The following is a 256,738-nucleotide window of genomic DNA, read 5'->3' on the forward strand; positions in this document are numbered from 1 at the left end:
GAATACAGGAATCACAACTAAGGGTAACGCAGAATCGATCTGCAATGAGCTTTTATTTTCAGAATGAAACCAGTTTCTCAAGAAGTGCAAAAATATGCAATAGATTTAGATTGTGTATGGACTACATAGAAAAAACAAGTGAATGGTCTCCCTTGATCATAGAATCATAGCATTATAGTTGGAAGGGACCCCAAGGGTCATCTGGTCCAACCCCCTGCAATGTAGGAATCTAGATGGCCATCCAATCTCTGTCCCAGTGTCAAACAGCTCTTCCTGTCAGAAAATTATTCCTGATGTTTAGTTGGAATCTCCTTTCTTGTAACTTGTATGCCTTGGTTCAGGCCCTAGCCTCCAGAGCAGGAGAAAACAAGCTTGTTCTATCCTCCATGTGAAAGCCCTTTAGATATTAGAATATGGCTATCATATCTCCTCTCAGTCTCCTCTTTTTGAGACTAAACAAACCTGACTCCCTCAACTGTTTCTCATAAGGCTTGTTTTCCAGACCCTTGGTCATCTTGGTTGCCCTCCTCTGAGCACATTCCAGCATGTCAATATCCTTCTTAAATTGTGGCACCCAGAACTGGGCACAATATTCCAAGTGTGGTCTGACCAGGGCAGAATAGAGCAGTACTATTACTTCTCATGATCTGGACACTATAGTTCTGTTGATACAGCCTAGAGTAGCATTAGCTTTTTTTTGCTGTTGCATCACACTACTAAGATCCCTAGATCCTTTTCACATGTACTGCTGGCAAGCCATGTGTTCCCCCTCTTATATTTGTGCAGCTGGTTCTTCCTTGCCCAAGCGTAGAACCATTTGTCCATATTGAAATTCATTTTGTTAGCTTGGGCCCAGTTCTCCAATCTGTTACAGTCATCCTGATTCTGTCTTCTGTGTGTATACAGCCTTTATCATTTTGATCCAGAAATCCATGTGGACTAATCCCTCTGCATGGCTCCTTTCGTTGAAATTAATGAGGAGCTATTCTGGATGAGGGAGCTCTGTGCATAGGTCTCTGGCTCAGGATGACATATAACAGCAGGAGCTCATGCAGCCTTTCTGTTTTTCTTCTTTGGCTTCTAAATGGGATTGCATTTGGCGGAAAAGAGATAATGTCAGCCAAAACATTTAAAGAAGGGTTTGCTTAACTCCCAAAGAATTAGGGCCAATTCACACCATCTGCTTCTTCTTTTCTTCTGCTTGTGGTCATCTGAATCACTCACCACAAGCAGAATACACAAGGTTGGGTCACCCACTGGTGTGCTTGGCCTGTTCACATCTGGAAGGTTTGTGGTGGTGAGCAAAATGCCTGGTTTTGCTTTTGGTGAGTAGTTCAGATGACCTGTTTGCCAAGAGCATAGGTCACCACAAGAAAAGGAAATGATGGAGTAGGACCGGAGGAATCGAAAGATCACAGAATCCATAGGAAATCAAAGACCACAGCCTTTCCTGTCTGTGGTGCTTTAAGATTTGGTGGAACTCTTTCTACCATGATATCCTGATGAGTGTTGCTGGGTGAACAGAATTTGACCTTGCCCCTAAATTTGGCACTACCTGGCAGACCTCTTTTGTTCATGGCCATTGATAAGGTGGAAAGACACATCTCCAGCTATGTTTGCATCAGCTACATTTCCTCAGGTAGGAGAAACTGCAACAGTGAGCTACTGCCCACTATACCTATCCAGGAGAACTATGTCTAAGATGAATTACCGGTACTAGCTGGCACCATGCTTATTAAAATGTATATACACCTGTTTTGTTATGCTACCAGATGAATGCTAAAATGCTTTTCAAGGTATTCTGGTTTGATTTTGGAGTTCTTTCTGTGCCAGATTGGGTAGCAATGTTGCCTTATATCTGCATAATTGATCTCAGCATACCACATGGATGCAGCCAGACTTGCTCTGGTCTGCTGCAAGTCCTACATCCTGGTATCTCTCTGTTCATCTGATTGTTGCTGCCCTGAACTAGTGATAATGAAAAAGCAACCTTGAATTGCTTTTAACTGCCTTGCCAGGGATGAGGAACCTCAGGTTCTGGGGGCCAAATGCAGCCCTCTTCCAGGCCTGTCTGGCCCTCAGAACTGCAGGCCACACCCATCCTTGCCCCTGCTTTGCACTCTGGATGTTTTTGACTAGCTGGAAAGTGCCCTTGAACTCTGAGCATGGCTTTTGCTTGCCTGGCTGGAGAACAGAAAGGGGCATGTGACTATTCCTAGAAGCTAGCCTACTGAATCAAGGTAAAATTTCCAATTATAAAATTTGCATGTGGCCCTTGGAAGGTTGTCCAGAAGGAAATGTGACCCTTGGGGTTAAATAGACTTCCCACCCTGCTATGTATCCTCGAAACTGCTTTATTCCATTGTCCTTTCAGGCAGTTGATGGATGTGAAGCTCTGGCAACCTCACAGCCTCTGTGTCACCCCCATCTTCTAAAGATGCCATGATTAGCAGACTTGCAGCGTCCTTTTTATGCAACTTCATTCCTGCTGGTCTGGTAAAATAAACCCATTTCTAGTTTGCCTTTTAAGGTGTATACATTCCAAGGTGGTTTACATAAAATCAGTGAAATACCATATCAAAATTCCAAGATTTAAAAGAGAAGTAAAGGAAAGTAACCACATTAAAATTATAGCAACAAATAAAAGTGTGTGCAAGTTCCAATACTCAGCATACATGGAACCCCTTTTCTCTCTTCCACCAGCAAATCCTAAGGTCACTCTTTCATCTAGAGATATTTTCTCTCTTCTGATCCTGATCTCTTTCTCTCTAGGCCTTGATGTAAAATGGAGGTTGTCAATGCTTTTGTTTTTCCCAGTGCTTTCAAGTTGGTGCCCTCAGCAGCAGCAGCAGCATGCTGTCGAGGCCACAATTCCTGGCACTCGGGGACTTGGGATCCAGTTACATTTGCTGGTGTCATGCAGCCTCTGCAAGCCACTGTATTAAATTGACAATCTAAAAATAAAAGAGTGGGAAAAGCACAAAGTTAAAAGAAAGCCAGCTTTTAAAATTGAGGGGGGCAAGTAGGGAGGAGGAAAGAATTGCAGGAGGGATTGTGAAAGACATGCAGCAGCTCCAGAGAGAAAATCTGAATACCTTGGATGGTATTTAAATTGATGCTGTGGCTTTACTGCCTTTTTAGTTTGCACCAGCCATGTGATCTGCTTGAGTGTCTCCCAACTAATCTGCATGGAGAGCTGGGAAAGGCAAATTGAGCTGTCAGTCTTGGGCCCTTCCTCCCATCCTCCTGCTTAGAGACAACATCAGCTGCACCTTGTTTTCAAATCTGCCTATTCTCTTGATCTAGTTTGCTAGATTTCAAAGCAAGTGGAATGTCGTCTTAAGAAGCTGTTCCTATTAGTTCTCCATCAAGAGAAAATAGGCTCTCAAGACTACCGTTGGTAAGTCTCAGTAGAGCAGTTGTTTTCATAAACATTCCCAGATTTGTATAGTTTTGGATTTTCTTTTCTGGGGTTGTGAAAAGCAAAAGGTAAATTTTGTCTAGAATCTATCAACACTACATGCCAGGGGTTATTGCTGTGGATAATTAGCTCTGAATTAAACAAGTCTGAAAACGACTATGTAGCTATGTTTGTGTAACACATTATGTGACCATTGTGCAATGTATTAGGTTTTAGTCTTTTCGGGAGTGGAGGGAAATCAGTCATATTTAAATATTGGTGGAATTCACATCCCCCCCCCGTGTGATGCTTATGCTGTCATAACCACCAGGAATTGGGTGTGTTATTTATTTGAGCCATTTCTTTTGTCACTTTCCTTCTCCCCTAAACCAGGGCTTCTATCAACTTCTTCTGAGAGGCTCAACTGCTGAGTTGTTCCTCTGGAGGAGGAATCTTTCTCATGCAGGATAATTAGATTGGCTCTTACATTTCATGCATCCCTAATAATTAGAGCATAACATTTACACTTGCAGGAATGTACATGATGGAGGGGAAAGCTTTCTTCAGCTTTTTATAGCTTTGTTGTTACAAATTACTATGTCAAACATTATAGGTCACCAGTGTCACTTGAGATCACTTGATGCAAAACAATTGTCTTTTATCAACAGAATTGAATTTGAACTTATGTGATTAGCCCTGGCATTTATGAAGTTTGTCTGACCATGTGCAGAGTTCATTATTTTCATCAGCAGAGACCTTTTCCATGCAAAGTGTGTGCTCTACCACTGAGCTATGGCCCTCCCCATAATGCAGGCAGTTCATAATGGAGGCCTGACTTAGAGATTAAAAAGTCTGGTGAATACTCTGGAATCTTTGCAGCCATCTGTCCCCAGAGTGATTTTCTCCCAACTAGTCTAGCATCAGATCTGAAATCTCCTTGGGGGAGCCTTTCTGCAGAGTGCTAAATAAGCCATGGGTGGCAATAACATGTGTGTGGATAACACATGGATCTGCCACCATCACATTTAGTGTGGACCTCCATGTAAAGCAGCCTTCACATGTTCAGTTCTCATTGCAGAAGGCTCCTCCTCGAGAAACCACCACGTTCGTTATTGTTGTTGCTTTATCTTGCCTGGAAATCGTAATCCTGAAATCAGTACTCCAGTTTATTCCTCCATCATTATGGTTTGCGTAGTATGGGAGCGAGAGTATCGATTTCTCACCTGAGTGCAGAGAGCTTGTGCATGGGATTGACACAGGCATGTTAACAGGGTGGTGGAGTTAGATTCATTTCATACCTTGATTGCATTGCCAGCATACCAATGTAAGTAGGTCTGTGCTAGTGTGAAACACCCTGGGCACCTCTCATATCATAGGCAATTCATTCCACTGTTTATACTGTAGCCAGGCACATGTGCAGTCTTTGGTAGCCTAAATTAAGAACCACTTCACAAGTTACAACTGGTTGGAACAGGATCTGTATCTAACGCAGTATTCCTGTACAGACTATGATGTGTTGTTGGCCAATGGCTCATATCACTTTGATGCAGGAGTGGGGAATCTCAAGACTGGGAGCTGAATGCACCTCACCAGGCTTCTCTATCTGGCCTTTGGAACAACCCCCAACCCCCATACTCCTCAATGGCCCTGATTTGTACCCCAGTTGTTATTGTCTGAGTAGAATAAACCTTTGTGCCTTCAGTGGTAAAGGCAAACCATTGGAGAGTTACAGCTCCTGCTGTGGAAGTAGAGACCAGTACAGGAGAAACAGATTTTATGGCAGCTATGGCAGATGAAGGCATCCAGTTTTGCTGTTACAAATGCACCATGGTGTTTCTTCTCTCTCTGTGCTCCTCCCAACGGTCATTTCTCTTCTGGTCACTCCTGTGGATACATGACCTGACTGTCTGTCTCCAGGCACTGTGATTGTTTGCCAGCGATTCCCACATGGTGGGGTTAATGTTGCAAGCCTTCACAGACATCTTTAAAACACAGAGTAGGTCTTCCGATGGGCCTGGTGCCTGAAGCCAGCTCCCCATAAAGCACATCCTTGGGCATCCTGCCATCTTCCATTCTGTGGACATGATGAAGCCAGTGTAGATGTCACAGACAGGAGTGTGAACATATTGGGAATGTGGACTTGGAAGATGTTATGTACTAAGCTTGGATCCTAGAACAATACGCAAGTAGGATCCTAGAATGCAACAACTGATTGGCTTGCAGGAAAAGACCAATCAGGCTCCAGGAGGGAAGCAGAATCAGCCAATCAGACGGGACTCATTGTGTAAATACTGTATATAAAAGCCTGAGGTTTGGGGGGCAATTCAATCACTGTTTTACAAGCTGCAATAAAGAGCATGAAATCACTACAGGACTCAGAGCATATTTCAGAAGAGCACATCTTTGTTTGAGTCCCTATCTTGGTGTATGAAGCCCAAAGTTTTCCTGATGCAGTGCATATGGAAGACGTTGAGATGTCACTCCTGGCATGTGTAAATTGCCCACAACTCACTTCCATAAAGCAGTATGCTCAACACACAAGCCTGGTAGTCCTTCATCTTGGTATTGGTCATTAGCATCACATTCTCCCATACCCTTTTGGAGAGGCGAGCCATTGCCGTAGCTGCCTTAGCAATACACTTGTCAAGTTCAGGGTCAATTGAAAGGTTGCTAGTTATGGTGGAGTCCAGGTAGACAAAATCGTCTACCATCGCAAATCTGTGACCACTAATGCTGATGCATGGTGTGTTGGTCCTGACCCAGGACGTTGGTCTTCGTCAGGCTGGTGGTAAAGCTGAACTTCCTGCAAGCTTGGGCAAAATGGTTGATGAGTCTCTGTAGAGCTTCCTTGGAATGTACTGTCAAGGCTGCGTCATCTGCAAAAAAAAATCTCATGGATAAGGAACTGCCACACTTTCGTCCTGGCATGGAGACGTGCTAGGCTTAACAGACCCCCGTCACTCTTTGAATGGAGGTACACATCATCTCTAGTCAAGCTGAAGCCATGTGAGAACAACAGGGAAAAGAATGTGCTAAAAAGAGTTGGGGCGAGAACACAACCCTGATTCACACTGTGAAATTAACCCTTGAACTCCAATAATACCTCTTGCTTGTCTGGATGGAGGTTAGAGAGGGTGTGTCTATAAATTACAAAGGTAAAAATTGCATTAATTGCCTCTCCCACTTTTGCCCTTGGCCCCACCCACTACTGGCCCTTGGAAAGTTGCCCAGAATTTAATGTGGCCCTCAGGCTGGAAAATGTTCCCCAACCTTGCTTTAGGGGATTTCCCTAATTTATGAAAGAGAAATATATCAATGGGTATTATCCATGATAGTTAAATAAACTATCTCTGAACATAGAGGTTTTATCTCTAAGATCCAGATGCAAGGGATTTGTCAAAAGCATCTGCCGGATTCTGTTGAAAGATAAAAGAAAAAGAAAAAAAGGTAAAGGTAAAGTAGGATTCTGTTAAAATTCAATGCTGGACTACATGGATGTTTGTTTTGATGGTCTCAAGATGATAAATGAAAAGTAATTTGAGTGAAGGTTAATTGTCAGTAAATTAACTGTTCATTTGGGTAGGTGCCAAGGGATGTGAATCATACCCTAGGGCAGGCCTAGTCAACATGATGACCTCCAGATGTCGTCAGACTCCAACTCCCATCGGCCCCAGCCAGCATAACCAGTGATTGGGGCTGATGGGAGCTGGAGTCCAGCAGTGTCTGGAGTGCACCAAGTTGACTACCCTATACTTGGACTATAATTCTAACCATATTCACTGAATGTCCACTGACATCAGCAGGCTAATGAGCCCAGTCTGTCCCAGCACAGGTCCCACTTGGGCCTGTGAGGCAGTTTTCCTTAAACCATGCCCACCTGACATCATAGAGATGAAACTGGATTGGCTGCACATGAGCTAGTGGAGGTGACTTCAAGCCTTCATCTGATGTCAAAATGATGTGAGGTGACTGACAGGTTGTTGCCAAAGTTGGCCCTCAGGGGTGAGAACAGATGAGGATACAGCCTGCTGAGCCAAAAAAAAAGTTCCCCAGTCCTGGTGGAGGAGATAACTCAAGCTCAGACTTGTGATTGGGCTCAGGCTCTGCATGGAAACTAATTTACATTAAGTTGCCCAGTATGTAATTTCTCATCTTATGTTTACTGTTCATTGAGCCCAATAAGTCATTATTTGAAGTACTGCATTAAAATCCATTAAGTACCTCTTAAGCCTCTGCAGCTACATTTTAAAATTGATGAGATATTTTCTTGCAGACATTCCAGCACCTTAAGTGGTTAGAGAAATACTGATTTACAGTGTCAGTACATTAATGGGCAGGCAACCTTGTATGTCCGTATTCTCTTATGACCTGAATAGCCTTGTTTAACCTAAATCTGAAGCCTAGTTACAGCCCTCCGGTAGTCATTTTAGGTGATGTCAACTCCCCAATCTAGTCCACAGTGGTAGGTTAGGAATTCTTTGGGTGTATCGGCCGCTTCATCTAGCTTTGGGCATGTGAGAGGAAAAATTACAGGTTAGTTAAGGCATTCAAAAAGGAAAGAAATGCAGCATAATTGGATCAGGTCATTATGATCAGTCGCACTGAAACCAGCTGAACGGCATTCTGGGAAGTTGGGCTGTGTTGCAAATTCCAGGAGAAGAAACAGGAGGGGCAGTGAGAGCTGTAAACGTGTTCTGCGCAGAGCTTTGGTTTTGAAATGACAGAAACATTTTTTTTAGATTCGACTGAGGCAGCAGATGTTTAGTTGCTACTGCATCTGGGGAAAGCAAAACACAGTTTAGCCTTTTCTCGCTTGAGTCAGCATAATAAACTCAAGTTGCATTGGAAAAAAAGAGCTACATGGTTGGTACATTTAAGAGGAATGGTACATTTAGAGGTGGATCTGTAGAGGTACATTTAGAGTACTGTACTTGTAGTGGCAAGGCATTTGCAGCCACTACAGGTTTTATGGAATGTGAGTGTGGTTTTTCTGAGCTGTGGTACGTGCAGGTCTGTCTCTCTGTCTTGTCTCCTCCTTACATGGCAGATTGTCTCCTTTGCAGTTAATTAGTACTGCAGTGCAAAGAAAACATTATGGCTAACCTATATTCCAGGTTTTTAACATTTTGTATTGTCCAGGTGGCTTGCAATAAAAAACTTTAAAAACAACAACAACACTGCCCAACAGTATAACAGAGCACAATAAAAAAAACAAAAACGCTAAAAGAGTGAGAGACAATTTTGCTTGCATACCAAATGTGTGTGGTCTGGCATGAAGACAAAGTGATGGGAAAAGCTTCACTAGTTGGATGTCTGTGGCTGTTTATGCACTCTTGTTTACTCTGCATCCAATGTGTGTCCCACCACTGGCTTGTGAAGCAGTATATACATGACTTTACCACAATCTATATCTGTCTTTTATCTGTCCTGTTGTTTCTTATGAAATACTGTACTGTTTTCATGCATTTTCCTCAAACCAGCTTTGATCAAAATTTTAGATAAAAAACAACCAAGCTGCATTGTAAGCTAGTAATGTGTGCACAGCCTCTGTTTTAGGCTGTTGTTAAAACCATACAAGAAGGGACAAAAAGAAGTCAGTGACCCTGTTTTAAAGGTTTAAGGCTGCATACACTCCTATAGCCACTGAACCTGGGTGCTGGCCTCCTTGAGCTCCGTGGGACTTACTTACAAGTAAACAACTACAGGACTATGCTTTAAATGAAATTTAAAAACCCTGCCCATCACTTACTGTGCAAATTAGGTGCAATCATTAGCATATCTAATTTTAGAATTGGAAGGTATCCCACCATCATTCAAGTTCTAAGCCTTATTCTTAAGGCAAGACTCTTTGCGCTTTGTAAACTTTTGAGGCACAGGTATAGACTTTTGTAAGTAAGTTAAATAAGTACCCTCCCTCAAATCAAATATGCTAACATTCTGAACAACCTCCTACTTCACACAATCAAGAGGAGAAGTGTTATATCACCTGCTAATGTCTGTGGTAAATCAAGTCACAATGGCAGTTGCACAACTGGCAACCCTACCACAACCCCAGTTTTGGCATCATCCCACCTCACCCTGCCCCATATTTCATGCTCCCTCCAATCGTATCTTGTTAGTTGCTCATTGCTCTGTGGGTGTAAGGATAGTGCAATCATGATTATAAATAAATAGGTGACTGCATTCCAGTACTAGGAGCAGGGAGCATGTAGTAGCACAAACCTTTGCTTTTGAAAAGGTTCATGAAGTCAGTTGCTGGATCTGCAAAACAAAGCATCCTTGATGGTGATTGCCAAGGGAAATATCTCGTTTTTGGGGGACAGACCCAGTAAGGGCTAAACCACTCCTAAGCGTGTCTCAATTTCCAGAAGGACAACTGTGCTGGTGTTGCAGCAAAAACAACAAAAAGAGTCTTGTAGCACCTTGTAGCAAATGTAAACATGTTTTCATGTAACATATAATTTGGGCCTGAGAAAGAGGAGGAAAGGGAATGCAGTAAGGAGAGGCCTTGTTTGCATGGCACATTAAACTATAGTTGAAAACAAGCAATGGTTTAGTGTGAATGTGCAGCATTCTGATGCATGTTCCTGAAAAGTTCTGCTGGTGCTCCCCCCAGCTTTTACTGCTGCTACACCACCAGGGAGCAAGCCAGAGTCTGACCTGTCATGATAACAACCGAACCTGTGCTTGTGGTTTATTTCTCTCTAAACAAACCTTGAGTAATAAGCTAAGAACAAACCTTGGTTATTGCTCAAGGTCTTTTGAGGGGGGAGAAACAAACCACAGGCCTGGGTTTGGAAATCAAGTCAAGCCACGCTTGTTTCTTGGGCGGAAGTAGGGGAGGGAGCAGAGTGAGAACTTTTCAGCAGCATGAAGAAGCAGGCTGCGTGTTCACACAAAACCATGTTTTTACCTGTGGTTTAATGTGCCATGTGAACGAGGCCTTTGCTTATTCCACTCACTTTCCTCTGCTTTCTCAGGTCCAGGTTATGTGTTGCATACAAACATGTTTACATTTGTCTGTCTTCTGTTAATCTACCAATGGTTTAGTGTGCTGTTTCCACCAGGTCAGAGTTGGGTCAAGAAAGGGCGAGGGTCAAACTAGATGTGGTCTTCTGCATTTCACAAATAGCTGGGGGGTGGGTGGAATATTGGGTATTGTGCTCTGGTCCCTTTCACCAATCTAAATCCATTTCCTTCCTATCCTGAAGATGCTGTTTCCCCTGTAGAGCAGGTAGCACCTTCAGGGACCAGTGATGGAAAGGCTTTCATAAGGCACCAGAACCAAGACCCAGTTTGGGCTTTGTTTTTTCAGTGCAGGAAATCCAATCACGGATCTCCTGCCTTGTCTCGTTGGACCTTGCTGCTGATTTTAACCCTCCCAAACATTGCATAAAGAGATGAGATGATAATGGTCAAAGAAAAGGCTTTGCAGAAGAAGTAGGTTTTAAAACAAGGAGAAACAGCCTGATGGCTAAATTGCTGCAACTGCCTAGGGAGAAGCATGGCAGAAGATGTGAATGAGTGAGCCAGTGGAGGAGAGATCAGAAAAGGGCTGACATAGAGAGATGAGTAGGAGCAAACTATAGAAAAATAGGAGGAGAGCTTTTATACAGTACTAAAAGTCAAGCCATGTGGATGATGACAGATGTGGACCTGCCCCTATCACATGTAACGCAGGGTGTGGTAGAGTGTGATTTAAACCAGAAAAGGTGTGTGTGTGTGTGTTTTGCTGAACCTTCTCCCACCCCCCTCCATGCAGTCAGTTCCCCTTCTGTAAGCTTTCTCAGAGCTGGGCTCTGGAGGTGAGCATGGTTGAAAGAAAAACAAGGAAGGGTTAGTACCTCCCAGTACCTGTGCAGTCCTTTTGCACTTTAAATGGACAGGTGTGTAGCCACCTGTCATGGATGCTTTAGTTGAGATTCCTGCATTGCAGGGGTTGGACTAGATGTCCCTCCAGTCCCTGCTATCTCTACAGTTCTATGATTCTATGAGATCACACCCTTCACTCTTTCCTGCTTTGTGTGTGAATGGAGCAGAACCATGGGCCTACTGCTGTCCTGTGTGCTCAGGTGCACTTTTATCAAAGACCCTAGCAACAATCATAGTAAGAGCCGTTTGACAGTGGAACAGACTCCCAAGAGAGGGGATGGACTCTCCTTCCTAGCAGTGGTTGGATGGCCGTCTGCCATGTATGATATAGCTGAGATTCCAGCAGTGTTGGGAGTTGGTCTAGATCAGGGATGTCCAACTCCCAGTAGGCTGTGATCTACTCACAGTGTAAAAAAACTGGCAGTGATCTACCCATTGTTGTTGGATGGACCAAAGTTATTGCCTTTTTTTAGGAAGCCAAAGTTGTTGAGCTTTCTCCCCCCCCCTTTTTTTTTTGTTTTTGGAAAGGCAAAGTTGAGGGGCCAGAGATCTACTAGGAACACCCAGCGATCTACCTGTTGGACATGCCTGGACTAGATGACTGTCTTTGAGGTTTTTCTCTTCTTCGTTTGCTTGGGGGTAATGGCAAACAAGACAATTATTTTTAGACACAATGTGAAACGTGCTCATGAGCTGAGCGAATGGCAGTTCTGTTATCATTTATCTCCTTCAGAAATAGTGATTAGTCATATACAGTCTGCAGGTATCAAAATTTGTTTACACTTGTTTTCAGATGCAAAGTTGATTAGTCTAACATTGTGCTATGTGCAATTATTTTCAGAAGGGTTACAGAGGAAGCTTTTGTATGTACGTTTCAGATGAAATGGTGAGATTACATATGTAAACTGACTTCATTACGAGCTATTGGGATTGCTCACCGGTGGCTGTTGCTTTCAGATGCAATACCAAGATAACTCACTCTGAAGCATATTTCACATAACTAAAATACTGTGTGAAGATCTGCTGGGTTTCAACCTGAGGATGAATAAAATACATGCTCTGCTTTGGGTGGAGAACATATTAAAAACACCTGGAGATGTGAAGGTATTTTCAGTAAAATCATTAAGTTTTTGTTATACCCCTCCTACAATTTTTGAAAACAACACACCTGAGATATTTATTCATTTTTGCCTATGACAAGTGTCATTATTAGAAGAATATTTCAGAACAGCTTTAGGTATGATAAATGACTAGTATTTCTCTGAGTTAATATCTCCCCATGGTAAGCATGTACTATAAGTGAAGCCAGCTGTAACCATGGCCTTATGATTTCATTGGCTGAGGCAAGATTATTACATCACAAGACTTTTTTGCCATTCAGGGTAGAGATTACTGCATCTGAGAGTAACAGTTCTAATCCCTCCTCTACCAAGATCATTGGATAGTCCTCTAGGTGCAAGTTATTATTCTCAAGCCACAGCTTCCCATTTGTAAAATGGGAATAACAGTGCTGGTTGTTGGAAAGATAAATTGCACAATATGGTAATTTCAGAGGTTGTAAGAATAATATCTTTGCATTTTTAACCTGGTAAAATAAATTGCAACCCGGCATTTCAGAGGAAGATGGTGCCTGAGAATGATGCATACAGTTGAAATGAAGCTGGGTTGTGATCAATCAGACTCCATTCATTTTCTTCCTGTTGTATAAAGTAAGTTGCAGATAATTATGGCCATAGCCACATTAACAAGGTAGCTGATAGAGCCAGCTGCCCAGGGGTTCCATCATTGCATTGCACCTCTGCTTTAATTTCTTCAACATCAGTGAGTTTCTAACCCTCAGGGTTGTGCAAAAAAAAGGTTTCAAAAGTGTGAGCTGTGTCTACTAAAGTCTCAGACAGCCTCAGCCTTTGATCCTCTTCAACACAGATGCTTGGCGCTCTCCCATATCTTATCCCCCCCCACCCCCTGCCTGACTTGCCCTTATCCGTATCCACATTTTTAAACCAATAGAGTACATAAAACTCTGAGCTGGATTTTGGAAATTTGGTTGCATGTATGCTTTTAATGTAAAGTTAGAGGTCATTATATCTGGGGAGAACCCTTCCTTCAATTACTGTCCCATTGCCTCCACATGCATATTATTTATGCATCTTTACTCACAAGTAAGTCTCACAGAACTCAAATAAATGTGTGCAGGATTAGAAGCCTAATCGGATCAGTAAACATTTTTTTTTTGCTTTTAACAAATTAGTATCCTTTCAGAAAGAAATATTTTGCCTGCACTAAAGTCCTTGGAAATGAATTATTGTCCATTGGTTATACAATGGTACCTCGGGTTACAGACGCTTCAGGTTACAGACTCCGCTAACCCAGAAATAGTACCTCAGGTTAAGAACTTTGCTTCAGAATGAGAACAGAAATTGTGCGGTGGCAGTGCAGCGGCAGCAGGTGGCCCCATTAGCTAATGTGGTACCTCAGGTTAAGAATGGTTTCATGTTAAGAACAGACCTCCAGAACGAATTAGGTTCTTAAGCCGAGGTACCACTGTAGCTCCTTGCCACTCCTGCTTTCTTAGAGATGGGAAGGAACACAAGAGCCTGCTGAATCAAGCCAAAGGCTTATCTAGTCCATCATCCTGTTCTCGCAGTGGCTGTGGGAAGCAGTTTCCTTTACACTAAAGTTGCTCCATCACCTTGATCACTTGCATTGCCCTTGCCTGAACTCTGCAGTAGCCTTTTTGAGGTGAGGTGACTAAAACTGTACACAGAACTCCCAGGTTCTCTTGCATCACAGAGTTATGTAATGGTATTGTGATAGCAGCAGTTTTATATTAAATCCCTTTGCTAATTATCCCTTGCATGGAATTTGTCTTTTTCACACTGGGTCAACATCTTCACTGAGCTATTCGCTATGATGTTGACTGCAGGCCTGCAGCCTCTGTGCACAATTACCTGAGAATAAGCCTCATTGAAGAGAGTGGGAATTGCATCTAGGCACATAATAAAAAACCTGCTAGAGCAGGCCAATAGCTCATCTAGTCCAGTATCACATAATTACTATGACCCCAAGGTCTTGTTCCTGGGAAGTTACCACCAGTTCAGACTCCATGAACATATACAGGCAACTCCCCACTTAAGGGGGGTACATTCCAGGGCCCCCCACATAAGTGAAACGTGCGTAAGTGGGTAGCACCCTTCGCTTCTCTTTGCAGAAACTGTTGTTTAAGTTTTCTGATCCTGGTTTATTTTTTGTTGTTGCAAATGGGTTTGATCCGGAGAGCCAGCCTGTAGGCAGTGTTTTTCTTTATATGTTTTAAGATGACAGGATTGCCAGTATAGGTAGGTGTGTGCATCAGTGGGTTTGATGTGGAGACTGGTGACTATTTTGTTGCTTTCAGTGGTGAGGAGGACATTGAGGGAAGGGGTGCGTTAACTAATCAAGGGTGCTGAGACTGCTTGCTTAGAGACTAGATTTTAGGTAAGAAGACATTAGTGTATGTGACATATGATGCGAGGCTTTGCACCATGTTTAAATCAATAAGCTCTACTAGATTTCGGGTGACACCTAAGAATGTTCAGATGAAGGAACACGCAATGTTGATTTCCCCATTCAAAAAGAAAGAGAAATGAACTGGTGTGTTCATCTTTTGGAACAGCTGATTTTCTGTCAGCATTTGTGGTTTCCATCCTATGCAATGCTGTTGACACATGGTGTGGGCCAGTTTTGTAACATTATTCCCGTGGAAAATGATACCATGCACAGAATGTGACATCATTGCTTTCCATGCCATTTGAGTGTATTTAGGAGTGATGGTGGCTTTTCACAGCCCCCAAAGTTACATCAACAGGATTTGCATCACCAGAAAATATTCCACGTTGCCCAGCATAAAAAATGCGCTTCTCTGATCTTTCCACACTGAGTTGTGTGACTTAGAAATCATCATAGTAAGCCATATGCAAAGAAGCCACAATTTCTTCAGTTGACGGCTGAAGCTCGCCTAGCAAATGTTACAGCTGAATTCTGTAAATACGTATTACTGTATTAAATTTATTAAATGTACTATATACTGCTGCTCACCTCAAGATCACAGGGCAGTTTGCAACATAAAAACACAAAATAAACAACATAGTAACAAAAACTAAAAGCACCCTCTGGCAGGACACATTTTAAAAGCCATAGATTGTTCAATCAGCCAAAGGTCTGATTGGAGAGGAACGTTTTTGCAGTTGGGCCAGGATTGGTGGCATATGCTCAAACAGTCTTGCCCTGGTGAGCAACCTGGCTGCTGAATTCTATATTCTGGGTATTAACTTTTGCCAAGAGCAAGGACTATAATCTATGGATGCCCACACATAAGTGCAAGTTGTTCTGCAAGGTTACGTTTATAATCTTATATTGGAAGTGAGGCTATGACCTGACAAAACACCACCTATGTGATTCCATTCATTTTATGACTGTCTGAAGATACCTTCAAACACACCTAGGGGAACAGTTAATTTTGGGTGAGGGGTATAGGAGAATAGTAGACAGGAGATTCTGGTATAAGTTTTATGAATTCCCAGTGTGCACTCTGACTTCATAAACCTAAACACCTCAGTGGGTCACAGGAATTCTAGCAAACAAATATGTAGACAACACAAGATTGAAGTTAGCACATCCTTGTACTTGATGATCCAAAACCTTATAACTTTCAAAAGTTTTTGAAATGCAAGTAATTGTTTTGATCAATTGGCCTCCTACTCTAGAAGGGTTTTGTAAAAAATAAAATAAATTTCATAAACTGAGAGGGGCTGCACTGAATCAAACTTCCAGAGGATAACCATGTTGGTCTCTGCAAAAAGAACAAAAATTATTGTGGCACCATATAAAGACTTAACAACTTGACTGTGGTATAAGCTTTCATGGAATTCCATCCACTTTGATGTACTATAATAAACTTGTTAGTCTTTAAGGTGCTATGAGACTGTTCTCTTTTATCATAAGAAAATTTGAAGTTCTTTCAAAATATACACATACTTTTTTGTTTTAATATAGGAAAGTGAGTGACCTGGCTCAGCAAAAAAACAAATGTCTCTTATTTGAGGCAGTGACCTAACACATGCACTCACAAATGTTCTGTGTTTGTTGTGTTACTATGGCCTATGACAGAACACCAACATAGTTTCAGTTTGAAACTGATACATACCTTGATGAGGCCAAACATTCTCTTCCACCAGTCCAGCCGAAAACAATTCTGAGAGAGTATGTATGTATGTATGTATGTATGTATGTATGTATTGTTACTGCCTTCATACTCTGCAATTCATCTGCTTAAATCTGCACAGAATCACCTTATGTCCTCTGTGCATCCACTTATTGCTACGTTTTTCAAAATACTATGGAGCATTTTTCGTTGTGTGGTAGCAGAAGCCCTCTTTGGGTGCTAGTGCCAGAAGAGCAGAGCTATGGGGCTGAGCAGTTTAGCCCCTCTCTGTTGGGGCTACATGACTCTTCCTGGCCCCTCGCATGACTAAAAGTACACTTCTGCACTGGGGAGCATTGGCACTTTGTGGAGGCTCTCTGTGCGATTGAGGTTCAGGATAGATACTGTCTTGGCTACCACAATAGATGATTTATGCTGATCACTGGACAGCAGGTATTCAGTTCTGTTGGGTCTGCTAGACATCTCAGCAGCTTTCTGTACCATTGATCCTGGAATCCTTCTGGACAGCCAAGTTGTACTAAGGTTGGATGGCACTGTTTTATGCTGGTTTGGGACCTCCCCAGAGGGTAGGTTCCACAAGGCGGCAGTCCTTGGCTTTTGGCCTATGAAATCCAGAAAAGTTCCATCTTGTCCTCCATGCCCTTCAGCATCTACGTGAAACTGCTGGGAGGCGTCATCCATGTGTTTGGTGTGTGCACGTGTATTTAATATGTGGATGACATCAAGCTCTGTTTTTCTTTTCTACCAGATTTCAGGGAGGGAGTGAAGACCCTGAATTGGTGTGTGGAGACTGTGATGGACTGGATGTGGGCTAAAAACAGGCATAGACAAACTCAGTCCTCCAGATGTTTTGGGACTACAACTCCCATCATGCCTGACCACTGGTCCTGTTAGCTAGGGATGATGGGAGTTGTAGTCCCAAAACATCTGGAGGACTGAGTTTGCCTATGCCTGGCTAAGAAACTAAGACTTAATCCATACTAGACAGGTGCAGGAAAGTCCACATGAGGATAGGTACTTCTATTCTGGATGGGTTAGTACTCCCTCTGGAAGATAGGTACACATGGTTTGAAGTTCCTCATCTCCTTAGGTCTGGATTCTCAGATGGCAGCTGTGGCCTAGAGCACTTTTGCACAGCTTTGGCTGGTGTACCAACTGTGGTCTTTCCTGGAGAAGGCAGATTCATCCACTTCCACACTTCCACATTCAGGTTGGACTATGATCTGCATGACACTACTATGGAAGAGAGCTGGAAAAACTACAAGTGGTGCTTAATGCTGCCATTGGGGTTATTGAGGGCCAGTTCCTTGGGGCCTGTTACTTCTGGACCTGTCAAGCTGCATTGGGTCCAAACAGGGGAGGCGTGTCCCATTTCGTCACTTGGGGGTCAAACAGGAAGTGCTGCCCCACTCTGCTGTGGCTCCTGCTCCACTGCTGGCATTGACACTGATTTCTGGCGAGATCGCCCTGAAATTTTGTGAGATCTCTCAAGCTGCATGAGATCTTGTGTGATTTGGATGAGATATCCCTGGAAATCAGTATCTAAAGTTGTGGCACTTCAGTCTATCACCTCATGCCATAGAATGGCTCCCAGTACAGGAAATATGTGGGCACTATGTTTTATGATGCTGTAGATAAGCAGTGTAGACAAACAGTTACGATTACTGAACAGGCTTGAGCTAGGTAACAGTGGTGAGTTACTTGTACTGTACCACTTCCCCTTCCACTGCTGTTAGGAAAATACTTCTCAGCTAGCAGGGTTGCTAGTATTTGATGCAGCCCACATTACAGTAGCACTTTGTCAACTGACAGGTGTCAAGATTAGCAATCTACAGTTATTAGTGACTTGTTGACCCTTCATATTTACTGTTCCATGCCACTTTTCAGCAAAAGCCTGGTTTGGCTTTGTTGCAAATTCTTCCCATAGTTCACAGTGCAAAACAAACATCTTAGCACTTTCCTTAATGAACTATACACTTCCTACAAAAACAAGTAACCAACATTCTAAACAGAAAGCAGGGCTTTAAAAAAATGGCTTGCACATGTTTTCCATTTATAAAGAAAATAAATGATTGGTTTTTTTATCTTAACCTTGATAAGCAGTTGATTGCATTGTTCAGGAGAAAAGCATGACACCAACATTGCTGTCCTTTGTTGGTTTCTATGGTGTAACTTGAAGAAAAATGTATCGCGGAATGAACTTGCATACATAAGCTGTTTTCTGCAGAAGTGTTTATTGCAGGGATGAGGAACCTGTGCCCCTTCAGATAATGTTGGACTACAACTCCCATCATCTCTGACCATTAGCCATGCTGGCTGGGACTGACACCTGGAGGCCACAGTTTCCACACCTCTGATTTGCTGCATTCCATTTATATGCTACATGCATACAAATAGGAGGGTTGCTGTTGCTACTGGTTTTTCTTCATGAAACTTGGGTGTGATTCCTCTTCCTCCCATACACACATGAGAGCTCTGGGGTGATTGACAAACAGGAGAACAGATGTGTGTGCTATGGTGGGAATAACCATAGTGAAAATCTCCTTCCTTGGCTTTTCCTTCCACTCTCCCCTTTGGTGCCTGGTACAATCTCTCGATGCTGCCAGGCAAATTCTGCTCAGAATCTGCACTTTTGTCCCTATGGATGAGAGTGCATGGGCAGCTGTGCCAGGAGCAGGACTAGCAGTAGGCAAGCTTGATCTAGATTGGGATCCAAAGTCAATAAGTACTGATATCAAGCCAGGCTTTTCATGCCAGAATCTAGATCGTAGGACCAGACAGTGTCCAAATAGCTTATAAAATAGGTAAAGTGATATCTGAAGTCCAAATTCCTGACTATGGGTGAATGGACAGACGAGGGGTTAAAATAGTAACCTATAGGCAGAAGAGGAAGTGGAGAAGCTGTGGAAGTATGGGATCAAGCTGAAGGCAGGGAAGGGCACAGAGGAGGTGATGAGAACTGGAAAAATGTGGTGGGGGCCCAAACAGAAACTGGTAGCAGGATAAGAGTTAGGATGGTAATAACAAGGACAGGAAACAATAAAAGGCCACCCTTGCAAGGAACTTGCAGAAACAGTTCTACTAATTTACTAATCTTAGTTATACAAGGAAGGACAAACTTGTGGCCCTTTCTATCTGTGCTGGATACCAGATATTGATATATAACTTCATGAGGTAGTGAGGCTGCTTTATCTGAAGTTGAATCTTCGGTTTGGCATTGACTTCAACTTCAGCAAGCTCTGGTGTGAGACCACGCCTTCTCCCTGCCCAACCCCATATACTTTGCTGTGTTATGTAATTACAAGCCTACCACCAAGATGTCGTCACTCTGAGAACCAATTTACCATAGATTATATATACGTTTAGTCTGCTTTAATTAGGTGAACATAAATCACAACCATTTGTGTTTAAGAATAAGCTCTCAACCATGTGCAATGACTTTCCCACAACTAATTAGAATGCATATTCTGGGTGAAGGTTAATATGCATCTGTTCCACATTACACAAACATACTAAAGGTCACAAGAAGTATTAATGTATTGTTGTGGGGGTATTGCCTAATTTCTGTGTGTGCTGCAGAACAGCATACCATGTTGATGGAATATTGTGTTACTACCTCTCATCACTAACTAACCAAATCAGTTTTCACCTGTGTGGGTTTGGCTCTACCTCTTCTCTGGCCTGGTTTGCATGTAATTCTAAGCTATGGTTTGTTTAACAAACCACAGATTGTCCCATAGAAATAATTTAAAACAAGCCATGGCTTATTTATGTGGAGAGAGTAACAACGTTCAGATTTTTGGGCATTGAATTACAAGAGGATCTGTCCTGGAGTGTCAACACAAGGGGGCTTGTGAAGAAGGCGTAGCAGAGACTGTACTTTTTGAGAATACTAAGGAAAAACCATCTTCCGCAGAAACTGCTGCTTGCCTCCTATCACTGTGCCATTGAGAGCGTGCTCACTTATGGCTTATGTGTGTGGTACAGAAGCTGTACTACCCAGGACAGGATGGGATTGTGCAGGGTTGTTAAGGCAGCAGAGAGCATTGTTGGCTGCCCACTCTCCACCTTAGAGCAGATTTATGCCACAAGGTGCCATAGGAAGGCACTGGACATAGTAAAAGATCCATCGCATCCTGGTCACTGTCTCTTCGAGCTCTTGCCGTCGGGACGGAGATACAGGACGATGAAGACAAGAACGAGCCGTCTTAAGAACAGCTTCTTCTCCAGAGCGATCTCGGCCCTGAATGGGAAGCCCGGACTTTGAAAGTCATCTAATCTCCCTTGCTGTATTATACTATATTGTTTAATTAGTGTTTTTATGGAGCAGTCAAGTAATTTCGTTGTCCCCGAAGGGGGGCAATGACAATAAAGATATTATTATTATTATTATTATTATTATTATTATTATTATCCAGAGCTTGGTCTGTTCTGCTCCTAGCTTCATGCTTCTTGCTTTGGCAAGCATGTGACATAGGATGGCCAAACAAGCCATGGTTACGGAAAGGTGTTTGGTTCTCACAAAACACCAAGCCATTGTTAAAACAAACCACGGTTCATATGCAAATAACAAACCATAGCTTGAGAGCATGGTATGCTAACCATAGTTAAACTGCTGGGATTTGGACAGTCAAATAAACTATGGTTTAAACTATGTAGTTTAAAAAGCCATAGTTTAGCATAATTTGCAGACTAATTCTCTGATAAGCAGCGATTTCAGGGAAAACTTTTTTGGCAAAAGCATTGGAAACCGATGGCCTTATAACAGTTGGGTAGAAATATACAAGTAGATAATGTATTGCCAGGATGTAACATTGGAACATACAAACATTGTGAGATCCAAAGCAACATAAGGTTGTCACATAATATCCTCAAATCCCAACCAGTTTTGAGCAAAATCTGCAACCACACAGTCTCTTTTAGGACTGCTTCATGAAAGATATCCAAAAAGGTAGTTGTGTGTTAGCCTGTTGCAGGCAGCAAAAGAAACAACAAAACATCGCATATTAGTCTAAGGTGCTACAAAACTCTTCTTTGTAGTCACACAAAGCATTTTTATACAGAGTGTACCAATGTAAGAAAAACTACAGTACACCATTTTGTTGAGATGAGCATGGAGTGAATGTGACAATCACATCAGGTAAGGTAAACAAACACTGGACATGGGTTTTAAAAACACATGATATTGTTGGCTTAAGAGGAGAAATGAAAGTAAAAGCTTAGTGATATTAATCAAATATCAAAGAAAAACGTTCTAGCTTATGGTAACCCATCTTGTGTCATATGCTTTTAAGAACAAAGGGAAACAGAACATGGCAGCAGTTAATATGATTATAAACGGCCCAGCCTTCCTGGAAGAATTCAGTTACACAAACATTGCATGAGACAAAGTGGTGATTTTTTTTTCCAGCAAGGGAATTTTTTTTGGGGGGGGGGGTTATAATGCTTTTTCCGCAATCTCTGGTACCATTCCAGTCCCACAGGAGCCGTGACATATACAGTATGGATAATGCAAAACTAACCCTTTGGGTGTTTTTTTTTTAATGTTGCTGGAGAACAAAATTAGTTCTAGATAGATATGCCCAGGGCAAAAGAAAAGACCTAGTAACTGAACTAGACTGTGGAGCAGGCAAACTTTGTATTTAAACAGAAGAGTCAATACTGAGGACTGAAGGTCTGAGAGAGCTGCAAGCGAAGCAGGAAGATGGCTGTGGGCCAGATGGAGAGATGAGCTGATGTGGCAGGCTGGAGCTGCATGGAACAGTCTGGCTCAGCTCCATGAGAACTGTTGCACAATTTGGGAGGCCTTCATCAGGCAACGACTGAAATAACAGTTTTGATAGTGATAAAAACTTGCATGGAATTCACATGATCTTCGGTCGGCATTGTTTGCCACAGTTGCTTCAGATTTGTCAAAATGTAAACTGTGCTGCCTGATATCAGAGCAGTTAATTGTAATGCCTCTAGAGAGGTGTGGGCAAAATGCTACAAAATCCAAAGGCAGTTGGATTCAAGAACCAAAGGTTTGCCGGTACATTAGAATTCTTTGTTTCGTTTAATATAATAGGCATTAAAGATACTGCACATATCATGTGCTAGTGCAAACATGACATATTTTAACTGATGTGTGACTTGAACCTAAAGATGTTTACTCAGAAGTAAGTAGATTCAATGGAACTATTTGCTATGGGAGTTTGCATAGGACAGCAGCCCTAGCCTGCAATCCTGAACCCACTTCCTTGGGAACAAGCCCCATTGAACATAATGGGACCTACTTTCATGCAAACACAGATACGATTGGGCTGTAAATGTATAGTTCATTAAGCTTGGTGGTTATGAGATAAGTAAATATTTAACAGTGCAGTTATAATTCTTTTTTGAGAGAATAGCACTCTCTCTCTCTCTCTCTCTATATATATATACAGTAATGTTGTTTACAATGTAGCTTGCAATTCTTGCTATAGCTATCCTCAAAATAACCCTATGATATAGATTATTAACGTTTATCAATCTATCCATTTGCATTTTTTGGGATTCCCCCCCCCCCCCCGTTTTTTCAAAGAGCTCAGGTTTATTTCCCAGTTCTACATAAGGAGTTACAGCTGCTGGGAAACCATCCTTTGTTAAATTGATTGGTTGCTAATTGTTCGGGATGATTGGCCATTTCCTCAGTGGGAGCTAAGAGCTAGTTGTTTTGCAACTACTTACTTGTACAGGTGAATTTTGAGACTACTGTTCCAGAGGGGCAGTTTTGTGTGTGTGAAATGGCAGTAGTTTTGAATTTGGGAAGAGAGTGAGCCAAGGTAGGCTTCTGTTCTGCTCAGTTGGCACCCAAAGTCACAGAATCTATTCTAGGAGGGTAGGTAACAGTGATTTGTCCATTCCCAAGCCATATCCAGGGCCTAGAAAATAAAAGGCTTTCCTGCATCTCCTTGCAAGCATGTGTTGTCAGAGAACAAAAGAAGGAAGAGCAAGAATTTATTTACTCCATAGCAATAAAAGTTTCCACACCATCTGCAAATTAGTATATTGGGAAGCTTACGAGTCCTGTCCTTTACTAGGGATAAATAGTATTGGAGAAACCCTATATTTACTTATGGCACAGGCTCCCAGCCACATTTTATGCTGTCCCCAACATATTTCATTGCCTTCTATCAACTTCTGAAGTTACATAAGGTACAGTGAGAGCCAAAACGTAACCATCCATCAACAATCCTAGATGACATCATTGTAAATCCAGAAACTGTATTGCCTTCACTTAACCTAAGAATGAGATGGGATGGCTTGTGACCCTCCAATTGTTACTGGACTACAGCTTCCATCATCGCTCATCATTGACTAGGCTGGCTGGGACTGATGGGAACTAGATTCCAACAACATCCAGAGGACCGCAAGTTATTCATTCCTGTCTTAGTGAAAATGGAAGGTTGTGCAATATCTCATCCCCTGTGCTTGAATATTAAACATTAATGAAACATTAATGAAAGTAGGAATGATTAAATATTATTATCAAATGTGTATATATTTTAGTGAGGATAGTTTACAATTTTCCGTTATCAAGCATATGTTTGGAATCTTGTTTTTATTTCTTACCAACTGGCTAGTATATTCCTGATCTACTCATTATACTCTTTCTACTCTAAAATTGTTCAACATTTGATTTTTGCCTATCTCCTAATTAATATCAATCAATTTTTATTGTATATAGCCAAAGCCCTTTACAATGGAAGACAGAGAATAAAATAACTGGAGATATAATTATATCATCTAAAATCATACACATAACCTGTGGCGGTTTACAACATAAAAATAAATTTACAACAATATTTTAAAAGACTAGAACTTAAATCAGCAATTGATAAAATTTCAAAGAATTCCAGCGTAGTAATTCCTAAAATTAATTAAAGAACACAATTTAAGGCTACTAAAAATAACTAATAATAATTCAAGGCCAGCCCACATACTAGATAAAGCATATTTGAAACAAATGGGCTTTCAAAGCCTGTTTAAAAGCCAGGACCACCACTGAAAAGCCCATGTCTCTTGATGGTCCAATAAATGAGGCCTCTGATAACAAACTTGCACCTGGCCTGGTTCATATGGATGTAAGTAATCCTTCAAATAACCTGGCTCCAACTGCAGTCATGTTGAGTGGCCAATTAAAGATACAAAATGTGCCCTACATGCAAAACTGTAGTTCTACAAGATTTTGGACATGCTTGAGCTCTCTGGGTTTTTTCCAAGATGTCAGTTTACCTGGGTTAACTAGTTGTTAGATAAGATACACAACACAAGGAAGATCTGGAAAAGGCCTTGCCCCAGCTATGAAGGGGGGAAATTGCATAGCTGCGGTCGAAGCATCTGCTTCTAAACAAGTTCAAATGTATTTACCTATTTAGAAAATGTCTTAATCACTCTATATTCAGAAGAATCTCAGGGTTTCTAAGTGTGCTAAGTGGCTACAAGGGAAAGGGACCACATGGTGTGGTAGTGGTACTTTTGACCATGATTCATTCTCCCAGGGAGGTTCATCTGGAGCCTACTTGGATATCATTTTGGCACCAGGTGAAGACACTTACATTTCCTCAGGCTTTTTCATTCTCTGCACGTTTTCCCCCCTGCCCTTGAAATAAGTTCCCCACCACTGCTCTGCAGGAATACCTATCTAGTTTTGTTCTTGTATTGATTCAGAGGGTGAATATTTTCTTATTTTGCCAGGTGTCTAGCAATTAGAAAAGTATCTGATGATTTAGTGTGCATAAATCATTGCTGTCGGTTGCTAGGACACAGATATTTTATTGTTGGCTTTTGATGTGTTATTTTATTCTGTTGCAATGGTAGTCAACTAAGTTTTACTCAGAGTGGATCCACTGAAATTAGTGGACCTATTTTAGTAATGCTCATTAATTTCAGTGGGTCTACTCTAAGTAAAGCCTAGTTGATTACTACCCTTGGTCTTGCTTTAATTATGTATTATTGTGGACTGCCATGGCTGCAGTAAAAAGTTGTACCTGCTAAAAGATTGATTTGAATGTTGTTGTTTTTTAAAAAATACTTTTTAAAAAGCATGCTATTAAGATTTTTTCTCATAAACCTGCATTTAGAAGGTGAAAAATCTCCATAACATTTTATCACACTTTTAAACATTCTATGTGCTTATTCAAATTAATCTGATGTGGATTATTTACCTCCAAAGCTAACAATTAGGACGGATATGTTAAAGAAAAGGGCTTAATGCACATTTAACAATGGAATGTGGTGTTCTAAACTGACATCCTTGATTGTGCACATGGAGCCAGACAATAGGCAGACTACAAGTATATGATACTGTGTTTATGTGCAGCCTGGCAAGTACAAGATGGTTGAAGCCTAAAGCCATTATAGAGTAATGAACCTGTGTTAAGCTATTTTTGTATGCTTTGCAGTTGCAGGGGTAGTCCAGGAGGAAGAGTGGAATAGTGTATCATTTGTCTCTGGAAAGTTCAGGTTGAGACCCTATTTCTCCCATAGTCTGTTGTATGACACTGAATAAGTCACTTTAGCCCATCACTGCCTTCAAACCAGCTCCTTACAAATGTTCTGAACATAGGGAGAGACATGAAATTCTGGTGGTGGGCTTTGTGCCCAACCTACATGCATTTGTTTCAATACAACCAGCAACCCTGCAGGGATGTCTAAACTGTAGTTCTCCTGATGCTGAAACTCCCACAGCATGACCAATGCTTAGGGATGATGGGAACTGGCAGTCTAGCCAACATGTTCATGACATCTGAAAATGCCCTCCTGTATTTCTGCAAGGACATAGGACGTACATTAACTGTCTTTTTGGTGATCACTCGTAGCAGAGTAAGATTGTCTTCCATAAACACCGTTTTAACAATGAGTCCGTAAGTGACTGTGGAGGCCAATTCTGGATTAACTGTACAAATAAGGGGATAACCAGGATCGTGGCCGGTGGTCCTACACCCAAACCTCCTTCACTAAGAGATGTGAGTAGAGCTCGTATTAGCCATAGTCTCTTCTACATGACTGGAAACACTTTGTAACCAGAGCTCCTTCTGGCCGATCACACTTATCCTCTTTAGTCAAGGTGAGAATCAGCAGAATCTTGCTACTGAATTGGGTTCGCAGGAGGACAAACGCAGCATGGGCCACTTTGCTGATTAAAAACCTTAAGAAGTAGTTCTGTATCTATACCCACTCCAGCTCTTTGCCAGTTTTAGTTAGTTACGCTGCTCCCTTACATCTTCCAGTTTTAAGCAGATATAATACTAAGGGGGAGACATAATGCAGAGGTAGCGAGCGGCACGTTCCCCGAATTCAACTAGGAAAGAGGAGCGATAGCAAGCGCTGCTCTCTTATGCTCCATGGGATGCTCTGAAGGAGGAATCCCTGCAAACAAGGGACATCTGGAGAGCTTAATCCCAGTCTAGACAAGACCGGGGAGATGCCACGGAGCCAACTCCGGGGGCTGGGGAGAGCACCGTGTACTCGCCGTGCTTATCCCAGCCTGGGAAGCCCCCTACCCCCCGCCTCACAAGGGCATTTGCGACGCCTCCTCCCCCACCCGGGCAAGCAGGCGTTTCAAATGGCGGCGGCGAGACAGGCGGGCGATCCCAGGGAGGAGGAAAAGGGGCCGGGCCGGGAGAGAGAGGGCTGCTCCAGCCATCGAGGACTCGGCACTCCAGGCGGGAGGACTCGAGCTCCGAGAGCTTGGATGGCTTTGGAATAAATGTCTCGGTGTTAGTAAGGCGGCCATTTTAGATGGGGAGCGGAGCGGGCGGCTGGGAGTGAGGGAAGAGCTGGAGGAGGTGGCGGCACAAGCAGCGGCGGCGGCGGCACCCGAGAGAGACGGACAGGTACCGGGCTGGTTTCGCGGCTGGGAGGGCGGGAGTGTCGCAGCCGGAGCCCCGGGAAAGGGTTGAAGTTGTCCAAAGAGATGGGGAAGGCGCCGTCGTGTCGTGTCGAGGCGTGTGTGTGTGTGTGTGTGTGTGTGTGTGTAGCGGGGGGCTAGGAAAGCCCGGAGACACTGGGAAGGGGGCGGCCGCCCAGGAGCTGCTTCAGCAGCCTCCGTTGTGCTCGGCGTCTGTGCGGACGGAGCCGCCCAGGTTGGACGGCTGCGTCCTCCCGCGAGTCCCGCCTGCCCCGAGGCTGAGACGGGGATGCTGTGCGCTCGGCTTCTTCTCCCCATTCCTCGCTGCTCGCAGTGGCGTCGCTTTTCTCCGGCAATTTAGACGGGGCGCTCAGTTTGCAGCTGCTAAAACTGCCTCCGTAGTCAGCTTTTGACGCTACCAGACTGTCGGGCCCTACCCACTTTGAGTTTGTTTGTTTCTTGCTTGCTTTCTCCTTCCTCATTTGTATTTTTTTTTTTTTTTAATTTGGTTCGGGTGAGGAAAGCGTGCTGTCCTGCCCCTTCAGGGAACGGGTGTGGGGAATGAGGCAAGCAGCGCAGGCTTCTCTCTTGCTGGCGTCCAATAATGTGATGCAGCAGCGGCTCCTTCGCGACGTTGACAAGGGTAGGAATGGATGCAGCTGCCGTCGCTGCGCAAGTCAGCGCTTTTCTTTTGCCGGGTTGATGCTTTCAGGCTGGGTCTTCGGGCTCCTGTTGTGACTAAAACGTCTGCCGATTGAAAAGTAGCCATGAGTTGAAGTTATGCAGTGGGTTAGTTATCCGGAGCCGGTGTGGTTTAAAATGCGTTTGGCTGCCTCCGTCGTAGCTGCAGCATCCTCTGGAGTCTGGACGGAGCCTTTTGCGTCCTGGATAGTCTCTGAATTGCATTGGAAATAATTTGAAACGAGTGATTAGAAACTTTCAGAAATGAGGTCATCGCTGGGGAGTGAGGAGTGGTTGCTGAATGGGGATTCCCATATTTCCCCCGTGTGGGATCCAGATATGTTCTTGGTTGCTTTAAGAAAGGTGGAAAAGAGGAGGCAGTTTAGCAGCTGTATCACAGCTTAATTGCTTAAGTCTGTGCAGGTAAGTGAAGGTGAAGACATAAAAAACACCTGGGGAGAACTTCTTTCATCAGTCTTCTGGCTATCTTTGTAGAGGTAGGAGACAAGGAGTCTTTATGCAAGCATACTTAGATTTTCTTTGTTATGAACTGGCATTGATTTGTGCATCTCACATAGTTAACTAATGCAAATCAAGTCAGTGATAAGCAGGCTTGTCTTGAGTTCCTTTTGTTGGCTGTGGTTGTTTTGGCTTGGAGTGGGAAAGTACATGATTTCTATTTCTGTAGTCTATTACAGACTATTTCTAATGAGTATTAGCTGAGTCATCAATGTTTACTTGAAAGTCCCACTCATTTAAGTGGCTTTACTTTCCAAGTAAGTATCCATAGGATGGTAACCTAAAAGTCAGAATGACTTTTAAATACTTGAATAGCGTAGACTTGGTAAAATTCCAGTTTTAAAACACACAAAGGGTGCAATCCTAGGTAAGCAAATATTTTGTAACGTGTTGCATCTATTTTGAGAGAGAACATAGCTTTTCAGAAGATACCTTATCTAATGTTTTGCGTATTTGTTTGTTTATTTTGTACATAGCCAAAATAGAATTCTAGGCAGTTTACAAGCATATAAAGTGCCAAGTCTAATATCTGGAATTGCTGGTCAGAGTATCTTGGATAGAAGGGCTTTAAAAAAATCTCTTCTAGAAACCTTGGTAGATGTGATGCCAAAGTAGATAGTTCTAGGCTAGGCCATTGGTTTGCCTGGCTGAAGCTGATACATGCTGTAGTGTCCTTAACTGTGCAGCACAGTCCAATGTTGCATGAATTAGTTTCCACTTACCTGGGGGTAGGCTTCATTGAATTCAGTAAGACTGCTAAGTTAGGATTAATTACACTGTTAATCATGTATTCTTCTGTTTTGAAATTGAGTGTGGAATCTGTGATCCTCCAGAGGTTGTTTGACTCGGCTCCTATCAACCTAGCCAGCATGGCCAGTGGTCAGGGATGGTTGGAGTTGTAATCCAGCAGCATCTGGAGGGCCATGGGTTAGTCATCCTGGTCCAAAATTAAGATTTAACTTTTAGTTAAGATTTTAATTTCAAGTGGTGTAGGTTATGCTTCTTGAATAATTTATTTTTTGTACATTGCTATTTTGTTTGGAAAGCTGCTGCTGTACAGATGTAAAATGTTTAAATAACTGGCATATGATGTTGCTAGATGCTTTGTATACCATGCCGAAATTATTTTACTGGAACAATGCAACAAAACCACTTTACATTATTCCAAAACCTCCTTAAGCATGAGAAGTTATATGATGAATAGCCTTTCAGAATTGAGAATTGGTGAATAACCTCTTTTGACAGTAGCTGATATATTCATTGCAGAATATTGTTGCTGTCAACCTAACACTGGAAGTTTATTGCAAAAATTATCTTTGAAGTTTTTGATTATAATGCAAATATATTTCACTGCTCCTTTGAGAAGTGCAATAACAAATGGATCCCTAAATTTGTTTGCAGCTATAAGTAACACTGTGTTCTGCTGCTGTACTTTTGGAGCGGCGGTTTTTGGGTTTTTTTAGGCAAAGCCTTGACTGTTCCTTAGATGGAGCAGGAAATATAAATTTGATCAAAATCAAATAAAATATGACTGGTTTTAACTTGCGAAGGTTGTGGATAGTTGGCATTTCAGTTACTGTATATTCCATTTTAGGTTACTCTATAGAGTCAGTTTGTTAGATGATGCTGTTGTGTGTGTGTGCAGCATTTCAGTGCTGCATGAATTATTTTAAGTGTATGGCAGTACTGTTGTTTAGTGCCCAACTTGGTGTTCCAGTGCAGTTGTGGTATAACCAAAATTGCTTGAGATCTGGCAAATCCTAATAAAACTATATCAATAAGCAATGTGTTCTATTCATTGCACATAGTATCACTTTAGAACATTTGGGACATCTTGTATATTTTTAGATTGTGAACTGAGTGAGGTTGGTTCACTGAGTTACTAGATGGGTGTGGTACTAACAGTAATTAAATCTGGTTTAGGGTTTTAGACCCAAGGGCTTCAATGTGGCATTTTACTTTGTAATTTTTCAAAGGGAAGAGAGTGAGCTAAAATCTTGAAATTATTATTGACTTTGCTTAGCAGAATAGTAGACATTTATGCTAAGAATGTGGTGAAGGGAGAACTAAACGGAAGAAGGGAGAGGGAGAATTGCATCTTTTTGTTTATTAATGTTAGTTGGCTTGGAAAGGGCAAGGAGATTGTTCTCTTTACATGCTCAAACTAATTTCTTAACGAGGTATAGATATGGTATCAAAGCCTTTATCTTAAGGTGTACTTTCTACTGTTGGCTTAACCACAGCATACTGTAAATCATAGGGCTTTTTGCTAAAATAGAGAAGCAGTTTTTTCATGGCTATAAGATGTATCTATCCTAGGTAATTGTGGATACAAGTAAGTGGACACACATTTGTACCAGCAATCCTAAATACTGCATTTGATTTCTCAGCTGCTGCAATAGCTTTGGTTTTCACCACCATGAAAACATGGCCGTGGCATATTTATGGAGCAGTTCAAGTAGATAAATTTACCTCTCCGGCGGGAAGGTAAACGGCGTTTGTGTGTGCTGCTCTGGTTTGCCAGAAGCGGCTTAGTCATGCTGGCCACATGACCCGGAAGCTCCCTCGGCCAATAAAGCGAGATGAGCGCTGCAACCCCAGAGTCGGCTATGACTGGACCTAATGGTCAGGGGTCCCTTTAACTTTTTATTGAGGAATATATATCCCTTCCCTCAAATATACTTAGTAGCTCATGAGAAATCTGTTACATACAGTACTGTATTCTGTGTGATTTGGTACTATTTTGATTTCTAGTGGTTATACAATGAGTATTTGGGATGGTTCAAAGTTTCCCCAAAGTCATATTCTTAGGAAACACTGTTGGGAAACTTGCTGTGGGTGAGGAAGAGGATGTTCAACTCATGAACTGGAGAAACTTTGCTCTTTACTTTACTTCTGTCTTCCATACTGATGTCTTGCAGTAGAATAAGTTATAGTTTCCTCTCCCCACTCCACCAAACTGTATATGGACCACAGCCAACCACAAATGAACAACCACACCCTAGGCCAACCCCAACCTCTCTCATCACCAAAGGAACACAAGTGAACAGCAAAGAACGTGCACAAGCAACGCTGACACCAAACCCCACATATAGTAAGTAAAATAGAAACCCCACCCCACCCCCACCCATCTTCCCCACCCCTCCACCTCATTCCCCCTTTTCTTCCCAATGTCTCAACAAATGAAACTGATTTGTAAAAATGTTACATGGGAAAAAAATATATGAGAGAGAACATTGCGCACACACACTTGTAAATCAAGAAAATCTTTAATCATAATAAAGACCAAACTATATATGGGTCCCACCAGTTGTGGTGACTGACAGCTCCCTTGTTACTGAAACCCTAGGAGAAACACAAAGTTTATTGTGCATCTGTAGTTTCATTTTATTTGGAGGATCACAAGTGGTGTTACACTGATCAATATTTGGAAGGACTTGTGCCACTGTAGAAGTGAATTTTAGCTATGGTATCCCTGAATCAGACAAGAGATATGGATGACCAGGGTCTTATATTTTTACATGTATGTTTATTTCCTGAGATCATACAAACAAATGGGTCCTGAAATAGGATTTTATCTTGGAAAATATAAAGAGCAGAGTTGAATGACGATGCAGAGTTGAGTCTTCCTTCTCAACCTTCACAAATTTACAGTGTTAGCTGCAGTTCATATATATATGTAGCCAAAGGGTTATAAAAAGAAAGCCAGCTGATGTTGCAGTCTAAGCAGTGGCCATATAGTGGAAAGATTCTCCTTTGGCATCTTCAGTAGTGCTATTTTTACCTATTCTAATAGATCTGCCCTTGTGATTTTGAGCTAAAGGACAGTAACTGAAACTAAGTTTTATTTGCATTGCAACAACAACAACAAAAACTGAGGAGGAAAAGAATATGGCTAGCAAATACCTTTTCATATCTCTAAACATGGCATAGGGCAATGTAAAGTGATAAATGATTCTTTTATTTTGTTGTGTTGCTGACATAATTTATGTGTTTCCTTTTTATCTGTTAATCCTGTTGATTTTTGAGTAACTTTCCTGAAGTCTGTTTTGTTTTAACAGCATTGTACTGAAACACTAAAAGAATCATTGTCTAAGCTATAATACTTGTATACTCTGGATTATTATTAATATACAAGATTCTTTGCATTCATTATCTCAGAAATTTTACAAAAGAGAAGGTGGGCTGCCAAGGCCACCCTAGGGCTATCATAACTGAGGTGAGCTTTAGGTGGAGCAGGTGGCCTTCTTGGCTTACACTCCCAGCTAGTTTACAATCTCAGTATAATATGGCAGTGAATGAATTTAGGCAGACATGCAGGGAGGTGTACATTGGCTGCTCTGTTGGATGAAAATATTGAATTAATTATAGACTTTTGAAGTATGGCTTGATTTTGGAATGTGTTTGCATGTGCATTTATTTCTGGATTGACTTGTCTTGAATCGTGTCTCTTGCCGCTTTAATACTAGCTAGCTTCTTTTTGTGCCAGCTAGTTCCTTGTATATGTCATTAGTTTAATTCCTTTTCTTTTTCTTAGCTGTGCAGTGTGGTTATCTAATATCCCCATGCAATTCGTTTCCTTGTAGATGCAATCAACTATGGGACCTACATTGGTGCCTTCCAAGAGTGTCTTGCAATGTATATTTGCTAATTAGAAGTTGACCTTCTAGCAGTATCCTAGAATGTGTGCAGTGCACATTAGTGTTCATACATGTGTGTGGTCCCAGTCATTCTGCTTGTTAATATGGATGAAAGCTCACAAGTTGGGTGATTATATTTATGGATGGCAGCAATTCACGTGATTTGCGGCTGTTAGAAAAAATGCTGCATTCATCATACAGATTTTAGCAGTTTGATTTCCTGTTTTACTTGTTACTTTTATCCCTAGGACTTGTGTCAAAGATGAAATGTGTTGTTGGAGAAATGTGTTGTGTGAATTAGCACAAACTTTGTGGAATAAGGAGGAACACTTTTATTTGCTGGCACTGCTTGGGATATTACGAACTGGTTCATTTATGAACTGGTTCATTTATTATGGAAAACTGTTCAGTTTAGCTTTTGGTAGGTACTGAAAGATTATTTTGATTTCATACTAGCTTTAGGCATGATCACTTTATCCAGTGGGTTTTACTAGAGTGTGGTATCTTTTGATGTTTAAAGAGAACAGCTGCATGGATCTTCTGTGTAGGGTGCCCTGTGATCACGTGCTCATATAGTATGTATGCTGTACATACTGTAGCTCCTAACATTTCATTGTCCAGAGTGTTGCTGCAGGAATGAGTAGTTTAGTTCAGTCAAGTGCTACAGAATGTCTTCTAAAACACCTAATTGATTTCTGGACTTGACTTGACTCAGGTGCATTTGGGATCTATAGCAGATCCCATATCTTATCTGATTTATGGTTTACACTAAATAGAAGGAATGACTTTAAAAACAGAATAAACATACCAGCATTATCTTTAGATCTTTCCTGTATTTTATTTTAATCTGTGTTGAACCATTTATTTGTTTGAATTAGACACACCTGTTTTGTAGCCTTTCTAGAAGCTCTAATGGTCCAAAGCTAGCTTCAAAGACAAACGAGCACATTTGCTCACTATGCTGTCTCCCATATGTTCATATAGGCTTTTGCCATATGACTCGGGTAGCCAGAAAACTACAAAGTATAAGCATATGCTGAAAGTTTTTGCTCATTAAGACCTGCTCTAACTGAGGATTGTGGGAAATATGATGTTCCAACAGCTAAGTAAAAGCTTTTAAGTGTTGATGGCTGGCTTATGTCACAGGTTCCTCAATGGATTTTCCCACTTACGAGGCTTCACTGAATTTATTAAAGAAGCTTTTGTTGCAGTAATAAATGACCACCAGACATTGTGCCTCTTCTAAGCAGCAAGAAGACTAGTTGCACAGCTGGACAGGGACTAGGAACTTTATATTTGAGGTTGTACTGCATGTAGCTCTGCCTGTCCTATTGACCTTGTTTTGATGTTCATATTTCCTAGTACCAACAATCACATTCTTCAGCAAGCTCCACCCATGGTATGTAGCAACATGGGATAGTACAGTAGATAGAGCTAGGCTTGTGATGTGTGACGGTACTTTTAGTCCTGTGTGTGAGACCTCAGTCCTGGGGGCACAAATTTGGCTCTCTGTTCCTCTATCTGGTCCTAGGGACTCTACTCCCCCTGGCAACAACCTCTTTCCCCAGGTCACGCCCTTCTTAAACAGGCTGGAAGGTTCTGTTGAACTGTGATGGTGCCTCTTCCTTGCCTGGATGGAGAAGGGGAGGGGGTGGTATGTTCGAACCTTTGATTTTTGTGTAACCTACTGTAAAAATCATAAGGTGCATCCGTTGCCCCACCCACTTTTGCCTCTGGTTCAATCCATTTTTACCTCTGGCCACCCACAACTGGCATGCATGTCCTGGAAGGTTGCTCTCAAGGGAATGTAGCCCTCATTCTGAAAAAAAAAAAGCCCATACCCACTTTCCTAAATTCCCTAGTGGTATCAAATTAACAAAAGGTAGTTGTTTATTAATAATTTGCTGGTTTTCTAAAACTACTTTTATGGTATTTGTGTATAGTACACATACGAAATAAGCTTCCAATCTGATCTGTTTGCTCTGGAGTTTGCATGTTCAGAGAGAAGGTTGAACCCTGGGAAGTCTCAGCAAAAACAGTCTTCATTGGCTAGGTGTGTACCAGTGTGCTGAGAAATGGAAATGCATTATACAGGGTGGACCAAAAGTAGGTATACTTTTATCAATCAACCAATCAATCAATCAATGAAAAAAGGATTATTTTTCTTTACTGATACAGTAATACCTCCGCGAACGTCCACCTCGTCTAGCGTCCATTCCGGCGAATGTCTGTGGCAAACCTGGAAGTACCGGAACTTCCAGTTTGCCGCTTGCGCATGCGCAGAAGTGCTAAATCGCGCTTCGCGCATGTGCAGACACGGCGCTTTGCCCTGCGTCCTTTTTGGCTAGCGGCTGGGGCTCCGGAATGGACCCTGGTTGCAAAATAAGGTATGACTGTATTGTGTATGATGAGAAGTTGAACAAAGAAAGTGGATTCTAAAGCACCCTGTACATCTCTTGATACTGCTATGGGTCCCTTGAAATCTGGGCAAAAGACAGAATTATTCTGTCTTCTGCTGCTGGGCATAATTTGAAAGGCTATTTTAGGCAAACTTTATAGGTGTGTACCGAGTAGAAAGAATTAAGTAGCGTAACCAGATTGGGCAGAATATGATTTTATCCTTTTGTAAATTTTGCTACTTGGTATTCTGAATGGAATGTGTGTGTTATGTTAAGCATGTCAAAAATAAAAGCCAAGTTGAAATTACTCTTGCTGAAACAGAGAGGTTGATTAGTCATAATATATTGATGTTTCTTTCAGAGAGGTTGGTTAGTCATTAGGTTACCATACCTTCACATATTAATGTTAAACTTTCGCTGCCTATTGGCATATTGAGCTCAGCATTATGCAAGGAAATTATCCAAGGTCTGTCTGACATGATTATTTTAGACATGATGTAAGAATACGTATTTCCACATTGGGTGCAGGCATTGCTCTAGTCAGGAATGGAAAGCAAAATACCGGTGGACAACAAAAGAGGTTTAAAGACACTCTTCAAGGCAAATCTTTAAAAAAGTAACATAAGCACTGATAACTGGGAAACACCGGCCTGTGAGCACTCCAGTTGGAGAACAGCTTTTACCAAAGGTGTCATGGACATTGAAGAAGCACGAACTCAGGAAGAAATGAGCTAAGAGGAAGGCACGTTGGGCAAACCCTCACTGTGATCAGCTCCCTCCCGGAAAAATATGTCCCCACTGTGGAAGGACGTGTGGATTCAGAATTGGCCTGCACAGTCACTTATGGACTCACTGTTAAGACCGTGTTCATGGAAGACAATTTTACTCTGCTATGAGTGATCACCAAAGCAGAAGGAGAAGAGTCAGGAATGACAGAGCAAAAGCTTTCTGGCTATGTTGGTTGTTTTAAATAGTTAAGATTTCAAGAGCATTACTTGAAAATAAATGTTAAATATTTAGTTGCTGAAAAGTGGTATACAGTGGTACCTTGGGATGTGAATGGGATCCGTTCCGGAGCCCTGTTTGCATCCTGACCAGAACGTAGGACGCATCTGCGTGGGTCGCGTTTCGCCACTTCTGCGCATACGCGTGATGTCATTTTGACCGTCTGCGCATGTGTGAATGGTGAAACCCGGAAGTAACGTGCTCTGTTACTTCTGGGTCGCCGCGGAGCGCAACCCGAAAATACTTATCCTGAAGCATATTTATCCCAAGGTATGACTGTACTTACCAAATATCTTTAAGTTTTATTAATCAAGGGTAGACATAACTTAGCGTGGTGTCTCTGAATATTCCATTTTTAACTTTTTAATATGTTTCTACTGTATGGTTCTATGTTCTGATTTTTTTATAGAATAGTGCTCTGTAAATATATTTTAAAAATATAAATATCTTACCTGTGTAGACACAAAACCTCTGGGGAAGGTACGCTCCTGCCAGAGATGTTTCTGGATAATTCAAACTGATGGGCCCTTGTATTAGCAAAACCCCTTACATATGTTAACTGCACTGGTAGATTGCTCAAAGGAATGGAAACAAAATATTGTGGTCCCAATTTTTAAGAAAGGGGGCAAACCTCTCCTAGTCAGTTACCATCCAGTGAACCTTTTGGATGTTTCCTCCAAATTATACACACACTATCTATTGGATAAGGCTGAAGATTGGGCAGATAATAATATTGGGGATGAATAAGCAGGCTTCTGCCATGGGAAGTCAATCATAGATCAGTCCTTTGTTCTAAATCATTTGACAGAGAGAGATGCAGGTGGCCCTAGGAAATATACATGCTGCTTTTGTTGACCTGATCTCAGTCTTTGGCAGGATAAATAAATCGATTTTATGGAGAAAACTATGCAGAGTTAGGATGTACAAGACACCTGTTGATTCTAATTAAGAACTTTTACACAGGCACCAAAGTTCATATCAGAGTAGACAGAGAATGCCAGTTGTCAGAGGAAATTGGTTCAACCAGAGTGGTAAGACAAAACAGTTTACTAGCCCCCTTTTTGCTCCGCATATATGTGAATGGCATCATTGATCAACTAGCTGATAAATCAAACTTTTTAGCTGTTGTTGGCACATGGAAACTAAATGTATTGCTATTCACAGACAATGTGGTTCTGTTATCCCAGACCCTAACTGGCATGAGGATATTGTTGAAATCATTTGGGGAACTATGCAATAAGGAACAGTTATGTGTGAATTATGCCAAGACTAAAGCAATGATATTTGGCAATTGAACAGTTAAACACAAATGGCAACTAGGCAGTAATCAGCTGGAATAATCAAATAGATATAATAATCTGGGGATATGTTTTGCAAGAATAGCCTATAGGACTGGTAGATTAATAAACTAAAAGTTCAGTGTAGTCGGTGTTAAAATTTGCCAGAATGAAGAGAGTGAATTTTGTGGTGCTTGTTTTTAAGAGTTTTTGCTGATTAGGTTATTCCTCAGTTTTACATATAAGAGAGAAATTTGGGGCATTCTGGAACCATATTAGTTGGAGGTAGTACAGAGTAGATTGATTTATACTTTATTTGGTCTCTCACCAGGAATGCCACAGTAAGCAGTTACTGGTGTCGGTGACGTAATGCCTGTGGTGTCTTAACTTTTCATTTCCATCTGTTACTGGCATAAGAAAGAGGTTATGGTGGAAGTGATCCAGATCCAGGGCAGCCAACATGGTCCTCTCCAGATGTTGTGGACTACAACTCCCACCATGCCTGATCATTGGTTATGTTGGCTGGTGCTGATGGGAGTTGTAGTCCACAACATCCAGAGGGCACCATTTTGGCTACCCCTGTGCTAAACAGTAATATTTAACTTACTTTAGTCTTTAATGAAAAGTAGATCTTTTCCAAATCAGCAAAGGCCATTCCATGTAGCATTTACAATGAAGTTGACCCACTCATCTCCTTAATGCTATTGCTAACAAGGGCTCTTTCACACCTTATAAATATCGTGAGAGGGATCCAGACTTGGGACTAAGATGCAGCAGAGGGTTATGCAGGGTGAAGAGAAGGAAGGCAATTTTATCTGATTTCTCCTGCAGCCCCCCCCATCTCCCCACCATTCCACCTCCCATGCTGTTCTGGTCCCTCATTCTTCCACTCCTGCAGAAAGGAGGAACCAGTGAAAATTACCTGTCCCCACCTCCGCCTAAGTGGAAGTGTGCTTTGAACAGAGTTCTGTTCACGGGATGCAACCCAATATGTTTCTAGCAATATTATGATTGCTACTAACATGATATAGAAAAAAATATTTATACAGGGTTAGAGCACCTGTGGAATCTTTCATTCTGATTTGGAAAGATAAATGCCTCTGAACCCTAAATATATTACAGCTAGCTCATTAGTAACTAATCCAAAATCTATACATGTACATAATGAAGGCTGTATAACTGAGAGGAACTTGCAGTCTAGCATGTTTAGAATTTCATTGTAAAGTTGATATGAATGGTCATAATTTTATGGCAGAAATAGTAATCTAATTAAAATATTTACATGACTACATTATTTGGAAATTAAAACATTCAGTTATACAAGTTTTTCAATGTAGTATTGGATGTTAAATGTGGTGGATATGCTGAAAGGCTTCCACAGTATAGTACCTCTGAATTATATTTAAATCTGTCTACTGAGACCAATTCTTTTCTCTATAGAAAAAACACATTTAAAATACAGGCCTTCAATTCTGAATAGTTGGTATGTGTATACAGTGAGGATTTTAAAGGATTTCTCCAGACTTCTTCTGGACATGCTAATTTATGCATCTATTAAAATCTGCTTTGAAAGCCTACAAATAGGTGACTAAGGCATCTGTCATCACTTTGGCAGTGTGGATGTTTTGTCTTTGGCTCAGCTTGAGTGATGCTAACTTTTATCCACTTAGACTGTGAATATTTTTATATAATTACTTTTACAATCCCAGCATTCTTTCAAGGAGCTCAAGGTGTTGTACATGATTCTCCCTTCTCCATTTTATCCTCACTGCAGCCCCATACGAGGTCTGTTATGCTGAGTGATTGTAACTGGCTCAAGGTCACTCATTGAGCTTCATAGATGAGTGGGGATTTGAGCCCTGGGCTCCCAGGTCCTAGTTCAACCCTAATTATTATGTACGTTGGCTCTGATTGACTATTACTGACCGTTATGACGTGAATCCCATCAGCGATGAAAGCAAACAAACCAATTTCATCTATAAAAATATTTTTTCAACAAATCATGTATGAAAACAATTCAAATCTAATGCAGATACAGTTTGTGGATACAAATCTCCTCTTCAAAGGACTTGTTGGAAAAAATGAGGGTCTTCAGTAGTCACTGAAAAGGCAATACGATATGTAATGGGGGGTGGGGTGAAGTCCAAAATATCTGGTTCCCCACTACACTATACAGGCCTTGAATCTTCCAAAAGTGTGTCTGATCAGGATTCAGGTGGGAAATGGTAAGCCTAGCTGTGTTTGGTTTTGGAACCCTTGTGGCACATTTCAACCCCAGAGCTGAGCAAATTTATTTCAAGCTTCTTGATATAACATCTTAACATATATCAAAGATCTCAGTTAAATGGAGCTGCCTAGAATCTAGAAACTAAATGTGTATATTATCACCTTTTTAAAAAATGCATATAGAGGTAACCTCCCCGTTTCACTCTTAATGAAGCTTAAGGTCATACATATACATCAAAATTAAGCTGTGTTTCATTATGTGCTCATGATTAGCAAATATTGTCATTGAACATGAGTCCATAACAGAAAAGTTGGCTGCTTTGTATGTACCAAGAAGAGCAATTGAGAATTATGTGCTAAAGAATATAGCCAACTTGCATATTTTCAGAATATTATCTATAGTATACGAACTTAATGTATCTGGTGTGAGCCTAGTTATGATGGACATATTGCATTTGGTGTTCTTAGGGCTGGAGCACATTACTACGTTTGCCATGGCAGTGATGCTGCTGAAAACAGGAGCATGGAAATTCATAACATGATCACGGAGGTCCACACAGTAAGTACTTCTCTATGTTATGAGCAGGATGATGGTTTTGGCAGCATCCCAGTGGCAAAGCGTAATGTGTACTCCAGCCCTTAATCTGGAATTATACCTCAGTTGTGAAACATTTGTTAGCTGTTGAATATAGTGAGGGTTGAAAAGGAACTTAGGCTTTTTGCATGTGTTGGATTTTCAACTGTTATCATGTGCTGCCATGTTCATAAGAAGGAGAGTTTACAAATTTAGTACAATTATTGGGTTGTTATGCTTTGACATGCAGGGGTTACAAGAAAATATACAATATTGGTTTATATGTGATCTTTGAGCTATACAGCCAGTATCCAATGAAGTAGTTCTGTTAGCACAGAACTTCCCCTCCCTCTCTTACATCACCCCTAAATCTGTTCAGGGGTTTCCCCAACCCTCTGGAGCAAATTTGGGAAGGTGTAGGGAATGGAGAGAGGAGTTCTGTTGCTCAGTTAACTATCTTGTTGCATACTGTCCTGTTTTCCACAACTTCTTTAACTCTCTCTCTGTGTAAGTGTGCCTCCCCCACTATGTAACAGTAAACCTTTCAAATTTTAAAACCCTATCCTACTATGGTTTTGTGCTTTTTATGTTGTAATTATCAGTGGCGTAGCGTGGGGGGTGCAGAGGGGGCCGGCCGCACCGGGCGCAACATCTGGGGGTTAGGGTTAGGGGGCGCAAATCTACGGGTTAGGGGGCGCAAATCCACGGGTTAGGGGGTACAAATTACTTGCCTTGCCCCGGGTGCTGACAACCCACGCTACGCCACTGGTAATTATATATTGTGAACTGCCCTGAGATCTATGGATGAAGGGTGGTACAGTGGTACCTCGGGTTACGAAAAGTCCTGCTTACGAACACTTTGGATTACGAACTCCACAAACGTGGAAGTAGGTGTCCCGGGTTGCAAACTTTGCCCCGGGATATGAATGCAATCCGTTTCCGGGGCCGCAGGAAGCCTATGTAGGGAATGCGCGCCTCGAGTTAAGGACGATTTGGGTTGTTTTAAGAACGGACTTCTGGAATGAATTAAGTTCGTAACCCATGGTACCTCAGTATACAAATTGTAGTAGTAGTAGTAGTAATATCATCATAGGATTTCATTAGACTGCCTGCCACATTTAAGTGTGTTCATTTTAGTGATTTTGTTTGTTAGCTACCTTTACCTCTCAAGGAAAGGTGGGATGGTTTTATTAGGGGGTGTGTGTAGGATAAAATGTATACTTCTTCCCACTAGTCATTATTTATACTTCTGTTTATAGTTTGCTTGCAAGCCGCAATGTTTATCATCTTTCAAAAACTCTTGATTGCTATAAGAGTTCTGTACAGCTTTTAGGGAAATATATTTGTTGTATTTTAGAATGTAGACCCCACTGTAGAATTGCTAGCTGTCACCTCAGTGACATACACACATAAGTTTCCCCACAAATCTTTTAAATTAGCTTGTAGGTGTTGCAGTTAGAGTTAAGAGTTAGAGTTAAGTGAAGATCTGCCTGTTTCCCCAAACTACATGCAAATATGACAGAACTCCTTTTCTTTTTCAAAGAATGATCAGGAGCAGAAAAGTGGCAGTAGTGTTTACTTTGTCTTTGTTCCACTTCTCTCCTTCCTGATATTTTTCCTGCTTTGGTTTCCCCCCCATATGTGTATTGGAGGTTTTTCTGTTCTAAAAGAGCCATTGGATTACAGTTAGGTGTATTGTGTGTGGTATATATTTTATGTGTAAAGTGCATAATTTTGAGGCTTAACAAAATGTTAGTTCATTATTCGGCTCTATTTACAAGTTTGTTTAGGTTTAAAATTTTGGGTTTAGCGCAGTGATCCTTGTTCCTGCCGTCCAGGCTATGGGGCACTCCTCAACCATTTGTCTTAATTTGGAGTGTTTAATTGGCATATTATGGAGTTGAGCAAGTGCTGTGAGTTTTCTTTTGGCACATGAGAAAAAAGGAGGGCTGAAAATATTTCATATTTGAATGTGTGGTTATCGCATATTTATATACCTGAGGAAGACAGGATGCTTTGTTTTCTCCCCGGCCTAATCAAAGGTGTCTTTTTTGTTAATGCATGTCAGGTTCTCTTGGGTCATTTTTGCTTCTTTCTTTTAAACATTTTAAAAGCTTCGAACGGAAAACATAAAATACACATGACCCAAAAAAAATTTCAGAATTTTTTTTAGTTTAAATTGGCCAAGTTTGAATTTCTGCCTATAAAAATATTACAGAATTTAGTTTATTTTATATTTAGCTACTGAGCGAATTTATTTGTGATGTAGTAATTAATGATCTGGATAATTCTTCCTCAATAAAATGTTTCTTACTCTGCTCAGTAGCTGCCCTCATGGAACAATTCTTATACTTATAGCTAAATTTTTATCCCAGTCCTGCCCATGGTTGCTTGGAAGTGCTAGTAATATCAGTAGCAGTTTAAAGGGAATATCTCCTATATATTGCATTATGGCACATCATCATACAAAAATGACAACCAGAAATAATGTAGCAAAGGAAAAGGTGGCAAGGAACTTCTGGTGTACACAAAGAACTGTAAAAGAGAAATAGTTTCTTTGCATAATGCAACCAAACTAGTAGTCTACAGGAAGTTTTAAACAAGACAATGGGCCAGGATTGAACATTTTAAGACATGCTTTTGTCTTAGGAAAATTGCAGATTTGATGCTTGTAGCCTTGATGCTTGTAGATGGCTATAGTGTTATAGATTGCAATGATCAAAGACCTGCCTCCATACTGGCTACAATGACTTTTTCCAGAACTTGCATGACTTCTTATGGGGACTGTTGCCTGGCTCCGTTCATTGTGCTCAGTTAACTCATGTGTATTTGCAAGACTCAACATTGACCTTATCTAACTTTTTTAAATGCAGAGTTGAAAAGAATTTCCAGTCTCCCAAGTGCATACTGACAGGAGCCTGCTTGAGGTGAAAACTCATAAGTGAAAGGAGTAGACTCTGGATTCTTAATACATTGGAGTCCTGCTCTACAACTAGTTTGGTAGGTTGGCTTCTCAGGGTAAAGGGGTAGGGTTGATGGAGAACCAAGTGTCATACTCTCAGTGTGAGTTTGTTCTCAAGCACCCTCCTCACACAGTAGCTGCTGCAGCTGCTGCTTCTCCCTTGGCATGGATTAATCTTACTTTTCTTTCCTTGGTACAGTTTCTGACATGGAGGGTTGAGAATTGGCATGGGGGAAGGAATTATAGATGCCAATTGTCTAGCAATAACTTGCTGTGCTAATCTACTTCCTTCCTCTGTTTGCAGTACTGTGGGGAAAAGAGTCAAGATTACATGAGTGAGAAAGTAGCTGCCCCTCTTCTTTTGACCTTCCGTTCTTGCTGTCTGCTTTATTTATTTTGGATATATTTCGGCTGCATTTCAGGACAGAGTCCACTGAAGGTGGCTTACGGAACATAAAACACAAGAAAATTACAATTCCAGTATGACACCGTATGAAACTGGTTACACAATGTAAAATCAAAACCCATAAATAAAAAAACCCAATAGTTTAAAAGCCAGCACCAACTATATAAAATAATCTTGGTTGAAGGCCATTTAAGAGAGAAGAACTGAAGAACATTTTGAAGGCTAGAACAGATGGTGCCAACTCATATCCCTTGTGTGTGAGTTTCATAGATCAGGGCCCACCACTTGAAAATACAGTGTCTCTGGCGCATGTTCGTTTAGTTGACAAAATTTCAATGGGTTTACTCTTGAGCAGAACTTAGGTGGGCTAATGAAGAAAACCTCTATCAGTGGATTGCGGTCTGTAATAGATTGAATTTGGCCCAGGAGTCAATGCTTTCCTGTCACTATGTCTGAGACTTATACTTGATTATATTTCTCTGCCACTTTTCATTCGGATTAATTCCAAAGCGGCTTACAATCAAGAAATAACAGTAACATAATAGAACATCATAAATATAGCAGAAATCATACAGAATAAATAACAAACAAGTAAAACAATTACAAATCATCAAAACAATTAACATCTATGAAACACTTGTTAACAAAACTACTAAAAAATAAGCTAAACATCACAGTTACAACAAAAATAATATTTTAGGATTCACAAAGTACTACAGCTAACTCTTTGACTTGTCATTACTTTAAGTTATTCCAACTGTTTGCTTGATTATTCTGTTGTATTAAAAAATAGCATATCAGACTCCATTTTAAACTGGTGTTATGGATGAGTAATCGCTAAATTAATCCAGAGTATGTTGTGTTTCAAGTAGGGAGGCGAAATCTCTGTTCAGCTGTGTTTAGTTACATTTGTGTCGTATGCTCCCGTTTAGGGACTCAGAATACCGTTTTAACCTCCCAACAGCCCATTGAGGATAGTTAGACTATGAGTTATTTCTCCAAAAGCCACACAGTGGATTCAATTCAGAGATCATGTAAGAAAAGTGAGGCATTTTTTGGCTGATTTGTCTTGCATGGATCCCCCACCCCCAATTTGTTCTGGCTGGTTGGGGAACCCTCTGGATTAGTGTGGGAGGGTTGTATGTGGGAAGGGTATTCGTGAAAATTGCCACCTTCTCTTTCTGTCCGCGGGAACGTCTGCTGCATCAAAGGCCCTTTCATGAAGGAAGGGCAATTCTGAATCCCAGGCCAGTGGTTTTATATCAGTCAGGATTTGAACTGGATATTCTTACATCTGAATGAGCCAGCACAGCCATGAAGCTAAATGGTTGGCCTTCAGCAAGTTCCTCCCTCTGCCTGCTAGGCTTTTGAGATTGAATTGAAATATTCCCATATATGAAGGGAGCCCTGGAATTATGTTTGGAATATTAATGGTACAAAATGATTTAGTGGGTAGTTTCAAGACTAGGGCCAGAGAGATTTGGGTTTAAATCCCCTTTCATTGGATGATGGCCTTAAGATGTTCATTGAATCTAAGCCTACCTTTCTTCAGAGAGTTGTTGAGAACTATAAAATTAGGGGAGAGCTATGTATTCACATGCCTTAAAAGAAGGATGGAATGTGAATCTACCAAACAAACAAGGTAGCAAGAGACAAATAGAGTTGATACCTTCACATGTTGTAGTAATAAGTTGACATTTGGACATTGATAATATTCTACTCTGTTTCTGACCCTGATAAGGAAAGTGGTCAGAGCCGGCAGTTCAAAGCACTACTGTTTGTTGTTCACTTTTTTGACCTGTAGAAATGTTGACACTGGCAAGGGCAACAAACACACCTAGTTGGTTTTCTATTCCAGTAAACACAATTTGCAGATATGTGCAGGATCTAGATTAGAAGTGGGAAACCTGTGGCCCTCCAGATGATGTTGGACTCAACTTCCATCAGCCCCGGCCTGCATGCCCAGTGGTGAGGAATGATGGGAAATGTAGTTCAGCAGCATCTGGAGGGCCACAAATTCCTGAACCCTGATCTAAATTTACAAGTTCCTTGATCTGCAAACACTTCTGAGAATTGCATTGCAAGGAACATTAGTGGCAACATGGCAATGGGAAATTTTGCATAGCTGCTTTTGTCTTGAATCTTTTCTAATTAAGTGACTGTTTAGTAGCTTTAAAATATGATTGGACAAGAAAACTGTCTCCATAGACTGCTTCAGCCAACTGGTTTCTTGGTGCATGAAAGATGTTTGAGCCCAGGCATGTCCTCCCCTCCAGTTTGCCCTCTTCTTGTGTGCCTGGATTCAGTTCTGGTTTGTAGGGAGTTGTTGAACTGCACTTAGCTGGCTGTGATGTCACAGGAACTTGGTCGTTCTATGGAAGTAAACAATACAAGGAAGCATCTACCAAATGAAAAAGAGACACCACTTCTCAAGAAGCTGATTAAGATTTATCCCAGCCTGAACCAACTAATAACTGTTTATTAACACCTTGAGATGTCTCTTTTTTTGTACGTTTCTTATGCAGGTAGTTAATGGCTTATTGTATCTGATGCACTTGGAATCCTTGAAATGTGCAATATGAGTTCTAAATACTAACTTTACCAACAACTCTGAACTACACTTCAGATTTCCTACAGATCGCTACCTCTTTTCCTTCCAGCTGTATCCCTTTGCCTGCATTCTTCTGCTGCATTTTCTCTGCTCATGATAGGGATCCCTCATGGTTTTATTTATGTAATTCTGGACAGGTATGTGCATTTTGGAATGGAAAATTTCCTCCAAACTTTCCAATATAAGTCCGTTCGAATCTAACACAAAATGTTTTGACAAATCCCAGATCAACCATGTAATTCATTGCGTGACCATGGGAAATAATTGTGCCTCAATTTTAACCTATAGGTTGCAGTAATACAATTAAATGATTTATTTCTCACCCTTTAAATAGTGGGAAGGAAATCTAAATGTTACGACTGCTAGCTTAAATATTTTTAATCAGTTGATTAATCAACTTCAGCTTTAACCAATTAAACATCAGGACCCATTTTTGATTGGTGCAGTTGAGGGATAAAGGCTCTTTTTCCTTTTAGCCTGGTTTGATTCTACTATGTTACTGTAATAGGGACCGAAAGAAAATATACAATAATTTTCTGACAGTAAATGGGAACTTCTGTTAAGTTGTAAATCGTATTAGACCAGTATCGGAAAAAGGATAAGTATCCTGAAATTTTTATATGCAGGCTACTTACAGTAATTAGTCAACTGGCAGCTCAATCCTATGCATGCTTGCACCAAAGTAATTCCCATTATGTTCAATGGGCTTATTAAACTTGTAAGCGTGTAGGTCCACAGTCTAAAAAATATTTGATGGTCTACTAAATTTGCAATAAAATTGTACATAGACACTCTACATGTGAACCCCTTTCGTATGCTACTGATATGAAGGTGTGCTCACACACTAAAGTGAAAGCACAGTTACATTGTTGGCTGCCACCCGTCTTCTGAAGTTGGTTGGCTTCCCCTGTTGTCTGTTCATTAGGTGTGTACATCTACATATGTAGGCTTTCCACCTGCAGACATCCACACCTAATGTGAGTATAACGGGGGTGGGGCTGAGCGAAGCCATGTGACCTCTGGGGTGGGCCAGGAGTGTGGCCCTGCTACACCTTGATTGCATGACCTTTATGCAAGTAGCACATGAATAGAGCTATACAGTGGACCCTCGGGTTACTTACCTCTCTGGATACGTAATCTTTGGGTTGTAAAAGCGGCAAACCCGGAAGTATTTTTCTGGGTTTTGCCACTTGGTTACGGATTTTTCGGGGTGCACATGGACCCCTGGAACGAATTAAATCCGTATCCAGAGGGTCCACTGTAACTGAGATTCTAAACAAATATATAAAATCGCTAACAGTGTAGTCATGAATCAGTTTCTCTTGCTACTGCTAAATGCAGACTTCTGGGAGAAAAGTAGTTTACATTAATTAAAATAAAACATATTAAATTGATATTTAACTCTCATATACATATCTGTATATCAACATATAGTTTGATTCTATGGAGGGTTCGAGAAAGTTGCATTGTCTCAGGATTGGCATCCCTTAAGCTGTTCAGTGAGTGAAGGCTTCTAATGTGCGGAGTCTAAGAATCTGTGCTGTGTCACACATGCATCGCACAGTTTTCCTTACTGATGGACACAGCATGCGGTTGCAGAAATTTAGGTGTATATCTGTGCATGTGAACACTCACAAAAGAAAAATAAGCATAGCTGTTGACAAGGTTTTCTTGCCCTTGATTGTGCAAATTATAATTCATTGGCCTATACCCGAGTACCACAAATGTTTCATTTATAGTTGAACAATCTAACTGTTTTGGGTTTTGCACTTAAGGAGACTTGTTTTCAGAATGTGTTTGTGCTTCTTTTAAAAGGTTTTACTGCTTCGACTGCTTCAATGGACCACATTCATGGGGCTTGGAAGGCTCTAACTGATGGAATTGGATTAAAGGATTCTGTCTTCAATGGATCCAACTGTATTTCACCTACTATTGTCCAGCAGTACAGCTATCAGCGTAGAGCATCTGATGATGGGAAACTTTCAGATTCTTCCAAGACAAGCAATACCATTCGTGTTTTCTTGCCTAACAAGCAACGCACAGTGGTGAGTCTGTTTCTTGTTTTGTGCAAGATGAAAGATTGGCTGTTTTTCCCCCACTAGTGCATAAACATTCCAGTGCCCCAGTGGGCTAATAATGTTTAAATGTAGATGCTTCAGGATGGATACAGTGATGTTTTGTTCAACATGTTGACCCAATATACACATGCATAATTTTGGGAAGAGCAATGAGATTTGTATCACTTCAATGAATATGCGATCCTGTCTCTTATGAATAGGCCTTCTGCTGATGGATTATTTTGGATACTAAAGCAGTGTTAGCCAGAAAAAGCACCTTGGTTTTCTTTTTGCTTCTGACTTTAAAGTGATTTATAAGTATATCCCAAAGGCTTGCAAAGTTGTATTAAAATCGTAAAATCAATATGCAGATTGTTAAATGTCAGCAACACAAGTTACATCAGCTTAGGTTAATTGCAGCAGGCCTAGATTGGATTCTGTCAGACGTTTCGATAAGCCTATCATATGAATTTCTGTCCTTGCTTAAAGGAACTGCTTTCACCGGCCTTGTAAATAAGCCCACAAAAATTATTAGTCTGCAAAATATTTACTGGCCTACTAGCAGAGGATGGATGGAGAGCTCTGACTCCCCTCCCCAGCAGCCTGCTGCATTTCTATGCTGAGTGCATAAGAGATATAGAGTGGGAGAATTCAGCCTTTGTCATTCTGCTCACTTTCCTCCTGAACGTTGCATATGTCTACCAGGTGAATGTTTACAGTGCAGATACAGTGCTGCTGATTTCTTTATCACGATTAAACTAGAAGGAGCAGATTCACTCCCAATCCCCACCCCTAACATTCCTCCTTGTTTGCCCTACCATGGTTCCCACTTATTCAGTATTGCAACCGATGAAGATGGGAACACTTGTTGGCAGTAAGTAACCATGGTTAGTGCCTGTGCAGCTGTGACACTAAAAAACCCGACTTACCGTATTTTTCGCTCTATAAGACGCACCAGACCACAAGACGTACATAGTTTTTGGAGGAGGAAAACAAGAAAAAAAATATTCTGAATCTCAGAAGCCAGAACAGCAAGAGGGATTGCTGCACAGTGAAAGCAGCAATCCATCTTGCTGTTCTGGCTTCTGTGATAGCTGCGCAGCCTGCATTCGCTCCATAAGACACACACACATTTTCCCTTACTTTTTAGGAGGGAAAAAGTGAGTCTTATAGAGCAAAAAATACAGTAATTGTTTTAGGCAATGCCATTCATGTCTAAAGTGCAATCCTATTTACATCTGCTCTGAATGAAGTCCTGTGGATGTCGGTGGGGTTTATTTCCAGGTGTTGGGTTTTAAGACAGCAGCCTTAGGCAAACAAGGAAAATGTGGATTGAATCTTCAATGAAGAAGTGTTGGAGACTCAATTTCCTTCGTTCAGTTTTTTTTTATAATAAACATTTATTAGTTTTCAATTACATTCCAATAATAGCCTCATTATAACAATGCCAATTTATAATACAATTATTATAACCAATAATTCAAATACTAAATTACCTTATTTAATTAAGGTGCCCCCCCCCCCGTGTTCTAGATTTGTTGACTTTCTAATTTTATTTATTTCTGTGTTTTGAAATCTTATTAGTTTCAGTTATATTCCGGTCATAATAGTCATCCCTTACACAACAACTGCAATATTAATAACTTCTATTCGTGTTGACACATTAAATGACTTCTAAAACTTCATGTGAGGAACTAAAACTATCATTGTTCTTTCCTGTGTGTGGCAATTATTCACTCCGTGATGTTTCTTCCTGTCCTTGTAAGATGTTATGTCTTTCTTTCCCCCCGATTGTTGCTGTTATTCATCATGCCATGGGCGGAGCTGATATCCCTTCGCTTCAGTTTTTGATCACAGAATTAGTAGCTTTACAAGTGTACAACTCCATAATGGCAATTTTCAGTTATGATAGTATTGTGTAATTGTAGTCATCCAGTGTTTGATAATAACACTTTAATTCGTACTCCATGACTGAAGAATGAAAATGTTTCAGAATTAAAACTACTACTTTTTAAACAGGTGAATGTGCGTAATGGAATGACCCTTCATGATTGTCTCATGAAAGCACTTAAAGTCAGAGGCCTGCAGCCGGAATGCTGTGCTGTTTTTAGATTACTTAATGAACACAAAGGGTAAGAATTGAAATATCACGTTTTATGAAACCATTCAAGCAGTTCCTTCCCATAGGGTTCCTTGTTTTTGTTTGCTTCACGCTTATAATGTTCAGTGATTCAAACAGTACAAAATCACAAAGGGCACACCAACCAAAGTTGGTTGCATAGATTCAAATTCAGTATAAGCTTAACTGTTCTATTGAAGTCAGCGGGAATGCAAAGAATTTAAAGTGGTTGCTTTGTCCTAAGTGAAATCAATTTGTTTTGCTTATTCTGAACTTTGAAGGAAATAAAGCTAGAATTTTCTTCAATTCATAGATGTAGCTATTTTTGTATGACACTTGCAGAGTGTTATCTTTTTAGGTTTAGCTAATATGTTGGAAAGTTTTATCTGCTCAAATAAAAATTTCAGTTTGGATAATCTCATTTTATCCTGTGAACTGCCCTGAGATTTATGGATGAAGGGCGGTATAGGACTTAATAAATGAATATCTATATAACTATATCTATATCTGTCTATATATATTTATATTTATCTATACATCTGCTTTTTATAGGACCAGGGGTGTACTAATTTTAAATACCAAATGATTCTTTAACAAGTTGAGGGAGTGAAGGTAACTTAATTGACTTCACACTGCTGGTGGCTGGTATAGAACGCTGTGTTAAGCCACAATCCTGGATCAATTATTTGTGAGATTTTATTTTTGCCCTTGAATCTGTTAATTTCAGACAACTTTAGGGCTCAAATTCATTATACAACTTCCATATCATTAAGGCTGCGATTAAAATTTTGGTATCTACGTCTTTTATTTTGAATGTTGCCACTTATTAAACTAGTGTATGTTCACACACATTTCAGGTAGCTCCGAACTTTTAAGTGATTTGGTTTAAGACTATTGGTTAAAAGTTAAAAACTTTTTTTGTTCTCATACACTTGAAAATGGAATTCATTCAGCATATTCTCTCCCCACCTTTCCAGTAAAAAAGCACGGCTGGATTGGGGTACAGATGCTGCATCCTTGATTGGAGAGGAATTGCAAGTGGATTTCCTGGATCATGTTCCGCTTACGACACACAATTTTGTACGTTGATCTCTTTTGTATGTACAAAATATTTGGAAATACCTCATGGGAGTACAGCTGACAAGACTTTATAAGAAATTATACAACAGTAGCCCTCAAAAGGTTTCATAATACTTTGACCTCAAAACAGCACACAAAGCAAGTGTTGCAATATATCTAAATGTTCTTACCTTTCCAATCTTGGCAGAAAATCAACGACGTTTTTAAAAGCAGTCCAGACCCTTAGGGCATTGTCTTCCCCAACCAAGTCCCCTCCAAATGTTTTTTTGACAAAATCCCATTAGCCAGCATGGCCATTGATGATGGAAATGGTAGTCCAAAACATACAGAGAGCATTGGGTTGGCCAAGACTGCCTCAGTTAACATCCTTTAGCTTTTTATTCTTTTGTTGCCCCTGTGTCAGTAAACACTGAGGTATTCTTCTGAGATCAGGAAACCACATGCTTGGAGGTCAAGACTAAAAGCATCTCCTTTCTTGGCCTGGTTCACACATCATGGTAAACCTAACTGTGACTGTACTGTGAATGAGCAAACACCCTAGTGCATGCTGTTCAAAGCATGTCTGTCCTGCTCCTCCCTTCCCCAAGTCAGAAGGAAACAAAGCACGGCGCTTTTTTAGTGCTGTGTGTTTTGCCTCTCTAAGCAAACCGCAAGAGGGATAAATAAAGGATAAGTGCTGGTTCATATGTAACACTAAACTAGTGCCGGGGGCTGTTTCCTGCAGGATGGGTGAGTTGACCAGCATACACCAGCATATTTACTTGTTTACAGCAAGATATAGTTTGGTTTGCTCATGACATATGAATTGGTCCACTATGGAATATAATGAGAGGCGAGGAGAACAAGAGTAACACTGTGAGCGAATGTACTTGCCTATTCTGTCTAAATTGGGAGGGAGAACTAAGGGGTTAAGGAACAGTTTTCATGGAGAAGGTGAGTTTTGATTAGGAGATTGAGTTCGCTTTCTGCTCCTATGGACATGAACTATAAATGTAGTTCTCTGATCAAATAACACTGTGCCTACAAAAGCTGCTCGTTTAAACTTACCCCGATGCCAGGTTTTGGTTTCTTTCTAGTCTAATCTAATGTATATGGTTGCAAGTGAAAATAAAGCAATTTCTGAAAACGTGAATAATCTGAATTCTCTCTCCCCCCCCCCCCCCAAAAAAAAAGTTTCTGCTGAAATCACCTGTGTTTTGAAAACTAAAATATATTAATACTGGCTGTTTGTGAGACAGTATATTTTGAGCAAAGCATGTTTAAAGCTATAGCTTTATTCATAAAAGTTAATTCCAGTGGTAAAATGTGAAATATTTAATGATAATGTGGTAACAAGCAATTTGGAACAAATATGTAAGAAGCTTCATAAAATTGGCTACCTCATACAAACTTAGATACGAAATTTATTTTCCAGGCACGGAAGACCTTTCTAAAACTTGCATACTGTGACATCTGCCAGAAGTTTTTACTAAATGGATTCCGGTGTCAAACCTGCGGTTATAAATTCCATGAACACTGCAGCACAAAAGTTCCTACCATGTGTGTGGACTGGAGCAACATCCGGCAACTCTTGTAAGAGTTATTTTTAACCTTAAAAAAAATAAAAATGCAGCTATTTTAAAATTAGAATAAATGCACTGGTTCAAACATAAAGGCCTATTGGATTTAGTAAAAATCTGCTTATTTTTTCTTTTTTGCTCAGCTGCATGCTTTTGATTTCAGATTGTTTCCACACCCAAATGTTGGTGATACTGGTGTCCCTGCGCTACCTCCCTTAACGACTCGGCGAATGCGGGAGTCCGTGTCCAGGATACCTGTGAAGTGAGTTGAACTTTGGTTTTTGTTGTGTTTTGCTATACAGTTGTATATTGGATCCTGAACACCCTGGAACTTGGACGTTTTGGCTCCTGAACGCTGCAAAGTGAATATTCCAGTTAGCAAAAGTTATTTTGGAACCTGAATGTCCAAGGGGGCTTCCGCAGCCTCTGATTGGCTGCAGGAGTTTCCTGCAGCCAATCAGAAGCTGTGATTTGGTTTTCGGATGTTTTGGAAGTCGAACGGAATTCCGGAACGGATTCCGTTCAGCGTCCAAGGTACGACTGAAATTCATAATGGTAGTGCTGTAATAGCCTGGGTAGCAATGTGCAAAAGCAGCTTGGTGTGAATATCTTCGACAAAACTCTCCTTTTTGCATGCTAAGCACCAAGGGTTAGCGTTTTACAAGTGAAAATGCTATTAGTATATTAATATTTTAGTTATTTTTTAAAATAGGGCCTATCTACATACATTTATGGTTTGGCTGTCCTGTGTGTCGTGTACTTGGACCCCTCCCTTACTTCCTGGTCTCTGCATGGCATAGTTGGCTGTAGTAAGCAGATTAGCAAACTGTTTCATGTGGTCCTCTTCTAAAGGAGAACTGGAAGACCATTTCAAGCAATGGTCTAAAATCTGGGTTTGGAGAGCCAGGGCAAACCAAACCAAAGTTTTCTTGAACCCAGGATTCAGATGGGGAGCTGGATAGTGTGAAGGCAGGACAGGGTGCGGTAACCTCAGTGCTTGGACTTAACAACCAGACCTGTTAGTATTTTGTCAAAACCATTCCATAGTTGGGAAACCTTCATCCAATAGGTTTATTCAATGATAGCTAATTCTTTCCTATAATCATCCTCACATCTGAAGGCAAGCTAAGTGCCTGCTTATGGGATGGACAACATTATTTGGAGACTTTGCGAAGCCTCCTCACTTTGCAACTGCATTCTTAGTAGTAATTTGGAACGGCACTTAATGATGGCAAATTGAACAAAATTTAACAAACTGATCTGGTTTGATATTTTGGTTTAGAGATAGCTCTTAAACCGCAGTTTCTCAGTTTGGATGCATGGGAAATCATTGCTTTAAGAAGCCAGGAAAGCTTTGCCAAAGTCAGGCACAGAAGTGGGAGGAAATGACTGGAGGGATGAGTAGGGAGAGTGTGGGCACATGCATGCCTGGTTCCCAGTCCATTTAAACTCTGGTTTGTTCAACTGAGATAGTTACATCTGAACCAGACTAATCTGATCATATATTAATTTTATTTCCAGAGAAGTAGACTCTACAGCAGTGATATCTACTAGAGAACAGCTTTTCTGATGCTTAACAATGAATCACCATTTCCTAGTAGCAGAAATGAAAAATGTTTGTTTCCATCCTTTAGTTCTCAACACAGATATTCTACACCTCATGCCTTCACATTCAGTACATCAAATCCATCTCCCGAGGGCTCCCTTTCTCAAAGACAGAGATCTACATCAACACCAAATGTCCACATGGTCAGCACAACTATGCCCGTGGATAACCGAATAATTGAGGTATTCCTATTTCTGGGTATTTAGCCAGTTGTTTCTGAATTGCATATTGGTTTAATACTTACTGCAGGTTATAATGGCTGCATTCCTGTTTTCAAAGAACACAGTGGTTTGCCAAACCGCAGTTCTCAGCTGATGTTCTAACTCCCCATGGTTTGTTACCAATTCTTTACTATGATTTGAAGGATCAGAGAACAGGATGCTTGTAGCCAATATGTGACCAACTTAGTGACATCTCATTATTTCTGTTGCTATCACCTTTGCTAATCAGTTAATATTTCCATAGAAGTATGGCCTGTGCAAAGTTAATCCAGTTAAAACTGAGAGTTTCTGTGCTACAAAATATAACAATTTACAGTATCTCACTGAACAGAACAAAAGATCCACTAACATCTCCTTAAACAGATTTCTTTTTAATATCAAGTTCTTGAGGGTTCAGTTGTGTGCAGCCCCCCCCCCCCATATAAGCAGTAATTTTCATTTGGCTTTTTATATTGCTTTTCTTCTCTTAGTACAGAGACAGTATAGCAAGATAGTAGGTGACAGCGTGATGAATACGTTCTTGATAGCTTTTAGCACAAATTAGGTGTTGTAAGTGGGACGCGGGTGGCGCTGTGGGTTAAACCGACTTGCCGATCAGAAGGTCGGCGGTTCGAATCCCTGCGACGGGGTGAGCTTCCGTTGCTCAGTCCCTGCTCCTGCCAACCTAGCAGTTTGAAAGCACTTCAAGGTGCAAGTAGATAAATAGGTACCGCTCCGGTGGGAAGGTAAACGGCGTTTCCGTGTGCTGCTCTGGTTCACCAGAAGCGGCTTAGTCATGCTGGCCACATGACCCGGAAGCTGTACGCCGGCTCCCTTGGCCAATAAAGCAAGATGAGCGCCGCAACCCCAGAGTCGGTCACGACTGGACCTAATGGTCAGGGGTCCCTTTACCTTTACTAGGTGTTGTAAGTAGTCATGGATAAACTCACTCAAATTCTGTTTGGAATGATACCAAACAATTTAGTTTGGGTCAGAGTCAAACTGACCCCAAATCAAGCTATGCTTTATCCTCAGTTTAAGGCTCCATCACTCTTCCAATGTGACAAGCCTGAGGCACCTCCTCTGCCTCTTACCTCCTTCCTCAAAATTTATTTTGTCATCCTAGTAAGTTCCATGAATCCTTGTGCCGGGGATGCTTCCATGGCAGTGCTAAAATTCTAATGGGGGCACTAAAGTGAGACTTTCCTGCCCCAGCTTGCTGGTAAATCAGAATAGAAAAGAAAGTGGCAGCTCGTTACAAGGGATGGTGTTAGGCTAAGCCCTTTAAGAACTGGACCCAAACTTGTAATGGGCTTTGGGGTTCCTGAGCTGGGAAACATCATTGCTGAACGTCCCCTACCCCTGTTTTTGAACTTGGTAGAGCCATTAAAGCTTTGATGGTAAAGTACTTTTCCAGGAATTTTTAGAGAGCCACCCTACAGTATTGGAGTTCCCTTATTGGTCCAGCTGGCTTTCGTGTGCCAGAAAGCAAACACCATTTTGCAGCTGAGGTTTTGTAATGTGGTAACACTCTTTTTATCAGGGATGTGTATCCCATGATTGCACAGTTGTGTGATATCTCAGAAAGTGGCTCAGAGTACCGGTGTATGGTCCTCCAGATGTTGTTTGACTACAGCTCTCATAATCCCCAGCTACTGTGGCCGTTGAGAGGGCAAGGCTGGTTTAGGACATGAAAGTGCTGAGTTTAAGACTACAGATACTGACTGAGTGACTCGGAATGGTGAGAAGCTGAGCAAGGGAAGGATTTGAGTGCTTATGATAGCTTTTGACCTTTCTCACTAATAGTAGAAGAAATTGTGCAAAGTAAGACGGGTATATGCAAATTTGATTTATATATGCAAATATAGTTTTATTTGTATCAAATTTGTTACCTAGCTGCAGAATTTTTGTGTTCATTGCCTCATCTATAAGAATCATGAAATCTGTAGCCCGTAGCTTTCTGTTCTCCCACTTTAATTTATTGGATGTTTTGATAGGATGAGTGGGATGAACTTTATTTTGGGCTCCCAATGATTCTTATGTAAATGCTTACCTTTTAGGATGGTTTAGGTTTTTGATAGTGGCAATACCTTTAGTATCTCAAGCCAGGCTAGGAAATCTTCCCTGGAATTGTGTTTTGAGTTGGAGAGAGGAAAACCATGGTTGTTGTTGTTGCTGCATCTCAGGCTCCTGAGTCCTAGAGTTCTCTCTTTGGATTTTACCCTAGAATAGTGAACCCTTTGTATAAAATGGCATCTAGTGTCTTGTTGAATTGCAGATCTGTTTGATTAGATTATCTCTGCTTGGATCAGTAGCTGGTATAATCAGATTCTCTATACATCTGCTTTGTAGAGATTAAAATCTCATAGCCCCTCTTGAACTGTTCTTTTCTTGTGAGTCTACTTATGGCAGAACTGGAATACTATCAAGTTTTGAAAATGCGGAGAGATGATTTATAAAACTTTCCCTGGAGCATATTTCATGGTTGGTGGAATGTCTGCCTGCCTAACCTTAAGAGCATTCTTGCATCAGTTTTAATCTGCAGTTCCTATATAAAATAACATTCACATAGCTAATGTGTTAACTCTCTTTTCTTTCAAGTTGTCTTCTTTCCTTGTTGTTACTACTTTCCTTTTTAGCAGCTGAAAACTATTTTTTTACTACTTCCTCTGTTCTTTTCTTATTTCTCATTGCTTTGAATTAGAATAACAGCCTGAATGCTTCTCCCAGGTCCTGGTGCAGACGATTCTGTTTAAGGGGAAGAGTAGGTATTATCTGGATGCCTTTGCTTTCTTCAGTTAACAGGATTGCTAAGAGAGTTGGCCAAATTAGTGTGAGTTAACATAACGGTAGCTTAACAGTTGCATTTGGAAAGACCAGTGTGGCATGTTTGTTTAGTTCTAGTACTAAAACCCAGAGTTCGTAATACAAAGTAGAATTTGCACTACACAGATGAAGCTTTCAGTGGTACAGAGCAAAATCCATAGCTTCTGGAGTAAACCTGTTCCTTTTAGCATTGCCCTCATGGATGTGGTTGTATGTTAAAATGGTAAGTGGGCATGCTGGTTCAATATTTTTATTATAAAAAACTTAGAAATGTCATTCTTTAAACTGCTTTTTAGGGTTGGTGGATTATAGTGTGCTCTCAACAAGAAGCTACACAGACATCTGAATAGTTTAGCTTTTATATAACGCAAGCATTCAGTAAATGAAGGCTTGTGATTATAGACGAGAGCACAGAAGCAGTACTTCAAAAATACTTTGCCTGGTGGAGATGAGTACTTTATTTAAGTTGAAATTGGGGGATGAGGAAACACCCGGGCTTGAAATGCAGTGAATATTTTCTTCTTAGAAATTCAGGATTTGGAGTGTGTGTTTTTTAAACAGAGGACAGCCTGTACCATTGCGGCCACATCCAAGCCACAGCAAGTGCATGAAAGTTACTGTAAAGTCCACATTTTAGCTCAGCTGTCAGGGATCCAAAGGCCTATGTCCCCTGTGTGGGGATTTCCCCATCCTTCTCCCTTCCTGTTGAAGCCACTTGTGTCTCTGTAGAGCTGCTTCTGAAGGTCGGGAGACCCGTTGGAGCAGGATTTTATGTGGCAATGCAAGCAGAAAGCACCACCCCACTTCTCTTGCGTGAGCACACACAATTCTTGGGATTCCAGGAACTGTTCCCAATTGCCCATTTCCAAATGAACCTCCTTAGAGTGAAAGGTGATGAGCAATTCTCACTGAGCTATACTTCTACAGTTGGTTTTATTCAGTGTTTCATCTTGCCCAGCGTGTTTTCTGTCTTGACTAGAAATCTGTCTGAAGCCTCCTTGTTTTTATTTTGTTGAACGTGCTTACACACTACTTTTCCTTCAAAGAGCTCTGAGTAGCTCAATTTGACTTCTAGACAGTTCACAGGGTGAGACCAGTTTAGCTTTGGCAGAAAAACTGCATTCTGGCTATTTTCTCACCTTTCTTTTGACCTTGCATTTTGCTTTGTGTCTTTCTATCCACTATACACAAACTGTGCATTGAATAATGCTGGACAAATGGGAACCATTCTAAAATTGCCTTATATCAGAGCTGTGCATGTTTACACAGGGTAGCATGTGTGGCATGCAGTGAGAGAAGGAGAAACGAGCTCAGCTGCAGCAGTGGTACAGTGGGGGCTGCGTGGATTTCCACTTTTACAGATTCAATTCATTGCTATGTTTAAATATGACCAGGTGGAACTGGACTTGCTCTGTATTTTAAATGGCCAGCATCTCCAAATGTTGTGGTGGTTTGGTGTCTACAATTAAAGCTGCTGAGTCAGTTTCTCGTTAGCGATAAATTTTCTGCTCTATTCCGTCTTCCAGAGCAATTATGCGGAAGTGTTGATACCTGTTCTTTTTGTTTCAGGATGCGATACGTAGTCACAGTGAATCTGGTGAGTGTTTCACTTAATAATATGTGGGATACTGGGAGGGCCACTTGGGAAGCTGCTTTATGTTGATTCAGACCATCTAGCTTAATATTGTCTTCTCTGACTGGCAGTAGCTTTCCAGAGTTCCATCAAGAGGTCTGTCTTTCCCAGTCGTACCTGGAAATGCCAGGGATTGAACTTGGAACCTTCTGCAGGGAAAGCTTGTGCTTTGCCACTGAATTACGATGATTCATATTATGAACGTTTCTACATTAAAAGGTGCTTCTATGTTAGAATTAGCATGCAGCTGGAGCACAGAACATCATTTATGCAGTAAAACACACTTAGGCATTGCACAACATGGCGTCATACCAGTTCCCACATGTTTTCTTGCTTCTGATATGGGGGTTGTCTAATGTTAGTAAGCGTCTCTTTCGTCTTTCTTCAAACATGTGAAGCATCACCCTCAGCTATATCCGGAAGCCCCAACAATACAAGTCCAACAGGATGGTCCCAGCCTAAAACACCAGTTCCAGCCCCAAGAGAGAGAGCTGCAGGATGTAATTCGCAAGAAAAAAAAATCGTATGTATCAAGAGTATTTACAGCCGGAAGATACTCAGAGTATACAATGTGATTTTCAAATTTATTAAAGCTTGCAGCTGGATGTGTTGCTATGATTTGCATGTATTTTGTGTCATACTCTTTATGTTGCTGCCATAGCTGAATAGTGTGTGAGCTTCTAAAAGAAGCTCAAGTGTTTGTCAATGTTATTTTGCATTCTTCACTAATGCCTTCACCCTGATTCTAAAAACAAACCCAGTGCAACTCTCAGGCAGGGGTGGTCTAACCTGTGGGCCTTCTCAGATGTTGCTAGACTACACTTTTCCTTCATCTGTGACCATTGGGCGTACTAGCTAAGGCTGATGGGAGTTGTGGTCTAGCAACATGGAGGGCCATGGGTTCCCCATCCTTAGTCTCCAATTTGCAATAGCACCTGCCTCCATATTACTCTGCTCAGTGTCATAATACAGCACCTAGATCTTTACATCAGCCCCTTGAACCAGTAAAAAATTACAATTTCTGACTTTGTGTTGTTACAGCTGATAAGCTCTTGTCTACTGGCACAGGAAGTATTAGAAACAGGCTGTTAGCGTGGAGATGTGAATATGACCACATTTGTATAAGAGGGAAATCTGATTGTCATTAAATAGAAAAAAGTTATTGGGAGTGATGTTACGGCATAGATTATTTTCCAGCTGTACAACAGATTTAGAAATATACAGATGCCCATTCAGTCCTTAGTTTGCTTAAACATATTTCCTGTTGACATTTTGTTAAGTCTACATTATAACTGTGTATGTACTGCGTAGATCTAGATTATTTCCAAATATCATTAATCATGCTTGCGGCAAGCTTTAATCTGAACCTGTGAAACTTGGTTTCCAGGCCATGCTGTCTGTATTGTAAATATTTACTTGCTTTCCAGAGACCTCGTGGACAGAGAGATTCAAATTATTATTGGGAAATAGAAGCAAGTGAAGTTATGCTCTCTACCAGAGTAGGGTCAGGCTCTTTTGGGACTGTTTACAAAGGCAAATGGCATGGTAAGTATCAAGTATTCCTACCACTCTTGTTGGAAAATGTCAATATTAAAATTGCTTAATATAGTAAAAAATATATACCTTTGGCCCTGTGTACAGGACTAATATTTTTGATTCATAGATATCTGCTAAGAGCTGATCCCATAATTATGTATGGGGCAGAGAACCCTTCATTCCAACTTTGGAACTGGGGAGGTGATGGGAATTGCTGCTCAGCTGCAGGAACAATCCCCTCTCTCCTCTGCAGTTTCGTTTTTCCATTTTTAATTTTTTGAAATATTGTCTCTGTCATTTTATTTATTTTTTTCAAGTGTTTATTGAATTTTTGTTATGTACAAAAACATGTAGGCACCAAAAAAGAAAAGAAAAAGCAGGCAGGTAAAACAAATGTAAAGAAAAAAAAGATACTTTATAGAGTTGCAGAATGAAATAACAGCAACCCAGTACGCCAAATTACAATGATGCTCATTCAGTTTCAAAATTTGGAGAAAGGCTGGCCATATGTCCTGCTCATCAGGAGGTGGCATTGCACACGCCATGCTGAGCAAACTTTAGCAGCCACATTTCGTCATCTTTTCCATTATCATGTTTACAAGAAATTATAAACAGCTCTTCCATTATTCTTATAAGGTGCGTTTGCATTGGTGGAAGGGAAGTGGGTATTTGGAAATAGTGGCCAAGATTCAAAGAACTACTTAGTGTACTCAAATGCTTGGTCCTGCCTTGTGGGGTATTGTATATTTTCCCTTTGAGCAGACCTCTGTGCCTCAGTGTAACCCTTTAGAGAGTTCCCCGGTTTACCATGTGATAATCAGGATGGGTGTGGGTGCCTACTGTTTATTAAACACTGTGACCCAGATTCAGCCAAATAGTTGCACTAGTGAGAACTTATGCAATGAGTCCTGCTACCACAATGGGGCTTTTCCATCCTCCTCCCCCTGAATGCCCCTATGCTCCCTAAATTGGCTCTGGGGTTTAGGAAGAACCCCAGAATAATGTGCGGGGGAAGGAGAAAGGCAGAGGGTTTGTGTGGCAAGCAGAAATGCTTGTGCTGACAGAATGTTCGTAATAGCACTACGGTGAACTCAATCATATCCCAAAGTTCTTTGGGCTTGTGGAACTAGTGGCCCAGAGTTCCTGCCTCTGGCAAGGTCTGCCCTTGGGTTTTTCCACATGCAGACCATACTGCTGAAGCTCTGGTTCCTCCCCGCATGTGATTTTTGTACAGACACCAGTGGACTGCTTGTCATTGTTGTAAGAATGTTGGCAGGGTGCTTGAGAGACAATTGTTGCGTTATGTTTGCAGGAGACGTAGCAGTAAAGATATTAAAGGTGGTAGATCCGACCCCAGAGCAGTTTCAGGCCTTCAGAAATGAAGTGGCTGTGCTAAGGTAAGCCAACATGGTGACTTTCAAATGCTTGTCTAGTACTTTTATTAAGTTGACTCTTGTCTAAAGTGGCTGGATGCACAGGCTCATTGTGTTTTCAGTAGAACTCTTTATTATGTGAGGTTATTGCAAGGATAGTAAACTAAACAGAACTGGAAGATTTACCAGACTCTCATACTGCTGCCTCCAAATTGTAGACTATCCCGAGGCAGGGATATTCAGTTTGTTAGCTTACAGTTCCTTGTTGGCTGGAACTGTGATCAATACTTGTCAAGGCCGGTCCTACTATTACGCAACATAAGCCAACTGCCTCAGGTAGCAGATGTTGAGGGGAAGCAGCAGTCTCTTGGCTATTCCTCCTAGGCTCCCCACCCCTCAATCATTCCTATCTTTTGGAGGGCAAGTCTATGTATTCTTCATGACATGTCCTGACCACTCTAAAAAGTAGCCTTCTGACTCAAGGCAGTGGAGGATGCTATCATTTAACCAGTTTGGAGAAACAGCCAGTTGTCAGCCTAGTCAGCTTCTGTGTATGGAATGTGAAGGGAGTGCCATCTTGTCCTTTGCCTCAGACAGCAAACTGTTTTGGGTCAGTCCTGCTTGTTAGTCCTCAAAGCTATTCACTGGGCAACAGACTGGTATAGAAGTGTGCACAAAGCACTCCTTTGCATGCAAAGGGAAGGATTTGCTGATTTACATCCCCGCCCCGATCCCCTTTCTGGCAGCAGCTGCTTGTGTCTCATGCCACACTAGAGCTGAAGAGGGACAGCTCCTCCCCACCCCCCGCCCAACAGTTTATATTGGAGGCTGCTCAAATTCATCTTCAAATCCAAACAGGAAAGACTGCATAGCCAAAATTCAAAGAGCCACATATGCACAGGGAAATTCAGGTTCATTCATTATTCTGTCATTAGTAAAAGACGTTTATTTCTATAAATAGACATTTCTCTTTCTCTGTTAAATTTGCATCTCCCTGCAAAACCTTTGCTATAGAGAAAAGCAGCTGAACTTCAGCTTGGGTTCAGAGGTACTAGTTTTTCGGAGAGCTTTGGATCAGAAGAAAAATCCACTCCCCTAAATCAATGGAGTTCTAAAATTTCACATGTTTATTTAATTTACAAAGCTAAACATACACTCCATGTTCCTATGTTGATTCCTATTTGTTTCTCTTAGGAAAACCCGGCATGTTAATATTTTGCTCTTCATGGGCTACATGACTAAAGATAACCTGGCCATCGTCACACAGTGGTGTGAAGGAAGCAGTCTGTATAAACACCTGCATGTCCAGGAGACCAAGTTCCAGATGTTACAACGTATTGATATTGCAAGACAGACGGCACAAGGAATGGAGTGAGTAATCTGGACTGAATCATGGTAGCTATGGAAGTGGTGTTGACTGCTCCAAAGGTGAAATAATGCTAGAGAAAATCAAGGTAGTGCTGTCTTGGGTTCGGGCAGACCTTGATAGTGCCTGTAAAACTTGAAATATAAAAACATCAGGCAGTCTTCCAGAGAAAGTAGAGGTTACAGAGATGTTTTCCTGATATACAGAAATAGCACTGTCTGATTCTAAATTGATAAAATGAAAGCTTTCTAGCTACAGTAGATAACTACTAAGGAAATGATAATCTTCATTGTGTTTGATTAAGGATGTAGTTTGTTGCTTTGTAACTTGACTTTTGACATGTAAACATGTTCACATTTTCATGTCTCAAATTTTGTCTACAGCTACTTACATGCGAAGAATATAATACACAGAGATATGAAATCGAATAGTATCCTTTTCTTACTGGGTGGAATTCTGATGGCCTGCCATCATTAGATCAGTATGGAACACGGGGCATAGTATTTCTAGTTTGTTCTGGTGATTAAGTGATATGAAGACCTGTTAATTAATGGCAATACTGAAGGTTACTTCTGCATTCGTTACCTGTCTTTCGTTTGCAGATCTGAGTTGAAAACTGAGGCTGTTTTCAAGATCTCTAAATTCATAACACATAATTTTATTTTATTGTTTAAAAAACAAACCTTATAATGTATGGTTTGTATTCTTTACAGGTCCTGTCTCTGGAAAACTCAATGTCCTTTGGAGCTTTCAGTGGATAGGACTCTATAAAGTGCAGCTGATACATGGAAACTTAATTAAAAGAAACCCTTTTAGCTATAGATGGAAGTTCAGTTCTGAGAATACTAAAAATCTGGGGAGTGGGGAAGGTGTGGGAGAAGAAAGGATGTACCTAGGTAGGGTCTGGCACCTTACCACCTTCCTTTTAATACCAAATATTTTACAATATGTATTTATAAACCTGGTTGGTCACGGTGAGAACAAGGTGATGGACTAGATGCACCATTGGTCTGATCCAGTCTGATCCATTTTGTGTTCTTAAAGCACATTCATTAAAAGCTAGTGTAGAATATCTTCTGGAAACAGGCCTGGATGCAAGGATGACTGTATTTGGTAACTCAAGTGACTGTCCATGTGTGTTCCTTAAGAGTTATGTAGATATATTTCTTCATGAAGACCGCACAGTAAAGATTGGAGACTTTGGGCTGGCAACAGTCAAATCTAGGTGGAGTGGTTCCCAACAGGTAGAACAACCTACTGGATCCGTTCTCTGGATGGTAAGTGACTTACAACGGAGCTGTTGCTTGTAGCTGGTCTGACATTAAAGTTATTCCTTTTAACTTTTGTTTTTAATGTGCAGTTTCTTATCCTTTAATCCAGGGGTGGGGAACCTTTGGATTGCTTTTGGGCTACAATTTCCATTATCCCTGACTGCTGGCCGGGGATGAGGACAGTGGAATAGAGCAATATCTAGAGAGCCAAAAGTTCCTCATCCTTGCTTAAATACCAGAGAACTAGCATACAGTTCTGCTATTCTACAATTGGCATGGCTGCTTCCTGTCTTGCAAAAGAAGGTGCATATCTGTGTGTGCTTTTCAAGCTGCAGTTTTCTTTTTAACGTGGGAGGGGCAAACTTTGAGTAGGTAGGTGCTGCAGATAGGCTTTTTGACTAGGCTTCAGGATACCTGGCCTTTCAAAATAAATTAGGGTTTGTTATGAGAATGAGCCTATGTGAACCTCAGGGTTCCTCCCCCACCCAAGGTCTTAACCAGAGGTGGCAAGCCAAATGCATATGCTTTTGAACTAACCACGGATTCCCATTACAGTGGTACCTCGGGTTACATACGCTTCAGGTTACAGACTCCGCTAACCCAGAAATAGTACCTTGGGTTAAGAACTTTGCTTCAGGATGAGAACAGAAATCGTGCTCCGGCAGCGGGAGGCCCCATTAGCTAAAGTGGTGCTTCAGGTTAAGAACAGTTTCAGGTTAAGAACGGACCTCCGGAACGAATTAAGTACTTAACCCGAGGTACCACTGTACACCCAAAGTTCGGGAACTTTAGGTAGTTAAAAGAAGCCAGGATATCAAACTGAGCATGGAAGCTTTTGATCTCCTTTGTATGTAGGAAGGTGGGTGGGTGGGGGGTGCAGCGGGAGCAAGGAAGTCAGATGTCTACAGGCTCATTCTTGTAATGACAAACCATAGTTACTTCTTGTTTCTGTACTAGGCCAATGTCTATATTAAGTTTTTAAGAAGCTGAGGGTGCAGCCTGGTGGTGGTGAGATATGACTGCAGTTCTGCCACCTCATCCAGGGCCCTGCTGGCCTCAAGCTGACAGCAGAGGAACAATCATGTGTTCCATTGTATTTTCCCTGATTTAAAAAAACCCCCACATTTTTCATTCCATTGTTTCCAATGCCAATTTGAATGTTTGAGGAAATAAATTTAATGCAGTGGCTTAATTCTGTTTTTTATTGTGGCCTTAATGCCGTCAGACTCTGTTTTCTTTTTCCCTCCATGTATGAATTCTTAATCTGGTTTTTTTATATATATAAAAAAATAAAGGCACCAGAAGTGATTCGAATGCAGGATAGCAATCCATTCAGTTTCCAATCAGATGTGTATTCTTATGGAATTGTACTCTATGAACTGATGACCGGAGAGCTACCTTATTCCCATATTAACAACAGAGACCAGGTGAGAAACGATCATTTTTAAATGCAATGCATTGTATTTCCAAATTTATTATTTTCAGGGTTTCTGGATTTTATTTAGAAGGCTACGGAGCAAAGAACCATGTAATTTATATTCCACCTCATCCAGTCTGCTGCGAAGATGGTAAATTATAAAAGTAGATCTTGGCTTGTGTGTATCTAAGCAGCAGGGCATCCCATATAAAAGCTTTTGCAGATGGTATATGTTTGCAGTAACATTGAAATGTCAGTATAACATCATGTGTACTTTGCCCAAACTGCTTGTTTGCTATGCAGTGTTTGTTAGCGCTAGGCTGGTCGGAATGTTGAGTCAGAGTTCTAGAGGACTGAAAAAAATCTACATTGTTAACACTTGATACAGGGGTCAGTTTGTCAACTAATTCCCTTGTGAAATCTGGGTTGTATTTTCTTGGAGTTCCCATTGGTCTCCAAGGATCTGTGTCTTCTCAAGGGTTGGGATGAGCGTTAGGAAAGCCTTAACCTGAGGATCGAAGGCAGGATAGGCTAAGACTGCTTGTGAACTCTGCCTTCATTGTTTCTTAAGCCTGTCTGCCCAGATGGAAATAATTGTTATATGCTAGATGAAAGAAGTGCCTTGAACTTTAAAGTAATATGACATGCTAAAGTGGAAAGCACAAAGTTCCTAACTGGTCTAGTAGCTGTAGTGCATGCTCAGTGCTACCTTAGAGGCAGTTACCACTCACTGTGGCAAGTGTGGCACTACCCTCTGGTGATGGGCAATTAGCCTCCTGCCAAACTTTGAAGCTGCAGATGTGTCTCAGCAGTTGTATGGTGGTCCCAGCCCTCTCCCAGCACTGAAGTTGGTAAGGATGCTGGGAGTGGTTAAGCAGCCAAATCGGCAAGCCCACCCCCTTTTTGATCATGGGGCAGCAAAGGGGAACTGCTGTTTGGCAATGCCAAGCATTGGGTGAAGTTCTGTTTTTCTCACAGAAAAGGTTGGAGGCTTCATGGTTGATTTAGAAGCCTGCAGAAAGCTCTGATTGTGCGGTGAGCCTCCCTCCACAAGGAGAAGCTGCTTACTGCATAAATGACCCTTCTGAAAGCGCAACGGGAACATGGTAGAAGGGCTGAGGCCAACAAGTGCCTCTCCACTTTCTCCCTCACAGGATTATGGTGGTGGTGGGTGCTTGGAAAGGCTTCTGGGGCTGGCTTCTCAACTTAAGAGATAAATAGAGCCGTTAGAAGGTTACACTTTTGTTTCTTGTAAGTCAACTACTTTGGAAGCACTGGGGAAGAAGATACAATGACATGTGCTATAATTTGTACTAAATTAGATAAAATGGCCTGTTTATCACAATGCAGATCCCTCACCAGTCTGCAGGAGGTTCCCATCTGGCAAGCAGCTTCCATGTGCGTATATTCTTTCTTGGGCCAGAATGTATTTGGCAATTAATTTTGGTAGTTGGCAGTGAGTGAGGGGGGTCTTGAGAATATGGGAAGCTTCCTTAAACCAAGCCAGGCCAGTGGGCCATCTAACCATAGCCCTTCCGATTGTCGGACAGAAGTCTTTCCCAGCCCTCCATGGTATCACTTATGAGTGATGTCCCCTTCCCCCTTGAAACCACATGCAGCTGCCCTCCATATTTCCATGAGAACAGTGAATAGTTTACATTAAAACTATTTTCAACGTGGATGCTGCCTCTCTAAACTTCTAAGGTTTGCTTGTTTGCCTATTCTTAGATCATTTTCATGGTTGGTCGTGGCTATGCATCACCAGACCTCAGCAAACTCTACAAAAACTGCCCCAAAGCTATGAAGAGACTCGTAGCAGATTGTGTGAAGAAAGTCAGGGATGAAAGGCCTCTCTTCCCCCAGGTAAGAATTAAGTTTGATTTTAGAGCTTTACAAAACGAATAAACTTGTGTGTGTGTTTGAACAAAGCAAGAGACAGAGAGAACATGTTGGTTCAAATAGTGAAAAATAATGGGGAAACTAATCTCTTAAACTGCAGGCAAGAGAATATTTTTATTACTTTATTTTATTACCTTTTTACTCCGTAGAAGTCAAGATTAGAGCACATGGTTCACTTCACACCTCATAATTTATCCTTGCAAACAACCATGTGAAGTAAGCTAGGCTAAAAGAGAGTGACTGGCCCAAGGGAACTCAATGAGTTCCATGACTGAATTACGACACGAGAGAGAGAGAGAGAAGAGAATATTCTAGAGAAAGAGACACACACATAGGCATGCAGACATGCCTACATGTGCCTATGCATGCACAAAGACAGGTATAACTATAGGTATGTATTAACTTAACGCAACAACACCCTCCTCACACACAGAAACAGATCCCACTGAAGCCAACCAAAGGCGATCAACCACACCCCAGGCCACCCCAACCTCTCCCACCATCAAGGAAACATAACAAGCGAATAGAAAGAGAACCTCCTCAAGTGACACTGACACAAAAACCCTATGCATACACTAAGTCAAAGAATATAGGCTTTACCCCCCCCAACCCTTTCTCCCGCCCCCCTTCTTTTATTCCCAACCCTATACTGCATATAACACCAATGTTCCACGACAAAAGTAACTGATCTTGTAGAAAACACAACCTGAAGAAAAATACAAAGCATGTGCTTTTGTAAACGAGGAAAATCTTTAATAATTAAAAACAACAACCTATAGGTATGTATTTATTGAATATATGTACTGCTTATCGGATGGACTTCACAAAGTAGTTTACATAAAATTATTTTTTAAAATAAGTGTCGATAGAAATTATATGATGAAAGAGGAAGGACAAACAACTGTCATTGCAGAGGCTGCCTCTTCTTCTTCTCCGTTCCTCTTGATTCTTCAGACGTCCCTCAGGTGGGGAGTGGGGAGAGAGGTCTCCATGGGGAGCTAGAGGCTGGCAGCTTCCTAACCCGTTTCTGCTGCTTTCTCTCCTCCCCTTGGGGCAAGATGGACACATTATACAGCTGTGTCTATATAACATTATATATGATTTAATATATACAAGAGAAGGGTAATAAAATACATAAACAACAAGACAGATACAAATTTTACCCTTCTCTTATGTATATATCTGCATTTATGGGGGAGAGGGTGGCGGGGAGAGAGGCATATTATGTTTAATCGTTCTCACACACATACATAAATATATATATAAATTATAGAAAGAAAGACAGATTTATATCTCTGTTTATCTGTTTCCTGAGAGACACTAAAATTCTCAATTTTATGTTTCTTGGTATTTCCTGCTTCTGATAAGACCAAAATGTTTCATTAGTGGGAGATAATGAAACAGTTTTCCAGATAACCATGTTCACTTTTCTTTACTGTTTTTCAGTAATGCTGAGATACTATAATTTGATTTTTTTAAGAATGTATTTTAAAACTGGGTATTTGTGTTGTAGCGTTGTCACTCCCAAGCTATTGCCAGGAACCTGTGGGTATCCCTGCACATAGGTTTGTGCTTTGGGTGTGTAATGTGAGCCACTCACGCTTTTCACAAGGCAGAAAATAAACGCTGTCCTGTCTGCTCTCTATTTTATAAACAGGAAATGGTCACAGGGAAGTGGGTGGGGCTGGCAAGAGCTTTCACGAAATTTGGACTTGTAGCCTTGTCTAGACCTAGGAAGTTGTCAGTACTGTAATTAAGATAGTCTTGCACAGAAATTGGACAGGCCGTTATAATTTCCTCCCCCCCCCCTTTCCCTCTTTACTTTAGATATTGTCTTCCATTGAATTGCTGCAGCATTCTTTACCCAAAATCAACCGAAGTGCTTCAGAACCTTCTCTGCACCGTGCAACTCACACCCAGGACATCAATTCGTGCACGTTGACTTCGACAAAGCTACCTGTGTTTTAGGAGATCTTTGCGCGCTGCCCACTGCTCTCCAGTAACAGTTCTAGCAGTTGTGCTTTTGAATGCCTCAGTCTACAGGATTGCAGAGCCAGCAATGGGATTCAGCTGGATGCCAGTTTTGAGAATGAGCTGCTATGAATTTCTACCGTTCTAATCCTACAGGGACAAAAAACTCCACGTTGCCTTTTTCTATAGGTTATCATATTGAAATAGTTAAGAGACAGTATACAAGAGGTCCTATTACTATTTTTTATAGATGCACTTGAGCCTTACTTTATCCCATATGCAAAAAAAAGGAAAAAGGAAAAAAAAGAGAAAACAGGTTTCTTTGAAATTGCATTATGCTGAATAGACTGGTATTTTTCTATAGCAAAATAATAGCTTAGCATTTGAGGAAAGTCAATGCAGATGGTGCTGTTCTTCTGATATTCTAAGACTTTGTGCCATTCAGGCTGGAGGAATTTTAACTAAAATGATCATCCACAAAGAAGACTTAAGGGAAGAGGGGAATTCAAGCTCTGGAAAGTTTCCACTTCTAAGCATTTCTCAAGATCATGAAACGTTAAACACCAATATTAAGTCAACACAAAACAGTTTTGCACATGTGGAAAATACTAATTTTGAGGCAAGGAATATATTATAACTAGTACTGTCCAGAGAAGGAAGCTAGCACAATCTTCCTACAATCATCTAACAGTAACATAAGAAGCTTGTTGGGTACTTCGGACTTGTTTCTTGCGGCGCTCTGAGGGTCCTGTGAGAAACTATAGTTTTTTGGGAGGAGAAGAGGCAAAATAAGTAATTCTGTTAGTAAATTTCTGCAAAATAAAGTCTGTTTTGAAACTTTTTTTCCTGAGATGCACTATAAAGAAACTTGGCATATACAGGTTTTCCCTTGCTGATTTGGGTTTTAACTTTGTTTTCATTGCCCCTCAGAGAAAAGCATTTATTGTAAACACAGGTTCTTCTGATTATCTTATTTTAATAAAATAAATTAAATTTAAGTTTGTCATTCAGTCGGTTTTTTAACCGATGTTCCACATTTGATGTGTGTGCACCATGTTCTTAAATGTGTGTATTGTGTAGCCGTGATGCCCTGTCTGCAGTATCTAGTACACTGTGTGCATAAAAGCAAAGAAAATACTGGAGCAATTCCCCTCTAAAATACCATTTTGGAAAGAACTGTAGAGCTATTAACTGTGTATTTCCTCGCCCTGTTATATCCTCTGAAGAATGTGCTTTGTAGCTCCAGCAGCCTTTTGAGGGATCTTTAGATGTGATGCAGTTTTCAAGAACAAGTTTATCACTTTCAGGCACAGCAAAGTGTCCCTTGGAGATGTAGGTAAGCTGTTTTTTGACCCACAGACCCATCTTTCCCATATTGAACCATCATCACTGTAAGTGTAGGTGTGCATCTTCAGTTGTGGGTTGCTCTCAGATAAATACATTTAGTTCACCACACATCCAGCAAATCCTTACTGTCTAGTTCCACATGGATTTTGCTACATAGTGATGGAAAGACTCACTTTACAGAGAAAGAAGAAATCATGCAAATTCATCCTCTGCCTCTTGTCCACAAGCCTGGAATTGAAGTTACCGAGTTCACTAAAGAGCCAGGCTAGATATGATATTAAATGCTTGTAGCATCAGCTGGGTGAACACTTGATAATTATTGGGATTGTGAAGGGGAATTTGACCCTTCCCCTGAAGCTAGCATTTCCCGGGGGGGCGGGGGGCGGGCGGGGCGGAATCTATACTGGCTGTGTTACTATAAAATCTATAGACATGTAGTTTGGCCCTCAAGTGACTCCTAGAGGTGGTTCGTAGAGGTGACATAGTCAAATCTGCAGATTCTTTGGAACCGGATTAAGATTTTTTTTAAGGCGAATTGACAATCCCGTATGTAATAAATGAGGGTGTTAGATCGCTGGTTGCCTGATCTTACACAGTATCATGTTAGGCAACTCAGTAGGAAGTTGTATGCAGTAGGCTTTATTTCTTTTTAAGGCATAAAGGAGGTCAGTTACTCAGGAAGTAGTGATGAATGAAAACTGCTCAGGGATTAAGAGTGAGAGGTAACTTTCTGATTGATAATCCATGCAAAGGTAAGGAACGTCATTTCCCGGGGTTGCGTTGCATCACTGCTAACGTAATTTCAGTTGTGCCTTTCAGCTTGCACTCTCCTTAATAGTATTAAGTTCGGTATTCAAAGACTGGCTTCCATTTTGTAGCTGTCCTTGTTCCAATGTTCCTTTGCTGTTCATAAACACTTGCTGTCACTTTCCATGTGCTGCTTACAAGCCTCTGCCATTTGTAGTGCCTGCTGAGCTGTTCAGTTCTTCTGATCAGCTGCAGCTGAAATGACACCCAGGAACTGAAAAACACCAAGGAACTCCCACCCTTTCTGTAATTCATATTTTCTGCTGCATATTCAAAAATGTCCCCTACAATGAATGTATTCAGGTGCCACAATAGCTGTACTGCAGTGGCTTTGAATGCCTGGCACTTTTGTATTCACTATCATAATGCAAATATTGGGTGAGTTACATTTATTTCTGGAGTTAAGCTAATGCATTTTGTGTGCTTTTAGGGTTTCAGGAGTAAACAATGGAGAGGATAAGCGTGTGCACAGCGTCCAAATCCTAAACAGGGTTAGGTGTACTTAAGTCTGTTGATTTTCAAATTCTTTCTCTTATTCCTCACTGCTGGCACTTGTTTTTGCCCAGTGTTGTAATGAACATGCATTATACAGTTATAAGACTTATACAGTTTGAAGTCTGGATTTGTTGGTGTTTTACATTACCATTACAGAATCAGAAAAGTGTACCTGGTAAAGTGCATTTTCTGATCAAACTTCATACGTTAAGTGAACAATGACTGAAGTATAGTGCATGAAAAACAAGCTTTTTTCAGTATGTATTTTCTGCCTTCTCCTCATACCTTGGGCTCGATCCTTATTTATGGGGCAATCATAACCATGTCTACTCATTAGTATATCCTGTTGACCTCATTGGAACTTACTCCCAGGTAAGTGGGTTTAGAGTTGCAGCCTTAGTCATTCTTAGAGTAGATGCATCATGACTGTCTGGATCCAACCCAGCTTTTGAACTGTACAGTCCATATTGTGGGTTGAGTTGTGACATTCTGGAATGAATTCTTCTGGGTTTCTTTGGAGATCTCCACATGGATTCATTTGCTTTACAGTCTAGACTACATTCTGAGCACAACTGCTTTAACTTTAGCCCCATTATTTAGTGGCTAAACAATAATGGGCTAAAGCTGAAGTGCAGCTAGCATGCAGTGTGAGCATAGCATGGTATGCCAGGTGCAATAGTTGACCCATGAAACTTCCATTACATATTTGATGTAAAGTGTACTGAGATACTGTGTAAAACTGCTTTCAACACTAGTATAAAAGTACACAGTTTAAGCAAAGAGTTAGTGTGCTTCCACATGACTACACGAGTGCCTTAACTTTGGCATCCTTTAAGGAGGAAACACGTTCTCTACCCATAAGATGGTGTGTTGGATTTAGATCCTTTCTCTAAGGATGGGGAGATAAGGAAATCATTGGTTTGTGCCCCTTAGCAAATACTTATCTTCATTTAAATATATAATGTAGAAGCAAAAACTGAAAATGCAGTTCCTTCAGGTTCTGGAAGTTGGAGGTGTAATTTGAGAATTTGAAGAGTTAGCAGAAGCAGACTGGGCAATGCCTGCTTCATCTTCTCTGAAACCCTACTGGCTCCTGTCCAAGCTAAAATTACTGCCTGCTTTAAGCTTTTAGTTTCTCCTCTCCAGTGCAAGTCATAGGCATGCCACTCAAAAAAGATACTTAAAGCAACAGTCTGGCATGTTTCCAGTTTTAGAAATGCGATCTGAAATTTAAACCCACCCATGTTCTACATAAATGTAAGTGGAAGAGTAATTCATTCTGCAAATGCACTGCACCTTAAAACACTGCAGCGTGGTCTGGCTTAGCTAGAAATGAATGCTATTTTTATAGCAATTATGGGATTCATTTTGCCTCGTTTGCTGGGAAAGTAACTTTCTTTAAAGCTATTCCCAACCTTGTTAGGGAGCAATGCCAATACATTTTACACTGTAGGAATAACATTTTCCATAGTAACAAGCCAGATTAGTCTTGTTGACCCACTGCTGCATGTGGATGGTGGGAGTTCTGGTGTAGCTCTGGGTGGCCTTCTCGAAATCTCTCCCGTTATCTCCTACTCCTTGTCCAATAAAATAAGGATAGTCTAGGTGCAGCTGACATTTCGTAACATTAAATTCATGCATTTATTCAGTTTTAATATAGTGGCACTTAACAATTAGCTGTGTAATAAATTGTAGCTAGAGTAGATGGATCTGGCCTCCCAAGAAGCATTTTTTTGGGGGGTGGGAACCACACAACCACAGAAACAGAAATTGCTGCAGTTCTTGCCACTCTCTGAGGTAAGCTGCTGTTAAATTTTTTCTCTACTTCCCCCCAAAATGTCACTTCTGTAGATGCTGACCAAGCATTGCTTAATAGTCCCTTCCTGGAAAGGTGCTCAATTATGTGGTTGCCAATTTCAGACCTGGTTTTATCGTATTACCTTGATGGATGATCTGTGCAAGGAGGGGGTGCCCCTGCTCATTCTGGACCTTGCAGCGGCCTCTGATGGCATGTAATGAACCACCCTGAGATCTATGGGTATAGAGCAGTATACAGATTTAATAAATAATAAAAAAATAAACCGTGATATCCTTCAAGACAAGCTCTCTAGCTTGAAGGCGGTGTTTCAGTAGTTGTGCTTGTCTTGGACAGCTGCTCTCAGAAGACAGGGCAAGGGCTTTTACTGTTTGGCCCATCATGCCATTTATCCTATGTGGTCCTGCAGGGCCCCCCTGTATCCTTTCAGTATCTTCATGATGCCTCTTGAGTGAGCTGTGAACTCTTCTGCACAGTATTGACCTAGTTATACCCTTTCGAAGATCACTTGGAAATGGATGATAGTTAAAAATGTGGGTTCCGACTGTTTTGGTAATAGAAACATATCTTGCAGGTGCATTGGTTTATTTCCAGGCACTATTCAAAGTATTAGTGCTCATCTTCCAAAGCCCTGGTGGACGCATTGGGCACCTAAAGGGATCACCTTTATATGGAAAAAGGTGGGCTACATTACTGAGTTTTCCAGCAGAGACTGGGTATGGATTTCAATAGAATATTGTCTAAGAGACGTACAGTGGCTTGAGTAGTATAGAAATCCCATAAGTGATATTTGTGTACCAAAGAGGTGTTGCCTGCTCCATCTGCATGCAACTGCTGGCTTATTCTGACTGGACTTCCATTATTAGAAGTACAGTCAAAACAATGGTAGCATAGATTGGTGCATTACTTTGTTAAAATATCTATATTGCTTATGAAATGGAGCCTTGTACTATTGCTCATAACCAAATTTTAAAGAATAACCAAATTTTAAAGAATTTTAAATAAGGCTTTCATTTAGTGTTTTACATTTGATCAATTGTACTGCTTTAACACTTGACTAGTCCTATATAATTTTCCTAACTTTTTTCTTGTAAAGAAACCCAAAAACCTTTAACAACATTAAGCTATACTGGGATATGCTGGTTTGAGTCAGGCAGAATGTTACATGATGACGCTTCATGTTCACTACTGCCTGCCCCTAGCTTTACTTATGATTTGTTTCCTGAAAAATCACCTCTCAAAATCTGGTGTTCTTATTTCAGAAAAACAGAAGTTCTTGTACTTATGACTATATACTGACATTTTTATTTAAAGCAATCATTTTATTAAGCTTCAATTGTTCTGCTCTACAGTGTCAGGCTCATACTAGAATTTCACCAGGACTTCAGTCTCCATGGCACAGTAATTCTAAAGTGGTAAACAGTACAAAGTTATTTAAGGAACAGAAAGACTGATACAGAAGAGTACATGGTAGAGATCTTGTGGTGGTTTAGGGAGGAGCAGCAGGTTCAGCATCTGCTCCAGAAAGATGCATAAAAAGCTCTCCCATCTCTGTTACATCATTGTCAGCAGCTGGCAGTGTTCTGTTTTCTCGATCTTCAATAAAATCCCAGAGGCGAACAGAATTAAGGAACTAGAATAAAAAACAACAAAATACAGTGCTCACTAATGACTCATACCTAAGAAAATATCTGCTTAAATACTGCATACACCTGAACTGAAAAGCAGGGTACTGCTACAGCTAAAACAGCATCCTCCACAGTGCAGTACAACTACTTCCCTTGGTACCAAAAAGATGCCAGCTGCAGAGAGGCACATGGGTCATTTCATTGATGTGTGTGAAGAGTTACCTTTTCTTGGAGGCTGGGTGGCGCTGTGGGTTAAAGCCTCAGCGCCTAAGACTTGCCGATCAAAAGGTCGGCGCTCGGTCCCAGCGCTGCCAACCTAGCAGTTCGAAAGCACCCTCGGGTGCAAGTAGATAAATAGGGACCGCTTACTAGCGGGAAGGTAAACGGCGTTCCATGTGCTGCGCTGGCTCGCCAGATGCAGCTTGTCATGCTGGCCATGTCTGCGGACAGCGCTAGCTCCCAGCCTCTAGAGTGAGATGGGCGCACAACCCTAGAGTCTGTAAAGACTGGCCCGTACGGGCAGGGGTACCTTTACTTTTTTTACAGTCCCCTATTTGCCCATCTAACCCACTAGTCTCGGGCAAAGATTTTTCACAGCACTTGAAACTGGCACCTTTCTCTGTGCAAGCATGTGCTTGACCAGTGAGCTATCAGTCCTTGCCCTAGGAAGGGCCTTTCTGTAAATGCAAGCTTGTGATCCTGGCCTTTGTATTTCCAAGACCTTAACAGCTCTTGGGTCCAGCTGTTGGGAGTGTGTGTTGGAGCTACTACTCCTCTAAATCCCCATTGGACGCTAAGGCCTCTTACATCAGTACTGCAACTTGTAACATCTTGGGGATTTTTGCTGCACCAGCATGTGTCATAGTAATAGCACGGCTGGCATAGCTTTAATACGGTAAAGTGCCAGTTACAAAATACTGAAGCCAACCTGAGTCACACAATTCAATTCATCCATGACCAACAGTCAACAAATCCCCTCAGAAATACAAGGAGGCCATAAATGCCTCCTGAATATTGTGATCGGTAGTCAGAGTATATAGCATTTAGCTGTGCATATTTCAGCTGGAAACACAGTGTTAAAATTCTGATCCTCTAGTTAAAATAGCAATTACAATTAAATTTTCATACACACTATGGCCTGAGCCTATGTTCTGTCATGTAGACTGAAAAAATAAGGTTCAAAAAGGCTCTGGCAGTGCTGCATGGCCAGAGGGGTGAGGCCGTCCTGGAGCATGAATTCTGTACCATGCTCAAACCAGGTAACTACTGCATGTAAACTTTCCCTCTTCAGAGGCTCCAATCATATAGCAAAATTAGACACAAAAAATGAGCTCTGAAGTCCAGCACTTCGAAGCATGCCGCTGTGCCTGCGCTGCCACCAAGGGCTACAGCACTAATTGTGTAGGTATCTGTACTGATCTGACAAAACAACATTAAGCTTACAGTAAAGGTTATAAGCAACAAGTGCACTATTATTAGAAATACAATAGTCTTTACTGAAAAGAAGCCTACTTAGATGATCCAAACATATAAATGTGCAATTTTCAGGGCTATCTAAAACCACACTTGCTAGCTAGGCAAGAACGAACAAGTACACTCGAGCATTTGTGTTTTAAATGCCAAGTAAACTAGATTCAGAAATTGAAAGAATTCCATTGTCCAAGTCAGATTCAGTACTTGGGATCTTAGGAAAAAGAGCACCCTGTTCCCCAAAGGGGCCAGCTATGCCACAGCTGATACTCGGAAGCCTTTTATGAATGTATAAAAGTGTCAAAGTCTTCAGTGGAAGAATGTGTCGGATCACTGAAGCCCAGCGCTGCTGTTTAGTTGAGAGAAGACACATGGCTAGAAATCTTACCCGGACAGTCCCCTCAGAGCTAAGCTGCTTTCGTGGTTTCTCTGGTTCAGCCCGTCTCCCATCTGGATAGGCATGCAGGTACAGACACTTCCCCCCAAATGGGCAGGTCCCCTTACCCTGGTCAAAATACTTGCAGGCCTTCCTCCTGAACATAGGAGAGAGAGAGAACACACAAAACACAAGGGCATTCATTTATACCCTAAATCTCAAGGTGGCCAATGTTGCTAAAAACAAGAAAAAATAAAAGTAAATACAGGAGTGAAAACCCAAAGTAAAGGCACCTAAGACACTTCAATGCAAGAGGTGGGGAGATTGTCAGTGGCATTATTGCAGGCATCAAGTATTGCTTGCTTTACTGTAAGGTAAGAGGAAAGCAATTAAACACAAAGAGCTTGACTAATTTCCTCCAGCACCCATCACTAACTCTCCCTCCAATTAGATTTGCATTGGTGCCTCTGCTCAACAAAGCTTTAGGTGAATAGAATGCTTCTCCATCAATCTCTATTGGAGCAGAGCAGTGATGCTCAGTCCCTGGCTATGACAGTCCCTGTGCAGATCAGATCGCCAACCCTTTGCAGCCACTCCTTCTCCCATGTATCTTCAGAGAAAGGAAGCGGGGTATGATATGGCATGGATGTGTGCATTTATTTCTGGTCCTGTTCTGATTGTAGTATACCAATGTGAGACTTATGCTTCACGGGGAAGTGTATAGAGTGTTGTGGTAAAAGAGGCTTAGGACAATGTGATCTCTCTTGACCCAATGGCACGCTTTAGTTTCTTACTAGAACAAAACGGAAGCAGGCAAGAATGTAAGACATGTGGCTTCAGCCATAACTTCTTATATCATAGGAGACTTGTTTTATTATAAAATCTTTAATTAAAAATTGTAAGTAAAATTTGAGCGCAACACGGTAACTTTAACCAGCTATTAAGTTCAACTGTTAAAATCCGAAGCAAGAAGGGGATAGATTCTTTCTGAGAGAAAAACCCACTCACAGAATTGGTTTTATTTAGGACAAAAAATTCTGTTCAGACATCATTTTACATTCTGAGTCACTTAGATGGGTCAACCATCCAAGCCTGTAATACCACAAAAGCATATTAACTGTACTTCCCATTAATCTGCATTAAGGAAACACATTGTCCTAACTGAGAAAGGCAGCTTGCAACTTGCTTCAAATTATATTTAATAGGGCAGATCTTACTGCAATTTGAAAGTTCTATTTGGGTGCTTTAGTTGAGATTCGTGCAATGCAGGGGGTTGGACTAGATGACCCTTGGGTTCCCTTCCAACTCTACAATTCCATGATTCTGATTCTATAAAAGATGGTCAAAGGCAGAAAAGATTTCAGCTTGAGACCATGTCAAAAATGCTAGTAACTTTGCTATTATGTATTTTTACCATTCCTCTATCAAGACAAATCCAAAATGATTTTTTTGGGGTGGATTTGTTCCATAAAAGAGCTGCAAAGTCAGGAGGTTTACTGCCAGGTGGCTTTCCCTTCCTGCATACAGGTCCATTTTTGGAGCTGTCACGCTTAGATTTTCCACAGAAGTATATAATTTATAGCCTTTAGACACAAAACACCGAATCATAGGCTCAAGCTGCTTGTTCTGATCAGCAGCTGCAGATTTCAGCTCTAGATGTATTAATAGCACAGCCCCTGATGTGACTGATAAGCATAAACACTGCATAAATAAAGAGTAACACAATGTAAACAACAAAAGCTTTGCCTTTTGAGGCACACACATCTCAGAGACCAACAGTGAAGGTCACAGAATGACACAGCTGGCATTTGGTTAATTACAACAAGCATTTAACCAAATGCTAGATAGATTAGTAAGATATGTACACAATTCACTGTTGGTTCACATAAAATGAACTATTCACCACATGTGGGTTTTTGTTTTGTTTTGACAAATTTTAAGGGGACAGTTTGATCAAAATACTGTGAGAAGGTTGAAAACACACTTTCATTCTAGATCTGCTATTTCAGTTAAACACTGCACTTAAAAATGTTGTCCTGGCAAAGTAATGATTAGAAAAAGACTTCTTAAATTTCCTGATGTATTCCCCACCCCACCATGGGTAAAAAAATCAGGACCTTTAGCAATTTTAGAGAAAATGGATATTGAAATGATTTGTGGTCTGACCTTATTACCAAGTTACAGCCTAAATGCAAATAGTAAACAAGTGTTTCCAGATATTCTACTTCATTAACCTCAGAAATGAGGCCATAAATTTCTATATATGAGATTGAAGATTAATGCAACCCGAGGACTGCATTCTCCAAAAAGACACAGTAGCAAAGTCCCTGGCCAAGCTATCTGAGGCCTGAAGTGCAGCTCGGTGGAACTAATCATCAAGAGTCCCCACTTGAATTCAATATGACACACATTTTAAAAAAGAGAAAAGACGGCCTTTTTCAGATGCCAATACTCACTTTCATTTCAAGGGATAAAAAAGTGTGAGCCTAGCCAAGTGGAAGAATGCTAGTAAAACAAAAAACTAAACAGGGGTAGGTGGATCACCAGTGATCACTTGTAACTCGCAAAACTTGTATTATGGGACACACAGCTTCTTGCAGTTTTATCTTGTGAACTGCGCCGAGATCTTTTGGTGAAGGATGATATATAAACAGAACTAACTAAATAAATAAATAAAATTCTTGCGCAAAAGCCATGGGTCAATTTGGGCATAAATGTTGCTCAATAACCCCAAACCAAAAGGATTGGGAACGTAGTGGACTCACATGGCCTCTATTTCCATACCCCCATCTACATCTGCTCTGTTGGCAAACCAACTTTGCCTAGAAGACAGAATTGCAAATTATGGTTTGCAGAAACCAGTTTGCCTACAAACCAGAACTGAAGGACAGATGAAGAACAGAAGGCCATAATGGGAAGATGGAGTGTGTGAGCCTGGGTCGTCTTCATGCAAAGCAGGACTTGGGCTTTCATCTCAATCAAACTACTAGCGTGCTAAAGGGTGAAAAAAAATAGCACTATTTGGAGCACCATAGACATGTTACCAAACTCTTAACCAACACATCCTGGAGTTATTTTAATTGGGGTGGGGGGGGGAGAGAAGGTATTTCATTCCACTGATTGCCACTTTTATTATGTTTAATAGTCTAGTAGACATATTCACAGAAACCTTTTTTAACTACAGAAGTATTCTGTATACTGCATCCTGCTCTAGCTTGAGACAATAACACAATTATGATGATGATGTAATTGAACTCCTTCTCATCAAACAACTCTGGTCTCACATTATAATAATCATAATACTTACCCCACTCCCTGCTTAAATGCTTCAATCAGCTCGTTCTTTTTAGTCTGATCTTCTACCCAATACACACTGGGAATTACAAACTCTGATATCACACGACATTCTGGACAGGACCTTGGATGAAATTTAAAAAGTATATGTGTAGTTTGCTGAGAAGAAGCAGTTTCATCCAATTCAAGAGCAACACCAAGCACTTCTGAAGTACAACTCAGTAGCCTGTGGGCCTGGAAGCAATATCTGGAGCCCAAAGTGAATTCTGGCAGCTCCGAAAGCTCCCCCACCCTAAAAAAACCCTAACTTTAAAAAAAACAAAGTTTTTTTCTGAGGATGGGGGAGCTTAAAAAAGCGAGCAGGGCAGGAGGGGGCAGTGTTGAGCTCCAATCTCACACTGGGGTGAAAAGAAGTTTCAAGCTCTCCCCTTATCAGTGTGATGATGGGCTTCTCTGCTCAGATCGGTGTGGTAATTGGGACGCAAATTTCTGTTTCTCAAAGCTGATGCAGGTCACAGCAACTCAAAGCACAGTATTAAAAAGAGATGGCCTCATACTCCCTACTCTTTTGCCTTCACCACCACTTCCAGAACTGATCCAGGCAAGATTCTTTCCCACCATTTAATTTTTATCTGCATTCAGTGACATGCTCAGTGGCTACAGTATGCTGAATGTTGGGGTGGCCACAACAAAAAAATTCAGTCTTATCCAAGGAACCAAATTTAAAAAATGCTAGGTTTCAGCATTTTCTGTACAAACACACACACACAAATCTTCATTTTTTGAGGCTCATACTGAAGCCAACAAACAAAATAGTCTGTTGTCATCAGTAACCCCCCTTACATATTCCATAATATCTTTTGGTTGTTGCTACAAATGGGGGTTTCCCCATCAATCGAAAAAATTCCTGTAACACTGCAATAACAAAAAACCGTAAGCAAAACTTTCCTTAGTCAATCCTCAGCTACACTACACCTTGTTTGAAGATACAAAGGAAAGAAATAAGAAAAGTATTCCGCACTGTATTCTGAAAATGAAGGTTGTTAGGAACTTACTTTATGATTGGATTCTCAAACTGCTTGACACCCCTCCACTGCCGGATACAGGACAAGCAGTATGTGTGATTGCAGTTGGAAAGGATTCCAAATCTTCTTTCGGATGCTGATGGTTTGTCATATACCACTTCCATGCAGATACTGCACACCTTGTCCTGACTTGCCTGAAAGGCAAAGGCCTTCTCCATCTCGTGTTCAAACGTAGCCATGCACATCTGTATATGTAAGAAAAGCCCAAAAGATATTAGATATTTTTAAAGGAAGCAGAGGGAAGGACTGCTACTATAGGTTTCTGTCATGGAGCCACTACAATGTTCTGACAGTACAGTCCTAAACCTGTCGATTTAGAACTGGCAGAGCAATTCAAACCCCTCATATGCCTTGCTGGGAGTAGAGGTTCCCTCCATCCAGTCCTGCCTGGCTCTGTCAGCCTCAGATGGAGGAGGAGCTCCACCAATGAGAAGCACTTGAATATGTCCACTTATAGAGCAGGTGCAAGTTACTGCCAACAGCATCCCAGATGGCGACAGCCAGTGGGAGGGAGCAGGACTGGGCTGGCCCTGGATCTACTAGATTCTGTGCAGACCTTGCTGTTGTCATTGTGATGGCAAATGAGTCAGATCTGGGCCTGTTCACAGCAGCCTGGGAGCTGGCACAGCAGAGGGACATTTTCTCTGCTTCCCCCTCTTGCCTCAAGCACCAGTCTGTATGTGCAGTGCTGGCATTGCTGATCCATCAAGTCCCACTGCCACCTGCCAGGAACATAGGATTGCAGCCTAAGTGCCATTAAATCAAGCTTTTTCTAGGGGTTCCACTAACCATCCAAAGCAGATTTGTGGAGGGAGAGTAGAGGAACAAAAGTTCCCTTGCTAGATTGACACAAGTTTTCCTTGGTAATAAAACAAACATTAATTAAGAACCCCCTCACCAAAAACACAGTAGCTGCTTTGTTGCTGTTGTTTTAAAAAGAAGAATATAAATACTAAACCAAACCAAACCCACCAGCGTAAAGACCTTGGACAGCCAAGGGACTGACATTAAGCTATAATTAAGCATGCAGCTGACCTTGGATTTAAAATGGCAACTGGATACAATTATGTGACAGTAGAATTTTACAGATGAGGCCCACACAATTTCAGACCCATTAAGCTTAATGAAGCCTACCAGCAACTATGTAAATGCCCTATTTTCACAGAGCAGGAGGTGGGGGGGGGGGACTGGTGATCACATCACAGTGTACAGCTGGTGAGCTGAATTTGGCATGATGGGTCACAAGTTGAACAGTCCTGATATATGAGAAGTTAACAGCATTTAATTTAATACTGATGAGTAATCTGTCTGAAGAGGGTGAGGGGTGGGAGAGGAAGTAGCTTTGGTTTTAACATGGGACAAAAGAGGAAGTGGGGTATGTTGGGCCAGGCCCAATGATCTCTGCCTGGAAAGAAGTGACATAGGATTCCGCCCCATTTGAGCACTGGGCTAACATAAAGATTGTCCGTTGCCTTAGCACAGCATATTGCAGGAGAGCCATCAGGCAGGAAGGGTCAGGAAAAGAAGAATGGAACTACCGTAGTATTCAACTACTGCATCCCATCAGTGCAAGAATTAGTGCTTGTGCTACAGGCCATTTCCTCCCTCCATGCATGCACCACATTCTCCCCAAATCTGTTCCACAGGGTTGGGGGAACTCCTAGAAATGTTTAAGGGAATGTGGGGAGGGAGAGAGAGAAGAACATTCCACTGAAAAAGCAGAAATTATTGGGCTGATGGAATATCCACTTAGCATTATGTTGGATACAACCTGGTAAGTAAGGGCAGAGTCTGAAGGCTATGGTTTTGTACTATCAATCATTTTTAAGAAGAATGGAAGCAGTATAGGAAACATTCCCAGAAATGCAATGTATAGAATATAGTATGCAAGAACATTTATAGATACATTCTGCGTTAAATATTTGAGTTACTGAAACCAACTATATTATTCAAATGAAATACAAGATAATCCATTTAAAAGCATCAATCAAATCTAAAAATAACAGTACAACATTAGCACACCTATAAGAAGCTCAATGGAATTTCATTACTTCTAATCAGTTACACTTAAGAATTTAGCAGCAGGTTGAATTCTAAGGCTAGTTTCATGAGACTGGTGCATTCAACACCTACTTTGGTTTTAGATTCTGATAATGCTACAATAGACATATTTTAATATAGCTGTGAAAATTATATTTCATGGCTTCACACACTGATTATACTGTATTTTAAGTATTATTTTCCAATGCAGTTTTACATACTACTTTCTCCAGTAATTGACTCAAGTTATTAGTATTTTTTAAGCCGCTTGATTACTCATGGAAGGTGACAAAAACATACTTGTAGATACCTTAAAATGAAGCTTACCAATAAACTAGAGGAAAATATGCTAGCAAAAACGTAAGACTACACTGACACAATAGCATTATCATGGTTTCCTACTACAATAGTGAATCACATTATTAATCTACCTGGAGTAAATTTAAAGAGGAAGCTTTCCAACTAACCACAGCCTCCCACAATGTCTGAACTTGGGGATCTGTGGCTTGTTCAAACTGTGCCTAGCGAGACCAAGCCAGGATCTGGAAAAAAAAGTCAGCTGCAGCATAAACAAAACCACAGTCCACCAAGTTCAGATGACAGAGGGAGTGGTGGTTAGTTTAAAACCAGAAGCCAAAGATTCCAGTCTACTTGATGAAGGCATGAAAGAGCAGAAGAGGGAACTCGAGACCTAGGCTCACTACAGCTCACTCGCATGGCAGGAAACCATAGATTCTAGCTAGATCTGTAGGACTCTAAAAACCAAAGATAACATAGATCTACAAAACGTTTCAAGAAATACAGTATCAGGTTGAAATTATTTTTCTTTTTAGTCATGTTTACCTTTTCATGCATCTTTCTCTGTTCCGGGTCAAAGGGATGAAGTACTTGCAAGCCACAGATTTCACACACTTGCCCATGGAGGTAGAGACATCTGTCACCAAACTGGCACATGCCAGCTGCTGCATAGGGACATAACTGTTCGCCATCTGTGTATGAACTTCCAGGTTCAGCATCATCACCTTCAAGCCCACTGCGGATAGCTTCCAAATATGAATGGGGCTTTGCTTCTAGAGCATCTGTTGGAACACTGCAACATGCTGAATCACTCTGAGCGCTGCATCTCGTCCTTTCCTCATTTGAGCCACATAAATCTTGGGAGAGGAGAAAATAGCATGGGATCATGTGAAACCGAAGAGCTACGGTTAGCTGCTCATGAAATATCCCATCATAAGGTAATAAAGCAGCTGGCAGGCATTTCTAAATTGCAATTTAATTCAACTTGCCTCCACTAAACACAGGGAGCCTACTTTCATCTTCAGATCGTAGAAAGCTTTATCATCTACAGTCATGCACTTTAATTACTCACACCCAATTCTTTCTGGAACAAGCATCAGAAAAACATGCATCCAAAATTAAAGAATGGGTGAAAAATAATTGCAAATTTACAAAATGCCAGTCATGGCAGCAGGCACAGTGTGCATGAAGGGAGAGCTTGTAAGTTTCCAGGATCCTAGAGGTGAAGATTGAGTAGCTCTTGCCCTCCCTTCACAGCAACAGTCTCCCCAAGTGCAGTGCTGTATCTTTCTCCATATGAGTGAATGGCAGCCATGCACTGACATTGGAGGATGCAAAAGGGTGCACTCAGGAACGTAATGGTGTGTGTGTGTGTGTGTGTGTGTGTGCACATGAAACCAACTTATTAAACCTCAGCCATTAAGAATCAAGTCTGCTCCTATCTGCCAAAGTTGGGGCCTGTTTCTTGGTCACTGTAGGCCAGAGCTTTCCAAACTATACATTGTGACATGTTAGTGTGTCGGCTGCAGTGAGTGAGTCTGTTTATGTAAGGACAAATGCTTGGAATCATTTAGGACCAAATAAAAAGCAGCAAATAAGCAAAACAACCAAGTGTCAACAGAATTAGAAAAATGGGGAAAAAACCCCACTCTTACCTCTGTCTCTGAGCACTAATGTTTTCTTTTCACGTTTTCCAGGCTCATGTACTTTACTTTTTGTTATAGGTGTATTTTGCTCTGGCTGAGTGTTAAGGCTGTAGAATGGTGGTGCAGAAGCGCAAAGTGTCCTAGTACTCACTATGGCACCTGATGCAGAAGGTCTAACATGATCATATCTTAAGAACAAATAAAAAGACCACAAATATTAACTGCGGAAGACATTTCTTTCAATGCATTTGTGCTAGTACAATTACCCTACTGTGTAATTTTCAAGTTCGGGGGGATAGCCACCCTTGCAAAAAGGGACTTGTTTCAATACGCAGGCTGTTTAAAAGCAAGTGGGCTCTTAAGAATGAGTGTCACTCACTGCTTGGATGAATTCAGCAAAATCTATACTGAACATACAATGAGTACGAGTTACTGCACTTTTAACGTATTCACAGTACCTTCCTATGCAATAATAAGTCCAACTGATTTCAATTAAGTGAGGAGCAGGGTTGCAGTCTTCCAGCAGAATTCTACTCAGAAGTAAGTCTTATTGAATTCAATGGGCCTTAGTGGGTTAAGGACTGCAGTCTAAATTGACTTTTTAATCTTTCTACAGCATAATTAAAATCCCCTTAGGAGAGACTACATCCCTCATCTAGTTAAGCTCAGAAAGTACTCTTAAGAGTAAAACTAAGATCCTAATACTATGTATGTTTACTTAGAGCTCTGCCAATTTCAAAAGAAACTTACTTCTGCTTAATATTTAGGATTGCAGCATAAACATCCCAATTCTATGCACTGAGTTCAATGGTATATACACCAAAGAAAGTGTATATGGGATTGTAACTTTAGATCAACCACCTGGGCTCCACACAATTCAAGCTTTAATTTCGCAAGCTTTTTTATAAAACAAGCAGCAGCACAGATTCTAAGAACTAACTGTCCAGCTGCAACCAGGATATTGGAACATTAAGCTCTTCCTCTGATTTTAATAAAAATCTAGATATTACAAACCCAATAGAAGCCAAGCCACAAGCTGTTCTTCAAGTCTAGAGGATCAACAGCTTAGGAAATATCCTTGGCATGACACTCCACCCCGCTGCAAAAAACCTGTATGCTTTATTTTTAAAACAAGCAGCCCATACCTGCAGCGAGTTCCATAAGCGCATTGGCCTTTCTGGTAGAATTTGCAGATAGTAGATGGTTTACTTGTAGACAAATCATGTGAAAACAGGCACCTACTTCCTTCACGGCATACCCCTTGCATAAAATACCTGCAGCGACAAAGAGAAAATACCAACAGATGACAGGCATTTAAACTATTTCTTGATGTTGTTCAGACATGACCAAAAATCAGCCACCAAGCATTATGCATCAACTATAACATGCACCATGATGTGAAACCAGGAAAAGTGAGACAGAAATTAGGGCACAATTTCAAAAATGAAATGAACTTAGTAAAAGCATAAGTGATCAAGAGGTTGGAGCAACTCTTCTATAAGGAAAAATATTTAGGGCAGGCGTAGGCAACCTCGGCCCTCCAGATGTTTTGGGACTACAATTCCCATGATCCCTAGCTAACAGGACCAGTGGTCAGGTATGATGGGAATTGTAGTCCCAAAAACATCTGGAGGGCCGAGGTTGCCTATGCCTAATTTAGGGCTTTTTTTGTTAGAAAAAAGGCAAGGAGGCAGAACCTCAGATGTGTATTGATTTTTACTGATTTGGGGAGCAGCTGCTCCCTTGGCTACACCCATGCGGGCCACAGGAAAGAAGGTTGGGAAGGTGGCCATGGTTGGAAAACGTTTGGGAAACTTAGGACAGGAGCATACAACACCAATCCTGGCATAACTCTACTGGCTGCCAATTAGTTTCCAGGCCCAATTCAAAGTGCTGCTTTTGACCTATAAAGCCTTAAATGACTCAGGACTACAATACTGTAAGGACTGCCTCTCCCCATATGAACCAACCCAGACCCCGCTAAGACCCTTCTTTGTGTGCCTCCTTCACAAGAGGTCTGGAAAATGGCAACAGGAGAACGGGCATCGTTTGTGGAGTGCTCTCTCCACTATCATTATATAGCTTTAGGCACCAGGCAAAAACTTTCCTCTGTAACAAGGCCTTTGACCTTTAATTATCTGTGTTCTTTTAGAAGTCGGGTGTGATGTTTTTAAAGCATTTCTTTTTCCTCTTGGTTTTAATGTATCTTTGGATTGCTCTGAGCGATATAAAGCAAATGACTAAATAAATAGCAGAAAATGCACTTGACAGAATATGTTCTTTCAAAAGGTTTACTTTTTTAAAAAATCACCAAGAATTCTCTCTCTTTATTTGGGTAATACTAGAAACTGGCACATCCCATGAAGCTGAATCATAGGAGATTCAAGACATACAAAATCTGGAAATGCTTCTTTTCAGAGCATAGCTAAACTATGAAATGTCCTGCCACATAACACGGCGAGGACCAGCAATCAGGGTCTTGAAGGTCAGCATCCCAGGCAGCATATGCCTCTGAATATCAATTGCCGGAATTCACAGGTGAGGAGAGTGCTGTTGTGCTCCTATTATGGCTTCGTGTCCGCTTGCGCACTGTTGAGAACGAGATGCTGGACCAGAAAGGGCCACAGTTCTGATCCAACAGGGCTGCTCTTGGGTTCCTCCTCTCGCACAAGTAAGTTTCTGTTTCTCTTCCCTACTGGGGCGAACTTCAGCTGCTCAAAAGCAAGCTAAACAAGGAGACACACACAGGCGCGTGCGGAGGCGAGCTAGGTAGGGATGGGGGGCCAGGATCACAGAGGTTGCCTCGTCCTCTCCCCCCAAGGAGGCCAGATCCCAAAGGGCCTCCTATACACCTAGTGGCTTCTAGGCCCACGGGCGTCCCCTTGTAGGGCTTTGGGACCAACGGGGCTGCAGGCAGGAGCGGGGTGTGTCCGCCTGTCACCAGGGAAATGGAACAAAGGTAGGAAGCAGAAGCAGCGGCGCCCGCCTCTCCTTCCCCTTCCGTTGGGTGGGGGAGGGGGAAGGGGGAGGGGGCTCTCGGGAGTTTAACGGGCGGGAGGAGGGAGGGAGCCCGGCCGCCTCTCGACCCCTCCCCGGCGAGGGGCGGAGCGTGCTCGCGCGCCGTAGGGCGGTGGGTGGGGGAGGGGAGAGGTCGCAGTGCTCGGTGGCTCTGACCTGCAGGTCACGTCCTTAGTGCTGCTCATGTCTCCTCCGGCTCCGCTCCCGCTTCGGCGTCCCCTCCCGGCGCAGCTCCTCGCATTTTGGTTCCGCTGAGCCCTGAGAAGCTTAAGGCGGCGGGCGAAGGGAGGAGGAGGAGGAGCTGTTTGGGAGCCCTGCCAAAGCTACCCGGCCTCTTCTTGCAGGAACTGGTTTCCGGTCGGAAGGCATTAGGAGAGGCACGCGCGGCCGTAATTAGAGGCCGGATGCTTTCGGCTGTGGCGGAAATGGAGGCCGCCGGCGGCGGCCATGGAGACTTGCCGAAGCGCCTTGCCAGCCTGTGGGGCTAGAGCGGCCGCGCGCCTGAAACGAGAGCGAGGCGGCGCGCCCTCTAGCGGCGCCTCTGAACAAGACAGCCGTTCTCCCGAATCGTTTGGGAGCTGCACATCGCCCTATCTAGCAAGGAGGATGGGAAGCGTCACAAACACCAGGAATCATAGAATGGTAGAGTTCGCAGGGGTCACGAGGGTCATCTAGTCCAACCCCCTGCAATGCATAAATATTTTGCCAACGTAGGGCTCAAACCCATGACGCTTAGATTAAGAGTCTTATGCTCTGCTAACTGAGAGACAATATATTTCCTTCTTTTGCTTTCTTGTCTCCCCAAATATATATGCAATGTGCAAGGCTAAGTAGATTTAATCAGAAGTAAGGCTATTCTCTACTTAGTGTGCTTAGGGTTGCAGTCCTTCTCGGAAGTAATTTTCTAGAGGCAATATGCAGAAAGAATTTAAGCGCTCTTCAGCAGAACAGCCAACTTGCCACGACACACCACCTTTGCAGCATCTGCACTCAGTGGCGTAGCATGGGGGGTGCAGGGGGGGCCGGCCGCACCGGGCGAAACATGGGGGGGGGGGTGCTCGCACTCGCACCTCTGCCCCTACTAAAATCCACGGGTTAGAGGGCGCAAATTACTTGCCTTGCCCCGGGTGCTGACAACCCACGCTACGCCACTGTCTGCACTACAGACTTCAAACGTTGGTGTTGAAATATATACAAAAAAAATTAATCAGTTTGAGTTGTGTGACTCAATTTGAGTCTACTAGACCCCAAAATTTTAAGCAACATGGACTGAAGTCACGGCGCCTGTCTGGGATTAGGGCCCCTGAAATTTAGGCTTCATTAGTTTCATAGTAATCTGCTCCAGGGTTTCGTAGAGCTGAGTCCAATTGCTCACAAGAACTTTACACATCAGGCAGGCAGATCACATGGAGAGAGAAACCTTGCTTCCTGCAGCTAGTAAGATGGATTCCTGGGTGGTCCTTTAGCTCTGATTACTGCCTTGGTTCTTGTTTGGAGCTGCTTTCAGTTATATTAGAATGTGGTCGGTAAGAACAGCTTTACAGTGGTACATCAGGTTAATAACTTAATTCATTCTGGAGGTCCGTTCTTAACCTGAAACTGTTCTTAACCTGAGGCACCACTTTAGCTAATGGGGCTCCCGCTGCCACTGCGCTGCTGCTGCGCGATTTCTGTTCTCACCCTGAAGCAAAGTTCTTAACCTGAGGTACTATTTCTGAGTTAGTGGAGTCTGTAGCCTGAAGCGTATGTAACCTGAAGCGTATGTAACCTGAGGTACCACTGTATTATGCTGCTAGGTTTGCCTGACTGCTATGCTAGCGGAGAAGCAGGTGCCAGCCCCAAACTTCCAAGTCAGTTTTCTTTCTGTGCAAGGGAGAAAATACAGGGGTCTTTCTGTTTTAACATCAGTTAACATAGCTTTGGGGTTTCGGTTTTATATGCAGAGAAACAAGAGGCTAGCCACTAGCAGGAACTGAGCCAATATTGACCACGGGAGTGGACAAATTACAGCTGCCATACTGTGTTGAATCTACAGCAGAATAACCTCATCATGATGTGAAAAAACAAATACTGGCTCTTTAAAGGAATGTCCACCTGCCAGCCCTCCCTCCCTGCCCCCTTCTCTTAAAGGAGTAATTGGCTCTCTGAACTGTCATTCTCACCTGCACAGCTAACAAACCCCACCCACTTTCCTATGCCCATTTCAGTGGTTAAGCTCTGCCTTTCACCCATAAGCCTGTGCCAGGTAGAAGACCAGCTGCATTTGCATGAGGAGGAGGCAGAAATCATGCAGCCTTTGGACTCGGAGAGAGGCTTAATCAAAATCAGCCACTGTAAGAGAGACATCTTTGGTTCCTTTGTGCCCAAGCATTGTCCCCTGTGTGGGCAGAGCCTGTTCTACAGGAAACTGGAAGAAGCACCTGTCACTATCCCCAGCCCATTTGTTAATGGGCACAGAGAAAGATGTTCTTTTTTACTTAAACCTACTACAGGAACCTTTCTGAGGTAGGATTTTCTGCTCAACAATGCTGTTTAGTATTTATGTTCATTTTGCTTGATTGTGTGCTCAGAAAGAAGATACATGAAAGCTACCTTATGATGGATTAGATCAGTCCATCTGCCACAGTCCACTGATGGGTAGCAATGTTTTCCCAAGATCTGGGGCTAAATTCTCTCTCATCCTTGCAATGTGGCAGCAGGATTAGAGGTGCCAAGGAACGAGAAGCATGCAGTGCAGAATGCTGCAGCATGATGACTGATAGGAGTGAGATTTTGCCAGCATGATGGTACCATTGCTCAAAGATCTGTATTGGTTGCCAGTTTGTCACTGGGCCACATTCAAGGTTCTGCCATTCAAGGCCTTAGGAGCTTGGGACCAGTTTACTTAAGGGATTGTCTTGCCCTACATGTGCCAATTTGACTTCCATGTTCTGGGGAACTTGCACTTTTACAAGTGCCATATAATGTCTGCTCTGCCTTTGTGAGGAGTCGATCATTTAGTTTGGCAGCACCCTCACTATATTTCAGACATGCACTGAAAAAGTTTTTATTTTAGCAAGCCTACCCAGACATATGATTTAGTTACCTATACTTGTTTTAGAAGTTCTATGGGTTTCATCTGTGTCTTAATAATTATTATTTCATGTATGTTTCTTAATAGTGTATTTTGGTACAATTTTATTATGTACACTGCTTAGAGAGTTCTAGGATTAAATGGTTTGTAAAACTTTAAAAATGAAATAAATATGGCACCTTCTGCAGACAAACCATGTGGTCTTATTCTAAGCTCTGGTGTAGAAATGAGTAAATTCTGCATAATTTACTAAAGTGAGTCAAAATTTATTTTGAAACCAAATTGACAGGTCAGGAGGTCTAATTTAGTGATCAACCGTAAACCGCTTTGAGATTTTTTCTTTAAAATATAAAGCGGTATATAAATGAAAACAAACAAATAAACAAACAACAACAACCACCTTTATAGAGTTACAAATCCCACGATCAGTTTAGAGCAGCATTTCTCAATCTTAGGTCTCCAGCTGTTTTTGAACTACAACTCCCATCATCTCTAGCTAGCAGGACCAATGGTCAGGGATGATGGGAACTGTAGTTCCAAAACAGCTAGAGACAAGAGTTTGAGAAACACCGATTTAGAGTAAGGGTAGGGAACCTCTTGTGCTTCAGGCCAGATTTGGGCCAACGGGAGTCCTGCTTCAATATATGAGGCCATTCCTTGCAAACCACACCCAACTATCCCACATCTGTGGTCATATTTGGTGCCATGGGGCAGGTACCCACATAGCTGCAAAGGAACAATGGGGAGCTTAAAGGTTCCCCATGCCTGGTTTAGAGGAATTATAAAACCTACAGAACGTGGGGTGCAACCTGATGAAAAGTATTGATCAGTTACTTGCATGAGTTTTAGTTAAGTAATCTATCAATAACATTGTTATTGTTGTTGATACCTCTTCTAATATGGTGCTAACCACCTGCAGTTTTTATAAGTGCTTTTTTGTATGTATATTATGTATAATTTGCTGCCAGAAGAGACAGCCCTTTACTCATTTAGAAGTTTAATTAATTAAATGGAACAGTAATTACATTTGATAAGATTGTAGTCAGTCTTTTCAGGGCAGAGAGGGAACAGGACATTTCTCTATATTGCAAAAATATAGCATTCCCCCCCCCCCCAATAACTGGATTGTTTTCTAACATGAAAAGATATTAAATGTCTTCTTTCAGAGGGTATGATGGAAGTTCTGATCTCCATGTTGGAATAACCAATACTAATGGTAAGAGACATTTGTAATTCACTTTCTAAATTAAGATTCTCTATGTGAAACATAAATGTCTATTGGACTCCTTTCCTTCTCAGGTTGCTCATCCTTTGCCTATTGCCTACAGTGTCTCCCCCTTCAACCTCCTGGCATGCTGGCCCTTGATTTCTCTTCCTTTTCCAAGATATCAAGCTCCTTACTACAATCCTTCTACCACCAATCTCCTTTCTGCTAAGTCTACACAACCATTTTTGCTGGGGAAAGTTTGCATATGTGATTGCCTGTAGCTAGAGCTCTTTTCCGTTGTGCCTAGGGATGTAAGAAGGCATAATTTTTTGTTCCACTTGTATTGGTTTTATGCAGCACTGCTTCCATTACACCACCATTTGTCTTCTGCCAAAAATGTTACTTTTTTGCTGTCTGCTGTGGCAAAATTACACAATTTAGGTAATTAATTATGCCATTACATTGACATTCACAGGACTACATACTCAGCGTTCATATAACCAACATTTTTAGAACTACTGTTCAGATGAGCCTGTAAAAGAAACGGGAATGATGTTGCAAGTGACAGAAATTAACAGAATGGAATGAATTACCGTATTTTTCCTCCTATAGGGCACACCGGCCCATAGGACGCACCTCGTTTTTTGGGGGGGAAATGAATAAAAAAAAATTATTTCCCCCCCTCAGCTGCGGCTGCCGCCCCAAGCCTTGCGGACACCCGCCAGAAGCAAGGGGAGCCCTCTGGAGGGCTCCCCGTGCTTCGGGCGGGACGCTGCCGCCCCAAGCCTCGCGCGCTCGGCGGGACCTCCCGTCGGGCGCGCAAGGCTTGCGGACACTCGCCCGAAGCACAGGGACTCCTCCGGAGGGCTCCCCGTGCTTCGGGCGGGAGGCTGCCGCCCCAAGCCTCGCGCGCTCGGCGGGACCTCCCGTCGGGCGCGCAAGGCTTGCGGACACTCGCCCGAAGCACAGGGACTCCTCCGGAGGGCTCCCCGTGCTTCGGGCGGGAGGCTGCCGCCCCAAGCCTCGCGCGCTCGGCGGGACCTCCCGTCGGGCGCGCCAGGCTTGGGGACACTCGCCCGAAGCACGGGGAGTCCTCCGGAGGGCTCCCCGTGCTTCGGGCGGGAGGCTGCCTCCCCAAGCCTCGCGCGCTCGGCGGGACCTCCCGTTGGGCGCGCAAGGCTTGCGGACACTCGCCCGAAGCACGGGGAGTCCTCTGGAGGGCTCCCCGTGCTTCGGGCGGGAAGCTGCCGCCCCAAGCCTCGCGCGCTCGGCGGGACCTCCCGTCGGGCGCGCAAGGCTTGCGGACACGCGCCCGAAGCACGGGGAGTCCTCCGGAGGGCTCCCCGTGCTTCGGGCGGGAGGCTGCCGCCCCAAGCCTCGCACGCTCGGCGGGACCTCCCGTCAGGCGCGCAAGGCTTGCGAACACGCCCCCGAAGCACGGGGAGTCCTCCAGAGGGCTCCCCGTGCTTTGGGCGGCAAGCTGCTGCCCCAAGCCTCGCGCGCTCGGCGGGACCTCCCGTCGGGCGCGCAAGGCTTGCGGACACGCCCCCGAAGCACGGGGAGTCCTCCGGAGGGCTCCCCGTGCTTCAGGCGGGAGGCTGCCGCCCCAAGCCTCGCGCGCTCGGCGGGACCTCCCGTCGGGCGCGCCAGGCTTGGGGACACTCGCCCGAAGCACGGGGAGTCTTCCGGAGGGTTCCCCGTGCTTCGGGCGGCAGGCTGCTGCCCGCAAGCCTTGTGAGCCTGTGGGAACTCCCACAGGGCTTGCAAGGCTTGCGGATAGCTTCCTGAAGCCTGGAGAGCGAGAGGGGTCGGTGCGCACCGATGCCTCTCGCTCTCCTGGCTTCAGCAAAAGCCTGCATTCGCCCCATAGGACGCACACACATTTCCCCTTCATTTTTGGAGGGGAAAAAGTGCGTCCTATGGGGCGAAAAATACGGTATACTATTGGTCAACATGTCATAACTATGCATTTTGCATTTCTGATTTGCCCTGTTGCTGTGTATTTAGGTTTAGTGTATAATTACAACGAAACTGGAGTTAACAAAGCTGAGCATGGATGGGAAGAATGTGTAAGTGTTCATCTAGTCCAGCCTGACATGTATGGCCTGCTTAACCAATGGGATACATACCTAGAACAATTCTCTGCAGCAGAAATCTGGCTTCCACACAGGTAAGAAGCTCAATAGACAAATGTGACTATGGCAGCTAAACTAGACATCCTTTGTTTTGGAACTCTGCCTAGGTGGTAACTCAGAGAAGGATCTGATATAGTCATTTGGAGAAATGGTTTTAGACAAAATTACTCTGAGGCCTCTTTCTTCATTAACCCTTCTTTAACCATTTCTGTATATTTTGGGTTTAATTGAGAGATTCTGATAGTATGTATTGTATGAACAATACTAGCAGGGAGAGGTGACTCGAGACATCGCAAGCAGTTCCATGTAACTTTGTAGTGTTATGGTTTGGCATAATAAATTATCACTGGACTCCATCCTAGTCTCAGTTAATGCTCATCTGTGCAATCAAATATATTGTTGCTGGCTTTAACTTCTGTTCAAAGTTGTCAGATGTGTTTCATAAGGAACAGGAATTGATTGGAATGTATACGACCGCTTGATACACTGATCAAGAGGGAACGGGATGTAAGCATGTACAGAATTGCACTTCTGTTGGAAGACGAACAAACAAAACCAAAATTGAATACAGGCAGGTTTTGCTGCTTTCATTATTTATGTCAGCCTCTCTCAATCAGGTGCTCTCCAGCTGCTTTCAACCACCACTCCCATCAGCCACAGTCAGCACAGGCAATTGTCAGAAATGATAGGAGTTGTAGTCCAAAATTTCCAGAGTACCAGAAGGCTAATCTAGGCCTTAGCAAAATTTCAGTGTCCATATTCACTGATCCAATGATTATTAGGATTGATTTCTCTTGAAGTACATTCCAAATACAGTGGCACCTTAGGTTTAAGTACTTAATTCGTTCCAGAGGTCCGTTCTTAACCTGAAACTGTTCTTAACCTGAAGCACCACTTTAGCTAATGGGGCCTCCCACTGCTGCAGCACTACCACCACACAATTTCTGTTCTCATCCTGAAGCAAAGTTCCTAACCCGAGGTACTATTTCTGGGTTAGCGGAGTCTGTAACCTGAAACGTATGTAACCTGAAGCGTATGTAATCCGAGGTACCACTGTAGTCCCTCGAGTACAGCCTATGGTTTCAGTGTGGAAAACAAAACACATTATGTTTGCTTTTCAAGTAGTTCTAACGACAGCAACGTCATTCCTATAAAAGCTTTAGTCAGGCTATTTTTCTGCGACCCAGCATAATATATACAGTGATGATTACAAGTACCAAAAAGTACCAACAAAAGTTAAAGACCTGATGATTACTTACAAGTTCTGGAATTTTGAAAAAATTAATGTAAACGTAGACTATATTCTCTCTTACTTTAATTGAACAAGAGTTTGTGCAGGTTTCAAGTAATCCAAGAAGGGACTCATTGGCATCCCCAAGCTATGGAAAAGTTACAGGCAAAGACACTACTCTGAAAATTACAGCACTCTTTTTGCTAAGTGTGTGTGACATAAGAAATGCTGGTGGTGAGAGCATGTGTCTACCATGAGATTTGTAATTTTACTGCAGTTAGGTAAGGAAAGAAAGACATAAATCTTATTTTTTAATTTTTAAAAAACCATTTTGTTCTGGATCCTAAACAGGCTGTCATAAAATTTGTGGTTGAGCCCATCATCTGTTTTTGTTTTAAGCAAAGCCCACCCAGTAGTGTGTTGCCTAAGAATAGGCTGCAAAAGCACTCAAAGCCACTGGGTCCTTTTAAGAAACCTAAACTTGTATCTCATAAAAACTAACCCAATACATACTTTGAATTTTAGAGAAATGGGTTTTCAAAGTGAGAAACTTACCAAAAAATAAATTTTAAAAAAATCATACAAGGATGACATTCCCTGGCTTCTTCTTCTTCTTTTTTTGACCAATTTTAATGAATCAGCACTGTTCTAATAATAATGAGGAACACATTGCAAAGTTAACCTGACTACAGAGTTCTTCAGTTACACTTCAGTTAGTATATGCAAACCACATCCTTACAGCTCCATATGCCATATATGCATGTTTTGTTACCCACTGGAGAATCACAGGACAAGTAGAATCTCGGGCACACGGCAATATGCAAAAAGAGATTAAATGCTATTGCTAAATTCAGCTTTCCAAGAAGAGAAAAATGTAAAGGTGGTAAGAACTGCATCCAAGATAAATTTATGGGTGAACCAAATATAACTGAAGGAAAATTAAGCCTCATACTGAAAGTTAGAACTTTAAATAGAAAGCAGAAGTTTCCACTTGTGTAGTTGGTTTTTTTTTAAAAAAAACATGAGGGCAGTGTGATGTAACTCACATGGCACATATGACATGAAAGTTTTGTCTAGGTGGGGGGGGGGGGGAGGTGATATTAGCATCTGCATCTTTCCATCATTTCCATGTGTAACTTTGTATAGACAGCATGAATGTGACTAACCTCAGCAAACAGAAGACACTAACCAATGGTGGCTTTGCTCCACCACATCCCCAAGTTCCACCGTTTAAAAAATCCTTCCATAAATGATGTTCTGCTGGTGCATGTTTCCATTGGTCAAGGATTGCTCTGGCATAATGGCCTGCCTGCACCATCATCATAAGCTAATAAAATGTTTAATAGTCATGTATCACATTGGTTTCTTATGCTCATTTCTGGTTCTCCCTTTAATAGGTATGAAGAACATCTCCATAACTGTTACACCTATGCACTAACATTTATTAACTGTGTGCTTAGCGCCCAAAAGAAGCAGCAAATGAATAAAAGTGAATTTACAGAGAGATTTGTGATTCCACGAACAAGGAAAGCTTCCAAGTATATCACCATCTACAAGGAAATATGCAAAAATGGCTTCTATGCGGTTGACCTGCCTGCTCAGGAGGACACTGCCATTTGAATTTATAATGAGGGAACTGTATAGCAATGGAAGTAAAAGCCTTATGTTAAGGCACTTACATTTCTTGTTCCTATCATCTCACAAGAAAACATGAAGCTGGGACTGCAACACATGTATTAAATCATGCTGCATGTTTACTCAGAAGGCGGTCCCACAGAGATTGAGGATTAATCTCAAGTATCCATAAGACTATGGAAACTTGAAGCTGTTCCAATAAACTTCTACTTTTCTAAACAATGACATTTGGAAGAATGAAATAAAATAAAGACCTTATCTGCATTCTTGCATGTTCTGATTTTTATTTTTTTATTTTTTGCATATTGCAAGTAACCTTCGAAATCATTAACCTAACAGAAAAGGCTTCCTTTCATTTGCACATTTACTCTATAGCAATGTTAGTTTACAAAGAATGGTAGGTAGAAAACTGAAAACATCCTAGGTGTGCTTCTGATTCGAAACAAACACGGTTTTACTCGTGCTACAGTCCTATGTGGAGTAAGCCCCACTGAACTCACTGGGATTTACCTCTGAGTAAACAGGCATTCCTCTAAACCGTTCTGAACATTATTGATCTGCATTCTACAAACACCTCTTGCTTCCAAAGTAATTATAACTATGTACCAGGAGTTAAGGCAGGGGTGGAGCAGCTGTAGCTCTACACATATTGCTGGTCCCCAACACCATGGCCAATAGTCAGCTGTAGTCCAGCAACCTCTGGAGAGCTATAACTTGCCCATCCCTGAGCTAAAGTTTGGTTAATTACCTGTAGCAGAATGGCTAAAGTTCACAGAAATATCAAGACAAGGTGGACCAAGAACACAAATTTAATGTTCTCCATGGACAAAATAGATTCAGAAGAAGAAGAATCTTATTTGCATCAGCCACTAGCCATAGCAATAAAATAAAATGTACTGAATATTGAGGTAAAAACTTAACTACAGAAAATACATTTTGGGGGTTCAGAGAATATCTGTCAGTATCCATCTAGGTTTTAATTTAAAAACAAAACAAAAACTCTGTGTGTTTGTCTGTATGTATGTATGTGTAATGCAACATGCACAGACAGCTCTACAAGAGTAAACATTTGACATTTTATTTACTTTGTTGTCATGTTTCCACAATCCATTTTATCACAGCTCTTCTTGTTCACTGCGCTCATGGGATGAGACCCAACGGTTTAGAATCAATTCCTAAAAAAAGTCATTGATTATTGACGACTAAAAAGGTATAAATGGAAAAAAAGTTTCTTCACTGATCTTGTCCCTAGTTAACCCAGTATGATTTAACTGTAGCAGAAGTGCCCTTTTGGCTTTCCACTGGGATAAGGCAGCAGCTCATCAACGTACATGCATGTCCACCACAGTAGCACCCTTGTTTGTCCTTATCCCTCAATCACTCACACACAACCAATGGAAAAACAAATAACTTTGGTCTCTATTGTTCTGACACATTTCTAACCCTAACTCAAGAAAGGAGATTCTGACTAAATACCAGGAAGACATTGTGGCGGTAAGAGCTGTTCCATAGTGGAACTGACTCCCTCAGAAGGTGGTGGCCTCACGGGTGGTTGTTAAGCAGGGGCTGGATGGCTATCCGTCATGGAGATTCCTGCATTGCAGCTGTTTGGACTAGAGGACACTTGGGATCCCTCTTACCTCTGCAGTTCTATGATTCTACGTCAGCACACCTTCTGTTTTCAGTATGCCAAGACCTGAGCCATGCACAATATGATTTTGGTGTTTCGCCTGTCTTTCCCATATCAGTGAAAGAGGTGTATTATGTGGCATAGTGGTCTGATGTTCAAGATCCAGGTGCCTGAAGTTCCTTTGGGAGTGTCGGATTAGAAACTTCAAATCTTAGGCATTATGTTGTACTGTTTTCTAGGATTCTGACCACACTAGAGCATTACTTCTTATTACTACTTTTTCAAGAGGAATTCGCCTGCTACTGAAATGGCATAGAAAGCATATCAATGTAACTAGATGCCTCATTGCTCCTGTAACATCTATAGGAAGGAGCCTCATAAGTTAGGCAAATGATGTATCTCATTCTGCTCTTTTGAGATATATAAATTAGCCCGAATAATCAATTGCTCAACAATTACTCTAACAATTCAGGCACAGGCAAAAATATGTTTACTGCATTCCCAGATATTAACCCTAGGTTCTCAAATCAGATTGCCATGTGTGGTATACCCAGCTCAAGTTACTACATATATATACTGAATTAGGAAAGGTTCAAATATTACAAAATAAATTATTAAAATATGGTCTACATTCTATCCAGAGAACTGAATACCTTAAGGCAGTCAGTGACTTCAGAAAACAAATCAGAGCAGGACTTGCATACCTGAACTTTAATTCTTTTGAGACATTCTGGTGACAACATTTCTTTTGCAGTCATATCAGGTGGCCGAATCAAATAGCAGAACATGAGTTCCTGGTGGTTAAAAAAAATATCCATTAAAATGTACGAAATTCATGTAGTGTAAGATTTGCTCTTTACATCTGTAGTGGCAGTAAGGCAAAATGGGCTTCAATGAATATAACGCTGAATGTGGATCAAAGAGATCTGGGTTCAAATTGTCATCACATTGGGTGTGGTCTGCAATTGGATGGCTATGTACAGGTCACTCGCTTGCTCCCCGATTCTAAGACCAGGGTTCCTTTGTGGAAAGCTTCGGTGGACACAATTTGTATTTCTACCTATGGCAATTCTTCTTGCTGTATTGGGGGAAGCTCCAAAGAGCCTCAAACTCAAGTTTGTGAAGTGAAATTTCACAAGAAATTGCAGCGATGAGAGACCTGTCTGTGTCTGTATGTATGTGCAACTCTAATCAGAAGTACTAGGCATAAGTACTTTATCTCCAGTTCTTATTACTCTGTTGCATGTTTCCAGAAAAGTACCCTTCCCAGTGTGTCTAATGGGGGTTATACCCATTTAAAGAATGCTGTGCAGGACAAAATAAAATAAGTGTGTTCTAGATAGGTTACTAAAATGTGTAAGGTTTCAGATAAAAAGTTGAAAACTGATAAGCAAATATTCCAACACATCCCAGCTACTAGATAAGTGTTAAAATGGAAATTTGAATGTGCTTGACTTGAAATATTTAAAGTACTTCCCCGTAAGCTAGAAATTTGAAATTCAGCATGTATGTACACTAACCCTGCAATCTTACTTCCACCTCTCTACTTGGAAATAAGTCCCATTATGTTTTTTGGGCCTTACTTTGAGATAAGAGCACATAGGGCTTAAGACACCCTGATTACTCGAATTGGGCGTTTCTTCTCTCTTCCCTGAAACTTGGGAAGTTCCCTGAACTGTCTCTTATCAGTGGCTAGCACAGAATAAGAAAAGGTGCAGATGGCCCAGACTGTAAGAGTTCTCCATACAAATACAGTCATACCTTGGTTTTTGAACAGCTTAGTTCTCGAATGTTTTGGCTCCCAAACGCTGCAAACCTGGAAATGACTGTTCCGGTTTGCGAACTATTTTTGGAAACTGAACATCCGATGGGGCTTCCGCGGCTTCTGATTGACTGCAGGAGCTTCCTGCAGCCAATCAGAAGCTGCACTTTGGTTTCCAAACATTTTGGTAGTTGAACGGACTTCCAGAACCGATTCCTTTCGACTTCCAAGGTACGACTATACTTGAAGCGGCTTCGGTGACACTAAGAAACACAGCTGAACCCAGGATAGGTCACACACATGGAGGATCAATCAAATCAATTGATCAGTATCTCATTTATCTTATTTATGGCTATAATTGACATCTTCATATTATCTCTTTTTGTCCCCCCACTGTAGCACCTTTCCTTTGCTCCACAATGCTTTTCCTTGTAGCTTTGAAATGCTTAGCTGAGTCTATGTGTTACCTTGGAAACATTTGCTGTAGTCCTGTTCAACCCAGACAAAGACTTCCAGCTGAAAGGTCTGTGTGGTGACCCTTCAAAGTCACTGTTAACTAATTCCACAATGACAGAGTAACTGGAAGACAAAGCAAAGTGAAACTTTTTTTAGGATGATGGGGTGAAACTGGCATTTAAAAACTAGGTACAGTCCACTAGTCCTCAGCTAAAATTTACTTAAGAGCTGAAGCTTCACTTTAGCAGAGTGAACAAAAAGAGCAACAAGTGTGTTTCTCATACTTTTAAAGTGTACCATTTAGCAAGAGACACAGCCACCTTGCAGGCTATTTTGTCTAGCCCGCCATCCAGTTACCCAAACTCAAAGCTGCTTTCCAGAGTCACTCTGTTAGATATCTTATGAGTCCACTAAGGAAAACTTGTACTCAAACTTGCTTTGTACCCCAGAGTGCTTATTAAAAATGTCAATCTCCTGTCCCTTCCCAATGCAATCATGTTTCCTTCAGTGCTAACGATGCAAGAATTAAGCATAACACTTAAGCATATCTGTCTGTCTGTCTGTCTGTCTGTCTGTAATATCCAAATCTGAATGCTATACCTGGCATGGTAAAAAGGAGGACCTTTTCGATACAACACTGCAATGGGAAGAAAAGAAACAAAACAAGCGCTTACTAGAAATAATCATACTTTCTTCATTTTGAATCATATTAATGTAGGCTTTCCCATTACTCAGCTTTGAAAATCTAAACCATAATATAATAGGATCAGGGTTGTTTGTTTTTATTCTAACCGCAGTTGGGAGCTGAAGCTGCTCACAACAAATAAAAATCCTAATCGGGTAACTGCGAATAAAGATATTTTAACTACTTGTACAGTGCCACCTTCAGGGGGGAAAACCCCACACATGTCACTCTAAGTCAACTAGCAAACATAACACATACGGATCTAAAAACAGCCACAGAGTGATCTATTCCAAGAGAGATGGGTTAAATCCAGCCTCCGGCTGCTCCCTTGCTTGCCAACAATCTTACCAAGGTTGCACCTGCTCCTAGATGAGGTTCTCAGTCTAGGAAAACACACGCAGAGGAGGTCACAGCTGCATGCACAGCATTTGGGGACGTAATGTGCAGAGCTATTTACTCAAGAGAGCTGCCAATGGTCCTGGGAACCAAAGCATACTGGCTCCACTCAAAAGACTGAATGTGGACCAAGAGGACTCTGGAGCAGTAACTAATGCAGCACAGTTGATGCTGCCAAGGGATTACCATAGTAATTAACAGCAAGTTGGTCCCCCAGACTAAAAGAGAAGTGAAACATTCTTTTATTGGGAAAACTAATTGCTTAAAATGTTGCATTCTTTTATCATCATTTGCGTTCAGAGAGGGACAGTGGTGTAATTAATCTTCTTGCATGCTCAGGCAAGCCAATACCTTGCTGGGTCTGTTCCTCTTAGAAAGGAGGTGGTGAGGGTAGGTTATGGGAGGTAAATCCCCACCAGGACTTGCCCAGGTAAATTGCTGGGGTCTCACTCCCCATGCTCATAGGCCTGAAGGGCAACTGGAAGAGATGAACTGAGGAAAGACTGTAAAGAGCTCTGTATATTAAATGTGCTCCACAAGACAATAAACACCCCCAGGAGATTACCAGACTCGTTTTTGCCTATGGTAAAAAGCTTTTCCCTCCTACAGATGACAGCAGGCCATCAATTAAACATTTCTTTCAAAAAATACTGCTGTGTGCACATCTATTATTCAAACGAGGCAACAGAGAATGGGAACACCAAGACATTAGCGCTCAAGATTCAAGGAAGCTACAGTCAAATGAATGGGCAGCACATCTGCACAAACAAACCAGACAATGAGCAATAGCCTATTTAAGTTGGGGAGCAGGCTGACAAACTGCACTGTGAGACGATTAGCTGAGCCAATCCCCCACCCCAGAAAGCTCCACCAGCTTTCATCATTGAGATATCCATTTCATCACACAGTTCCAGTGCAATCTGCACTAACCCTATTTGCTCCAGTGGTCTTTGTTATCAAGTAACGGGGAAAACGATACCACAAAGGCTATCTATGGGTCGGTCTGGGTGATAGCAATCTAGTGATCATGTGGGGGGGGGGGAATGCAAAAGTACCTGCCCACCCCTCTTTCCAGCACACTGTCTTGCTTCTGCCCATCACTATGAGGATGGCACAGATGAATTCTAGCCTGCATGTCTAACATCAAACGCATGCAGGTCAAAATTGGTCCCCAGGTCTTACCTGGGAATTGACTGCACCATCCCCTACTTATGGCCTGTGCTTGCAGGCCATGAGTTGGAAAACCTGTCCTTGTGGAAATGGGAGGGGCCAGTGCATCGCCACATAAAAAGGACTGGATCCGCATTGTGTGCACCAGCCTCTACTGCAAACTATAATCAATGAAAGGAAAATACTCACAGAGGTCAGTCCCATATTTCAGGCCAACTTTAGGGACCCATCCTTTACTACGGAAGTAGTGATATGCCATGTATGTAGCCTTAAATTTGGGTTGTGCTTCGCTAAAAACTTCCCATAGCTTCAGAATAGATAAAGGTGCCTAAAAACACAACCAGATGCTTTCCTATAATTACAGTGTACAAAAGCAACCTACTATTATTGGCAGCTAAGTCAACAATCTTAGCCACTTCTAGAGCAGCGTATTTTATCTTTTATTCAAGTTGGGAGAAGGCACAAAGAGGACAGAAGCCAAATGTGAAGTTTGTCATGCAAGTCTAAGCATAAATGCCATCTAGCTTTTGAACTGTGGTGTAGCTAAAGCTATTAAAAATAGGTTCCAGGGCATCTAGTCTAGGGAACTCAGCAGTCAGAAATGGAACACCAAACGGTATACTCAACTACACAATGCAGAAAAAGTTTAGGATAAAGCTTTATTCTCATAGCATTATACAAAATCCTGAGCTCTGTTATACCCATTTAAGCCCCCTAAAATTAATGGAACTTACAATCCAATGCTATGCATGTTCACAGGGAATTAAAACCCACAGAGTTCAAAGGCCATACGCAACTAATGCAGAATTGTAACCAAAGACTGTCTGCGTTTATGCAGAGAACATAAGATTATATGAGAAGGAAAAATTACCCATGGTGCAAGTTGCCTTGGAAACTATTACAAAGTGTTTGTTGTTTTATGGTAACAAGCAACACACGCAACAGGTTAACTCACACACAGCTTACTACTACAGACTAAAGGCACTCAATTGGATCTAGCCACCAATTGGATCTAGCCAGGACTCCCAACTTTTACTGCCAAGGAATCCACCAGGTACTTTGTCTCCCCTATGGAATATCTAACTAAACTTGAAGTCCCTAAATACCGAAGGGCTTTTACCCTGGCTCGATGTCATGCTGTCATTGAAGGTCGATACAGGAAGATTAACTACCCGGGAGACAATGTCCCTGTGACTCGGGACAAATAGAAACGGTGGAGCATGTCCTTCTCCAGTGCCTGTATTACAGAGACATTCGTATTAGCCTGATTTCCCCACTACTTCATAAGTACCCAGGGTGCATAGGGCAATTCTATACCTCCCTGCTGCTCTCAGATACCAATCCTGCTACAACACACAATGTTGCTAGATTCTGCACAGCAGTGCTCAAAATTCATCGGAGGATGACCTGTGCCACAAACCAGATTTAAGGAACATATCAGAGTGCTCCATGAATTAATAGTTAAAGTCTTTTATAAATCAGCCTTTTATGCTCTTCCACACCCGTCCAATCCTCCTATCCCTTCTTTTAGCTTCTTTTAAATTCTTATAGACTTTTATATCCACCTTCTCTTTTAATACCTTTTAGCTTTCCAAAATGCTTTTCCGATTTCAAATGACTGTATCCCACCTTTTTATGCTGGTCTATGACTGTAATAAAGATTTGTATTGTATTGACTAAAGGCACCATCTTACCTCATTGTAATAAATACTTAAACATCCCAGAGCATAGACCAAGAAAAAGGCCTAAAAAACAAACAGTAGTTAGAATTATTTTGTGTATGTTATATACATTATTACAGAGTACTGGCACCGACATGTTTTGCATAGTAACGGTAGGGAGGTGGAAAGGGAAGTGGGAAAAGTCAAACAATGCATTTGCTCACACAATCATACTTTTCATCAAATAATAGGAGCTAAGTTCTCATCAGTACAAACAAGGACTGCTGAATCCTCAAATAATAATAATTATAAAAGCCCTCCCATTTACATCCAAGGTTGCAGTCATTTACATGCTTGCTTCTGAGCAGACAAACAATTTTTTTTGCTGCAGTCCATCTACCCAATGAGCATAATCCTTCAAGAGTTTATCCTAAGTAAATTCCACTGAAAACAGAGGAACTGAGCAAGAGCAACAGGATTATTCAGGATCTTTTGAGAGAGGGAAAACCCTTCACTAGAATATGACTTTCATTCTTCGTGTTGTCAATTCTAGCAACAGAAGGGAAAAGAGCTTAGCCTTGGGATGGAAGCAGTCCTTAAAAGAAAGAAAAATCACCACCAGGAAGTGTGTACGTTTGTGCTAGGTAAGAGGAGTGGACTGCTGAAGAAAGGGAGGGGATATGGCAGGGAACAAGTTCCCCAAAATGAAAGAAGAGGTACAAATGATCATTTGTGCAGTGAGGAGGGACTTGGGCAGTGACGTCCTAAGGACCATCAAGGAATGCCTGGGACTCTGGAGGAGTCAAAAAGGAGCTGCAACAGCCATAGCAGCTATCACAGTTTATCAGAATTATGAGCCATATTAAATATGAATCCAACTGGAAGCAAGTGGTGGGCAATATCATGTGGCTGTTCTAGTGACCAGTAGTACAAAGGCACCTGGAAAGGCCAATCATGTCAGAATTCTGCAAGACTGAATTTCTAATTTTTCCTCTTCCAAAATTTATCCACACTTTCTTAAAAACAAAAACCATGCAAATACCAAAGTTATATATTTACACTAGCAAATTACTAAGTATGACAGTCTTCCAAACTTACCTCTTCTAGACTGAGTTGCAAATATTCTAAGATCCTAAATGGATTCCTTCTGCACACTAACCTTTCTTTTTTGACTAACTGCAAGAAAAGTAGCAAACCAAAGTTACAAAGACGCAGCAATAACAGTCTAAGCTAAGAGCCTGCCAGCAAGATACTTCGTATTCCTTTTCTCCCATAAAATCTCCTTCTGACATGCCTAATAATTTTTTCTCTCTGCTTAGCACACCTCGTTTGATGGCACCGGCTTATCTTCTCCCATGTCCCAATGTGCCGTGGGCAGGAGAACCTTAGAACTGAAATTCCAAGATTCACAACTTGCTTGTTAAACTGACCTGCCTTTACTGCATAAATGCCATAATGGCTTTCAAATGACACTGTGCTGATGCAGATCAGCTGAGTGATTTCTTTCAGCAGAAAGGGATAAATGATTACGCCTAATGCCTTTGTCAGATATATGTTGCTGAAAAGGCAAAATGTTATTTTAATAATTTGTTAACAAAAGTTGCCCCTCCAAAAACAGCAATGGGCTAAATTGTGACCTTACGTGTGATTTCTTACCTCTTTTTTCAGACATAAATTTGATTCTTCTTCTTCTTCCTCTTCTTGAACTAACACAAACTCATTATTATAGTCTTGATTAATACAATCTTCTGGCTTGCAGCTGTGATGCACACTGACTGGACACAGTTTTGCCAAGTGTCTTTCAGCTAAAGCTTTAGATCCTGTTACATCTGATTCATTAGAGTCATTCTCGGCTAGTGGGTCAAAAAATGGATCACCTTCCAGGCCAGCTACTTTATCCCCATTTGTTTCAGAAGAGGTCACTACATGCTTTGACTCATCCTCAGCCGTCTCCATCTTGATGGTCTCCTCAGCCTCACTATTTTGCTCAACTTCTCTCAGATTAACGGGCTGCGTATAATTCAGAATGGCTGCATCAACTGTGAAGTCATCCAGTCCTTGCTCCCGCATGAGGCTTTTAGCCCATTCTACATGACGCTGGTACCTGGAATAAAAAAGGAAACACAGAAGATTTGAAGTAGCCAGCTTCTTAACTATATCTCAAATTTATTTGTTTGCTTTGCAGGCCAGATTATTTATTTATTTTTAACTTTGCCTCCCATTTCTCACTTTCGGAATGCTAGTACTTAAATCAGGGGTTGCCAATCTTTCCGAGGCCTGCGGACACACTTGCAAATGGGAGAAACTGTTTTTAGCACCACATAAGACGTCCTGCAACCAAGCACACACCAAGACCTTTTCTGTTGGCTACACAAAAATGATTCTTTTTGTGCTTAATTTCAGCAGGGGGAGGGGCCCCTACATGTGCCAGAAAAGCCCCCTGCAGACCCATGTGCACCCTCAAGCCCCACATTAGCCACCCCTAACAAACTTCAATTTCACTATTATTATTATTATAATTATTAAGTTTGTATACTGCCCTATGCCCATAGATCCCAGGGCAGTTCACAGCACAAAATTACAATGTAGAAAACACAAAGTACAATGGTACCTCGGGTTACATACGCTTCAGGTTACATACTCTGCTAACCCAGAAATACAGTGGTGCCTCGCAAGACGAAATTAATTCGTTCCGCAAGTCTCTTCGTCTAGCGGTTTTTTCGTCTTGCGAAGCAACCCTATTAGCGGCTTAGCGCCATTAGCGGTTTAGCGGCTATTAAAGGCTTAAGGGATTAGCGGATTAGCTGCTAAAAGGCTATTAGTGGCTTAGCGGCTTAGAAAAAGGGGGTGGGGAGGGGGGAAAAATCTCAAAACTCGCAAGACATTTTCGTCTTGCGAAGCAAGCCCATAGGGAAATTCGTCCTGCGAAGCGCATTGAAAAACGGAAAACCCTTTCGTCTAGCGGGTTTTCCGTCTTGCGAGGCATTTGTCTTGCGGGGCACGACTGTAGTACCTCGGGTTAAGAACTTTGCTTCAGGATAAGAACAGAAATTGCGCGGCGGGAGGCCCCATTAGCTAAAGTGGTACCTCAGGTTAAGAACAGTTTCAGGTTAAGAACAGACCTCCAGAACAAATGAAGTTCTTAACCTGAGGTACCACTGTACATAACAAAAATAGGAACAAAAACAAACCAATAACGCCTCCTCCCTTCCACAACAGATTTAAAAGGGCATCGGATGTCAATCAGCCAAAGGCTTGGTTAAAGAGGAACATCTTCGCCTGGCACCCAAAGGTGTATAATGAAGGTGCTAGTTGAACCTCCCTGGTACCAAGGAACTGCAGTTCAAGCTTCAGACACAGCAAAAAAAAAAAAAAAGGGGGGGGGGAACTGCACTTACTTTTTCGATGAGATTATCGGCATGTTTAACCCGACATCTGCAATAAAAGCAGAATTGTTAGCTATTGATTCTGCACAAATATTCAAAGTATTGGAAAGTTAACACACAGGGCAACCCAAACCCCGGCTGGGAGCAGCAAAGTGGAGTGGATCAGCAGATGTACCTCCACGTTCAAAGTCCTGCTGCTTTCTGGGCAGAAGGCTGAAAGGAGATGTCCCCTTTTTTTGTGCGGCAGCTCCAGGCTGGCATAGACAAGGGAACAAAGAATGGGACGCCTCAGGGAATCCATGCAATTTTGGATCTAAAGCTGTTAGCCCTGGTAGCTTTCCATTCACTAGGGTGGAACGTGGGTAGCCGTTGTGGCACAGCCTTGCTCCCTGCCCCATCAGCAGCGCTTATCTCCACTAGTGGAAGTGATGGAGAGACATCTATGGGCCATTTTTTCTCCCCTGTTCCCCCTACCTCCCCAAGCTATCTATGTGGAAAGGGGGATAGCATTGTACTGACAGTTTGGATTTTGCTTCAAATAATGCATTCATACTAAGATGCCTGCAGAAAAATATATCTGTCTTCCTGGCCACCCTCTCTGCATAAGAGGAATCCAAACAACCTTTGCTGCAATATTGTGTCTGCAAATGCTGTTTTCCAGGCCCTTAAGCGTTTAAGGACCAAAAATTGAGCCAATCAAAAGAGTTCATTATGCACACTTTATGCCTTTAATTCAGTTTCAGACTAGCTTACCTTGCCACTTAGCAACCAACATAGGATCTGAAATATTGTATTCCGGCCGACTTCTGGAAAGAATACCTTTCCCAAAAAATCCCTAGAAAAATGAAACCTCTGTGTTACCAACAGTTCCACAGTTGTGCATTTGATATTCTTTGTGTCATTGATCACACACACTGTCGTATCTTTTTAAACTAGAAAGCTTCCAGCATGTATGAAAGTCAGTCAATAAACACAAGCTCTCTGAGAGCAGTTACTCTGGTGCTGAAGACAAGTTATCTTCTATGTAATGTGGAGAAAGTGGGTTAGGAAAAGGTTTTCTCCTTCTCTCATAACACTTGTGGACTTCCAATGAAGCTGAGTGTTGGAAGATTCAGGACAGGCAAAATAAATATGCATATGGTGCTTAAAAGCTATTGAATTCATTCCCACAAAATGTATTGAGGGCCACCAGCAGGGATGGCTTTAAAAGAGAAGCACACACTAGCGAGTTTCTATGAAACACACAATCCACTACAGTATAGTGCTCATGAATATAAACCTTATTTTGCTGTTGATGCCTTCTCTACCATTCCATATAGAAATACAGGACCCATGTGATTATTTGACTGATTTGCCCCTCCCCACCTCACGCCTTCACACACACACACACACACACACACACAGAGTATTTTAACTAGATTGACAATTATTTGGCTTGGAATATTAATTACATTTTTAAAAATCCATTGTGTTGGCAACCAAGGTGAATCTTTTCAATGTCAGAAGTGTCATGCATTAGACAGATAAACAAAAGTCAAGAATACCATACTATATAGGTGTTCTATATCTTCAGGATTCTTCACAATTACATTGTTATTTATAATTTCAGCCTGGCATATTTGGAAATCTCTTCCGTGAATTCCCTCTCCGGTGGAAGAAATAGGAAACGGAGAATTATATGATTCATATACTCTTCTCTTCCTTCTTGGGGGGTGGAAAATTGCTTCTGCCATTTTGTATTATCCTTCTACTTTAACAACAGTCATCTAAGGACAAAGAACAGAAAGGGAAGAAAAACTTGTGAAATATTTTTTAAAGTCAGACACTTATTAGGTATGCTTGATGAACCATTAAAGTAACATTCTTTCCCTTGAATTGGTCAGAACAATTGATTTCAGTGGCATAAAAGCAGGACACCAACTCAAACGCTTTCTGGAAATATATATACTCATGCCTTGATTTTCAAACATACACAGTAACTCATGGGATTCATGGTCTTAATATTCCTGCAGAAACAGCCTCTTCCCATCTGTTATTCCATTTTAACGCAAGACAACTTACTGGGGTTACTTCTTGGTGAGCAGCGAGGTAGTACCTGGCCTTGTAAACTATTCACCTTGGGTTACACAGGCCAAAAAGGCTTAACACACTGGAAGACTCTAAGAGCTGGAATACTGAAAGGGTAGAATATGACGGTAGTATTTTATCAGGAACTCAAAGTGCTAAAACCAAACAAAATTACAACACACATATTGGGGAAAGACTCTGGGAGTGTTTGCACTCTCTTCTGTACCAAGTGTCTTAACTCATTTTCTTGAGCTTTCTTTGTGTATTCATTTAGTTGTTTTTACACTGAAAAATGTTTTTCGCCATGGGGTACCTTGATAGTTCTTCTCAACAGGGACTGGCAGTCCCCAAAAGTGGTGGTAGTTTAAGCTCCAACTCCTGCCTTGCCTTTACCCACACCCACAAAAAGATGTTATCACACAAAGACAGCTTTTGAGTAAAGTACATTTTGGCATGCTGCATAAAGAATTACTGTCTTCCATTATTTTCCCTTCCCTGAATAATTAGCTGGAGACACACTTCTTTGGGTGCCAGTGCCTCCACCATCACCAATTGGGGCATGACCGACCTGCCTTTTTTGTGGTGGTGCCTTTATATTATTATTATTATTAATAAATTATATAATTCTCTCCCAATATAGACCCACTCCACTGAAATTTTTAGAGATGCTGAAGACTTATCTGGCTCTGCCATATTTCTGAGATTGGCCAACTCTGGGTTTTTATTGTGCTAATTTAATTCAAAAACTGTGCAGAAATTTATAATAGGTTATTTGTTCTCTTGATGGTTTCAGTTACCTTGTAAGTCACCCAGAGAGGCTTTTTTAAAGTGGGAAAGTGGCAGGCATGCTGAGCACCTGCCCAGCAAAATAATGCCTCCTCTAAAGTATATAATAAAAATTACCAGCAAAAGAAAGCAGTGGCCCCTTTGGACTTGGGGAGAGAGAGAGGACACAGAAGGATCCCAGGATGTTTGAGTCCCTCTCTCCCATTCTCCCTTTCCTGAGGATAAAAGGCAAAGAGGGACGCTGTACACTAGGGACACCCTCCTCGGTACAAGCACACCCAACCAGAGGGCTCTGGAAGCGGGAGGGTTTGTGTAGGTTGTGGGTCATCTACTCCAACCCCCTGCAATGCACAGCCAAGCTCCAGTTCTGCCTAAGAGACAAATGGGAGGGAGAAAAAGCTCTTGACAGCTCCCCGCACAAAGCTCGCAGTTAACTGGCTGGCTCTTCTTCCCTCTTGCAAAGAAGGTTAACCAAAGCACCTCTCTGGCCACTAGCAGCGAACTGAACCCGAGCAGCGGAAAGGACCCAAGCGGCTCTTCCCCCGCCGCACATGCAGAAAGGGCTCCTCCGCCTCGGAAGGAGGAAAGGCCTCTTGCTTCCAAAGAGGCAAAAATAAAACAAAGCGTGCCATGTAACCATCACTTCCGGTTCTTACTCGCGTCCTCCATATGTGAAGCAAGAGTAGACGAGGAGCTGCCTTAAATTCAGACTTTCAAGTAAAATGGCCATCATCAAGCTTATTTAAGCAATGCTGCTCACTGAGTGAGTCTCTCTCTTTAGCTGTTTCTTCCAAAGTCCTACCCTAACAAGGAAGCCTCTAACGTTCAGCGTGTCGTTCTTCGGTTCTTGCACTAATCCCAGCTATCGTTTCCCCGCATATGGCAGACTCTTCATGCTGCGATTGGGAACCGGAGGTCTACATATAGGAACGTCGTAACGTTCGCTCGTTGCGCTGTGGCAATAGGGCGAATCGAAAACTACGCAGCCAATCGGCAACGCGTAAGGAGGGCGGGGGTGGGGGAAAGAAAACGCATGCGTTGTGTAATCTTTCTACCTTTGTGATGGGAAAAGTGTTAAGAATTTGGAACTCCTCTCCCTGCCCCAGTCGGAAGTTGATTCCCAAGCGGTTGGGTGGGGGGCATTCTGGAAAGGGCCACTCGCTTGGTGCCTGAAGACTGTAGGCTGCAACCCCATCGCCTGTTCACCTGAGAATAAGCCCCCGTTGAAGAGGGTGGGGTTTGCGCCTGAGAAGTGTGGGATTCTGTTGCACATTATTCCAAAGTGCCCCAGACTGTGCCAATCCTGGACACGTCTGCTATGTGGGCTTTGCTCCCGCATGAATGTAGATAGGATAGCGCAGGGGTCAGCAATCTTTTTCAGCAGGGGGCCGCTCCACTGTTCCTCAGACCTTGTGGGGGGGGGGGTGGACTATATTTTGAAGAAAAAAAAAATTGAACAAATTCCTATGCCCCACAAATAACCCAGAGATGCATTTTAAATAAAAGCACACATTCTACTCATGTAAAAACACCAGGCAGGCCCCACAAATAACCCAGAGATGCATTTTAAATAAAAGCACACATTCTACTCATGTAAAAACACCAGGCAGGCCCCACAAATAACCCAGAGATGCATTTTAAATAAAAGCACACATTCTACTCATGTAAAAACACGCTGATTCCTGGACTGTCCGTGGGCTGGATTTTGAAGGCAATTGGGCCAGATCCGGCCCCCGGGCCTTAGGTTGCCTACCCATGGGATAGCGTGTCTGCTCTTAAGTACTGGGTGTAAAAGAATGGCAGCATCAGTGTTCATGCTCCTTTTCTCTTCTCGCTTCCTCTTGTTCTGTGGCAGAAGTCGCAGATCTTGTTTTTGAAAGGTGGCAGCTAAGTTTAAGAATCCTCCATTTCCCAAGGGAGTTCCCTCTTCTTTCTCCACATCAACCTGTTCAACCATGTCGGTTAAAGAGCGATGTGCAGTGTAGGGCAAAATGAGTGCTGGTTTAAAGGTACCGGTATTTGAAAAACAAAACCAGCACTTCTTACATTTGCTTATTGGAGGAGTCTGCTTTTCGGCATAGGCCGCTCTGTGGATTCTTTGGCAACTGACAAGCCTTATGAGGAGCGCTTGAAGGAGCTAGGTGTGTTTAGTCTGGAAAAGAGGAGACTGAGAGGAGATATGATAGCCGTCTTCAAATATCTTAAAGGCTGTCACACAGAAGAGGGAGCATGCTTGTTTTCTCCTGCTCTGGAGGGTAGGACTTCAAGTTACAAGAAAGAATCCAACTAAACATCCGGAAAAACTTTCTGAAAGTAAGAGCTGTTCAGCAGTGGAACAGACTCCCACAACACATGGTGGACTCTCCTTGCTTGGAGATTTTAAAGCAGAGGTTGGATGGTCATCTGTCATGGATGCTTTAGCTGAGATTCCTGCATTGCAGGGGCTTGGACTAGATGACCATTGAGGTCCCTTCCAACTCTCAAGATTCTATGACAAGATAGGACTTTCCTATTGTGTATAGTATTACTGCTTGATAAACTTAATCTTATATATATTTTTAAAGTAACATTTTATTGATTTTCCAAAAATAACAAAAATAAAAACAACAATACAAAAGCAAAACAAATTGACTTCCCTCTAATCCCTTCCTTGGTTCTATTATTTATCAACATACTGCATGTCTGTTATTAAATTTTAACCTATTAAGATCCCTATTATCCATCCATAACAAAATTACAAGTAATCTTAAAAGGTAAAGTGACCCCTGACCATTAGGTCCAGTTGTGACCGACTCTGGGGTTGCGGCGCTCATCTCGCTTTACTGGCCGAGGGAGCCGGTGTACAGCTTCCGGGTCACGTGGCCAGCATGACTAAGCCGCTTCTGGCAAACCAGAGCAGCGCACAGAAGCGCCATTTACCTTCCCGCCAGAGCGTTACCTATTTATCTACTTGCACTTTGACGTGGGCAGGAGCAGGGACCAAGCAACGGGAGCTCGCCCCGTTGTGGGGATTCGAACTGCCGACCTTCTGATCGGCAAGTCCTAGGCTCTGTGGTTTAACTCACAGCACCACCCGCGTCCCCTGCTAATGTGTACATTGCTTCTGTAAATATGCAATAAACATCTTCCATTCTTCCTTAAATTAGTTGTCGTCTCTTCCTCTTAGTTTCATAGTCAATTTTGCTTCATAAACTTTCTTATCCCCCTGCTCCGACCATAGAGATCTAGATATTGTTGATGATATGTAACTCCACTATCCCAGCCATTTTAAAGCTAATTTTTGAGGGGAGCTTTATTTTTTATTTTTTAAATAGCATATCTGGTCACATCCACACTACATATTTAAAGCACCCAGCTTCCCCAAAATAATCATGGGAACTGTATTGTTGGGGGGGGTGGAATAGGCTGCATGCCTGAGGCCCTTCTAATTCCTGGATCCAACAAGGATTCAATCGCTCAAATAGTCTGACAAACTTCTTAGTAATGGCTGACAAACTTCTTAGTAATGGCTCATGTATAGGTCATTAAGATAGCAAAGGAAGTGGCCATGTGCCAGAAAGCAAATGGTTGGATGCTGCTCCCTTAACTGTTTGTTAGTTAGAAATACAAAAGCCAGAGTTGTGTGTGAGAGCTAGAAGCAGGCTAGGCAGCTGAGAGCCACAGCCATGCCTGATGCTGTAATCCATGCCTGATGCTGTAATCCATGCCTGATTCTGTAATCCAAGATTTGGGTATAGGCGAAACACAACCTTCTTGGAATGTTAATGTTGTGAGCCCTTCCACCATAGGCTCAGGCTCTATATAGGTGTAAATAAACCATATATCCTAAAGATCACAGTCTCCACTGTCCCTCATTCAAAGGAAAGCGAACCTTGGATCATTGACTGGAACTCCTAGAACCTCGCACTGCTTGGAGATTGGGATGACATGCAACAGTAATTTACCGGTACCTCTCACAGAGCTTCAGTTCCTAGCATCTTTAATAAACTACAGTTCCCAGGATTATTTGGGAGGTAAGCCATGTGCTTTAAATGTGTGATGTGAATATAACGTGCATCACTCTAAAACCATGAAAAATAGCAGTAATACTTACCACTTTGGCAATTCATGAATCTGTGAAACTGAAAAAAGCAAAGGCTTTCAAAATGGGACATTTTCAGCATATATTTTTTTTACCCCTTCCTCACAGATGGGGGAGGGGAGGGGAAAAGAAAGGAGGACATGGCTTTTCTCTCTCTAACCCGGAAGTATTTTTTTTCAGCTGTACTAATAACAACTAGCTATTTTCAGAGAATGGGATAATTATTCTGAATAGGTGTCAGGATTGCTGTCCTACAGGTCAGAGCTACCCTTCTCCCTATTGTTGAAATGCCTTGGAAAATGATAAGCTGGAGTTGTTTTAGATACAGTAAGTTTAGCAATTTAATCTGATTTTGTAAGTACTAAAATGTTAAGTGCCCACTTGTTGCTGGAAATAGACATGTGTCAACAAATTCAGTTTAGGCTGACGGCAGTTCACTGACCTCTATGCCATGAGTTTGCTTCCTTCCAAAGTAATAAAAGCCATTGTCAAGGGTAATTACATTCCCCTGCAGAACTGTCAATGGCAGAAGGCATAAAATATGAATTTATTTATCCAGGTCAGATTTGACAATAGTTTAACTTCCCCATAGTTTTATTGCAGTGGGCTATAGAAATATGTGCACTGAATTGGACTGAGAATGAGAATAGGTTGTTTTTAACTGAAACAGAGTGGACAAAACATGTCAACAACTACGTGTCTAAATGGCTTATGGGAACGAAAATGTTTTAAGCAGGTGCCATAAACAGTACAGCAAAGGAGCTTGGCTAAAGTTTATAGGCAGGGAGTTCTAAAGTGTAGATTCTATACCTTATGTATAGTTTATATGCCAAAATATCTCACCCCATAACTCTGTAGAGTCCTCAGGAAGGCTCATAACATTGCACAATAATTTCAACAGTCACAAAAACAAACTCTAAAAAATTAGAATCATAATTTGAGCAGCAAATAAAATGGCCTCAATTATTGAAATTTAATCTGGTTCACTGTCTCCTCCCCCGAAATTTCTGATGGAATAAAAAAGTTTTATCAGTTTCCTAAAAGCAGTGTTGGAGCTGGTCTACCAGGTATCCCTGGAACAGAGTTCCTACGATCACCTGGAGCAAAGTTGTCAAGGGCTTTAATGGTTAAAACCAGCACTTTAAATTATGCCTACAACTGAACTGGGAGCTGCTGCTGTTATTTCAGCACAGCCTTGTCCTGTGATTGGTTAGCTGCTGCTAATAAATGGGTGTCTGCATTTGGCATTGAATCTCTCTTTGCATATCTCTGAGATGAGTATTAAAAATAATAATTCTGCAGCATTGATCTGTTCTGCAGGGCGGTTCTTAAATGGTACAGTACTTTCTGTCCTTCAAGCAGTGCTATAATAACCACCACACCCTGCTTATCCACTGAGCCAATGAGGAAAAAACAAGCAAAGACTCCCAGCTGCAAATCAATTCTCAATATTGTCAATACGTTGCATGTTGAAAGAAGACTGCAATAATAGGTGGAGCCACTAGATGTCCACATTTTAGCAAATTTTGTTAGAAGGCTCTGAATTAAGACTGCATTTTCCTGCAGAGCCGTTCCAAGGTTTTATAGCCTGTTGAAAATGTCAACACAAGGTGAGGCACGCCAAGTTATTTATTAATGAATGGCATTAAATATCACACAAAACTCCAGGAATAGCCTCAATCTGATTACACTTGTAAAACCAGCAACATCAAAGGAATGTTTGATTCTTGGGACAGGTCCACACTAGACTTTAACTGCAGGCCAGTGTCATTTTGAAGTCATGTACCCAACCTGCTGTGTCTCAGTTGTGACACCCTTCTGCTGCCTGGTATAATCCTCACTTGGAACATATGGAAGCAGCATAGCCCATTGTTATGATGCTACAAATTGCGGCAGAGTGAGGAGGGGGAAAGGTCCTCGTTTGCACTTTCTCACTGCAGAAAGATGGGAATCTGACATTGTTACTTTCGCCCTTGATCCTATTCTTCCTTCCAACCTCTTCAAAAGGACAGGCGTTCAGAATTTATGACCGATCGATATGTAATTAATAGCCCCCAAAACTTGTGTGCCTAACCATCTCCACTCATTTTATTTAAAAAAGGTGCAAGAAAGCCATTATTTGCGGCAATTTTAGACAAATGGACGGTAATGCAGTCCCCACTGTGTGATTGATACATGCCAGGATCTCCAACTGCATTACTGTTAGCTGCATGGGCTGGAGGTTGCAAATTGGGCGAGACTGAGAAACCTGAAATACATAGCACTGGGTTTTCTAAAAGGCTGCATGTGATCTAAATTTGCCCTTGGAGCTCACCCATTTGCCGAAGGTTGCCTCCAGACAGCCATTATTTTGTGAAAGGGATTCAATCACATGTTGAAAAATGTAGGTTTATGCAATTAACGTGGATTAAAGGGTAGGAAAGTGATGGGGAAATGCACTAAAAAGCGTGGCTTAAATGACTGAAGACCTACAACCACCAAACAAGCAAATCAGGATAGCATACGTACCTCCCCATAAACAAATGAGAATGAATGTTGAATAAAGACTAGACATTGCCTAACCTACATGCAATGTTTGTGCAAGAAAATCAGGATGAATTCTCAGTAAGCAAGTCTGGAGGAGCCCTGACAGTTGTATTTGATAAATAGTCCTTGAGCAGATTTTTCACCAACTCTATGATTCTATAAAATCTATGAAACTAGAAGGATGGTTCAGTTGCTTTAGAACAAGCCCCAAACTTCACAGAAACATTTTCAATAAGACAATGAGATTCCTGTTACCTTAGCTCTGAACCAAACCTGGTGAATGGGCTAGAAATTTAGCAGTAAGGATGGAAACATACTTGAGAGGCAATTAAGGATCAGAATAGAATAAAAAGTTGATTTAAGAAATGGCAATATAAATTTCTGGCGTCAGTTCAGCATTGGCCGAAAAGCTCTTCAAGTTGCATTCCTTTTACCTCAGAATAAAATTGGCCTCTGGTCTTTTCTTTTCTGCAGGAATTTTAAAAACAATGCATGGACCTGATTCAGCAAGGTACAGCAATCAAATAAATGTTTTAATGGGCCTTTCTTTTAATAGATCCATTGTCTACAGTGTTATGAATCTGGCACATGCTTAAGATTCATGTTGACCTGGTGCCTGTTTATTGTCTGAAATGTACAAAAAATTAAGAGGCTTCCCAAATTATGATCCTTCACTCTCCCAAAGATGGGATAATGCCCTAAATCATCACATTCTTAAATGGAACGAAAGCAAAAAAACCCCCTAATTTTCTGCCAAACACATGTTGTCTTTTCTTCAAACAAAAATAAACTTAAAAACATCCTCTTGAGAAACTTTAACATTTTCTTTCCGTTTTTTTTTCATAACAGGAAAAGGTTTGCTGTTCCTTTGTTAAATTTGACATACCAGCAGCTTAATATTCCCTTTTTTATTATTTTAACCGTAAAATGCTGCACGCCAAGGCCTATACTAGGAAGTGATCTGTTTATTTAAAATACATTTATGAGCAAGCAAATGCAAACAACTGTTTCTCATAAACTAGTAAGCCACTCGTCCCTTATTCTTGAGCACTCTGGTTTCACATTCTTCCCTGACAATTTTCATTTCTTGGTTCATCAATTATTTTTCTCTAGTCTGCTTCCTCTTCATTTCCAAACTGTAATCTCTCCAATTTCCAATAGTCTTTTTAAAGCCTCCCTAAAATGCAAATTCAAATACACCTCATTCACGTCAAGAAGGTTCAACATCTACTCAGATTTTAAGCTAACACTTCTTTGAAAGTTCGCATAACTTGCCATTTAAATAAGCATCAAAGTCATTCCTAAGACACAAAAGCAAGTAGTTCTTCACAAGAATCATTTCGTGGTGGCGAAAAATATATTCAGATTTAAATGACTAAGTGTCCTTTACAATAGCAGTACTTCCTTATTTTCCTAGTAAGCCATAGAACGTTGCCTCCATGTTTTGCTTTCTAACTTTCCTTATAAATGTATGATTGACTAACATTTTTTTAAAATGAAAGCTAAGAGCCTGGCCCTCCTGCTTAGGGGTGGGGAAGTGGAAGGAGAAGGGAATAAATGTGAAGATTCATTCAGTATTCTACCCCCAAATGAACTCAATTCAGCTTTAGTTCATCTGGCAATTAATAATTGCTTCCAGGTGCAGTTCAGAGATTTTGAACTAGTTCAGTGAACTTTATTCAGTTAATTCCAAGAGCAGTGAGTGTCTGGTTTCTCATCATTACTTGTAGGGTTAGATGTTTTTTCCTGTGAATGGAGAAGCCTTAAAACTGGGAAACTCCTGCTACATTATTTCCAATGCAACCCCTTCGATGGCAACCACATGTTCTGTGGGAGTGATACAAACCCAGGAACTTATTCCTGGGAAGGAAGCTCTGATTCTGGATAACTCACAAATGTTGGAATTAAGTTAGCAGTATAATGGCTATGTATAAAGGAAAACCAGCAGAAGGGACTCTCTGGAGTCTATCGGAAGATGTGATACCAATGCTCTTTTTCTGGGGGTACTCAAGGGTACCAGTTCTGGCACCTCCCCCCTGTTAATAGTGTGGCACTTACTATAACAACTTTGTGGTACGGGCACCTTTTTTTTCTATATATATAAAAGCACTGAATAGGACCTATAGAAATAAAAATAAACTTCCTTCAGGCCAAAGTCTCATTATAAAATAAAGCATTAAGCTTATTTTTACCCCTCTTCGGATTGATGGCTGGCAAAGAAATTCCTTCTACAAATGCAGGAAAGCAAAATAAAGATAGACAGGGAGTGTAGGTGGCAGAAACTGAATGCTGTCACTCTTGCCAGAGCAGCTCATCATATTAAGACACATATTGTGCTACTGAATTGATTGACTGCCTGATTAGTCATGAGGTATCGTTAAGATCTCTAATCTGAATTAGCCACAGTTTGACAAACTGGGAGTAGATGTAGAAGAGGTGGAACCTATTTCTGTTTTGGATGCTCCATCCCCACTTCCACCTGACTGAATGACCCTGAGATCTTCTGAGGAAGAGTGGTATATAAATCTAATGAAAATAATAATAATTTTTTTAAAAAAAATACCATCTTAAAATTAGTTGAAAGCAAATGACAACCAAGAGAACAGGGTGGATCCTAAGCATATATATTTCAGGTGCCAAAGGGCAGGGTGAATAGGTTTGTTTTCAATGTATGACATAAACTGCATAATGATACCTCTGTGGGGAGGGAGTTCATTATCAACACCATAATCACCACTATTTAAACTCCACCCTTCATCTCATGAGTGCCAAGGATGGCTGACAATAAAAATACAGGATTAAAAACAAAAGTAGAACATACAACATACAATGATAATCAATATGACATTGTATAAACCGTGTTACTCCTGCTGTGCTCCACAGACAAGCCGAAACAAATAGGTCTTAAGACGCTGTCTGAATGAATGTTGTTACAGGCCACCCCAATCACTGCCAAGCGGTGGCAATATTTACCAGGGGTCCTGGCACTTAACCAGGGTTTGTGTTTCTTTGGGAAAAATAAGGCCCAGCAGACATGAGTACCTTCAAGAAATACAGTCCACCTGCACATATTTACACCTGAGTTTTATGAAAGGAGAGTTCACAGTATTTGCATCTCAAGAAGTGCAGTAATGGATTCAGAGGCATCTTAGCCTGCTCCAGCCAGTCAGTATGTCTGCTGCCTTCCAATCCCTGCATGGACTTTTACCTACCTCCTTCTCCTCTTCCTTCCTAGCAGCCTTTGCAGAAAAACAACTCCTTCCTTTCTGCTTCCCCACCACCCTGTAACCTCCATTTCAAAAGCCTCCTGCACCCCTTTTTCCTATTACCCCGGCAACTTCTCCCTCTCTGCCTGGCAGAGCCTTCTTCCTGGTTGATGACTTTCACTGAGGGGCTAATGGCTGGCCATCAATGCCATTGCTTCTTCAACAATCCACCCCCAGCGAGTCATCACCAGGGCTGGCTCCATGAGGAAGTTAGCTAATTCATGCACGTATGGAGGTCTGCCTCTCAGAAAAAACTCATAACAATATTGTGTGGTGGGGGGGGACAATCTGATATCTGCAGAGAGGGAGTTTCAAACCTGGGGGTAGCCACTGAGGAGGCCCTGTCTATTGTGGTGACCTTCCCCAAGCCATATTACAAACTGGGTCTCCTCTGCAGATGGCAAAACATGGGTTGGGTGGTGCCTAACAACAACAACAACAACAACAACAACATTATTATTATTTATACCCCGCCCATCTGGCTGGGTTTCCCCACCCACTCTGGGTGGCTTACAGCATATATTAAAGCATTAAAAAAAAGAAGAAGAAGCCATGAAGGGTCAGTGGCTATATCATGTAATGTATGTATTGTGTAAACACCCTTCTTGAGTTTTCTATGCAACTGCATCCCTCGTTGGCCCTGCTTGCTGGCTTTCTCTGGCCTTTTGCCTGGCAGGAATGTGTTTTTGAATGGTGATAGTTTCTTGCTTGCCTAAGCGGAGGTGGATGTGTAGAAATCTCTGGCTTTTGCCTAGCAGGAATATTGCCTATTATACAATGGTAAGAGTCACATCCATTGCTGTGCCTCACTTATACTTCTCCCCCTGCCTGCCATGGGCATGAAGTGCACAGAAGGGTATCAGGTCGTTGTGCTGAAAAAGGCTCCACACCCCTGCTTTAGAGTGCTGCTGAAAGCAGGTAATGTCCACAACAGCATGAAGAAGTGAGGAGGAGGAGGAGATAGGATTTTCTTTGCCCAAATAGCTTGACCTGAAAGTACCACTCTGAAATCTCAGGTTTTGGTGAAGTTATTGTCCAGCTCTTTAGCCAGCAATACTTTGGGAATAATCCGATAACTGACCAAGTAAGGATGGGGGGTGGAATCCCATTATACAGAAGATTGCAAAGTTCATGTCTGTTAATATTTGGTTACGGAGGGCAACCTTAAATAGCCCCTTACCTAACCATCTGACTGTGATGTTTGTCAAATGCACTGTTGCAACACGTGCAAATGGCATGGCTATCACATGATAACCTGATGTCAACAATGCATATTAGTAGGCGAAAGAAGGACTGGCAGCTAATAAAACTTCTCGCTGTAAGTTTTGAGACAGATTGAATCAGCTTTTGCAATTAGGCGCGTGATTCCCTTGAGTCAACATTATATAGTGAATCAATTACTGCCCTCCGTCTGAGTTCTGGTTGGATTTCTCAGAATACCAAACAGCTTGGGGGTGTTATGTAAGGTCACTAGCCTCTCGCTGATATCTTTTCATAAGGCCACTACATGTCTGACACCCTCTCAGTTTGCTATTTATAGGCAGCCTGGCAGAGCAGCAGACAGAGACTGGGGCAAGTTTAATGGCACCTGGAACACAAGCCACTCAGATGTCCTCATTTTTTGGCTTAGCTGCCATCCATCTCAATGGGGCTGCTTCAGGGGAAGCTCTTACAGTGGATTCTCTGCTTGGATACTTGCCTGTAGTCTGCCACTGATTCACTGTGTGACTTTGGCCAAAATCACTACACTTCAGCAACCTAGGGGCTGAACTGCACATAACAGATGCCAATAGGCCTGGCTGACTTATGAGGCAGGGTGAGGCGCCTGTCTTGGGCTTCTGCTGCCCATCCTGCTTCCTTCCCCACCAGCAGAGAAGCAGTGCCAGCAGTGGCATTGGTTTCCGGCGAGTTCTTGCAAGATCTCACTGGAAGTCAGTGCTTTGCGGGCAGTAACACGCAACACAGGTAAGAGAGGTACAATGCTACTGTCGGGGCAGCAGCTAGGGGGCAGCAGTGGGGTGGGGAGCGGCATGCTGCCATTTCACTTTGAGTGGTGAAATGGAACACGCCACCCCTGGATGTGAATGTGTGGGTAAGAACACAGGAAGAGCCATCTGGTACCGTATACCATTGTGGCTAACCAAATGCCCATAGGAAGACCACAACCAGGATAGGAGGCCAATAGTTCTCTCTCTCTAGAGTAACTCCACAACTCCACAACTCCACAAAAACACACCTTTTGTGGAAGGAGGAAAAAACTGCTTCCAAGGTTAAAGCAGCTCTGTGTATGTGTGTTTTCTTTCCCAGACATCTGTTTATCTAGTGCAGTTCACCCCTTGGTTGCTCCTGTCCCACCAGGTTTCTCTCTCTCTCTCTCTCTCTCTTTCTCTCTCTCTCTCTCTCTCTCTGTGTGTGTGTGTGTGTACATGTGTGTGGATGAACACATTGATCAGTATCTGTTTCAGTTTCTCCTTTTCCCCATTTTAAGTTCACCAGATTCCCTCATCAGTTTGCTGTTTTAAAAAGCCCTCATGAAAACCCATCAGCCTTTTAATAGTGTGCATTTCTCCTAAAATACACATTTTATATGCAGTTTCACGTAATACATATGTGTAGGCAGGCAAGTTTCCCTACAACAATGCATTTTTTTACCTTTTTCTAATGTATATATGAAATAGAGAATAAAGTTTATTATGTTACACACACACACGCATACAAGAAAAAATGCACTTATTTTAAATCTTACAGTAACATCTTAACTTTGTTTAGGGAATGTATTCAATTTTCTAGTGAGCTATGGTTCATTTAAAAAACGACCAACTGGAGTAGAAAAAACTAAAGAGCAAGCGTAGGCTTGCCATATGTCCTCTTTTTTCAGGACATGTCTTCTTTTTCATGGGTATGTAAAATGAGTCTCGTCATAGCAACCCAAAGTTAAAAGTAAGGTAAAGGTAAAGGGAGGGACGCGGGTGGCGCTGTGGGTTAAAGCCTCAGCGCCTAGGGCTTGCCGATCGAAAGGTCGGCGGTTCGAATCCCCGCGGCGGGGTGCGCTCCCGTTGTTCGGTCCCAGCGCCTGCCAACCTAGCAGTTCGAAAGCACTCTCGGGTGCAAGTAGATAAATAGGGACCGCTTACTAGCGGGAAGGTAAACGGCGTTTCCGTGTGCGGCTCTGGCTCGCCAGAGCAGCGATGTCACGCTGGCCACGTGACCCGGAAGTGTCTTCGGACAGCGCTGGCCCCCAGCCTCTTTGAGTGAGATGGGCGCACAACCCTAGAGTCTGTCAAGACTGGCCCGTACGGGCAGGGGTACCTTTACCTTTACCTAAAGGTAAAGGGACCCCTGACCGTTAGGTCCAGTCATGGCTGACTCTGGGGTTGCAGCGCTCATCTCGCTTTACTGGCCAAGGGAGCCGGCGTACAGCTTCCGGGTCATGTGGCCAGCATGACTAAGCCGCTTCTGGCGAACCAGAGCAGCGCATGGAAATGCCGTTTACTTTCCCGCTGGAGCGGTACCTATATATCTACTTGCACTTTGATGTGCTTTTGAACTGCTAGGTTGGCAGGAGCAGGGACCGAGCAACGGGAGCTCACCCCGTTGCGGGGATTCGAACAGCCGACCTCCTGATCGGCAAGTCCTAGGCTCTTTGGTTTAACCCACAGCGCCACCCACGTCCCTTAAAAAGTTAAAAGTAGAACTTGGCAAATGTGTCCTCTGTTTTGCTCTTCAAAATATGGCAGCCCTAAAGAGGGGTTCTTGAAACACCTTTGTACTCAGAAAGCACTGAGGATGCTGAACGTGTTGCTCCTACTATAGATGATATAAAGTGTAAGACAGAAGTTTCACAAATTGGAGATATTTGTGGAAAACACACAGAGGGAAAAGAGGATGTCAAGAAAAGTGAGAGGCACTCAATAGAAGACACTCCTTGCCACCCAGGCCACCTGATCCTAGAGTGACAGCAATGGATCAAGAAGTACACCCAAAGTACATACCTGCTCCTTCAGAGGGAGTGTAACCCCATCAAGAGCAGGCAGCCTTCCATCCATCCCATATAGGGAACTGCCCACTAACAGTACCTCAACCTTATCTGGATGGAGCTTCAGTTTGTTGGCTCTCACCCAGTCCCTTACTGAGGCAAGACACTAGTTCAGCACATCCACTGCCTCACCTGCAGATGTAAAGGAGAAGTAGAGCGGTGTGCCATCAGTAAACTGTTGACAAGACACTCCATGATCCCACTTAATGGTTTCATGGGGGAGTACAATTGAACCTTGAGGAATCTCGCATTGAAGGCTCCACAGAGCCTTCACCCTCTGCTCCACAGAGCATCCCCGTTTGGAAATGGCCATGCAAGTAGCGCTGGAATCGTCACAAAGCAGTGCCACCCACCCACAACTCAGCGAGCCGCTCTAGAAGGATACCATGGATGGTGGTATCAAAAGCCACTGAGAGGTCAAGGTAAATTAACAGGGACACATTTCGCCTCTCTCTCTTCCAACAGAGGCCATCCTATAGGGTGACTAAAATAGTTTCTATGCCAAAAGCGTGCCTTTTATAGAGAGAAACACGGGGGCTGAGAAAGAAGCAATTCGCACAAGGCCAGTCTACATTTTTTAAAAAACGTAGTTAATGTTAAACTATTGGGCATATGGATGGGGAAAATTTCTATTCAGTTCCTTTTAAAAGGCAAACCTACTGAATTCATACTTTCTGAAACAATATGCAGGCTGAAACAGCCATCTTTTTGCACTTTTCAGAATTTTGCAATGCAGTTCTCCAACCAAGTCATGTTTACAAAAATCCATATGCTTAGTTAAGCTATGCATAAAAATGAGTGAAAATAACATAAAAATGCATTATATTAGGCAAATTGCTTTGCAGAAATGTGTATTTTAGGAGACATTCACAGTAAAATGCTGAATGAGGATGTTTTTTGGGGGGAAATCCACAAACTGATGTGGAAATCTTGCATACTAAATTTAAGATTGGAAAAAATGAGAAACTAAGAGAAACTGAAATTGACGGATAGACCCAACCTTGGTTGGGGGACAGAAGGACATATGATGCAGCTATATTTTTGAAGCTAAGCAGGCATATGCAGGCAATCTCCTACCGAGTAGATCCCAATGCACCTTTGGCCCTCCCGTTTCATTGTATATGGCGTCCCCAAGATATCTTCTCATTAGAATTAATTTGCCCATACATTGTGGTCACATCATGGCATTGAAAGTACAAATATTTTTATGGATTTTACAACCTTCTTTTGCCCCATGGGCAATCTTTGGATTTTATTGGCATTTGGAAAAATGTCATAATCATGTGGTCTCTTGGAAAAACAACATGCTTCTTGGTACGTGATGAGCATTATCGGAATGTTCTTGGAAAATTTCTCCCCACCCACCCCCAACGTCCGTGTTTTTTTACTTTAAATACCCACCCACAGGGAAACAAAATGATCATTAGCCCACACATTGGAATGCACAGGGTGCAACAATTTGGAACGAAGCCTTTGGAAATAACAGGAGAGGGAATTAAGCAGCGAACCAGCCTTCATGAATCATACGCTAACAACAATGAGAGACACCGCATACAGAGGACATGAAAAAGTCACGTTGTGACTGGCAGTAAGGCAGATGGCTTTATTTGTTCAAAAATAAATGCATCTGCTAATATTAGCCATAGATGGCTACTGACCTCTACATGTCTTGGCTAAACATCGTGGCAATGAAAACTTGGCAGATGCTCATTGAAGAAAATGCCACACAGACGCCATTTAACACCCCATGACTTTGGGTGGCAGGCAAAATAAATACATCCATGGTATTAATTCAAATGTAATATATTTAACAGTGTGATCCCATATGTATCTGCTCAGAAGTAAGCCCCATTTACTTACTCCCAGTGGGACTTACTCCCAGGTAAGCAAACTCTACCAGCTCTGTTTCCCCACTGTTAAATGCTGAAGATACAGTCATATAGAGACATACACAATCCAACACAGTTTTAGTTGTTTTTATTACCATTGGGTTTTATAAACAGGATTAATGTTATACAAATAAGTATACCAAGTTTTCTCATGAATAAGAAAATACAACACATGAAAATGAAAATTCCTGGGGAGTTGGGACTCCATATCTTCTGCACACTTGCTTTAAAGAGATACCTGCATAATCTGTCACTGGTGGGCCAAGGCCAGTATACTCACTGGCCCACAAGTTGACAGACCAAGTGGAAAAGACCACTCTTCATATTGATTACAGCTCTGTCACTGTTTCAAGGTGAATGTCAGTACCAGCTAGAACCCAGAACTAGTCAAGGCAATTTAGACTCCAGCCCAAAACTTCCTTCTAGATAATGCCACAAGTGTTTATTCTGAACCACAAAAATTCAAGGAAAGGGCAGTTGTTTAGTCTTTTCTTTGCTATCTCACACCAGTGTACAATAACTTCCCTAACAGTACTCCACTAACCAAGGAAGGAAAATAACTTGGACAACTGAATATGATATAAGGGAATCCCTCACTTATCACTTCAGCAATGTACGCATGAAATAGTATTTGCAGAAGTAGCTCAAGGGAAGGTAGTTGATGAAGGCATAACAAACTAAGTCTGTGGCCGTGTTGTATCACTCCAAATGCCAAAACAAGAGGAGCTGCTAATCTCACGCTACTAAAAACACGCATGTAACTCTATGCTATTGTTTATCTTTATTTGCTATAATGTTAAAACACATTGCCTACTTTATGAGATTTTTTTTGTTGCAGCTGTAGGACAAAACTTGCACCCCTGACACATATCTCAACAAAGCCAAGGTGATGCATTGCCCACTTTGAACAAATGGAAATAACAAATTGAGTGAAAATGGCCCCCCCACCTACCCAGGAAACTGGGGTGGTTGGTTTTTTTTGCAGAGGAACAATTTTCAGCAATTTTGTGTGGGGAAGTGAAATTCTTCAAGCGGTTCACGGGTGGTAGCAGCTTTTCTTGTTGAAAATTTCTGTGTGTGTACCACTGTAGGCATTGCTCTTCTTAAGCTTCCATTGAGTTTAACTGAGCTGGCACAGGACCTTTGCTCCTAAGATTCTGTACTAAACTGAAAAAACAAGAGCATTCATAGCGGAATCAATCTTCCCCAACAGTAAGCTCCCAAGGGGGACATGTAGGCATTTCTATCACAAGAAAAGAGGCAGCCTCAGTCATGTGCTTATTTATTTCCTTAAAATCTGAAAAGCACCCAGACATGTGATAAATTATGAAGCGTGATGTTGCCACAACACCCGATTTCAAAACATAGGGATACTGACTTGGCACTTGGACGAAGCTCTGTTGCTGACTGCATTTAAGAGGCGAGGTTGTTTGTTGCAAAAGAGTCCAAAACATCTGCCATAATCTTGTTTAATTGGGATTGGCACAAAGGGAACAATCCTTTTGGTGATAGCTCAGAAGTCTCCTGTATTGTATATGTGCAGTTATATCTGTTCGGTTGTGAAATGGAGGCTATCATACCCCAGATGGAGTAAGACAGGCATGGCCAAACTTGGCCCTCCAGATGTTTTGGGACTACAATTCCCATCATCCCTGAGCACTGGTTCTGTTAGCTAGGGATGATGAGAGTTGTAGTCCCAAAACATCTGGAGGGCCAAGTTTGGCCATGCCTGGAGTAAGAGCTAAATACCTGAGGGTACTTTCTCTAGGGATAATATCATCCATTGTGTGCGAAAAGTAGGCACACATGGGGGCAGCCAGATTTCCTGCCAGCACATACACTTCCCCATTTCTAGACTGGTGTTTTAAAATTTCCCAGACCTACGACAAGCTGATGAGGCAACACCAAACAAAGTGGAAAAGGGTTATTCACCCGGATTGCCTTTTTAGAGACACCCTGTGTTGCACCAGGTTGGCTAGACTAGGTTGTGAACTTCTGATGAAAACAGTTTTCTCTAGTGGTTGCACTTCTTTTCCTGCTCTACAGTATCCTAAACTGATGGTGCCTGACGGGCATTAAATCTCATTGCATAGCTATTGAAACAAGAGCTTCATTATACATATTTAATCCAGTAGATGAGTGAGAGAAGTGACTATCTATTGCATCCTCCCCGGCCTGATGCCCTCCAAGTGTTTTGGACTATAACTCTCATCAGCCCCAGTCTGGAGGGCACTGGGTTGGGGAAAGCTGATCTTCTGTGTACTGTGTGTTTGTCTCTGACAGGCGCATTCTATTCATTTATTTCTGCTTTTGATTTGATAAACAGAGGGCATCAAGTATCCAGTCTTTCTCACTTCTTTACACGTCTTCCATTCACTCTGACTGCCGGACAGCTAGAACTGGAGTTATATTAAATTATTTGGCTGCAACATTGTTCTTCAGATAGTTGCACTCAGATGGGCATTGTTTGCTCAAACAGCAGATTATTCATTTTCCCCTATTGTGAAAGGTTTTTTGAAAGGTGCCAAAAACGACCTCCTCAGTATAATGATGCAATAAATCACGCACAACATGATTGCGAACTATTGCTTCTACTTATGTCTCCTTTGTGAAACCACAAGGGAGCTAATTTAGCAATGGTATAAAATAGGCACAGATCCCACTGGCTTCAGTATAATACAGACCTATCCCTTGTACCAGTTTCTATTTTGCCCTAAAATGGATTCATCTCTTGCTGGGCTGTGAGGTATCAGTATTTTAAATGAAGCTGCAACTAATGCAGTATGTACAAATTTATACCAGTTAAGTAGGTGTGACTTCCTGATCTATATATTAATGCCCAAACTGACATTTGCATCCGTCAATTCAGACATGATGGGGTACATGTTTTCTTTTCCTATGTGGAGATGGACTTTGCATAGGAAAAGTGTCATGTGTGAAGCAGCCTTCAGAGGACACCAGACCATTCACTATAATTTAAATACTGTGCTCACTAACATTTCCAATCCAGCGCTAAACAGCCTCCTAAGAGCTGACTTCAGAGTTTACATTTTCTGAATTCCCCTTTCTTTTGTCTGAACTAGAGTACTAATCAGATATTGCTGTACTGTACATATGAAGTTCTTTTGCTGACCTGACTTCCATTTTGTTATGGTCTTGTGGCGAAGTGGTATTTTCATCACTCTGGCAGGGTCTGAAGTGTCCTCATTCTGCTTACTGTTAGTCCCTCTGGTGTTTTGTCTAGATGACCAATCCTGCACAAGGAAGGAAGCCAAAGAATGTTGCTAATTCAGCTGCTGCTCTTAAGTTTTGCCATCTCCTAAAAATGAGTTCCTGCAGAACATCTGAGAGCTGCTTGGGGCAAGTGAGGAAATGTGTTTTAACAATTTAGCAAGAGCTACTTACAACACCTCATCATTCAAGTAATGGAATAACATCAATTGCTGGGTACAAAATCTATGGCAGAATAGCGAAGTAATCAACAAGATTCAATGTTGGAGCTGACTCAAGCTTTTAGATAGAGATGAAGAGACAAAAGGGATGGATTCAAACAACTTTAGTCTCAAAGAAAAATAGCAAAACCAACAAATATCTTTGTGGCACCTTGAAGACTAACTAACATGATGACATTAGCTTTTGTAGAGTAGAGTCCGATGAAGTCTCTGGTCCGCAAGACTAAATTGGTTAGTTCTGAAGGTGCCACAGGGTTACTTGTTTTTGTTGCTGCAGACTACCACAACTACTACTTGGGAAATAGAAAGACAGAAAGATAAAAGAGAAGAGACAGTCACGTGTTTGGATTATGAGTCTCGTACACCATTCAGACGTGTTGTCTTATTAGATAAGCAGCTGAAATTCCTTGGCTTCATACTCTGAACAAGATCCATTTCCCCCTGTAAGATCCCTGTAATTCCTGCCTCGTATCACGTTAAAAGTACATATTGTCACACACAAAAGCAGACAAAGAACACAAGAAATCTCAAAGTAAAAACATTTCTGATTTGGTTGGGGCTTTTGAAGAAGGTTCAGAATATTAAGAACGACTATTTTGCTTGAGAATGTTCCTTTCAGAGGGGACTGTAGTGTATCCTCTACTGATGTGAGCATGGAGGAGACCTTTCTGTCTGAAGTGACCTTTCAGTTTGCTTGCCCTAAGACTAAGAAGCAGCAGGACCAAGGTAACTTCAAGAACCTTCTTGATTCTGGAACAGCAGAAACACACAGAGAGAAACCTATCAGGTTGAATTATACAAACTAACAACTAGGTACGGTGGATAAATTCAGTTTGGTTCACATTTTAATACAAACAAACTGAATACACACTTATGGGTGCAACATGAACAAAAAGACAGTTATCCCTCAAAATTCGCACTTCAACCAGAAAATGTCCATGAAGTGCAAGGGTTCCCAAACTGAGGTCCGGGGTCCATCAGTTGCCCGTGAGCTTCATTCAAATGGTACGTGGCCTGTTTGTAAAAATACATTTAACATTCATGCAGCAACTAGTATAGCACATGCCAATTGCTACAATGGGCAGGTAAGTTATTAAGTGGCCCACCAAGACCCTGAGCAATTTTCAAGTGGTCCATGGGTAGGTGGCGAGGGTGTGTGTGCTTTAGGAACCTTGAGCACCTTGGAAGAACGATGGGATATAAATATAAGATGTGAATAATAAAAAATAAAAATAGCTTGCCTGATCCAGCCAGTCATTCCTCACCTAGCAGCGACCATTAGTCACCTCACATTTGTACGTATATAGGAAGAAAGGCAGGTTCTAACTGGAGTAAATGAAAGAATGAAGAAGCAAGCGGTTTTTTCTGTGCAGACGTTCATTCCTTTTAAGCCATTTTGAGAGACTGAGATCATTAATAACAGCCCTGAAAACAGGATGCAGAAATTAAACCTCTATAGTAAAGCTGAACCACTCCATAAGTAAGTTTTCTTTCCTGTTATACTTCTATTTTTCCTCTGTGCTGTACATTCACCCATTGCATCTGGACTGCTTTAATTCTGACATTAATTCCTGAAATACCTAAAGGATGTGTCGTATGGAATATACATTATGAGAAATGTTACTAATACATATTTTTTTAAAAAATCATTTTCTCTCTCTCTCCCCCCCCCCACCCTAATTTCTCCTGCTGTACAACAACAGAAGGACACCATGTCCTCAGTAATTCTTGGGAACAGAGGACCTTCTGCATTGGAGTTGTATTTGTGTTTCAGCCTACCAAGAAAGATAGACAAAATTATACAACCGTCTGGTTTCAAAAATGCTTTCGAAACACTGCAGATATTTCTGTGGTATTCACTGGATTCAGACTATACCAGCCACTGTTGAGCTGCTCTGCTCATCACAGGGATGCAACAATTTAAGAGGAAAAAATCGAAATAATTTCTGTGAGTGCAGCAAGGGAAATATTTAAATCAGACCTTGAGGCAGCAGAGGCTGATCTGTTAGGGCAAAGGGAGCCGTGCCCCAACAACCACAGTCTGTCCTCGGCCAGGTTCTACCTACCCACCTTCTTCAAAGAACGAAGCCCTTGTAAAACTCATCATTGCCTCTGGCTCCCCCTACTGCTGGTCTTCCTGCTTCCTGCCCTACCAGTCCCAATTGGTACCAGCTGCCACTGCTATGGGGGGGGCGGGGGGGGGGGGGAAGAAGTAGAGCACCTAAAAGTGAAGTCGCTTCCTGTTCTAAATCTGCAATCTAGCATCGATTTGGCTGCTACTGCCCTTCATTGATTAAGCAGCAATGAATCAACACACATTTAACTAATCTTTTTGTGTGGGTGGTGGAGGTTTTGCTGAAGTGGAGCACCTTCTTGCATTTGCGAAATGCAGGCTGCTGATTTTTACTGATCCCCGCTACCCACTAAGCCCCAACCAATAGGCATCCTCACTGAGTTGCTACTGTTTGTGCATCGGTGGTGAACAGAAGTAATCCTCACTTGTGCAAAAGCATTTTTGGATACAAGCCAATGTGATAGCAGTATGGATAGGAGCGTTCCAAATAATTCAGGTAGACAACCCTGGTACCTCCTTTGCTAAATGTGTAATTAAAACCTGTTCTCTTTCTCTCGCAGAAACCACAGCAGAAAGCATGTTAACACGTCCCTTAAAACACAATGGAATGTTAAGCTGTTTTGAGGTTTGCTGGTTTAAATTATAGCGTTCCAGCTGGTGAAGTGTGGGAAAAAAGAGGACTCCAGCAACACAATATACTTTCTTCAGACTGGGTGTGTAAAATACAGTGTTTACCCGAAATTTGGATGGCAACTAATATTGAACAGGGTATGTTGTTATCATGATTTAAGACAATGATAGCCATATGTCCTAAATGCGAAGAATCCGCACACAGATTGCATCTGTTTAGCAACAAGCACTGACCATTTGACTCATTTGTAACCTGGGACCGATTATATTTCTTTCTGTTGGCGTTTTATTGAAAAGGGAAACAAATGGCTATGAGATAATTTCCCCAGAAAATCTGCAGGGCACTTTGGAACTTTGCTGTTCTGTTCTCAGGCATCTTTCGATGTGAACGGTTTCATTTCTTTAAAAGCTCACTTTAGCATGCCCGCCGGGTGGCATGCAGAAAGTTCATTTGGGTGAGTATGTTGTTACTGTGTGGAAAAAATACCTTGCTATTAGCAGTCCTCTTAAAGTTCATAATTACAAGGAGCCCAATTAGTTTAAACATTCTTAGAAGGAGGAGAGTCATGGACACCAATCGCAACTTAGCAAATGCCATAAGGGTGATTTGTAAGCCTGTAGTAGGGGAACTGTAGGCAAGCCTGGGTGGATCTGAAGCCTTGAGGGAAAAGGAATTATACAGCCCTTGTACTTTCCATGACAAAACACAGGGAAGCTTCCCAAATCAATAAAGTCTGTAAAGGGCCTTTTTAGCTTATGACGAGGCCAAAAATCCTTCTTCCCCAAAACCCCAGTGTTAAATGCAAGTAAGATATGCTGTTACAACTGTAAAAGAAGCATATAATTTACATTTAATACTGATGCTTTGGGGAGGGAAATTTAGAGAATTAGGACTTGCATCACACACACACAGACACCCACACACCCACACACACTATTGTTTTCAACACAAAATTCTAACCCTCCACCACATTACAAAGATGGTGTGAGGAGATGGGGCTTTTTCTAATAGGAAAAACCAGGAACAGTAGATTATTTAGAGTATTTAAAACATGTTTAATGCTTCAGTTCTGAAAACTGAGCACAAGCATATGGGAGTTCCGTTCTTTGTTGTTGTACAAGGAAAGCAAACATACTTGACACTTAGATTCAGCTACATTAGGAAAGAAACAATGCTTTGAATGTGCTATAAACATGCAGCACCAGATGGCGCCAGAGAGCAGAAAAAATTAATACACGATTTTCCATAGGGTTCTTTTTCTTTTGTTCTAACGATCCTATTTCTGACTTATTTATAGCGTTTTCTCCCCTGTGTGTAGATCCATCCCAGGAGTGGGCAAACCAGAGGCCTGTAGGGACCGTATTCAGAGCATGGGACCTCCCAACCTGGCCTGCAACATCCCCGTCTTCTCCTGCCGTACTGCGCTGGAGTCAAAAACAATAACATTTTTTTTAAAAAATGAGTCAAGTTATGCTAGAATAAAATGAAAGGCTACAATTAGTCATATTTTTTAAAATAGCAGATAATTTGCAGCCTTGATACACAGTGTTAAATCCAAGTGGGGTCCTAATTTAGAGGACTTTTCCTGAGTTTCCCCCACCTTAAACTCTAAATATATGTACAATCAACCACATGCCTAATCCAGTGGATAAAATGGGTATGCATAGGCAAAGGGTGGCAGGTGAGTGCTGGAGCAAATGCTTTGCCCGCAAAAGGTACCAGACATTTTGCTAATGGCTGCTTAACCCTTCTATAGTGAGCAGCAGTTGTGGCCCTCTGCAGCTCCTCCTCAGCCCTGTGGAGCCTCACCATTTTCCCGCGACCGCAGTTTGAATCGGCCAATCTGTGGTGGCCGGGGGGGAGGGGCTTGAGGAGCAGACCTGAGGGGCGCAGTCTTCCCTCAGGTCCACTCCCTGGGCATAAAAGTAGGCTGGGGCTACTGCCCTAAGCCGATGACATTATGCTAATGTAGCTGTTTAAAACTGAGCAGAAGGAAACTGTTCAAGTAAAGGGGCTTTCATGGTGGGGGCTTTCCCATTGTGATGGGCCAGAACTGAGCCTGAGCTGTTAGCATCTTTGCTAAGTAGATGTTTTAGGGGAAGAAATAACATTTGGAACATTAGTTCTTGAATGCCCCCTCCCCCCCCGCCAAATCAGAGACAGATTCAAAACAGCAAAGCAGACATTTTCCAGTTCAATTTCTGCAGACCAGATTTTATATGGTTGCGGTCCCACACTGAAAATATATGACACTCTTGCTGTTCGGGACTGGATTGAACTCCCTAGTTCATGTTAGCAGAGTCAAGCAGTTGGAGTCCAGAGACAACACTTTACTGAGAAAAACTCAAAAGGACACAGCGTATAATTTGAAGAGAATGGCCTTCTAAATAGCAGGAAGAGACATACAGTGGCGTAGCGTGGGTTGTCAGCACCCGGGGCAAGGCAAGTAATTTGCGCCCCCTAACCCGGGGCAAGTAATTTACGCCCCCCCCCCCGCTGCACGGTCCCTCCCCCAGATAGTCCCTCGCTCTCTCTCCGCACTGCACGCCTGGCACCCTCCCCTCCACAGTGGGCGGCGACCTGGTGGCTCGGATCGGATTCGCGCAGCCAGCACTGCAGTGAGAGAGAGTGAGTGAGCCAGGTAGGGGCAGAGAGCTGTGAGTGCGAGCGCCCCCCCCCCAGATGTTGCGCCCGGTGCGGCCGGCCCCCCCTGCACCCCCCACGCTACGCCACTGGAGACATATGAACAAACATACTTACCCTCAGAACTACACAGGCAACCAGAGCATGTGAGCATCATACTACTCTGCCTGGTTGGTAAGCAACACCTCCACACACTCCTTGGCAGTGGCAGACTTTGGGCTCTCAAATTATAGTGCCGCCCTATACAACACTAAAATTCAGTGCCCCTCCTGCTTCTCCTGCTTCTCGTGCTCCGTCCTACAGCATTGTTGTGGTGCCCCCTGCAGCATGGCACCCAGTACAGGTGAACCGGTTGTGCTTCCCTAAAACCCTTCTGCTCTTGGGTAGTTAACACTGGGAGCAGAATTAACCCTTAAAATACACACACAATGCAAGAGCCCTTTCCTGCTCCATATAACACAACAGGGACAAGAAGGTTAGAGAAAGCCTGAGGGATTGGTATTCAGATCTTTGCCTGGTCTGCTTCTCTTGGCTCAGCAGTTCTGGTTTCTCTCTTGCCGTATAGCAGAAAACCGAGCAGAGAGTTGGCTGCCAGCCAGCAGATGTATATTAAAGACTGATAGCAGAACTATTCCCAAGTACTACTTGCTGAGAAATAAATATAGGATTCTGAAAAAGAATAATGAATCTGCATTTCTTAAAACATTGGTTTAAAAGCCAACAAAACTGTTTCATAGTCACTGAAGTAAGATAAAATACTGTGCGTTTAGTGTCCTCCATGGTAAAATGATTCGAAATCCTGTGGAACTCATATTATCCAAGCCTCATAAATCTAAGGATCGATTCACCACACCCTTGCAACATGTTAGAAAGTGGACTGAAGCAATCACAGTAGTCCTTCTTCTCAGGCTGGATGAGTGCAAGTGTCCATACTCTTGCAAACTCTCTGCAAATGCATGGAATTAATGTTCATGAGATGCACTTCTGGTGGGCTAGACCTGGCCTTCTGGCTTGGCTAGATTTCACCTATGGCCTTTTCTGAAGGCCCACTCCAGTGTAATTCCTGCATAAACAGCATTTCTGTTTATCTTATCCTTTATCTGAATCATGCGGAATGCAAAAATTGTACCTGGAGGATTAGAAGAGAAGAAGAGTTTGGATTTGATATCCCGCTTTATCACTACCTGAAGGAGTCTCAAAGTGGCTAACAATCTCCTTTCCCTTCCTCCCCCACAACAAACACTCTGTGAGGTGAGTGGGGCTGAGAGACCTCAAATATGTTTGACCAGCCCCAGGTCACCCTGCAGCTGCATGTGGAGGAGCAGGGAATCGAACCCGGTTCACCAGATTGCGAGTCCACTGCTCTTAACCACTACACCATGCTGGTGTAGTGGCACCTTCTCTCCTGAACTTCTTCTCCAACCATGAATAAAAGTGAACTGAAGAGATCCCTGCCTGTCCATGTCTATATCTGAATTTTTGGTGGTGTCTTAGAGAGTGTAGGTGTAAATTATTGGATTATGTAAGGATTCTCAGTGGTGTTCAAACTTGCCCATTATATGGATGTGACATTTTAAAGTGGTAACAGCACTGTTACATGGTTATATTTGGCACATGAAGCTAAGAGACTAGGTTTACTTCATCCATACATATCTGTTTGGACTTGTGTTCAATTCTCTTAAACCACCAAAGAAGAAAATTGTTTGGCTCTTTTCTATTATACACTGGTGTTTATCATATATAAGCATTTGTTTGTTAGTGACTTTCTTTCATTTTCATGCCTCTAGGTATTTGTTTTGAGTTTTACATGGTTGTAAAAATTTATTTAGTTGTACAGTATTTGAGATGTCTTTTCTCTATCCATATTTTATTTCCCAACTTGTTTGCTGTTGTTTTGGCTTTTGATGTTGGATTACATCCATCTCTCTCTGTTTCTTCACAGGATCCTCTTGATCTTGTAAATTCAATGCCACATTCTAGAGGAGAATTGGGGAGAAGCAGGGGATGGATCAAGGAGGACAGGCCTGGGAGACCCAATTCCAAACTCCCTGTGGTACAATCTGGCATGGGTGGAATGCCATATTTTTTGAACTGGCCGTTGGATGAATGAAGCTACACTGTCAATTTGCTTGCAGGGACTTTCTGTAACCTTCCCACCATCTCTTGCTCCCCACCCCCCAAGTGCATGGCGATTTTGGCCTGCATATATGAGATTTCCGACCCACCCCTTCTCAAAACATTTCCACAGCAAAATGCAGATTCATTTGTTATAGTTAAGGCTGCATTTTTGTTCGGCCTGTTTGGCAGGCTTCCTCTGCGCTTTCTGGCAGGCAATGGCCAGCTGAGATTTAGCACTAACAAATGGAGGATCTGCTGACACAACAGAATGGCTTTAATAATCTCTGCAGCGAGCGGGACAAGATACTCCGAAGTGCTGCCAGCTCTTCCCATCGCAAGAGCCAATGGGGCTGCGGCTTCCCCTTTCCCTCCCCTGCCTCTGGAGAATGCCGCTCTCTCGCTCTCTTGAAGTTTCCACTGACCAGAGAGCTCTCTTGGGTAGCTGGGTTTAATGCAATGAGCTAGAGATGGCCAAGCATGGTAGGAAAAAGTGCCCAACGCCATTCAAGGAAGACAGCGTCGATGTAAACGGAACTTCAAAGAAAGTTCTATAAAATATGGATCCACAGTACACAACATACATTTAAATCACGTTTCTTCTGCTCACCCAAGAATCCTGGGAACTGTAGATTTGCTCTGGGAGGGGTAGACTACAGTTCCCAGCCCTGTCTGGGGGGAAGAGTTGTGTTATAAATGTATGGTGTGTATGCAGCCAAAGACTGTGCTCTTTATCCTTGCAGCTCTCGCTCTCTCGTTATATATAACTGGGCTGGAAATGTTCCACATGTCTTTCTTAAATGTTGACATTGAAGGCATCGGCTGGCAATTTAAACTAATATAATCTACACCATACATTAAAAGCATCTTTTTGCTACTTTAACAGCCACAACTTCCAATAAGGAATTCTGGGAACAGTAGAATGCTGAGCGACGCCTCATAGAGCTATAATTCCCAGCACCTTTAACAAACTACAGTCCTCACAATTCTTTGAGAGTAGCCCTGACAGTTAAAGTAGCATAATGCTGTTTTAAATTTATGGCGTCAATGATTTAAGACTCCTTATGTTGTCTTGGACCAACAAGGCTAAAAGACCCTCAACATTCAGTCTTCAGTTACCATTTCCTGTCAGAGCACAATGGGGACTAGCTGAATGTTGGAAGCAAAAGAAAGGATTTATTTATACACTCCTACAAGATGTAGTGATGGCCACCAACGTGGATGACTGTAGACAAATCCACAAAGGGTATGGCTATCAATGACGACTAGCCATGATGACTGCATACTACGGGACTTCCAGAAAAGGGGTATCCAGCAATGAGGCTGCAAGAAAACTAAACGGGGAACCAGGTCTGGGTTAGGGCAGCACTATGCAATCCTTTGTCACAGGTGTTACATTGTGCCAGCAGAACAGACCCCATGCCTGATCCTACCATTGTTGCTGGTTAAGCACTATGTAAGAGAATGAGGTAATACAGCCTGTCCCCGGACAAATTCCGTCCCCGGAATGTCCCCAGATTTGCAAATCTGTCCCCAGGAAACATGGCAGCGGCAGCCTCAGCAGCCCAGAGCCATTCTGGTAGTGCAGTTGGCTCTGGCTGGCTTCAGGAGCTGCTCGCTGCCCGCTGCCGTGGCGCCCACCATTTTTCCTGCGCCACGGCAGCGAGCAGCCCTCCTGAAGCCAGCCAGAGGCAACTTCACCACCAGGCTGGCCCCTCCTGGGCAATGACTGCTTGCCCATGACTCCTGAACCTCCCCTGATCTGTCAAAACAAAGCAGGAAGGGGAAGGAGATTGGGGAAGACTCGGGAGTCACAGGCATGAGTGCGCCGTTGCCCCAAAACTGCTCATTTATGTTTCACAGGGTGCGAAAGAAGGGTTTTGCACCTTTATACAATATGCATTTGTGCTTGGGCCCAGGGTCTTTTGCCTCACCATCCCCACTACTGACTCCCTGTTGCTACCCAGCTTCAAAAAAAGAAAAGTGTCCCCGGATTCATTGAAAAAAAAAATTGGTAACCATTCTTTAAAACCCTCAAGCATCAAATAAAGCAATGAATAAGTGTCCATGTCACTGATCCTGCCCTCTCCACAACCCCACACAAACCCTACCCAATGTAAATTACACAAATCATTATCCAAACTTTTAAATTAAAATAATAATTGTTTGGAAGTTCCTCAGAGGAATAGACTTCTTTTATATAATTTCACACTGAAATGAATTATTTCAGGCACCCCCTTTGGTCTTATGACAAGAGTCCTTTTTAGTTCAATTTTCCATTGTTTTAAACCAAAGGCCTCCCACCATTTTGCCTGTAGCTTCATGGTTTCCTCACTCAAACTTCCTGCCTCTCTTAAGTTGGGGAGGGGGACATACCTCTATTTGAAAGGCTGTCCATCTCTTCCAAGTGCTCTGTCAGATTAATGAGTCACAAGGAGGGAGAGTGTGAGGGGGCCTTGAAGCTGGACAACAGACTGAGCAGGCTTTCAGATTTCCCCACCACAGTGAGAAGAACTCTATTTCTATTATATTAGAGTTCCATTCAAATTATGGTAATTATTTCTAAATGTGGATCTATTCACATAAATTAGCATGTGCACATTTTAAGCAAAAGCACATTTGTTACAGTTATGTTCTCATGCCTTGTAACAGGCAAATTGTCTTGTCTTCTCACAGGTCTGTTGTTTAGGTATGAGCTGAGTTAATGGCAAATGAAGCTTTGTTCTGGCCTCCTTTTTCTTTTCTTTTTTGGAAGCATACATAGAGTAGAAGCTAACTTCTCCAGCCAGGCCATATCTTTGAGACAGTTCTCCAAGAGCTGGCCTCCTGGGTCAAAGCTGTTTCTCTTTAAGGGACCCTGTGCTAGATATTGAATTGGGAATGAATAGATACTTTACACTCATGATGATGAATCGCACGAGGTCTCCCTGCACTCTCTGAATGGTGCTTGGATGCCCTCCCTGTACATTCCCTGTGCTCCCTCTTCAGCAAGGCTTTTCTTTTAAACTCTTCCCACTGTGACTTCACTTCAGAAGTTGCATCTAATCTATGTTGACATATGAATATGCATTGACTTGTTACTATCGGGACTGGATGTTCTCTGTCTCCTCTTGCAAAAGGTAGCTCTTGTGCCAGGGAATTCCCAGTGCTTTATGTTATAATTACTTACGGTATATTTATATTCATCTGCTTTGAAAATACTCCTTCCTAGAATCAAACTTTCACTAGGGCTGGGTTGCAGAGGGGAATGGCAACTATGGCACTGGCCTTGGACGGCCAGGATGGCCACGCTATAGCAATCATCATGGCAGCTAGACTGGTGACTGGCAGTGGCCGCTGAGACCATATAACACCAGTCTTGAAAGACCTACATTGGCTCCCAGTACATTTCCGAGCACAATTCAAAGTGTTGGTGCTGACCTTTAAAGCCCCAAATGGCCCCAGCCCAGTATACCTGAAGGAGCATCTCCACCCCCATCATTCAACCCGAACACTGAGGACCAGTGAGAACTGAGGTTACAGGGAACAAGGCAGACGGCCTTCTCAGTAGTGGTGCCCGACCTGTGGAATGCCCTCCCATCAGATGTCAAGGAAATAAACAACTATCTGACTTTTAGAAGACATCTGGAAACTGTGGGGCGGTTATTCCGAAGAAGCAACTTATCATTGATCAAGTGTTTAGGGAAGTTTTTAATGTTTGATATTTTTATTGTGTTTTTAATATTCTGTTGGGAGCAGCCCAGAGTGGCTGGGGAAACCCAGCCAGATGGGCGTGGTATAAATAAATTATTATTATTATTATTATTATTATTATTATTATTAAAGCTCCAGACAGCCACCAGTTCCTTCCTACTGCCCTTAAAAATCAAATGCATATGGTGACGTTTCAGAGTGCTCTTACTTTAAGAAGTAAGGAGAGGGGCCTTAACGAAATGACTGATCATCTGCTTTGCATGCAGAAGGCCCCAGGTTCTCTCTCCAGAATCTTCAGGTAGGACCAGGAGGGATCCCTGCCTGAAATCAATGTAGTCAGTACTGCAGGAGATGGACCATTGGTCTGACTCAGTGTATGGCACTTTTCTCTGTTCCTATGTTATTTGTCTTTTTTCCCCTTCCAACTTCCCTTTGCTACCTCGTTCCCCCTCCTTCGTGTTGTTTACCCCTTGAACCATCTGTTGTTAATTGTGTGCAGGGTAGGTGCCAAACGTCTTAAAGCACAAAACTGTTATGCCAGGAGCTGCACAATACCCCAGGGGCTTATACCCAACATGCTGGCGGCTCTTCCAGTTGAGGGGGAAAGGCTACAGACGATTTCCCTCCAGGGGCGATGACAATGGTGTCTCTGCTATGGTAGCTACGGCACTCTCCAATCCATATTTCAGCCATATAATCCTATCCCATTGCGCCACACCTGTCGTATGTCCAGAAAGCCACTAACAAAATGAGAGGCATCGTATCCTGCAGGCATAGAGAAGTCCTGCTCACGAAAAATTGGCTCCATGGTTTTCTGTTCACATGTAAGACAAGTTCTGCTGAAAAATGTAGGACCCAGACAAGCAGCTACTTACAAACGCTCACCTAAGTAGTTATTAACATGGAAAGCGGCCATGATTTTGCAACAGTGTTTTGGAACACCTAGCATTTGCACAGTATAATGTAAAGCTATAAAATTTCCATGTGCGTGGTCTGAATCCATTGCCACATCTTGATTTCATGCATCTTAGGACAACATATGCACCACATGTATTTGGCTCTGTCTTGCAAGGCATTTCGTTTTCAGAAAAGCTTTCTTGTTGTTCAGCTCCCTATCAGAAGTACTCTCTCTGATCACTGTTTTTATATAGACATATAGATTATATATTTTGCTGTCCTGCAAGTCAGAGTGTGAAGAGCAAATTCCACGCTGAATGGTCGTTTTGGTCTAATTTACAGATAATTGATATGTAATAACAAGCAAGAGGTTATATAGAACAGCAAAAAGAGACAGATGTGCATGACCCTCGATGAAGCCAAAACAAAATGTGATGGATTTCCATGTTAATGAGGTCACTGTTAACTCTGGGTTATGCTATTATGACTTTGCTCAATTTAATCTGATCCTTTTAACATCTTGTCTTGTTCCAATGTTATGACTTACGTCAAACAAATACATTTCAGTTAAATTCTGTTTATATCACTAGTGAAGTGAACTTGCTAATAGGGATAGGAAAATCATTCCATCTCTGTTGCTCTTAGTTGCTCATTTTTGCAGTCTTTAATTCAGTTCTTCACATTTCCACATCAGCTTGCATTTTTTTTAAAAAAAGTCATGAAAATGCACCAGCATTTTATTGTGCATTTCCCAGTATATAAATGTTGCCATGCAATTTTGCTTAACACAATGCATTTTTGTATGGCATTTTCACCCTTCTTATGCACGCTTTACCCTGGTATATGCATATTTTTTTTTACACATTAGTTACCTCATAGGTTTGCCTTTAACTGTGAACTGAATTGAATTCATTCTCCTTCCCTATCAGCTGCTGCCTGTCAGAATCAGTGCTAATGTGAACTGAATAGTGGTTTAGACAAAACTCGCAGTGATGAACTGACTCGAACATTAGGGAAAGGGCTGTAACTCCACGGCAGAGCAAATGATTTTCTTGCACAATAACCCTGGTTCGATCGCCAACATCTCTAGGGGAAAGCTTTGGGTTTCCCTTGCCCGAAACCATGGAGAGCGGATGGGCTAAGTATAAGTTCCTACGCCAACTCAGAATCATGGGATAAGTTCAAAAATTCTGGAATCGCCAAGATAAAATACATCTTTGGTTTAGATGTTTTGAGACATGCTGTCACTCACCATCCTTTTTAGCAGACTAGATGGTTCTTTTAAACATGGATTGCCAACATGGGGAACAGGCGACATTTATTTGTATCTCTCTGAAGAGAGCCTATGGGCCTACTTCTGATATGGGCCTTAGTATGGTGTGCTATGCTTCATACCACCCAGCTCATAAAATTAGAGGCAAAACCAAAATTAGAGGCTTTTGTAGTTGCTAATATTCACACCCTTTGTGTGTGGGGGGGGGGGACCTAGGGAGTAAAATAAATACATTGTGCTAACTTGGTTTATGGCAGATTTGTCAAAAAGGGTGACTGTCATGCACAGATAGATTGCCAAGCCTTCCTTCCGCAACAGGCTGAGGGAAGGGGCATAACCCCATAATGTCATTCATGTGAAATATCAATTACAGTGGTACCTCAGGTTAACTACTTAATTCGTTCCGGAGGTCCATACTTAAACTGAAACTGTTCTTAACCTGAAGCACCACTTTAGCTAATGGGGCCTCCTGCTGCCACCACGCCGCCGGAGCACGATTTCTGTTCTCATCCTGAAGCAAAGTTCTTAACCTGAAGCACTATTTCTGGGTTAGCGGAGTCTGTAACCTGAAGCGGATGTCACTTGAGGTACAACTGTACTCCAGAAAAAAATAAGGCAATAAATAACACCATGTGAAATAATTTTAGTGGAAAATAAAAAGTGTACTTTCCCTCAATGTATGTTCTGGGTTTACTACTACAACATGGTGGGCACATGCTAAGGTTCTTTTTAAACACACAGTTACGCCAATTAATTGCAAGTTATAAAATGTTTTTAGTTGTGCTCATGATCAAAAAGCAGCCTGTGATTTACGACTTGGAACATTTTCACCAAAGCCCGAGAGGTTATGAAAATAACACAACCCGCTTATAAATTGACATGAGCAAGATTTCTCATATATTTATACTCAAACCAAAATTATGATAATAATTCACATGGAAAACATTAAGAGCTTCAGAAAAATGCTTTCAGTTCCCTGCTGTGGTTATTGGGTCCAATGAAGTACGCAGCAATGGTCTACTGTCAAACTCTTCTGTTTTTCCCATTCAAACATTGATAGATCTCTTAAAACCTCGTATTGTTTTGTAGTCATTAGTCCACAGATTTGCTGACATGTTGAGGTAGTTCAAGGGCATGTCAAAGATGAACCCCAAAATGGCTTGGACCCAAAGGACTGAAAGCCACCTAGGTGTTCTGAAATGTGCAGTTCCCAGTGGGGAGGGGGAAAACGTCTTCTTTTTAAAAAATCTAACCTCCCTGAAAACGGACAGAAAACCACAAAGCTAACCCTTGGACCCTGCTTCCCAGCAGGTCATGATATGGGTGGTTAAACAGCTCTTGATTCCACCACCACAAGACCCAGTTTGCAATGCACCCTTAATATGGCAAATTGGTTTTTAACGCATGAAGCGGTCTCAAATCCAACATACCCTTTCCCACCATATACTTTGCATATATGTATTAGAACTTTTCTAATTTATACAAAGCCTGTATCATCCTCAAACTGTGGCCACCTGTTGAGATAAGGATATTTCCCAGCAAACCTAATAATGGTATTATGCTTTCACATTGGAGGGTCACCCTTAAATGATCCTCTCACTTGTGTTACATTGAAATTTCTCCTGCATCTCCCCTCCCAAGATTGTTCATCAATTAATGAGAAAGGTAATTGCAGTCAAAAAATATCAGAGGGAGAAAATCCTTTTTTGGTGAGAAGAATCTCAGGAGTCGTGTGCAGGGTATTTGTTGTACTCACCTTATTTTGAGGCGGCCAAGGAGTGTTTATGAGGAGTGTCCTTCCTTTCATTCTACAAATCATCTCACCAGTGGTCTGCATTCTGCAGCCTTCCTGACTGTCTGTGCTTCAATAAAAACCCACGGGGCCTCTTTGAAGACCAGAAAGCACAGGCAACCAGGAAAGAAAACTGGGAAACTTTACTGGAAAGGAAAGCAGACACACTACCCTTAGCAATCTTGTCACAATAAGGTGAGCTCAGAACTCAGCACTCACTGAAATTGTACAAAAATGGTAAGGTGTTCTGTGAATGTAGCAGAAAAAAGAAGCCTTGCAAGGGAAGAAAACTTTTCAAAAATTGGAAGACAGATTTTAGCACAGCACTACCTCCGACTCTTTTCATCATCCATAACAAGCAGAGACAAGAAATAGATAAAAATCAATGTGATCTGATGATGATGATAACCATGGAATACTAGGCAAGTTGTGTGAACCGCCCTGAAACCTCCAGGTATAGGGCAGTATATAAATTCAGTAAATAATAAAAATAATAGTAATAATCGGTAATGACACCACTTTTTGCCATACATAATTCGTAACCACAAGAATCATGCTGCCAAACCCAACTCATTGCTAGTGTAAACAGGATCATCCCCATGCTTGCAGATGTCCAAGAGACATGAGCCAAAAACATTTCTTAAGATTTCAAGCATTGCATCTTGGTTAAATCAATATCACAGGGATATGGTGAGGCATTCTGGTTCGTTCACATATATAGCTAGATCAGTTTCCTGATATGGGCTGCACATTTCCAGTAAACATCTTCCTCAACCTGGATTGGGATTGCAGTGGTGTGTGCATGTTTTAATTAGTCAAAGGATTCCCAGTCCAGACCAGCCCCCGCTACTGGGAAAAGCTTGTATTCAAGGACATGCTACATGATCAATCAATATCATTTTCAGTTTGGAGCCATAGTGTTCCTGACAGTAAGAGCTGTTCGACAGTGGAATTTGCTGCCAAGGAGTGTGGTGGAGTCTCCTCCTTTGGAGGTCTTTAAGCAGAGGCTTGACAACCATATGTCAGGAGTGCTCTGATGGTGTTTCCTGCTTGGCAGGGGGTTGGACTCGATGGCCCTTGTGGTCTCTTCCAACTCTATGATTCTATGATTCTATTCTATGATTCTATGTTCAGCTATAGGAGTTGCTATAGTGGCTCATGCGTTTGATGGAAACAGCTATACAAAACATACCCCTGAAGGATTATTCCAAAACATGTTGCTCCCCCCACAGAAAATCCTTTCTTCAGGAACCTGGATCTCCTTCCTCCCCCCACTTCCATCTACCTTCTTGCATTGTACATGGGATCTCCTGGGATATAGAGATGGTACAACCTGCAGTCGTGCAAAATGCAAGGCTGGTAGGGAAATCTTCCAAACCAAATCATTTCTAATTGGGAGAAGGGCAGGTGAACGGGAAGAGAGGGGATACTGTTACTTCCAATATTTCAGGGTTAGTTCGGCTCTCTAAACTCCTAGTTGCGTGTTCTCTCTTACAAAGCAGAATAAAGAGCATTTGGAATTGGAAATGTCACAACCTATTTCCACTGCAGAACTACCCCTCTGCTTTAGCAGTCAGAAAGTATTGAGCATTCTCCTGTCCCAACTTGCTGCTCGGTAAATACTGTGTGTGCCTGGCCTGAATGGTGTAGCCGGGAATGTATATAATCTGCTCTTGTAAAAATCAGTTCACTTGAGGGCAAGCACATGAAGTAATCCCACTGCCAGTTTTGCCAAGATCAAAAGGACTTTGTATGCTGATGCTACCATCCCACACAGTGTTTTGGAAGCTCAGGAGCAATTTGGGGAGCAAATATAATAATGCGGTCTGCTGGTCCTGTGCAAACTTCTGCAGAGTTCAGGAGTGGGCTGATTGCCTTGCCTGCAAAGTCAATGGCTGGAATCTGCATACAATAATCAACAACATTCATCTGAGGATAAAGGGATGTAACACCCATGGATGTACTGTGAGTCCTCAGTTCCTTGATCTTCATGTATTATTATATGCAGATATAGTAATGCCTAGTATAATTGCAGTGAAACAAGATTGGCTTTGGGCTTCCTTTAAAACCTGCTAATGTCAAAGGCATGCTTGACAAAACTATATCTGGGTCCCTTGCACCTCCTTTCAGTGAATTTAAAAACTGATAAAAAAGAAGAAACCAGGCCTGAGAAATCAAATTTGAGGCTTCTGGGACAATGCTGTAACCCATAACTGTTGTTTGCATATCACTTCATAAAATATGCAGAGAGCTTTCCCTAGCCAAATAGGTAATGTGAAGCTGAAAATTGCACTGCACAGCTAACCAACTTCAGTGATATTTTTTTAATCAGATTGAACAAGCAATTATGGTTTATAAAATAAGACAGATAAAAAAAATTAATCTGGAAAATACTGTCAACAATTTAATGATATAATATATATATATATACATTTTAATATTAAAAGTAAATTGTAAATGTGTCTTTATAAACAATAGGCATAAAATAGATCTATAATAGTAAAAGCTCTGCCTCTCTTTTTAAAATGCTTTTTCTTCACAGTAATTTCTTAAGTATGTAATATTTTTCCCTCTCAAAGAAGTAGTGCAATTTGAACAACGTACATCATGTCAATGGATTAGAAATTCTACATCCCTTAATACAAGTCTTTGTAAATCTCTTGTAGGAGTGGATGAAGGCTCATATCTGTCTCCGTTTTCTTTATAATTTGCAACAGCTGCACATGTTCTGTTACAATCTGTCTGAGGTCTGTCATTTTCTGCAGCAATTTTGCAAACAGCTGTGATGACTCTGGGTGATTCAGCTTCAACTGGAGTTCTAAAGCTTGCAGCAAATTGTCTTGGATATCTTCAATGGGCTTCACATTTATTAATCCAGGGCGATCTAAGAGGGGAACAAAACAGCGGGGGGGGGGCGTTAATCAGAAAAACAGACAAAACCCCACATATTTGTACAGCATTTCAAGCACATTATCACTGAAATATTCAGATTTCTATTACATCTCAGCTGGGATTTTTGTAGGTTTTGATTTTCACAGGAAATAGCATGAGGCTGAACGTGGAGATATCCTCCATCTGAGAAATGTTACTGAAATCTGCTCTGAAGGTCGGCGGTTAAAAGAATCTCCTAGCACTGAGATGAAGAGTCCTGAGGACGCTTCCCCTGCTATTTTCTCTGGAAGTGACATCGTTCATATACTCAGGTGATGTTGCTGCCAAACTATTGCCTTCTGGCGTTTTCCCTGTCTTTCCCAAGACTTAGGCTTGTGGTGGCTTTCAGTACAATTGCAATACTAGGCTTGCATGTGTGGCTTGGCAATGTCCTATTAAGGCAGCTGGTTGCAGGAATCATTTATGACGCACTTGGCAACATGGTTGGCACACTTCTTGCACTGACTTGCCTGACTGCGCTCATGGAGACCTTTCAAAATAATAATAATAATAATTTTATTATTTATACCCTGTCCATCTAGCTGGGTTTCCCCAGCCACTCTGGGTGGCTTACAGCACATATTAAAAAAAGGTAAAACACCAGACATTAAAAATTTCCCGATACAGGGCTGCCTTCAAACAGGCCAGATGTTTGAAAGATGGGCATCTCCAGCTACCTGCCAAACAGCTTTTAGGAAAGGATTTCACCCGCCTTTGCTCTTAGCACCGTCACCACATTCTGTGCCCCAACTTTTTGGTCCCTCCCAATTACATTTTTCAACAGGTGGCACTTGCCATTTTCTTTTTTAATATTCTCATGTCAGTTATCTATCTATCTATCTATATCTATCTATCTATCTATCTATCTATCTATCTATCTATCTATCTATCTAATCTATCTATCTATCTATCATCTATCATCTATCATCTATCATCTATCATCTATCTATCTATCTATCTATCTATCTATCTATCTATCTGTCTATCTATCTGTCATCTATCTCTATCTATCTATCTCAAACATTTTGTACAAAATAAAAATCTCTGTCAAACGTTCATAGAAAATTTCATAGAAAGTTCTACACACTGCCAGTGGTTTAGCTGACTCACTTTAGGAAATATGGTCACTGCCCATTTCCTTCCATTGTGGAGCAATGAAAACATGTTGACATTCCTTTGCTCACATTTTTCACTTCTCGTGTAATTATTTCACTATTTCTTTTGTCACCAGCAATTTACTTCTAAATTGGTATAAAGCTTTTGACAAAAACAGCAGTCCTTAAAATAATATCTCATTTGCCCCCCATCCGCCTTACATTCTTAGGGGAGGGTACTTCAAGCTGTTGTTCAACATAATTTCTGGCCTTGTGTTGCGCTTCATTTTAAGGGACACACGCAAAGTATAATTTTAGAAGCTTATGAGCTGAAAAGATGGTCAAACGCTGATGAATAATTGTGGGAAATATTTGTGTTCGAGACCAATTGCCAACTGCCTCTTTTGCTAATGTATAACCTGTTAAACTCACTTAGCCACAGGAAATGACAACTTGATAACCCAAACCTATGGTGTGCACACTGCAAAGCAAAAGTTAATAAGTAAATCAATTACTGAACCATCCAGCTAAATGGAGAAGAGGGGCGTAGCCTGTTTAGGGCTCTTTAATCAACCTATGCATTGGGCACAAACTTGGGAGTGTGCACAGCTTTGTCTGAATGGGCTGTACTGATATGGCTTAATAGGATCTGTGGCTTTCCAGGGTTCACAGAAAATGCTATGCCATCACCACAAGTAACCACACCAGTTAGTTGCCCTTACATCAAGGTTTAGAGTGAAGGGAGTGGATATTAGAGAAGTATAATTTTCAGGGTAGCTTGAACCTTTTGAGATCGAAAGAAGACCATTTCCCATTTCTCTGGCTATGTAAACCTGGTTGTGAAGAAAGAGGCCATTTCTGTATCATTTACTTTTAAAAATCCAGAAAATGGGGAAATAAAGGGCTAGATCAATTCATCTTTATCATTGCTGCTTACTTGAAATTTCTTGCTATAAGTAATGTGAATCAAGCAATTTTACCACATTCAGGTTTTTTTCAAAGTTATGCATTTTTTCTCACTAAAATGACAACAAATGTGATTTTTACCAAAGCTATACAGTACCATGCACCATAGATGAAGGAAATAAAACAGAACCAGGAAGGAAGGAAGGAAATAGATCATAGTTATTTCTCTTTATTTAAAAGAGGATTTGCAGTCTAATCCAAAATGACTGAGGTAACAAAAGGGTGAATTGGCAGTGGATATGGTAGCTGGCTTCTATCTTATTAAGTTTTATATATAATCAATAGTGACTGTCGAAAAATTAGGAAAATCTGTAACAAAAATTATTTGAAGGATTTTTGCCCCATAAATCATTATTCCACTATCAGCTCTTTAGAACTATAAACTATAAACCCTGGATTAGCTATCAATTTGTGTTTTTTACCTGAGGAGGTAAGCAATATCATATATGTTTGTGTGTGTGTACACACACATACACTGAGAAAATGAAAAAGTGTAAGCAGAAAGCCACTGAAAAGTAATATTGCACACATAAAAATGAACTCAGCATTTCCAAAATTAACTATCAATAATAATTTATTCAATCCTTTCTAGATATATCTTTATGTATGAAAGGTCACAAAGTATGTATTTCTTCATAGTTAAATGTTGTGGCATTTCCTAATATTTATAGATGTTACTATTTTGGCTTTTTGGGGAGAGTGTAGCTTTAAACATCTGGTTGCCAATCTACAGTATTACCCTGAAACATCTGGATTCTGGATACACAGCAATATAAAACTCAAACAAGCATGAAGTCTATAGCCTATTTCCAGTGTTTTTGAAAAGCTAGAGAATTGCTCATTTGTTTGCCTCACTTAAGAATTAGTATTTTAATGAGGCAAGTTCTTTCTAAAATAAGACTGAATGAAGGGAATCTTGATGATTTTCAACCCATTGGGTGGAATCCAGTTAGTGTCAATCTGCTGAAAGGAGGCATCTGTCAGCAGAACGGGGGCAATTTCTCCTCCCCACAGCAGAACCCTGAGCAATGCCTGCCCCCATTGCTTCAAAGAGTTATGGGAACCTTCAAGGAGGAGATGTTGCCAAAAATTGGCCCCTTTTCTGTTCTGATGATGGATGCCGTCTGTCACCAGGGTAGCGCCATTTAGATCCCATCCTCCCTAATGAAACATAGTTGGAATTTGAATAGCGACGTTGGAGTATTATGAAAGGAAAGCCAGACCATTGTTGTCACTGACTAGTGGTGGTTGTGGCACTCCAGGGCTCCAATCGGGGGTTTTCCTATATATTTATCAATACAGTTATCAAAATATTTCAGGGCAAATTGAACAGTGATAACAAAGCATGAAGACTGAGGGCTAAAACTACCGACAGTGCTAACACTCTCAAAATTAAAGTGACATCTGAACCACTACAAATTATCTACAAGTTTTAACTGTACAGCTCAAAATGGTGGAGCTGAAAAGGATGAAAATGGTTAGAAGAATGTCTTTTCTAAATGTGGAAGCCTCTTTTGTTCCTCAGCAATTTCTCCAAGTTAATTGTACTTTCTGTTAATCATTGACTTCTGAAATGTTCATAAGAATGATTTTATGTTCCATGTACACATGCAAAATTACTGTGCATTTCTTATCTCTAAGAGAAATTGCTACTGAAAGTCAATAGGTCTTTGGCTGAGAACCCTTATCATAGTGCTGGTATGAATCAGGCATGACTCAGCAGTTGCGTGCTTAACCATAATGAGTACAGCACAAATCAGGTTTCGGGCTTAAAGAAATTATCCTCAGATGTACATATGATTAAATGTGTTTCATTTTTCTATGAGATCAAAAGAACAAATTTTGAAAAGGTAGGAAGGGATGGTGGTAGCTGGTGGTTAGGTTCTCATCTCCTCCCCTCCAGCTTGTGAGAAATCTTTAACCATTTCATGTACTGGCAGAATGACAAAATAGGGATTAAGAAACTACAGTTTAAAATAGGTTAAGCATATAAATACTTTACACATGTTTGTGTAACACCACACACATAGCTTCTGCATAAAACCTCTGTTTTAAAACTGCAGTCTTCAAGCCATTTGTTCTCTCGGGTTTTAAAGTGGCTTGTTAATGTGTTACATTATTCAAGTGATTACTGCAATTTTCACTTGCAAACTTGAACGTGTGCTACTTCACAAGAAACCGCCACTGCTATTCATGTCCTAGTGATGTCCGGACTAGAGTACTGTATTGTGCATTATATCTGAAAGACAGTCTGGAATACATTTAGTACTGTACAGAAGATTTCTATCTGTTACTGGGTGTGGACTGGCAAAAATAAAGCTTTGAAACTGGTATATTATACCCATACTGTTTACAACTTTGCTTACAAGGTAAATCAAGGTACTATTTTTCATAACTGCAAGACTAAATACAGGGAGAATCCTTTCTCCATATGAACTCCTAGGAACCTTAAGGGCAGTCACTGAGAATTTGCTATCAATTCCTTCTTCATAGAAGGCAAAATTGTCGCCCTCCAGGAACACAACCTTTTTTTGTGGGGGCATTGGAATAATGGAATGCACTTCCATGGAAGTTTCATCTATCTTCTTCTTATGTTTTCTTACCAAAGGTAGGTAAACACACACATTTTTAATTGTGACCTTAGGAACTTCACCTGGAGTACTGTGTCCACACCTGGAGTACTGTGTCCACACCTGGAGTACTGTGTCCAGTTCTGGGCACCACAGTTCAAGAAGGACACTGACAAACTAGAACGTGTACAGAGGAGGGCAACCAAAATGGTCAAAGGCCTGGAAACGATGCCTTATGAGGATCGGCTAAGGGAGCTGGGCATGTTTAGCCTGGAGAAGAGGAGGTTAAGGGGTGATATGATAGCCATGTTCAAATATATAAAAGGATGTCACATAGAGGAGGGAGAAAGGTTGTTTTCTGCTGCTCCAGAGAAGCGGACACGGAGCAATGGATACAAACTACAAGAAAGAAGATTCCACCTAAACATTAGGAAGAACTTCCTGACAGTAAGAGCTGTTCGACAGTGGAATTTGCTGCCAAGGAGTGTGGTGGAGTCTCCTTCTTTGGAGGTCTTTAAGCAGAGGCTTGACAACCATATGTCAGGAGTGGTCTGATGGTATTTCCTGCTTGGCAGGGGGTTGGACTCGATGACCCTTGTGGTCTCTTCCAACTCTATGATTCTATGATTCTATGATTCTATGATTCTATGATTCTATGAATGTGATGCTTGCTTTTCCGATGTTATTATTTGGTTTTCAAAAAGTTTTTATTAATTGGTGTTAACTCCACTCTGCAAACCACTTGGTGAACTTTTTGAAACTTGGGACAGAAATATTGCAGATTTTAAAAAATTACATAGTCAGCCATAATGATTCATGGCATTTGGGAAGTGACAAGCTTTCTGGTGACCTTAGATGTGGGGCAGGCACATTGTGTGGCTTGTGTGGGAGGAAAAATGTAATCTCATTCTCCCGCACTCCGAATGCCACTATCTCCATCCATAAAACCTTAGAAGCTTCAAATGAAATAGATGGGATTCCACATAATCTCATTTCAAAACGTTTTATACTCTAGCAGAAAGTGTTGGCTTCAACCTCTTCCTTCACCTTTTCATTCTGATAAAGACCTTATTCATTTTTTCCAGTAAGCTTGTTGATGTTTATGTGGGTGAGTATACGAGTATAAGCCTAAGTACTTCATTATCTGCTGCCAATGGGCAGAATTCAACTAAGTTGTTGTGTGCATGGAACAAGGCACACATGCAGGGCACTTTGTGGAATTCCACCCAATGTACCCTTGATATCATTAGAATGGATGATAAACAACATTAATTAAACTGGTAGTCTATTGACTTCAGTGGGTCTACTCTGACTCAGGTAGATCTAGCTCACTAAAAATAAAAATTGCCAAATGAGATACCACATAGAATATTTGGTATTTTGAGGAAGGTGCAGACTGTTAATAAGCGCTAAATACCTCTGTCAGTTGAATAAACCTTTGTAGGCAAAGGAAGGATATGTATTGGGATATACAAATCAGAAATTTGTACAACTGGACATACTTTATATTTGTAGCTACTAGATCAGCTTCAGAGGCACCAATGACTGAAGTATGAACCGTTTTGTAATTCAGTACTAATATTTATAATTATCTATATTTGTCAAATTAATATTACTTGTAGTTGGGGAATGAGGCTCACATTAATCAAAAGACTTTAGCGTTATATTATACTGCTAGGAGCCAACATTTAAAATAACTTTATCTAATAGAAAACAAAACATTTCTGAAGTTGTACAAATCCCAGTTTGCAGTCAAATACTGAATCCTATTAAAGCAAATAAGGGAGTTAACAGTATGTTTCTCATTTGTAGACTTTTCATTAATATGGGGAAAACACTCCCAAGACCATTGGCTCATATTATAAAAGGCCCTTTTGGGCTTCAAAATTTCATTGTAGCTATCCAAGAAATATAGCAGGGATCCCACTTGCCTTTAGTCAGTTAATTCAAAGTCCTTGGGGACCAATTTATTCCAAAACCTTTCTCAAGTAGAGATATTCTGACGGCATATGTACTTGATAAATGTGATTTTAGTTAGTCTAATGAAAACACGTCACAGGGCTGGAGTTTCAAGTGGACATGAGAGAAGTGCCAACGAGTAATTAAGCCCTTTAAAACCTGGCGCATGTCAAACCATGAAAATAGCGAATGCGGCTGGGAAGCAGTAAAGGAGACAGAAGAATGCACATAGGATTTGCTGGATGGGCTGTGCTTAGCAATGCTAATGCAACTCAGGGGGATAACAGCGGCACTTGGAGGATGTGGGACGAGTGCCCTCACTCTGGGGAAGCTGGTGCTCCTTGTGGCAAGGGACTGCCATTCAGTTGTAGAAAATCCCAGTTGAATCTCTGGCATTTGCAGCTTAAAGGATGAGTTACAGGTGATATGAAATGGCTTCTGCCAGAGGCCCTGGAGAATTATTGCCAGAGTAGGCAACAAATGAGCATATAGTTTTGTATATGGTAGCTTCCTATGCTATATTTTGTGATGAGGCCATCAAGGTGAGGGCCACGCGCAACAATCTGAGGTAAATCTCTGGAATGAAACCAGTAGAGTAGTTAAAACGAACGAGGAGGCAGGATTGAGGAACCAGCTTGGTGTCAGGGCTGAAGGGCAGCCAAAGGACACAGAAACATGACAGAGCTCAGGAATACCTGTTGCTCAAGCAAGGGTTAACTTGGACAGGAAGACCTCTTATACTACTTCCTGTCCAATGGCCAGCTTGGCTAGGCAGTCAGTACAAGGCCTGAGGATACCAAGATGCTTAGGCATATGGGCAACATGCAGTTCAGGAGCTCACCACATGGGGCAGTAGCTGCATACAGACCAGAGCAGCTGATGACAGAAATCCCTAGAAATCTTGGAAGATACTTTTAACCTCTCAGGAAGGGCAATTTCATCTTTCATAAAGGCAGATGCTTTATTGGCCTTCATTTATTTCCCCACCCTTTTATATTAAGCACAGTGACCAAAGCAGGAGTGGTGATGGAAGATTGCTCCAAGTGAGACTGCGGTGCCTAGGGGATCACTCCTTCCCATTACCCACATCAACACTTATCATGCCAGCAGTTGCATCATGTGTGCCATAGGGTTTAGAGGGCTGTTTTGCTTCCAGTGGCCTCTGTATGAAATCAAAGGAATATGCAGGTCAATTTAACCGCATACATTCAAAGCACATTTGAAGTACACAGCTACCCACAAAGAATCCTGAGAACTGTAGTTGAACCCTCAGAGAACTACTGCTCCCAGCATCCTTAACACACTCAAGTTCCCAGGACACTTTGGGGCCAGCCATGTGTTTTCAGCATATGGTGTGGAAGTGACCATAGTGTGAACTGGACCTTTGAAGGCAAGAGCCTACATATCCAATAGTTTCAGAGTTAACCATGAAGATCTCAAGGTAACTCATGCACTTTATATTGCAGCTTACCAGGACTCAGTAAACCCAGCAGCCATTTCCTGTCCTGCAGAAACAGGTAAGGCATCAAGCCCTTTGCAGGGCAAACTATACAGCTAGTGTGCTGAGATATGCATGGTGGCTCAAGGTTCACTCCAGCCCAACGATAACTATGGTTGTGTCACACTTACCTCCACTAAGAATGATGACAGCTATAAATATTGCCAGGTCACTGTCGTCTAATTCCAGTGCGTTGAATTTGACAGCGAATTCAAACTTGGGCTCCATAAAGTCACAAAAGGGTTTCCGGAGGCTCTTCAGGAACTCCCGAGTCATGAACCCTTGACCATTGGAAATGAGAACACCATCTTTATTCATCATGGAGGCAAGGAGTGTGTAGATGATCTCATGAACCCCATATTTCAGGAGAGTTACTTGGTCGTTCAGGTCTAGATTTACAAAACCTGGAATGTTTTTGGCAAATTCTGTGATCTCTTGAACAGCCTCGACGGAACGGAACTGGCAGCGCTGGAAGATACGGATGGCAACCTCTTTATTCTGCTCTTGCATGGGGGTCAGATGTTTGCACTTGATCTGGTCTTCTCCCATCTTTAAGGAATTCATGTCATAAATGACAAATGGCTGAAAAAAGGAAAACACAGCTGACTGTCAGGCTTCCTTCTTACATAAAACACACTGTGCTACTGAAACTAGACACACGGAAATTAGGAAGGATGAATCATGGTTCAAGAACAGAAAGAAGTTGACAGGGAATGAGTATGTATTCCACTGGCATACTTAGGGGAGTAATTTTAGGAGTCAAAAGCCTCAGAGAGCAATGAAAGCAAAGAGGGTTAGGATGCTTAAACCATCTGCAAGTGAGCAAATCAGGCCATGACATTTTCCCATGCTTGCAAAGAAACTAGGTTTTTGGAGGTAGGCTGCTTTACAAATTGCTCCATGCAAACAAATTGATTTTTGTTCCCCTAAACAAAGTCATAGTTTCCTTTAAGGTAAAATTCAATTTGAAAAAAAGAAGTAAACGGACTAAGAACATTGTTTTTTTTTAATCATTTTCGAAACAGATTATTGTCGTTGATTTATTTTTTTTTACTTTAGCCTGAAAAAATAATCTTTTTACAAGAATCCAGAATGATCGTTAAGAAACTAACACTCTTTAAAGCCAGGATTTAAATTGCAGGACATCAAGTGCTTTCCCTAGAAACACACATTACAAAGCATAGAAACTGCAAATTCACAGTGGTGTCATAGTCTAGCAACAACAGCTAGGAAAATACTACGGATGAGACTGGACCCAATTATCTCAGTTGAAAATGTATGAAAGCTACCTCAAAATAGTTCATTTCAACCCAAATGCAACAATTGCAAGGTTACAGAAATAATTTCATTTGAGATAACTGAGGATAAATGTGATCAGTTACGCAGTACATAACTGTCCTAAATGTACTTAAAATGTGCATCACGTATAGCCAACATATTGCTCCTCAGATGTTGTTGGATGGCAACTCTCAACAGTCCCAATGGCCAGGGACTTTTTGTAGGACAGCTACACTGATATTTATATATTTCATTTTTGGATCTGAGAAATACTATACCTCATTTCCTTGGTTAAGGGACATTTTTAAAATTCAGTTCCCTGTAAATAAATTTTCCCTATACCTTGGGAAGTATGAAGATTCTGCAATCAGAGACATCTCATTGATTGTCTAAATATCCCCTTCAGCTCTCTAAAGCACTTCAAGACTTATTCTTATCCATCATGCCAGCAGTATATTGAATATTCTGCTGATGTTGGGGGTCTTTCACAAATTCATACAGCCCCTGTAGCTTGTGGATCTTCTGTATAGGGTTGCATCCTAAACCATTGATCCTAAATGCACAGAGGAATTTAGTATTCTGAAGTATTGATATGTTTGAAACATTAGGCATGGGAAACATTTAATCTGGGTTTCCATTGACTTACTGAACACTTCAGTACATTGTAACTACAGTATTCTGAATATATTCTTTAAGAATAATTGTGGTTTTTCAACCACCGCTGAAAAATTATTGTGCCTGAGTTTAAACCAGGTACATTCTGTGATATCTGATCAAAGATGGCTATTTTACAATATGTTTGTGATAATCAAATAAAGAACATGGGTATGTAGAACTCATTTGTTCCATTATAATATACTGGGCTTACAGTTACAAATGGTAAAGAGAAGGCACAGCTGCAATACCCACACCACATTAATTAAACTGGACTGCCAAGTAACTATTTAAAAACCATGGCTTTCTTATTCACAATTATTCTCATTTATAGACATCAAGTTGAGTTGCTATTCCAGCAAACTCAAGCAACGTATCATTAATGACATCTGTTCCTATTCACTGCTCTGTTATTTGGATGAAGATATAGATATAAATGTTAGCAACCTATTAAATAAGATATGCTCTGTTCTAAGCAGCATGGAAGAAAGATATTTCACAATAGCCAAGAAAATGTTAAATGAATGTTTCAATTCAGTAAGGAAACATGCAGTGCTGGTGTAGCAGGAAGATGCAAACTGGTGCAAATTGGAGAGGCTGAAATGGACTCTGTAACTTGCAAGTTTATTTTGCCATAGCCAGTGAGAGCAGTACATTCCAGAGAAAGGCTGGTTACTTAGTAATTTTAGACTGCACAAACTACTAGAGCATTACCAATCATTTACATGTGACGCAGATGTGGGCACAATTAAAACGAGGAACATAACTTTAAATTGTGTCCATAGTAAACATTTTGACGTTTTCAGAACACAAAGTCCATTACAGTACAAATAATAATAAAAGTTTTACTCATTATTTACTGAATGAGCGCATTTATTCTTGCTATAGTGCTTTTAAAGTGTGCTTGAGAAAGACCATTTTACAGGGGGTTGTCTTTTCATTTATAGTTTTATGCTGGTAAATTCTACCCTGGTGGCAGGTTCTTCAATGTTCAGAGACAAACAAGATCACATGAGCACACCCCATATAAATTGCATGAGCAGTGCATTAGCATGATGTTCAAACACCACAAAGTCACTTACATGGTCCAAATTAACTAGCTCACCTTAGCTCACCAAACACAAGAGATCACTTGGGCAAACTGAACCCTGAAAGCTTTTGCAAATCTTGCAAAAATAACTACCGTAGGGCTATTAGGGATGTAAGAACAGTTCTTCAAAATTGACTATTGAACTTGGGCTCCAGTTGTCAACTATTTCAGGAACAGTGTGGAAAGGTTTTCTGAGCTGAAAATAAATAATTTTTAAGATGGGGAAAAAAGGAGAGTATCAACTAATATTAGAGGTATGCATCACTAACAGTGATGCTTCTTTGATGTAACGCCGAGTACCCATGGGAGTAGCCAGTATTGATGTTGGGGGGGCGGCGGCGCAGAAACGGGCCCCAAAAGGGCTTTGCCCCCAGGAGCTGGTGCTCCTGGTCTGGTGTCTGCAACAATCAGATTATATGGGGCATAGACTGAATTGCTTTGCAAGGGGCAGAATGCAGTCACTGTTAGGCACCAATTTTGGTGTGCTACATATATGTATCAGTTTAATATTATTATTATTTTTTTAATCCCAACAAAAAAAATCTTTAGCATTTTTGTGTGCATTTCGCACAATAAACACAATTTTGCCCAATATATATGCTTTTGCAATGACTTTCACTTTTTTATGTTATTTTCACTAATGCATACATTTTGATGTACAATTTCCACCAATGCCCACTTTTTTGTACAAATCATTTGTGTACAACATGCCTTCTGGAAGTGTGAATTAGGTACTCTAAGCCCTCAACTTACAAAGGGGTTATGTTCCAGGGATCAAGCCTAAACCCAAAATTTTGGGTGGGATTTTTCCTGGATGCCTGGGGCGGTTGTTGTTGTTGTTTTACGAAGCATGTAAAGCTGAAAGTGCGCAAATTAAATGTATGTAAATTGTGGGTATATTAAAATGTGAACCAAACAGAATTTCTTCCCCGTCCCTATTCCATGGTACATAGAAAGTGCTCAACTTTGTTTGGATTGTGCCAACCCTATCTAAAGAATCAGATGCAATTCAGATGCAATCTAGATAAGAAGAACCTACCACTCATACTGATTTACAATCTCTTACATCTGAATACTCCAAAATTGCAAAGGAGTCTGCAATGTCTGCTGTTGTCCAATACACAACAGCACAATAAAATGTAATGGCATGATCAAACATGTTTAGGGCCAATTCTGTGCATAAATTAACATAACTGACTCTGTAAAACAAAGGAAGAGGACAATGAAATCCACAATATTCTATATAAGCCTAAAATAGTTTTATGGTGTCATAATGTGGATTGTAATGCTGCCATGTTTTATAATACAGTAAAGTCACACACAGCAATAGATGTTATATACAAAAATGTTTCGTTATGTGCTTTGAATCTGATTTCCTTAATCCTTCCCATTGCCCACTTAGAATCATTTAATACTTTACATTGGCTTCAGAATCATGTTTCTGGTGGTCAGTTTGTTAGTGCCGCTGCTTGTATAGCCAAACAGCAACACCCATGCAGAACAGGGAGGTATCACAAGGCACTACAAAAAAAAATCTGTATTGCTTGTTTTTGGTAATGAGTAAAAGGGTGATGAAAACGAGTTTCCTCACCTTTTTTTGGCAGGAATGTTCAAAAGGGAAACAGTCAAGTTCAGTGCAGTGTCCCCATTCAGCAGCTTTCAGGGTCATTGGTGGGCACAGAGCTTTGCTGCTTCAGACTATGGGATGCAGGGACAAAATTGGGATTGCTTTCGAGGTGAATCTGTATCATCTACCTAGAGTTACAGGGTCCTGGGTGGTGGGCAATGCAGGAAGGCCTGCTTACTTGCATTTTGGGTGTGGCGAGGGCGTAGGGAGTAGGCCAACTATTTTCTGTTGGCAGGTTGTCAACCTGTTGGCTGGAGGCTTGAATTGGCTTGCTAAAATTCATTCTTTCTCTAATGGTTTTTCCCTCTGCAGGTGGTTTGTGCTTAAATAAAGGGGTCTGTAGTTTAACTACAGTTAACTATAGTTAAACTACAGGTTTAACTGTAGGGGTAGGAAAGCTGAAAAATATAAACACCCGGCAACTAATGCATCTCTTTCGTTTCAGATAGTATGTGGGTCTAAAAAAGCCCAGGACACAAGTTTTCACAGCCTTCTAGCAGCTATGGTGGTAATGTATTTAGTGTTTACTCTGGAAGTTTATACACTTGTACCTTGGTTTTTGAACAGCATAGTTCACGAACAACTCGGAACTCGAACGTCACAAACCTGGAAGTAGGTGTTCCAGTTTGCAAACTTTGCCTCGGAAGCCGAACGTCCGGTGCGGCTTCCGATTGGCTGCAGGACACTCCTGCAGCCAATCGGAAGCCATGCTTTGGTTTCCAAATGTTTCGGAGGTCGAACGGACATCCGGAACACACTATGTTCAAAAACCAAGATACGACTGTACTCGATTCAGACCAAACTAAGCCTCCCGATTTATATTTTCACAAACCCAAGCCTCAATCCTAATTCCTAAAGATACAACTATGACTGCCCAAACAAAATAGTTTTTGAAACCTGATGAAACCCAAGCCATTTGTCTTGATACTGCAGTTTTTTGTGGTAAAAGTACTTTGAATATTGCTCAAGAAGAGTTTTCTTGCCAGCAAGGGCTTTCCTATTCCGAGCTGCAACCCAATTAAGTACATCTTAAATCAATTGATCATGAGTTTTAATTGCGTCATTGATTGTATTGGTTATACTTGCATAAATCCAAAGCTCGGTTGGGGTGAATGTTCCTTAAGCAATATACTTCCTTTGATTTTAGACCAGGCATAGGCAAACTCGGCCCTCCAGATGTTTTGGGACTACAACTCCCATCATCCTTAGCTAACAGGACCAGTGGTTAGGGATGATGGGAGTTGTAGTCCCAAAACATCTGGAGGGCCAAGTTTGCCTATGCCTGTTTTAGACGATGCACCTATGCAGAGCAGTGAGTATTATCTTAGAAAAGGTATGTGAGAGAGAGAGAAGGGGGAAGATGCATCTAGTTATAAGACACTGCACCTGCAGTTTTACAAAGCACTTGCAGTGAGAAATAACCAGAGCTCTATGAGAGGATAATTTTAACAATGGGTGAAGCTCCAGAGGTAGAAAGGCCCGTGCTCTTCTTTTAAGTCGAGACAAGAGTGAAGCCTCTTGCAGGCTGGAGCCTTGAGTACCCCACTGGAACAAACACAGTGCCTCAGATCAGAAATGAAGCAGTCATTTTAGAGATTTTTATCAGTAAAATAAAACCTCTCTTGTTCGGAAAAAGAAATACATGAGCTGACTCAAGGTGCACAATTTGAAGAAAGAATAAATGCTGGATTTTAGTAAAAAGTGTTACACTCTGCAAAAGTCTGGCGGCAGTACCAGCATGAATCACAAGGAAGGAAGGCCAGAATATTTTGCCTAGGAATGAATCTTTAGGGACCTGGTCTGCATAGGCAGCATTCGATGCTCAGGATGTTTGAAATAAGTATTACAGCATCTTCTCTACTGGATAGCCCGGCTGGATTAATGTGGGAGATAACCTATGGAAAACAGGGTGACGGAACAGGAAGAAGTGGGGCTCAGCAAATCCAAAAAGGTTATGCTGACCTTCGCATTCTTGTACTGCATTCAAATATTTTATTAGGTTATTCAAATAATGTTTACTTATCCTATCTAAAAACATTTCCTGTGTTTCCTAGCTTGAAAGATGTAATTGCCAAATGCAGGAGGCTTTAAAAACAAACTAACATAAAATACTGATCCGTTAGTGTGGTAAATCATTTGCCCGAAAAAGAGAATAGGAAGCAGAGAGAACTAACCGATTTGTCTGTTGCCTTTCCTGTCAAGATCGCCCTTGCCTTGGCTTTGGTTAGCGGGAAGGACTTGATGTATGAATCATACAGGAGTTTGGCAAGGGCCCGCAGGTCAGCAGACTCGGGATTTAGCTGGTCGATATCACTTGAAATCTCCGCCAAGAGCTTCTCCTTCTCAGCCTGTGGCATTCGCCCAAACCGGATAGCTGAAGAAAGGAGAGCAGGGAAAGGAAAATGTTACAACAGGAATGAAGCGCAGCTAACATACAATTGTAAAACTCTTTGCAAATGCTATTTCTATAGGGAAAGTCTTCTTCTACAGCTTTTCAAGATGGATTTTTAAATAAAAAAATGGGGAAAGTGCATTATAAAGAATGGAAACATATTGATAAACCCATAAAATGTGCAGGCCGTGATAGAGCTTCATAGACCAGTTCCTGAGAGCATCTGGGTTTGGCAACCTGAGATCACAAGCCTGCAACAAGTGGTGTGGTTACTAGGAAAATTTAGAGGTATTTTGTTCATTCGACTAGAAGCCTGAATAGAGAGGCTCCAATTCATTTCAAGGGCACGTGCATTCAGCAGTTGGGTGGCCAGGAGACTGGTGTTGCCAGCGCCTCATGATTAGGCTGGCCTTCATCAGAGCTGTCAAACCTCAATACATCAGTACCAATAAACAAATTTAAGCCTCTCTGAATCTTAAGTGTCTCTGAAAATAAGTCTCTTGAAATAAGGGAGGGAAAAGTGGGAGGATGAATTGTGGTCAGGCTGTGGGAGTATGCTAGATTAGACATTTGATAAATGAGGTGTGCACCATTATCTCCCTATACACTGCACAGCAACTTTGCACAGTTTCCAAGAGCCATTTTTATTTATATATTTATTTTTAGTATGTGAGCACTCAACACACCCTTGGTTACATCATGTTGCTGGGTCAGAAGCAGCATTTTCCTCACACCTGGAAAGAGCCTCCGATGGCCCCAAACACAAGGAAAACTTTGATTAGCAGTTTGCTTCAGTGCTTGTCACCGGGGATGGACACTGATTTATTTCCATCATAGTTTGCTTTCAGTGAACCCTGTTCCCAAGAAGGAACACCTCCCGGATCTTCAGCCATTTCAGTCTGGGTACTTTCGGGATCAATTCTTCACACCACCATCAGAACTGAATGGGGCCTAGCAGCTCCACAGGGAGCAGAGGCTCTCTCGGTATAGTGTAAATTTAGACATCTTTCTGAAAATATCCCCTCCCTACGGTTTCTTCCAATAGAAGCCTTTGAATAAATGGCCTACTGATATTTGCTTTGGACTCCAGCATGCAGTATCCTTTCCCCCCTGCGCAGACAGCCTATACATTTCATCAATTGCCAACAACAGTTGCCAGTGAGAAATCATTGTCAAGCTGCCTGACGCTTTGCTGTTGGGAGGAATGCTTTACTGCGTATCCTCAAGCCTCATACATTACCCCAAAGCCTGCATGTGGAAAATCTCAGCATCCAAATAGGTTGATTTTGTTCTTGCTGGGTGAATTTGTACATGCATTATGTCTGTGATCAAAGTGTTGGATTAAAAGACACAGGAAACCAAAATGTAGCCCTTAGTCTATAGACTAGGGGTGGCTAACCCATGGTCTGTGGGCTATGTCTGGACCCAATAGGGTTTTTGAGGTCACCAAGACCTCCAATATTCTGGCTGAATTGTCCCTCAGTGTAGTGCTGCAGAGTGCCCACTGTGGTGTTTTGGGTCATTCACAGCACTCCAAACACTGAGCACCTCTGCCTCAATTTATCCTGCAAAGTCGGCTCTTCTCCCTCTGAAGCACCACCATTGCAAGGAGGTCTTAGTGCTCCGGAAACAGTGAGGAATTGTCAATGTGTGGCTACTTTGGAATGTTTTGCAGTTGCAGCTGTCTGTATTCTACGTATCTTGAAGATCTGTGCGCTTCCCGTCTTAAAAGTGGCGACGGTATTATTTACAGTCTTCATTTCTACCACACATTTCCATGTACTTAGGCTTTATAGTCCTTAATAGAGCAGGCAACTGACAATCCCTGTGTTCCTAAGCTGCCCTGCTGTGTTTGCCTGCAATAAACTCACAGTAAAGCACATTACACCTTTAACAATCTGAGAATTTCCTAGGTAAGTGCTATAAACCTCAAGTGCTGTAGGTCAGCTTAAGTTGCATTGTGTCATATGGCTTCCCTTCTCAAGTCATAGAAAGCAACTGTAGATGATGGACAGGATGTGATAGCTGATGGAAAATCCAGACAATCAGGCTATCACCCTAAAATGGCAAGTTCATGTATGGAAAAATATGGTCAGGTTAAAATTATGTTGTTGTATTCAGCAATATATTCAGGTTCATTAGGAATATGAATAAGAGTTTTGGCACAGTTGAGTTGAAAATTTGTTAGAAATTTCCCGTTGTTTATAAATAGTCATGAATATCATTTATTTTAGTCAATAACTAGTAGTTTCAATGCTATGCTATTTCTGAACACCCAGTGGAATTGATACATTAATCCAGGCTTCCTCAACCTCAGCCCTCCAGAGGTTTTGAGACTACAATTCCCATCATCCCTGACCACTGGTCCTGCTAGCTAGGGATCATGGGAGTTGTAGGCCAAAAACAACTGGAGGGCTGAGGTTGAGGAAGCCTGCGTTAATCCACACAAATGTAGGAAAGTCTGATCTTTTATGATTTTATCATTTTGCTAACTATGTGTGATGTTGTGGTGAGATCTTGCACTGAAAATCTGAGGTAGCACATTTATCAGTATCCTTGTAACACCGAATAGTGAAGTCACAAACAATTTACACAGTGTTTGCTCTTCCTAGCAAAAACATACAATAAATGGGAAGCATGTGAGGAGAAAGTTAACCTGTTGGATAACTAGCTAGCGTATTTATCAGTGAGGGTGGCATTTGTTATTACAAAAGCCACAAGCCTGTAGCTGAAAATGGCAATCCATTGTCAAGTACTGTACTTTCCCTTTTCATGTAACATAAAACTTACTCCAGTATTATTATACTGTGTTTCTTCTTGTCCTTTGACAGCAGCAGCTAAAGTTCTGGTTTAGGGACAAGGATAAGTTAGTTGTACGACAGTGTTTGCATGTCACAGTAATAGTACTTAAAAGTTTACTATGAATGCACAGAAGGCTACCGCTTTGTTCTTGCCCTCTAGCAAACAAGGGAAACACATCATAATCCCTGTTATATACAAACAAGAGATCACAGTTTCTTGTACTGATAATAAACTACCATGCTGAGCCAAGGTTTGCTCTTGGCTTTCCAGTCACAGCCTGCTTGGAGTGAAACAAACCACAATCCCTGGCTCGGACATAACACTAAACCAGGGATTGTGGTTTGTTTTCTTTGCCGGCTAGAGAGGAGGAGAAGGAACATTGGAGTGATCTCTCCATGCAAAGTGGGCCACTACAGGGGAGTGGAGACAGGGTAACTTGAAACAGGGTTGCAGATCCTCCCAGCAGCCACATGACTTGCTTAACAGCTAGCTTTGTCTGGAGTAATATTATACGCCATGGGTTGTAGTCAACTAATGTTTATTAAGAGTAGACTCGTTAAAAATAATTGACCTAAGTTAGAAATGGCCCCTGTTGTCAGTGGGTCTGCCCTGATTAATAGTTAGCTGACTAGTTAAAGGTAAAGGACCCCTGGGCAGTTAGGTCTAGTCGAATTCGACTATGGGATGCAGTGCTCATCTCCGCTTTCAGGCTGAAGGACCTGGCATTTGTCCATAGATAGTTTTTCCGGGTCATGTGGCCAGCATGACAAAACCACTTCTGGTGGAACGGGACACCGTGACGGAAACTCTGTTTACCTTCCCGCCACAGTGGTACCTATTTATCTGCTCACGCTGGTATGCTTTTGAACTGCTGACTACCACCCTTAAGCTCTAGTCTATCCTGACAGTCAATATACTGATCAGGATGGGCTTGTGTTGGCAGTTGTGGTGAGCTGTGAATTCAGCAGCTACACGTCTGTCTTCTTTGGTTCAATGATACATGGGTGTAGACAGCAGAAGGAGGGCAGGCACCAGACTAAACTTCACCAGATGGTAGAACAATGACAATGACATTAACTCTGGATGAGGCAGAAAGCTTATCCTATATTCAAGGGAAACATCAGCACCTAGTTCCCACTCACAATGATGAAGAAACAGCCTAGATCTACAGTCCACGCTGAAAGACAGGGAGCTATAAGACAGCTGCAAGAATTGGTGCAACATACCAAGGAGACGGAGATATAAAACTACTGCCAAATCTTTTAAAGAATTGCTACATTTTTCATTCTGATTCCTAGTATGAAGCATAGGTTTCAGCGGGAGTCACTGTCATTTGGTTTTATCTTTTAAAAGCTTTTCTTAACAAGAGTGGAAGTCTAAGAAGTTCTACAAAAATATTTGCGAAGGTTTTTGTCCTTAAAAAAACAAAGCACAAAATCATATTTGAGAGAATATTTATCATAACAATTTGTTTGTTGGTATTAGCATACCAAATTAAGATTTCCTTTTGGCGTCAGCAAACTGCATTTTATTATGAGAATAACAAAAACCACACTGACTATATTTTCCCAGTCATGCCTGCAATTCTTTTCTCTTTGAATTACATAAGTCTTTATGTTATGACATTCTATTCCTGTTTTCATCTGGCTTTGCCAAGGAAAGTCTCCAGAATCTTCATTATAATTTCTTCTCTCAAGGATTCTGATGTTAGGTATTTTCACATGAATTTATAAAGATAACCTTAAAGAACAGAGAGGATGTATTTTAAACTGTCCTGCGTCAGCACACAAAGTCTTGGCTTGGACCTCACACAACAATAAAGACTAAGCTATCTAAAACTGTGGTCATTAAGGGTGGGAGTAGAAGACCACCATCTTTCCAGATGTTGTCAGTCTCCAACGCCCATTAACTTTAGCTAACTAGGCCAATGGTCAGGGATGATGAGAGTTGTAGTTCAGCAGCATCTGCCCACTGTGAGAACGGAAGATTTTCAACACATAATAGTGGGGGTGGAGGCAGAGAAGATGCTCAAGTCCTTTCCTACCCACCACCTTTCCTACCCACCACTTTTCTACAACTCCCCAAATCAATTTCCCCCCACAGACTTCCATACTCAAATTTACAGCTATATGTGATAGAATTTGAGGCACCAATGACAAATAGTCCACTGCTCATGTAGTATATATTTTTTTATCCAAATGTGTGGTACCTGTGCTGTCCATTTTTTTTAGTAACCTCTATATTGCGGGTGTCATTGTGGACACGGGTGGCACTGTGGGTCAAACCACTGAGCCTAGGACTTGCCGATCAGAAGGTTGGCTGTTCAAATCCCCATGACAGGGTGAGCTTCCATTGCTCGGTCCCTGCTCCTGCCAACCTAGCAGTTTGAAAGCAGGTCAAAGTGCAAGTAGATAAATAGGTACCGCTCCGGTGGGAAGGTAAATGGCGTTTCCGTGTGCTGCTCTGGTTTGCCAGAAGCAGCTTAGTCATTCTGGCCACATGAGCCAGAAGCTGTACGCCGGCTCCCTCAGCCAGTAAAGCGAGATGAGCACCGCAACCCCAGAGTCGGTCACGACTGGACCTAATGGTCGGGGTCCCTTTACCTTTACATTTATATTCCATGTATTATCTTGGAAACAGAAGGATACAACTTATTTCTAAATGTATGCCTGAGATACCATGATGCAATAACAACAGAAAACAGCAGTAGTGTTAAAGATTCTTTAAGGAACTTAAAGAATGATAAATATTGCTTGTGTACAACAGGCACGGCACATAAATAACAGCATATCGCTGACAAATGCAGATCTCAACCAGCTGTTTGGCTTGGTGAGCATGTTTCTTCTTCTTTCTGGAAGGAACTTTGTGCTTGGGCTGCTGTGTGAAGTAGCACTTAATGGTCCTGCTTCAGTTTTTGTGATTGCTGGGTTTCAAACAGAGCTCCAGTAACCACAGTGGGCGTGTATCCTAGGAGCAACACTTCACATCATACACTTCCCTACTCAAAGCTCTATCTGTGGGGTCACATAGAAACTATTCGCCTGTGTGAGTTGGCCCTTGGGCTCTCCTTATTTTCAGCCATACACCTAAGTTTGTACACGTAGCTTGTGGGTACTTCGGGATTCATTACTGTTGCTTGAGGCTCAAATGTCTTCAATGCTGTGTGACGTGCCTTCCATCAGCTTCAGCTGTGGGCCCAGCTACACCCCTATCTGGACAGGGATAACCTAACCTCTGCTGTCTAAGCTCTGGCAACCTCGAGGTTAGATTACTGCAATGTGTTTTACATGGGGCTGCCTTTGAAGATGGTTTGGAAACTGCAGGTGACACAACTTGTTTACACATAAAAATATGTCATAATGCCAAACTACTGGAAGAAGACGACGAAAGCAATATTCTTACCGTTATGTGACATTCCAACTGCAAGGCATTTCTGGAATCTGCAGTACTGACATTTATTTCTGCTTTTCTTATGAATGCGACAGTTGAGATCACACCGATCATAGATTAACTTTAGCCGGATTGTTCTGCGAAAGAAACCCTTCAATGGGCATGAAGGAATGGGGAGAAAATATTAGTTATAAGGAGTCTTCCATTGCTTCCTGCCTTATCTGTAAAAATGAACATCTATCCATTTATTCTGGAGAGACCTGTGCCACAATATGCAAGGGGAAATTATTCATATTACAAACAACAACCCATTGCTCAGAAGTTCAAACAGAAGAGTGCAGTATTTTATAAAATACATTTACTTAAAATAAGGTTGTCTTGGTTTCAATGGATGTTTCCATCAGTGTTTTTTCTCTGGGGGAATGCAGGGGTATGCATACCCCTAAACATTTTGTGAATCTAAGTTTGGCCTCAGTATTTGGCAGTATTTCAATATAAGTAGGACCCCTAAACATTTTTTTTTTAAAGCACTGATTACCATCACAAGCATGCAGGCTTGGAGGTAGCTATGATTAACACAACTACAAGTTACGAACTTGTTACATGTAGGATAGTAGAAAAATATTGACTTTAGGTGTAACAATTGTTTATTTTATTGATTGTAACTTTGCAAAAATAATATCCTAAATAGTAATTTGGAGAAACAAGTTGGGTTAAATTATACCTATTTTTAAAAAAATATTTACAGCGCTGTTTTAAAGAAATGCATTTCTGTCATTTGAAAGACGATGTACGACAAAAAAAAATGTTATAGCTTGAACAGTTTTGGACGTCTTGTGAGAAGTGTGATTTCTGTTTATTTGGAGGCCCTTGACTGTATGAGAGACACTCTCCTATTTCTCTTGAACTCCTACCTGAAGATGCATTTTGTCTCCTTAGAATATTATGATTCAGCTTCCATTTCAACTAGAAATGGAAGGCATTTCAGCTTAGAAATCAGCTTAGAACAGATAAAATATGTGAAAGTTCCATGTCCTGTTCAGTCATCAGAAGCTGTGTGATGACTCGCATCTCAGATCATGGCAAAGGAATAAATGTTTTGAAATGATAGAAAACGTTTTTAAAGGGACAAATTTTACTGAAGACTGCCTACCTTGCAGCCTTCACATGCATGCACTCCGTAATGGAATCCAGACGCTTTGTCTCCGCAAACCCTGCATTCAATCGCCATTAGAGAATTGGAGGTCTCTTCATGAGGTTTATTGTACATCTGCACTTTTTCTGAGAAGTATGGTGGAGAAGGAGGCTCCATCTTGATTTCATCTGAACAAGAGAAAGAGTTTTAAAGGGGAATTAACTGTAATCTTGAAATGTTTGTTAACATAAGCAAAACTGGCAACAGATCTATCTAGTTGCAATTAGCAATCAATAAATTAAATGTACCTATGAACCACCCACATCTAGCAAAGGGCTATCGAGAAGGTATTAGGTCAACAGTCTGAACTATGAGCTGGGAATGTGTGAGGCCAATATCATTTCAGTCATTAACTCAGCGGTGTGCCTTGGACAAACCACTGGCCAGGTCAGGTGTCATAACCAAATCATGGTTTCGCCCTCAGAGTCACACACCCACTTCTTCCTATACCTTCTCCTCTCCACTCCAATTGTAAACATCTTGGCTGACAATTTGTACAGCCTAGATGTACAGCAAAGTATAGCTGCAGTAATCATAGTTTGCTGTGACATGCAACCTGGAAAATTTTTAATTGCCACAAATCATAGTTGGCCTCTAAACCAGAACTAGATATCTCATTCAAACAGTGGTTTCAACTGAGGTAAACATACAGGGTTGAAGGCCTGATCAGAATAAAGACATCCTAGTTATATACATTTATATAAAAATGTAAATAGACTATATACTATGTTTAGTTTAAACAGAAGGGGAGAGCTTTATGTTTCAGATACACTATTGAAAAGGAAAGATCCATAAACCCTTCCCAATGGCTAAAAGGAACCAAACATTTGAAATCTGACATACTCTGGCATTCTTGAAACTTCACGTCATATTTATAGTCAACAGCCATCTGATCAGTTCTTGTGAGAGGAGGAAGGTCTTCATAATGTTGTGAAGAAAGGCTTGAAAAATCAACTGTAGTGAAAGGCTTTATATCAAAGGAATGCGAGTGTTCATCCATCCCAGAGAAGTCCACTGGGCTAATTCCAAAGTTCATGGGCCAAAACGGCATTTCTGTATCAACCATTGTAAACCCTGAAACAAAAGAGAGATGAATGAGAGATTTTTTGGGGTGGGACTACATGAATATAGTTCCTTAATTAAACATGGCCAACATAAAATCAATGTAGTGGGAAAACAGTAGTAGTAAAAAGAAGATGAGCAAAATGGATGCACAGAAAGTAGGGATGGATGGATACATCAATTTCAGTTTCTAATGTTTTCAGTTTTAAAGTCCAGTCTCTGCATTTGCATATCAGAAGTACTCCTGAAAATTCATCAGCGAATTTCTACTAATATACACATATTGGTATGCAGGTTTGCCTAACATATACATTTCTGCAAAGCAATTTCCTCTAATATAGTACGTTAGAATAATAGAATCAGAGTTGGAAGGGATCCTGAGGATCATCTAGTCCAGCCCGCTTGATAGTATTTTCAGTAATATATAGATTTTGATGCATACTTTACTCTAGCATATGCGCTTTTGTTGATGTTACTTGGTAGGTGATCTGCATTGCAAAATTTGAAGACATGCAAATTTCAAAGGATGACTGTTTTTCAGTTTGCATATTGCTTCAGAAAGTGTGGATTAATTAGGTTCCCTTTTGAATGCAAACATAACTAAATTTCTTCCCCACCCCTAACAGATAAATAGATGAAATCAAAATAGAAAGTCCATGTTCCAAAGAGAGATACTTTGGCACGCGCACGCATGCATGCACACACACAAACAAACAAACAACAGATGACCATGCCAGATGCGTAATGGCTTTTGAAACTACCTACATTTGCAAAGGCAAGTTTACCACGCAGCTTGGGTAAGAGAGCACTGTTTAAGAAACAAGTCAAAAGCATACATAGGACATAATAAGCAGTTGTTCTTTGGATCCCAGCCAACATTTGTGCCCTGAAAATTGCCAATCCACAGCTAACCAAAAACAGAGAACATAGCAAGGCCAAAACACAACTTCGGTTTTCGCAAGCTCAAAAAGTAAGAGGCATAGAAACCCTGAGGGAAACTTGATGCATCATTCCATTGAATAAAATGTGAGTATCTGAGTGATATATTGCTGTTCTTTAAAAACAAAATGTACTTTTGCAAAAAGTCCATGCCTCAAAATAGGACTGGTTAGGAGAACTTATTTTTATTATCTCTGGTTTTTATTCTGACTTGGATGGTTTTAATTTATCTGCTGTATAATATCTTTTTTAACTCTGGTAGCAGGGCTGGAAATCCCCCTTCCCCTGCCTGCCTGAGACAGTGATGAGGCACCTCATCACAGAATACCATGCTGGGCTAGATGAGCAAATACTCTGTCTCAGTATAAGGCTGCCTCATATGTTTCACTACTGGCATGATAAAAGACTCATATTTTTTCTAGCCACCTAGCAAGAGAATCTCCAAATTGACACAGTAAATCTGGAAGAATACCAAACCTTGATGAAAAATAAAATAAAATAATCAGGGAATTGCAAAAGGAAATGGTTACACTGCGTCCTACTTAACAATAATAAAAGCAAGCATTTATATAGTGAAGGTGTGGAGAAACTTTGGTCCTCCGGAAGCTTCTGAACTACAGTCATACCTCAGGTTGCGAACATGATCTACGTAGGAGGCACGTTCGCAACCCGCAGCGTTCGCAACCTGCAGCGCCGCATCTGCGCATATGCGTGATGCGATTCGGCGCTTCTGCGCATAACGTCATTTTGCGTTTCTGCGCATGTGCAAGTGCTGAAACCCGGAAGTAACCCATTCCGGTACTTCCGGGTTCGGTGCGGTCCGCAACCTGAAGCGTTCACAACCAGAGGTATGACTGTATTGCAATTCAGATACATCAGGAGGCTCAACAGTTCCCCACACCTGATATAGTGCATTTCAAGCACATTTACCACGCAATCCTTACTATCTCTACTTAGACATAAGTCCTACTGAATTCACTGGGGCTTACTTCCACATCAGTGGGGTTAGAATGGCAGCTTAAGTACTTCTTCTCAGGAACGCTTACAAGAAGTCTGCAATGTAGTCCAGAATAAATATACAGTGGTCCCTTAGGTTTAAGTACTTAATTCGTTCCGGAGGTCCGTACTTAACCTGAAACTGTTCTTAACCTGAAGCACCACTTTAGCTAATGGGGCCTCCTGCTGCTGCTGCTGCTGCGCCGCCAGAGCATGATTTCTGTTCTCATCCTGAAGCAAAGTTCTTAACCTGAAGCACTATTTCTGGGTTAGTGGAGTCTGCAACCTGAAGCGTATGTAACCTGAAGCGTATGTAACCTGAGGTACCACTGTATAACATTGAAAAGGGTCCAGGCTGAGACCACCTAGATGGTTTTCTGAACATAACACTTTACCACTGTAACACCATTATCATTATTAAATGCATATACATCCCTTCATCAAAAGATCTCCGGGCGGTTTACAGAATAAAATGCAAGATAAAACACAGGTAAATAATTAAACCAAAACAACAAAACAATAACACCCCACTCCTCACAGAAACATTTAAAAGGCTGCAGAATATTAATCAGCCTAGTTGAAGAGGAACGCTTTTGCCTGGCGCCTAAAACTATGAAGACCCCAGGCAAACCTCCCTGGCAGGGTTGCCAACTTGAATAAAATATCAGGGGACCCAGGAAAGCCCCACCTCACATAATCAATCACACATACCAATTGAATGGCAATACCCATCAACATCAGGGGCCCGCCCCCTCAAATATTTTATTGGGGGGGGGCAAGGGATCTCAACCCCTAGGAGTTGGGTCCTATGCTCCCTGGGGTTGTGGTGGTAGTTTCCCCCTCCCATAGAGGCTACTCATATAGGCTACTGCTTAAATCGAACAACCTATCCATACCTGGTGCCTTCCAGATGTTGCTGTCAGCCCCAGCTATCATGGATAATGTCTAGGGATGAGGTGAGTTGGAGCCCATCTGGAGGGCACCAGCCTGGGGGAAGCTGAATTAGAACCACAAAATACCCAAGATTAGAACTAATCTTGTAAAAAAAGAGTAAAAGAAGTAAAAAAGAGAGGCTTACTTAGCTTGAGTATTTCATTTGAACTTGGGACCTGTTGGCATGTGTGGACTTTACACCTTTATGTAATAAAAACCTGTCTGACTCTGTTTACTTTGAACCAGCTAACACCACTATGTCTTTTTCTAAGCGGCTTTTGGCGAGAAAGACAGCAATATTTTATCATCTATAACGTTATAAGAATAAGGAGGAGAGGCTTGTGTCAACTTTTAACTTCCTCTGTGACATATGCAAACATTTCACAGTAGCTGGTGCCACTGCTAAGGCAGCAGATGTCCTCTGTGACCTGGGTGAGTCTGGGCATGCCTTTCAGTTTGCAATCCTAAGCATATGACTTTGGAAATAAACTCCCCTGAAACCAATGGGATTTTCTTCTGAGTAAACATGTCTAGGAGAAAGTTGGAAAAATACTGTTGTTTTGCTTTTAAAAAGCGATTACAACACACTTTATTCGGGTAAAAGTACTGAATGTATAGGTCAGGCAAACTTGGCCCTCCAGATGTTTTGGGACTACAACTCCCATCATCCCTAGCTAACAGGACCAGTGGTCAGGGATGATGGGAGCTGTAGTCTCAAAACATCTGGAGGGCTGAGTTTGCCTATGCCTGGTATAGGTTATACTTTTGAGTCAAAAGTTTTGACTGGTGGTACTCTTGTTCAGCAAAGATAGCTTGACTAATTGTAGAACATTCTAAAGCAAAACTGGAGTAGGAGCTCAAAGAAGCAGGAGGGGTGAAAGGATTCCTTGCAAAGTAGTAACTTAAAGTGATTTTACAGCCACTCCCCATCTCTTTAGAGCCTAGAAATTATGTAGTTCCATGAAGCGGACTTCTTTAGCTGAGAATTTTCAATATCTTCACAAAACTCCTTGAGGAAAAGCCATGAAATAAAGTCAGTTTAACTTTGTGGGAAGATGGGGATGGAAGCCTGTGAGCTGCACTGCCACCTTGTCCACAAACATCAAAGCACTACTGTTTGATTTACTGCATCCCAGAAGCCATCCATGTTGGGATCCGTCATCTGCTGCTCCATCACAACCACACTTTTCTTCTCGTCCATTGCAAGAGTCCCATATTGATGCAACACAGCTTGTCCAAATGCCACAGAGATTTGCCATTGTGGTCAGGTGTTTGCTTGAAGTAGGACATTTATGGAATCTTGAGGTAAGACATTCACTCACTCACTCACTCACTCACTCACCCACCCATAAGCATTTCTAAACTTCTTAATCACACAAAGGAGGAATCAGTTCAAGAGCCCTTCTTTGCCCTTAACTCTACTTCACTGGGAGCACGTTGGTGGGTGGAACCATTGCTGCTGGCCCCCCAGATCTCAATCAGTTCAAAATATAGCTACTGTCTAAAATTAATTGTTGACTGGGACTTTAAGCTATAGGTTTAACATTCTCAGACCACAATCTGAGAAACAAACAATTATCTGTGATGATGGATGGAAAGTAATCTGGACCACCACATCCTTTTGGCCACGTTTCAAGTATTCAGTGAGAAAATTCTGTCCGATACCAAAATTATGGCCAAAGGTTTGCAGCCTCCTTGTGCCAGAAAATGCAATGCAGTAGAAATGAGTACAGCTAGTCAAGCAGTCCAGTGTCATTAAACATGATGGCACTATGGCACAGTAGGTAGCTGCAATAGTGCAAACGAACTAAGGTGTCAATAATACAGACACATATCAGAAAAAAATCTGGAAATTATCTAGAAATAAAATTAGAATGTGTATTTATTTAAAATGTATAATATACTTGGAACGTGGACTATATCATAATGGGATCATCTAGGTGCCTGCAGCAATTATATGACTAGAAATTACTGCAAGTAATTTACTGAGCACAGCATTATATCAAAATAAAAAGGAACACCTTGTTCTTTGAAAACACTGCAGGCTTTATTCAGCAATGCACTAAAGCAACACTTATTATGCTTGCTAATCATCCAAAAGCCTATATGGAAATAGATGAAGGAACATCAAAACTAGTAGCTGGCTAGATAAAATGTAACAAATGATTAACACAATGTAGAAATGGAGACTTAACTGGAGATATAGATAATGGGTGTGAAAAACTAATTTCTTCCGAAAAGTTTCAGGCACCTGGTTCTCTAAAAATTAGATGCCACCCAATATTTTTAAACAATTATTTGGCTCCATACAGGATTAGAACTTAAATAAACAACAATAATAATACTGGCTCCTGAAATTGCAGTCCTGGTTTCTAATAATCTGAAGGGTCTTTTCCCCCTCCAACTGCCAAAGGGTAATAGAAATTGTCTTGCAAAAGTATTCAGTCACTGAATGTACAGAGACAGTTTAAGATGAGCACACACCCTAAAATTTCCATAAACCACTTAGAGGTTTTATAAACAGCTTACAATCAATTTTCCTACATTCAGGCGGTATGTAAATGTTGTTAAATAAGTGAAGAATGAAGAAAAACAGATACGTAGTAAACAACAAAATTCTTAGCGGTTTATAGGGATGAGCATAGTAACAGAGAAGCAGTTAAAAGTGTTCTATAGGAACAATTAATATTTGCACACATACACAAAAACCTAATGAAGATATTTGACATTTGCTTGGATGAGTTGTCAGCTTTCATCCCCAGTGTTGTTTCTAATATTATAGTTCACATAGAATTTCTAGTGTCCTGAATTGTAGGATTAGGATCAGGGCATACTGGCCATGAACTTTTAAAGTTCTCTCACAAGGAGCTTTAGGAGGGGGAAAAGACACACTTTCCCCTTCACAACAGTTTGCATTGTGACGTCTATATATTTGTTGTGAATTAGCCTGATCAAATTCACTTGTTGTGAATTAGCCTAGGAAAAAGGTGATTTATAAATATATTAAATAAATAAAATAATCATGCCTAAGAAATCACTATGGTACCAACCTATCCACCCCTCGCTCAATCCCTGTTCACAAATTACCCTATAAACCATGCTTACTCTCTGTTAACCTGAATGGCTTGCTGCACTGCATTCTAGACATTTCCTCCCAACAAACAGATGAAAATACTGTACAGAATGTTGTCCCTAGACCTGTTACAAAGAAGCAGACACAACATCCTGATTTAATACTTGTTTTTACAAAACCAGTAAAGGAAAAGTTACAAAAAGGAAATCCCTAAAAGTTACAAAAAGGAAATTCCTAGAGATACAACTAGGCAAAAAGAGAGAAAAAAATAATAAGGAAGGGTATATGGTTTTATGTTGATTTTTATTATGACAATGACATACAAACTGGTTTTTAAAAACCATTTGATCAGCACCAGGAAGGCCATGGTGACATAAGGGATAGCCCTGGGGATGGTGAATCGGGAGAGAGGCTGAATCTGGCTTTCCGCTTCACATCTGTGCTAGCTGCAGGCCAGTACTGTGCTAGTTTCCATTTTGCAGTGCTAGTAGCAGACAGCCTATGCACATATCTGCCCTTACACACAGCAGGCCAATAGCATGCTGCAAATATATTTACTATCTTCATAGACTCAAAATTCATATAGTAAAGTTAATACCATGTTATAGTAATGTAAATATCATGTAATTGTCATTTGGTCAGAATATAGAATGTATGTATGTATGTATGTATGTATGTATGTATGTATTTAAAATCAGCTTGGAAAACAGGGCATTGTATACTCCTTTCAGTTCCACCAGCTAGCATGGACTATTACGTATGCATAGTCTGCCTTGTGCTGTGTTGTTGTTTAAGTCTGGTCAACCTGTTTTGCACCGTTTCTCCCTGACTTTCTTCCTATCCATTGCTGTTTTGCTGTGCTGCTGCGGAGTCAGCAGAGGGAGCATAAGCAGTGAACTCAGAACACATCTGACCCCATTCAGTTATGCCCTTAAACAGGAAAAGGAGTTCACCGTCAAAGTTCACTAAAGATCAAATTGCAGGTAGCAATCAAAATTAACAGTATAAAAGTGACAAGTGAATTTTAATGGGTTTTTTTGCAGTACTTCCTTCATCTTAATTATAATAGATTCATATGACACAACTCATGTGCGTGTTTATAGTTCTGCAGATCCCCACCATGTTTACCCGGAAGAAAGTCCCATTGATTGACTTATGCTTCACTCTGAGACCTTGACATTAAAAGCATAGCCTATATTAATCAGTAGGCTTAGCATTCCACTGCAAGTCCCTGACTACAATCTTCAGCCATCCTCTTACCTGTTGTACTTTTGAAGTACAAGTAGCGATGAGCCATATGTAGCACAGTGCCTTTTCTGCGTTAGTTGGCTAAATATTTTCCCCCCTCTGTCAACTTGACATTGCCTTCTGAAAACCTTGTCCTGGAACTGGGTGTTAGTGAGTGCATGTTTATCTGTTTTGGACTAAATAATTGTTCTGTTTCTCCAACAGCCCTGGGCCTGTACAGGACTGGTGGGTTGTGTTTGGCTTGATGGATCACACTCACAAATTAAGGATGCTTGACCTAAAGGACTGGCAAAACACTATTTACTAAAAATATTTTTGGGGGAAGAAACAGCACATGGGTTTTTAACCTGCCCGTTTCATTAATAGCTCATTAACAGCATGGGAAGGACCATCATGCAGTAGTACAGCACATAGTTTAACTGCACATAGTAGTGGCTGGCAGAGTACGGCTTCATAATGTGGAGGTCGCTGCTGACAACCAAGAGGGGTGAAGTGGCAGGGAGGTTGGTGTGGTGTGGGCACAGTGGCGGAGCCAATCCAATGCGGCTACACTGAGCCAACCTCCCTGCCACCTCTCCCTTTCCCCTCCCCTCTCTCTCGGTTGCTCGCATCATATGTAAAAAAAGAAACACCACTTTCTTGGGTTGATAACCTACTGACCTTTATCTTGTCTGACCACAATTTCAGTTTCTTAGCCATAATTCAGCCCACAACCAACTCCAAGCACCTTTTCAGCACTTTGAAAGTTACATGTGCCCCCCCAATAGAAAGAAGAGAGGGAGAGGGCATCTTTTACAGATCAAAATATCCAGCTCATCCTGTCCATTACTTGGCACAGATCATCCACCACAGGAACCAAACAGAAGGGAGGTTGAAATGTGTCTACAAGATTGTCCGAAAACATTTGGAGAACAGTCACCACCAGTTTGATCACATTGTTCACAAGATAGAGATTTGCCACTGAGCAGAAACTGGAAAGATGCTGGGTCCTGGAAAGCCCTTTTCAGAAGAGGCCTCACAATAGCCTTCTTTTACTACCGGAAGATACAGGTTGAAGCCATGAAAAGCCATTTTGCCCAGCAAAGGGGAGAAACAAATCAGAGACCACTGATGCGCCTTTAAAGTCTAATGTATCCTTTGTTTTGGGGCAGTCTTGGATTAGAGTTCCTTACTTTTGAAGTTTTGATCAGGCCCCAGGCTGGACCAGATGACCAACTATGGGAATATTGCAGCAATCGACCCTAAACTGACTGCATACCATCCAAATGATAACGTCCTGTTTTTCAGCTCTTCAGCAACCTCACAGACAGTTTAAGAGGAAAATTTGTCCCAGAATTTACATATTGCAAAGATAAGCGCAAGATTTGCCAGATAAGCGCAAGATTTGCCAGTCAGGTCATTCAAGTCCTAACTAGTACTCCCTACACACAGCCAACACATTCGTTTACTTTTGAAATAGATGGAGGTCTTTCTTTTCTTTGCAGTCAACATGGAAATCTCTTTTCAGCCAAGGTATGTTTTATATATATATATATGCTTTAAAAGGAAACATGCGTAAGAACATATCATTTTGATCTGACCAGCTGCATTATCACGAAAGTTAATCACGTGTGAGACAGAACTGAATCAGTAAAAGAAGCTTCGTCAGAGAAACAAGCACACATTTGAAGGGAGACAAAATGCTCACTTATTAATTTTACAAAGCAATTCCAAACATTACATGCAGCTGAACACATTTTTTTTAAAGAAACACATTAACTTCATCTGTTTATTTACTTTATTGGTATCCTGCTCTTCTTTCAAGAAGTTCAGGGGCAGCATATACAGGGGAATCGCAGTTTATATCCCCATAAGCACCTTTGAAGCAAATTAGGTTCAAATCTACCCAATGGACTTCACTGGTGTAAATTTTATAGTAACTCATGATGTCATCCTAGTCATTATTGCTTGGGTAGTAAGTCTCACTGAACTTTGTGGATTCTGCTATGGGTGTACATTATACAGTGATTTGGCATTCTGCTCCTTACTTTAGAATTCTTTGATATCAAAACAATTCTTGCATTTTCTACAAGTTTACAAGGGCTCAAAAAGTTCAAATAATGCACAATGGTCCAAATTCTGTATTTTGGAGAGAGGAGGTTAAGAGAAAATACATACTTCAACTCAGAGGTAGGCAGCTTGAAATCCTATGTATTTTGCTAAGACTGAACTCCTATAACACTTAAGCTCAATGGAACTTACTTCTGAGCAGACATGTATGGGATTGCACTATTATGTTGCTTTAAAATATGTGGAATTTGGATGCTTTGAGCATGTACTGGATGGGTGGTCAGAGATGTAAAAATCTGCTTATCACTCACCTAAGATCAGTTTGTTTTCAAGAAATAAAATGCTATTACTTACAGTTCAGCATCTGGAAAAGCAAGGTGATAAAAGGAAAACAACCCCACTGCCAAAAGCTTCTTACAGTGCAATCCTATCCTTATCTACTCAGAAGTAAGTCCCACAGAATTCAATGTCCTTCTCCCAAGTGACTCTGCAATCCTTACTCCATTTTCCCATTAGTATGCATAGGATTACAGCCTTAAAGATATATTCCATTTGAACGTTCTGTTTAAATACAACTGCTAATTAGTAAATCTTAAAACTGGCCTACACTTTTTAAAAACATAGTTAATTCCAAGCATGTGTTACTAAATATAAGATTTCCATAGCACTAAAGTATCTGGGTTCAATCACACGATCTCCACACTACGGTATAAACGTCGTTAAACCATGCTTGCAAATAGTCACCACTTAGTTGCCTCAAGCAAACAAGAATTGCCTTGAGGTAACTAGCGCGGCAATTTTTGTAAACCTCAAGAGAAGGAAGTTCTTTTATTGCCTTTTAGGCTGGCTGACTATTTATATTGTGTTTTACAGCAAATTTGCTTATTTTGATTTTGTTATAGAATTTAAATGACCATTACCCACTTTGGGAACATGAATGATGAAGAGATGTAAATAAACATAACAAACAAACAAACAAACAAACAGGACTAATTTAGATTGCAGCCCTATACTCATTTACACGGGAGTAAGTACTATTGAGGGATGCGGGTGGCGTTGTGGGTTAAACCACAGAGCCTAGGACTTGCCGATCAGAAGGTCGGCAGTTCAAATCCCTGTGACGGGGTGAGCTCCTGTTGCTCAGTCCCTGCTCCTGCCAACCTAGCAGTTCGAAAGCACACCAGTGCAAGTAGATAAATAGGTACCGCTCTGGCGGGAAGGTAAACAGCGTTTCTGTGCGCTGCTCTGGTTCACCAGAAGTGGCTTAGTCATGCTGGCCACATGACCTGGAAGCTGTACGCCGGCTCCCTCGGCCAATAAAGCGAAATGAGCGCTGTAACCCCAGAGTCGGCCACGACAGGACCTAATGGTCAGGGGTCCCTTTACCTTTACCTTTAAGTGCTATTGAACTCAACAGGGATTATTTCCACGCAGACAGGATTGTATTGGACAGTATGTGTGGGCAGGCAAACAAGTAAAAGTGTTTGTTTTACTGATTTTGTAATTCTGTGTTAAACTTTATGGACTTTTTTTTACAATGGACATGTTTTGGCCTGCATGTCTCTTATAAGTACAGCACAGATGTCAAAGTATCCTACAGTCATTGTAATACTTTTGTTAGCTACTCAGTCTACATGCAAGGGAAATAATTTGAGATAATTAATATTAAGTACTACTCCACCAGTTCTAAATACACCAGCTGAACTCCTGATGAAACACGCTTAGGGTTGCGCTGCAAATCATTTCAATATCCTTATCTTTATTTGAAGATTGGCCCCATTCAGTTTTAAGAGAACTGGCTTCCACATAAGTAGCTCAGGAATTTGGTGTGGTAAACTCAACTCAATAATTAACAAGTTTAAAGATTTTATTTGTTTATGATGGCACAACAGCAGCCTTTATGACTTTACTTTAGGCTATAATTGGCTTGTGGCTACTCAAGAAGATCACAAGTTACCCATCATGCCTACTTAGGGCCGAACTAAATTAGGTAATACAGATCTCTGACCAGATCTCCCAGGTCTATTAAAATTTGGCTAATAGCAGGTGTGCAAGTTAGATCTGGAAAAATGCTATAGCTATGCTAGTGTTAAAGTTCCAGGTGCCTGCATCTCCAGACATACAGAATTTTTTTTAATCCCCAAGAAATAGTTGTTTCACACATTACATATCAGCAAACATTTGTCTGACACTGAACGTACGCTTCCAAGGAAGCTCTGGCTAAACCTAGCTCCCTGACAATTGTACAAGTATAATGCACATATTTTCACAATGCCTGTTTTGTCACATTCACCATTTGACATATTAGATACATTGAAAACATTTTTGTGTATGCCTAAAAACATAATGTGTAAAGAAGCCAAAAGTCAAATTTCAAGTCCTAATATGTACTCTTTGGAGCAAAGCCATACTATGATCAGCTAAGTTTTAATGTAGGCCCAAACTTGTGGCAGCCATATTTGTTGTCTGTGTGCTGCCCACACACGTGGAGTGCCTAATTCTAACATCAGTGAGACTGCACAGGTGGGGAGAGGTGATCTTGCATTTCAAGCATCTCTCACTCAGCTTGGCTTAGTGCCAATGTCAAAGGGGAAGGGGAAGAGTGGAGTTTAACAGTATGTCTTACTTATTTTTTTTTTAAAGTATTTCCCTTGAAATTGTGCCATTAATGTGTCATTAATGTGCCAGAAGGAGACCTAGTTCCATATTTAGTAGCTTGACACAATTAGTTCCTGATCTTTGCCAGCTGGAGCAAAGGTTTTCGCTAAGAGGTCAGTTTTTATGATTACAAAACTCATACCAGCTAGCCGAATCATGGCAGAGTGGGAAGGATCAAATGTGTGGGCTCTCGCAGAAGAGATCACAACCACTCTGCTCTTCTGCTGACCTAAGTCATGCTTTGGCTTAGCATGACTTTCAAACCTGGGCTCATGGTTTAGCTCTCCTAGATAAACCACAAGCTGGAAGCCATATGACAAGCCTTGGTTGCATCTTGTGGGTTGTCTGAAGAGAGCTAAACCACAAAGTTCATCCTACTGTGTTTCATAAGATTTATTCTTTAGGATTTATTCTCATTAGCATTTCACCTGAAGTATACTTTTGGGAAGTCATCTATTTTTCTTTATTCATGTTTCCATAAACTGAAGATCTGCTTTTCTAATGAGTATACCTTTACCTTAGAAGAACTCAGATAAATGGGTTTATTTCACAGGTAAGAGTGCTAAAGCAGAATTAATAACTTTTCATTTCTATTATTTAAATATGCCAATTGCATATTAGAGATGTCCAAACTGAAAATATTGCTGCACCATGGAACAGTACTTTAGGGTTCTTAACACTGTTTCAGAAATATCTATGATACTAAGTTTATGTGGTTAACTTGTATACATTAGTTTAATGTCTGCTAAAACTAAAGCTACAGTACTGCAAAGCAACTGAGAAAGAGTAAAAAAGGGCATTAATTTTCACTGGGGAGCTGGGTTTCTGATAATATGAGCAATATTTCCTATGTCACCTTCATCTTTTTGATTGACTCTTCTCAATTTCTGTGTGTCTAATTCCAGCTTCTCCCCTTTTGTGAAACCATCCCTGAATGTATCATTCTGAACTGGCATCTACCCAACACCTGTCAGCTTTCACCCAGAAGTCCATGAGGAACCTGTACAACTGACATGAAAGCTTGTGCTAGCAGAGTGCATAGAAGGATAAGACTTCCCCTTAACAAGCCTTTATTTTCTCACCTGCACAATCTCAAGAAAAACAAACTAGCCACTTTTTGTTGATGAACCAAAGCCATTTCATGCAACTGCACTTTTGAACCAAACAAATCCCTTGTTACAAATGCCAACTTGTATTAACATGCACATGGGCAGAAATCACCTTGTGTTTATTGTACCTTGTTTGCATATGTGGGAGAGGGAGAGAGATTCATCTACTTCCACTGCGGTGAGTCTAAACTAAAATGATGTTGCTCTTGTGTAACAGAGTGAAAATGAGAGAGTTCCAAGACATTCAGTATAGCACAAACTTCCATGGACAAACTTCATCAAATGAATAGTTTTAACCTCAGTTGGTAGCTATATACACAAATGGGTGTAGATAAAGCACTCCACTAACTGTGAATGCATAAGCACTGAGGATCATAGAATTGTTGGAAGAGACCACAAAAGTCATCTAGCTGAATCCCTGCAATGCAATAATCTTTCCCCCCAAATGAGAGATTTGAACTCACAACCCTGAGATTAAGAGTCTCTTGTTCTACCGTCTCAGCTTAAAATGGGAACTCTCGAAGCTTTGCAAATTCTATACTAATGTCGAACCAGGTGTAATTTAGCTCCTTTTCTAAGAAGAATTACAATATTTCTCTCTTTCTTTAATTCAGGGCATGCAATTAAGCTCAGTTTTGCATTATATATGCAGGTTTTAACATCATGATTCTATACTAATGTCGAACCAGGTGTAATTTAGCTCCTTTTCTAAGAAGAATTACAATATTTCTCTCTTTCTTTAATTCAGGGCATGCAATTAAGCTCAGTTTTGCATTATATATGCAGGTTTTAACATCATGATTAAATCAGGGGGAGATCAATGTTTCCCACTTGTAGAAGAACTAACTACTTGTGACACAGATCACTCTGCCTGCTACCACCTGCCATTCAAACATTCTTACATTTTTATCTTACCCTTCCTCCAAAGATCTCAGAATGACACACAGAACCTTCCACCCTCACAGCATCCTTGTGAAGATGGTTAGGCGGAGAGATGATCACAGGTGAATTTCATGTCTCATTGTGGATTTAAACCCAGGCTTCTCTGAATTCGACACTCTACTGAGTAAATCAGCACCCACCCACCCCCAATTTGGTTTAGATGTTATGACTTCTTTTTAGTCATTTGGTTTATTTTCTCCATTGGAAATTATAGGCTTGAAGTCGTTATTGTGTTATATATCTTGTTTTATGACTGTGCTTTAACTGCATTATATCATTGTGAGCCACCCCCAAAGCCATGTTATTGGGGTGGTCCTGTATAAATTTAGTAAGTGAAGCCTGTAACGGATTAGGAAGCTGTTCCTGAGATACTTATTTGTAGGTTTGCAAAAATGTAGAAAGGCTATAGTGCAAGCCACTATGCAGTCTATAGTGTACTGCCCTGCTCACAATCATGCAGGTTTTCTGTTTGTGGACTATAGACACCTGGCTGGTCACTGTGGTAAAGAGGAAACCAGACTAGATGGAGCCATGGCATGATCCAGCCAATAGGGATCTTCTTATGCTCTTAATGTGTTAAAAAGTTTTATAACAAATTGTAGTCCCCTCCCCAAATGTAGTGTTGTATTTTACTAACAAGATGATGTTTCTTGTGAACTGCTTTGTGCACAGCCTACTGTGGAAAAAGTGACGCATATTATTTATTTATTCTTAATTCATTATCAATAAAATTAAATTCATGATTAACTGCTGAAAGATTTAGGTTTTGATCAAAACCGTCACTGACTTCTCAACAGGCAGAGCTGATTGTACCTAAACATCCTTTGCTTTCTAAAGCTTCCTGTGGTGTAATTTTGGCTGCAAATCCTGTTCTTCCTTAGTGGTAATTCTGTATTTGTAATTGTAGCACAACTGGATGAAGCCTTGGATGACAATCCAAGTTGATTGGTCATGTGAGCTTGCTCTTCAGCCACGCTAAAAAATATAACAGTGAGGTAGATATTTCTGTTAGGAATTATTTAATGAAGTCTATACACTGGAAATTTAACATTGGGGAATGGGATTTCAAAATATTGTCATGTACAGGGAAAATCTTCTTAAAGGATGATATAATAAAGAGACTTGAAGATTTCAACCTATGCATATTTCAGGATGTAAACGCATGGCTTTTGAACTTAAAGGTTATATGTTCTGCTACCAAGACACTGAGTCATCTCCTTGCCCAGAATTCTTACAAAATATGCAAAGGGCAAAAGTCCATGTATTTTCTTTGAAAAGCACAAAAGGAGGAAGTCTCTGTTTCTGTGCCCTTTTTGTCTAACATGCCGAAAGTCAAGGCTTTGGAGGAGTAGGATCAGTAATTTGAATGGAGCTTGGTTTTTTTTAACATAAATTATACTGTAACACCTGCTTAGTATAAGTAAGGAAGGAAGGAAGAAAAAGGGTAGAATTTAGTTCCATGTACATATTATTTTGTGGTTTCCCACTTAAAGCTGAAACATCTCATTTTGACACGTGTCAGTTTTGTTTAACAAGTTTTGTAGTATATACTTTAAGCAGCACAGACACAGAGTATTTTGAGAATGCCGCAAAGCACACTTCTGTAAGGCATTTATTCCATATGAACTTTTACACTGGGACAGGTCCACTGCTTCTGTGTGAAACTCAAAATTGTTCACCTCAGCCTGCTTTGGGAAGCATACAAAGTAAGCTGCTCATGGAGGGGAGGTGTTGATGTAGTATTTGCTTGGCTATCATTTTACCAGAACATTGTGCGGCCCTATATCATATAGGCAGAAGATCTGGAAGATGTAAGGTCTATTTTCACTTATGGGGCAAGATTTCTGCAATCTAAAAATACACTGCCATCATTTTCCCCCCTGAAGGAAGAACTACATGAGGAACTATGAAATTCTCACTCTGACTTTTTGTTACCCCTGAAGCATGCCTGGTACTGCTGCTAATTGTCATGTGGTTCTAGTGGGGGCGTATTACGTAACGGAGTGACTGTGCTGTTTGGCTCCTCAACAGACCAAAAAAATTACAACCCCTGAATCAGCATCTGACATCCTAAAGAGCAATGACAAAGAGCGCAGGAAGCAGGGGAATAGCTTAGGCTGTTATTGAAAGCCCCACTCAAAACTCTTTGTTTGAAAAGCTTGTAGGATATGCTATCTACACTTGAGAAGATGCCCTAAAATAAACTCTGGATGGATCCATGGGTGATCCCGACTGCAACTGGAAAGTAAAAGCAGAAGACCAGGAATAGTACACTTCCTGCATTCCTTCCATATACAACTCTCCAACTGGAACCATTTTATATCCAAGATGGGTCCTTAGAGGCAGCAGCATCCCACATCCTGTCGTTCCTGTCCTTTGTGAAATAAGGCAAATGTAAGAGCTCTCACATGATTTCCATGAAGCATATGGTTTTCAGCAAGGGCAGTCCTTTTTTGGAACTTTTCAGTTGACCTTGAAATAGGAAATTCAGACAATCACTCTGTCTTGGCCCTTCACATGGGAAAGTCCAACTTTTAAATGATAAGGTGGACTTTGCAATGTGTCCAGTGTGACTTACCCTCAGGTAAGCGTGTATAGGACTGCAATCTTAATTAGGTTTTCAGAGTGCCCTTGGTATGAGATGCTTTCAGAAAAGGCAACTGAAGCTTGCAATTCTGAACATTTTACAAAGTATGCAAACATGTATAATTTAGTATAGTTTAGCCCAGCTAAAGTATTGAGCCTTGGAGAACCAGAATGTGTGAGAGATGAGGGGCAGATATAGACATACAAGGAACTTGAGGCCAAGGGAAGAAGGGATCAGTAAAATAAGCACACAAATCCTGGAATCTAGCTAGCTAACACTTCCAATATAATTAAGAAAAAAAATTATGCCTTTCTGGACAGCAACCAGGCTAAAAGCTTACCGTTTAATATTTTGTAATGAATGTACATCAGTGAACTAGCTCCTGGATATAACCCACTGTTTTAAAGAGCGAATGCTCTTGTACAATGCAAATTTGTTTATTGAGATAACACCAGAAAGGAAGACGTTCATATGAATCAATAAATTAATTAATCATAAGTGACTGGCTATAGGATGTTAAAAAAATTGATCCAAGCTACACCAGTAGTGAAGTCAGAACACTATGTATGATCTGATATTTCTCCAGAATTGCTACACCTGTAGCATTCACTGCCTTCAAATGTCGTTAGTATATCTGTTCATATTTAGGAGGAATAATTCTTGAAGTTAATCCATAGGATAGGAACTGCCTCATTACCTGGAAGAGCGGGGGGGGGGGGGTTCAGATTACTAACAAAATTTTAAAATTAAAGTTGCTCACGAACAAAGAGCATAAAAAATTCATTGGATGATCAGATGATGTCTGTAATAATATTGAAACCAAGGAAGATAAATGGCAAGAAATCTTCCTGCTCTTATGATACATACAAGCCCATGAAAGGATTTAATTATGTTAAAATAAACTTTTTAAACATAGCTAAGAGGAAATGTACCACTCCACTAGACAGCGACATGCATTCCTTTTGATCATGCTCAAGCAAAGTAGGTAGGCGTGCAAGTGGAAAAAGACATGCATTTCATTACCACATCCAAAAAGCAAAGCACAGCATGGGCAAGGGAATAGATTATGTCATGAGCACATGAAGACAGTATGGTTATGTATTGGAAGAATGTTACAAAACTGTCTGCGGTGGGTGTCAAGACATGACACACGACAAGGCATGAATTGAGACCTGGACAACGAGACGACTATGAGAGACTTGAGCAGACTTGAGCTTATGGTTTAACAAGTACCTTCAAGCATGGCTGATTATGGTTTAATAAGTAGCTCAGAGAACTAGTGTAGCACTGAGGCAAAGCCATGAAATGGGAGCCTTCAGTTCAAATCTCTCCTTTTCTATCAAGCCACTAGGTGACTTGAGGCAAGTCACTTTCCCTTCAACTGCCTCATGGGGATAATGCTGACCTAGCTTACAGGGCTGTTAAGGATTACAAATGTGATGCTCTTAAAATACTCACATACTTTGAACAAGCCAGGCATTATTATAATTATTATTATTACTCCAAAACATAAATCATAAGAATGTAAATCACAAGAATAAATTATGGAGTACAGATGTAAATCAATAATATAGCCAGAGCATGACTTAAATATTAAAAGTGGACAACTTATAATTTGAATGTGCATCTATTATCATATCATCAATATGATTATTCAAAGTGTCTATCTAGGAAGCTAATTACTCCACCATTAATGACTTTGCAACCTAAAGGCTTCTGCATGAGGCTGTTGACTAATAATAATAATAATACTTATTTCACATCTTTAAATCGAAACAGAACATTTTTTATGAATACTACAGCTGAGTGCTGTTTTTTATATTTGTACCCTACCTTTCTCCAAGGAGCTTAGCATCCTAATTTAGCATCAGCACAACCCTATGCAGTAAATTAGGCTGAGAGGCAGCAATCTCCCCAGTGCCACCCAGGAGCTGCATGACTGGGTGAAGATTCGCACATAATTCTTACTGTTACTTGTTACATTTGTTAGTCACTTAATACTAATAAGGCAACTTAACAAGATAAGTTGCAGACAGATAAAATCAATTAAAAGCAAGGTAATTTTAAAGCACCAAACAACACAAGGGTGTTTCTCATCATACACTGCAAACCAGCTATTGACATTGCAGTCAATGGCAATGAAGTTTAATGGAAGTGTTCTGCAGGATTGGATAAGTTGTAGTTACCTAGTTACCTTGACACCTGCAAGTTTTATGCAGTCAGATTGGTGGCCACTGCTCACAAATCTAATGCAGGTTCTAAGGAAACAGAGTGTGATTCTTTCATGTTTAAGTACTGCTGACGTCAATGGATCAAGTTGTTTTAGCAGGACCTATTCGTGGCTACTAGATTTACTTGAACTCGGACTACTCTGTATCTACAGTTTTTTTAAAAAGTTATTTCAAGCCATGGGCAACCATTACATAATTTTTCTGAATCTGTAGTCTGCTTGAAGGAGTGACAGCTTTGACAGTTCCTGGTTTAGTTATTTAATAACTTTATTATGAGGAGATCATTTCCTAGAATGGAGGAAAAGGAGACCATTCCACTATTGGTGCTAGGTTGCCCAATTTCATTTCCCACTAGTTTTACACCCAACTCTTGAGGCAAGTCACCAAGAGTGCTGGGAAAAATCATTGCCAGAAGAAGAAAGGTGCTCTAAAGACAAATAGGAGGCATGTATGTCAACCCAAGAACAAACTGAACCATTATGTGCTGACGTTCATGTCCTTATTCCACTAATTTTGCCTGAATGCAAAGAACTTTCCCTGGCAGCATTTCAACAACTTATTACTGGAAAGTTGTCAGTGCAGTAGTCATGTAGCATCATTCCTGAAGCTCCCTGGGAATTCAGATTGTCACAGTTATTAGGAAGTGACCTTTCCCTCAGATTTTTTTTTAAACTTTATTTTAAGACCAAGCCAGCATGAAATTTCTCCATTGGGAGTAGTTGTGCTTCCTTCACAGATAAGGAAAACAACGGTGGCAAGATTCTGGAGCAAGGAGTTCCATCTATTTTGACAGTATATGGTACTGAGGTCTTGATAGATGCCTAAAGCAGTATGCCTAGCAATCAAAAGGAAAGAAAGAAGTGTGCTAAGGAAAACAGATACATAACCAAAAAGTATTTCTCTAAGTCTTTTCTTCTAGCAGTCCCAGGCTTAAGAAGATGCCTCTAAGTGTTTGGGATTTTTTAACTTTTACTCCTAAAACAATACAGTGGTACCTCAGGTCACATACACTTCAGGTTACAGACTCCGCTAACCCAGAAATAGTGCTTCAGGTTAAGAACTTTGCTTCAGGATGAGAACAGAAATTGCGCAGCAGTGCCGCAGCGGCAACAAGAGGCCCCATTAGCTAAAGTGGTGCTTCAGGTTAAGAACAGTTTCAGGTTAAGAACGGACTTCCGGAATGAATTAAGTACTTAACCTGAGGTACTACTGTATTCCTTTGGATATAGTTTTGTTATTTAACTGAAGGGCTTCAATTCAGAGAATATAATTAAGCTCACTTTCCAATGAAAGCAATGAGACACGTTAAGCTACGGCTCATTTAAGTTCCATTAATTTCAAAATACCACAGGCATTATTTTTCTTTGGATTGGGACCTGTGTCTGGAATTTCAGATAAGCCCTTTAACTTTTATAACAACTGTTCTATACATGCTGTCTCCTACCCCTAACTCTCTTCGGTTCAGCTGCATAAGATTCCCCACTACTTCCCTAATAATCTAAAACCACCTCAAACAAAAGGGAAACACACACTTAACCAACCAAACCTTTCACCATAATTTCAAACTACAACAGCACTCCTAACATAGATGATCCGTGATCTTGACCCTCTACACACCTACTAAAAGTGGCTGATTGCAAAAAAGAAAAGAAAAGGAAGCTGACCACATCAGATATGCTAGACAGGTTGTAAGAGCCATTGCCCAAGACAGACACTGCGCTTTGCAGGCCATGTTAGGCACAGGTTCGGTGCATGTGAGCAACAAAATGACCGCGTGCAGTTGGGAATATGGCTCTCCAAATACACCATGCACCTTTTCTATGCTAAATCATCTTGTATAAATAGTTTGGGGCTTATAGTCTCCCTCCTTAGAAGCTTTCACTTCTACTTTTTAGTTAACCACAGTTTGCCATGTTGTCTGGATCCAGAATTGTGGTTAACACTAACTATGGTTCACTTCAAGAAGCCCACTTCATAAACCTTGGTTGGAAGTTGGTTTCTTTGATATTAACCACAGTTAGTGTTAATAGCATTTGCCACACCTGATAACACAAGCAACCCTGGTTAAGGGGGAAAGGAGGCAACAGTTCCAAACTCTTCCTCCGGGCTGTGCAGGAGAAGGGCCGTCTGCCGTTCATTCCTGCTTGCGCACATCATACTAAAGTAAGGCTTAGCACAATGTGCAAATGTGGTGAAAGAAATGTGGTCTGTTTCTTTCACTACATGGAAAATACAAGTATAATTGCCCCATTTCAGGGAACTGTGACCTGTCTATCCTCTCCCCAATTTTCAGATGTGAAACTTAAATTCATTTATGCATTTGAAGTGTCTGTAACACAAGATTAACCCCAACTAGAATGGCAATCTTTCACTTTCTCTCCTGCATTAACAGCAGTCACCACACACGGAGTTATTCAAGTTTAGATGTGTAATAAAGCAATCCAGAGTAATGAGAGCGCCATGCCTGACATCTCCTTAATGAGAGCACCGTGCCCAACATATCCTTAATTGCATCACCTTACATGCCCACTAAATTTCAAGGGAAAAGCTCTTTCTCTTTCAAGGCTGCAATCTGAGATCTGGGAATCAGACCCAATGAACTCAGTGGAGCTTGCTTCTGAGGAGACATGCATAGGATAATGCTGTAAATGACTGGAAAGTGGTGCTGATTAATTCTTATGAGAAGACAGGCGTAGGCATTTTTAAGAACAAAAATCTATATAGATTACATCATGGAATTTAATTTGCAATTAATCTGAAGCTAATCTCTTTACTTTAAGTAAGAAGAAAGGCATTACCCACATTAGATAAAGCCACATGGAGAGAAGACAGACCATAGGCACCACACACATTTGAGTAGGTGCAATTTATCTGAACACATCGCTACCATACTTTGAATCCTCTGCCTTATTTAATACCAAGGATTGTGACATCTGCAGAATAAAAAAATGCTGCTAGTGTAAAGTAAAATGCTTCCCAGAAGGAAAAACCAATTGATTTTGCTAATCTTGTTTAACATAGTATTTCATATCAGTGTGCGTGTTTGGAAAATGATTCAGTCAGTGCTGTATCTGCACTTCTGTTGCTTTGGCATTCAGTTTCAGCAGAGGTATACAGCGTAGCTCCGAAGAGTTTATTTACGGAAGGCAGGATTGAACTTTGCAGCATGTGAACACACACAGAATTTGATAAAGATATTTGTGTCCCATTAATTTACAGAATTGTGATTTGCTACTCCCAGCACACCTATAATTGAATTCCAAAGCCATAAAATCACTGGGATCAAACTGGTTCAGATAGCCCTTATCAGGGCCTCCTTTTTCTTGACATATTTCTTATGTAACCGTTCTTCTTTTTATAGATTCATTTGCTTTAGTTACAAATTAACTCTGGAATGGACTCTCCCATAGACTAAATACTACAATCATCTTTTTGAATACTACATAAAAGAACCCAAACTTTAGGACACTGACGTATAAATTTCAAAGAAACGGAGAACTCTACACTTATCTGCGTACAGGCTTAGATGCTTTTAGAGGTGTTGTCGAGGTTAGAAACTGAAAATGGTGAAATAAAAAGTGCTCTTTTTCATAAATGCTGTAAAATTATGAAATTGGACTGCAGCCCTTGCCCAAGTCTGAAATTTACTAAATGCAAAATCTTTATTGATTTAAATGATATTCTAGTTCTGCTCAAATACATAAGCCTAGGAACACATCTGGACAAGATAAATTCTCCTTCTCAATAAGGCCAATATACCCACCCAAAATATATGAGGGCATCTCTGCTCCTTCCACCACCCCTGCTCTGCCCCTGTTGCTCTTGCATAGTGCAGGTAAACATCCGCCCAAGTAAGCCACAGCCCAATTCACAGCTGGGTCCTAATGCCTCCATGCATGAGAAAGTTTCAGGAGATGCACAGGTATTCAAAATCAGAGACACTTTCTCCAATTTTCTTTTTTAAAAATCGTATTGATTTTCAGATAAGCAAGAAGTTGGACAAATATTAAAGCTGTACAATATGCTTATTTGCTATATTTGCTATATATATGCTCTTTGCTATATTGTTATATTTTGTATTTTACTTTGGGGGTGGGGATTTGTTCCTTTTCTAAACCTTTTCTTTTAAGCTTCTTGCCTTATATATCAGTCCAAAGCAGACTTTGATTTGCTGGACATTAGGGCCAAACTAAAGGTGAGGTCACTGCATTTGGGGAGCTTCCCGACCACCAACACACTACTGCAGCCCTTATGCTGACGGTCCCCTCTTCTAAAAGCTGCTGTTAATCGTATACGATATTTGTGGGGTTAAAATTCTAAGCCTACACACAGTGGCGTAGCGTGGGGGGTGCAGGGGGGCCGGCCGCACCAGGCGCAACATCTGGGGGGGGGGGCGCTCGCACTCGCAGCTCTCTGCCCCTACCTGGCTCACTCACTCTCTCTCACTGCAGTGCTGGCTGTGCGAATCCGATCCGAGCCGCCGGGTCGCCGCCCACTGTGGAGGGGAGGGTGCCAGGCATGCGGTGCGGTGCGGAGAGAGAGCGAGGGACTATCTGGGGAAGGGACAGTGCAGCGGGGGGGGGGCGCAAATTACTTGCCTTGCCCCGGGTGCTGACAACCCACGCTACGCCACTGCCTACACATGTTCTACTCCACAACTAAAAGCAGCTCTGGGTTGCAGCCAGGTCTCATTCAGCCTTACTCTTGAAACAACAGCGAAGACCCCCACACAACAAATAGTTTGGACCCAAGATATCTGAACACTGTTCAAATACAATTTCTCCCAAGGTAACGGTGCAGAAATATATCCAAACTATATCAGTCTTATTGAAAACTATTACCTTGCTTAGTATGTGCCATGACATCTCTCAGTCTTCCTCTCTCTGCTCTTTCCCCAACCATTTGCAAAATCCAGCTTTTGTTCCCTCACCCTAATTTATAGCTCCCAACTCAAGCTGCTTATTGTTTGACATTGTGCTACTGGTTTATCAATCTGTTCTTACAGTTTTTGGAGAATCTTATACTTGATAAGTAGCTTGTTGTTTCTATCTGCACTATTATCTTCTATATGAGGCCAACCAGCCTTCTTTGTTTTGTCTTTGCAAAATAATGGTATTTTAGCAGGATAAGCAAAGGAAAAGAGGCTTCAGCCGTCAAAGCAAGCCATCATTATGAACTCGAGCAGAAGCTGCAGGATTTCTTCACTAAGGCAACATATTACTTACATTAGCAACATGCCTAATATTTTAAATTTAAGTTATTAGTTTGTCATCTTATTGCCTTTAATGCCAAACTTTGCTGATCCTGTCTCTTACCAGTTCGAAACTACTACAGGATAAGGTATAAATATAAGGTGCAGATTTCTAAATGCACAGAGAGGCTCCCTCAGAATGCAAATACCTATTGTACATTTTCTTTAAGAATCCAGAAAATAGAACAGTTGGGCCAAAAATGTTCATAGAGTCAGCTAGGTTGGGGGAGGGAGTTATTACCCCTATACTATATAGAATCATAGAGTTGGAAGGAACCATGAGGACCATCTAGTCCAATCGCCTGAAATGCAGGAGCTCAAACTCACAACCCTCATGCTCTAATAACTGAACTATCATTGGCCTAATAATATGGGGATGTTTAAGCTGGGAGGAAAGCACAAGGGACACATTTTCCCTTCCCCACTCTCCAAATCGCATTATACTCAGGACCTTGTGTTTTACTTTTTTTTAAAAAGTCCAATATCATGCACAAAGCAGCCCTGAAATACATTTTTACATTAAGGCCATGGTTAAATGATATAAATCATAACTAGGCATTATGTCTGCACAGATCCATTGCCTTTGCATGCAATCCCTTTCCTCCTCTCTTCCCAGCTTACCAAAATTACACCAGGAAATCTTTATTTAAAAAAAACTGTGGCTATGTGAAAACTGGGAAACAACAGACACGAGGTTTGGAACAAACCAGCATTTTCAACCAACTTCAAACCCTCAGGAAGGGAGAAGAAAAGAAACTGCAGACATGAGCACAAAGCTTCCTAACACCTCAGTTTATTAAGTCATGATATGACCATCCAAACACAGCCTCTGTCTCTCTGCAAGTCTTCACCTTCTGCTGCTATAAGACTAGCAAAATGGTATAAAATTATGTAGCTGATTAGGCACCCTCAGATGCCACTGAGCAAACTGGTGCACATGAAACAGACAGACAGACACACACCCCTCACTGATATAATACCCAGCTGATAGCAGGGATGGAGCATTTAATCTATTACTCCACATCCCATCCCTGTTATATTATCTTCTGCCCAGTATCACTGGAAAATAATGAAAGTTATACATATTGCAGAAAGAGCAACAGCCTTCCCAAAGACTAATATTCTGTTGCTTTCACAACATGTACTAAAAATTCCAGACATTGCCAGATGTGGGCATATTTCAAGAGCAGACTGGTTTGGGGGAACGGTTCCAAGGCAACCTCTGAGATTTCCCTCCTCTTTCATAATAATATATACTCTAAAAATACTAACACAATTAACTTTTAAAACCTCACCACCACACACTTCCAAATTCTTCCCTTCAGCTCCTGTGTGAACCCTTCTCCCTATAGTCATCTAGAAACACTTTCAGTTTCTGCTTCTTCCAGAAATTTCGGCCGGCATCCCAGAACTCCTGTCTTAACACAGTTAATCCCATCTTATTTTGCTTTCTGAAAAATAATGTATACAAAATATGGCGAAAACAATATGCCTCCTATGTCTCAGAGCAAAGATATCGCAAATATTCCAAAATACTGTGAACACAGAACATATTATAGGCTTTGCAAATTCCTGCCAGCCATCCCATGCATTTTTCTGCATGGAGAAGCGCTTCTTGTTTGGAAAACAACGTTTTTTTAAAAAAACATTAAACAAAGATAAGGCACTTGGAAAGACTTTCTAAATCATCACTTGAACTTTCGCCTACATAGAACCAGCATCCTGTCAGTCAGAAATGAATGGAAAGATGTGCACATGACTTTCACAACCACAACATTACATCACATCATACGGTGGGTGCAACAGTGAATGATGCATGGGATCAGCTGTTTAATGCGGCGTCTGCAACTCTCTGCCACTCTAGAAAAACTGTATTCGTGAATAAAATGAGACAGAAATAAATGTAGGAATAATGCTTCTGCAGAAGCTAATTCAGGAATTAGCACTTTTAGGTGATGACACACAGAACATGGAACACAGGACGCGGGTGGCGCTATGGGTAAAAGCCTCAGCGCCTAGGGCTTGCTGATCGAAAGGTCGGCGGTTCGAATCCCCGTGGCGGGGTGCGCTCCCGTTGTTCGGTCCCAGCGCCTGCCAACCTAGCAGTTCGAAAGCACTCCCGGGTGCAAGTAGATAAATAGGGACCGCTTACTAGCGGGAAGGTAAACGGCGTTCCGTGTGCTGCGCTGGCTCGCCAGATGCAGCTTGTCACGCTGGCCACGTGACCCGGAAGTGTCTCCGGACAGCGCTGGCCCCCGGCCTCTTGAGTGAGATGGGCGCACAACCCTAGAGTCTGTCAAGACTGGCCCGTACGGGCAGGGGGACCTTTACCTTTACCTTACACAGAACACTGAACATAGTGTTTATTGCATTCACGTCCCACTTTTTTGTCCATGGTTCACTCCTCTTCTCAGTTAATCCATACAACAACCCATTGAGGTACGATAAGAGGCTGTGGCTGGTCCAAGGTCGCCCAGTGAGCTTCATGATTTGAGGGGGGATTTGAACCCTGATCTTCCAGGTCCTAGTCTGACACTCTAACCACTACACTACATCTTAGCTGTCAACTTTTCCCTTTTCTTGCGAGGAATCCTATTCGGAATAAGGGAATTTCCCTTTAAAAAAGGGAAACATTGACAGCTATGCACCACATTGGCTTCCTAGATTATTCCTGTTATGCCATGAGCTAAACTAAGTAGATAAATAAATATGGGGAAAGCAAAATGTTACTTGGAGAAGGATCTGAAATATATTCCTTGAAGAGTGAATTTCTTTTATTCTGGATTGTTTTATTTGATGTTTTCGTGTGCTGTAAACCACCTTAAGATTTTTTTCTTTAAAATATAAAGTGGTATAGAAATGAAATTAATAATAATAATAGTGATCAAAAAGAGTTTTAAAAAAGATCAGGATGACGAGTTTCAAAGAGAAAGTATTGGCAGCACAGCATAATAAAATGGATGTGAATTATAGAACACAAATACATAGATCATTATACATTTATGGGTATATCTTCCATGTGTTTTATTTCACTTATATACCGTTTTTCAGGTGTAATCAATATTTCAAAGTAGTTATGATTGTATTAAACCAGAACATCATCACCAACGAAAAGAGTTACTGCCAGATAGGAATTCAACAACCAGGTTGGACTGAACTAACAGAAAAAACTGAATATTGCGGGAGTATTTTAAATTCATTGTGAGGATCGCTAGCTTTCTTTCTTTCCAATCTGGTGATATAAAATAGTAGAGGAACATGGTGCCTAACCTAACCCCAAAAAGTAAAGGATAATGGAAGATAGCCCAGCTCTAATACACTTACTTGGAAGTAAACCCCACTGAACTCAGTGAGATTTATATCCAAGAAGACATGCATAGTATTGCACAGCAAATCAAAGTGATGAAGGTGTATGCATTTTAGTTATAAAGGTCTGAATGTACACAGGTTTTCCCAGATGCCTCACAAAACGTTAAGGCGGGCAGAAAGATTAGCAACCAGAGGTAATTTCATGAAATATGTGGTTGATATATTGACTACCAGCACTATCAAGCAGTCAGTTATCACATTAAGTAGTACACAACCCACTCAGCATCATATAGCCATCAGCAGCTGAAATCTCTGGGCTCACTCAAGACTGACAGATAAGAATTAGCCCATGGCCAGCATGGAAGGCAGCTGTTCCTATATTTTGGAACTTAAGTGTTTTTTGTTCTTGGTGTTTTTACTGCATATTTTCTCATGTACTTTAAAATGCGGAACATGATTCATAACAATAAATAAATAAATGAATAAATAAATAAATAAATAGTTATCGGTGTGGATATCTGAGTTATGAAAGACTGGTGTTCTGGCCAGAATAATTATTTCAAAATATGTCAGGTCTTGTCTCAGTTTTCATCCTCAATCCATGCAGGAACAGCAGGATCATACTGAAGAATGAATAATAAAAGTTTTATCTTAAGAGATTCTTGGAAGGACGGAACTCTGCTTTTAAAAACACAGCATGAAGTTCCGGTCTTATGCTTATTATACTCATGAGCAAGGCTCACTAATTGTTCTGGGACTCACTGGTTGTTATTGGAAAAAGGATATCAACTTTTACCGTTGATGGGTTCAGAATCTACATGCATGTGTTTGATGTTTCATAAGATACAGCCTTAGAAACCCTTCACTGGTTGTACTCACACTAAGAGAAACTAACAATCAAACACAAAACCCAGGACCTCATAGTTGGTAGAGTGACCCAAGTGTTAACTTTTAACAACCTAGTCCTACAAATAAGGTCCACAGTATCTGGCCACACTGCTGGTTTGTGTCATCCAACAACTGTAGCAGTTAAGTACTAAGTCCTTATTTTGCTGGAGTAGCAAGCCTGGCAATCAATCAAAAACTTAAGTTCTGTTCATAGAATCATAGTATATAAATGACCAGGGGGTCATTTCAATAAGGTTTGAGCTTAGCTAGCTCCCTCTCACTGTAGACTTCCAAAAAGAAATAACTGCCATGGGGAGGGAGGGTCTTGTGCAAATAAATATTAGAAAATGTGTGTCACCTTTTCCTTAAGCTCCTAATACAGATAATCAAAGTGCTTGTGCTGTAAAACCTGTTCTACTGACCATCACTGCTTCAATTATCAGCCAGTTACAAATGCCTGCAATTAACATTTTTCTTTTCATATCACCTGGCTTGAAGTAACAAACAGCCTTGTGTTATTAAGATCCGAATCTCTTTCACAATTTTGATGCAAAAAGGACCCCAAAAGCATTATTTGAAATGATAATTTAGCATATATATGGAATATTCAAGAAGCTACAGAATATCATATGTTCAAAAAGAAAAAGAAAAAAACCCACATCTCACTGCCAAGGTGCTTAAAGAAGTCCTACCCAACATTTATATACCCTATAGCAGGGGTAATCTACATTTTGGGAGAGTAGCTGTCCCACTGCAGCACTGTGACTTAAGAAAGCCTTTCCCGGGGGGGGGGGGGGGAATTTAAGTGCAGTACATTGACAAAAGCACATATTTTGCATGCATAAGGCTCCAACGCACGCGTTTCAAGGACCAGAGCTGGGAATGATCTCTGCCTGAGTCCCTGAAGAGTACCTGTCAGAATACTGAGGTCAACGAATAAATACTCTGATTCAGTATGTAAGTCAGCTCCTGATAGCATTGGTGTGGTGCTCACTTCAAAGCCAAGCAGGAAGTGCATTCACTCCAAAATCCTACAATTTTGTTCAGTATTTCTCTACTGTATCTGCTTTCTAGTATATACAGCTGGAAGAGAAGTGTTACCACTTTGGAAGAAGAAGAGTTCGGATTCTATATCCCGCTTTATCACTACCCTAAGGAGTCTCAAAGCGGCTAACAATCTCCTTTCCCTTCCTCCCCCACAACAAACACTCTGTGAGGTGAATGAGGCTGAGAGACTTCAAAGAAATGTGACTGGCCCAGGGTCACCCAGCAGCTGCATGTGGAGGAGCAGGGAATCGAACCTGGTTCACCAGATTACGAATCCACTGCTCTTAACCACTACACCACACTGACTCTCAGTGCCCTCAATCTTTCCCAGCATCAGGGTCTTTTCCAGAGAGTCTTCTCTTCTTATGATGTGGCCTTCCAGTGAGCACTCAGGGCTGATTTCCTTAAGAATGGATAGCTTTGATCTTCTTGCAGTCCATGGGACTCTCAAGAGTCTCCTCCAGCATCAATCAATCAATCAATCAATAGCATCAATTCTTTGGTGATCAGCCTTCTTTATAGTCCAGCTCTCACTGGACCATCTATTATTATTTTTAAAATCACCCCACCTCCCTGCATATAGAAAAATGCCGTATCTGGATGAAGCCCTGAGAGGTTCCTTTTGTTTGTGCAGTGAGGTTTAAAACAAACAAACAAACAAACACAGTGGCATTCAACTTGTATGTGAACTGACCTATAAGCTGAAATGACATAGTTTAGGAAAAGCTTCATTACTTGATTCTCCAGTTATCTAGGAACAGGTTTTTATTTTCAACAGTTTCTAATGGGTTTTAAAAGATGCATTCGGAGAAATATAGCTGGAAGAACCAAGGCTGAATATTTTCCTGTTCAACAGGAATGAAGATCAAGAGAAACCTACAGTTATCCCACTCAGACATGAGAAAGAATAAAGGAATCCCAGATCCTCAGGCAATTTGTTATCATCACTGCTGAGCTGTAAAACAGCATGAGAAAACTTATTTTACAATCCTCCACACCTATGAATAAATTTGACCACTCTGCTGCAACAAGACAGTGGTTTGATGACCAACAGACAGCAGAAACTATTCTAACCTGCAAACGTGTTACATACATTAATCTAAATATTACTCACTCTCCAAAGCTGTATTCCTGTCTAGAATCGCCGCCACCCCCGCCAAACACTAAATAATACAACATGAAAACATAGATTCCTCACTGAAAATATTTCAGAGTATCTAAATATTAAGAATATTGCTTACCGTAATTCAATCAGAATAATTTAAATAGATACACTGGAGGGATTTAAAACAAAACAAAAGAAAAGAAAAACAACTTTTGGTTTGGGTCATAGTAAGGAAGGAAGGACAGATGGGGTGCATAGAATACTCAGGAACAGCAACAGATATACAGTGGTACCTCGGGTTACATATGCTTCAGGTTACATACGCTTCAGGTTACAGACACTGCTAACCCAGAAATAGTACCTTGGGTTAAGAACTTTGCTTTCAGGATGAGAACAGAAATCGTGCTCCGGCGGCGCAGCGGCTGCAGGAGGCCCCATTAGCTAAAGTGGTGCTTCAGGTTAAGAACAGTTTCAGGTTAAGAACGGACCTCCGGAATGAATTAAGTACTTAACCCGAGGTACCACTGTATAAAGCAGCAGGACGGGGCCATGATAAGAGACCGGCACCTTTGATGGATGCACATTAAAATGGAAAAGCATTACTTTCCTGTGATTTTTGAACTTTTGCAGAACCAGAATGCACACAGACTTCTGTCTCCAACTATGCCTCAAACTACATAAAACAGCAACTTATATGATATCCTCATTTAAAAACAAAACAAATAAAAACAACAACAAAACAAAACACAGTCATAGGAGGTTGGAACAGGGAGTGGGGGGGGGGCTTCACTTCTCCACTTCTCGAAATTCTACAACCCCCACCCACAAGCTGCTTTGCTCACCACCTGGAAGGGGGGGGGGGACAGGGTCCTCAGAAACCTTTTCCCCATGAGTGGGAAAGTGGTTGAAGGGGCATGTGAAGCGGCCAGACTGCACAGAGTGAAAGGGTTAAGCCATCCCTCCCCACCTCACTTGTTCCTCAGCGCAGCTTCCAGTAGTTGCTCTGTGGCTAGAAAACTGCATTTGGTCTGGAGGAAGAATCTCAGGGCTGGTCATATCACCGGCCCTATGAAACTCGGACACGCCACATCAGGGACGTGCGTGTGCTGTGAGGTGTGGCGGGGGGGGGGGGAGCCTGCATCCAATCCTATTCTTGAAACCCCTATTACAGCAATGGACAACCGAGTTCATCTCTGAGGGCTAGATCAGAAGATACAATAAGCCGCAGGCCATGGCTAATCTGAATTTCTTTCCCCCCTGAAATTAACATAACTCACATAGCACTGTCACCATGGATGCCAAAGTAGAGTACAAATGTATTTATTCAAAATATATTTATTTCGACAGAAAAACAAAACCTGATGCGAGACAGCTTATCGCAGATTTAAACATCACAGGCAGAATATTCACATCACCTCAGACACAAGTCCTTTCAATGGAAACTGCTCATATGCTGGCCTGCAGCAGTGTGTGTTTATGTGATAGGCACACCAGTGTGAATCATTCCTTAGTTTCAACTCAGATTTATCTTTCTATCTGTGATAGTTTTGCTATGCTAAAAAAACCAAACCCCAATACTGTTAAAATAATGAATAGATGGACCAAAGCTTTCTTCTCCTTTTTTTTTTTTAAAAAAAACATTGGTAATTATCAACCAGCAAGTAAATGACTTGTTGTTCAGTAAGATGGGACTTTGGGATTTGTAGTATTGAATTCATAGACTTTGTCCTGGCTCTGTAAAGACTGCCTGGTATGCAGATGATATGCTTAGTCATGAGGAAAAGAGGTGGCTTCGGCATGTCTGTGGACCATCACCAGTCCATCGATTGATTTTAGGAGTTCATGAGTCTAATGAGTCAGGTAGCTCAGCTGGTAGAGCCTTAGACTCTTAATCACTGGGTTGTGAGTTCAAGCCCCCCACGTTGGGTAAAAGATTCCTGCATTGGACTAGAATGAAATCTCGGGGTCCTTTCCAACTCTGTGTTGCTATGAGCCAGTTGTTTTTTGTAGCTGAAAAAGACTGATGGGGTGTTAACCCTTCGAAAGGCTCTTACACACTGCCACACACTATTGCGTCTCACAAAACAATGCAGGCTTGCTGGCAAAGTAGAATGCTGTGGTGCAGCTTCACACTGTACATTCTCTAATAGCATCCTCACATAGCAGTTCCTGTAAGGCTATAAAATTGTTCAGTCACAGACATCTTCATTAATAATAATAATAATAATAATAATAATAATAATAATTACTACTATTTCCTGTGTCTTCATGGTACTGCAAATGGTTCAAGTATGTGAAGGGCAGTAGATAAGCATAGTATTCTAACCTTAGAAACATAGGTTCACAATATTGGAAGCCATTATTCCTTTGCATCAGTGTGAAATTGCCCATACCAAATTTGCTATTTGCCCTTATTACTCAGTGTGCATACAGGCACAATTGTCATTTACAAATATCAGCCTTTTTTTGCAGCAGATGATTTCTATGTATATTATAGGAAATAAATGTTTGTGGCCACTGACCCATATGTCTGTTGAGGGAAAGCCCCTAATAACATTGACTTTGGCACATTAAATGACTGTGCAAATCTCCCCTAGATTTCTGATTGTTGTGAAACTATTATCTTCTATTGCAAAGGGTTTTTTTTTATGTATGTGGAGGAGATAAATACTTCACTCCTGTCAGTCCCTTTGCATATGTCCAAAGGATTACAAGCATGCACTGCAGAATTTATTTCCTTTCTCCTAAGAGAAAGCCTTCAGGATCACACCAGAAGCTGCTTTTTAATGCCACACAGAAAAAAAGAAAGAAACAAAAAAGGCTTTTGATGGTGATGGTGGGATGGAAGTCTCTGTTTCAACACAAAACATATATCTTCCCCTGTGCATTTCTGGGCTGCGGCCACTTTTTAATAATAATAATAATAATAATAATCGGGAGGATGTAGTGTGCCATACTTTGGGGTACTTTGTGAGACTATATTAGTTGATTACTTCCTAATTCCTGCAGTAGCAATTAATTCCAATGATAATTCATTTTTCAAACCTTGTCTACATATCTCAAGGTGCAGAAGTAAAAGTTGCAGTAACATCTCTTTAACTCAATCTGTGATGGAAACTTTGTGACTTGAGAAAGTGCAAAGAAGTTTCAAGGAAGCAATACTAGCCCTTGACACGAGTAGCTTAGGTAATGGGTACTACTGCAAAGTCCACTCAGTTCATTCTGATAAACCACTTCAGTTACCATCTTAAAACAGTTTGTACAATGAAAACTGCTATTGAAACAACAGCAAAACCAATTATTGTACTTTCAGAGTGTATGTGTGTTCAGTCGTGTGTACTTTGCTGAATTAGTGCAAAAGGTGTAGATGCTTGAGCGAGTGAGCTTGTCAAATCATAGAATCATAGAGCTGGAAGGAAAGCAGGCATGCATCAGCACAGAAGCAAATGTTATCATTTGGCCAGGGCACACTCACATATCAGTCAATGGGACTGATCAATTTTTGCAAGTCAAAAAGTGTAGAGTCTCACAGATTGAGCCTCTGAAATCAACAGAATGAATGCTGGTCCACAGGTCACTTTAAACCACAGTTAAATTATGGTTTAATGGTGAATGTACAATGTACTGGTACATGGAGCAAAAAATTGTGAGTGCTTCTTTCTTCTCTTACTCCTGCTGCCACACTGCTGAGAGTTAAAGCCATGGTTTGATTTAGCTTTATGTGTGTACAGTTTGTTTCTTTCCAAACCAAACAGGCTGCTAAACTTTGTTCTTTGCTTACTGCTTATGGTTTGTTTGGAGGAAACAAACTGTAAGCCTGGGCTCCAGTGTAATGCCAAGCCAAACCATGACTTAGCCCTCTGCAGCTAAGCTTAACTGTTGTAGGTATAAAGATTGGATAATTCTGAGTTAGTTATCTAGAATGGTGATCTTCAGCAAACTTACTGAGAAATTCAATTTGAAAGTCAATATACTTATCCCAGAACTGCCATCCAATGCATACTTAGCTCAGGATACTTCTGACTAAACATGAACCAAACTGAGCTATAAGTGAATTTTGGATTAGAGTGTTTGAATCAAATTTACTGCAAGATATGTATTTCTGTGGCTCAGTTTGCACACAGCATTTTTCATGTGAACAGATAATCTTATACATGTCTACTCAGAAATAAGTGCCATTAAGTGAGATGGGACTTGCTTCCGTGTAAGTATAGGATTGCAGCCTAAGTATAGAAAAAATGCAAAAAAAAACCCCACCCCTCTGCTTTCATGTATAAAAATGGGTACAAATGTTTATTATGCCACAGCTTACATAGGAACCAAGTGATCGCCTTAACTTTGTAATTAAATTGATTTCAGTGTGGACACATGCTCCCATTTTTCACAAACAACTTTGTGGGTATAATGGAACATACATTTGTGTAGATTATCTATACCCTATGTATGCAACAGAGCTGCTATGGAACTTTTTGAAAAGTCTTGAAAAGTCAACATGAGACATACCTTAAGAATAATGTTCCAGCGTGGGAACAAACAGTAGGATATACTGGCTATCAACAATAAACCCATTTTCACTCACTTGTCAATAACATGGCGATAACATTGGCTGCAATTTTATGTTCAATTTCCTTTTTCATGCTCTCGCTCACATTAAGAACTTTCACACATGACACAACTGGTGGGAGAGTTTTTCAACTGTGTTTTTTTAGTTTCACAAGGGGAAACAGTCTCAGCCCAAGACAGCCAGTCTGTGGTGTAATGATCACTTTGACAGCTCACATTAAATAGGTGATTCACAAATTAACGTGAGCATAGCTCTGTTGATATCACTGCACCCTAAACTCTTCCTTCCCCAGAATGCTGCGTTGCACATATCTTCTTTTTTTAAAAAGACTTTGTTAAATTCCAAATTTATTATTTGAAAAGGTGTTCAGATGGTATCCAACCTAGGTAATTTCAGAGTAGAAATTACCAACAGAAACGTATAGCCCCAACTTAAGTCATGATTGTTAATTTAAGTAGGTCTTCTGTAACACCAGTTGCAAGCCATATGTTTCTGAACAGCAGTTGTTATGTCATCCATTGTCACAACTCTTGTAGGGATAAGGACAGGAAATTTCAAGAGTATAATTTTTCATTAACAACCCTATATGTGAAGCTATCTGATTTTTCAGAAGCTGCCATCAAGAGCAATTACAGTTTTTACATGAGGGGCTCCAGGCTCCAGGAAAAGAACAGTTTCCTCACCATATCACAATAATGCAAGGAGAAGAAACTGGTCCTCTGCCACAGCGGTATTAAAACATGACCTTGTTACCACGGTGGATCATAACTCACACATATTGCCTCAAAGTTACAACACTAACAGGAACTTGCAGTCTATAGTGTATACTGCCCTAGGGAGAAATGACAGTGGGAAACTTACAAAACACGCCTGCAGATTTGGGATATGACACCAAGGCATCATCTATTTCACAATGTATAATCTCTGTTGTGGCAGGATTATACTTGGAACCTCGCTCATGCTCCTTGCTGTGGTTTGGAAAGCAAAGAGAAAAATTATGATTTTTTTAAAAAATCCACCAGAAGTTTCAGCTAAATGAGGAAACAAACTTTCTCCCTTTCTCATCATCTTGACTAAACACATTCATTAGCACCACAGGTAGAAGAGGTGCCCTCTGAGTTTTTAGCATCCCAGATGTAGCAACGGTGGACAAGTTTCTGCAAACAAACTGTCCTGCATTATGGGCATATCCACCTGCGGCATAGACAAACGAAAGCCCACTTAATCCATCACCTCCAAAGAGCACATATATGTATATATACTGTATAGCCCTTTCTTCCACATGATGAACATGAACCACAGAGTTCTGTAAGGATCACAGACAGAATTCCTATCAAGAATGCGTTCTCATTCCCATTACAGCATGAGGAAGATACATGGTTCAGACCTGATGCAAAGGCAAGCCACATGTGCCCATCACCAACAGAGGTCTGGGAGATTTTATTCCCCCCATTTCCCGAAAGCAGTACTTGCCAGTAAATCTTTTGCCATCACCTCTCCCTTTTTTATCTGTATCTAGATTCTATCCCATTGGATTTCTTTAACCTGTAATTAACCATTATTTAATAGGTGGTAGCATAGGTGGTAGATGTGCGCATGGCACAGGCAAAAACACACTCAACACTCTGCCTGGAAACATACAGACTTCTTCGCACTAAATGAACGTCATGTAGGTGATTCCCCAAGCCCTAGTGGCCCCCGACCTGCTCCTTTCAACCCCCCAGCCCACCCCTCGGAAACCTCAGTCTCTAGCTCATTCCCTACAAAACTTTCTGAGAGCAAGTGAGTTCTGCTCTAGTAGACGACCACTCAGTATATAGACAGCCTTCCCATTCCCCGCTCTCTCAACCCACAAGCCAGGTGTCCTGGCGCCCCACAGGGATGCCGCTGTCCCCTCGTGCCCGTCTCAGCCCCACGAGCCCTTCCCGACGCGCAGCCTCCCTCCGTCCCTCTACAGACCCCAGGCACGCGCCCCCACGGATCGAGCGGGAATTCCCTGCAGCGTCACGCCGCCGCCAGACGCAGCCCCTTGGCAGGCAGGCGGGCGGGCAACGCCGCCCTCCCGTCCATCCACCCGCTTCCCGCCGCGCCGTCAAAGGCTCTGGCTGCCTCTCCGGCTCACGCACTGACCTGGCGCTGTCAACTCGGCAGCAGGAGAAACTCTTCCCGTCTAGTGGCATGAACTCCCCCGCCCGGCCCGTCTAGGGACAGGCGCCGCCTCCCAGGGCTCACGGCGCCGCTGCCCCGCCCGCCGGCCAGCCCCGCGTCCCACCCACCCTCGGCGGCGCCCGTGTGGAGCTGGCCGGAGCGAGGCAGTTTGCGCCTGTCGGGCCAGGAGGAGGCGGCGCGGGGGGCGGAATGCCCACGGGGCCACGCGAGGCCCTTGTGTGGGAGGGAGGGCGCGCGCGCGTGTTTGGCGCGCCATGTGCGCCAGGGCGCTGAGGGGCGAGGTGGCGCGGGCATCTGCTCTGCAAATGGACTGGGGCTGGGGGAAGTGAGGGGCCGTCGAGGCTGTCCGATGGCTCTTCTGTGGCCAAGCACGAGAGGAGTGGCCCAAGGGAATAATGCGCGTGGCCGAGGTGCTGCCGCATGGTCAGGCCATTGGTCTATCTTGCGCTGTGCTCCCTGCACTGGCTGGCAGCGGCTCTGCAATGGTTCCTGCGGAAGGTTCTCCCAGCCCTACCTGGAGATCGAAAGGGGGACTTTTTTGCATCCATCCCTAATCTGCCCGCCTCTGTCCTGACTCCCTCAGTTCTCCACCAGGGGCAGGGAACCTTCGCTTGTTTGCTGGACCAAGAGAAATGGTGACTACTGATCCTCAGGCCCAGAGGTCGGAGGTGGGGGGGGGGCCTCCCCAACCTGCTGTGGCCAGAATTAGGGGGACAGTGAGTGGGGGCCAAAGAGCAGGTCCATTGGCTTGTCTTTCACAGGAAGGTCTGCACTGGCAGCAGCTCCCCAGGGTTTCAGATAGGCACTTCTCCCTGACACACCTGGAAATAATGAAAATTGAACCAAATGGAAGCACCCATGCACAAAAGAAGGCACAGCTGTGTTACCTGTCCCTGGATGGTGCAACAGTTGGGACTGGATGTGCCAAACCAGAGAGAATGGCTGTGGTTGCTATCTGCCCACCCACCCACCAGTGGCATGTCAATTGGGACTGGACCCAGCAGGTCCAACATTGCACTGCAACACCCAGAGGGACTGCGCAGAGGTACTTCCTACCAGTGTTGCTCACTCGCCTGACAGAGGAGCCCACATTTGCTCACTTGCCCACTCCCTGCCTGGGTGGCAGTGCTGGGCCCTGCCTTATTGCTGCCCAGACAAGAGGAGGACAGACAAGTGAGTGGAGGGGCCAGCTACTTTGTAGTGGCACTCGCTTGTCTGGTTTTTTTGGATGAAGAGGAGGAGGAGAGCAGGTGATGGTGTAGGTAACAGCAGCGCATCCCAGAGGAGGCCAAAAAGACCCAGGGTGTGCTCCACTGGCAGTGACATCACCTGCTCTTCAGTGGCAGCTAGTCAGGGGCCGGCACCAATGAGATCCTGAAGAGGCCTTGGTAGTTGGCCGGTAGTGCCCGCCTCTGATGCCAGCCCTGACTTGAACCAGGAGGCATTGCTAAGGAAGGGTAATTTCGTTCTTAGGAAAAAGAAATGGAATGGTAAGGCACAAAGCCGGCCTGGAAATTCTGCAATGTAATTATTTTAACAAAATCTGTGTGGTGGTGAAGAAACAATAGTCTATATGCATTCAAAAGTGATGTTGCAAAGCCTTTGCCAACCTGGTGCCCGCCAGATGTTGTGAATTACAGCTGCCACCAGCACAGCTATGCTGTTACTGTTGTGCCCCAAAACATATTGGGAGGGAGCCCTAGGTTGCCAAAGGCTGGGTGCGTTCTCGGGGTTGAATTCTTTCTGATGAGTTCTCTCTCCCATTAAGCTCTGTCCATATGAACCTGTGAACAGGAAGCGAGTGCTGCCATTGGCAGAGTCAGGAAGGTGACAAATTCTCCCTACATAGCAGAATCTTTCCAATATGATTGTGGGGGTGGGGAGGTGCTATTATGGGAAAGTTGGTAAGGTAGTAGCAAAAGCTCAAGCAACTGTCATTGGATAAGATGCCAACAGGAAGCAAAGTGGTTTCCCCCCCTTCCAGGGTTTACGGGTTTTGCATGATGTTGTTGCAGAATTGTTGCAAATTTCTTGTCAGGGATCCAGGTGTATTCCCTAAAGAAGCACTTCTGATGCAAGGGGCACTCAATTCCTCAACGTGCAAGGCGCCATGGATCTGATCCAACTGCAGGCCTTGATGTGTACTAAGGGGCAATATTTTGTGGTAGGGGAAACTTTGCAGTTCTATAAGCACATATAAAAATTGCAGATAGCTAGCCCCATCTTTAAAGGGAATCATCCCATCTTTTCGCTCAGGTAGGGCAGATGCCTCTCTGAAGATGATGCTTGCTAGGAAACAACTGCATCATTTGAAAAATAAAGAATGTTTCTTCTTCCGTTACTATTGGTTTTACCTAATTTTTGCAAATTTAATTAAGAGCTGATTCAGTCCATGTCTATACATGTTTGTGAATTGTTTGAAGTGATACTCTTTTTAATTAAACAAAAAGCTTTGTTAGACTCTAATGCTCCCACATTGTATAACTCAAATATGTAGCTTGAAAACAGGTGTGAGAAAGACTTGGCCCTCCAGATGTTGCCATATTAACAAAGTGTGCCCCTTGCCCTGAGCCCATTTCAAGTAAAACAATAGAAATACTAAACTAACTGACCAATCAGGTCGGTTCTGCCCCTCCCCCCACCAACAAAAGTCCTCCCCCCCCCCCGGCCATGGCCGTGGCCCAGTGGCTTGCCTGTGTTGGGTTGAGTGAGCATAGCATTTACCTTCTGCTTAGATCGGTATTGAATCAAATGTGGACCTAGTTCAGCCCCACCAACTTGGGCCATATCTGCACCCATTTGTGAATTGTTTGAAGTGATATTCTTTTTAAATACTTTTACCTATTCTGGCTACAAAAAGATTTACAGGAACAATATTGTTTTTCATTTAACTGCTAAAAAGAAAATATCCATTTAATGGTTGTAATTCTCACAACTGAGTAAAGTGCATCCCAGAGAAGATATTAATGCTTTTATTAGTAAAAAATTCCGGATTCCAAATACGTGCGTGTGCACGCACACACACGTAACATCTAGCCCAAAGAGAAAATAAATTCTTGTGAGACAATTTTTCTTATTTTTTCTTAGTACATGAAAATTGCTGACACAAAACCATGGTAATGCTTTAACCAAACCAATCATTGAACCAAACATAATTTTTCTTTGTAGGTTTTTGGTTAATTTTGGTAAACAAGACTGGCACATTAGCAAATTTTTAAAACTTAGTGTTTAAGCATTGATTTTTATTGACAATTTTAATGCATAGTTTATATTCTTTGTAAATATCTTAGGTCTTTTATTTACAATTAACTGATATACAGATTTAGTTCAATAAATAAATAATTTACTTGGATCAAATAGTTAATCTCATCTTATTTGTGAAACACATTTCATTGGTGATTGCTTATGTTGGCTTCATAATCAGCCTTAGTATTTTGGGGTGAAAACTCATCATAGCATAACTTGTGATTACTTTCTTCCCAAACCCAGATGGGTTGTGTTGTCTGTCCTATTTATAGATATGCATGTTTCTTTGTTACTTTCATCTTAGGTTACATCACAATTGTATTTATGTCACACAAAACCCCACTTAGTTCAATTGGACTTCCTTTTAAGTGTGCATAGGATTGCATCCTTAGGTGACCTAGAACTCAATGCTCTGTAAGTTTATATCCGTTCAGTTTCTCGGGTACTTCTATGCATGAAGTGAATATATGATAACTGGGTTAAATAAGGGTCTGCACTGCGATTTTAGAAAGCGGAGCCGTATGTGGCATAAAAGCTAAAAGGGCATGGAAGATATATATATCTCTTGAAAACCAGCATAAATTACTGATGACACCAGATTCCTTATAGGTTGATGATAGACAGCATGGAAGACAATATTGAACTTGAGGAGCTCATGGGAAATTGCATTCATGGGAGAGGCATCTTCTGCCACCTGGGAAATAATAGAACCATTGCAAAGTGATGCCTCCAGCCCCACAAGGATGTTAGGGCCCATGGTATGGAAGATTCACTGAGCAGCTGAGAAGAGTCAACAGATTCTTCCCCTCCCTTTTGCTCAGTGAAGGTCATCAACCAAAGTAGTCTCAGTCTCAAAGGCAGGCCAGAAAGCAAACTGAAATGGAGCCAGAAAATCAGTTCAATCCAAAAGCTTGAATTAAGGTCTGTGGAGGATTGCAGAGGCTGCTAGAATGTCCACATACTTAATCTCTCCAGGACTGTCTCTCTCCAGCCCTGTACTTTTGAAATCTGCAGTGCAACGATACATGATTGCATTTTAATAAAATTGTTGTAGTTTATCAGTGTCCAACTGCAGATATTTTATCTTAGACAATGTGGAAATAATCAACATTCCCTTCTCCATCAGCACACAGTCGGACAGGATACTATGGAACAACAAGCTGGCAATCCAAGCAGTACTAGCCAGTAAGATAACAGTAAAGACAGCTGGTTTTGCATGATCAGAGTTTATGGTTCCTCAGCAGGCTTGTAGCCACAGCACAGCCCCTCCTTTCTTTACACAAAGCTCATTATCAAGAATGGTATCAAGCACTTGCACTGCAAGTTTAAAACGTGCTCTCAGGAACCAGGGTACACAGCAGAAAATGGAGTTGCTAACGAGGTATTTATAGTATGCTAAGCTATGATTTATGTTTTTTTAATAAAGAAACAAATAAACAAGGGGGGGAGGGGAGACACACGCAACCCATAACCAAATCCAGTTCAGACATGTTGCAAAAAGGCATCTCATCCAAACTCTGCAGATTATCCATTTTACAAGCATGACATCATTTGAGCAAGCTCTTATCGCCGAAACCCCGCTTTAAAAATCTCAACTCTTCTACGTGGGCTGGTTTTCACTGCTTTGTTGTGTCCTGAAGGCACAGCGCTGCCATCTCGGAGCTACTAGGATCTTCTGCTGCTTTTAAAAATCATTTCAAAAAGCAATTCTCTGCTTCTGTTGATGTTATTTCTTAGTATTTTTTTGTTATAATGTTCTGTGTTACTGGAATTTTAAAAATATCTTATAGATTTTTCTATGTAAACCGATTAGGGATTTCACATATTAAATAGTATATAAATATCACAAAGAAATTAATAAATGAAAAGGCTTAGGCATTTTGGGTGGAAATAGTTGTTTCTTGTACAGACATTTCAGAAATAATAAGACCGACTAATTAAACATTCTTTTTTCATATAAAACGACATGTAACAATTAACGGAAGACATCTGTCTGGAAAGGGAGGTAAAAGGCACAAACATATTTGTTGGGTGGAATTGCATCGTCATATCATGCAAAACTGCAGGAACCCAAGCAAAGAACAGGTTAATGGGCTCAATTCCTCTGTGAAAGTCTTCTGTAGCAGTTCAAGAACAGCTCCACACTCAGATAGGACCATAGAGATACTGCAAAACCATGCAGAATCTTTACCGAAATCAGGTTTCAATATGTCTTCACAATCAGAGGGTTTCTGTTTTTGTACAAGGAGTTTTCTAATGCTCAAAGTTTAGAGAAAAGAAAATCCAGAAATCTATGACCCTGGACAGAAGCATATATGTATTGGTGGGGGTGTATGTGTTCAGATAGTTACTATTTAATTTCTATTAGGTTTGTTGATACTTCCATCCTAACCTCCAACCAAGTTCAGAGTGGCATTCTCAGTTCTTCTGCCCCTTCATCCTCACAGCAGTCCTATGAGGGAGGTTAGGAGGAGAGATGGTGGTTGGCTCAGAGTCTCCCAGTGAGTTTCATACATGAGTGGGGATTCTACCCTGGATTTGCAGCCTTCTTTCTCATGCCTTCTGCTCTCCATTCCTGGTCTTTTTGGTGTATTGCTCACTAACCAAAATTTGAATTTAATATGTATTGGGGAAGATATCTGAATGTTGATTATTTCGGCAAAGTACACCTGAGTCTTGCACACATTTACTTAGAGTGGCTGGGCAATCCCAGCCAGATGGGCAGGGTATAAATAAATTGTTATTATAAAATTATTATTAAAAGTAAACCATATTTTCTGCCTTGCAACTGACTTCCAAGTAAATGTGCAGAGGCTGCAATCTTACACACACTTAGCTGCAAGTAGGGCTGGGAGGATATGTCAATTTTGGTGTCTTATTTTTCCAGTCTTAAATCCATCCATTTGCACTTATTTATTTATTTTAAAAAACAACAACATGAAATTTATTCAGCATTTGGTGCAAATTTTTCCTAATTAAACACATTTGTGATTTTGCCTAGTATACACATTTTTGCAGGCAGTTTATCCTAATATGCAATCTTGTATGTTATCTTCTTAAATATATTCTTTTTCATAGACATTTCCCCTTAGTATGTGCATTTTTGTAAACATTGCAAAATTAAGATAAATGGAGATTTTGAAGGGTGGTTGTGGTTGAGTGGAGCAATTTGAAAAATGGATGAAGAAATCCGCCCCTGCAAGGCTTTGATGAACTGTCTAGACCGTGTTCACGTGGAGGACTTCCCTCCATTAGAGCAGCTCCTAGAGAGGAGCAGGAACAGGTCTCATTGGGAGTAAAGAGGAATGGCTGGGGGGAAAGCCACCTTCTTCCCCCAGTTTCTGTCCCACTGTCATGGATTGGCTGGATGCAGATGAGTGGTGGGAGGCACCAGCAAGGGAACCCCCCAAGGGAAGAAGGCTCAAAGCCAGTGTTCAGTGAGCAAGAAGAGGTAGTGACAGAGAGCAGTCCAGAATCGGAGGTAGAAGCGGAGGCTGGAGAGGAGGTGGACCAAGAGGTGGGAGGCAGGGTGCTGAAGAATCCAGGGGCTCTTCCCCTCCTGCTGAGACCAGCTCTCCTCCCCATTGGTCTCCCAGAACCCACAGAGGTATGAAGAGGGCAGAGAAAAGACAGGCAAGATGAAGGACCCTGGGACAGGAGGAGACTTAGATAACTGTGGGAAGGTGGGGGCTGGGAGTTCTCGCAATTGCCTCATTAGGGCAAGATCTACTGGGGAGAGTTGCTGTGCTGTTTTATTTGAATAAATAGTTGAGTTCACTGACACCTTGTGAGTTATTGCTGACCTGCCCCCGGCACCTGCCCTGACACCCAAAAGGCAGACAGGCAGAGCATACAAGCCTGTGGAATGCTCCCAATTGCCACCCATGGTTTGATGACAGCCTGTCTTGACAGGTTGTAAACCAGTGATGGGGAACCTGTGGCCCTTTAGATATTGCTGGACCACCATGCCCATAATCCCTGACCATTTATCATGCCGGTTGGAGCAGCTGGGAGCTGGGAGTCAAACAACATCTGGAAGAACACAGGTTCCCCATTGCTCTTACAAAAGTGAAAGATGTCAGTGATTGCAGAAGGGTCACACTTAGTGGACAGAAGCAGTATTTGTAATCATATCATGCCAAATTCATCCCAAACTGCTCAAGTAGCATTTCCCCACTCCCAGATGCCAGGTTAGGTAAGAAGCCGCATTGCAGATTTATAAGAACAACAGAACCTCCTTACCACCCTCTGTCGCTGATGAGAATTACTCCTAAAATTGGATTGGATATGTGTAGGAAATGGGTGTTAAAGGCTGATATAGCTCTCTCTATCTTACCTAACCTGCCTCCAGTTCATTTTTAATCATTTTGATATTTCCCATTGTGTCTTCCTATAAATGTTCTTCATACATTCCCCAGTTTTAATAGGCATAAATCACTGAGCATATCGACCTCTGTGTTCTGGAAGGAATAGGAAATTATCTAGCCAAACTTCAAGCATCTAGAGGACAATCTTACACTCTAGTAGGCTAACAGTAAATCAAATAAAATCATTCCGGCTGTGGAATACGTGCTGTTCTTAAAGTGAAAAGGTTTACTTTAAAGAACATTGAACAAATCGTTGCTGGTTTTACTCTCTACACTGGCACTGCTAGAATATCTGCCTTACCTCTTTCTGTTCCTGGGAGTAGTAGATTTGTTTGTGTACTTTTCACACATCACAAAATAGGTGCAAGATAAGGGCTCACAGGGTTACATGTAAAAGGACAGAAATTAGGCAACAGTATTTCCTGCTAAAGTTTCAGGTAGAACCATAAGTCACACTGACACTTCGCGTGGCTGGTCTACCTTTTTTGAGGAGTTGATTTTGACAAGTTCTCCTCTTCTTCAAGATAAAGGGATTGCATAGGTTGTTGTTTGGGTTTATAACATGTGAGGCAATATTATTAGCAAACGGAGAGCTATTTTCTCTGAGAAAAATATTGCAGTAATTTGCAGGAAGTTCCAAAACAGCTGTTGTCACTGAACACCATTATATCTACAACAATTCTAATTATCTTTGGTAACTTTCAGTATTTGGCATCACTCCATTATTGTTCATTTTAACGGCTTTTTAAGTGGACTAGGACATTTGCCCACGAAGTGCTTGCAACCCCACCTTTGACCTTGGCACTCAGCTTTGTGACATTACAAATTCTGCAGTAGTTAATGTACAAGGTCTTTTTAAAAACTGTATTAGAAGCAACCTATGAATTACTAATAAAACAATTCACAGATTCGGCTTTGCCTGAACATGTTTTTGTGAATATCAAAATCACAGAACCATTGTGCACTTCTGCAAGGTACTGGGAAATGTGTGCAGATATACTGATGCATGTTAATATTCAATGGATCAGGGTGGGTGTGTTTAAAATAATACTGAGGCAAGACAAAAACAACACACAGCCCCAGGGATGTAAGAAGGCAATGATTTCCCTTCTGTCTTGAGTTTGTCACAATCAGCCGTGTTTCCGTTCTGTCACAGTTCAGTTTCCATCGAATACTAAGCTATTTGTTTCACAGTCTAACACTAAATAAATTTATTTATTGTTATGTATTGATTTCATAAAATTTATACACCACTTGATTGTAAAAAAACACCCTCAACGCAGTTTACAAACAGGATGAAACAATATATTATCAATAAGAAGAATTAACCGTTCAAGTTGCACAATTTGCATTCTTTTCAATTTACAGGAAACATCAAAGCAATGTGAAAACCATGTCATTAATTATGTATCATTTGCATGCTTAAGCACAACAACAGTGTGAACAAATACTGATCATATTCATTAACTGATTTTCATTCCTGGTCAAAGATGAACACATCAACTGCAGCAATTTCCACTTCTGTTTTTGTCAGAATTCTTTGATATCTCTATGAAGCCCTAATGTAATAGGACTGGGGGTCTTCTAGAATCATTGCAAAATAAGGACTAGTTTTCATTACACACCAGAAATCAGTATCCTTTTGGGAAATTTGGTCTGGCTTCCTTATATTGTGTTGCTTTCCTTTGTGTGTGTGGGGGGGGGGGGGCATTGTGGGAATGACCAGATGAGAGGGAGAGGGAGTTTGCAAAGCAGAGAAGAGAGAGGATTGTCTGTTTGGTCATAATGAATTGGATACCCTTTGTTAAAAAAGATAGAACAGTCCTGTTTAAATCTGAAGAAAAAAGAAAAGAAAATGATAAGCTAATGCCAATTATTCTAAATATCTTTAGACGTTATGGGCTTGCAAATGAGGTATTATGGCACTACAGCTCTAAAAACTGGATAATAAATTGAATCACAGTGTCATCTCAGAAAATCTGATGCTTCAAGGACATCTGATACTTTTAAATAGTGCTGAAGAGCAGTGAGAATGAACTGGCACATCAAATCAGCCATGGATCAGGTTAAAGGTTTGGGAAGAGAACTAACCAACAGAGGTTGAAAATTGTAGACTGAAAGCCTATTGTCTGCACCGCCATCAGAATACTGGAAAAGAATTCTGTGCTGCTATAGCACAAATAAGAAACTAGAGTAAAATATATACATAGGTAGCAGGTGATGCCTTTTTTTGCCCCCTCCGTTTTATACCAGATCTTCAAAATATGTGACCGACCGTGCTAAACAAAGCCCATCAACAATACATTGTGGCCTGCCAAGTGCTTGACAACCCCCAATTTTGCAGTCTTGGGCAGTCAGCAAAGCCGAAAGGTACACTGAGTCTAGTGGTGGTCTGTATTGGCTTAGATGGCTCAGATTCAGGTTTGGAATGACAGACATTGACCGAAGCAACAAAGAGTGCTGTGGCACTTTAAAGGTGAACACAGTTACTGTAGCATAAGCTTCCATGGATCAGAGTCCACTTCATCCATTCAAATGTTTGGCATCTGCCCCACAAACCTCCTGCTACTCCAGATTTCTCTTTGCTTACAGTTAGCCAGCACTCCCCACTCCTTCCCATGCCATGCAACTCTGCATTTCTGTGGGAGGAAGAAAATGAGCTGCACAAGAGTTTGCCAGAACAACACAAAATGCTTGCTAGTGCGGCTACAATTCTAACAAACAGCCTGATCAGGATTGACTTACCAGGGGGTGGGGTGGGGGGAATCTTAGCAGTTTCCATATGACATTTTCTCTCCTATCTTGTAATTCTATAACCATGTTACAATAACTACTGAACTAGCATGGAAGCTGTCCCATGTGTCCCTTTACAGAGTACTAAAAAAAGCCCAAGCAGAACACTTTTCCCATAATTAATTTCCCAATGAAATATGTCCCTCGGCCCATATTTAAAGCAGAGTTACACTGGATAACTTCCAGTCCTCAGGAATTTTTTCAAAAGCGAAACAAAACCCTTTACTGTGCTAGCGCTGTTGCTTCAGTTGTGCCATTTTGGAATGTGTGTGTGCTTCATCGCTAAGGTTCTTCCAGCCATCACTGAACCTAAGATTACTTCAAATTTCTACCCTCATCGCAAGGGAGACCTGCAGCCAAAACTCAAGTACAGAGTGTTTGCTCTTCAGAATTCCAGACACTCAAGCGGAAGCCACGTCAGAAAAACGTTCGCAAACCGGAACACTTGCTTCTGGGTTTGCGGCATTCAGGACCCGATTTGTTCGGCAACAAAGCTGTTCGATAACCAAGGTTCAACTGTATACATATTGGTAGCTGGAGAAGTGATACAGTCGTACCTTGGTTCTTGAATGGATTAGTTGCCAAACAAATCGGTTCCTGAATGCCAAAAACCTGGAAGTGTTCCGGTTTGCAAACGTTTTTCGGAAGCCGAACTTCCGACGCGGCTTCTGCTTGAGTTCAGGAAGCTCCTGCAGCCAATCGGAATCCATGCTTTGGTTTTTGAATGGTTTCGTGAGTCGAACGGACTCTCAGAATGGATTAAGTTTGATAACCAAGGTATGACTGTATTTCTAATAGTCTATATGGGGAGTTGGATGCAACAAAATGTTGTGTGTTGGGGGGTGGGGGAATAACCTTCTAAGGTCTCCCGTCTTAATCTTAGTCAGGACCCTGCTTAGAGCAAGTGAATGGGTAGGCACCAGCTGACAAACAACTGTGTGAAAACAGAGCAAATGAACAGCCAGAGACCTTTACTTTGACATGCCTTTTCCTCCACCCTCCTTTTCTAGCTGTCCCATTCCATTATTCCTCCACCCTCTTTTCATCTCAACAGTTAGTTCTCATTGGGCTATCATGGTGGCTGGCACTCAGAGAACTGAATGGTAATTAGAATATAGAATGAAGACAAATGATGTTTCTATCTAGGCCTCCTTCCAAGGAGTCCTCCTTTTACCCTCACAAGCTACTGAGGTACATTATGCCAAGGAAGAGCAGTTGGCCCAGGGTCATCCTGTCAAGCTTTGAGACTGTGTATGAATTCGAATGCAAGTCTTTCCTGGTTCCTGCTCTTCTTTCAAGGCTCACACAACAAGCCTTCTGAGTTAGATTAGCCGGAGAGATAGTGCTTGGCCCAAGGTCACCAAGGAAGCCTTGAGGCTGTGCAGGAAATACAATGTGACCGAAATGCTACAGCAAGCTGGCTCTCTCAGCAAGTGGCAGGTTATTGTCAGTAATTTGATGCAATTCTGGGAAAGCTAAGCTATGTATGTTTTCCACTTAGGACATGTTTGCACTTAACCTGGTTCTGCAAAATAATGGTGTTTAGGATCTAGTCTTGTGGTAATTTTTGTGAGAATGGCTTTCCCTGTGCTGTTCTTGTCGAAGCAAGAGGACATCACCAACTTTCTCAGGAAGGAGAAAAGAGGTACTGGTTACTGGTAAGATGTTAGGTATACGTATTGACTATCAGATGCATTTCAGTAGGAAAATAGGGAAACTGAGAGGGACAAATCATGGTACTCTTTCATGAAATGTGAGACAAGATTTCCTGAGGGGAAATTGCTTAACCCCAGCATTGCAACCCTCTTAAATATACTTCTGGAGGAACTAAAGGAGTACATAGTGACAAGGTACACCTGCAATTTATTTATAAAAAATATCAGCCACAAAAAAAAAGTTACAAATAAATAAATGGGCTACCTCACACTCCTCCACAATGGTCTGCATTATGTGACAACAATCTATGCCAGGGTTCTTCAGACTTGGGTCGCCAGATGTTGTTGGAATATGAATCCCATAATCCCCAGCCAGTTTAGCTGGTGGTCAAGGACGATGAGAGTTATAATCTAGCAACAGCTGGATACCCAAGGTTGAAGAACACAGTTTAGACCAAACCACTGTCTATCTGCATTCTCAGCATGAATTTCTTTGGCATGCTTGAAATTAATGCCAAAAATTGCTGCAGTGGTATATATATATATATATATATATATATATATATATATATATAAAACTTTGAGTATCCCATAGTAGAAAATAAGAGTGATTACAATGGGATGCAAAGGAGTCTTGTGAAATGAACATTCTTCTGCAGGTGAATGAGTTTAGGAACTTGGCCACTGTGTTCATCAACTGAGGGACTTTTCCTTTCTTTGCAATTAAGATTTTACACAGAAGTCCTAGAGGGGAAATTAGAAACTCGTCAGTTCATGGCCTAGAGAGATACTTTTCTGGAATATTCAGCTCTAGTGTTCTTCCAACGCTGGTGTTTGAAGCTGAGTACGTGTGACGTTAGCCACAATTCATATGTATGCTGTCATTTCTTGAGAAAACTGCTGTTGTGTGCATCTCCCGTCAAATCAGCTTTCATCCAATTTGAAAACAAAAGTCGCAGTTAAGCTGAGGTATGTACAGGCCTGTGAAGAGCTTGTCTGAAGCTCGGGGCGGGAATCTTGTCCATGAGACGCATCACTGTGGCGTCGCTGCCTAATCTGCTACATGCTAGTACACAGCAACACAGGTCCAAATTTTACGTTAGTTTCCTCCCCTTCATGTGATAAGCTGATTACTTACATATTCCGGCGAATATGGATAGGCATGGCCATTTTGCCCATTGAGTCTGTGGTCAGCTGGGAGGCATGGGGCATTCTAGTCCAGCAGGCCCCTAGTGCCCTCCCGCCCCACACCAGCTGGCTTAGCCCTCCAAGGCTTGGACATAATCCTGCAATATCTCAAGTTCATGGCAGGTTTTTTTTGTTCACATGTTGTGTGAAGGAAGTGTGCAGAGTATATCTAAGACAATGTATATCAATGACATTATTTTTAAAGTGCAAAGTGAACTTTAGGTTTCCCCATTATATTTTTCATCTTGCAAGGGTAGTTTACATGTGAGAACAATACTGATGCTACCAAAAAGAAGCAAGAGCAAAATCTAATTCAATGAATATATATAATCATATAATATTTTGAAAACCAGTGCAAAATTATGTTTTTATTATTATGCTCCATAAAATGTGTTCATAATGCTGTGCACAGCCCTGGGATCTTTTGATAAAGGGCAGTATATGAATTGAATAACTAACTAACTAAATAATCATTAGTAGCATGAGAAAACTCTTAAGATAACAAGCACAGAATAAACAACATTGTTCAGTTAGGAAACAGTGGCTGCAAGGCGTGAAAGGTAGGTAGAATAAGAGCTTCATGCTGTAGCAACAGAACTAGGTGTGGAGCAACAGCAACCACAGACTATTCCAGCATAAACCACGTGGTCAACAGTATTTAGCATCACTTATCCTTGATTTAACAAGTAGGAAAACATCCCCATGTTTTTCCATTCTGTCATTGTAAATGCATCATCTCTACCTTCTGTGATTCTGTGATAGCCAAAGAAAGTGCAATCTCTATGATTCCAGATCAATATATGTTCTCTTTGTTTACTTTCTTTTTGCAAGACTCTTTTGGAAGGAAAGCACGAAAACACTAGTCCAGTTCAGAATGGTTAGAAACCCATTTAGTAAAGATGCAGAAGAGTTTACTCAAGTCTGATTTCATTTCTTAATGGGAGATTTTTATTTAATGTATCCTAGAACCAACATCAGCAAGTAGGGGATCTGTTCAGCATTGATTCAGTCCATTGAAATATACATTTTCAAAAGACTTTTTAATTTGTGAAAGGCAGTTTCCATGAATAGAATGAACAGGTGATTTTAGAATAGTGGTGACTGATGCCTCCAAAGTTTATAGTCCTGAGGGTGGATTTTTCAAAATTACTATCACCATGATCATGAATAAGAGATCCTGGAGAGAGAGAAATAACCTATTAGCTATTATGGATTGTATTCAACAAAATTGTACTCTGAGTGGACCCATGAAATTAATGAACTTAAGTTAGTCATGTCCATTAACATCCATGGGCCAACTCAGAGTAGGACTAGCATTGAATGCAATCTTATGACTGCATGTATGACTGAGTTATGAATGAGGGCAAAGAACAACTTAAGGATATTAGAGTTTATTTAAGGCAGGAGTTCATTTTAAGTAGATAAATGCTTCTCAACTTGCAAAATAACTGTTATTGTTCAGCTCAAATGTTTCTGATGCAACACGTTCTTAGGCTGCAATCCTACATACTTACCTGGAATGTTGCTCCATTGAAAGCAATGAGATTTCTAAGGATTTAGCATTAACAGATGCTAAAAGGCAGCTAGAGACTTGGTTAACATATGCATCTGTTGGTTTGTAGAAAATTCCTGATTCTTTGAAGGGAGAAATGAAGGCTGTGATGAAAATGTCAACTAGCTCAGCTACGGTGATGACTGTGATATTTATGTTGCTTTGAAACCTCCTACAGCATCTTTCTTTAGTTCAGTTGGATGCTGATGAATATGTTAACTTCAAGGGGACCTGTGTGTCCTTATTTACATATACCATTAACATTTCTTTCTTTCTTGTCTATTAACCCTAACCCTAACCCTAACCCTTTTTATACCACTTCTGACCTCCTTCTCCAGGTACAAAAGTTAAAGATGTAATACATCGATAGAAACACAAGTGCAACATTAAACATTTGAAGCACATTTAGCAGTGTGGGCGTTGACAAGCATTTACTTAAAATTTCACCAGTATGTGTGAATCCCGGAAGCTTGACTCACTTGTACTTCCTCTCTTTCTGTATACGAGTGACGTATAAAATCTCTTATAGTAGTTCCCTTATTCAGAGACCGTATGCAAGGTCACAGATGTTGTCATCTGAAACGGCTTCCTCTGATATTGACTGAGCTTGACTAACTTGTATAAACTGAGCGGAAAAATCAAGGTGGGAACTTAACTTTCTCAAGATTCCCCACCCACCCCCGGAATAAAGTTATTACCCAAGCCCTACTAAACCCTTTATTTCCTCTTTACAGAGTGTGCTGTATCTAGTGACTAAGAACAACACGGTTGTACCATCGGTGGCTGAACGGGGTCAGTGGTCACATCCATACTTGGCATGCAACTTTAAATTCTTGGACCCCGTTCCTTGCATCCTGATGCTAAGAATTCTATTTATTGCTGTTTTCACAATAGCCTTTGGAGACTGCCTGCTCTGAGAACACAATAGTGTACCCCCACAAAAGTTGCCAAGATTGCAGAACTGGACTTCCTCTCTTGGCACCACTCAAATATAGGTGAGCCTGAGCAAAGGTCCTTTGCCAAGCAGGCTGCAGCAAGCGATTGTAGGCCACACAATTGTAGTTCTTAGTGAGGGATAAGGGGAAGCGGGATTTCTCTCCCTTGACTGACAGAGCGTCTTGACTGTAAATGTGTGACTTGGGGGGAGGGCGTGAGTTGGGGGGGGCAGGAACTCAGGTATTTTATTTGCTGCACCAAGAAATAATGCAATAGTCATTTCTTAAGTTTGATTACAGTTAGGATGACTTAGCAAATGAATTTACAGTTAGGATGACTTAGCAAATGAATTTACTTAGAGTAAAATGAAGGCAGTGCCTGGCCGAAGAAAAATATTCCACCCTACCCATAAATGTATTTAGTAGCATCTTTATGTCCATGTTGATTTAGACATAAAGAAACTGAAGTGCTGATATCACAGGAACCTGGAGAAACAATTCTAGGAATTGTAAGGGAGGAAGGGAGAAGTGGGATGACTTCACTGTTACTCCCGTGTAAGCTATTATTCTCCACTTGTTCCTCTTGACTTATTGTTTGTGGGTATTTTTAGACTGCAAGCCTATAGGCAAGGTTTGTTGATTCTAAGTCCGCCTTGTACAGTGCCTGAACTGCTAAGATGCTTAACAAATGGTTGTATATCTATCTCTGTAGCTACTGTATATCACCATATATAAATATGTGTGTGTGTGTGTGTGTGTGTGTCACTTCATGGTGGTGTGACATTTTAAATTTATGCTGTTTTATTATGTCTTGTGTGCTTTTTATTCCTTTTTTCTTTTACGCTGATTAAGCAGTTTGTAAGCATTTTAAATGAAATGAAATGATAATTTAATATGCTGCCTACTATCCAGAGTTCTCGTGGCAGCTTCCAAGAAAACATTAAAATGTGACAAACCTGACAACAACAATTTATTATTTGTACCCTGCCCATCTGATTGGGTTGCCCCAGCCACTCTGGGAGGCTTCCAACAGAATATAAAAGAACACATGATACACCAGACATTAAAATCTTTCCAATAAAGGGCGGTCTATGGAAAAAGTCATATAATTGCTTATCTCTTTGGCATCTGGTGGGAGTGCGGTTACCATAGTTCAAAAAGTAAAAACCAGGACACCCCAAAAGTGTTTACAAAAACACCCCCCCAAAAAAACAAACCCGGAATTTTTCTTTGGACGTGCCTAAGATCCAGGACAAAGTGCCACCTTTTGGAATTGCCCCCCAGACCTCAGTTCTGCCTTTGGAATCACGTGAATGTCCAGGAAAATCTGGACCTACGGCAGCCCTAGATGAGAGGGCATTCCACAAACCTCCTTTAAGGCCATCCAAGTTGGCGGTCCTCACTGCCTCCTTGGGGACCAAGTTCCATAGTTTGACTATGGAAGAAGTGCTTCCTTTTATCTGTCCTAAACTTCCTACATTTCAGCTTCATTCTTCATGCAGAAGTCGCTCCATCCCCTTGATCATTTTGGCAGCCCTTTTCTGAACCTTTTCCAACTCAACAACATCCTTTCCGAGGAGAGGCAACCAGAACTGTACACTGTACTCCAGATATAGTCACATCATAGATTTGTATAACGCCATTATGATATTGGCAATTTTATTTTCAGTTCCTTTTCTATGGATCCCTAGCATGGAATTTGCCTTTTTACTGACCACTGCCTCACTGAAGAAGAAGAAGAGTTTGGATTTGATATCCTGCTTTATCACTACCCGAAGGAGTCTCAAAGTGGCTAACATTCTCCTTTCCCTTCCTCCCCCACAACAAACACTCTGTGAGGTGAGTGGGGCTGAGAGACTTCAGAGAAGTGTGACTAGCCCAAGGTCACCCAGCAGCTGCATGTGGAGGAGCAGGGAATCGAACCCGGTTCACCAGATTACGAGTCCACTGCTCTTAACCGCTACACCACACTGGCTCTCACTGGGTCAACATCTACTATCTACTATGGTCCCCAAGGTCTCACCCCTTGAAGTAACCAATGCATGAATTACTGTGTCCAAGCTTTCCTGGCCCAGGAACTGTCAAAGCTGCAGCTGGTCAGGCTGTCCAACAGGTCCTTTTTGCATACTAGCCTCAGCGAAGGGATTGGCAAACATGCAAAGCTTTCAACATCCATTACACGAACAATAATTTTCGTGTAGTGTAATTTTATTGTTTATGAAAAATAAAATTGGTGCCTGCTTAATCATATCTCTACAGAGCTGCTGCTTGTTTTGTCTGTGCAATCACACATTTTTGCAATGTTGACCCTGGCTCTTGGGAGCCTCGTTTTAGACTGCACAATGTGCCAATACAGTGTGCAATGTTGGCACGATTTTGATGAAAACTCTTGGAGATACGCTGCATTTTGCAACTCTGGTGCAGATTTATTTTTCTGGTTTGTGTATCTTGAACACAAATCGTTCCGGGCTTTTCTTGAGATTACATTTTGCTTGGAGTATCACAATTACAAGGGAGAAAAGAGCTTTGTTAAATACGAAAATGTTTAGTAAAATCCAAATTTCCGCAAAATCTCAAACAAGGCCTTTTTTTGTCTTCCTTAATATTAAGTATTGAATTTGATATTCAGTATTCCTGCCTCAGGTCAAGTCCCCATTCCTTGTAACACTTAGGTAGACTTACCTGTTTTAAGAAATGGCCACATCAAGCCATTTCATCACCCGCCCTCCACTTCATTGGCTGCTGAATGTTTAGGGAAACCTACTTGTGCGCCATTGAATGGAAAAGCATGCAGAACCAGCATAGGTAAGACTTCCTAAACCTTTGATAAGCGATAAACAAGGAAAATGTGCATAGGAACCAACTGCCCCAAAGTTGATGTGCATTACCATTCAAATAGTATGCATACACTGAGTCTTGTGATCAATTATGTGGGGCACCCCCTGGAAATGTGGCTGTTGGTTCTCTTGGACTTCTTAGGGGCTCTTGATACACTTGGCCATGGTATTCTTCTGGATAGCTTTGTAGGACTGGGGTCTGGGGCATGGTGTTTTAGTACTTCAGTCCTGTCTCTTAGGCACTTTTCAGAAAGGGGTCCCTTAAGGGGTCTCACAGTAATCTATTCTGCCCTCCAGTGCTTTTCAATGGCTATATGAACCCACTTGGGATGGTTGCCCAGAGTTTTGGAATGGGTTATGATCAATATTCTGGTGATAACCCATCTGAACCAAGCATTAGTTTTGATGTTCAATGGTGCTCTGACATAATGGAAGGGATTAAGGTGAATAAATTGAAGCTCAAGCTAGAAAAGCTCATGGTGGGTAATGCCACAATTCACTGAGTGCCATTGGGACAGTCCTTCTCTTCCAACCTGATCTACCTCACATGGCTGTTGTGAAGAAAAAAGTCAGGAAAATAACTACCCTTGAAGGAAAGGCAGGATTGTAAAGTAACTTTTCTATAAATATAATATTCAGTGGCAGGCCTGTGCTAGGTATCATATCTAGCTCTGACCAAAATGATGGATTGTCATTTTCTTGAGAAAAATTGGAACAATACTGCTTGCTTTCTTTTGACCAATTGCAAGCTTTATCTGGTCTTGGCATTTGACTTTGAAAAATAGTATGTTGTATAGCCTGACTTTTACTGTAGTAACTGTGAGAGGGACATAAATCTAGACTTTAAATAATGGGGGAGGGGAGGGAATATATAGGTGACATGGACAGTTCAGATGAAGGGCTGGTATACCACAGAATGGGTCAGAGTTCCCCCTCCCATTATTATTATTGCTATATTAGCCAGAAGCAGTGGTTTCTCTAGGGAGGGGGAGGATGAGAGAACGAGTGTGGGTGGTGCAGTGGAATTCACTTTGGTTGGCTGACGGTTCAGCTCTCAGCGAAAATATGCTGACTTGCTTCTCGATTGCTGTGTTTTAAGAAAAACAGTGATTTCTTAATCCAGTGAAGTTTGCTAGTACAAATAGTGACATTGACTTATAGATGGAACCATTGCACATATTCCAACTTCTGTGGATCCCACTGTGATCAGCAGCCTAATTCTCAAAGGCGTTTTGCCCCAGGATGGACCTCCCTGAAGTGAATGGGGCATTAGAGCAGACATTGGGACAGTCATAATTTCATGCAGCTTGACTGTTTCATCTTGAGGTTTGAGACATTAGATTGCAGAGCCAGGATGTTAAGTTGCTCTGACTAGTTGCTGGGGCTTCAAAATGAGAGGTGTAGATAATCCCTATTGGTATTAGTCTTGAGAAAAGCAAACTTAGATGTGGGGTGGGAGTGGGGGGAAGAGATATGCCACTGCTATAAGGGCAGCCCAAGACCCATACTGACAGTAGCAGCCTCTGGTGACTCACACCATAGGACTCTTGTTTGGGAAGGAAGCAGGAGATGGGAATCTGAGCCCCATCAGGAATAAATGTCTGAAAAACACATGTTATAGCTGAGGCAAAAGAGACAGAGGTTCCAGGACGAATCTACACTGCAAACTCCACAATGCAGTTCCCTAACCACTTCGTTTCTTGTCTGCTCCTGGGACATTTGTCTTTCTGCAGTCTCCAGCCACAGGACTCTTTTTCCCCCCTGAAAAAAATATATTATTTTTTGAATTTGAATAATGACAAACAGGTGACAGAAAAAAAAAGGAATGGGAAAAAAAGTTTAGGGAGGAAGGAAGGAAGGAAAAGAAAGTTGTCACGATTGCCAATAAGGAAATATAGGATACATTTATGCAATTCATTGAGTCAATAATAAAACATACCCAGAGGGAAAGAATGCATGGTCTGTAATTACAGAGGCTTCCATGGTCTAAATCAAAACCACTACATTTTTTAAATTTCAAATAATAAGATAAAAAGTAACTTTGAACTGCATGAAATCCAAACACTTGCCCGGTCCTACAGTACCTGATGCTCCTGAGCCTCTGCGTTTGCATATAAAATAAAATTAGACCAAATGGCAAAGAAGTGATCTTGAGGGCTTTGGTCCCTGGACACTTGTAGTCTGTGGGAGATTTTCTCAAGAATAGCAGTTTGTAAAATCTTGGACTAACAATAGTCCAGATTATTGAGAGTAAAAGTCTTCCCAAAATCCATTCCTTGTTGTTTGGGGCTCTGATCCAAAACAAATTCAGAAGAACCAGAGGACAGGAGGGAAGAATCGTTTGTCTTGTTATCAATGAAATAGTTTGTCTTGTTTCATTGATTGTCAATGAAATAAATGAAAACTACTTTTCTCCAGAATCCTTTTACCATGGGACAGTCCCACCACATATGCTGGTAGGTCCCAGTATCCTGGCACCCACTGCAGCATAAGGGGGAAGCACCCTCATGTATGAAAGAAATTAATTGTGGTGTTTGAGCTGAAAGAGATCTTTGTGGGCCTTGAACCAGAGCTTTCCCCAATGTTCTACTTCTATCTGAACTTACCGGTTATGATCGTAATAAGACCTATGGTTTTGATCTGAATAAAAGTAGTACCAGTATATCACTGAATTTTGTGCAACAATTATTTTTATTCTGCGTCCACAACAACTGACTAAGGATTATACAGTTCATTTGCACAATACAGCCTTTCTGGATACACCTGAATGTGGGAATTGCTGGAAATCATTGAGTTCATGTATTACATTTGTCCATATGATTGAGTAGCTGGAGATGGTCGGCCTTGCTCAAGTGAAGAGGAAAAATAAAACCCTGTTAGGCAGATTACTGACTTTACCACATTCTGTGCTTGGTATATTTCCCAGGACTTTCTACAAAAAAAAAGAAAGGTGACTTGCATTTAGCCTTATTGACCAACTGCTTCAGTAAGAAATCTTCCCCATCCTTCTGGTATGTGTGATGCGGATATCCGGTTTGCCTTTCTTGCAAAGCCACATAATTGATAATAGCTACCCGTACTTGTCTTGCTGGATTTTTCAGTAAACTACCTTGGAGAATGTAACCTTTACCGGCATCAGCAGGTCAAGTGATGTTGACCAATAGCTGGGAAAACAGAAGTTCTGGTAAAAGCTCTTGTTTTTCATGTTTCTTCTTCTATTTATATGCTGAAAGTTTCCTGCGGTGTCTCACCTGGCCAACGGCAATGATAACATCTCTAGGGTGTGAAGATGGAGAGACTTGGTAAGCAGACGGAAGGTGGGGGAAAGTCCTAGTGCAGAGGGCTATCACTCTAGCTAACCATAGCCCTGCTGTGCAGAGATTACACTTGTACAAATGTACGCATGGATGTGCTTGTATGCTTGGTCCAAGTGTCCACTTTCACAGTAAACCAGTGGTCCTCAACCTGTGAATCCCCAGATGTTGTTGGACTACAACTCCCATCATCCCTGAGCTCTAGCCTTGTTAGCTAGGGGTGATGGGAGTTGTAGTCCAACAACATCTGGGGACCCACAGGTTGAGAAAGGCTGCACTAAACCATGGCTTAGCATGACAAGCACAAGCTGTAAGGAACTCAAGTGAGCCTTGGGTTTGTGCACTACCCTCTCATCCTCCTAGGGAGGAAGACATGAAGAATATTCTCCTCCCCTTCCCCTGAATCTTGTGTTGTCCAGACCAGAGGTTGTGGTTTATGACAAATTCCCCTTGGTTTAACAAGCTTCAAACCATGGTATGAGGTTGACCTATTTTGAAATGGAGTGGACTTTGTTACAAACTAGGATGCCTGCTCCAATTGACACAACAAACTGAGATTTCGCACACACACAAAAAAGTCCACCCTGCTAAAGTCCACCTTTCAGCCATGTAGGTGATGCATGACAATGGCCTATAAATGCTTGTAACATCTATGCATGTAGGCTCTTTGGCTGAATGCTTGGCCATCATCCTGACTAGGGATGGCAAGTGCAAGTTTCCCCCTCCCTTGAGATGTCATCAGAAGAGCATTTGGGGTTTAAGTCGCATTGAAATCACCACCAACTTTTCATTCCTCTGCTGCTTCAAATAAGGGACTACAATGAGCTTTTCTCCCTGGAAAAGACCCTGGTGTTGGGAAAGATTGAGGGCACAAGGAGAAGGGGACGACAGAGGACGAGATGGTTGGACAGTGTTCTCGCAGCTACCACCATGAGTTTGACCAAACTGCGGGAGGCAGTGGAAGACAGGAGTGCCTGTCATGCTCTGGTCCATGGGGTCACAAAGAGTCGGACACGACAACAACAACAATGAGCTTTTGTTACACTAAATTGGTAAAACTTGTGAGTAGGTTGTAACTGTGTCTTGCCTGTGACTTTTTGGAGAAATGCAGTCAGACAAGCACAACTGACTTCCACCTTGTTCCCTGTTTGCTGGTTTTTGTGTGACATAAATGAACCCCTGAGCCCCCACGTGACAAGTATTGTTTGTATGTATGTGAATGTATTTGATACATCAAGTTGCTCTTCTCTGCTTTCTAGGACCCAGGGGACCAGGGTTCAAATCCCCACACCAGTAGCGGAGGAAGGGAGATGAGGGGGGTCACGGGGGGTACAGGGGCTGCAGGACGCACCTCCAGCGGGCTGCGTGGGGCACGTGGCCTGCAGGGTGCCCCAACCGCTGCCTTCCTTGAGCTGAGGGGGAGGCAGCTGGCCCCTGCCCTGGCTCCCCTCGCCCAGTGGGAGGCTTGCCCCACCTGCATGGGCAGCTAGCCCTGCCCCCAGGTGCCTGAGCGGCTAGCTACACCGCTACCCCACACAGCCATGAAGCCCACAGCGGGTGGGCTTAAGAGCCAACCTACCTCACAAGGTTGTTGTGAGAATAAAATGTAAAAGGTGGTGGTGGGGATAGATAGCGTGTATGCCACCTAGAGCTCCCTGGAGAAAAGGTAGGATATAAGTGTAATAAATAAATAGAGAACACTAAGGGTGCTGCTCAACTAAATTTTACTGAGTAGGCCCATTGAAATTACTGAACATAACTAAACTAGGCCGATTCATTTCAATCGGTATACACTCAGTAAAACCTATCGATTAAACATCAGGAAGAACATTCTGGCAGTGAGAGCTGTTTGACCGTGGAATGGACTCCCCCGGAAGGTGGCCATGCCCAGTGATTCAGTTCCAATTGTTTTATAATATTGATAAGCTCAGTGATTTTCTTGTTCTCTGGTGTTCTTCTGTTGACAGAAGGGAGGAAGTGAGTTTTAAAAAAACTCACCGCCCCCTCACATCATATGAGGGATACAGGATGAGATAGCATGGCCTGGCTTTATCCTTCAAGGAGTGCTGCACATTGCATCATTCTGCACACATGCCGGTTTAGACTGGTTATGGTGGCTGTGCCATAAAATTATATTTGATTTCCTGATGGGCAAACAGAAAAAAAAATATTACGCATTGTTACAATTAACATGCTGGAGATTTTATACGAACCTTCCCATGAGGAATTTAAATGCATTCAAACGGGAAAGAATATCTTGGACACAGAGAAGCAAGCAATTCTCCCAATGTCTTTTCAAATATGAACCGCACAAGGTATTGCGGCCCCTTTAAAAAGCTACTGTCATTTATTTATTTTTTAACAACAGCACAGACACATACAGAATTTGGACTTGAGAGGCTTCGGTAAATATTCTTAGAGAGTTATGCTCAAGACAAACTCCCTGCACACAGAAGACAAGCATGTCAAGGAGAAAGGTCAGCTGAACCCTTCTTCGTGATGTGCTAGTTTTCTCTGTCACTGCAGGATGTTCTGAAGAAAAGTTCTGTGACTGAATTACATTCATTGTATAAACCGGCTCAGAGTTACTGAAGCACGTGGATTTAGAATAACCACTTCTTGTACATATTACGCCTTGCTTCTCCTAAGCCTCTTCCCTACCTTTATCTTATTCTTTTCACATTATTCCCCCTCCCAGTACAAGTAATTTATTACTCCACACTGGGGGTTTTTACAGCACAGATTCAGTTTTACCAGGGATTTATCTGCGCTGGGATTCCATTAGGACATTCCTCTGAAACCTGATCTTGGTGCTAGGATTCATCCTGCAACACACAAAGTATGAACAATGTCCTGAGAGAAGACACAGGATACTTTTCATCGCCATCAAAAAGGAACAACCAAGCTACATATATGTGGATTTAGAGCAAGTTCTCCTACTTGAGGAGTGTTAAATTATACACAGACCTGAGCAAGAATATTTTCAGAGGAAAATTAAGTAAGCACACCGCGAAATAAGAGGGGTTTTGAGGGACATGCTTTAATCATATTATATATATATAATGTCATCTAACTATCCATCAATCTGTCAGGTATCACTGGAATTAAATCAAATATAGGACACCTGCAGAGAGGTATATTAGAAAGCCAAGTGATTAGCCTTCCTTGAATCAATTTCTTACGTCACTAGTGTTGAACTGACATATTGCCATACAGATGTTACAGAAAGTGTTAAGAGGTACTCAATCCATGATGAAGGCAGTTTCAGTGCTCATACAACACAGCTGGAACTCACACATATCAGTTTGTGGGATATGTGCAAGTTCCAATACAGCGCATAACATAGTATTACTAGGAAACACAAGTCACTTTTGCATTTTAATGTATGATGTAGTCCTATGGGATCCTGAGTCTTTTTCCTTTGTTTCAACTGCCTGTTTATCTCAACCCCTGAAGTTACTGCTCTGTTTTTCTGAGCCTAATGCACAGCGGGAAGCCCTAATGACCAACTCACTTTTTAAAACATAAAAAGGTAAAGGTAAAGGACCCCTGACGGCTAAGTCCAGTCGCAGACGATTCTGGGGTTATGGCCCTCATCTCGCTTTACAGGCTGAGGGAGCCGGCGTTTGTCCTCATACAGTTTTTCCAGGTCATGTGACCAGCATGACTAAGCTGCTTCTGGCACAACAGAACACTGAAACCAGAGCAGCGCACAGAAACGCCGTTTACCTTCCCACCAGTGCGGTACCTATTTATATACTTGCACTTTTGGCGTGCTTTTGAACTGTTAGGTTGGCAGGAGCTGGGATTGAGCAACGGGAGCTCACTCTGTCACAGGGATTCGAACCGCCAACCTTCTGATCTGCAAGCCCAAGAGGCTCAGTGGTTTAGACCACAGCACCACCCGCGTCCCCTTTTAAAAAACACCATGCCCTAATAAACTAAAACACCACAAGTATCCCATTATAACCATTCAGTTGAAAGCCCAAGTAAATAATAATAATAATAATAATAATAATAGGTCTTAGCCTGACACCTAATACTAGACAAACTACTTATCAGGTGAACAGCCCTGGGGATAATGTTCTGCAACTGGGGCCCCACCAGTGAAAAGGCCCTGCACCCTAGATGCCACCTGCCTAACAGGAGAGACATCCAAAGCTGGGCCTTGAGGCAGATCTCAATGCCACTGTGAGTCACTTCCTCAAAGGGGTGCCTTTTTCAAATGTCAGCATAATTCTTCCCCTGTGCAACAACACCTTCTTATAAACAACCACAGAAAACCACACCATTATTTACATGTTTCAAATAGGGAACAGGATGGGTGGTAGAAGTTTTCCCAAGGCAAAGTATTGGTTTCACTGCTGACTGCCATGGAATTGACTTTCAGGTAAATGTGCTCAGAGTGTTTAAGCCCTACACGGAATCTCCCCTAACCTCAATTTAGAAAGAGCCCTCTCTTTCTCAACGGGAAAACTAGATACTGGGTGGTATTTAAGTAAGTTTTACTCGGAGCAGACCCATTGACATTCATGAACATGATTCACAAGGTCCATTAATTTCAATGGGTCTACTCTGAGTAACCCTTAGTTGAACACCGCCCACTGTAAATCTTTTTAAAGGGGGGAAATCATTTTTTTCCCCTAGCCGTAGAGCAGTATATGTACCAACATGTAATAATCAGTATTCAGAAACTTAATTCTGCCAGTAATAACTGTTTCATAGCATGTGAGAAAGAAAGAAAGAAAGAAAGAAATGTCTTTAATCATCCTTTAACCGGAAAGCAAATGGACTGAAATAGGTTCAGAAATGCTGAATCATGCTGATGCTGTCAGCCAAGAGCTTATGCAACCCGGCTGCTATCTCAGAAAGGTTTGTGGCAATCACAGACACGCCTTTAACTTCAATAGTGGGCTATTGGCACCACAACCCCGTGTGCACACTTCACTGCCTTCCAGTTACGAGTGTTTAAGAAATAATCCATTTTTAAAATATAAGATGAAGGAAGCAAATAGGCTTGTGCTTTTGTCCTTCAAGGAAAAATGCAGAAAGCATTTCCCTGTAAGCTGACTTCTTCCATGTATACTTTTACTTCTTGACTGTTTCAGTTTTTCACATGTGCGTAAAACACCCTCCCCCCTTTTCCTTACAGAAGAGGCATAGGGAGTTATTTGACTAAATCTTTACTCAGAGTAGACCCACTGAAATCAATTTGCATGACTAAGAGAGGTCTGTTAATTTCAACAGGTCTACTTTGAGTAGAAATCAGATAAGCCTTGGTAGCTCAGTCAGTAGAGCATGAGACTCAATCTCAGGTTTGAGCCCCACGTTGGGCAAAAGATTACTGTATTGCAGGGAGTTGGACTAGATGACCAGCTCTACAATTCTGTGATTCTTGTTGTTGTTGTTTAGTCATTTAGTCGTGTCCGACTCTTCATGACCCCATGGACCAGAGCACGCCAGGCACTCCTGTCTTCCACTGCCTCCCGCAGTTTGGTCAAACTCATGCTGGTAGCTTCGAGAACACTGTCCAACTATCTCTTCCTCTGTCCCTTTCTCCTTGTGCCCTCTATCTTTCCCAACATCAGGGTCTTTTCCAGGGAGTCTTCTCTTCTCATGAGGTGACCAAAGTATTGGAGCCTCAGCTTCACAATCTGTCCTTCCAGTGAGCACTTCTGTGATTCTAATACCTCCTATTACAACAACAGCAACCAAGCAAGCAAGCAAGCAAGGGGGAACACCTTGACCCTGACTTGGAGCCAGGATTTCCATGAGCAGAACTCCACACTGTTGCTGAAGGTGGGTGACTTTTGTCGATTCATCCTTTGTCCCACACCCTGTATTAAAAGACTGGGAGGCACTTTGGAACAGTATAGTAGGTGAACCAGGGTGCTGTAGGGCAACTCCCCCTTTTCCTTCAGTGGAAAGCTCTGTAGGAATACAGGAAGCTGTTGTACCAAGTCAGACCAATAACTCATCTACCTCAGTATTGTCTACACTGACAAGCAGTGTCTCAGACAGGTCTCTTTCCCAGCTCTAGCTGGAGATGTCAGGAATTGGACGGGGATCCTTGCGCATGTAAAGTAGATGTTCTACCACTGAGCTGCAGCCCTTCCCCGAAGACTCAAGACCCAGCACGCATCAAACATGTTTTGAGCCTCCTTCTCCTATAGGACTAAAGTCTTTTTTTTAGGACTTGGCTCATTACCCACTCCTACAAGTGCTGTTTCTAGATAGTAGATAGGGCATCTAAACCACACACACACGATTCAACATCCAACTTGCTCCTCAACACCCTCCTTCCTTGGTAAGCACAGGGTTTAGTCTGTAATGTCACGAATGCCATTTTTGATCTGAGGACTTGAATTTCAGCTTGTCAGCTTCAATGGGAAAGCAAACCTTTCATTGCCCCAATAGAAAAACGTGTGTCTGCTCTTTCAGGCAGGCTCCTTCTATACCTACTTTTTGCGTTTTGCTTTTCACGGTTCTCTCTGTTTGTGCTGTGCACCCACCCATCACTTTTTTATTTTCTTCTTTGACTAAGGTGCCTCTTGCGTGTACTGAATTGTAAGCTGATAATGGCAGAGGGCCAAAGAGGAGGTTTATCATTTGCATAGAAGCTGGAGGCGGCCTTCCTAACTCCTGTTCCTTGACACGCAAGGAAGAGGAAGAGAGAGAGAGTCCTCTCTCTGAGATGTGGTTGGGTGAGTGGGTGCCCCGAGCAGAAAGGTCCCTTCGTTCATTCAGATTGTTCATGCTACTCTGGTTTACTGAAGAGAAGGCATTTGTGCACCAAGTTAGCACAAGCTTGGCTTCAGCAAGTGAGATCCAGGAAATGCCGTGTGAACCTTGAGTTAAAATAGGTCAACCAGTTACACTTTGAAAAGTCCCTGTTTCAGTATTTACATAATGATCAGTTTGGGGAAACCTAGGTGGTAAAACCTCCATGCAAGGAACCAAACGATAACTTGGCAAATAATTTGTCAGCTCAGGGGTAAGGCTGTCAACACTCACATAAAAGTTTTGTTTTTCCTGCTCCAGTTCAGGGAAAATCCAAAAGTAAAAGCACAATGCGACCAGGGATGCTGAGTAGGGCTGGGAAGGCTCCTTTTAACTCTGGCTCAGCCGTCTTCTTTTCCCACCCAGTTTCAGCATCCTGCACTTTAAATGTAAAAGTGCAAACAATAAATAAATTTATGATTACATTTCTATGCCACCATTCCTCCAAGGAGCTGAAGATGGCATACGTGGTCCTCTCCGCCTCGTTATATTCTCACAACAACCCTGTGAGGGAAGTTAAACTGAGAGACAGTGATTGGCCCAGGGGCACCCAATGAGCTTCATGGCTGAGTGGTGATCACCACACTGGTTCCTTAATTCAGTGGACAAGGACTACTGCAGCCTGCCTCTCCAACTCCCTTAGTTGCATTTCATCAGAATGTCATCTGAAGAAGAAGAATGGGAGCAGCTCTTTAAACAGGGGTCCCTGCTGGGCCTCCTCAAGGCTGGATGTTCCTCACCCCACCGCTACTGACGATGCTGGAGATGCACTGCAGGGCCAGCATTCATAAAAACTAGTGTATTCAAGTAATATAATTTTAGGAAGATGTTCCTTACAAGGCCGCTCACAAAAATGAATTAAGAACAATATATAAAATGACACAATTAAAACCCAAGCACATAATTTCAGTACACTATATAAATAACAACAGGTAGCATTAAACATTCAGACAGGCCTTGCTGCAATGTCAGAGCTCAGGCGTGTTTGCCGGCCAATTTACGATCGCACACAGAGGTAGACCTCCTGTTCTCAGGATGCAGGAAATCCATGAGTGGTTCTCTCGCAGGGGAGCACCGTGATCTTTGTTTCCCTAATGCTGATTGCCGTGCGGAAGCTGGGCAGGGGAACTTTCCCTGAGATTGCGGTTGGGGAAAGAGTGCTTAACGCTGCTCATGTGCTGCATTTCTAAGGAAAGACATCCTCCATCCCACCCTGCCTGCGCCTGCTGTTTAAGTCTTCTCAAAGCCACAGCGAGGTTGCTGATCACACCATTAATGTCAATAACACATGCAGGAACACCTGGAATGGATTGGTTTGCAACTGATGAAAGTCTTTTGGAATCCTGAAGGAATGGATCCATCATCAACATTGCAGTGCCAAAGAGAGCTTCCAGATCAGGATCTCCCTTGTTCCATCAGGGTTCAGGACTCTGGTGTTTCTGAGTTACTTCTATGTCTGGAAGTAGGTGCCCTTTGCAATTGGCTTAGTAACTGATTACTCAAGAGGATGGGCCTTTTTTGTGGTGGCTCTTCGATTGTGGAATGCTTTCACCATAGATGCTTGCCTGGTGCCATCATTACATGTCTTTAGACACCAGGCAAAAACATTCCTCTTCACCCAGGCTTAGGCTATTAAATAATCTATGGCCTCTGAGAGTGTAGGGGAGAGGACTGTGATTATTATGGTTATTTTACTACAGTGGTACCTTGGTTCTCAAACTTAATCTGTTCTGGACATCCGTTCCAAAACCAAAGTGTTCCAAAACCAAGGCGCGCTTTCCCATAGAAAGTAATGCAAAATGGAGAAGAAGAATAGATGTAATACTTTGGTTCGGTTGCAACATGGCTAGAGACAGGAGATAGAGACAGGAGAGAGTTCTTCATGGAGTGTAGCTTGCATCCATCAATGGGAATGTACAATGCAATGTTTGATAAGTGACCACTCCCTTGACCAAGGACGCCACTATTTCATTGGCCCAGCACCCAATACTACTGAGAATCTCTGCCACTCTGCAAAAAGCCATTGCTGCTTTCTCAGTCTCTGTGATAACATTCAATGCATGCTGCTTTGCCACCCGCCAAATACTGGGAACTGTAGTATGTTAAGGGTGCTGGGAATTGTAGCTCTGTGAGTGATGAAGTGCAGTTCTCAGGATTCTTTGGGGGAAGCCACATATAAGGCTGTATCCAATGCTAGTCCTTACTCAGAGTACACCCACTGAAATTAATGGGCCTGAGGTAGTCATGTATATGAATTTCAGTGGGCCTTCTCTGAGTAGCACTAGCGTTGGCTACAAACCATGGTGTGGATGCATATTAGATCTGTAAAACAAGCACGGATAAATGAGATCTTGCCACAGAAGTTTTATAATAGCCGAGGGATGATTCACTGACGTTGAACATGAGAACCCTGCCCCATAGTGGAAAAGGGCCAGGAGCATGGAGCTTTTCAGGATGAAGCAATATGCCCCCTTTGAACCCACAGATGGAAGCTGGATAGTCTCTGGGCATGTGATAACTTTGGTATGGCAACGAGACCCCCTCCAAACCCCAGTGTTGACGTTTGGAGCCAACGTGCGCCAGCTTGTGTGCCATGCATATTCGCATGCTGCGAAAAGGTTCAGAGATCCTTCTTGGCACTCCCCCCTTGGCGTGGGAGGCTTTGTCATGCAGGTGTTGCATCACTCTCTTCCTTTCTTTCCATAGAAAGAAGACAAAGACTTCAGTGAAGACTTTCCCACCCCTAAACCCCGAGGAAGAGGTGGGAGGGAATTTAATATTAATAAAGTGTAAAATTTTGCCCCGGGTCATGAGGGTGGGACTAGAACTAATGTAACACAGTCTGTACTGCATGCTGTTGAAATTAGAAAGGCACCAATTATGTGCGCTGCCAAAACCTGCACAATTATTCCATTTTTCTTGGTAGCAAGAATTGATTTGCTCCTCGGGTGTTTTTTTGTTTGTTATTAGTTTAATCGGTCTTTGGCAAGTGGAGCTCAGGGAGCCCACAGAAAGGGCCAGTGGGGAACTCTAAGCTAATAAAGGAGACAGAACTGGATCCGTCTAATTTCCAGTCGTCTAAATATGGTTGGTGAAAGTGTGACCTGCAGATTCATGAATTTGGCTGCTCAACAGAACAAGGAGGTTGACTGTGTTTTCTTGACTCAACTTCCCTTGTTTACATGGCATGTGGACTCACGGGATCTTTCAGCCACACATGCTTATTCAGTCTTGGGTGTCTCTCGGGTCCCTCTTAGCCTGAGGGATTCCTGAGCTCTACCTACCTTCTGTTGCTCCACTGAGAAGGCCAAACTGTTATTTGACAGAACTTCTTACCCCTAAAGCCCAAAAGCTTCTCATTCACTGGAGCTTCTGAGGCAAATTATGGAGAAACTGCTATGAACCCAATCACCTCCTTCATTTACATTTAGTCATTTGTGTTGTACTGTGGTACCTCGGGTTACATATGCTTCAGGTTACATGCGCTTCAGGTTACAGACTCCGCTAACCCAGAAATAGTACCGCAGGTTAAGAACTTTGCTTCAGGATGAGAACAGAAATCGTGTTCCGGTGGCGTAGCGGCAGTGGGAGGCCCCATTAGCTAAAGTGGTGCTTCAGGTTAAGAACGGACCTCCGGAATGAATTAAGTGCTTAACCCGAGGTACCACTGTAGTAAGTTATGGTAACAGACAATGGGTGATTTGTCAAACAACTCTGACCTAGACCAGACTTGAAGCTTTCTTTCTTTGTAGCGGCCCAATTCCTGATGCCTATTTCCAGCAACCTACTATTTATGGATTGAGAGAATGAGATTACCAAGCTAGTTTGCTGTGTTTCAGGCCAATACAGTGGTACCTCAGGTTAATAACTTAATTCATTCCGGAAGTCCGTTCTTAACCTGAAACTGTTCTCAACCTGAGGTACCACTTTAGCTAATGGGGCCTCCTGCTGCCGCAGTGCCGCTGCTGCATGATTTCTTTTCTCATCCTGAAGCAAAGTTTTTTACCTGAGGTATTATTTCTGGGTTAGCGGAGTCTGTAACCTGAAGCGTCTGTAACCTGAGGTACCACTGTATCATATAGGTAGAGGCAGTATGAATCTAAAGAGACTAATAGATACTTCTCTTGCCTGCTACTAACGTGCAGTGACTATGGAGAAGGCTCATTTCTCAGGGTAGAATATCTGCTTTATATGCTGAAGGTCCCAGGTTCAATCCTCAGCATCTCCAAGTAGGGCTGAAACTCCAAAGAGCTGCTGCCAGTCAGTGTAGACAACCCTGAGCGAGATGTACCACTGATTTGACTCAGTTTAGAGCAGCTTCTATTTTCTTTTCACTATCACAGATATGTTATATGCTGAATGGGGTAAATGTTGAATGGCGTAAGTGTGCCCCTGGAGGACCCAGGTGCGCAGCCTGGGAGACATTTTGGATTCACAGCTGTCTTTGGAGGTTGAAATATACTCAGAGTCGCAAAGTGATTTCATGCTCTTTATTCAGCTCATAGTGGTGAGGAGGAATGAATGAATGTCCCCTCAAAGTATCTGCTTTATATACATTATTTACACAATGGGCTGCACATGATTGGCTAATTCTGGAATTCTACTGTAAGCCAATCAGGTTGTGGATTCACTTATATCTGGAGCATGATTGGGTGGTTCCTGCCAACCAATCAGACTGCTGCATTGTTCTAGGACCAATCAGACTGATGCATTCTGAATCCTATTGTTCTAGGACCAATCAGACTGCTGCGATTTGGATCCTATTGTTCTAGGACCAATCAGACTGCTGCAGTTTGGATCCTATTCAACTCAGTACATAACACCCCTCCCCTCTAAGTTCCAGTCCTGCCCGGGAGGTCACAGTCATAGTCCTCGAGGTACGCCGGCGGCCTACGTGTGCGTTGCGGCCTGTGGTGTTCCCTGGTCCGGGGTTCAGGTTCTGGCTCGTGTTCCAAGGATGCTGGCTGTGATGGGCCTGTTTGGTCTGGCGCAACCGGCTCACTCAGTCGTGGTTCTGGTTCCGGTGTCCTTTCGGCCTCGCGGGTCCTCTCTGTATTTACTGATTCTGCCTCTCCTGCTGGCCCCTCCTGCTCTATGGGCCTCACTGCCGCTCTGTTCCCTTGGGACTCCTCTGACCTTTCCTCCTCCTGGTTTTCTCCCGGGAATCGTCGCCGTATCTGGTCGCAGTGGCGGCGCCAGCATTGCCCCCCATCCGTTAGCACCTCGTATGACACGGGGCCAGTGACCCTGGTGACTGTGGCGGGTACCCATGCTGGGCCTGCCCCAAAATTCTTTGCGTACACTGGGTCCTGGGCCTCGAAGGTCCGGGGGTTCCTGCCTTCCCCCACCACTACCTCATCCTGAGCTCTATCGGGGTGAAGGCGGTCCAATCTGATTGCAAGGCGCCGACCCATTAGTAGTTCAGCGGGGCTCCGGCCAGTCGTTGAGCTGGGGGTGCTGTGCTGTGCTAGAAGGAATGTGGCAAGGCGGTACTCCCAATCCCTTTGCGTCATGCGGCGAAGGGTGTCCTTGGTGGTCCGCACCATGCGTTCTGCTTGGCCATTGGTGGCAGGGTGGAATGGCGCCGAACGGATGTGGCGGATGGCGTTCTGCGCTGTGAAGGTTTGGAATTCTCCTGACGTGAATGCAGTCCCGTTGTCTGAGACGAGAGTGTCAGGGAGCCCGTGGGTTGCAAACAGCCTGCGTAGTACCTGGATGGCTGCGGATGTAGAAGTGGACGGTACCAGTGTGACTTCCAGCCATTTGGTGTAGGAGTCCACCACTATGAAGAATGTTTTCCCCTGAAAGGGGCCAGCGAAGTCCACATGCAGGCGTGACCATGGTGCTCGGGCGGACTCCCAGGACTGGACTGGGGCCCTTGGGGGATCTGGGCGGGATTCTTGGCAGGCCTGGCAGTGTTTGACCCAGGCCTCTATCTCTCCGTCGATCCCCGGCCACCACACATAACTCCTGGCAAGGGCCTTCATTCTTACTACCCCTGGGTGTGTCTCGTGTAGGGCTGTGAGGACCCTTTTGCGGAGGGGCTGGGGAACAACGACCCTGCTTCCCCATAACAGGCACCCCTTGTGGGCCGACAGTTCATGTTTGCGGGTTGTGTAGCCAGCGAATTCTGGCCCAGGGCTGTTGCTGGGCCATCCCCTCTACACCCAGTCCAGGACCCGGGAGATGACCCTGTCTTTCTTGGAATGGTGTGCAACTTCTTGTGCCTGAATGGGGCGGTCGGGAAGCAGCTCCAGGCTCATAACCTCTTGTGCAGGTGCTGGGTCGGGGCCTGTTTCCGGTAGTGGTAGCCTGCTGAGAGCGTCCGCATGGCCCATCGCCTTCCCAGGTCGGTGAATCAGTGCATACTGGTAGCTGGCAAGGAAAATTGACCACCTGAGGACGCGAGGAGACAGCACTTGGGGGGTCTGCTTTTCGGGGGCAAACAAGCCAAGCAACGGCTTGTGGTCAGTCACCACGGTGAAGGGCCGCCCGTACAAGAAATCATGGAATTTTTTTACTCCCTTCACAATTGCCAGCCCCTCCTTGTCTATTTGTGAGTAGTTGCGTTCGGTTGCGCTGAGTGTCTGGGAAAAGTATGCTACTGGTACCTCTCTTCCATCCGGGAGTTGGTGTCCCAGGACAGCGCCAATGCCATAGGGTGAGGCGTCGCATGCTAGCACCACCGGCAGCCTCTCGTCGAAGTGTGCCAAGACCGAGTTTGAGACAAGCAAGTCCTTGACTGCCTGGAATGCAGCCTCCTGGCGCTGGCCCCACACCCAAGGGGCCCGCTTGTCCAGAAGTCTGTGTAGGGGCTCTGCTACCGCCGCTTTGTGGGGAAGGAAGGAATGGTAAAAGTTCAATAGTCCCAAGAAGGCCTGAAGTTCAGTCTTGTTCTTGGGCGCTGGGGCATCACAAATGGCCCGTACCTTGTCCCCAGTCGGGTGTACCCCTTCTGCGTCCACCATAAATCCCAGAAAGTCCACCTGAGGCACTCCTAGTAGACATTTTTCCCGCTTCACCTTGAGACCCGCCGTCTGGAAACGGTGCAGAACGGTGCGGAGGCGGTCCTCAAACTCCTCTGGTGTGGGCCCGGCAATCAACACATCATCGAAGAAGGGGGTGACGCCAGGAATTCCTTTAAGAAGAGAGTCCATTAGGTTCTGGAATATGCCTGGTGCCACGCTGACGCCGAATTGCAGCCGCTTTACCCTGAACGCTCCTCTGTGCGTCACAATCGTCTGTGCCCTCATCTACTGGTAGCTGTTGATATGCTTGGGCCAAGTCCAGCTTGCCAAAAATTTTCGACCCAGCCAGGGTGGCAAGGACATGGCTGACCACTGGCACTGGGTATGCATGGGCCGTGAGGGCCTTGTTTATGGTACATTTGTAGTCTGCGCAGATGCGGACCGAACCATTAGGCTTGACGGGTGTGACGATTGGGGTTTCCCAGGGGGCATTAGGCACCGGCTCCAGCACTCCTTGCTCCACGAGCCGGTCCAATTCCTCGTCTATACGGGGTTTCAGGGCGAACGGGACCCGGCGGGCCTTGAGCCTGACTGGTCGTACTGCGGGGTCAAGCTGTAGAGCAATGGGGGGGCCCGTATACTGTCCCAATTTCCCATCAAAAACCCCCGGAAATTCCTTGCATATGGCGTCCACGTCCACTTGTACGCTAGTGTTGTTCACCCCGGTGACAGCTAGCCCCAGTGGTCCAAACCATGCCAATCCCAGTAAGCTAATGTAGGGGCCCTTGACCACAAGCAAGTCCAGTTGCCGCGTCCGCCCTCGGTATTGCACCCTGAAGGTCCCCACCCCCATTGTGGGGACCTTACGTTTCTGGAAGTCCCGGAGGGTGAATGGGGCCGGCCTGAGTTTGGGACCCCCAGTAGGACACAGTTTCCTTAAGGTCCTTGCCGAGATTATGGATAGATTTGAACCCGTGTCAAGCTCCATGCGGCATGGGGCCCCCTCTATCTGTACCTCTACATAAATTTTCTCTACGTTGGGGTGGGGCAACTGGTATACCTGGAAGTCCGTGAGCTCCGTTGAGTTGCCTTGGTGCGTTGGGCCCCGGGACCTGGGGCTCTTGGATTGGTCATCTGATGCCTGGCGTCGGGTGGGCCGAGCCCGACACACCCGGGCGATGTGCCCCGATTTTCTGCACTGCCTGCACTCTGCGTTGCGGAAACGGCAGGTCCTCCTCTCGTGACTTTCTCCACAGCTTGCGCAGTTCCCTCCTTCTCGTCGAGGCAGCTGTGGTATGTGGGCTGCTTGAGTGCGCTGCTGTACTCGGTGCACCTCCTCCCTGTCAGATCCTGAATCGTCGGTGAGGTCTTCGTGGTGGACCCTCGGTTGGGATGGCTGGCTCGGCCGTGCCTCTTGCGTCGACTTCTCAGCAGCTTCCGTTGCCAGGGCCTCCTCCAGAGCGACCTGGAACGTTAGGTTCTTCTTAGCGTAGAGGCGTCGTTGCAGCTTCTCATCCCTCAGGCCACCGACGAGGCGGTCACGAAGCATGTTCTCCAGCTCTGAGAAGTTGCAGAACCGGGCGGCTTGGCGGAGAGAGGTCACAAACCCAGTTATGGTTTCCCCAGGGGCTTGCCGCTTTGCGTAGAAGGCATTTCGACGAGCCACCACTGAGGGCTGTGGCGAAAAGTGCCCCTTCAGCTGTTCCATTATTGTTTTGTATGGAACTGTAGCGACGTCTTCAGGCGCAAGCAGAGCCCGGGCGATTTCAAACGTCTCCTCTCCGCAGACGCTGAAGAATATTGCCCTCTTCTTGGCGTCTTCTTCATCGGTGACCCCTTTGGCTTCTAGGAGGAAGGTGAAACGAGAGGCGTACGCTTCCCAGTCTCCAGATGCTGGGTTGAACGGCGAGAAGCTGCTGTCGGTTGCCATTCTGAGTTCCTTGTGTCCCGGAGCTGAAGCCTGGATACACGGTGCGAGGCAGCGGTGCGGCAGGTGGCGGTGCTGCGGTGCTGTGTGTGGCAGTCAGCTCAGCGGGATCCCATCCTCGTCGCCAGTGAAATATACTCAGAGTCGCAAAGTGATTTCATGCTCTTTATTCAGCTCATAGTGGTGAGGAGGAATGAATGAATGTCCCCTCAAAGTATCTGCTTTATATACATTATTTACACAATGGGCTGCACATGATTGGCTAATTCTGGAATTCTACTGTAAGCCAATCAGGTTGTGGATTCACTTATATCTGGAGCATGATTGGGTGGTTCCTGCCAACCAATCAGACTGCTGCATTGTTCTAGGACCAATCAGACTGATGCATTCTGAATCCTATTGTTCTAGGACCAATCAGACTGCTGCGATTTGGATCCTATTGTTCTAGGACCAATCAGACTGCTGCAGTTTGGATCCTATTCAACTCAGTACATAACAGAGGTGCAGGTCAATTCTGTGTCCAGAGCAGCTGTCTACCAGCCCCATCTGGTAAGCACTCTAAACAATCACAGGCAACACGCGACTAATAATGCATTAACAAAATAGTAGTAACATGTATTATTTCACAATTCTTAAACAGAAAATATATGATGGAGTCACAAATAATACAATTCAATCAATATTGCACGAACCAAATTAGAACAAGTAGTCAAACAATATCACAGAGGCGAACAAGCCTTTCAACAGTCACAATCCTGTAACTGTGCGATAAAAGAAGCTCCAAACTTAGAAATTCTTAAACAGAAAGTACAGTGGTACCTTGGTTTACAACCACCAAAACAGGTTGTAACCCAAGGTGCGCTTTTGCCAGTGGGGCCTCCCCCCAAAATGGGTTGCAATCCAAAAAAAGGGACACGCACTTCCGGGTTTGACGTGGTTGTAATCCAAATCAGTTGTAATCCAAAACGGTTGCAAACCAAGGTACAGTACCACTGTATGTAATAGAATCACAGAAAATTAGAGACTTATCACTGTTGCATGAGCAAAGTTAGACAATATAGTCCATCTGTATCAAAGAGGCAAACAAGCCTTTCAACAGTCACAATCCTGTAACCGTGTGATAATGGATGCTCCAGAATGTAGTGCAGTTTTTCTGGAAGACAAAGTGTAACTCTTCATCAGCAAATAAATGGTCCTAACAGATACATCAAGTAGCATAGGATCAGCACTCACTGAGAAGTGTAGAAAGCTGAGAGTTGTTAGAAGATCCCTTAACTAATTACAATTCCCATGATATATTGGGGAAAACCAGGGCTGTTAAAATATTATAAAAATGCTTCAGGTGTGGGGTGTGGATTTGATTTTGGAGAGGCAAGGTGGGATTAGCATGTTCTGGGAGAAGCCACATCAAATGACATTTGTGCTTCTTTTCAGTTACTATCTGGTGATATTTCTCCTCAGAAGCTATAAGAGAAGGCAGATTAAGCCTATTGCCTTCAGTCTTAGAACTGGTTATAGGTTACAGATGGTTTATTTTGGCCAACCCCCCATACAAATAAAATGATTTAAATCTTGCAGAAGGACAAGATATTTTTAAATCAGCTTGATACTGAAGGGGGAAAACAGTCAGAGGATCTTTGTTTTGATGCCTCAAATTTTAGTAGTAAAAACTAGGCTGAAACTAAGGCTGATGTTACATTTTTCACTTTCAGCTGAATTAATCTTTCTAAAAATGCAAATAGCAGCAGTGGAGGAGCTGATCATAGCCAAGAGTGTAGGAACTGCCCTGATCCAGCTGAAAAAAAATTTCCTCCCCCACTGTGTTGCTATTTCTGTTAGAAAGGAAACTCTCGCTAGGGTTTGGTTTTAAAAAGAGGTTTTAGGGCAGGATACAAACCTAGAATACACCAAATTTGGGACTGGGTTGGATGTTGGATAACCAGCCTCATACAATGAACATGTTTAAGCTTAATTAATACACAGAGGGGTTAAGCTGTTCTGCCAGGCTAAGCTATGTCCACTTCATCTCACCTGGGGAGGAACTAGGGAATTGGGGCTGGATCTAGACACATCTAAAAAACCTTTCAGGAAAATGCTTTTAAACCTCTCATAATGGGGAATCATGTTGCTGAAAGACGGAACTCCACAGCGCCAACTGGTGTCAGTGTTATAAATGCTTTTTAAAATGCCTTGTCTTTACTAATGTAGCTGAATCCCAAGTCTTTGTTAACTTTCAGTCTACCTAATGAACTCAGCATGTGAAGAGGTTTCAACTGGTTGCTTTAGTTTAGCCAGATGGCTCTCACAAGCTCTTCATGTGTTCCTATACCAGTAATTTAGGAACTTTCACTGCTTTGTGACTAAGCCAAAGTTATACTGCTTGCACAGCTTTCTGAAGCTCATGAATCTGACCTTTGGGGAGTTTGTAAGTAAACCATTTTTACCTTACCAAATGTGTAGTATTTTTCTATACTAGGGGAAGCAGGAAGCTTTGGAAAGAAACCTTTTAAGAGGATATTTTGGAACGCACTTTAAAGGGCCCATATGTCAACTTCTCCCTTAAGTTCTGTGTACTTTTCGTGGGGAAAAGGTAACTATCTTCACCATGTCATGAGCAAAGGAGCAGTGGATGGGCAGGGGCTCAGAGGCTTTGTGGGTGCCAGGAGAAAACCTCAAGGGCGCCTTGACACTCACAGGCACCACAACATTATGAAACAGACCTGAGGAAAACCAATTAATTTGACTCAGTTGCCAAACTGCTCTTCATAGGTTTGCTCAACTTGTGTGTCAAAACCAATAAACTTAAGGCATAGTAAGAGGCTGCATGGCAGCCAGCCATTTCTCTTTCTCATGCCCAGTAGCTGTTTCCTTAGCGCCTGTTAAAACATTGCAGAAGAACCTCAGTCTAGTAACATCTGTTATGGGATATGGTAACAACTAACTATGGCCGCAGCTCATAAATCAGGATTTTGTTGCAATTTTTAAATAAAATATACCTTAGGAGGCTAATAAAGCTGCAGATACTAAATGTTACGGACTTCCAAAATAAGTGAACTTTTTTATTACAGAAGCTTGTAAGTGAGGTAACTGTAGTTTTGTAAAGATTATACTCTGTGGTCCTTTTTTTACAGGGGAGCCTACACAAAATGTAACATAGGACTGTGAAGTGAGTATAAGGTTTTCTAAATAGGCTTCTTAATTTGAGCTAGCATGCTTTCTGAGCAGATGAGATTTCTCAAAGCTTCTCACAAGTGTGACTCACTGCTTATTTGACTTGCCCTACCTCTGTATAAGGGATGCGGGTGGCTCTGTGGGTTAAACAACAGAGCCTAGGACTTGCTGATCAGAAGGTTGGCGGTTCGAATCCCCGCAACGGGGTGAGCTCCCATTGTTCAGTCCCTGCTCTGGCCAACATAGCAGTTCGAAAGCACATCAAAGTGCAAGTAGATAAATAGGTACCGCTCCGGTGGGAAGGTAAACGCCGTTTCCGTGCACTGCTCTGGTTTGCCAGAAGCGGCTTAGTCATGCTGGCCACATGACCGGGAAGCTGTACGCCAGCTCCCTCGGCCAATAAAGCGAGATGAGCGCCACAACCCCAGAGTCGGCCACGACTGGACCTTTACCTCTGTATACAAAATCCACATTGACCAATAGATGGCAGTTTTCTACCCTCTTGCGTCTTCATCCTATTGGTTACTGTGTTGAGGTGCAACTCTGCACCTACCTATAGATGCTGTAGTGTGATGATAAATAAAAAAGACTTTGTACATTTCGGTCTTACTTTGTACAGGCATGTGTAGAGCTTGTTTGAGGCCTGGGGCAGGAGTCTTGTTAGAATAAAACTATAAACTCAAACAAAAAAGAGTCCGGTCCCTGGCTGGGCTTCCCAGCCTGCTTAACCCTCCGAGGCCTGCCTCTGCACGGGCCTGATCTAGTATCCTGGGACATATGTTTATCATTCACTGAAGTTGGGTACAGCTGGCAAATTTACCATTTTTTGACTGGTCTTGAGCTACTGTTTTAATCTCAGCAGGCACTACATATACACGATCTAATTCGACTTTCTGGACTATATTTTATGAGTGAGACCAAAAAAAAAGATTGGTCTGGGATTCATGAAGTCACAGGTTCAAAACTTGCCACCACCTGAGCTCTGTATGTGGCCTTTTAGACAAGCCACTGTTCTTTCAGTTTCAGTCCCCCACAGAAACATGGGAAGTTGCCTTATGCTGAATCCGTCTAACTCTGTATTGTCTACACACTGACTGACAGTGGCTTTTCAGGGTTTCAGACAGGGTTCTCTCACAGCTGTACCTGGAGTCGAACAAGGATTGAACCCGGGACATTCTGCGGGTGTGTGACCACTGAGCCTACAGCTCTTCCCCATTCTTCTTTTTCTTCACCTGCAGTACTGGAATAATATTATCTTACAGGAGTTATTGTAATGCATACCAAGACAATGTATGTGAAGCACTCTGGACACCATCAAAGCTCAGAATAAATGCTTGTAACAGTTACTTCTGCAATTGGTGAAAGATCCTATTCCCATAATTGGTTGTAGGGCCACAACAATCCATGTTGATTAAACTGAGTGAGAGTTTGGCAGAGGTGTGTATGAAAGCACATACATGGTGGAACCAGATCCCAGTTTTGTATGCATTTAAAGGCAAGCGTGGAGTGGCGAGAGAAGCCAGAATCATACCACATGGCAGAGCACCTGGGCTGCAGTTTTACCCCATTGATGCATACAAAAAACATAAATACAATTAAACAGATTGACAAAAAGTGGATTTTTGAATCAACAAGGGTTAAATCCTTCATTCTAGGTGGAATCAGTGAATCCATTCTGCACAAGGACTCCTGTTAGTGCAGTGAGGCTTCCCCCTCTCCCCGCTCCCCCCCTGCACCCCCCCCAACTGAACTGGAGGGTCAGGAGACCCCCATCTTCTTAGTTCTATGTTGAACTCCACCCTCTGAGTGCAAGATGTTTTCTCAAACCATTGAATATACTTTGTTTAACTATAAATGTGTTTTATGCGCCTTCTAGTTAGTTCTCAAAATCAGGATGGTTAAGGTACAATAAAATATGGGCATGTCATACTTTATTTGTTCAATACAGTGGTACCTCGGGTTACATACGCTTCAGGTTACAGACTCCGCTAACCCAGAAATAGTACCTTGGGTTAAGAAGTTTGCTTCAGGATGAGAACAGAAATTGTGCGGTGATGGCGGGAGGCCCCATTAGCTAAAGTGGTGCTTCAGGTTAAGAACAGTTTCAGGTTAAGAACGGACATCCGGAACGAATTAAGTATGTAACCAGAGGTACCACCGTAATGTGTTCAATGCTCTGTAAATCAATGGCTTCTGTTCTATGTTAGCTGACAGTTCTGATGGTTGCCATCAGATTCAGATCACCATGGCAACCTCTGCTTAAAGTGAGGTGGGAAGTCTTTCCTGCGACTGCAGCCATTCCCATATTGAGGGAGCCTGATAGTAGCTGCCCCAGCTATGGTCCAATAGACCCAGATTGTGTGTCATGCAGGCAGCAGCTTGTGAGAGGCAGCCTGTTCTCTTTAATCCCGTTGCTACTTCAAGCCCAGAGGTGGGAGAAGATAATCACCAGATAATTTGCCTGTATTAAGTAACCTTGTATATTTCAGGCTTGCAACACAAGATGATTGTTCATAGAGAGATGTGGGATTTATTCTTACAAAGAGGCCACACCTTCTGATAGCTTCTTTGCTTCCTATTCCTGGAGATGAGAGCACCACCTGCGGTTACTCAACTGCACACTATTTTTTTGCTTTTGTACTGGCCCTGTATCGATACTTTCAACAGCAGGTGAAGGCAGAAATTCGACCTTTTCATTGGCATACATAAACAATGACGGGGAAAATGTGCACTGCCGAATTTCTGCATGCTGGAGGCTAAAGGCGACTGTCCTACACTCTGGTCTGTTTCCCCCTTAATAAATTTGATTCACTTTCATGGGGGAACTTGTGTGGGGAATTTATTTACCTGTCCTGCCTTTTAAGAGAAATCCCTCACAAGGTGACTTTTGGTAATAACATTACAATTAAAAAAAACCTGAACTAACCGAACCTCTCTCTCTCTTTTTGTAAATCAGATTAAAAACATTTGTGGCTCAAAAAAATGCTTGGCAAAATAGAAAGTATTTGTGAGCCACATAAAGGCCACAACAGAGGGAATTAAACCAGATGGACTTCAGTGATGACCCAGAGAGCAGTGCCTTTGAGGCTAATCTCAGGGCCCATCCAGGTCTGTATGGGTGCAGGCGCTCCTTCAATCTCAAACCATTCCAGGTTTAAAAGTTAGTACTGAGCAGCGGTGTGTGGTAGTGAAGCTCTCCTAGCAGTGGTGGAGCTGCATGGTCTGGGCTGGCGATACAGCGAGGGGGTGGTTGTGCAGCAGAAGCATCTTTGGGGTGCTGGGGTTGGAGCCTCCCAGGTGTGTGTGCACACAGCTGTGGGATGTCAACACCACCAGCCAACAGCTTCCTCCAACCTCACCCTCTCCCTACCTTGGCAAATGCAATAGTGTTGTCATAGCTGCTTTAGTCACCCTAAATGGGTAACTGATGCAACTGATGCAAAATTGGTGTGATGTTGTCAAGCTTTCCAGCCCCCATAAGCATTCTGGCAGATGGATTTTGCACTCATTTTACTTGGATTACTGTAGTGTTCTGTACATAGGTCTGCCTTTGAATATGATCTAGGAACTTCACATAGTCCAGATACAGCCACAAGCGTTTTAATTGGGACTGGGACTATTGGGCTAGGGCTGCAGCAATAAAACTGCTAGCACAGGATCCATTATGGTTTCAAAATGGATAGGGGACCATGTAGAGATTCCTGCATGGAAGGGGGTAGGACTAGATGTCTCTTGCGATCCCTTCCAACCAGGGCTTTTTTTCCAGCCAGAACTTGCTGGAACTCAGTTTCGGCACCTCTCAGGTGGGCCCCCATTGCCATTATAAGAAAACAACGGAGGTGTTAATGGTGCGTTCTGGCACCTTTTGTTCTAGAAAAACAGCACTGTTTCCAACTCAATGATTCCATGCCAGTGCTTTGATTTACAGGCTGTTTCCAGATCAAATTCAAAGTGCTGCTTTTAACCTTGATTTGAGTACAGATTACTTAAAGGATTATCTCCTCCTTCATGTTCCTAGCTGGACCTTTGGGGCATCTTTGAAGTGTTCCCCAGGGCTCCCTTGCTGAGTGAGATGTAGCAGGTTGGTTTGGGGAGAGGGACTTTTCAGTGGAGACACCCTGGCTGTGGTTGTCCTCTCTAGAAAGCCTTACTGGCACCTACTTTGCGATATCTTCAGTGCCAGAGCTTTTATCTTCCTGTTTAGTAATTTAAATGCTTGAGGGTTTTTTAAAAAAATGTTAAACGATCCATTTTAAAAGTCTTTAATGCTCTTGACAGACTTGCTGTAATGAATTTTTGCTGAGTTTGCGTGCTTTGTTTTCCATTTTGGCTTTGGTCTGTATTTTAATATTTTATTTTAAATATTGCTATTAGGAGGTATGTAAAAGTTGTTAACGAAATAAGCAAACTGATCAACAATTGGGTTCTTTTGGAACTTCTGTGGGAGATCTAATTGCTCCTTTGTTGTCATTTATAAGTGGCCTCAGGGTGCTAGAGCAGGGGTGGGGAGCCTCAGGCTAGACTGAAGTATGTGGGGATGAACTAGGCCCACATTTGATTCAATGCAGAGCTAAATAGAGACTGTAGATGTTATGCAGGATCAGCACTAACCCCACCTAATTTAGGCGAGCCACAGGGCCCAGGGGAAGGGCATGACCTGATCATAGACCCTTATCTGAGTCCTGAGTTCTGAGTAGGGAGACTTTTTGATCCCAACCCCTGCTCAGGGCCACAAAACTCCTGGTAACTGAGCAGGGCTGGCCTGCCTATGAGGTGGGCTTAGGCAGCTGCCTCAGGCGGTGGAATGTAATGAGGCAGCACCCCTGCCTGCCCTACTGGAAATCTGCAAGATATTTCTGGAACCTGTCACA

General features: G+C 42.0%; 5 protein-coding genes and 2 long non-coding RNA genes across 53 annotated transcripts; 3 read left to right on the forward strand and 4 right to left on the reverse strand.

Annotated features, from left to right (window-relative positions):
• The first annotated feature begins 3,227 nt into the window (after positions 1-3,227).
• On the forward strand, positions 3,228-71,559 carry RAF1 (Raf-1 proto-oncogene, serine/threonine kinase). 36 transcript variants are annotated; one of them, XM_083429166.1, is made up of 22 exons: positions 27,242-27,334; positions 34,551-34,587; positions 40,564-40,654; positions 43,543-43,669; positions 48,464-48,693; positions 50,725-50,837; positions 51,802-51,904; positions 53,319-53,476; positions 53,627-53,725; positions 55,098-55,251; positions 57,974-58,033; positions 59,665-59,692; positions 60,127-60,251; positions 61,156-61,273; positions 62,577-62,661; positions 63,832-64,008; positions 64,387-64,433; positions 65,162-65,280; positions 66,570-66,701; positions 68,042-68,089; positions 68,420-68,554; positions 70,418-71,559. In XM_083429166.1, exons 5-22 carry the CDS (start codon positions 48,487-48,489, stop codon positions 70,556-70,558), a joined length of 2,049 nt encoding a protein of 682 aa, XP_083285292.1. In that variant the 5' UTR covers positions 27,242-27,334; positions 34,551-34,587; positions 40,564-40,654; positions 43,543-43,669; positions 48,464-48,486; the 3' UTR covers positions 70,559-71,559. The 36 variants fall into 36 exon arrangements, with proteins under 36 accessions (XP_083285268.1, XP_083285279.1, XP_083285273.1 ...); XM_083429158.1 differs by lacking the exon at positions 34,551-34,587 and adding an exon at positions 31,470-31,642 and having other exon boundaries at positions 27,251-27,334; XM_083429147.1 differs by lacking the exons at positions 27,242-27,334; positions 34,551-34,587 and adding an exon at positions 3,242-3,400.
• A 4,768-nt stretch (positions 71,560-76,327) lies between these two features.
• MKRN2 (makorin ring finger protein 2) lies at positions 76,328-90,171 on the reverse strand. Its single transcript, XM_083429220.1, has 8 exons — positions 90,037-90,171; positions 88,008-88,136; positions 86,872-87,050; positions 85,763-86,073; positions 82,850-83,064; positions 81,808-81,918; positions 78,513-78,657; positions 76,328-76,659 (listed from the first exon to the last, which is right to left on the reverse strand). The coding sequence occupies exons 1-8, from the start codon at positions 90,063-90,065 to the stop codon at positions 76,516-76,518; spliced, it is 1,263 nt and encodes a 420-aa protein (XP_083285346.1). The 5' UTR covers positions 90,066-90,171; the 3' UTR covers positions 76,328-76,515.
• A 264-nt stretch (positions 90,172-90,435) lies between these two features.
• MKRN2OS (MKRN2 opposite strand) lies at positions 90,436-99,425 on the forward strand. Of its 2 annotated transcripts, XM_083429251.1 has the most exons (5): positions 90,436-90,726; positions 92,126-92,385; positions 94,120-94,169; positions 96,168-96,330; positions 98,924-99,425. In XM_083429251.1, exons 2-5 carry the CDS (start codon positions 92,168-92,170, stop codon positions 99,144-99,146), a joined length of 654 nt encoding a protein of 217 aa, XP_083285377.1. In that variant the 5' UTR covers positions 90,436-90,726; positions 92,126-92,167; the 3' UTR covers positions 99,147-99,425. The 2 variants fall into 2 exon arrangements, with proteins under 2 accessions (XP_083285377.1, XP_083285376.1); XM_083429250.1 differs by having other exon boundaries at positions 90,436-92,385.
• Positions 99,426-100,225: 800 nt separating this feature from the next.
• TSEN2 (tRNA splicing endonuclease subunit 2) lies at positions 100,226-113,787 on the reverse strand. 8 transcript variants are annotated; one of them, XM_083429205.1, is made up of 13 exons: positions 113,641-113,762; positions 112,369-112,481; positions 111,852-112,073; positions 111,061-111,142; positions 110,320-110,356; positions 108,578-109,025; positions 108,020-108,097; positions 106,955-107,005; positions 105,450-105,588; positions 103,610-103,646; positions 103,021-103,132; positions 101,496-101,585; positions 100,226-100,336 (listed from the first exon to the last, which is right to left on the reverse strand). In XM_083429205.1, exons 3-13 carry the CDS (start codon positions 112,038-112,040, stop codon positions 100,277-100,279), a joined length of 1,323 nt encoding a protein of 440 aa, XP_083285331.1. In that variant the 5' UTR covers positions 112,041-112,073; positions 112,369-112,481; positions 113,641-113,762; the 3' UTR covers positions 100,226-100,276. The 8 variants fall into 8 exon arrangements, 7 of the variants coding, with proteins under 7 accessions (XP_083285331.1, XP_083285334.1, XP_083285330.1 ...); XR_014508483.1 differs by lacking the exon at positions 112,369-112,481 and having other exon boundaries at positions 104,442-105,588; positions 113,641-113,787; XM_083429208.1 differs by lacking the exon at positions 112,369-112,481 and having other exon boundaries at positions 111,897-112,073; positions 113,641-113,787.
• A 16,348-nt stretch (positions 113,788-130,135) lies between these two features.
• LOC310672290 lies at positions 130,136-139,255 on the reverse strand. Its single transcript, XR_014508495.1, has 4 exons — positions 137,876-139,255; positions 134,392-136,539; positions 133,652-133,835; positions 130,136-132,212 (listed from the first exon to the last, which is right to left on the reverse strand). It is a non-coding gene; the product is annotated as an uncharacterized lncRNA (long non-coding RNA).
• Positions 139,256-149,837: 10,582 nt separating this feature from the next.
• Positions 149,838-211,199, reverse strand: PPARG (peroxisome proliferator activated receptor gamma). 4 transcript variants are annotated; one of them, XM_083429187.1, is made up of 8 exons: positions 210,925-211,044; positions 209,827-209,933; positions 173,818-174,048; positions 172,933-173,102; positions 171,792-171,930; positions 165,370-165,569; positions 158,678-159,128; positions 149,838-150,412 (listed from the first exon to the last, which is right to left on the reverse strand). In XM_083429187.1, the coding sequence occupies exons 3-8, from the start codon at positions 174,038-174,040 to the stop codon at positions 150,165-150,167; spliced, it is 1,431 nt and encodes a 476-aa protein (XP_083285313.1). In that variant the 5' UTR covers positions 174,041-174,048; positions 209,827-209,933; positions 210,925-211,044; the 3' UTR covers positions 149,838-150,164. The 4 variants fall into 4 exon arrangements, with proteins under 4 accessions (XP_083285313.1, XP_083285311.1, XP_083285312.1 ...); XM_083429185.1 differs by lacking the exons at positions 209,827-209,933; positions 210,925-211,044 and adding an exon at positions 211,096-211,199; XM_083429186.1 differs by lacking the exon at positions 209,827-209,933 and having other exon boundaries at positions 210,925-211,068.
• Positions 157,859-163,922, forward strand: LOC310672301. The gene is made up of 3 exons (XR_014508507.1): positions 157,859-158,000; positions 158,515-158,565; positions 163,641-163,922. It is a non-coding gene; the product is annotated as an uncharacterized lncRNA (long non-coding RNA).
• Positions 211,200-256,738: the final 45,539 nt, after the last annotated feature.

This window comes from Podarcis tiliguerta, assembly GCF_965153285.1.
Source record: "Podarcis tiliguerta genome assembly, chromosome: 2".
In the NCBI taxonomy this organism is placed as follows: Eukaryota; Metazoa; Chordata; class Lepidosauria; order Squamata; family Lacertidae; genus Podarcis; species Podarcis tiliguerta.

Bases quoted from the DNA above. Each gene is read 5' to 3' on its own strand.
- RAF1 (XM_083429147.1), top strand. From the start codon at position 48,487: ATGGACCACATTCATGGGGCTTGGAAGGCTCTAACTGATGGAATTGGA. The intron at 51,905-53,318 runs GTACGTTGATCT...TTTATTTTCCAG, and splicing joins CGCTTACGACACACAATTTT to GCACGGAAGACCTTTCTAAA. The intron at 65,281-66,569 runs GTAAGTGACTTA...AAAAAAATAAAG, and splicing joins CTGGATCCGTTCTCTGGATG to GCACCAGAAGTGATTCGAAT.
- MKRN2 (XM_083429220.1), bottom strand. From the start codon at position 90,065: ATGAGCAGCACTAAGGACGTGACCTGCAG. The intron at 86,074-86,871 runs GTAAGAGTGGGG...TCCTCTCCCAAG, and splicing joins ATTAGTGCTCAGAGACAGAG to ATTTATGTGGCTCAAATGAG. The intron at 78,658-81,807 runs GTAAGTATTATG...TCCTATGTTCAG, and splicing joins GCATTTAAGCAGGGAGTGGG to GAGGAAGGCCTGCAAGTATT.
- MKRN2OS (XM_083429250.1), top strand. From the start codon at position 92,075: ATGCCCATTTCAGTGGTTAAGCTCTGCCTTTCACCCATAAGCCTGTGC. The intron at 92,386-94,119 runs GTAGGATTTTCT...GTCTTCTTTCAG, and splicing joins ACTACAGGAACCTTTCTGAG to AGGGTATGATGGAAGTTCTG. The intron at 96,331-98,923 runs GTAAGAAGCTCA...TCCCTTTAATAG, and splicing joins GAAATCTGGCTTCCACACAG to GTATGAAGAACATCTCCATA.
- TSEN2 (XM_083429204.1), bottom strand. From the start codon at position 112,040: ATGGCAGAAGCAATTTTCCACCCCCCAAGAAGGAAGAGAAGAGTATAT. The intron at 105,589-106,954 runs GTAAGATGGTGC...TTGTGTTTTTAG, and splicing joins TAAGTATTTATTACAATGAG to GCACCTTTATCTATTCTGAA. The intron at 103,647-105,449 runs GTGAGTATTTTC...TTCCCATTGCAG, and splicing joins GAAATATGGGACTGACCTCT to TGTTGTATCGAAAAGGTCCT.
- PPARG (XM_083429184.1), bottom strand. From the start codon at position 178,163: ATGGCAAATCTCTGTGGCATTTGGACAAGCTGTGTTGCATCAATATGG. The intron at 174,049-178,030 runs GTAAATCAAACA...CTTTTGTTTCAG, and splicing joins TGGATGGCTTCTGGGATGCA to GGTTTACAATGGTTGATACA. The intron at 165,570-171,791 runs GTAAGAATATTG...TCCTTTCTTCAG, and splicing joins AGTTGGAATGTCACATAACG to CTATCCGGTTTGGGCGAATG.